The sequence below is a fragment of the Scleropages formosus genome, chromosome 11 (genome assembly GCF_900964775.1).
Source record: "Scleropages formosus chromosome 11, fSclFor1.1, whole genome shotgun sequence".
Lineage (NCBI taxonomy): Eukaryota > Metazoa > Chordata > Actinopteri > Osteoglossiformes > Osteoglossidae > Scleropages > Scleropages formosus.
Genome location: NC_041816.1, coordinates 13513922 through 13725224, shown reverse-complemented (window position 1 = coordinate 13725224; position 211303 = coordinate 13513922). Strand labels below are relative to the sequence as shown.

At 39.4% G+C, this 211303-nt stretch overlaps 1 protein-coding gene across 1 annotated transcript; it reads right to left on the bottom strand.

Annotated features, from left to right (window-relative positions):
* Positions 1-50248: 50248 nt before the first annotated feature.
* On the bottom strand, positions 50249-174704 carry ntrk3b (neurotrophic tyrosine kinase, receptor, type 3b). Its single transcript, XM_018763149.2, has 17 exons — positions 173984-174704; positions 149751-149825; positions 147880-147951; positions 124927-124995; positions 115292-115446; positions 115060-115202; positions 114803-114944; positions 112148-112453; positions 111783-111794; positions 110690-110742; positions 109387-109489; positions 73516-73704; positions 63724-63854; positions 60961-61133; positions 60002-60245; positions 55319-55477; positions 50249-52314 (listed from the first exon to the last, which is right to left on the bottom strand). The coding sequence occupies exons 1-17, from the start codon at positions 174226-174228 to the stop codon at positions 52129-52131; spliced, it is 2457 nt and encodes an 818-aa protein (XP_018618665.1). The 5' UTR covers positions 174229-174704; the 3' UTR covers positions 50249-52128.
* Positions 174705-211303: the final 36599 nt, after the last annotated feature.

Genomic DNA, 211303 nt, shown 5'->3' with positions numbered 1-211303 from the left:
TCAGCTCTTTTTAGAAAACACCACTTGGATTCACTTTCCTGCTTTAGCCGTATATATGGTGAATCGAATAATTTTAACTGTGCCTTCATACTCCATTAGTTGCATATAACTGATGATGATACATCTAGGCATGTAAATTTCAATTAACTTTTCAAAAGGAAACAGACCGGTACAAAGAAATGATGCACATTTTGCTGTAGTAATATGGTGCACTCTCAATGCCTGCCAACTGTAAAAGGAATAGGATTTAGCCTTCCAGTGACTCATTTCCAGAATCAATTTTCTTTTGTGCATTACTAAGTCACTTTTTGAACCTATTCTGAAAGCACTGTGTATGGAGAAATTTTGTGCAAACTAATGATTGGGAGGTTAGTACAGTGGTACAGCATGTAGAGCTGGCTGTAAGTTTGGACATGAGTTCAAACCCCCCATGTTCATATGGGTTTCCTGCAAGTGCCCTGATATTCTTCCCACAGTCCAAAGACAGGTTTCAGGTGAATTTGTTAATCTAAATTGCTGGTAGTGTCTGAATGTATGAGTGAATGAGTGTGTGTGAGATTGCACAGCGATGGACTTGTGTCCCGACCTGGGATGTGACCACTTCACACCTGATGCTTCTAAGAACATTGGTGGGCAGCATGATGGCACAGTGCATAGCGCTCTTGTCTCAAAGGACCTGCATGATGCTAGAGGACATGGGTTTGATTCACCACTCAGTCTGAATGGCGTTTCCTTTGGTTTCCTCCCACAGTCCCAGTGCACAGTTCTGGTGGACTGGCGACTCTATTTAAAATAAAAAAAAAAAATCCACCCATAGTGTGTGTGAGTGAATGACGGTGAGAGAGTGTTTTTCACTGACGTATGAGTGAGTGACTCATTGTAAGTAATGTATCTAGCAGTATAAGTAACTTTAGGTGAATAAGGTGTCGACTGATACTGCTGCATAGTGTTCACTGGAAGTTGCTTTGGAGAAAAGTGTCTGCTAAATGAATAAATGTAAAAAATGCTACACTGGAAAAGTGGTTATTGATGAAGTGAGTTAAATCTTATCTTATGGTCATAAATAATAATAGTCTGCCAAAGGTTTAGCAGGGAGCTCTAACAGTGCGAATCCTCTCCTTCGTATATAGAAAAACATAACATCTACCTTCTCTATCTCAGATTCTAAAAGACACGACATACAAATGCAATTGTTCAATAATCAATTTGATTCAGTTTTCAAAAAACAGTAACTTTCTATAAATAACCAAATTACATTTTATTGTCTCTGATGTTATCAGAACCAGATGCACAAGATGTGATTTTGTTACCAGTATACCGTATGTACACTTATAAATCTTTACAAAACGTTGTTCTGTAATTCATTTTTACTTCGCTCTTCATCTCTGGAACACTCACTTAGATATTCAAACTATATTATTTGGTTAGAAATTATTTCACTTCTCTTGCTGTTTCTTTACTGATGAAGTGTCAGAAAAAATAATACTGCACAGATGCACTGCTGGTCTTTAAACATACTGCTTACTGAAAAAAAAAAGACAAATCATTTCTTCCTGAAGCCCCAGACTGAATTTTAAAAGAGACATGATTCATGGATAAATATGATGCAGGCAATTAATGTTAAAAAGGTTGAATCACAATTATTAATTCAGGCATGGGGCTGTGAGTATGCGATGGCCCCCCTATGCAGGAATTTGGCAGGCCCAAAGAAGTGATCTCTGAAATGTCTTTCACGCATGGGCCATTAACGGCGTTCACACACTAGGAGTAATGTGTGGCTCCGCAGAAGAGACATTTCATGGCCGATTTAACACCCGCTTAATTACAGTGATTTTTGGCAATAGCTACATTCAACACATCAGCTGAGATTGATACGCACAGACAGAGAGAAAGCTGCCAGGGAAAGGTGTGCACTTTTTAAAACATGTCTGATCTGAGCCTTCCACAGGTAAGTGTGAACTCTCAGGGAAGCCACAAGGATCTTTACCAGGAGTAAAAATTTCTGCTGTGACAGTTGTGGGCTTTGATGCATAGCTCTTCACCTATTCCCTCAGCTCACTAAATCTGGTTAAAATTTAACCAGTAAACTGACTTTGAAATTATAGTCATATTGATTCTTGTGGAAAGTAATACTTTAAATCTGAATGCAGTGAGTGCAGGATAATTTAATCTTACATGTTATGTTAATCTACACTGTATTACTGATGAAAATCAGCAATGACTGAAAGTGAACTAAATTATTCCATCCACCTCAAGCCAAGTCATGTGGTAATAGATTTAAATTTGAATCCTATTTGAAATTCACAGCATCCACCCTTATCTATATTTAACAATTAATCTTAACAATAGCGAAGGATTCTGAAGCACAGTACAATTTATTGCAAATTGGGATATGTAAAAACGTTGATCCTGCTATTAAAAGCTACAGCTTTAAAACCTGTCTGACACATCAGGTGCATGAAAAAAGGAATGGAAGGTTACAGAATTATACATTTTGAAGATTATGTAAAATGTAAGGCCAAATGATGTCAAAGTTTAAAAAGTAAGGAATATAGTGAAAAAGATTTCTTTCACAGGGTCAACAAGCAAGGTGGGCTGTCATGTGTATCTCAACAGCTGCTTTACCAGCTGGTTCTTTGAGCTGTTCATTTTATATCAAGAACAATGGACTCTGGGTTAATTTATATTAGATGTGTATTTTTCTTCATTATACCTCTGTAACAAGTGCAAATCAGTATTTCTGCTTGTTTAGTTCTACTACAATGACAAAAGGTAACAATGTCTACAAGGACAGAGACGTTGAGTGAAATATAAAAACGTACAAACATTGAGGGTACCAGTGGTAATGTCTCCACAGTGTTACCACAAAGAGGGAAGATAAATAATAAAATAACACAAAAAATCACAAAAAAAAGGGTAATTAAACTCTGTTGATGATTTTGTAATTCCAGCTGGAATCCTGTATATTTATCTGAGCAGATGGGAAGTTTGTCTGTACCCTTTTATCACTGTCTTCTTTACACACACACATTCACATAACCACTGACTACTCATATATACTCTGAGATGTCAAGGTTACTTGATAACAAAAGTCTGTATAGGTGCTTCAAACTTTGAAATGTAAAGAATTTACATTTATGGGAAAAATGTCTATTATACGTATTTCCTGCATAAGATCTTGTAAAGTTTTTGAGCAGATGTAACTGCAAGACTTAATCCAATTAGTGTGGCATATATGTAGGCTGAGTGACAGTCCTTGGGCATAATTCAGGGGAACAAAAGAAGAGTCTGCAAGTAGTAAAAATGGCAATCTGCAGTCACCAAAACTAAAGAGCCATAGTTCAGAACCGATAGCCAGTTGCTCTATGTGACTTGTGCTACAAAATGCTTGTCTGCAAGTCTTCCTTCGCACCAATAACCATGGGATTTTCACAGAAATGTTATGATAAATTGGTTCTGAGTGCCAAGTACAACATATGTCCAAATTTGTCATTGGCCAGGGATTATGCCACAACAAATCCACCAAAAAGTTCAGTTGTGCTACTGAAGAAGATCAGCGGTTGGAGCAGATGTCCCTATAGTGAGATACTCATGCATTGCATTCAGCAATGGCAAGTAGGAGAGAGTTCAGAGTGCTGTCTTCACCATGCAGTCAAAGAGAAAGTGGAGGAACTACTGCAGAGATTAGAAGTGGAACGGAAAACAGGAGCTACATTGTCATTGTTCGCGTAAAGGCAATGATCCTCAAAGAACTGTCTACTGACAGCCCCAAAATGCCTTTAGAATGAGATCCACGCTACGAGGTCCCAAAATGATTTCAGCTACCAGAGGCCTCTTGGACACAGAGCTCAAGTGTAATGTAACAGAGCATGTCATTTGCAGCACAGAAATGTCTCGCTTCTCAAGAGGAACCTCTGAGTTGTAATACATTGGTGAAATGTAACGGTAACTGGTGTTACGCTCAAAGAAATGGACAATGCTGTTGCCAAATTCGGCTCCCCGATGGCTGTTGCGACTGTCCCTCACCTCAGTTTGACAGTGCAAAAGAAAGTCATGTCCCACTGAAATTTTAGGACCTCAAGAGGTATCCCCTTGGATCTTGACACAGGCAAAATTCTTTGCTCAAAATCAGCTGTTTGTACACCCTGGCAGCTGCAGAAGTGTCCAAGGTAGAGCCTGCAGTCAAGGTGTAGTTCAAGACAAAGTGCAGAAATTAAGCGTAGCAGCTTGTTTCAGTGTGATGTAAGAAATATCGTATGTTGATCCATATTTAATATCAAAATCCAGCAGCAGCCATTATTCTCTTTTTATTGTTTATGTGAAGTCATTAAGTGTTCTTATGGTATAATTTTTCTACCATGTTGCCTTAACTGTAGTTGTTCTGAGATTTTGTGTAAAAAATCCATTTGATTAGAGTGCACCTCTTATTGCTGTGACAGTAAAGATTTAAGTTACCAGAGAAAAGGGTTTAAAAAGTAATAAAAAAAACAATTTACATTTATTCACTTAGCAGACACTTTCTCCAAAGCGACTTCCAATGAACACTATGTAGTGTTATCAGCCCACACACCTTATGCACCAAGGTGACTTACACTCCTAGATACACTACTTACTGGGTCACTCATCCATACATCAGTGAAACACACTTTCTCTGTGTCACTCACACACTATGGGTGAACCTGAACAGCATGTCTTTGGACTGTGGGAGGAAACCAGAGCATCGGGAGGAATCCCACACAGACACAGGGAGAACATGCAAACTCCACACAGACTGAGCGAGGATCAAACCCGCATCCTCTCGCACCACCGAGGCACTTTGAGACAGCAGTGCTACTCGCTGTGCCACAATGCCACCCATAAATTGACAATAATAATAATAATAATAATAATAATAATAATAATAATAATAATAATAATAATAATAATAATAATACCACCTTATTAATTATTATTAAATTATTAATTATTGTGCTGTACAAGGTCTGGGAAGAACCTGAAAAAGAAATAAAGGGAAGAAGCAAGTGCCTGCCATTTCAGGAGTTAACTTGGGTTCCACATTGCATCGCTAGCAGTGTGATGCAACCTGTATGAGCAAGCTGGAAACGGTGCAGAAGAGTAATGCAGACAGCAGCAGAATGAATTAAAGGATGGTGCCTATAAACCTACACAGCTTATGAAGGTAATGGTAGCCATTCGGAAGTTAGGCAGTTCTACAGGTTTTTTTACCAGCTTGTATAGCGAGTAAAACATGGAATCAAGTTAGGATCTGTAAGTTCTAGAAGCCATGAACGGTTACAAAGATAACACCGTGACACGCAGCAGCAAAGAGAGAGTTCATTTATACTGATTTCTCATTCTTAGTTTATATTTTCTAGTAGTCTGACTTAAAATAATTTTTATTGCCTGGTAAGGAGAGCATCTGTTTTCACACAATTTCATCTTTGTAAATCTGACATCAGGAAAATAGATTTTTAAAAAACTTCATGGCGAAATGAATGTCTCCTCCTTCTGGCAGATTTAATGCATTTATCTTTGGTGGCAGACATCCTTGCTAGAATGTATTTTGAAAGATTTTCTATAGTGAAGCATGTTTTGAATTAATACGTGAAACAAATCTGGAAATGAACTTTGGAAATAATTTCCTAAATATACTGCAACCTTACAGGTATCCCAATTTGTCAGATCTTGCCTGGTTTGCCGTGTGTGTTTTGTGTCATAATACAAATATTGGGTACAATGCAATCAAAAGTGGATACACGGTACTATCCAAACCACCTAATAACGCGATAGTGTTTGTAATGGCTTTGATTTGCTCGCCTCAGGGGAGCCAAGAAAATCAATCTAGGGATAAATGTGGTTTTATAGAGTCCAGAAATGAAATATAATCTTTAGTCATAGCTTTAAAACGTGTGTTTTTCCCCCTAAACTAACGGAGTGAAGGAAAGGCTTAACTAAACAGTAACACAAATCTGCAGTATGGAGATATTCGGACTATCTCAAAAGATTAGAGGAAAAAAATTGTTGTAAGACATGTTTTGACCATATTTAAATAAATATTTATTTGCAAAGCATAAAGACAGAATCAGAACATATTCCAAGAAGCAGATGCAAATAAATGATTCCTCTGTGTCAAAAACTTACTCAGTCTGCAGATGAAGCAGAAGCAGGGCCTCTTGAAAGGCTGCAGTGATTTAAAGCTTGGTGTAAGGCTTAGTAGGTCAGCAGGAGGGGTTCTAATCAAGCTTGTACTTTTCTGAAAGCCAGTATGGCTTCTGCTGGATAGGGGTATTACTGATTACTCTGGAAGTTTGGCGCAGACTGGAACACTTAAGAAGCTTCGTGGAAAAAAAAGAATGCTGAGGACAGTGTGCAGCAGAACTTGAGTTGACATGATACAAATGCACGAGTTCATTTCGTCATCCCTAAAAGGGACGCCAAAGTGTCTATAGGATGTTTGAGTGACAGATTACTTGCACTGCACAAATTGGGAGCTTTGCCGGCTGCTCGGTATACATCGACTCGGCAAGATGTGCAGTGCTTTCCACAAGTTCTCTCGCTTAATTCTTTAACAGCTGCAACACTGAAAAGAAAACATAAAAAGAAAAAAAAAAAAAATCTTATTAAACACAATAAAATCTTTGACTTCGGCCTGGACAATTAACAGTGATAGATTTCGTACTCAAAAGCCCCTGGTTGACAAACATTATAAATATTAAAGGTGTTCGTTGTTGGAAGCTGACAGTTCTTACAGATGGAAAACTGTAAATAAAGAAAAAGATTAAAAGATTGCCTTTAAAATATATATCTAAAAACACATTTATTTTAAAAATATGTCCAAAAATTACATTTATTAAGTCAATCATTAAAATTTTATGTCTAAATGGAATAGTTCAGCAATGGCACTATTAACATTTTTTTTTTCCAGTATGAAGTGGATTTTTTAATGCTTTTTTCCCATTTCCAGTTCTCTCAAAATAGTACAAGAACTCGCTCAAGCAGACTGTGAAATCTTTTGTGGCAGCTATTGTGAATAATTCAAGGTCCAAGGGGTGTAATATGCAACAGTTTTACTTTCACAAATTGTTTTGGATGAATGCTGTTATCTGGCAAACCTTTGTTGATTGGTTACTAAAGTCAACCAGTTACATTCAACTGAAATAAATGGACAAGTGTGAAATGTTTTCCTTACAATATAATTACTCATATTTTCATATTCATTAAAAAATACGGAAATATCATATCATCATTTTTGGTAATTTATTGGGTTTTAGAAAATTGAAGTTCACATTTTCACATTTTGATTCTGATCTGATATTAAATACATTTACACCTAATAAAGGGTCCAGTACTGTCAAAAACTGACACTGTGACTTATGAAAATACAGTATATACCTTTTTTTTTAATGCAGTGGACTTATTGTGCAGTGCAACTGCATTTTTCCCCACAACACGGTTATTTTACTTAAATAATGGTGTTTCGGTTTGTTCAATGGCTTGTATCAGACACTTGCATCAGATTTTGGAGCAGAGATACATGTTTGACATTTCAGACCTGAAATGGTTTTTAGTCATTCGCTCATGTCAGTTTGCATATTCTCTGTTCATATCTAGTGCATTAACCTCTACACTATCTGGGAAACAATGACCAGTAGTGTATGATATGAGTGGGTGAACTTCTGTCAGATAACACAGGCAATGGAGACAGATATAATTTCAAGTCTAGTACTATGGTCACACTTCTTCCATAACAAAGCCAAGGACAGTGGCTTCTTGTGTTATGAATGTCCGGGACAGGAACCTTTGAAGATTATTTTCAGATGATTTCCACACTGGATTTTTAAAATTATGGACAGACGTTTGCATTAGTATCACGCAAATTCTTCAGGGCTCTTCTAAACCAGTCTCTTTTCTGCCGTATATTCTAAGATCTGTCTGTCAGATGGAAATGTCTTGATTCAAAACATATCATTTAATGAAGGAGCTGTGCTGTATTTTTATGAAAAAAAATGCATTTTAAAAATATTCTTTTCTTATTATTTCATTCTGTTCTGCCTTTTTCAAAAGTAATGTTAATGAATATAAGCTTTTAAAAATCAAAACAGGTAGTAGAACATTGCTGGTGCCAACCCTAAAAAGGGCCATCCAGAAAAATTGTTTAGATACTAGTTTTGTGGAGCTTCTTTTATAGTATTCAATAATCATCTTAATTACATTTAAGCCCAGGAATCTGAGCAGTCAAGTTAGTCCTTAAAAAACCTCTTAAACAGGCATCACAGCAGTTTAATGAAGGGTAATTTTACTTTATTTCAATTGTAATTAAACAGTTAATTGTGTACCAGAATTTAATACAGAATAATGGTTCTGTCACGCGGAACAGAGGACGTGGGGACGGCTGGACCCAACCGCAGGATCGTTTGTCAGGAACGGAGGGGTCAGGCGAATTCTCGTTGTTGGGGATGGGCGAAAAATCGGTCCATCAGCAGTCAGAGTGGGAGCGAGGATCCACGGACGTAATCCGGAGGTGAGGCGAATGGTCAGGAGCCGGGGAATGAAGAACTGGGACTAGGAATGAAGGAGATCGGGACATGAATGCAAAGGTGACGGTTGTCTTAGTGAGATTCTGCGAGTGCAAAGTAGCTGAGGAGAGTCAAACCACATGACAACATTAATGTGCTATGTTTCTGGCCGTAGTTGCACACTGGGTAGTGCTGCTGCCTCACAACATCTAGCTGTTCATGTGTAGGTTAGAATCCAGCTCAAGCTATGTGAAGATTATATGTTCTGCCTGTGTCTGTATGGGTTGCTTCCCACAGTCTATAGACATGCAGCTAGTCATGATAAATGCCTGTATATACATATACACTGCATATATGCATTTATATATTTATGGGGGGGTGGCACGGCAGGTTTGGCCAGAACCCGCTATGTGGCGGGTCTGGCGTTTGAGCCCTGCTTGGGGTGCCCTGCGGTGGACTGGATTCCCATCCTGGGTGTGTCCCTTACCTCTTCGGTCCTGTGTTGCCAGGTAAGGCTCCGGCCCTGCCGTGACCTTGCTTGGGACCAGCAGTTACATATACACCAGCAGTTATATAGCACAAATACACACACACACACACACACGTTCTGAAAACGCTTGTCCCATGCAGGGTTGCGGCGAGCCGGAGCCTAACCCGGCAACACAGGGCAAAAGGACAGAGGGGGAGGGGACACACCCAGGACGGGACCCCAGTCCATCACAAGGCACCCCAAGCAGGACTCGAACCCCATACCCACTGGAAAGCAGGACCCGGTCAAACCCACTGCACCCCTGTGCCCTCCCTTAGCACAAATATCTCCATATATATATGTATATAGTACATACACACACATATGTGTGTATATATATATATATATATATGTGCTTTATACACACACATACTCTTCTGTATATGTGTGTGTGTATGTGTGTAACAAAAAAGTTATTTCATTATGTCAGTCTATTTTTGTGTTAACAAAATTGCTGCATCAAGTCATGCTAAATCATGGTTTTTTCTGAACAAGTTATGCTGTCTGGCTTGAGTTGGCCCACATCCACAGAGGAGGAATAGATTTAGCATTATTTAGTGACATAGCTGAGCTGGGCCAACACCACCAGAGACCATACCCAACAACATTTTTTATGGTTTATGAGATACTGGATGATATTGATTCATAGCTTGAGAATGTCATATGTTGCACTTTCCCAAGGATTCTCATTGAGAAAATTTTTGGCATTCTATATAGTAAAAATTTTGTTTGTAATCCACAAAATTGATTTTAACCACTGCCTTTTGTCACCCTTTTAAATATTCCTTTAACAATTTTTGGTACCATTTTTATTTAAGAGACATCCAAGTACTTAGTAAAAAAGCTTTATGACACACATATAGATGAGAACACCATTAAAGAAAGCAAGGTGAATAACTGGCAAATTGACATTTCACCCTTCAATTTCAACTCTGCCTTCATGAAAAGGAAGCTAGATTACAGCCCTCAAAGGAGCAGTGACATATTGCATCTATACTGTAAGGCATTGAATTAACAAATGCATTTGTGTAATTTGTCAAAGAATTCATGCAATATCTATTCATCCATCCATCCATCCATCTTCTGTCCCGCTTGTCCTAAAGGGGTTGTGGTGGCAGCAGGGAGAGCAGAGACCACTACTCCCAGGCCTGGCTCCAGGGGTAGGTCCCAGTGACCCTATTCCGGGCAGGGTAAACATTCTCTTGTTTACTTTTTTCATGGAGGTTTTTGGATCGTGTCCATGCAATATGTTAATCTTTTAGTATTCCAGGAAGATTTTTTGGTAACCCAGGTGTTTGTAAACATTTCAAAAGCAAGATGGTGGAATGCAGATTCAAGCCAAGTATCTTGTGGTGTTATGTTCTCACTTTATATTTTATCTGTGTAAACTTTTCTGAAATGGACTGTACCATAAATCCACAAAAAATGAAAATTTTAAATCGAAAATTTCTAGAAAGGGTTGCACAGAATGTGCCGGAGCCAGCAAGAAACTGGTCGATGTGAGCAGAAAAAGAGACTTGTCTCATGTTGCTGTCTAATTACTTGACTGGGAATAGATGTGAGGGGTGAGATTTATTTTACTTTGTTGCACATTCTTGCTCATCTTTGAGCAACATACTCTTTGTACACCTGCGCTCAATACTTTGCTCACTTCCACTTCAATGCACAAAAAGATTACAATCATTAATCTGAATTGCTGTTGTTTTGAATGGGTGACTGAACAATCTTGATCTATTCTGCCAAAGCAATATTTGCATGAATACTATATTACTAGTGTTTAGTTGTTTTACACATATCCATAGCTAATCATGCATGCAGCCCTTATATATACATGGTTTTCTGCATGGAAGCACCCCTGGTGTCTTCATTCAGCATAGCACAGTGCATGACAAGATGCTAAACTCATAATGATGTGTCTCTATTCTGACATGAAAGCACAAGCCTTGGGTGCATGTGGTAAATATCCAAGGCACACTTCAAATGTCTGTCATCTGCATAACAACAGTGTTTCTCTCACAAGAGATAAAAGACAGATTTGAGGACCAACACATGAGCTACAGATAAATCCAGGCAATATGAAAGCAGCCAGTCCATGGTTCACACTCCCCTTTACACCTCATGGACCTCATGTCTGCTTATTGATGAGCAATGTGTTGGTTTAAAAAGTGGTGTTATGAACAAATACCTGACATAATATACTGCTCAGCAATTGATTCATGACACACAGCTCATCAGGTCTTTACCCATTACATACCGCTTATAAATGCAACATCTTTGTGCTGCATCTGACACAACTAGGGCTCTCAGTGTTTGAGAGTGAGAGTGAGTAGTAGAGGAGAATTCATCTTCAGAGAGCTCTGATGGGAGGCAGAAAAGTTCAGCATGGGATAATTAAAACAAAAAATATATTTTGGCTCAAAAACCTGATAATAAAATTGTTTCTATTCTTTTATTAGAGAGTATCATCAGATTTATATGAATTAGATCAGTGTACTGTCACTCCCGCCTGGACTAACTCATTCCCAAATTTTAAAATAATTGAGAATAACCCACGTCTCAGTTAATAAAATTAGATCATAAATACCATCAGTCATAACCATCTGACAAACATAAAGATCAACAGAAAACTGTAATGCTTATACATGTTAAGATCTTGTAAAAGTAAAATTTACAATGATGCACACTGTTCAATAATAATAGTAATAATAATAATAATAATAATAATAATAATAATAATAAGAAGAAGAAGAAGAAGAAGAAGAAGAAGAAGAAGAAGAATGAATGCCACACTTTTATCCTTTAGATATTTTTCCAGCGTACCATGTTTGTCATTGCTTGGCCAGAGGAGTCCAAATTACATACTGCTTCACAGGGCAGACTTAATCTGTGTTCCTTTTGCACTCATTAGCACCTCATTTCCATATGACTTTCACTGAAAAGTCACTGGAGCAAACTTCTGGGCAACAATCACTCATGCACCTATGACCCAGGTCACAGTGCATTATCATGCTGGCACTTACTCATGATTTCATTATTAATGTTTCTTGGTTTTTGTTTTTAAATAATGGGTGTATTTTTAATAAGGGATTTCAAATACAATTTTAATTTTAATTTAAAATGCTTGTTGCTTGCAAGGGAGTATATAAATAATAGATACAAAAATAAAAGGGGCACAAGAAAGAATTCAGTGGAGTCTGAATGTATTAGGATGCAAAATACAGAACACACTAGGTTTAAAGTTTGAAAGAAGGCACTTGTACAAAACTTGAATGCAGCACTAGTGGACATACTTAAATCTCTTTTAGGCACTCTGTGACATGTAGTAGTAGAATGTTACATGTACTTTAAATTTTAAAACATTCTCTTCAAGCTGTGTACATATATTCATCTGCAAATTATGTTGTTACTCTTCTGCTCTGACTGTTCTGTCTATAGCAAAATCTTTACAGGTAAAGGGCACCAGTACCTTTTCTACTGTGCTGCAGATACAAAGTCTTCTGAAATCCTGAGTAAAAAATAGAGTATGCTCAAATTACATAATGTTTTAGTAAGTGAGTGAGTTTCTTCAGTGAGTATGTTAATGCAAATTAATTAAAAGCAACTGTTTTCCTTCTCTCAAGTGGGAAAGAAGCTGATGTGGGTCAACTTTTTGACAGCTATTTCCAAGACTTAAAGTTATCGATGGAGCTTATTTACATGCAGTGATAAAAGTGTAGATAATGCTGTTTTGAGATAAAAAGTGAGACAATGGCATCAAAAAGTGTATGATCTTTAAATCCGCTCTTAATTAAGGCTTAAAGCCATGTGCTGCTTCGATTTGAAATGTGACGTTCAGAGGTGGAGCTACCCACAGGGCATGGGTTCTGCAAGTGAAGTTTTAAAAGTTTCTGCAATGTTTCCTGCATTATCTGTCCTTGGTGGTACTTCTAGGCCTACTAATAGGTACCAGTGTTTTACAACAGAGGGGGTGCGGTGGCGCAGTGGGTTGGACCACAGTCCTGCTGTCCGGTGGGTCTGGGGTTCGAGTCCCGCTTGGGGTGCCTTGCGACGGACTGGCGTCCCGTCCTGGGTGTGTTCCCTCCCCCTCTGGCCTTACGCCCCTGTGTTCCCGGGTAGGCTCCGGTTCCCCGTGACCCCGTATGGGACGAGCGGTTCTGAAAGTGTGTGTGTGTGTGTGTTTTACAACATCATGTACAAGGCTTAAGTGATACTGAGATGTTGGTAAACAAATGTTAACATTCTTTCTATGTAAGTGTTTTATTTAGGATAAAATTGAACCTGGAAATTCAGTTATGAAAGAGGTTGTTCTTCGTACCAATAAAAATGGAGCGAAAAAGGTGCCTCTCTACTCTGAATGCACAATGAACATGAGCCGTGGTGAGGAAATAAGCTCTTCGCATTTTTCAATTAGATCAATAAATCCCAGGTGAACTCCCCTAGCAAGTAAAGTACAGTAGCTAAGTCCCTCAAGGACTATTAAACCTATTTTGCTATGTTTTGGATATGATGCAAATAACAATGAATTTTCAGGCCTATACAATTCAAGCTTTTTGCAAACATTTGCCTCAAGCCCTATTACTGTCATTGGCAAAATATAGATTATTAAGAACTGTCCTATGTTGTGCACAGTAGATACTGTATATGTTGTTGTTAGGTGCTGTCGAGTCGATGACGACTCATAACAACTCTATGGATACTTGTCCTGAAAAGCAGATACTGTGTATATCTTAGTATAATAATAATTCTTGATGATCTATATTCACAAACAGTGGGGGGCGTGGTGGCGCAGTGGGTTGGACTGGGTCCTGCTCTCCGGTGGGTCTGGGGTTCAAGTCCTGCTTGGGACGTCCTGTCCTGGGTGTGTCCCCTTCCACCCTGGTTGTCGGGTTAGGCTCCAGCTCCCCGTGACCCCGTATGGGGCAAGCGGTTCACAACATCAATGACCAAGGTAAGCAGTTTTAAAATTATTCACCCTTTTACACTGCAGAAATGTTTTATGGAAAGGAATTCAGGGTACCCTTGTAATCAATGTTACTACTGCAACAATATAATTGAGACAGGGACCTTTCAGATTACAGCTCCATGGCCCATGCATGGCACTACCTGTTGACTAATTGTAATTACGTTACTGAATGGAACAAAAAGAAAAACACAAGGCACTGTCTCAGAATTTCATCTGAACAGGAATGATGCTGATCCACAAACATATACAGCTGCCATGATTCTAAAATATCATGTGGAAAATGTAGTGGTATGTTTTATGTTATCTGTGCATCGTTATCTAGAACTTTATTTCTGGAACTGCAACAATGGGTAATTTTAAGTAAGAGTAATGCATATGTCTAGGTCTAGAAGTATTGCATAGTGAAGAGCAACATGAAAACAGAATTATGTTTAATTTTAATTTACAGTTAAATTTGTTCAGTTGTTGTTTGTTGCAGTTTAGAACAGAAGCAGAGTTTCTAAAGAGAATGCCGTCCCTATACATAGTTATTTAAATTTCCACATTATTGAAATGTGTTGTTTGTTTGTTGTTGGTTTTACATGTTATCCATCTTGAAAATATGAGTACTAAAAGGTGAGCTGCAAAAAAACTTTTTTCAGTATTTTAAACAATTTGTTTAATACATTTGTTGGTTAAAGGGCAAATATGTTGTGAGTAATAATTTGAAGGGTAAAATGTAAAAAAAAAAGTAAATAAATTGGTAAATACAAATTATATTATACTAATCAATTGCACCCCTTGCTCTTTAAGTGTCAGTTTTGGCATTAGGCCTTGAAAAATCTGAACTGGTTAACTGCTAATCCTAGCACTCGATATTTATCAGTAACACCAGGAAACACATGGTTAATTCTGTGAAGCTTCAAAGAAATAACGGCTATACACGCTACAACTCTCTCTTACAGACAGTACAGAGCTCACAAGTTATGAGCTGATAAAAATGCATTAAAGCAAAGGATTCTGATTTATGGAATGAAACATTTTTTCTCTGGAGTGCAAGTACACTGAGAGAGAAATAGGAATTTGATTTTTAAAAAGTTTGGGAAGCAAGGAGAAGAAATAGCTTTGCATGTGAGTAATTGTACCAAACTGGAATAGGATTTATCCCAAAAAAGTTTGTCCTTACTCAAGTGCTTCTTTATAAATAAGCTTTATTTCTGGGTCATTTACACACAATCATTCATAAAAATGTTAGAATGGAAGAGTCTTTTCATGCTCATAATTATGTGAGAATAATATTAATTGATTCAGATCATCTCATGACCTTTGTTTTGCAAACATTTCTCCCCCTTATTCTTGATAGTTATTCATTTGTCAGTATTCATTTGCGACTTGGTTTTGCTTTGTAAGGATGCAGATGAGTGAATAAAAATGTAGTTAGAGAAAATTTTTCATTACATTTTTACATGAGACTTCTTACATTATTAAGTAGAAGCTTATTCATTTTTAATTTTTGTTCATATAGACATTTTTCATTTGCAAATAAAACATCTAACAATCTGAAATGTGTAGTTGTATAACATAAGGCTGCCTTTTTATTTTAATCTGTTATTGTCAAGAAAGAAAGTGAGAAAGAAAGAGGCACAGATATATAAATTAAATGTGATAGTATTCTAACATAGCCTTGAGCTAACATCTGACCTTTGTCAATATTGATGTTAATGAACTAACAAAACATAATAATGCAAAATAGCTAGAGCTCAGAGACTCTTATTTTTTCCTTTTGGAAATCATTCATGTGGGTGATTAATAGAACACTGAAGGACATGACATAGCATTGATCATGTAGGTAGAGGCACATACACAACCATACATACAACTGCAAAAGACTAAATAATTACAGCTGAGAGAACTAAATGCAAGTAACCCTGAAACATTCAAATATTTCACACTCCATTCATGAACGTGCTGTGCCATACATTCTACCTCACATATGTTTTGTGTGAGTCTAACATGTTTTCATTCTCTCTGTGACCGCCTTTCCATTCCATCTGGTTGCTGGTCTTATTCTTCTTCTTTTTCCTTAAACTTTTCCAAGCACTACATTCTTTTTGAGAGAATCCAATCTTTACATAGTCTGTCCAAAGTATGATAGTCTCAGTCACATCATTTGTGCTTTCAGTGAGATTTCTGGCTTGATTTTATTCAAGATCCATCTGTTTGTTTTCCTGGCTGTCCATTGTATACTTAAAAGTCTCCTCCAGCAACAGAGTTTTGAAGTATATGTTTTTAATATCTTTCTTTTTTTAATGTCCAGCTTTCACGTCTATAAAGTGTAATAAAAGTACCATTGCTTAAAGTATGTCTAGAAATCCAAGGACCTTTTCCATATTTTTCACTGCAGCTTTGCCAAGAACAACACTTCAGCATGTCGCTAGACTGCTAGTTTCCTTGCTGTTGATCATTGATACTAAGAAGAAGAAGTTATAAAATACTTCTGTACAAGTTGAAAAGGTAAGGGGAAAGAATGTAGCCTTGTTTTACTCTTTTGGTAACTGGAAATCATTCTGCTTCTCGATTTTCTGTTTCAAGTCCGAGCCCCTACCCAGCTTACAAATTCCTGAGGATGACCAGATGTCTCATTTTTAAGTACAGCCCGCATTTTAAAATGCTGAACAACATGAAACTCCTTGCTGTAGTTCAGAAAACACAGATGGAGCTTCTTGTGGTATTCTCCAGCTTTTCCAAGGATCCATTACACAACAATGTTGGCCAATGTTCATTGTCTTTTTCTGAATCTGCCTTGTACATCTGGCTGTTATTTTCATGGATGGCTGCAATCTACATCACATGACCTTCCATAGGGCTCTGAAAATGAATATCTCCACAGTACATTTTCACAGTATGTTTTAAGTAGCTAGATATTATTTATTATAAAACAAAATGCTTGTTAGCAATGTAAGCAATATCATCTGTTGTCTTACTGGAGTAACATTTACTTAAAAATTTCAAACTTCTAGTTGATTAATTATTTAGGCAGCAGAGCATCTTCCATACTGCATTTAATAAAATGTTAAAAGCATGATGAGGGAAAAAGATAAATGCCTTGCATTCTGGCAAAGGAACTTAAAAGGATGATTTGCCAGAGGTCTAAAAAGAAAAACTAAGACATTTTCAAAATAAAAAATGAAAAGAAAATAACTGCAGTCCTCTCCAAGCTGCATCCACAATGTCCATAGGTCTGTCTGATATACACTTTGAAGCAAGTATATACTAATACTCAAAGAGCCTGCTCATCAGTCAGGCAACAATAACAGGAATACATACAGCTTTTTCCAAAAGCATGAAATTACAATTTGTAACAGACACCCAGGAAACACAGGTTTTTCTCTCTTCAAAAAGCATATTCTGAGACATATTTCAGCATCAACATATTTTGTGTGTTGATGGTTTTTGTATGTAAATGTTGTGCTACCAGACATTAAAGCCATTGTTACATCATAAAAATAATTTTGAAAAAATTTCTGATATTAGGGACGCGGTGGTGCAGCGGGTTTGGCTGGGTCCTGTTCTCAGGTGGGTCTTGGGTTCAAGTCCCACTTGGGGTGCCTTGTGATGGATTGGCAACCCATCCTAGGTGTGTCCCCTCCCCTTCCAGCCTTACACCCTGTGTTGCCGGATTAGGCTCCGGTTCGCTGTGACCCTCCTTGGGACAGGTGGTTTCAGTCAGTGTGTGTGTGTGTGTGTGTGTGTGTGTGTGTGTGTGTGATTACTTGTATCATAAAATAAATTACAGTAATTAGTGATATTGACTTTTTTATGTCTTTTGATCTTTCTTTCCTACTTAAATTGTCTATATACTTACATTTGAATAAATGTTGCCAAAATTTAGTAAAAAAAATTGTAGAAATAATAATAATCTGGCTATCATTCATTAAGATTACTGTATTTTTTTGGGATGGGGTCTAAAATTTTTTGCTGTGCTTTTATTCACACAGTATTATCCACACAGTCAAACTACAGATCTATCCTTTGATTTTCTGTGAGTCTCTGAGCTGTGGTTGACATGCCATTGCAGTCATTCTCTCTTTGCAATGTACATGTCTAATAAGTGTGATAATCAAGCCACCATTATTTCCCACCATCAAATACAATGGGAATGGCCAGGCTGGGAGTGATTATTTAAATAGATGTGATCTGTTGTACTGTTCCACACTGTTACTCATTGGAAAGACAAAAGAAGACAGATTAATAGCGCATTCTTTTCAAGGGAGATACATAAACTGAGCCATGGCACACCCCCCTCGAAAATAACATGTCCATGTCCAAGTCCAAAATGCTTGTTTCCCGGGAATAGTTCCCAAATGGAAAGCAACACCATACCAATTACATTTCCCCAGTCAGAATTTGCATATTAATGTATGACCTTCTCATTCTTGCTACAGGGAGAACTTCAGGTTTTAGTCCACCTCAGGTTTGTGTGGACTTTGAAAGTTCTCCTCATATTCAAGTGGGTTTCCTACCACAATCTAAAGACCTGAATGGAAGAATGCAGTGGTAAACAAGTTCTGTACATTTCCCTTATTATTCAAACCACATCAATGTCTTGTCATTAGCCAGATTCAACTCACTGACACATACCATTACCCTGATATTGCAGTTTACTTAATTTATTTTGTGCCTTTATTTTGTGCCATATTTTTCCAATTAAAAAGAATATCCCTGCATTTTGAACTCAAGGGTTTTGTATGATTGCAGAACAAGAACTCTAAAGAAGAATAACTGCCATGATGATTCAAGCAAATCTTTTGGAAATTGAATTGTTCACATTTTTTTTAATTCCTGAAGAGCAAGTGTTTGTCTGACCTTGGAACACCTTCATGTTGCACTTGTAACTTTATGTCCCTTGCACCACTCAATGCATAAAGGTCTTGATAAATGTTTATAGCAGTTCCACAAAGAGAAAGTAGCATTTAATGAACAGGTACATTTTGCATATTGGAGAGGAAGAAAATTATATGAAAGCTGTATATTGCTAATTTGTGAATTTTTCTTTGCAAAGTGGCTGCTTTCAGTGGCTTCCAGCCTGCCGACACAACAACAGTTAAAGCATCTTACTCTAACTTATATTCATGTCACTCCTAATTCTTTTCAAAGGTGAACTGTGTCACCATTGCTGAAGAAGCAACAGAAAACATTGCTCTTTGTTCTTGACGCGAGTGCTGTAAAATTGCGTTATTCTTCACGGCTGCTACAGTTTCTACCTTTGTGAATTTCTGTCCTATATGTCACTGAAGAACAGCTGGTGCTCTAACTACCAGCGAAATGAACTGAGGGTTTTTTGGTCTTTTTCAATTTGATTTTGCATACTGTAATAAGAACTGTACTTTCATTGAAATCCAGCATATATCTACCTCCCAAGGAGAAAAAACCTTCAGGACTGATAAAAAAGTCTTGTTATATGATATATGTTTTCCATGTGAGAAAAAAGGAATACTTTCTGCTGTGCATTCAGCTATGTATCCTTTAATGGAAGAAATAATCAACAAATACAGATAGATTTTGTACACATTCCCTGGAGACAATGCAAACAGACGTTGAACCAGATGGTTTTGTACAAATATATGATGGCAGCAATATCCACAACTCATGAAAAAAATGGGTTTAACTTATAATACATTTAATTATTCCTAATGCTATTGTTACAGCCCTGTACAGATTTTCAGCGTGTTTTGTTATTCCATTCTGTGTTTGTGTATTTTTGCTTCCTGTACAGGTCCGTTGTCTTTCATTGGTTGCCATCCCTGTCCGTCATCAGTCCTGTTGTCAGTTCCTCCGCTTGACCAACCATCTTCAGATTCCGACATCTTAAAAACCCCACCATTTCTCAGGAGCTTCAGACTATTGTCTCATTGTGCTTGTTAATGCTGCTTTCTGTGTTTGTGGCATCTTTGGGTTGGCCTGTATTAACTGTGTGTTGCTGTCTTCAGGAAAAAGTGGATGGGTAAGCATGTCACATGATCTACATCCCCAACATTTAGGGTTCAGCTGCCTGTCTAGACACATTAAGGAAGAGGTGGGTGCCACCACCTGTACTTTTGGGTTTTGGTAGGTAGAGCATGTTAGTTAGGGCATCCTAGATGCTAAAGACCCTTTTGCTTCATTTTGTTTTGTAGCTAGGGTAGTTTCCCAACTTGAATTAGTTTAGTTTGGTTTTCCTAAGTTCTTTGCTTTGGCACCATCTTAGTTCCTTTTTCCCCTGATTGGTGTCTTTGTATGGGGGGCGTGGTGGCGCAGTGGGTTGGACCGGGTCCTGCTCTCCGGTGGGTCTGGGGTTCGAGTCCTGCTTGGGGTGCCTTGCGACGGACTTGCGTCCCGTCCTGGGTGTGTCCCCTCCCCCTCCGGCCTTACGCCCTGAGTTGCCGGGTAGGCTCCGGTTCCCCGTGACCCTGTATGGGACAAGCGGTTCAGAAAATGTTTGTGTGTGTGTGTGGTGTCTTTGTATTCTGTAAATATTGTAAATAGTCATCTAAATTTCTGCACCTATTTGCCTGGTAAAAAGAATTTGCACTTAAGCACTTCCTTGTTGCATGTGTGTTTTTGTTGGCCCCTTGTTACCACTTGTCACCACTCACCTGATGTTATGCCCTACTCACCCCTAGACGTGTGGGGTTGTAACACTATGAAAATGTTTTACCTACAGAAATTATCAGCTAGGTTAATTTTTATCACAGTGTCAAAGAATTGAAACAATGCTACAGTATACTAATAGAGTTACATTATATTTTTATGTGTGTATATTGATGTCTGCACTTGAACCAACAACCACCAGATTCCAAGACTACAGCGCTATCTACTGCCCTGTTTAAATGGCATTGCTTCATTCCTTGTTTTTTGTTCTCCCTGTTTATCAATGCCTGATGCAACGCTCCTAAAAAGGGTACAGAGCCAACTGTTCTGCACTGTCATGCACTCTGTACTCTGCTTGCTCACACAGCTTGCTGACTCCAGCCAAGCTCAATCATTTTAATGGACAATGCCAGGCTTGCAGGGCCCTAGAAGGTTTTAATGAGATTAATAAGTTAAGTTGTATGTCTGCAACTATGATTTACAACTGCAGAATTAGCCAGTTCTTTTTTATGACCAGTGGTCATCTATCTTCTTTTCCATTCTAACATTTCCTTTGTAATTAATTTTCAAATTTACCAGTAGGATTTCATGTCTTCTGCGTAATTATATTTTCCTATAAAGCATCAAATATTCAGCCACAACCAGTCTAATGGGGATCACCATGAGCTACACATTACAACAGAATATTATTATGATATAGAACTATGACAGGCTTAAAAAGTATTATTACTATGTTTATATTTTGCTTAATAAATTACATGCTCAACTGCTCGTGGGATCAAGGACAGCCTCTTCAAGGCAGGGAGTGTCATGTTAACACACACGCAGTCTGAAACCGCTTGTCCCGAGCGCGGTCGCGGCAAGCCGGAGCCTAACCCTACTCGAACGATGAACCTCGGTGCAGCAAATGGTAGGGAACAAACTAGGTTTGCTTGAGACTTTCATGTCTGCAGCTATGTCTCCTTCTCTTAATGTGATGCATAAATTGTTCTTTTGCTGAGATGTACATCGCTTTGGACAAAAGCGTCTGCTAAATGAATAAATGTAAATGTAACCCAGTAGTACAGGGTGCAGAGCTAAAGGGGGAGAGGACACAACCCGCGTGGGCCGCTAGTCTGCTGCAAGTCACCCCAAGCAGGACTCAAACCCCAGACCCACCATAGAGCAGGCCCCAGCCAAACTTGCTGCACCACCACGCCCCCAGTGTCATGTTATGAAACTAGTATATGAAACTACATGGAAGGAAATGCTGCTGTAAGAAAATGTCACTGCAAAGTGTTATACTCCCTTGTATAAGTACTAAATGTCTGAACTTCTTAATTTAATGGTGCTATGCTGTTTACAAGTCAAAACCCTGGTTATTTCCTACAAATGCATTGAAATAACTGCTCCCAGCTATTTACAAGACTTGATCAACTGCTACACCCCAACCAGACCACTTTGCTCGTCTGCTTCTGTCTGTTTGGTGGTCCCGCGCACAAAGGTAAAGCATGGAGGTTCTGGCTCTGTTGTGGTGGAATGACCTCCCCCTCTCACTCAGAACTGCTGAAACTCCGTCTACATTCAAGAAGGGTCTGAAAACTCATCTTTACTGGATCCACTTTGCCCAAGATCTCTCCAGCTCAGGTATGGTGTAAATGTTCATGCACTGTAACTTTATGATCATCCCTAAATAAGCCTTTACACAGCTGCTACTCCTGTATTGTGTGTAAATGTTTGCGTACCTTAAAAAAAAAAAAAAATTAGGACGGGTTTTCTGGATTCGTCTATCCTGGTTTCATGCACCTATTCGAGCGATGAACATCGGTGCAGCAAATGGAAAGAAACAAACTAGGTTTACTTAAGAATCACATGTCTGCAACTATGTCTCTTTCTCCTAATGTAATGCACAAATTTGTATTTTTGCTGAGATGTATGTCGCTTTGGAGAAACATGTCTGCTAAATGAATAAATGTAAATGTACTAGTTATTAGTTACATTTTCTGGTGTTACAGCACTGTTACCTTTCTGTTACCTATTACTGTAATTCTAATCACTCCATAGGTGAAATAAGTCTCTTTGATTACCATTTATCTAATCAGCATTTTAACCTAAGTTATATGAGAAGCACAACTTTACAGTAACCTAAAGGACCGATCCCAGTAATCCCATCTTCAGTGGGATGTGGAATGGATTTTTGGATTTATGCAATGAAGTTTCATTATCCAACATTAAGGATGATGCAAGTTTCTTTTTCTTTTTTTTTTTAATGCTGGTGAAAGAAAATCAAGTCCATACACCTCTAAGGACTTTTTTCTGTTAAGTCAGAACAGCCATTTTTCTTTACCGGATTTTTTAAAAAATAAAGTTTTGGGAGGGAAGTTGTCAGGCGGAACACAGGGAACCGAGACGGCTGAACTCAAGTGCAGCGTTGTTTGTTAGACGTTGAGGGAAGAGGCAAGGTCTCAAAACCAGGGACAGGCGAAGGGTCGGTCGATCGGCGAACAGGACAGGAACGAAAATCCATGGACGTGGTCGGAGAACGAAGCAAGGAGTCAAAAAACCGGAGATCGTGGACAGAGCAAGAGTATAGTAACATGAGGAAGGGCGGTTGTCCCAAACGAGATTCCGCAACGGTACGGGAGCTGAAGAGGGTCTTTATAGGATGAGTGATTACTCATGAGCTAATGCGGAGTCAGGTGTTGTTGCTTGTGTTGTGGGCATGGACGTGACAGAAGTGTTACACCAAACCCTGGCTATACCCGACTGTCAATCATGCACAACACACATAGTTATAAATTACTATAAATATATATTTTCTGCAAACTGCCACTTCAGGTTCCTCCTTGGCTTTCTTACTGACTAGCGGTTTGCCTACCTTCCCCTCCAACAGCGTTCTGACAGACCTAGCTCTGTTCTCATTCTGTCCTTTCTATTCTCATGCGATCTTATAGCTGCAAGCCTCTTGACCTGCTTGTCTTTTCTGTCACCTACCCTTCCGTCCTCACTGACCCCACTGCACTCTCTGACCTCTGTCCATGTTTTCCTGGTCCCACATCCAAGTTTGTTTCTTTTTCGCTCATTTGCCTGTTTCTTTTTTTTTTTTTGTACTGAAGACATATCCAGTTTGCTAGTGTGCCCTGTCTCTCATGTTCTTCAGTCGTAGGGCTTTTTTAGTAAGCCCTTGTAGGGTGGAAAGCAGGTAGGTGTCAGACTCTTGCTATTTTATTTTCTCTTGGTTCCATACAATTTTTTTTTTCTTCTTCTTCTTCTTCTTCTCCAGTGCTGTAGGGAATTGTTTTATGTTTTACTGCAGCTGCCTCCCCCCTTATTTTCACTTGACCTTTATTGTTCATGCACACACTGTGCATGCTGTCTTGTTCCATTTTCCACGTCACCTCATGGAGCTGAGGACTTTTAGTAACTGCCTCCCTGTGTATGCTATGGTTTCCATGCTTAACTCTACTGGCTTTGTACCTGTTGCCTGTGTTCTCAATTTTTTTATCCCTCAGAGGTGCTATTCCATGCATCTTTAGCATAGAGATGCTCGTTTCCCATTCTGATCCATATGTAGTACTCCCCCTTCATATTGCTTCCCGTTCCATCTCCAGTCCCTTTCTCCTGTTCTGCCTTTGAGGTTGAATCTCTAGCTGAAAAGGTCTTGCTGTCGGACTTACCCCATCTTGTTCCGGGCCCCGCCCAATGTTATTTTTCTCCTTGGGGCAGCTCTGTTCATTCATAATTGTTCATCCAATGACTAAGCTACCCCATTTGTGAGCTACCCTGCCATTCTTTTATGCTTACATCATATTAGAAATAAGTCATGGGTAAGAGCAGATACTGTTACTGTGCTTCAAAAAACTCCTTATTTACTGTGTTCCAACAGCACACACACAAGTCTTTAATATAAAACTTACTATGTATAACTACTCAAAGATATTTTGCAGTACCAAAATAATCTCCCTTCTTGTTTTTGTATCAAAAATTTGCTCTGCACTGCATCACACAACCGCTGATGCCAACATTAACTCCTGTGTTCTGCCCACTTCGATCCATCCTCCATCTATCGGGATAAAATCGTTTACTTTGAATATCAGTTTCTCCTACATGGACATTGCTATCCCAGACACCCCCTCCCTGCCTTCACCTTCCCATGCTAGCTTCCTATGCTCCCTCCTTAGATATTCCCCAGCTTTAGCAACTTCTTGAGCTGCTCTACTGTGCTACTGATCTGCAACTGTCCCTGCCTGCTGGGGCCTCATCCCACCCCAAACTGGTGCTCTCATTGTTGCCTCTCTATGGCCTCTTCCTCTACCTCCTCTCTCTGGTTCTTCCCATTTCCTACTATTAGAATTTTTTACACAGTTTAACCTATCGTTTCATGCCCCACTAGGTCCTAACATCACAATCACCACCAACTGTTCTTCAGCACCTCTAAAATGCCTCTACATGCCCTTAAGCTTTCCACGCACAAGTGTCACTTCTTCCTTTACTCCTATATAAAGCACAGAAGCAGCTTCACATTACCTGCTGTTCTTGATGCAGCCAATTCAATTAAATTTGGTTAATTATTCTAGAAACTCCTAGTTTTCCACCTACAGGGACCTAATGTTACCACCAATGTTTTGAAACATCCTGGACGGGGAGGGCTGCCATTGTAATCCCCAGAGGTTCGCTTTCACACCTTCATCTTGACCGGGAGTCTCTCCTCCACTACTATTCTGGCCTACCCTTCCAAGTACGCAATAATACACGTTCCTGTAGGTATGTTACTTAATATCTATTGTTCAGTAGTCTGCACCTACTCGAGCTCTGTTTAAATAAATATTATTGATGTAAAGTATAAAGTATACCATTTGCCTTTTAATGCATTGTCCTTCAAAACAATGTTTATACCTTAACATATGCTCAGCATCTTCCTGGTATACATTATGCTATCATATCCTCGAATACACTAATTTTAGCTGTCTGCAAAGTGTCTAATCTCTCTTCAGTAGCAACTGCTAAGAGTCTACAAAGTTTTGTGGGCTCAACAACTTTGCTTAACGGCAAGTGTGAGCCCTCCAGCAAACTCTAATCGTCAAAAGAAGCACACCAAATACACCAAGCATCCACTCAAACACACATCCATTTTAATGCTTCTAACGTCCGATTGTTATTTACATATTTGTTCATTTCTTGCCATTTTTTTGCCTCATTTGGATTACTCCAAGAACTGGGCATGCACTGGTGGATACAAGTTGTAATACTTAAGTACACATCTGACATATCAGCCATTTATTCAGATTACCCTTTAGTACAATCACTGGGATGAGTTGTAAATATGCTGTTTGTTTTGGAACCCTGCACCTCTCCAAAACCTTATATTAAATGTCCCGAGGACTAATCAAAGACTTGAAAAAGGATATTGTGCCCATTCATATTGGTGTTAGTCAATTATCTTTACAGCAGCTTGTAAAATACAGTGGCCAGTCATAAAAATGAATTATATGCAATTATCTGGAAATGTCATTTGCGCAGTGTTTTATTATGCAAGAAAAAATAACATGGAAAAAAAAACCTCAGTGATGCAGTCTGAAATGGTATTATGTGGACAAAAGAGTATTTTTACAGGCATAGAGCAAAAATCCGAGAAACAAACCTATTTCTTAATTTGAAATGAAATACTGAAATCATGATTATGTGAAAGAACATTCTAACTTTCTCCATGCAGAAGATTTAAACCAACAACCCTGTAGTATTCCAGTGATTATGGTTAGGAACCCAAATATGTTATGTGTTCTAGAGATAACGTTATTTGTTCTTCACAAATTCTTAAAGAACACCTCAGCAGCCAAAAGTAGAATTTACCTCACTATGTACTAAAAACCCATTTACATAATTCACTCAGTCACTAATTGTAACAACTAGTTAGCATATTACACCACTTACTGACCTTGTAAAACATTGAAATTAATTTTTATTTTAGTTAATTCAGTACATCAGTGAATAACAAAGCATACAAATAAACTGCAAAGGTATTTGGAATTTGGGAGGAATTTGGAATTTGTAACCATCCGCATACATTTTTAAAATATGAGTTAGAGAGCATACAATGGTATGAATGTGCTCAACATTAAAGGGTTGGGGTAAAGAAAATCACTTTTAGGTAATGAGGAAAAGATCAATGGAAGGGAATCAGAGCTGTTGTGAAGACCAGTTTCAGGTTTATGTTTGTAATGTTCATGGGAACTTAAATACAAATTTCCCCCTTTTTGCAAAAATTTATTCCCGAAAATCTCTCTATAAGGTAGAGGGATATTTATCCTATTATAAAGAATATTTTCAAAAAGTTCACTCAGAAATTATATAAAACATATCCAGTGGTTAATAACATTATTGTAAGCTTCTTTAAGCACTCCTTAATAAACAAGTTGGTTGTATTATCTAATTTCTTTCCACGTTAACTAAAAATGGACACAGGAGTGAAACGTAGTAGAGTCTGAGGACTGTTCCATGTGAGGACTTTGTTATTGATTAGCATATTAGGAAATAAGTAAGAAAGGGGACTCTACAACACTTTACATGGTAGATTATGTTTACCATCACAACCTTGCTTCTGTAACCATGCTAAATATGTTTCAATATTTCTAAATTTACACTTGATTTGTCCAATTTTTTTATTTACCTGTGCAAAGTATCTTATACAATCATGCAACAGCAGGAGTGGGATTGGAATCAGGGCCCTTCACATTACAAACAGGACAGAAACATGGTGTGATGATAGAAAGTTTGTTATGAGCAGAGGTTTTTTTTTCCAGATTTTTACCTTTACTTCAGAATTCTTAATTCTTTTTACTTCCATTGGGTACATCAGTGAACCAAGATAAACACAAACAAAGCATCCAAATCACAGAAAATGAAGACATGTAGTAACACCAAGGTGGCAACTGTTCTTCATGTATGTGTGTTCATTTGCAGGGACCCGTTAGCAGTATGAAGAGGACTGACCACTGGATAACCACGCTCAGAGTCTTTATTAAGAGGGGAATGGTACAGCTCTCTCAATCAGTGGTGCAACAGCTTGTCAATTATTTGGGGCCTAAAAATACTTACACTAGTTTTCAATGGAGTTAAAAATTCTGGGGTGGGACAGGGATGCTGAGAGTAATGGTATCACTTCATAAACTACCGGCATGGCTGAGAGTTATGTCTTTAGTTCTTCAACAACCAAAAGACCCTCCCAAAGCGAACATGATTCAGTTGAAGTGCCAGAGTGTCCGTCCATCCGTCCATCCGTCCATCACCTATCCTTGTTATACTATAATGCATACAGATTTTGTTCTGAAACATTCAAGAGATGTTTTGTTTGTTGGACTTGCTACATTAAGGATTGCTCCCAGAGTCTCAAGATTAATGTAGCTGTCATGGTTACTCTTTATTTCAAATGTTGCAGTGTGGGAAAAGAAAAAAATAAAATTTTGCTGTCTAAAGGAAACTTTTCGTATCAGCTACAAGGACAATTTGCACCACAGCAATGCTTTAAAAGTTGGCTCAGTCTGTTTCTTGTGAATGTTTTTACTACCTATTGTTCCAAAGTAAGTTTATTGCTACGATAGATCCAGCAGTGCAGTTGAACAGTGGCAACAGCCATGAAATAACAGTCAGAATAGCAGAAGTGATCTTTTTTTTATTCCCTGGTGACATCTAGGCAGAGTGGAATTTTTCCTCTGGTCACTTCCCCCCTCTAGGGTTACCAAGAGCAGGTTTGCTTTGCACTCCTGACACCAATCTAGCAACTCCACCAGGGACAGCGCATGGTGAGAATCAAACCCTGATCTCCCTCGCTCAAGGCAATGATCACGAATAGTCCAAGGCCTCTTAGCAAGGCTTCTCCGATCTCTATGGTATCTTTGAGTGACCTAATTCAAATTGATGATAAGCCTGATTCTGAGCTAACAGTGCAATTTGACCACTCAGCCCTGCAGAGGGGAGCAAGCCTTGTGTCAGCATAGTTCTTATCTCCCTTCATTTCTTTATCTGCTTCTAAGCCCAGCAGGGTGCTTTGGTGAATTACTTATAGAATGAAAAACGGAAAATGGAAGTCTAGGCCTTACTTATTTTTGTTTTGGGTTTTATTGATAAAACCATTTATTTCTTTCTCAGCCTTTTCCCCTTTTGCTGCATTCAAAATTGCAGTGTTGTATTTTACTGGTCAGCCCTGAAGTATCATGTGTTTAAGTTAATTTGCTCATTAAATGTGAATTCCTTGCAAGGGAAAAAAAAAAAAAAAACATACCTTACCCCCTCCAACTGAGTAGAATTATCTAAGCGATTTTCTCCTGAAGCATAACACTGCCTCTGACATTGATTCTAATAACTCTGACTCTCTTTCTGTGCTGTACTTTAGTTTTTCAATTTAAATATCTGTTTTTCATTTAGGATTTGGATTCCATTTGAAGCACCACTAGGATCTCATGCTTTTAACCACAAAGGAAATTAAATTTACTATCATTAAACATTCTGACAATTTTCTTGTTTAACTATTTAAAGACATGATTCTGGCTAAAGTATCCAGATAATATATTTCATTTTTAAAGCCAGCATACTCAGTGGCTGTTTATTAAAACACTTTGTCTCTGCTTTCCTTACCAGAGAGAAGGCATGTCAAACAACAACTGAAGGTCTTCAGCTGACCTGTAGGCACACCACAGCTTCCATATATATGATGTTATGTAGATTAACAGAAACCTACTCGACTTCTGTTAAAGTGCTAGATAATCAGACACTTTCTCGTCCAAACAGTAAAACTGGTAGGCATCAGGTATTAGTAAAAAAAATGGGGTTGTAACACAAGGTTTGCCAGGGTATAGAGAGATGTAACAAAGTTTTTGCAGCAAGTTATGGGTTTTGAATTGGTAAGACAATGAATAGTGTACACAAACAGGAGAGTGTGTTTAATGTCCTTGTGAAACAGCAAATAATGAAAGTACATAAAATAAAGAAAAAAGAAGAAAACCTTACAAAAGCTAAAATAATACAGTGTTCAAACACAAAGAAGCTCAACTAAGGTAACCTTTATAGACAAGTAATTTTCTAATTTTTCAGGAAGCAGATAGGGTCAAAACCCAAAATAAAGTCTTCTGCCACCATCCTAACTACGCTGCTTTTATACTATATAAAGAAAGAAAACAAACAAACAGGTGTTCAGGTATTCAAGTGACACAAACACACACACACACTGTCTACAGCCACTTGTCCCGAGTGGGGTTGCTGCAAGCTGGAGCCTAACCCGATACTGCAGGGTGCAGGGCCAGAGAGGGAGGGAATGCACCCTGGATGGGGCATCAGTCCACTGCAAGGCACCCTAAGCAGGACTCGAACCCCAGACCCACCAGAGAGCCGGACCCAGCAAAACCTGCTGCACCACCATACTCCCAGTGACACAAACAAAGAAGCAAAAATATCAAAATGACAGTAGGAAGGCAAACAGGAGGAGAAAGCCTTATCAAAATCGTACAAAACCAGTGTTGTTATTCCACAAACAAGCCCTCAAATGGCCCCCAGGAAGTTGCTTCTGAACTTGAGGGAGATCCTGCCTTTCCAGTTTAGCAAATCACATCCAGCTCAGTGCAGAAAACAAAAAGGACATCCCCCCTTGCAGATGTCACACTATTTTATTTTTCTTAGCATTTTGCCATACTTGAGTCCATTGTGCAAACAAGCATAGTTCTCACAAGTGCACATTTATAATTTCTGTGCATAACTGGAAATATCTGAGAACATTCTGTTTGATGCATTTGAATCATTCAAGTTAAGGTGAATGCTAATTATTTTACCACTGTAAATAATTTTTGAAAAACACCAAGTTTATTTTTGAGTACTTGATCTTTATCACAATTGGTATCCATAAATGAGCAAGCATATATGTGTATTCTTTACAGTCTAGTGTGAGGAAAAATTACAACGCAAATGTAAATATCTAGCTTAAGAACTGTTCCATAGTTGCATTTAGAAAAATACATTCTTCTCAACCTTAGGTGTCATTGACCTGTATTTTGAACTGTTTAGTCTCTGTCTCTCTACTTGGAGGTACTTTAATAAAGAGCTTGTACAATTTCTGCTGTGCTTCCATGCTTTTATAGTTTCAGATTCACAGGATATGTATTGGCTGGGACTGAACATTAGCCAAGTCAAAAACTGGCTTTTTGCGGTGCAATTTCTGCTAATGACTGTTAATAGGAATACTAGTGTTAAAAGTGAGAAACAGGCAACTTAAGATATTTTCTGACATATTCAATGTTTATAAGGGCAAACAAGCAAAACCAAGGGTGCCCTGTCAAGGAGCCAGAGAGTTTCACTTGCAGCCTCCTCAGTGCAGACTCTGGATAGGGATCAGGCTACAATGTGGCCCTCTATGATAAGCAAGGCAAACTCTGGCAGCTGCTCCAACATGTTTATCCATCACAGCCCATCAGCATGGGTTCCTTTGGCATTGCCTTATCCTCAAAATTAGGGCTGCAGCATATCTGGGGCAAGAAGGCAATAAGTATCAATAATCAGCCAGTCATGGGCTTTCTATAGAAAGAAAGAGGATTGGATAGTAAGATGCGATCCAATATGCAATCCTTTTTTACTACCTGCCAGCATTAAGACAGAAATGCATATGGCTCCATTGGACAAAGGAGGAAAGGTGAAGTAGTTTTGTTTCAGGCATCTTTTATGTTTGGACCGTCTGGATTCCAGTGGGAACATGATCGCCTTAATTTTGTTCTTCAGAGACAGGGGTTGGAAAACATGATGTCTAAACAGCAAACTGGATTTATAAAGGCTTAATCCCAGAACACTTGTCACATGTATCTAGTTGTGTTTCTACCTTCATCGAAAGACTTGGTGACGGGACTATAGATCAATAAAAAGTGTATGCTCAAGATTTTTAAAGCCCTATAAAGAACCAGTGTCTTTTGAGCTATAAACAAATTCTACATTAGTTTAATTAGGAAATCAATTGAATGAATCTTAGTCTTTATTGCAGCAGGATTACAATCCATCATCAACAACCGCTTGTTCTGAACGGGGTCACAGCAAATCGGAGCCTGCCCGGCAACACAGGGCGCAAAGCCGAAGTGGGATGGGAAAAACCCTGGATGGGATACCAGTCCGTTGCAAGGCACCGCAAGCCTGCCACATAACGGGCACCCGTTAAATCTGCAATGCCACCATGTCCCCGTTACAAGGTTACAATGTCCCTATTAAATATGATGGTCTCAGTTGTTGCAGAAACTCTTCAGTAGCAGCTAGTCTGGGATATTAAAATTTGTGCAATACTCCTCAGTACTACTACATGGGTCAATTGCAAACTGTAGTTATAATTATATTTTACTTCTTTTATCTGTTCTTTTATTTGTTACAACAAATGGGTGGAAATTGTGGATTGAGCTATATATGAGGTCTGCACACAGAGAAGTCTGCATGTATATCGTTTTTTGGAGTTGCATTTCGGTTCTACCTTTGACTAAGATAATCTCCATTGGTAATTGTACTGCACTAAGGTGCTTGCAATTATCTAGACAGCGGATCAATGTAGTACACACAGTCACTTGCTCAGGTGGTCAGTTGCTCGCTCACTCACTCACTCACACAGCGAAACACTAAGAGAGATTATTTTTATATTCACCAGTTCACCTGAAACAGATTGTAAGAGACGAGGCAGGAGACAAGAGGTGCAGTTGCCCGTTGATGAAGGCTTTTATTTGCTCTTAGAGCGGGGAGAAGGAAGGGGATGGAAAAGGGGGACCAGGGAACAGGTAGGATGAGGTTTCGTGCGGGTCAGGGGGGCTGGGAGAGTCGGGTCGGTCGGGACGTGGGTGTCGTCTCTGGGATCGGGTTCAAGCTCGGGTTCGTCTCTGTCTCGTTCTCCTCCTCGATCTCTGCTTCCTACTACTGTGCACCGGGAAAGAAATAGGGAGTGTATTCAGCCCCAGCTGTGGCTGCTTTGCCCCCGTCTCCGCCCCTTCCCCGGGCCGCCTCGGCGTGCTACAGAGATGTTTTGGACTCTGTTGCCAATCGCTGACAGAACATTGCTACATCCAAACTGACAGACCAGGAGCCGATGGACCACCATTACCTGCTACACTAGTAAGAGTGCTTGTAATAATACAGGTTACATCTAACACAATAATGAGTGACATCCAGAAACTTAGGAGAGAGTTTAAAGGACAGTTAAGCACAAGCTACGGTAAGTATGTTTGTGTAGATGCTGATATATAGGAAACTTTTTTCTGCTCAGGAATAACAGATAACACATAATAATATATTCTGTGTTTGTTTATTATAAATGATATGTTGCTAGTTTTTGATAAATCTTGCCAATATGCAGTCAACTTTTTCTGACTTTATATTAACTGAACACATACAATTCCATTCTTAGAACAAATGTTGAATTAAAAGGAGCCATACTATGGAAAATCTGAATCAATTTTCAATGTGAAATAAGCCTTGGTTTGACTTTTTTTCTCAATGCTGTATATCTGCCTTTTGAAAAGCATCTGTTTTACATATAAAGAACTATGACTTTGAATCTACTTTACTTTTGTATTGTGCAAGAGCTAGACAGTTTACATGGTTCTCTTGATAATTTAGCTTTTTGTTGCCTATGAAAACTTTTACAACTATTTTTCTGCTCTGCAAGTATGAATTTTCATAGAAAATCATCTGTACAGAACAATAATTAAAGTTAAAAAAAATGAATAAATCAATGGGTATTTAAAGAATGGATGTGTTTTAAAACATTTTCATAAACTCTCATGCCTCACAAATAAAATCCTTAGATCTCTTTTATTGTAAAAGTAGAATCAAGCACTTCACTGAGTTCAGAAAACTTCTGTTCTGAAACTTTTCTGTGGCACTATCAAAGGTGACATTATTGATTGCTTCCACTGTCCTCTACAACTAGACAAAAAATGGGTTTTTCAATCTTGGTCAAACCCTACCAGTACAGCATGCTGCCCTTCGGCCTACAAGATGCTCCAGCACTCCCAAGGGATACCCACATTTTTCAATAGTAGTATTCTTCATACGGGGGTGTGGTGGCACAGCAGGTTTGGCTGGCTCCTACTCTCTGGCAGGTTTTCAGGTTCAAGTCCTGCTTCGGGTGCTTTGTAGCGGATTAGCATCCCGTCCTGGGCGTGTCCCCTCCCCCCAGCCCCGCGCCCTGTGCTGTCGGGCTAGGCTCTGGTTCACCGCAACCCCGCTTGGGATAAGCAGCTTCAGACTGTGTGTGTGTGTATTCTTTATAATCCATTCTAGGATTGCCAGTGTTAAAGGCACAAATATCGTAATATTCATGCAAGGAAAAGTACTACAACACTTTGTAAGAAGTGCATACATTATCACAGTATTCAAAATAGGTAACACAAAAATAAAAAGTAGTACAAAAAACAGTACTATAACAATTTGTAGAAAGTTCACAAATTTTCAAAATTATTAACACAAAGAGTAAAGAATAAATTAAATCCCAAAAGACATTTTTATACATAGGACTATCCAGTTTCCTTAAAATAGGGGTCGCAGTGGTGCAGCAGGTTTGGCTGGATCCTGCTCTCTGGTGGGTGCCTTGTGATGGACTGGCATCCTGTCCTGAGTGTGTCCCCTCCCCCTCCAGGCTTGTGCTCTGTGTTGTCGGGTTACACTCTGATTCGCTGCGACCCGACTTGGGACAAGTGGTTTCAGACAGCGTGTGAGTTTTCTTAAAAGTTAGTGCCTAGTGCTGAAATCTCCCTTATGTGTGACCTCTTTGTTTATGTGAATGTATGTACAGATAAATCATATTTATATAAGAAATGAACACAAGACTAAAAACTACTCACATATATTAAAATTAAAGCCTTAGATTTTGCATGGTACGCATCACCAGATACCTTGGTGACATCATGGAGAATTTCAGTGAAGCCACAGTGCCATCTGGACTTGCTGTCCCCTGGGCTTTCCCATTGCCTAACTTCCTCAAAACCGCATTCTGCCTGTGTAACATGCACAGATATAGCACACTTTAAAATCAGCTCGCAATTTTCCCTTTAGGAATAACTCTGTGGTCAGTTTTACCTCCAATTTAATTCACTGTGGAAGGAAAGAGAAACATTTCATGGATGAAATATAATGTTGCATAATCTACATTTAAACCTAATACACACACACACACACACACATTTTCAGAACCGCTTGTCCCATACGGGGTCACGGGGAACCGGAGCCTACCCGGTAACACAGGGCGTAAGGCCGGAGGGGGAGGGGACACACCCAGGACGGGACGCCAGTCCGTCACAAGGCACCCCAAGCGGGACTTGAACCCCAGACCCACCGAAGAGCAGGACTGTGGTCCAACCCACTGCGCCACCACAGCACAGTATTTGGCTAGTCTAAGTAAAGCATCTACTTTTGAAACCTGATAAATTATGAAAACAAACAGAAAACATATTATAATTACTATACCTATATATATATACACACACTTTCTGAACCGCTTGTCCCATACGGGGTCGCGGGGAACCAGAGCCTACCCAGCAACACAGGGCATAAGGCCAGAGGGGGAGGGGACACACCCAGGACGGGGCACCAGTCCGTCGCAAGGCACCCCAAGCGGGACTCGAACCCCAGACCCACCAGAGAGGAGGACCTGGTCCAACCCACTGCACCACCATACCCCTTTATATATATATCTCAGCACAGTATTGTGCACTACCGCGCCCCCCCGCCCACCCCCATATCATCAAATTTAAATACAAATGATCCTATATGATGAGATGATGAGTACTAAAAAGAAATTAGGAAGAGGATGCAGGAAGCTTAAAAGAAACACTAATATCAGATATTAAGCAACTGAAACAACTGGTCTTTCCATTCTAAATAAATAAAGATGAAATGAAGGTGTTGACACACTATTAATTGCATTCAGTAGAAATGCTTAATACACTTACTCTTCGTATGAACAGCAAATATGCACACTTTCTAAGACTGAAACATTTTGATATGAGTAATCCTGGCACTCTTTCTCCCGCATAAAGTGTAGGGTCCAGTCCATATACAGTGCCTGTTGCCATTGATCATATCCTGATACAAATTTCTGCTTTTTTTTTTTTTTCTGGACCATGAAACCATGATCCCTGAAGGTCATTGTAATTTACTAGTGTTGCTTTCCTTGTTTGTCATCTGTTGTTGGTGAAACTGCTTGTCCTTTTCTGAAGGAGAAAAATCTCCCTACTATAAATTGAGAGATTTCATGAACTCTTTACTGAGATGAGGGATTGGCTAGAAATTTAATTATTAAGATAATTTGACATAATTAATGAAAGCAACATGGGAACATTAATGACGAATCTGCACAGTACCGCTGACTTCATGATTACTTGAAAAAGCCATTATAATATCAACCTAAACCAAGAAAAAAGCAGGGTTAGAATTTCTTTAATTTTTCATTTTAAATAGCTCTTTAAGACCTGTAGAAATCTGTTTGGGAAAATGTATGACAAATTTATAATAGTTTTTGGGTGTATGCCAGGTACCAAGGTTAAAATCTTTCTTCAACATCTAACTGGATCTTTCACGTAGGTGCTCTGTACAAAGTCCTTCCAAAGGGTGAGTGATCTGACAGCACTCTGCCTAATTCATTCTGAGGTACTGATTTGAAGGAATTGCTTTCATAGAGCATGCACTTTTTTTCGTGCTTTTGTTCCAAACCATCCATGCTTAGCTTATCAATAATCAAGCAAAGGAGGTTTAATATAGTACCGTGATTATGGTTATTTAAGCCAATTTAGTCAATGCATATTCCTTTGAACAAAGTACATTTGTTAAATTACACTGTCCACGTTTCCTGAATAAAACATGAACACACACAATGAGGCCTTGGAGATCAATCTGAAAAGAAAATATTCCCAGAAATACTCTGTTGACAGCTGTATGCTTCTTGAAGTTATTCTTCACATGAAATTTTTAGTTTTCAAGAAACTTGCAGTAAGCCATGACTAAATGTTTCAGCAGCTGGTTTTTATTTTTTTTGCTGGAATTCATTTCAAGTTAATGTATGAATTAGTTGTGGTCTTTTTGAAAATACGCACATTTGCAACAAGCATGAGTCATTTTTCAGCTGACTATTTAATTGACACTACACATACGATATGAGAGAGTTTATGTATTTAGTTTGTGAAAATAAAAATTAATTCATATTTATATTTCCCAAACTCTGAATTGATCTTGTACCACATCTTCCAAAGACCATTCCTTGCTTAAATTTTAATAGTAGCTTGAATTAGCTTGAAGACCGTAGATGCAACTAATTGTGGTTGTAAGAGGGTACTATACTGTCACCTACATATTGTGCACGAAAAGTATTTCAGAAGATTTGGCAGTAGGACCATGTCTTCTCTGCACATCCTTCTGTCAATGGCAATTTTTAATTCTCGGAACACAGTAATTCTTTTCAAATTAATGCTACTTTTGAACTTGAAATGTAAGCTGTATCTGGTGCATATGTTTAAAAATGAGAAGAAAAGATCTGATATTGTTGTTTTAAGGATTTTATTCTCTTCAGAAATTTTGACTGAGCATAATTTTATCCAAATTTTACTAATGTATTTAATGTGCCTGTCATAAACTGCAAAACCAAAATGTATCCAGTTGTTTCATTTACATGATGCAAGTCATCCTGCTGCCAATACCGGCATTCTCAGTCCAGGCAGTCAGCAAGGCACAGATATCTGACAGATGTGTGGACATGTGTGGACGTGTGTGGACAAGTGTGTGCTGAACAGATATACAAGGACTCTCTTCAAATCTTTTTGCCTGCAGTAGAATGGTGGATTATACCCCAGTCTTGTAGAACTCACAGCTTCCAATTTTTTCAGGAAAGGTGCAGAGATGGAAAATACTTCACTTTTTATTCCAAGGCTGGGATAGAACAGGAAGCCTGACATCAAAGTTAGCAATGAGCAGTGTGAGCCTGCACGAGGAGTCAAGAAGCAACCGTAACTATCCAAAAGAGCAGAAATCAATTGTGTTTACTTGGAACTTGTGCCATCAGGTGACAGCCTTCTTTGACTGCATGCAGCTCTTTGTGCTATTTATGAATACTATATTATACTGTATAGCATGCCTATAGGATCAGACGTATGTCATGCAGATGTTGATACTGTTAATAGATTTAAATTATGTTTACAGGCTAATTGCTTCATGTTTACTTTAAAACAGGTATCCTCAAGGAAGAAATACACACACAATGTCTAAAGTCGCTTGTCCTAAGCAGGGCTGCTGCAAGGCAGAGCCTAACCCGGCAACAGAGGGTGCAAGGGACACACTCTGGATGGGATGCCAGCCTACCACAGGCTGCCCCAAGCGGGACTTGAACCCCAGACCCACCGGAGAGGAGGACTGTGGTCCAACCCACTGCGCCACCGCACCCCCCTGAAGAAACATTATTCCTAAAAATACAATTAAAAAATGTCAATCAGTTATTTTGGCTGAGTTCCAGGAAGCCCTCTTGCTCCCTGCAGAATTCCAAAAACTAGTACCTGATCTCTCTTCCAGTCCTCAAATCAATTGTTCTGTTTAGCTTAGGAAGGGGTGGGTTGTGGGTAGTTGTCTTATCAGTTCAACCCTGCCCCATGTCAAGGGTGAACCACCCACCAGCTCAAAACAGTCAATCCAAAGTTAAAGGTTTCATGCATATTGTAAATGTATAAATAACTCATTTTGCGATATATTCTGTACACATAAGAACATAAACATCAGCATTCCAGTGCATGTATATTATGCCAAAAAACATTTCCCTACAATTTCTCACACCTGTGAGGGAAGCTATACGAAATCTAACTCAACTGGTATTACAAAATTAATTCATATTTTCTTTAAAGGTTTTTACAGATTTTTCATCATTGATTTTTTTTTTAAAGAAGTCAGTAGATGAATGGGGCTCCAAGAGGAGAAAACGTATGTAAAAATTTGTATTATAAATTAAACAGCAATGCATCCACTTTCATTATGGTATTGAGTTGGGTCTCTTTTAGCTTGCTTCACGGGTCGCATTACAAGTGTTTGATTAAAGATATCTACCACATACAGTATGCGGTTGCAAGGCAAGTGCTTGCTTAGACCCAAAATCACAGACTTATTTCCTCACAACCCATTACCTTTATTGTTGTTGGTCCTTCTGGTACGTAATACACTCTTTGCATTGTTTTCTGAGATATGTGTTGTTTTGGGGAAGCTTGTACTAAATGAATAAATGTAATGTAAATGTCTGAATTTGGGGGCATCCATTCCCTCACTACTTTCCACTTCACTTAAAAAATGTAAACATATTACATGCACATGTAAATTTTTCTTTTTACCGCTTCAGCTGTGTCTGTTTTTTGTGTGCATTACAAACGTCTGCAGTACTTCACCCCACCAAAAAAAAACAATGCCTCTTTGTGAGCTGTTAGAGAATACACAAATACAATAATCACCATCATTAATTCTAATTGGTTTTAAATAACTTTTGCAACTAATTTTATACTGAGTGTATTGTTTGTTTTTAAAATGTTTATTATTATTATTATTATTATTATTATTATTATTATACAATGAACTTCTTAACAATTAGTAAGTCACTTATCAGTGTGCAGTTATCTCCCACCTTTTCAGACAAACAACAGGTGCTAATGTGGCAACATGGAGCCCTTTATAATCTTTGTGAAATAAAGATGCCTGGACATTTACAGTACCTTTATTTCTCAGCTTTGAGGTGTTCTTTAGGGAAAATCTGGAGGATACATAACTTTAAAGGAATTAAATGTTCACAGTATTCTTGAAATCCATCCGATTTCAATAAGCATTTGTTCAGAGTAGGGTCACAGTGAACCAGAAGCTACTCCAAAAGCATCAGATGGAAAACAAAGACACCAATCCATTGCAGGGTAGCCACATGCACACACATACACACACACATACCTTTGTGTCACCCTTTGACCTGAATTGCATGCCTTTGGACTTGGGATGAAACCAGAGCACACAGAAGAAACCCACGCAGACGTGGAGAACAAAGAACGTGCAAACTCCAGGCGCTGTGAGGCAACAGCGCTACTCATTGTGCCACCGTGCCATCCTCATTCTTGAAGTGTTAAACTGAATTCAGACCAATTAATATTTTGCTTTATTGCTGAGTGCATAATCAACATCAGTGTTTCTCAGGAATTCTAAAGTCTAACAGAAAGTGGCTTTCTCACCCAGTACAGAACTGATTTGTGAACCCCTAAAATGCGTGTTCAGCTGTCCTAGCAGTTGGACCTAAAATGTCACTCATTTATTGTCATCCATGTGGTTCCTGAAAATAAATCACTGTCCTTGTCTGTGGTGTACAGAGCTCATCGGAACTGGTACACTACAGTAGGCTAGAAGGGCCAGGGTCATTTTCTCCACTGAGGTTTTACTGGAAGTTATCTCAGACCTACAGGTCCACAGAGGGTAATAGTGGATGTCTGCTGGCCCACCAGACCTGCTATTGCTGAGAAGTGATTTCTTTGGCTTTAATATATGGCCATGATGATTACTACCATTGCCTATATCATGCCCCAACCTGTTGTGCTTGTGGGCCTGGATATTATCCCTCAAGGCCATATAGCAATACACTTTTGAAGGACATGGCATCCCTCAAGAAATCTATTTTCCCCGGTCCTCCTCACTCAGCAGCCTTACAAAATCTTCCTGAAGCTTTCATGTTTGCCAAGTTACACTTAAGATAGTAAAAATATATATAAATAATTAAAGGTAAAAGTGTTTGCGATACAAAAAAGTAAACTGTAGTGCAATAATGGTTAAGAGAACACAAAACACATGTACAATAACTACTAAAGCCAGCAGAATGCCTAATTTTCAAGCCGTGTGGTTCTCTAAACTGTGTTTTTATGTTGATTTAGTAACGCAGTAATATTTTAACGTTGTTTTTTTTTTTTTTGCTGTAAAGAAAGGTAATAACCGTACAAAATAATTTTCCACACATCACTCAATAAAAGACAAGATAAATTATGTATGTAAATTTATTTATTGAATAAGTCTACATAAATCATTGTAGGATAGATACATAAGTACTTTTTTTTAGATTATGATGGATAAGTCAATGTAACGCAATTACTGTACAAAAGATGAGTAAGAAGACAGATTGTGAGTATTCATACACCTTTCTCTCCAACCTTGAAAGGGGGAAGCGGACACAGTCAGAAACACAAGGTACTTGGAAAAGTAGAACTTAGGCTTGTTGTTACTATGCTATTTAGATGTTGTTATACAGTGTATAATCTTACATATGTTAATTGGAAGTGAAAACACACAATAGCTTCACCCATCACACATAAAAATATAAATACATTTTTTAAAAAATTATTTATTTTCCTCCTGCCACTGCTTTTAAATGCCTCAAAAAAGAAAGCACAAAACATTTTTAAAATTATGTATGTATAGTAAATCTTCACATAGTTTATTACACTATTCCAACACTTTTTTAACTGAAGAAAAATATAATGTAAAAAAGATTTTGTATGATTTCTGAGTTGGCACATCAAAAATACATGAACAATGTCATTTTGGCCTCTTTTTAAGAGTGCTCCCTAGAGCAACTCGTGCACATTTATTTATTTGTTTTATTTTTGCCTAATAAAAAGCTTTTATTGTTTATATGAAATTTGCTCCAAGACTAGAATTGGGTTTTTTTTTAAATCTAGCAAATTCTTATTAAATGTATATTATTTCAAAATGAATTTCAAAAAAATAAATAAATAAAATCTAGATTTAGAAAAATGTAGAAATTTTTTTACTTTTGTTTTCCCACATTTCAGTTTTTGTCCACATGAAATATGCAACCTATTCTTTCACCCTTGGGGTTCTGAGCATCTCCCTCTCTGCAGAACTCTCTTTATTTCCTCTGTGAGCATTGCAGGTCCTATTTCCAAAAGCACTGAACTTCACACTGGGTTACCAGGTTGACATGCACTATTCAGTGGAGAATATTAACCCAAAAACCATCTCTTTCTTAGAAGATGTTGCTGGACTGGGGCTTTACGCAGCCTGTCCCAATACTACGCTTTCAGATAATTTCTTATCAGCCTCAAGGTAACAGCTGGAAATCCAGACCAAGCCATGTCACTGAGTTCTTTGGATCAGCTGCTTTCTCCAGATAAAAAGCAAGGATTGTTTTCAGTGAGGGCTTTCTTGAATGTTAAATGTAAATTTTAATGTTTAGTGTGCACTTGTTGGGGCTGTCTTTTTGCTGCTTTGCAAGTAAAATGAATACAGAATTCTTTACAGCTTTAACTTTTCTGACTTTAAACATAAAGATGGAGATGCCTGTTCTCAAATTGTATCTTCTGAAGCAGCTGATATTTTTTTTACATCAGGAAAGAGTTTGCTGTTAGAACACTTTTGAAGAATATTATGCAGATGACATCACTGTTGGAACATAAAAAGCTTTTATTCACAAGGTATCTAGCACACATGGTGTTTAGTTTCCGTTGGTAGAAAAGATCAGCATATGTATCTCATTCATCCAGCAGGATTATTTGGAGGAAGTGGGGGTTCACGTCCTCAATATACACCCTTCCACCAATGCTAAGCCTGGCTGAACTCCTTGCTCAATAATTGAACCAGTTAGACTCCACATCACAGTGCTTACAGTCCATTCTGAAACCTTAATATAGCTCATAGAGCCCAGCAACCACCTGTGCTAAAAATCTCGGATGCATGTTGTACAGTATCTACTTTACTGCATGGTGATGCATGGTAACTCAATTTTTCTGTCCAAAGCTTTCACTGCAGAACTCACCCAATACTTAGTGCAAATGGCAAGCTATCACAAAGTCCACAATTTAAATTTCCTAGTTACAATTGCTGATAGAATTGCATGAATGAAAGCTCATATGTACACTGGCTCCATGACTTGCAAACTCATCTGGGAACTTTACTACTAAGTCACAATCAATAAAAGCTTTGTAAAGCAGATGTTCCTAGAGTAGCACCTGTGCTTCTGGGATAGATGCCTAGGACAAGTAGTCATTAATAGAGCCTGAGTGAGTGAGTAATACAGATATCCCTTGATATATTTGCTGGTTAGGGCCTGCAAAGATCCCAATAAAGCAATAATAAATAAAAAATACTACGTAAGACATATTTGTGTATTTTTTCTTGTTATTTTTTTAAATAACTGAAAATAAAAATCTATCATTTCCACAGACAGATTTGATGGTTGACCGATTCATCCCATAAACATATGCAACACAAATGAGCTATAAACACTGGAAGTAAGATGAATAAAGGTTATCTTCTATTTTGTTTGAGTGCATTTTACTGCCATCTAACGGCTTGGCATGGAAATGCAGGTTGCTTTAGCTCTGCAACGGAAATTTTACAGAACAGGTAAGTAAAGAAAATGCATTTAAAAACACAAGAAACCAGTGTATATGTTATTAATAGTGACTGTTCTCAATATCAAACTTGTCCAGTATCCTCTATGTGTGAGGAGCGCAATATAAATTACAGTAATACATATTTCACTGAGACAATGCAAAGCTTAAAGAGATTTGAGCACATCAGAAATGTGTACCTCATCATTCCCTCGAAGCTCTGTTTTTAATCTAGACTCGTGCTTGTCCAGGTGCCCAGTGCCATTATCTTCTCCTGAGGATTACCACACTGCACAGCTGCTAATGAAAGAACTCTGAGCAGTTTATTTGCTGATTCTTAAAGGTAGTACAGACTGCCAAAGCAAATATGCTCACTTCCCTGCCTTGATTGTTCATTCCCTGGGGTTGCTATACAAAGATCCAACTGTTCTAAAAAGCATAAATACCAAGAGTGAAAGTAGTATTGGCATAGCTAATACAAAATTGTTGGGTATTACCTATTACAAAAGGCATTATAATATAGTCCACTGGGTAATGCTAACTGAAATTTCATAGTAAACACTGGGAATCAGAAAGGTTACGTAATTACTAAATGTGAAATCCAATTTTTATGTGTGTGTATATATATATATATATAAAATATATATAGACATTGATCACCTTCCCACACCGTCATGATAACTCAGAATCCAAGCTGGAGTGTTAACATGTATATTCTAAGCCTTGCTTTCTGAAAAGAGGGTTTCCACAATTATATTCTTTTAGTTTACTTTTTACACATTTGCATAACTTTCAAGCTAAATTTTGAAACGCATCTCACAGTGTGAAATACAAAAATTAATGTATTAATATGCAATTAAAAAAAAATCAACAAAATCAGTATGCCTTTTAGACTCAGTGCCTGTGATGCACACTGGTGTAGATATTTCTAATACAGTCTTACTAGAATGTGCCTCAATAAAGTTATAAAACATGAAAACTGTTGCCCTGGCAACTGGTTGTCAGCATTTTCTAATGTAATGCAGCAAAGCACATGGTGGTTGTGTCCCAGTGTGCGGTACTCTGTCCGCCGGCAATGCCTTCAGCCAGGCCTTGTGTGCCTTTCACACAGCTGGCTTTCGCCTTGCTAACGAGACCAACGAGGAAAACTGATCCACTCTGATGCAACTAAAGAGCACGACAGACAAGAAGAGGAGAGAAGCACCCATTCTGGGGCTTTAACACAAACAGTAGCGGAATAGCTCTACTTGTATTACATTCCCTTAAATTGTAGATTTCCATTCATTACTGAATCTAAATGCAAACTCTGCCCTTCTGTTACATGATATTTTGCATGCTTATTACATCTCACCCCTTTTCTCGTAGGTACACATCTCATATGTATTCCTCAAGACTGAATACATATATATTACAGTATCAGCCTATTTAAGTGCAGCAGTAAGATTTTTCTGTGCTGCACTTATATTTATTTGGGAAGGTTGGTCAAATGACATTGATTTCCATCACTTAAGTGAAAGACCAATGTGACATGCAAGACACAGTGGCACCGCTGCACAATTTGGCAGCCTATGATTATCTGTGATGCACAGGGGCAAGTTCAAGTGTAGCCTCTAATTAAAAACTGCCTTTCAATTTGTTTCTCAACCAAGCTTTCCTTTTCAACGAAAGGTGAGAGAGCAATCTGCCTGCGCCAGTCTCCTGTGCTGTCACACAGCTTAGTGTGTCCGTTTAAATTAAGCTCACTTTCAGAAAAAAGATTTTACAGGTAACAAAAGTTCTCCCTTGACCATTTCATCTAGTGTGTTCATTTCATACTTTGAATCTGTTTCCTCAATCAGTGCTAATTTATTAGAATGCCAGAAAAGTTCGTTAAAACTTACAGAAGTGTTTATGTTCCTTAGGTTACTATGACACTGCAGTGATCACAAGAACATAAGGTAGCTGAAAATTACAAATGTAGTACATGGTATGTGGTATAATATCTGCTGTACTGCTGCACGCAGAATACTTTCCATACATATCAACTGTCTGCAACCGGTTCAGTTATTGTACTTGTAGTAAAACTGTGAAACAAGATTTACTGACCATTGAGGTGAACTTGTGTAAGATTATAGGAGCATTTTCAGACACTGAGACCGTTGTCAAAATCACACACACAAACAGTCTGAAACTGAGGTGGCGGCAAACCAGAGCCTAACCCGGCAACACAGGGCACAAGGCTGGAGGGGGAGGGGACACACCCTGGACGGGATGCCAGTCCGTCGCAAGGCACCCCAAGCGGGACTCGAACCGCAGACCCACCGGAGAGCAGGACCCAATCAAACCCGCTCACTACCGCACCCCCACTTTCAAAATCAGTGTTTGAATAATTTAGATTGCTACATGTATACTGTATAACCAAGAAAGCACACAAAGTTGTGAATAACTAACTGGTAAGGTAAATACACACCGTCAGGCAACACCACTGCTTTGCTGTTAGAAATCAATTCCGTGATTAAAAAGACCAAAGTGAGAAACAGAGAAAGACAGTAGCCTTTAAAGAAAAAAGAAAAAACCTGCAGCAAATATATACTTCTCTGACATTCTTCCTTTTGGCTGTAACATTTGTTCCTCTCTCAGAAAAAGAAAACTAACACCACTGGCAACGAAGAGGCCTAGATCTGAGCTCCAGAAAAAGTGCGCCCCCCCCCCCCCCTCCTCCTCCTCCTCCCCGGGAAGCCACCTCTCTTCTAGGCCAGCATGGCTGGGCAAAGGTGTGGGCTGCTTTGCCATTTGTCCATGGTTTCCGTTCCAGCCCACCCACATCCCCTCCCACACAGTGCACACAAATATCCCTCAGATCTCTGGGAAACTGACAGACTAAGGAGAGGCCATGACGAAGGGGGGTTAGAGCCCTGGATTGCGGAAAGAATCCCTCTTGCATCTCAATGAGCTACTATCAGAAAACTCCCAGCACCAAGGTTAATCTAGATGTCAGCGTCTGCTGACAGCACAAGAGATTGCTCTGGGGTGACATCGCATCTGAAGTCTTAATGCTGCTGTCGATGTCATCCTGCCTGTAGGAAATGAAGTAGAATTTGTCTTTTGTTGGTGTATCTATGGCTTTACACGGCAGCACTTTTCTCATTTCCTCACTTTTCTTGTCTGTATGTCTTTTCTCATCTTCAAAAAAGAAAAAAAAAAAAAACAAAGAATGGTGTCACTCCCATCATGAGACGCTTAGTTTGCTTTAACCCCACTGATGATGCTTTAAACTATCTTCTAACACTTTTATCATTTCTGCTATTAGTCTTTGCTTTAGCACAACCCAGAAAAATGGCACGGAATTATTTGGAATATCATTACGGATGACATTATATAAGTCACTTGTTGACTATCATTTAGATTATGGTCCACACAAGCACACATGGAATCAGTTTTTTCAGATGGTCAGAGATAAGGGTGAACAGTTTTTCTTTCGTGCCTCTTCTGTATAAAAACTACACAAAGAACCCCTTTCACTGCAGTGGTCTGGTTACTCTTCTCCTATTCGTTTTTCCTGTTGCAAGGCTTAAACTGTTCATCCATCACTGTAGCTGTACTTTGTGTAGCAATACCAAAACACTTCTAGTCTGTTAGGGTGTTCATTTAACTTCATGGACATTACAGTGTTCAAATGAAGAAGTGTTCCAATTCATTACAAGACACTTCCCAAATTTGACCTTGGGTTATTAGCTGAGGCTGAGCATCACATTTCAAATGTATACAAAGGCTGGAAAATTCATTTATTGGGTAATTTTTTGCCAATTTCTGTACGGCAAACTCATTACCCTTGCTGCCACCATTCCAGCCACAATGCTATCACCTTTGCCATCACATTTGATCTCCTTACTGCACTCCACCTGAATGACAATTTACTTTTTTGTTACAATTAATCTATTTATTTTCTTGGCATATGGCCTGAGAGGGCAAGTACAGTTTGCATAAAAAAACAGTCCACTTTACTTCTTTCACCCTTGGTATTATCCTCCTTATACGGGTCGTTGAGCACTGATTAGTTCTATGGTAAATGGAGTGGAAATGTTAGATTCTGCCCCCACCCCCCCCCCAAGTTTCAAGGGTACAGTCAACCACTTTTGGAATGCTTGGGAGAGGGTTTATTATGGGTCACGTTCAAGGGGTAAGATTGCTATTATCATCACATCAACACATAAACTCACTGTTTCAACCAAGGTTTCACTCTGACAGTTTTTATATATTAACCTTAAATGGATAATTATATAAGTAGCAGTTTGGGACCAAATGAAAAACTTATAGTTCAAGGATATGCAGAACACAAGGAGCTCACACACCTGGGACTCTTGCCTACCTGTATTTGCATTTGGAAAATGAAAACTATAACAGAGACTTCTGTTACATAACATTACTGCATTTATTCCAGTAAAGCCTTTCTCTAGTATTTTTGCACAACAGGTGCTGCATGTCCCCCTTGTTCCTGTAGGAAAATGCAATGGCAAATCAAGCATTGTGCTGCCACATGCGTAGGAACTGCCAGCTCATTTGGTAAAACTGCTTGCTAGAAACTGACATATAATAAATGGTGTGTACAGAGGAAAAGCAATTACAGTCCTATAAATGACATAATACTGAAAGGGTATTCGCTTGATAGAATTCAGCTTCTGATCTTGATTTATCATTTACTGGGTCAAAATGCTGTGGTCTAGTGTAATTGTTCTTCTTCCTCGAAACAAATTCCAGTAATGAACACAGGTTATTTCCTCCAGTGTGTTGGAAGGCAAACGGTCCAAGCTGCCATCTGAATCTGTTTTAGTCCATCACACATGTTGTGTAATTGTTATATTTTATATTTAAATATATGTGCAATTCATCAAAATCATGTATTTATTTTCACTCTAATAATGCCGCAACTTTTTGACACTGAATGTTTCAGATCTTCAGCCAAAATCTAAAACTTGACAAAGAGCAGTGAGTGAAAAATTAACGCATTTTTACTCATTTCATTTATTTAGTCAACAAAGTTATCCAACACCAACTACTGGCACTACTCAAAAAAGTAATTGTCCCTGTTAACAACCAAGGGTTACGGATAATTAAAGTCAGTTGAACACAACCAAGATTCATTATTGCAACCTCTGCTAAATATTAACCTCACTTATTTTGACCCTTACCATCACAGTCAAGTTGCCAGCACAAATATCAAACAAGCACATCATGTCAATATCAAAGGAAATGTCTGAAGAGAACAGAAAATTAGATTTTTGATGTCAATCAGTCTGCAAAATGGTTTCAAAGCCATTTCCAAGGCTCTGTGATTCCATAAAACCAGAGTGGGAGCCATAATCTCCAATGGAGAACACTTGGAGCAGTAGTGAATCTTCACACGAGTGGCTGGCCTGCCAAACTTTCTCCAAGGGTGAGGTGTGAAATCATCCAGGAAGTCACAAGGGATCCTAAAAAACATACAAATAACTGGAGGCTTCTCTTGCCGCAACTAAGGCCAGTCAGAAAGACCCTGGGCAAAAATGGGTTCCGTAGAAAAGTAGTGAGGTGCAAACCATTGCTTTCATTTGCCAAGAAACACCTGGATGATCCTCAAGTCTTTTGGAAGGATGTTCTATGGACAGTTAGACAAGATCATAGCAACAGTTAAACATAGTGCGGGTAGTGTAATGATGTGAAGAAATCTTGCTGACTCAGGACCTTAATGACTTGTTATAATGGGTGGAATTGGGAATTCTGCTCTATACCGGAAAATTCATAAGATGAAGGTCCAGTCATGTGTCCATGAGCTGAAGCTGAAGTGTAGCTGGGTCATGCAGGAAAACAATGATCCGAAGTGCAAAAGGAAGTCCATACTAGACATACAAAGAAGCAAAATTAGAAAGAAATAGTTTTGGACTGTCCAAGTCAAAGTCCAGACCTAAATCCATGCTGTGGGAGGACCTGGAAAAAGTTAATCCAAGAAAATATACTTTTTTTTTTTTTTAATTAAAGCAGTTCTGCATGGAAAACTGGAATAAAATTCCTCAACAGCAATGTGTGCCAGTTGGTGTTGCATAATTTTGTTCATTAAATAAATGACATGTTAAACACACGCACGCACGCACGCACGCACGCACGCACGCACACACACACAGTGTCCTTTAATTAATATTTAACTGAAGAATTAAAATGAACTGAAAATTTTGCAGTAACAGCAAATAAGGAAAAATTGACAGCAATTTTATTTTTTTTCTTCACATCATAACTGTAATGTTAGAATCTACACAGAGTAACTGTAATTTTCTGTTCATTTAATAAGAAGCTTGAAGACCCCATCCCTCACTTTCATCCATTTTGAAACAAAGACCATTAAGGATTTATAGAATCAGTCAGTTGTAGCCCAACTAAAAATAATGCTTGGACACATCATACATTAACTTTTTTCACATGGATTACAAATTTTTTTACCTATTAAAATATTGGAGAAGCTTTCCTACATAGTTCTCCTAGATATATTCTAGATATCATATATAGGGCACCACATCCAGAATGTACCCTGCCTTATGCCCTATGCTTCTGCTATAGGTGCTGGACCACCATGATCCTACACTGGACAAGCAGTTACTGACAGTCCTATTTCTAAAATCCTATGTATTTTACAAATTTTCCATCCGTGTTTCCTAACACAAACTGCCTCCGATGTTTAGGCTGCCAGGAGTATCTGAATTTCAAGATACTTCCTTTTGTCAGAACATCCAAAAGAGGAGTGTTTCTGCTAAAACAATTTGAACTTCTTGAGCTGGCCATAGAAGACAAATTGCACCAACAAGAGCAAGTTGTTAATTAGAGAGACTAAGAAAAAAGACAAAAAATCTTTGTGGCAACTGCTATCACCAAGAAAACCACATCAACCATAAATTAAGCTTTAACAGCATCAAGTTTAGTGGTCAGCAGTAAAGGCATATTATTACCTATGAACACATCTATCTTTCCATTTTCCCTTTGGCACAGTCTACATTAAATTACAAAGTATAAAGAAATATGCAGCTGAACATAACATTCCAATAAGCTTTGCTGCAGCTTCTAGTTAAAAAATAAAGTACCTTTGAATATGTGAACAATAGAAATTGTATATATGAGTTCAGTTAAGATTTAGATGTATGGATATAGGAAAGAGTGAGAACCAAACATTTCTGTTGAAATTATAACAACATATTCATTTTGGAAAATCAACGTTAACTTATGATGCACAAGCAAAGATGGGCACATAGGCTGCTTAGGTTAGCATGTTTCTGTAGAGTCACATTTATGTCCTGAATATTTAAAATTCACACTTTTAGTGCTGCAACCTGTGTCATATGCATATGGCTTCTTTCATATGATAAATAAATTCATTTTGCACTACACTAAATTTCTGTCTTTTTAACAAAAAAGGTGGATTTTTCGTTGAACTGTTACTGAACTCAGATGAAACTTTATTTATTAAGCCAGCAAAATTAAAAACACTTTGACAAAATGCTCTAGAATACTGTAGTCTTTATAGCACAATGCTAATTAGCAACACCTCTTTACCACTGGAATGCTCCATCATCCATATAAATTGATTGATTTTTGTTTGCCAAGTCTTTGAACATAAAGCATTTGGAGAGCTGACAAGATGAAATGCTTTTACCTAATTCTGTATTACTGCACAAAGCTTATACCTCAAAGAAATGAAAAATGAAACGAACGATAGAAAATACATTTTGTGCCTATTTCACATATTGCCTTCATTTCTTACTTCCTTTAACTCTAAGTATGATACGCTGTCTTATATACCACAACATGTCATGAAATTAGTGATTTTAGGTGTTAATTTGCATAAAAAACTATTTACACTGGTGAGCTCAAATATTATTCATTTTATCTTTTTAGTCTTACTCTAAAACACAAGTCTAACATAAATGTTGTAATGTAGATAAACTCCCTCTCTGTGCAAATGAAGTAGAAATATTTGCAGATTTCTCCAGTTTGAATAATTTCCGTTGTTACTTTAAATAAAATACGTCACATTTTACTCATTTTGCTATGTTATGCACATGTAAATTATGTCTGAAAAGTGAAAAAGCGGGAAAGACAGCATGTCATTTGCTGTGGGAAGCTTATCAACAAGAGGCAGTGAGAGCGTAATGCCAGGGTCACCCAACGCATTAGACAAAACATTCAATTAGAACCTAAAAAGCTCACTATCAGACAACCATGTTCTCGGAAAGTCTCTATCTCAAGTCCTAATCAAGGTTTGGCAGCAAATCTGAAAATATCTGAGAAAATATTTGGGCATCAACACTGAAATAAATATGGCTGCATACATTCTATGACCTTGGTCAAAAGAAAAAAAAATTTAAAGAGTATTTTGAAAACATTAATAGATTGAACTCACCGTAACAGCACGCCAAGGAACAAAAGTACTCTAAGCAGGAAGAAAAATAAGTTAACATAACTTTTTGACACTTATGGAAATTTACATTATATACATAGTTATTAAATTATGTTATTTGTATTGATTGGTGGTCCTTGTTTCCTAGGGTTTCCTCATGGTTTATTTTTTTGTAATAGAAAATCCCTTTAATGCTTCCCACAGAATCTGAGACAAGATCCAACCAAGCAGGAGTGCAGTAAGGCTTTCTTCAGGAAGTCCATATCTGACTTTCTGACTTGGTGAAAAAAGTTTCCTCCAAAAACAAGTCATCCTCATGAATATACATGGCGTAAATCCCCACCTTCAAGAAAAAATATAATAAAACAATAATTTAAAAATGATTGAATTCTCGGTCAGTAGTAAATTGCGTTGGGTTCTCCATTCCCTTTTAAGGTTTTAAGAAAAAAAAAAAAAAATGCTCTTCATAGAGGGTATCTCTGTACATTTATAGCAAACAAAATGTAAAAGTGCTTTTTTTAAATCCAGTGTATCGAAAGGTGTAGCAGGCACTTAAGTCCATCCCTATCCCAAAGGTGTTTGACAGTGGAACAGTAAGGTACACGTTGTTTGGTTTGTTTGTTTGTTTGTTTTTTTGGGGTTTTTTTTCTTTTAAATTTGATTCTTTTTTCTTCCTGGGTTGTGTTTATCTGTCTAGTGGAGACAGACAAGCAGTTGGTCCCTGTCCACTGCTACCCTAGAATATCAAGGTAGACTGGAGCGGTTTTGCCCAAGGCATAGAGGATCTTCTGGATGTCCTTGATGCTGAGCCGCTGGTGTGGTTCTCTCTGCCAGCAGCCCAGCATTATGTCATATACCTCCTTGGGACAAATGCGAGGCCTTTCCAGGACTCGGCCTTGCGTGATGCATTCAATGACCTGGGGAGAGTGAGGATCAAAGGTCAGAACTCTTAGGAGAGGCATCAGGCATAATACACTGAGGACAACTGTGCACATTGCATTGCTATGCTCTGTGTGCTTGAGTAGCCAATTACTCCAGGCCTTCTGCTACTCTGATGTAGGTTCTGCTTAAAACCACAGTATTGCTATTTGTTTGTTTATAAAATATTCACTACTGCACAAAGCAAAGGAAATAAAAAATGTCACATCAAGGCTTAAAGATAGCCATGTGCTCCAAATTAGGTTTTTGCATCAGCTATCACAACTTGCCATTTATATGAAAGTTCAGTGTGCTTTGGACATCGGAGAGATCATTAGTAGAACCAATCCTCCATTTGGTTTTAGTTATACATACAGGCAAACATTAAAAGGGACTACACAAATTCAGCTGCCCAGAGGCAATTACATCTCAAAATGGTAATCAGCATTATATTAGCATCCCATTTTTCCTCCACATTGATGAGTACTGCCTACATTTATGCTGGATACATTTAATACAAAATTGAACTTAATTGGAAAAAAGGATGCAATGAAAACAAGAACAGTTTGCATAAATAAATGATAATATTTTTATTAATGTGATTATGATTGTAAACTATCTTAACAGATGACATATAGTGGACAATGTCTTTAATACGAAACAGCAAAACACACATTTGGACTCAACTCATTGTCTTTTGTTCCTTAAACAGGAAAATGAACAAAGTCCAACACTGTAGTGCTTTTGATTGTATTCTTGTTATATCCACATTTACATGACTGAGATATACACAGATTCATATTTGTGTAGTGATTAATACTCAGGGTATGTTCCTGTTGCATACAGTATGTCTGATTTGACATTGATTTATTGTTTGTTTAAATATTTTACACATTTATTTTTTTGTTTCTTTCTTTATTTATTTATTTATTTGATGATTCGGGTCTGTCAACAAAGGGCAGAGTAAGACAAACGTTGATCAAATTGTCTACTGGATAAAAAGAAAATAAATGTTGCCCGTTTTCCCAGGTTCAAGTCTGTTATGAATGTCCATGAAGTATAGTTAAATATATTTTGATTACGGGGAGCGCAGTGGCTCCGTGGGTTGGACTGGGTCCTGCTCTCCAGGGGGTCTGGGGTTCGAGTCCCCCTTGAGGTGCCTTGCGACAGACTGGCGTCCTGTCCTGGGTGTGTCCCCTCCCCCTCTAGCCTTATGCCCTGTGTTGCCAGGTTAGGCTCTGGCTCCCCGTGACCCCAAATGGGACAAGCGGTTCAGAAAATGTGTGTGTGTGTGTGTGTGTGTATTTTGATTACCTTTACAAGTATATAGCAATCTATTAGAATGATATAATCTGAATAGGTTGTTATATCTGAATATGGTTCTGCTCATGCTCAGTAAGTGTTATGAATCTTTTTAGGTCCTCATCACGAAATGTCTTAAGAGTGTGTATATAAATAATACAACCATAAAAAAGTAAATGTGAGCATCATCAAAACAGCTTCAGTTCACTACCATACTGGCTAAGTAACAGTATTAGGCTACTTCTGTAGTAATTAATTATTAACATTTATTTCAACATTTCCATTAATTGTGCAAGAATGGAAGAAAATGGATTTTGCACGTCTCTGTTTTGCTCAGCTGGTGCAGCAATTTTTGTCTCCAGGGAGGATGTCACTACATCGCTTTCTTTAGAACTCTCTATTTTACAGAAACTGAGAAAAGGTGAACTGCACAGCTACAGCAGCTCAAAAGGAGAGATGAGATTAAAATACCAGACAAAGGTAGAGCATGAGAAACTAACAAGATGTGGGCAAATGAATTTGTATTGAGTTTCTTTGGGTATTTATTTCAGACAAGTTATGTACCCCAGGATCTGAACTAGCAACGATGAAGGTAACACCATCTTTAACTTCTACCTGCTCCATAAACATTTACATTTATTTATTTAGCAGACACTTTTCTCCAAAGCGACTTCCAATGAACTCTATGTAGTGTTATGAGCCCACATGCTGTATTCACCAGGGTAACTTACACTGGTAGACACACTACTTAAATGGGTCAGTCATCCATACATCAGTGGAACACACTCTATCTGTCACTCACACACTGTGGGTGAACCCGAACAGCATGTCTTCAGACTGTGGGAGGAAACCAGAGCACCCAGAGGAAACCCACGCAGACGCAGAGAGGACATGCAAACTCCACACAGACTGAGTGGGGATCGAACCCATGTCCTCTCACACCACCTAGGTGCTGCGAGACAGCAGCGCTACTCACATGTGAAAATATACAGAAATGAGACTTTTCCGCTAGTTCTTGTTCAAAGGACTTTCTATGTTTCTGTAAAAGCTGAAGCACATCTAACAAGCAGTTTGGAAACCTTTACTTTTGAAGCACTACACACTCCGTAAAACAGCAAACTACTGTCATCACAGCCATGTCCAGCAAAATGCTAGAAAGAAGAATTCTCTTTCTTCATATGTGTGACAAGAAGCACATGCAACGTGTTCGAGAAATACTAATCTGAGCTATGTGTCAAAGAAATTCACAATTTGTCCCATAGAAATGTCGAACAAATAATCTCTGCACAAAGCAACTGACTTGTTCGATTCACGGAAAGATCTACTTTTTTGTGGGTCCATGGGAGAAGAAAGAATCTGTCAACTTGAACTCAGGGTACATGTTTCATGTCCTACAGAAAAAACTGGAGAACTGACCAGGCAGAACTGACTGATCTTTGAATGTTCTGTGTTCAACCTTTGACCCCTCATGCGAAATATCCGGATGTGACTACATCTAAAGAAACGAGCAAAATAGAAAAGCATTTCTTTTCTTGTTTTTGAAATACTGAAACATCAAGACAGACACTGTGCAATTTAGTAGAGACGGATGACAGGGCCGTACAAGTATGTGAAAACCCAAATAGCAAAAGATTCTTCTGCAAGACTTTCTAAATCAGGATTGTGCTTCAATGACATGATTACCAATCATGCCCTGCATACCTCGTTGTTAGACAGCTGAAACCATGGCTGCTTGCCATAGGTGAAGATCTCCCACAGGATGATGCCGAAGCTCCACACATCACTCTCTGTAGTGAACTTGCGGTACATGATGCTCTCAGGTGGCATCCAGCGAATGGGTAACATTGTGTGTCCCCCCACCTGTCAGGAAAACAGATCCATCAGCATGTCCCTCTCCCACTTTTTGTCATTCAACCCACCTCTTATATTTTAGTTTAATTACCTGTTAAAGAACAGTGTTTAATGGTGGACTTTTAAATTTTACAATTGGACCTGGACGTGACTACACTAACCCTGGGGGATTTTTATTTCTTTTTTGTGTATCCTACGGATGCTGTCTGCCATACAGCCAAGCTTCCACTGATATTTGAAAGAAGGAAAGATAGACGTTAACGTATTTTAACCGAAACCTTAACTTAATCTTTCAACACTTTTAAACTACACAGGAACTTAAAATGAGTCTCTTTCACAATATTGTACAGAATGATGTTAATAGATTGAACAATAAAAAGTAATCTCATTGCTTACTTTTTATTAGATATGATTTTAATAGCACTTTATTGGTCATAATCAAATTGTAACATTTTCAGACAGCCAATGCTGCTTTCAGTTCTCATTGCACAATTAAAAATCTTATTAATATAGCAGAGAGAGAAGGTCAAGGTGTGAACTGAATGTATGTGTGTAAGAAAGCACACCTGTGGAGGTTAAATCCAAGTCTGTCCCTTTTATATAATTTTATGGGGGATTCTATGACCATACAAAAATGTTCTGAGTTTGTATTTACAGTGTATAATACATTTCATTATTTGAATTTTATTAGAATACCTTCTGGCTTAAAATGTATAACTGCATTGCACAACTCTAAAAAACTTGCAAATACAAGTCCCCACATCCAAAGCAAGAAGACTTCTTTTAACTGTAATACTGCACATACAGACTTGGCATCTGTAATTTTCAGAGACAGCAGACAGACTGTAAACATTTACCGAAAGAAACAGAGTGGTTTTGTAAATAGCAGACACTCATTCATCAAACGCAAAAAGCGCAGTGCCTGCGTCATGCCCAGACAAGCACAGAGAGAGTTATCCATCAGCTGCATTTACACATATTTCAGAGGCACAGGCTTCAAACTCTTAAACAATTTTCTACTGCAAATTACACTAACAATTTCACTTTTTTAATTGCTATCTCCACTTACATGTACCACAACTTATAAGTATTTGCCCAAAAGTGTTGGTTTCAAAACTTCTTCTACGACTCCATATTTTCATCAAGTTCTACCCTTTCTTAAGAGTCATTAATAAATCCTATAACAGAAAGTGTACGTGATATTGTTTACAGGAATTTTGATCAAAAAGACCGTGTTATATGATTAATTTTAACATTTGATAATAAAACTTCTCAGATATTTAGTGTTGTGGGAAAATGCTTTACAGATTTAGTCACAGAGATACATATTTCATTATATCTGCTTTGTTGTATTCTGTGATCCTGTCTGTCTAAAATTTGAACAGGCCATTTGGTATTAATGTACAATAAATAGCCCTAAGTGTTTTAGAAGATAGTTTAAATACAACAGCATGTTATCACTGAAACCGTGTGCCTCCTACGCCATTGAGTGCAATATATTATTTATGCATGTGGCATGGAGGTCTCTGGGGAACAATAGCAGGGTTGTGGTCGCCAAGCTTCGCCTCCTGCACTCATTTTAGAGTCTTACTGTGCAGGAACAGAATTTGTCGTTCAGCTCCGGCGTTTCAAAACACTGATCTCTCCGCAGCAATCCTGCATGCCGCAGCAGCCAGTGTCTTCAGGATGAACGCAATTTCATATCTCAACAAACCATGCGCTTAGTGATGTGGGTACTAGACAAACAGCTTTTTCAGAAAATTTGAGTCTGAATTCTGAAGATTGCCAAACACAGCTTTCATCTGAGATGAGTTTTCACCTGTTGAAAAGTTAAAAAAAATGCCGCCTCTCCCACATCCCTGTAACGGAATGATATGAAGTCGAATGGGTTTTCCCTATGGAGGTAACTTTTCAGCCATCAAAGAAGCCAGTGTACTTCAGTTTGCCATACACATTGATATTAAACAGAGGATTTCAGTAAATAAATGTGACGCAATCAAGTACCCTGTAAATTTGTGGGTATACATCAAAAGCATTAACCATATATTATAAGGTGTTTCTTTTTTTTCATTTTTTGAATGTACTACTATAGGGGTTGTGGTGGCACGGCAAGTTTGGCTGCATCCTGCTCCCTGGCGGGTCTGGGGTTTGAGTCCTGCTTGGGGTGCCTTGTGACGGACCGGTGTCCCGTCCTGGGTGTGTTCCTTGAGCCCTGCGTTGCCAGGTTAGGCTCCGGCTTGCGGCGGGTCAGGCGGTTTCAGGAAGTGTGTGTGTGTAATGTACCACTGTATAGACACACAGTGTAATGCAATACTTAAAATGAAGACCTTGTAAAACTTTAAATTCAAAATTTGCATAAAACACACGAAGGTTGTGATAAGCATGTTGCAACAAAAAGGATAGGAAAATGCATATTACAAAATGTGTTATCTACACTCCTAGCTAATTTCTCAGCTTCTCATCTGTGAGCTAGCAATAGTCCCAATGAGATCACATCAAACTCTAGAGCTGAATGATCAGAGAGTCAAAAGTATGAGCCCTGATTTGCTCACAGAGAATCAGAGTCTAAGTAAACAGTATGCAATGCCATAGTAATTAAATGCAATACCTTACAGTGGTGCCATGTAAGAAATGAATTATAAAATGCCTTTAGGGGTGTTTAAATTGCTATGGATTCATGCAATAGTTCTGATGTCACTGTGATTGCAAAGTTGGTGGAAAAAAAAAAAACAAACAATAAAATACAGATAATCCCATAGCTGCTGTTTTTCAATACCAAGAATTCTGTTATTCATGTTACTGCCACATACATAGCACCTCAGTAACATACTAAGTGGGACTTTATGATGTGCATTTTTTATTGTACAAGAACAGGTGAACTGCCATCCATGAAACATCCTAGAGTCCCACATCACTACCGTCTTGTCCTTGCTGGGCCATCTCCCAGGCTTCTAAAGAGGACTGACATCAACAGCACCAGTCAGGAGCACGGGCCAATTGTTTACTTGGCACATTTTCCAGTTTCTAATCACTCAGTGCGGGGAAAACGTCCAGCAGAGTTACGACCTCCTAATCTCTCGTCTCGGTCAGTATCTGAAGCTGCGGACCTGGCAGGCGCGCTGTCCTATCCTGCCACGTGGACGCGGCCCTGGCCAGCGGGAGGGGGACCTTCATCTCAGAGTCCTTTTCATCCTCCCTTTCCTAAATCTCTTTAAACACTTTGTTGTCTCCATCTGTAACACCATCGCAGTTCTTGCTTGTCTAACAAATACAAAATTTATACTGTGACAATCCCTACAGGATGACAAGGACAATATGCTAAGGCAGCATTTAAAATAGCTAATATGACTATTAACATAACTAGTTTAGAATAAGACTAACTGTTAACAGCCCATGATCAGCATTAAAAATCCTTTAGCTGTGAACAGTATTCAATATTTTGAATGTATGTCTGCTTGTGTGGGTTTGTGTTTAGAGCACTACACATTTCTTTGCAATAAAATGATGTGCTGAAGGGAGGACTCAAAATTCTGTTGTACCATTTTAAAAAAAATTTGCCTGGAACTCCAGAACAGACTAAATGGATGTGACATTTTGTGCAAATTAAATACATTTCCTGGCTGATATTTACAGGCTATGTTTAATTTTAATGGAAGATCATTCCAATCATCTAGCTGTAATAGGTACAGCCGGTTGAAAGTTATTAGGAAGGCTTGCAGGAATCTGGAAATGTTTTCCTTTTCTTCTCCTCCTTTTAAGTGCAATAAAGAGGAATCTGTCATTGCATGCTTCCTCCAGCTAGTAACTAAAAAAAAACCCTGGCATTATGTCTCTGTAAAATGTCACACCCTGCACCCCAAGATTAAAAATATAACACAGCTCTTTTAGAGAGCACAAAGCACATTCAGCTTTAACAGTGCAAAGTGAAGGTTTTAAATGAAGAACATGCATATATACACATGAAGCGTTTTTAAGAGTCCTGCAAAACAGTCTTTTGTCCTTTTCGGGATCAGCCAGTGTATTGCAGCTTAATAATTTATATTTGAATCCTTCATAATGTTTCCAAGTGGAAAAATAAGGATTATTTTTAATACTTCTAGGTGTGTTTTAATGTAATTTCTTGAAGAATGTTCATGACTGCCTGTGGTCATATGAATATTCATGCTGTCGGTTCTGCAAAGTTTTAGCGCTATATATACATAATTATTCAATCGTAAATTTTTCACAGGACATCCTGATTTCTTTGTTTTTAAACTTGTCATAATTGTGATCAACACTTGCGTAAAAACTTGTATCTGTTCATTGTGACTGTCCACTTTAAAGAACTCTAAACCTATATTGCTATAGAAGAAGAACAGCTAAAAAGCTGCAAAAATTATTCAAAACAACAACCCAGCTAAAAGAGAAACTCTCCCCCACTTGCCAGCGGCAAAGGTGAATACTTCCTTAGGCAGCATGCTATTTTGGTACTGTTTTTTTTTTTTTTTAACCTTGATTAATGAAAGATCTTAATTAAAGGGTAATGTGTCTTACCCGGTAGTAGTCCATGCTGTAAATATCTCTGGACATGCCGAAGTCACCTATCTTGACCAGCAGGCCATTGCCCACAAGGCAGTTGCGCGTGGCCAGGTCTCGATGCACGAAGTGCTGTGAAGCCAGGTACACCATGCCGGCTGCTATCTGAGTGGCAACATGCAGCATCTGGGATAGGCTCAGCTCCCCGCTTGACTGCATCGGCTGGCCATCCACCAGGATCATGGCGTCCGGGCCGTGAGCTCTGTAGGCGAGAAGACCAGAATGCATGTGCATCATTTTCAGCCTGGGACTGGATCTGCCTCTTGACTTCTTTATTTATTTATTTTTTTTATTTTTTTATACATGACGTACTCCATTTTACACTGCTCGTATTGTTAGTTTCATCAATCTCCAAAGCTAAAGCACAGGGGACTGTCTTCTTTCAGTTATACGTGCACCCATCCAACATTCCTGAAGAGAAATAGCACAGACGATAACCAGAATCCTGTCTGCTGAGTGTTGGCAGGCCCCGTAGACTCATTACTGAGTGCAATTTTTACCCTTCAGAAAGACTCACAAAGCGGAAGCAAGAATCAGCAAAGCCATTGGAGGCTTAGAATGCCTTGTAGTCCTTGATCAGAGAATTCTGCAGTTTGGCAAACTTATTTAGGATAATTACGAAAACAATTGTTTAGCAATCTGGATATATACACTTAAGACAGTGAGAAACGTGAAATGAAGAGCCTTCTGATGGAGCACACTGCATTAGATGGAAAGGAAACACTCACATAAAACATGCCAGGCAAGATTTTCTGACACGTTCAGTGCCATATAAATATGTCATAACCATTTTTTACTATATACAAAAAGTCAAGTGCAGACAGCATTTCTCGTTTTTTTTATTGGAGTGCTGTAAAAGGAAGGAATCTGTGCTAAGGCCACTTCAGTACTTTGTTAAGACATCCTTTTTTTTTCACCTGAGGAACTTGTTAAGGTCGCCATGCTTCATGTACTCGAAGACCATGATAAGCGGGTCACCGTCCACACATACGCCGTAGAACCGGACAATGTGCTCGTGCTGCAGATTGGTCAGCAGCTCTGCCTCCCTCTGGAAGTCCTTCCTTGCAGCCAGAGTGGGATCCTTCAGGGTCTGAAAATGGAGAGGGCAGTTAACTGCCTGGCTGAATACGCACCTTGTTGTACAACTTCACAGGGGGGTACTAAACAGAAGGACAATTACACTGACAACTGAAGGGTTCTCTTCTACTTTTTGTACTTATTTAATTGATTAGAAAAAAACACATAAACAATTCATAAAAGGGAAAAAGGAAACTAAAAAGTAAAATCTAAATAAACATTCAATCTGACTTTTTTTTTAACATTATACCAGATGCTGGGATAATTGCAATGTTCAGATATCTGTCGAAAGAAGAAGAAAAAAAGACTTAAAAGGTGAAAAGCCTTTGGTTCTTGCTGTTTTATATCTTCCTTAATGTTCTGTACATATCAAGTACAGTACCTTCTCATGAGTGAAAGAAACAATAAATACTGATTTATCTGCTTATATGTAGAAACATATAAAAATCCTGCAAAAAAAAAACTATAAAATTAAAATAAAACTCGTTGGCTGAAAATTTTCTCATGTATTGATTTTTTCTTTGCTTTGTGTGTAGATAGTGGGTACTGTAGTGACTACAGTTGCTTCTGTGGAATCTAAAGAGCCAGGTTCAAATCCTCTGCTGTATTACGCTGAACATGGCACTTATCCTAGGTTCCCACTATAAAAACTACCCTACTATACAAATGGGTAAATAACTGTGACTAATAGTTTAACATTGTTAGTCAGTTTGGAGAAAAGTTTCAACTAAATGAATAAAAAAATAAAAAGGAGGTTCTAATTTCTGCATGCAAATAGCATTTAAAACCTTTAAACTGTGAGCTAGCAACCTTTCTGAATAAAACAAAGAACATCATTAATATCAGTATTGAACATCTGAATTGATCGTGTATTCAGAATATGTGCAGCCTTTCATTTCAAAGAGACATTGTCATTCATTTTAGTATTTTAAATATGCTAAGTATTTGCTGATGTTCCAAAAGTCAGCAGAAACATGAATCAATAAATGTGAAAAGCATGTAATGGTGTGCGAAATAGAAGTAAGTGCATCTGTTCAGTAGCAATTTTTTACTGAAATATATAGAAGGCAACTTTTCAGACTGTCATTTTATGCAGCGCTCAAAGTCACATCTGCAAAACCTCTTCCTTATAGAAACTTCAAATTTCCTAAACTGTTCGTACTATCAGCTTCTGTAACATCTACATCCATAACTGAAGTCTGATGTCATTCAGACAGCAACACTAAACTAGGCTGGGACTCTCAACTCTTTTTAAGGAACAATTTCATTGATCCCTTTATAATAGTTTTAGCAACACATGGCCCAATTTAATTTTAATTACAATTCCCTGGTTGATTTTATATCACAAGTTAAGGGGTATTAAGATAGATGGTGGCTCAAATGCACAGATGGCAAGACATCGATCCCTATCTGGGAGGTTTTATTACTCCCATGCTGTTAAATGCTGTGCCTCCACCTGTGCAGACTACCAAACACCCAGTGAGGCCTACGCATACCTCAGGTTGTCGAATAAGAGGAAACTGCCAATTGACGGCAGTGCAAAGGTCCAATCTATCTGTTTAGAGATCTTAATATGCAGACTGAACACAGTCTGCAGTCCGTGATTATTTTCAACAAAATACTGCTATGAAATGAAACAATTGTCATTCAGCCACAAATAAAATTTCTTGCACTTTAATATATTGTATGGGATAACAAAATTGCATTTTTGTTTTCTTTATCATCCACGTTTTCTTACAGTTCTTATTGGACCATTAATCTTGATCATTGTCCTTGGAGGGGAACATTTAGTACAACAATATAACGTGTCCTCTAGACATTAGAAATTTTGTTCTAGCTCTGAGACTCTCAAAAAAGAAGGCTCCAAACTCTGCTCGCGATATCTAGGAGGAAGGGTAAGAAATATTGTCCCTGGCTGCTACTATCAAATATTTAGTGTCATCCTCACTTACTAGCATTACCTTCCTTCATTGTACTCAATATAATAGCCTCTCCTTAAGTGTGGCCTTCTAGTGATCTTTAACTTCCGTGGACAAAAGAGAGGGTAAAGCCCTCATATTTCAATTTCTGAGTTGCAATTCGCCTTTTCAAATGAAAACCCTGAGGTGCACCCTTAGACACTTCTGTGGCAAAGAATGACAATAACATTCTTGAGTTATGAAGGTGCTTATCCAGTCCTACAGTCCAGATCATGGTTCAAATTGCTGTTCAGTTCTTCAGTTCAGTATGCCTTTTGTTTTACCATAGGTTTTGTGGCAACGGTACAAAAATGTACATTTTAAAAGTGGTAAAACTGAATGATACATTGAGTCCTTGGCAGAGTGGCGAACGTGTGGTATTTATTCACACAGCTGAAAATTTCTTCAAAGATCTGCCTGTCAGGCACAGATAGGAAACTGGTTCTTCTACAGAATCAACCTGACACAAAGCTGTGCTTTCAGTGTCATGTAATATGGTAAGGTATATTTATTGGAGTCTGAATGGTGTTCTGTGTGTGGCAAACCATTTTTCATTGACCACAGTCTAGATCAACACTGCTCAGACATTGCCCTTGACAGCTTAAAACATGTCAGTAGATGACCCAAGCAATCTGCATCGCTTACCTTGACGGCAACCAGAATCTTCTCCTTGGTGGGGCTGAGGTTGTAGCACTCTGCCAGGAATACTTTCCCAAAGGCTCCCTCCCCCAGCTCCCTCTTCAAAACGATGTCTCTGCGCTTTATGTGCTGCACGTCTGTCGGCAGGGGACAGACATACAAGTTTTAACACAATATCAGTGGATGCGTTTTCTTCCAGGATAAATTCCAGGGGGTGTGCCGGAAGGCAGTGGAACAGAACAGCTGTTTCCATTCAGTGGAGATAGGCCACTAACAAGACGTGCTCTATGGAGGATGGGCAAACAATGATGGTGAACCAGGCAGGATGCTTAACAACGTTATCCTTGCTAAAGCTTTTTGTGTCAGACTGTTATGTCTTTTCTACGAGAGAAACAGCCAGGGCTCAATTTTGATAATAATACAATATACAGTGCTGTAAAACACAAGTTGATTATCCGGCTGTCAAAAGCTGGAATTGGTGGTATTAGAGAGTAAACTTCCATTAACTTGGACCAGGGGGATTGCACAACTACAGCATATTGATAAATATCATACTCTGCCACATACCTAACATACCTTTGTGTTGATGTTGATGCTGTTGTCATTTGGGAAACCTTAATTTAATACTAGAAATAAATCCAGAGGCAGCACCTTCACTCATGCAGTTTTTATTGGAAATATTACCATAATTACTAATATTAAAATTACTACACCAGGGACTCACCTCCGTGCTATCTTTTTCAACAAACAGCAATTTTACATTTAATGATCATATCATGATCGTTACAATTTAACAATTGGGATTGTTACAATAAGAATTTCCAAACTAATTTGGATACATTACTATTAACAGTAGTTCTGTGCAAGATTAAAAATTATTTTTTTTGCCTACACTTGATTTCAGAAAAAATCCAGTAGGACACTACTGCTAAAGCAAGAAGGCAGAACGGTTATAAAAATACAGAGGTAAATACGTATAATGAAATAATTTCTTGGCTTCTTGTACAAGAGGAACAACACTTCAGGGTTTCCCTTCAGGGTCAGTGTTGGTTGATGACTTGAGGTCAGTCCTGTTCTTGGGTTTGAGTAATAGGTCTCATCCTGCAGTGTGAATGAGATTCTTTACTAGCAAAAGCCTTCGGGTGTTCTCAGATATTACTTGTGACTTCAGCAGGGAAGCACAGAGTTTTGTCAGAAAGGTCGACAAAAGGTTGCATCTTTGCAGTGTGTGCTGCTGGCAAGCAGCAGTCTGGAATGAGCCTTTCACGAAACACCAACACGTCACCAGCTAGAACCCCTCCGTCACTCAAAAACATACACAATTTGCCCGAAACATTCTTCCTTTCCATCTACCAACCTACAGCCGGCCTACAAATGAGACTAAGGCAGAAAAGATCCTCCTTTTATTCTCCTCTGAATCATCTGAGCACTTATTCACCTGGAGCCAGAGTCACCTTGTCTCCCAGATTCATCTTTATTTCATTTTCATGCAGAAGGCCATGCTGAATCCAAATAAGGACATTTTCCCACTCAGAGACAAAGATAAATAATAGATGGCACAATTTCAGGATGGAGTTCTTCAGGTACTTTGGGTGAATGAATGTTGCAGAATGTCACGACAAACAGAAGGATCCCAGAAATGGGAAAAGAATAATTTAGGATGGCAGGAAGTCAACAATAGATGAGTGCAATATATTGCCATAACCTTAGAGCTTAAAGTAGCACACGTAAAATATATTAACTCAGTCAAATTCATATTCGTCTGTAGTCTCAGACCATATATCATAACACATACGTGAAAAAACTAAACTAAAAGTGGAAGCTGGTATCTAAAATGCGATGGAATTACAAGGAACTCAAAAAAAGGTCTGGTCAGGTGAACACAAATATTGAAATGCCAGCGTATAAAAGCGTACAAAACGATGACTACACGATGTTTTCACACTTCACACTTCTCTCCCTGCAGCGTTTAATGTGTGTGTGACTTCTGCACAGAAATAGCTAAACAGCAAAAAATGTTTTTGCAAAAGACGTTTACAACACAGTACAAAAACTGGCAAAGGGATTCTGAACTGTGGATAAGTCTTAAATGTTAAGACACATACATTCTGCAAGTTTGACAGTTACAAGGTATGAATAAATGGCGTTTAAAATGCTCTTCAGTGTAAGATGCAAAAAATAAATATAAAAAACCACATCCTTGATGCTGTTCACGTGTACTAGTGAAATAGTACAGTACGTCACAACTGAGGGACAACTGTTGGTAGTTTAAATAGCTCAGATCGCAACAAAGCAGACCACGTTTTGTACTATGCTATCAATTACACCGCCACTCTCCTGCAACTTCTGTATGCTGCTATGTCACCATGAAACATCAGTGGATAGGAAAAGTGGTCTCTTTTCTTAAGGATGTTAAATTATTTGGATCTAACTGATAGGAAATTATGCGGCTGAGCTCAAGCTATGAGGATAATAGGATAGATGCATAAACAATCAGGTGTTACATTACATAAAGTCTTTGGCACGTATGTATCTTGCAGGCGGAGAAAGTCTGCAGAAATTATTTGTGACAAAAATGGCCATGACAGAATGGAAAAAAAGGTACTGTACTGTAGTTCTAAAGATCTGGTGAACCTTCAGTACAGAGCATTACTGCTGTTAAATAAGACAATCACATGTGCGTGCAGGAAATAAGCAATGAAGTTTAAAATGGTCTTTTGAGAAACATATATAAACGAAAACACCAGGTGTTCTGACTGATGCATCTCTCCTCCAGTTAGGACAGCCGAGAGCGAAAGAGGACTGGCATCGAAAGAATTAGGCTGGAAACCAGGGGAAATAAGGCAGCATTTCGACAGCAGAGCTCCAGCACTGTGTGAAAGCAGTTTTTTAAGTCTTTGGAGCTTCAAAGACACGAGCGTATGAGGAAGAGCATAAAATGTTACAACTGTTCCTTCTCTATTGAATGCACCAGGATTCGTTTTATTTTAAGGCTGTGTGGTGGCCTGGGGCCCTTTTGTGGGCACGGCCTTATAATGGCTTGTGCACATAAGCTTGAAATAGCAACGGGTCTTAAATAACCATGTGATCCTTTGAAATTTTAACATCGGTCTCAGACGTTATTGCAATTGTTATTCAACCCTGTGCATTAGCTCTGGGCATGGCAAGAGGAGGTGGTGAGCCTCCATCAGAGACCTTGTTGAGCTGCAGCCTGCAATGGGGATTGCCATTAAATGTCTCATTTATATTCCCATATTCAATTATTAGCTACTTTAGTGCCCTGTCCTGCAATATCTTGAGCCTAACAACGACTATTACACGTGCACTTTTCCAGTGTCAAGGGTATGTCTCCTTAGCTCTCACCTTCCCTCCAAAAGGGCAGCCTGTGACTCGGTACCCAACACCTGGATCCAATTCCAGAAAACGTTAGGACGAAGAAAGAATATAGAGGTGCCCAGGTGCTTTCATTTACTTTCTTTGTACAGATGCAAGCCCACTGGTGACATATGGGCTAGCTGCCCAGCACATGTACATCTGTGTTCGCAAGTGTGGAAGACTGATGTGGGCCATTAATGTCAGACAGACAGAGTACTGTCTATTCAACTCTCCTCTAGCTTAAACTAAGCATATTTCAACTTGTCGAAACGGCAACAATCTTTAATGAATAAGTAGTTTCATGGATACATTTTTCTAAACGCAGTGAATAACAGTTCATTCATACTGCTGGTTTGGTGGTTTATATAATTTTGTCACATTCAAGTTTAAATTAGAAAACCTCAGAAGAATGTGTGAAATCAGTACTTGTCACAGACCAGTTGCTTGTCAAAGAAGTCACATCTACAGCACAACTGTATTGAATCAATGACCAGGACCCTTTAAAAGATGCTATGTTTAATTTAACCTAAAGCATTAATTTCAAAACATCTTATTTAACAGTCTTATGACAAAGGTTATGTCCAAATCTTCCTAATCAAAGACGCATGGAAAGTGGGAGTTTCACAGTAGTTGTGTTGGTATTTAATCATTTGGATTACTAATGGGCTTATTAAAAAAAGCCGCCACATAAAAAAAAAAATCAAAAGTTATTATGTAATTCAGGGTGGTGGGATGTGACAAATCTTTAATTAAAAACAGCAGGCTGAGCGATAAAACAAAGATCTCACTTGAAAAGATAATGGAGTTAGTGAGATATGCATCTGTCAGTGGGCCAGGGAACAGGCCTGTGCTGTTCGCCTCCTTTATTCTACTTAAGAGGGTTACTTTCCCTCCAGTTCAGTGTTTGCTGGTAATGAGAAAGGGCTGATGACACAATGTTTTCCAATCAATCATCCTTTTGCTGTTTATGTGGCTGGTCTGTACTGCAGTATGACAGCCCTCACTTGCGGTGAGAGTGTTTTCTTTTTACATGCAAATCTACAAGCGCATTTGCCACATGTGACTTAGCAGCTGTCTGGTATTTTTAAAGCAAAATGGAGAAAATTGCATAAACAAAAGTTAGTGAAATTATACATTAGACTTCACAGCAATGCTATTTTCAACCATTTTATTCATAAAGAAAACAGGAAATTTTTATGAACAAATTCCTAAAGCGCTAAGAGAGCTAACAAAACTGTACAATTTAGTAATGATGCTTCAGCTCATTTTGGGGATGGTGGCAGAAAAAAAGTGAAATACTTCATTCATTCTTTTTTTTCCCTCAGCTAAAAGCTAACTACAAACTGTATGCGTTTTACCTATCACGTAGATCACATTTAAGTATTCACCTATAATAAAAAATTTACAGTGCTGGCAGCAGTGACAGACTGTAGTGAAATAGAGATCGAAATGAAGTCGACTGCATTACACTTGATTTGTTTAAAAAGTATACATGACATCCTCTTTGGGTAAAATAATGAAGTCAGCTAAATAGGGCTGATGTGTAACTTTTATTAAGTGTGGTACGTACTAGATGTATACTGCAGTGGGCATCCAATAGTACTGTGTTTCACATTATGAAACAATGAGGTATTCTGTGATGGTCTGGAGCCCAATGTACAACACACTTTCAGGCCACAGCCAAACCCCAGCAGAGGAGGCCTGACCTGAATAAGAAGCTTTCAAATAAATTAGTGAATAAATTATGCTTTGCAAAACATCAATAATTAACTTGTATTTTATTTTTTAAGGGGCTACAAAAAACTACAGTTGACAGTGACTGTTGTGGAGTGAGTCCACCAATAATCAAGGGAGTGATTTGAAAGATGGTTTGAGGATAAGTGCTTAGTAACAGGCTGTGTCCTCGGGCCATGCTCTTGGCAACAAACAAAAATTCAAAATGTATATATGAGCTAAAATGTTTCTGTTAATCTGTTAATAGTCACTAAACAACTGTTAAAATTTTATTTCTGCCTCCAGTCTGCTTATTGTATGTTTAAGTTTTTTTTTTTTTTGTGTGTCTGCTATTATTTGTCTTGCTTTTTGTACTTTATGACGGTTTGAATGCAGTCATACCCCTGAAATTACCTATAGCACACCCATAATACACCCCATTCCATTCGAGTTACAAGAATTCAGCTTCCCAAGGAGTTTAATTTAATTACTTCAGCTTGCAAGGGATTTCTTCACATTTACGAGGACTACATTTGGATTTTCACGCATGCCTGATAGTGCAAGACATTTGTACATTTAGCAGATATTTTTTCCCAAGTAACATAAAATGATTATTAACCAAGGTGATTTACAATACTAGATATGTTTCACTGAACTCCCTGCTATCATTCACCCACATTATAGAACAGAGCAATGCAACACAGAGATACACACATTCACGCACCAATTAGCCTGAAACATGTCATTGAACAGGGAAAGGAAACCCAGGCAAACACAGGGAGAACACACAAGCGTCACACTAATGAAACTGCGTTGAATCACACAGCAGCCGCGGGCACTGTGAGGTACCATGTTAATTTGTTCGGTCAGTCAGAATTTGTTTAAATTGTCGTTGTTGATTTCTTTTGTATTTATTGTTCTGATTTGCTGTTTTTGCATTAAGGCTTGAATTAAAACACAAACACTCAGTACTTTTTGTCTGTATGTTTCGTGATCATTTGGTAAGTGTGCGGTAAGAGTTGAATAAGCACGGGAAGACAGCCACACGGTATTATACAGAACTTAATGAAGGGAAAATGCTTTGGTATGTTGCGTTATGATAAAACAGGTTACTTATTGGAGTAATAGGGTCCCTTTCATATTTATTCACTCATTCAGCAGACGCTTTTCTCCAAAGCGACGCACATCTCAGAGAATACAATGTGTGCATTACATTAGGAGAAAGAGACATAGCTGCACACGTGTGATTCTTAAGTACAGTTAGTTTCTTTCTATCCTCCATATGAACCAATGTTCATCACATGAGTAGCTGCATAAAATTATCAGAAAATCGACGATTCCTGATCATCTTCCTAGTATTTTCTTTCTTTTTTTTGGGAGATACATATAAACAGTTTTAATTGGATTTGGTGATGTTTTATCATTAATAGGTCTCAATGTTGGGGCTCAGGAACACAATTTTTTTCCCCCCTCACAACTAATGGTAAAGGGGTGCGGTGGGGTAGTGGGTTTGGCCTGTGCCTGCTCTCTGGTGGGTCTGGGGTTTGAGTCCCGCTTGGGGTGCCCTGTGGTGGACTGGCGTCCAGTCCTGGGTGTGTCCTCTCCCCCTCCAGCCTTGTGCCCTGTGTTGCTGGGTTAGGCTCTGGTTCACCGTGAACCCTGAGTGGGATGAGTGGTTTCTGACAGTATGTGTTCTGTGAACTAATGGTAATAATATCTTTCAGTACTGGAATTTGATTTAGCTAAAATATTGCAGCAAATCAGAACATTTCTCATCAATGCATGCCACTCTGCAAATTCTGACTCAAGCATTGCATGCCACATTTTCCACTTAGAGGGCAGTTTCTTTTACTTAATGAAAACGAAGGAGGAATCCAGTAAAAGGAGGCCACGGTCTCATTTAACTTCAGCTGACCCTTCAAACTTTGCCTTTGCACGTCAGTGTCTAACTTCTACCGATTTCAACTCTAGGTGTATAAAAATGAAATATAAGTTTTGTACAAGTACCCTGTTATTTATTTATTCTTTCCTGATAAGGTATGCAGCATGCATGCATGATAGATTATAAATCAGTCGCTTAGCATTAAAAATTCAAACTATTCATAATGTATAACTGTATTCATTTATTTATATTTCCTAAATGTGATTTTCTTTCCCCTCGTTTGGGTCTCTTTTTACGCTAAAAGTGCTTTTGGTGGAAAGATCTCTGTGGTTTTAACTGGTTTAAAAGGTACAGGCGATACAGAAGAATTTGTATCCCTGATCTTAAAAATATTACAATGACGGTCACTGCTCTTTATATTGCTGGGTTTGGTTTCATTCCGTCAAGGGTAATTTTAAGACTGCTTTCCCTGAATATAACATTTAGACCATCTTAAAAGAGGACTTCCACTGCTACTTTATTATAATTTTGTACGGCTTTCATGCATGCTACCTTTCTAGTCCTGTTTCACCTAATTTTATTTATTTTAAAATGTTTCCCCCAAGAAGTAAACTGCAGCATGAAAACAGTCTCAAAACTGAAGAACCTCTTCGGAACCAAAAACAGAAGTGGGACATTTTGACAATACTACACATGTAGAGACCCTGTGTCTTCATTTATCTTTGGTAGGGATAATGCAAATGCATGGATAACTCCCTTTCCTGTGGGCTTGATGTCTTTGCTCTTTAGCCATGAACAATCAAAACCCCACTAGAGTCTGGACAGTGCAGAAGTGAATGCATATGCAGAGCAACCTGGCTGGTAGTGTTTCATGCTGTAACAATTCAGGTTTCCTTGTGTGCATATCCAGCCATACAATCTCAAATTCAAGAGACTGGCAACAGACTGACACTTCACTTTAATATATTTAAAGCAGTAACTGGAATCTTAGACCTTATTACAACTTTTGTCAAACTAGGAAGTCTGGTAGAGCGTATGATGAGGCAAACAGAACATGAGAAGTGATATGAAAATCTAAGACTTTAGCTTCATTCCAGGAAACTGAACGATATTGTCCCCAGTGAAAGACACTGGGGAAACGGAATGGATTCAGAGGACTAGGCACACCACATCTACTAAATTCTCCATGAGGTCTTGCTTTGTCCTCACTAAAACCTGATGTCTCACAGAGCAATACCAATGGGGGGGTACTATCAGGAACAAATTCTGTCACCTCCAACTCTCTTTCTGGACCACATGTTGCTCCTGCTACTGGCTGAAACATGTGCTTATCGGGTAACAAGACCAACTCTAGCAGGTGCAGTTCAGTTGTTTATACTTCATTCAGAATTGGTGATTTGTTCCGTTAACTATCACTGTGTATACTTTGTTTTTCCCAAAGCCACTAAGGCCTTTAGGCTATTGGATTGTGCTAACTGCATATGCTGCACTCACTTTGTGTCCCTTGAAACCTCCCTTACAAAAATGTGAACGTGCATGGAAAGACATCTTTGGTTTGAAAGGATGTACTGCTGGTTGTAACCTGCATACTTTCATCATTCCACCTGGGGCCTGCTCAGAGTTTTGCTCTTCACAGGAGTGTCTGAAGCCTGTGACAATCCCGTGAATGATATAGATAGCTTTGCACATTGCCTTTTTTCAGCAGAATATCACCTGGTGTAAATGCTATTGGAACTGACTGCTGGTGTGAGTTCTATGAATTCTATAATTTCCTTGGTTCAATGGTTAAGTTATAGTTGTGGATAAAGAATGAAAGTGTCAAAAAATGCATTCCAGTTCTTGATTTAACCCTATCACTGCTGTCCAATGAAAATTAGATTAATAAAAACTGCATTTGCATGCATATATTCTATACAGAAGATCATTATCAGCTGATCATAAATTTTATGATGAGATTCACATAAAATACTGTATTTGAAATTCAGTGCATGTGGATCAAAGAGTAGCCATAATCAATACAACTTTTGGATTTGAAAGCAGAAAGAACAAAAGACCTTGAAAAGTCAATGTGTGACACTTGGCATTAGTAAGTACAACTGACTGTCAAAACTTCTAAGCGGAATCACAATGCATGAAGGTTAAATAAGGTGCAATAATGACAAAAAAATCCAATATTAACAAGTGAAGAATTAAAGGCTAAGAACACTGAACATAATACCGAGAACAACAAATAGGCACTTTAATCAGAAGTATTCACACTATGAAAATAAGGTTTTGAGGCTCCAAGTATAAGACAATTCATTAAGACAAATCCTTAGCAGTAGGGAGACAGGAAATAATGAGCTAAATTTATTTAATTTTAAAAGGAAAGTTTCAGTGTCTGCAGAAATGCATGTGCCTTTTACATGGATGGGCTAAGTAAACCATCAACAGCATTTTCTGAACTATAGTTATGACAATGGTATCTATCCTTTATCAACAGCAGTTGAAAAGATTAAGTGTGACACAAGGCTGGGGGGGAAATATGCAGAACACCCCAAGCAGGCCTTGAACCCTAGGCCCACCAGATAGTGGGATGCAGCCAAACCTGTTGTGCCACCACATTCCCCTCTGCTTGATGGGAACTAAAAATCTGCAATCCAGTTAGGAGCACTTTCACGTTATCAAACTAGATTCCATTCTTACGAATGTAAAGCACATTAAACCACAGAAAACAGCGTGATTTGGATTCATAATTGGTGAAGTGAGCATGGAAAAGTCAACACTGCTGAATGTGCAGTACATTATGACACATAATAGTACAGGACTTGGGTGCTGGCAATACTCACACGTGGTGGGTTTGTTGCAGTTATGCCCATGCCGGAAGTACTGCGGATTCTCAATGACAGGAATTCGAGTCATTCCGATAACCACAGCATCCGGTGCCGCATCCAGGGAGCAGGGGCTGATGATGCCATGATTGACATGGTGAAGAGGACTTGCGGAGTCCTCCTCCCCGCTTATTACAGCTACTGGTCCTAATAGGAAACAGAGAATAAAAAAGGCTTTGACTCTTTAGGAGCAAGCCTTTAAAACAGGAATATCTAAATCAAATGCAGTGTTAAAGTTATTTTCATGGATTGAAAGTTTATGGACTGAACCATTGATATAAACATATGTTAGGTTTAATTCTACAGTGAGTATAGCAACTCTATAGTCAAGCTAAAATCCAGACAATTCAGAATTTCAGGTTTATGGATTCCTCAGAATAACCATTATTGCTGTGGGGGGAAAAAAATGTAGGAAGGTGATCGGGATTTCTCTATCCTGAGTTTTATGCACCTACTCGAGCGATGAACATCGGTGCATAAAGTGGAAAGAAACAAACTAGGTTTACTTAAGAATCACACATCTGCAGCTATGTCTCTCTTTCTCCTAATGTAATGCACAAATTGTATTTTCTCTGAGATACACGTCGCTTTGGAGAAAAGTATCTGCTAAATGAATACATGTAAATGTAAATTGAGATGAATAACAATCCTGGAAATTATCAACAATCCATCTAAGCTATGAGAAAGTAATGGCTGACTTACTGCAACATTTCTGTGCCTTGTTGACCTTTTGTAATATGAACTGCATGTATCAGGTGCATGTGCACTGAGGTTCATGGATGGCACCACACGCATTTTGAGAAAAGTCTACAATCTGTACGGTCTACAGTCTTCGGACAAATCATTCAGTCTCAGTGAATGACAGGTTTGGCAAATTTGCACCGTACACCTAATTAACCTTGCTGGAGTGGTAATCCTTGCACTTTGTTGTTTGTGAAATGCCTATATTTACGTAGACTGCCAAAGACACAAACCTGTCAACAAACACGTTTACAGTATAATATTAATAAAAAAGTATTGCTTCTTATTTCATAAGTACAGTGCAAAAGAAGACAATGAAACAGTTACACAAAAGAAAGACATTTCAAGATTAATGATAGGTGTAATATCTTTTTTGGTATTATAAGCAGCACAAGGTCACAGCAGCGTATGGATAGAGACAGTACAACGAGAAATGGCAAATATGTTCATATGCATAGTGCGAGGGTTCAGGGTCAAAGGACATCACCAGAATGATCATGCAGCACTTTCTAATAACTTCCAGAAGAGTGTCCAGACATTCCAGAATTCATTAGAATTGCCATGCAAATCAAATGTCAGTTTTTCAAGTGGGAGAAATTTAAACACTTCAGTCATCCACAGGCTTATAGAGGGAACTTCTGGTGTAGACCACAACATTACAATTCTTTGCCAAATATGGAAGAGCCAACATACCATAACATCATTAAGAAAGGATTTTGGGTTGTGATTTAACAAGACAATAGAAGGGGAGAAATCAAATTTTTTGTGAAAGGTTTCTTGTGTGTACCCCAGTCCAATGAATTTGAATCTTATCACACTCCCAGAATAAATGCATCAGAGTGCCTGGAGAGGCTTTCCAATTAAAGCATAGTTGAGACATCCCTGGGAACATCCCGTGAAGGCGGACTGATGTGAGGTAGATTCTGTGAATGCACTTGAAGTTTATAAACGCAATATCGTACAAACGTAATGAATTTTATTCTTTCAGTAGCTGGGACAGTATGTAAATAGACATGTCACTTGTGCATTTAGAAAGTAATGTTAAATAAACAAGAAGACCAAACAAATATTTCAAAACAGCTTTCGTCTTTTACTATAAGTGAGAGCAGGATGGGAAAAAAAATACTATTATTAGGAATAAATTACCACAGCACACTTCGTGATAAAGAAACCCAATAATAATATTAATTCAAATCACCCTTTTCATTTAAACTGATGCACATTGTTACATTTGTAAATGTTACTGGCAGGGGGGCTGAGTAGGGGTAGCCAGAACCACACTTGGATGTACAAATGAAGGCAATCACTGCCAAGCAAGGACAATAGAGGTTGTCTGGTTAGACAGCACTGCCGAGACTTACCGCAATACAAGCCCTGCAGGAGGTCTCACCGCTAATTGAATTTGTTTGAACAACACAGAAGGACTTCGGCAGACAGCTCACAGAATACACTGACTCCCTCCCAATGTCTTTCCCAATGTATGCACCAAATTGATTTAGGAAGCTTTGTAGATTATTTTGTTAATCTTGTGCAGTTTTTAATCAACTCGGAAGTTAATCACTTATGAAATGGGCAAATTAATAGAAAGAGTGATGCATTCATAACTTGGGCCGCATTAATTCTGTTGACAGACGTACTGTTAATTCTTGAAGCAAAAAAAGGTTTTGGAAACACCCCTGTTAAACCATTATTGTTATTATTGTTGTTGTTATTATTATTATTAGTATTATAAATAATAATTTTCAGTAACAGCTTGTACTAGTCAGGGACTCAAATGTTCAGAGCCTATTTTGGAATCAGTGGGCACAAAGCAATGGCGTTACACCCAGGGACAGGGTACCACACACACTTACTCTCCAGTTAAACATTATGGGCAATTTAAAGTCACCAATGCAACTGAACTGCATATTTTTGGAACGTGGGAGGAAACTGAAGCACCAAAAGGAAACCCACAGTCGCAGGAAGAACATGCAACCTCTACACAGACTGAGGCGGATTCAAACCTATGCCCAAAAAGCCCAGGTGCCGTGAGGCAGCAGCTTTACCCTTTTTTTTCTTCTTCTTTTAATAATAATAATAATAATAATAATAATAGTAATAATAATATATGCGTGAGTTTGAGTGACCTATCAAATTAATGTTCTGTCACAGCTCCCTCAGGACAGGGATGTCACTGTGCAGAAACCAAAAAATGAGAAATCAATGCAGTATTGATGTACCGGGCAGCAGGGAGAAATATGATGATAATAACGGCTCCCTGAGGCAGAATCTTCTAATGAGTGATGGACAGACTGAGACTGGGAATAGTAGACAGGAGGAACCATGAACCCACAAAATGAAGGTCAGAGAGAAAAGTCAAGGCAATGTCTGATGTAGGAGCGCTTTGTTCTGAGACCAACCTCTATGGTCTGCAATTCCTCATTCAACCAAAATCTTTAAATGTACTTAACAAAGTACCTACATCCTAAGAGATGTAAAATCTGATGCCTTCACTGAAGTTGTGCTAACTGCCATTTCAAATGTACAGAATGCTGTGTCTGCTATTTCAACACAGCATCCTTAATAATGCTGTGCGACGAAGCGGGATGGCTTTGACTTGTAGATTTACTTAAAAAAAAGGAGGAAAATAATAAAATAAAAAAATCTGAAGTACAGAACTCAAGATTTTTTCATAATCAGTTATTGCTTTCATGGTCAGCAAAAAACATATCCTTATTAAATCATTTCACTGCTTCTGAATTTTCACTCCTTCCTTTACCACAAGTTGGTTTACATCCAGAATTATAGGTAAACAACAAACAACATGTACTAGTGTGTAATGAAAAGCTAACAGGCAGAAGAACGTGTTATCGTACATATAACCCAAATTGTACATTCTTAGCCATTAGTTGAGGGACGGCCAGTGCTGGTCATGGAAAACCACGGACCTGTAGATTTTAGTGAGCATATCTTAATTACTTGGTTACACATATTGCACAAGAGGTCAGGAGCCTTTTAACAAACTTGAACATTTATTACTTAAATAAGGTGTTATGAGCAGCATTCGAATGTCCTGCAGCCCCTTGGGGCCTCGAATGGGCTGAACACTGCGCTGGATGGGGGAAAAACACATTGTCTTAAATTATTTAGAGAGCACATTCAATTTGTAATGGGCTCTAGGAAATCAGAAATTTCAGAGTGATGCATACATTTATGTAGAATAGAGATTACATGTTACATGCTGCATTATGTGTCACTTGAAATTGATGAAAAAAAACAACTTTGTTATATATTATGAAAGACTGGAATGAAAACCAGTGTACTCACTACCAATCACATTTCGTCAAATGCTCTAAAGCCTTATTTGATCAATTAAGAACATTGTAGTCACGTGACATCATCGGAGTTCACATTTTCACCGTGACGCTGCCACATCTGACAGAAACCTCAAAGCGTGTGTATATGAGTGCGCTACATGTCTTTTAAAAGCACCACAATAACAACATTTAACCAACAAAGTGTCACTTACAATAACATTCTCTGAACAAGTAATTACTATTAATAGCGGTCTAGAATGTACACAATTCCTACGCTTAGATGTTTCTCTTCTGAGGTTGTTGACAGCATTGATTGTCTAGATAACTTATAAAAATGTTCAGTCATAAAATAGCAACAATCTGTGCCTTCATTCCAGCAATTATGAAAAATGATTCATAAATAAAAGCTACGAGCTACAAATGTTTTATTTTGTAGCTTGTAGAAAATTGTTAAACTGATTAAAAAGACATGAAAGACTCATAATGACAAAAAAATTAAAGTAGAAAATGAAGGGAAGGGAAATGCACTCTTTTCTGTCATTTGTATAATTTTGAATTTATCTGGATCTCAGTTGCACCCGCAAAACTGTAGGTTTGAGACATTCCCAGGTATTCCGTTCAACACCTGCAATTGATTAGAACATTTGGATGCCACAGAAAACAAATAATATTATAAAATACGTGCTATACAATTTCTGACACAATAAATGGCAGTTTTCCATACTGCGGAAATGACATTAAAGCAACTGAATGTCCACTGTATTGTGGTTAATACACATTGTTACTAGCCAAACACTTGCCAGCATGAAGAACTGAGCTGGAATCAATTTCTGGATTAATGGAAATATAAATGGCATGGGCTTTTTGTAATCCATCGCTCAGAATTAATTAAAAACATATTTTACATTTATTTATCTAGCAGATGCTTTTCTCCAAAGCAACTTCTAATGAACACTATGTAGTGTTTTCAGCCCACACACCTTATTCACCAAGGTGACTTACACACTAGATACACTACTTACAATGGGTCACTCATCCATACATCAGTGGAACACACTGTCACTTACACACTATGGGTGAACCTGACCAGCATGCCTTTGGACTGTGGGAGGAAACCAGAGCACCCAGAGGAAACCCACACAGACATGGGGAGAACATGCAAACTCCACACAGACTGAGCGGGGATCAAAGCTATGTCCTCTCGCACCACCCAGGCGCTGTGAGACAGCAGCGCGACTCGCTGCGCCACCCTCACCTTCCTCTCTCTCACTGTCGTTAGGAATGTTCGAAAGGTATATACTAAAGTTTCATTGACCGGATGCCTGGTTTTATACAGTTCAAACCAAAAATTTAAAATAACACCAGTATATACAAACCCTATGAACTGATATTAGACTGCAGTTCTATTACGTACACAGTACTGCACTTCTATACCGTACTTCAGTGACTGAGACATCAGGCACTTTTACAAAAGAAAGAAAAAATTCAAGTAATTTGTTTATTGTTTTAATAATATTAGTTTTTTCTCACAGCCCTAAGGTCATTTCCACTTATTGCATATTAGGAGGCACATAATTTCAAAGTCCTTCCTTCATGTATAACGAAAGGACAAAGCCAATTTAATAAGATACAGAAGCGGCAGGCAATGAGCCAAGGTTCTCTTGGCAAGAACATGACTCTGGTGGAAATGGGAGGTGTGGCCAAAAGGTGGCAGATAAATGACGGACTGCTAGGACAGCCATCCAGGGAGCAACCCTACTGCGGTGACCCTGCCTAGTAACACAAAAAAAGCCACGCAACCAAAGTCAAGACAAATAATCACAGCAACAGACTCTGTCCTACAAGAAACATTCATAAACAAGCACACAACCAAGGCTGGAAGTTGCTCATCCTTGCGCCTCCTAACCCCTGCCCTTTACTGGGATTTGTAAAGTGCAGTCATGCCTTGATATGCAATATATAATGTACATAATATACCTTAATATGCAATTACAGCATAAACTTCAGGAAATTGACCAAATATCAGAAATCATCAAGTTGTATATTATTTCATTTTCCCAGGAGATAAAAGGAAATGAAGGGTGCAGATCTTGATGTTTTTTTAATATGTACCCCATAGTAATTAGCTTATGAAATTCTTCTTGCACGAATTGCTGTTGCATTTTCCTCAAGTCAGGCTTAAAATATTTAGGAAAAAAATATAACAAATTTCAGGGCGGTACTGTGGCACAGCTGCCTTATAGTGCCCAGGCGTTGCAAGAGAATGTGGGTTCTATTCTTGCTCTCTTCTCCCTTTGCCTGTTATCCCCTTGTCTGTGTGGGTTTCCTGCAGGCGCTCCTTTCCTCCCACAGTCCAAAAACATGCAGTTCAGGTGCATTGGTGACACTGAATTGCCTATAGTGTAAGAATGGGTGAGTGAGTGTGTGTGTGTGCATGTGTGGCTTCCCTGCGATGGGCTGGTGTCCCACCCAGGGTGTACCCCCCCTCAGCCTTGCGCCAAATCATTCCAAATCACTGAAGCCCTGCTCAGAACAAGTGGTTACTGAAATTGGATGGACTGGATATGATAAATTACATTATCTTAAATTTATTCATTTAGCAGACACTTCTTCTCCAAAGCAACTTCCCATGAACTCTATGTAGTGTTATGAGCCCACACACCTTATTCACCAAGGTGACTTACACTGCTAGATACACCGCTTACAATGGGTCACTCATCCATACATCAGTGGAACACACTCTCTCTCTCTGTCACTCACACACTATGGGGGAATCTGAACAGCATGTCTTTGGACTGTGGGAGGAAACCAGAGCACCCGGGGGAAACCTACACAGACCGAGTGAGAATCGAGCCAACGCCCACTCACACCCCCCTGGTGCTGTGAGACAGCAGCGCTACTCGCTGTGCCACCCACTGCTTGCCTTCAATTCTTCAATCCTTAATGGCAGTTCTTATAATCTCAGTGGAGAACTGAGAACAGAAGGGAAATACGATGAACTGACGTAGAAGGAAGTAAATGAAAAGCAAATAAGTAAAGTAAAAAGCATATGCACCATATTTATGTTTTGCATATTAGAAAACATTTTAAATATCTGTTGAAACAAATACCAAGTTTGCAAAATGATACTATGCAGAGGTCAGTCTGTATTGATGTGAAATATGAAATACAGTTGAGTAATGAAATATACTCCTTTCCGGAAGCAACAACCTTCAGGTTGCCAGGTCTGTGCCTTTATCCGTCATACTACCTGATTATTTCAGAGAACATTTTCAAACTTTCGCCCAACTGAATTCAGCATTTTTGCCACTACCCTCACATCTTGAACTTAAAAAAATACATGAAATAAATAAAAAGGAGCTTGTCAACCAGCCCATCTGTGCATCAACAGTGGTTTTTCTATGTTCTGCTGAGATGTCTGTGGTTAGACTGTCAAACACGTAATCCTTAATTGTGATATGTATATCAGCTAACAGTTTAAATGATCTCTAAGGCATTTTTACATATGTTTATTTTTCCCTTTTCTGAAGTGTGTATGCTGCTGAGCAATGCTCAAATTTATTTCAAAACCACTGCATATTAATACATCTCTAAATAGAGACCTGTGAATTTACAGAAAGAGATCAGAACCATTTTTCATTGTGTTTAAGTGTTAAGTGTTGAAGCTTTATTGTAATATTAGACCTGTAGTTGCAGGTATATTTTTGCAAGCGTCCATTTTACAGTTCTGTGTCCTTCATTAACAATAATGATCATATATGTTATTTCTAAAGATTCAGAGCATTGTGACTCCAGCTCCCTCATTATATGATTTCTTGTTCCCTGAAAAAAGGGATTTATCTAAAAATCCCCACTTAATTCATTTATCCAGTATGTTTTTTTTTTTTTTTTTTTTTTCTTTTTTTTAATTAAGCAATCCAGGTTAAGTACTTTGCTCAACAGGAGCACTCCTGGGACTACAGCCAACAGCCTTTTGGTCACAAGTCCAAATCCTACATTACCTCATACTGCCCTTTACAATAGCTCTGCCTTGACAGAAAGTAATTAACGACTAATCGTAATGACTTAATTATCATTATTATAAAGTCTCACAGTGACAGAACACGTACAACCAATAAAATATAGACACTGCGACAACATTTTAGTAATCATGCATATATTCAAATTTAGTACAAGAACAATGCAGCCTCTGTGTGTCCCCAGGCCAGAAGGAGGGGTTCAGCAGCAATGTTTACACCACCCAATGGCTCAACAATTCCACCAAAGTTGACCCATGGGTTGCGTACTTCTTAGGAAGACTTCAGGCTCTCTCTCTCTCTCTCACACACACATACACAATAATAATCTGTGGATTAGCAGAACACTAAAACTTTTCTTATCTAATATTTAAAATTAAGGACAGTGGCATTAAGAGCAATATGGACTGTTTTTGTAATGTATGTCCCATCGACTGGATGGTCAACCATAATGTACATTATTCTAATTACGAACACTTAGGCTTTCAAACTGAAGGGGGATGTAGGTGTTTAAACTGAACCCTGCCAGAAGAAATGCCTTTCTGCCACTGGGCTACTGTTTATGGTTCTGCTGACAGTTCTTCTGGGGTTTCTGTTCATGCCAACTAGCCCTGCTGCTCATACATCGGGCCCAATTCCCCAAAAACCATGAAAGGACACCACCCTTGACTTCTTCAGCCTTGAGGAATGGGATCATCTGATCACAACCTCAATGCCTTCCAAGAAAACCTAGTGTATTACATGGGACGAATGATGATGTGTCCTGTTGCCTCCCTGCTTTGCCTACGTCCACCTTAGAGAACAACTGTGAACACTAACCACTTTCTTTTCAGATCACTGACACTGCCTTAGGATATTTATGTCTATAGACCTTATCTTCGGAAGTTCAACACATCTATCTTCTTATTCAGTGACATTTCCATTTTCCCCAGTTATTTATTTCATTTTTTCTTTGTGTCATTCCTTTTTTATATGGCTTGGGTTATTTAATGCAATTACGTTGCAATTTCCCTTACAGTAACAAAAGATGACTCAATGGAAAAAATAGGCATAAATCTAAATTTGTGGTACACTCTTCTGAAGTGTGGGGGTGTGGTGGTGCAGCGGGTTTGGCCAGGTCCTGCTCTCTGGTGAGTCTGGGGTTCGGGTCCTGCATGGGGTGCCCTGCGATGGATGGCTTGCCGTCCACCCCCTGCTGCCGGGCTAGGCTCTGGCTTGTTGTGACCCTCCTAGGATCAAGCAGCTTCAGACAGACTCTTCCAAAGTGTTAATGTTTTTCAGTTATTAAATTAGCTAAAAAATTTAAAGCTTTTTGTCCTCTTTTCCACATGGTGCCCCAGTCAATGTCTGAATCACAGACTAATACACACACATTTTCAGAACCGCTTGTCCCATACAGGGTCACAGGGAACCGGAGCCAACCCGGCAACACAGGGCGTAAGGCTGGAGGGGACACACCCAGGACGGGACACCAGTCCACCGCAAGGTACCCCAAGCAGGACTCAAACCCCAGACCCACTGGAGAGGAGGACTGTGGTCTAACCCACTGCGCCACTGCGCCACCGCACCCTTCTCACAGACTAATACTAAACTAATATTATGAAGATGAGGTGTGGTGATGTGGTAGTGCAGTAGGTTGGACTGGGTCCTGCTCTCCAGTAGGTCTGGGGTTCAAGTCCTACTTGGGGTGCCTTGTGATGGACTGGCGTCCCGTCCTGGGTGTGTCCCCTCCAGCCTTACGCCATGTGTTGCCGGGTTAGGCTCTGTGACCCCATATGGGACAAGCGGTTCAGAAAATGTGTGTGTTATGAACATTTCCAGGTGCCATCTTTGAGGAAGGGTAAATAAAACAATCTCCCTTACATATTTTTGTGTTCTATGTGAGGAGGAGGTATTATTTTAATATTTCATAACTGTGACAGTAGTGTAGTGGTTAGAGTTAATGCCTTTGGATATAAAGGTTGCAGGTTTGATTCCCCCTTCTAGCTGTAGAACCCCTAAGCAACATTACTAAGCTGTATAAATGGGCAAATAATTATAAGTTGCTTGGGAGAAAAGTGTCAGGTAAATGTATGTGATTGTGAGCCAACAAAGTTTTCAGTGTTTCAGGACAGAACTATTAAATTGCTAAATTGCAGCTGTTCGGCACTGCAGCAAATATCTTAATGACCTCTAGAATATCATGAAATAGCCAAGTACAGTTAATGCATTTAGAATTAATTTCTGAGGATTCTGTGTGTGTGTGTGTGTGTGTGTGTGTGTGTGTGTGTGTGTGTAAATAAATAAACAATGTATTGGAGAGACATTAATCAATCAGATATAACTACTGTTATTTCTTCTCTCCCACATCTCCACACCTGTACCTTCTCTCCCCTCCCCATAACCCCAGAGATTTACTCCTCTCTACTCTCCACCAACCCTCAAATCTGCACTCTTCTCTCCCCTCCCCAACTTTCACACCTCTATCCATGTTTTCCCTCTCCCACCCCCACACCCTTTCCTAGTCCAAGGGAGCTCTTCTCCCATCCTCCAGCACACACTAGATACAGACTCAGGTCAAATGAGTACGAATTCTCAAGCTGTTTGCTTTTCACCATGTGGCGAAACAAAGGTTAGGGCAATATCTCGGAGCACTCCCTGGGAAATGGAGAACCTCAGATCACTTTTCTCCAAGTTGTACTTCTGTAAGTAAAAATATGAATTTAATTTAATAGCAGTGGAGTTTAATGTACATAAACAGAATATAAATGAGAAACTTCTCACCTTCTTCATTAAATTTTACCCTACTACAATATAGTACATAAAATGTAATAAACAACTTGCATTTTGCTGGCATTGTTCATTATACAGTGAAAACCATTTGGTACAAAATTTCTAAGGCAAAAAACTAAGTTTATTCTTCTGTTGCATAGTCTTACATGACTGGCCTAGTTAAGGAAAAAAATATGTTCTTTCCTCACCAATTAAAGCAAAACAAATTTAAACATTAATTAAAAGCTGTCATAGCATTTTGACAGATAATGCATTAGAAACAGTGAGGACCAAACAAAGCCATTACAACGGGCGCTCAACTGTCAAAAAGTTAAATATCAGTATTTAATTAATCAGATGCAGCTTCTGTTTTTCTTGTCCTTGCACCTTTTGTTTAATTTTCTCACAAAAACACGAAATCTAAGATTAAACAAGAGCAAAATCTGTGAGGAAACGGATGCAGAGAGGCAAAGAAAAGCATTCTTTCATAGTTGCATCTCTTGACATGTTGGTGGAAAGCAATTATGTGAGGTGTTTCACAAATGAACTTTCCACAATACAATGCAAGAATGGTTTAGACACCTTGGGTTAACTGCAGTGCAGGAAACAACGCTACGCTTAAACTTGCACCTTGGTAAATCAGTGCTGGACTGCCCAGGCTGCCTCATGTGAGTTGGCACAAATCAGCTATCTACCAAATGAGTGCCAAGGGGACAAGGTATCGTGACTCTTGCCCTTCCTTCACAAACACACAGCCGAGTGAGGGGGACCCAGTGGAACTGACAGAACAGCCTGGAGTCCATTCCCCTATGCGGTGGTCAAACAGTTTAACTGCAAAAATTTTTAGTGAGCAAAAAAAAAAAAGTAGAAGAAGTGCAAAACATGACATATTCTCACCCTATTCACACACAAATCTAGAGAGATCTTTGAAAATCTTTGATTAAAAAAAAAAAAACAATTGGCCATTTCCTGTCCTACAGGAATATTAAAACGTTGCCATGGTGGAGTGAATTTGGAACATCTAAGAGAACGCCGGTGGGTGATATTGACTGCACATTAGAGCATGAGATCAGCAGCGGGGGATAAGGATGAAATGAGGTGGTGCTTCCAGTTCGCCCACAGACCCAAGCAGTTCTTGGTGGCTGTGCATCCGCAGGGCACAGACAGAGAGAAGGGACAAACCAGATAATTATGCAAACCCCGCCCCCTGCCTCATCCCCATCTTCAACCCAGTGCCAAGAGCATATTGCATTCGAGAGAGGGGGGCAGATAGCCCCAACAGTTCTGCTGTTTCCAAGAGCCTGGCATGCAGCAGAGGCTTTGTATGCTGCGTTGTGGACTTTGGAGCAGGGGCTGGCAGAGCGGCAGATAACACAGCATTAGCCTGCCTGCAGCGCGCGGTCCGGCAGGGAGCGAACCTGAGGCTGCGTGGGCGGGAAGATGAGAGCGCCTACTCAGGATTGCTCTGACCTTGCAGCGCTGGAGGCCAGCATTTAAGCACCTCCAGTTCATATCCCCTGTATACTGGGATGCTTAATCAAGGCTCATAATTTGAGAGCAGAATTATTTCCATTAGGTTTTCAGCAGCATTTTCTTAGAGAGTAATCGAGTCAATAGTCATGATGTCAATGTATCAAAGACATGTCACAGCTCTTTATTAAGGCTGAAAGCTGCATGAAGATGAATGTGACTGATGATATGACATGATATCACTGCCATGGTTTCCTTTAAACCTGTGTGAATGTAGGTTTAAAAAAAATGATCAAATACAATTCATATGTAAATACAAACACAACTTAGAAGGAAAAGTACAACATTTTTGCAAACCCTCGTTGTCATTGTAGTGGAAAAATTACATTTAACAGTACATTTTCAAACGTACAAATCTGAATGAATCACATTTGCTGAAATTGGATTATTATGACACTTAACTGTTCAATAATGAGCGTTTAGACCACATTGCTCATGTGTATCAAGGTATTGCGTAAACAACTTTGTTGAAAGGTACTGAGTAAATATATAGGACTTAAAACTAGTGCTCATAGATTTGTGAGATGTGTGTTACTAGCCTCTAGATATGTTATTAGTTCTTTTTCAATAAAATTAAGAAAAAAATAGCTGCAGAACAATGTGAACACTACATTTCACATTAAAATGAGAATATCCTGGGACTGGAAATGTCAAATATTTGTAGTTAAAACTGTGATGTGATTCATATTAATAGTGTTGCTGCAACCATTTATTCATCTATTCTCTGGTGTCAAAAAAACAAAAAGAAAAATATGCAAAGGTCACAAAAATGTCCTTCATAAAATGAAAAATGCAAATTGTGTGCAAGTACAAATGGATCATGGATCATGTAATATTTGTACAGGTCAGAAACAAAGTCTATATACGTGAATAAAGACTTACGCTAGGGATGAAATCCCCTGGCTATGCAGGAGACAAAAACGGACTGGAACATAGAAATAAAACAATTGCATTTTCATTGTAAAATGATCAGTAAGCTCCGACATATTTTTCTTTTTTGCAACTCCTTTGCTATAAACCATGTAGAACCTTCAAATGTTTTTAGTGATATAATCCACCTACAAAACAGGTGGTCCACAAATGCGGATCATTTTAGCCTTGCTTTAAATTGAGATCTGATAGCAGTTACTGTCAGTGTACTGTCAGTATGTTTTGTAAAATTTTATGCAGTGTTTTTCTGCATTTGAACAATATTCAAATTGTCCTTCTGGTAGCAGTGATTTCAAGATCACCTGGAGCGACATTTAATTAAGAGTTGAAGTGGGTATTTGACAATCTTGGTATTTTCACCTCCAAACTTTCAAAGTATAGGATTGATATTGACATAAAAACATCTCCCAAAATGTATTGTTTTAAAATATAAAAAATTCAATATGTTTGTTTTCTTCAGGAGTGCCCTTGTAAAATGAATTTGATGTCAACTGAGTATCCACCAGATTGGAACTAAATTGCATTAGAGAGCAGAGCAAATGTAGGTTTTGACATCAGTCACTAGTTTGTTCTAATTTATATGAAAGTGATTTAATTTCTGGAAATGGTTAGTTCTTTTGGAACATCTTTTTCTCTTTACTTTTCCTCCATTCCTTTACTATTCTTGACAGTAACAGAAAACAAGAGTTTAAAAACAAATAAATGAGGACGGATCTTCAGATTCCATTAAAAAAACTCTCTCCCACACACACACACACACACACACACAGTCTGAAACCACTTGTCCTAAGCGGGGTCACGGCGATCCGGATCCTAACCCGGCAACATAGGGCAAGAGGCTGGAGGGGGAGGGGGTGCACCCAGGATGAGATGCCAGTCCATCGGAAGACAGCCCAAGCAGGACTCAAACCCCAGTCCCGCTAGAGAGCGGGACCTGGCCAAACCCGCTGCGCTACCGCACCCCCCATAATATTAATATGTTAAAGGCAAAATATCTTACCAATATCATACACCGTACCGTACATTCTCAAGCTTTATCATTTACCTTGCCTTCTATGTTATAGTTAACAGAAGTAGTCATCTTTGATTAAACATAATCAAATCATAATGCTCCAAACCAACTAGAACACACACACACACACACACACACACACACACACACACACACAGTCTGAAACTGCTTGCCCCAAGCAGGGTTGCGGTAAGCCGGAGCCTGACCCGGCAGCACAGGGCATAGGGGACGCACCCAGGATGGGACGCCAGTCTGTCACAAGGCACCCCAAGCGGGACTCGAACCCCAGATCCACCAGAGGGCAGGCCCCGGCCAAACCCGCTGCACCACCATGCCCGCCCCCCCCCCCCCACAACTGGAACACTGTTACAGTATTTTCTAAAGCTGCAATATTTTTAGACTGTGGTATGTCTCAAAAGCAAAGACACATTTTTAAAAAATCGCTTCTTAAACAAACATTTTCTTCACTTGCTCAAAAAAGGCACATCTTAATTTTATTAATGGTGTTTCTAAATACCATTCTTTTTCCGCCAAGAAAGTAACATCCGGAGTACATCTGTTTCTTAGTAGAAACAAACTCTTTTTTTTTCCAGGTTTCTGGTTAACAACTTCTGTCCTTTTCTTTCTTTTACATCACACTATGCAGAAAAATACCTTATGTAGCAAATCACATAACGACATATGAGAAAATAAGTAAGCCTTCAGTTAATAAGTATGCTCGGTTTTGTTTGCACGTCATGATAGAAGTTAGACCGTACTTCATAACACCGCATATAAATTGTAACACCAATCTATACAAATTTACCATATGATGTTAGACAAATATTTATTCATTTTCTCGAGACATTTGACACGGTGAATAGTTCAAATTTACAAGTAGAAGAAAATGAAAATAGAAAGAAATTTTTAACAAAAACAGCAAAAATACTGCCTTGAAACGAAAAACACAATGCATATGAATAAAGAAGGTACTCTAGTAAATGTGGAGAGGAAACCAGAAAGAGCTCAGTTAGGCTCCTGGAAATTAACCAGTTAGTGGCCATTTATCTCCATGTCTTCTCAATATGACACAACAAAAACAACCATTTTTACAGATTTTTTTTATTGTAATAATGCACTTCCGTTTTACTATATTTCAAGTTATGGGAAATTTTTCTTTTGGAACTTTGGTAACTTTTGGAAAGTTACCTAAGTTTAAACCGCACGGATTCTCCTCAGCAATGAAGAGACACCAGTGGTCGAGTCAACCTCCCTGTACCACCCCTCAACAACGATCCCATCTCATCAGAAAAGAGCAGAATCAATAGTCCATCAAAAGAGCGTTTTGCCCCCAGTTTCCTGTGGCAGCAGGTGGTGTGGCTATGGTTAATAGGCAGTTTCCCCTCTTTTGTACCATGTAAGAAAGGAGGAGATGAGGGTGAGAGAAGGGTGTCTGGGTTCAGGCTCCAATATGGAATTGATCTCCACAGGCTAAAGTAGCGCTTCCAGAGATTGAACACAGACTTTTACTGAATCTCAATGTGTGCTGTCTTGGCCCCATAGACTTTGCATGGAAAAGGCTGTACGAAAATCGTGTTCACAAAGGCTGTGAATAAGGCAGCATCGTGTTCTGTTTTAGTGGAGGTAGCTGCACATAAACTTCTTGTCTTTGTTCCGTTGTAGCAGTGGACCATTGTTGAATTCTTAAGGTATTTAAAAATCCTACCTATATATCGTGTTAAATAATATACATTATCATGCTGGGATGAGCTTGTTACATACAGCACAATATAAACTCAAATTTTACATTTTCACATTACCATGGAAGTGGAGAGACAATGAAAGACCATGTCTAAGTGATGCCAGCGAAGTGTGTCTCAAAAATTATGCTCTTTTCAGTGTCTGCCCCCGCAAGCACTCATAAAACTTCAGCGGGAACCGGGGAATATGTCACCAAAGTGGCCACTCGACAAAGTGCTCAGTCTTCAAGCATCACGCAGGGGATGGAGTGAGCATCCATATGCACACTCAGCTCTCTGCTCTCACCCTAGAAGAGCTCACAGTGGCCAGGAGCAGGTGAACTCTTCACTGTTAAAACAAGGTGGCAGTTCAGGTGCTAAAAAGTTGCTTAAAAAATGCAGTAGCAAAAATGGGGTCTCTACAGTAATTTTTAAATAAAGATTAGTTTTTTCTTTCTACACTCTTCAGACTATCAAGTTTAAAAAAAAAAAAATAAAATCTTCCCGTTCACGAGGTCCTCACTTGGATTTCTTGTGCCTCCAAACAGCAGAAAAAGGTGAGGAGTGACACATTTACATTTTTTTTTTCTTTACCAGGCTCTTTGTCCAGGGAAAACTCCTTACATTTGTTTACACAACAGGGCAACATAGCACACAAACTCATCCGCAGAAATACACACACTACAGGCAGTTTAGAGTCATAGGTTCAACCTAAAACACAATCTTCGCACTGCGGGGGAATAGCCATTACAGTATTATATTAATGAGGGGAAACTGCCTTGTTATGCTATGATTACTGTTGTTAAATACAGAAGAAACTGTGTCCGTTTTAATTTGATTTGGGAGAATTTTATCATTAATTAATGTTATTTAGGGGCTCAGAAATGCGTTCAAATTTTACTTGTTGAAACTTCAGGTAAATATATCTTACAAAGGGTTTTTTTCAGGAATGCTTTACTTTTGTAAGGTGAATTCTCATAACTTGAAGAAATAATTACCACTAGTTTCAACTACACGCACACAGACGCATTGAATGAAACTGCTTGTCCCGAGCAGGGTTGCAGTGAGCTGGAGCCTAACCTGGTGACACAGGGTGCAAGGCTGGAGGGGGATACACCCAGGATGGGATGGCAGTCCATCACAAAGCACCCCCAAGCACCCGGGACTTGAATTCCAGACCCACCAGAGAGCAGGCACAGGCCAAAGCCGCTGTGCCACCACACCCCCCTTCAGTTTCAACTACTACTATTTCATTTTAGCTATACTAGACCTCATGAGACTACATAAGACGAGAGATGATGTAATTGCCCAGGGATTTGACTACATGTACGATACCACCAAAAACACCGTGTAGAAGGCCAGAAAGTCATGAGTGCTATTCAGAACGACCAGTTCGTTCTCGGCAGAAACCCAGCTGGTTCAGAAACGAAAATGTTACACCTGATGTAAAAGTTGCCCAGTTCCCAAGCACTGTGTAAAATCTTACAGAGACCCGGATGGGAACTGTTCTACTCAGGATAAAAGTGTCACCTCTCAGTAAAACCAGAACTGGTGCTGTTTACTTCAGAACCATGAAGGCAGTTCTGCCTTCGAGATATCGCACTTCTTATGTCGTAGATGGTTACAGAAAAGGGGGGGATGGAGCTTCACTCCCTGCTGACAATGTCTCGCACCACTATAACCACTGCTGTCTCAATCCTGAGTACAGATACAAACCCTGCAGACCTGTGACATCCTCCTCATCATGCGGCCTGACTCTTTACCCTGTGACGAAGAGGGTTTTGATTGAACACGTGCTAACCCTACGTATGAGCAAAACTTGAAAAGCCTTTGGGAAACAGATAATCCCATATATTCTTCCAGCATTCTCTTTATTTGTTTCATTTTCTCTGCTTACTTATCGCTGTGTGATGTAGCGCAGCGATGCCCGGAGAAATAAATCTGCGATACGGCCACAAGGGCTGATTATTATTCTTTAGTGCACAAATCAGGAGTACTTAAAAGGTGATATTTAGCATCGAATAACAGTATGCACCAAGCAGAAACTGGTCTTATGATATCTTCTACTATTTGTGTTTATAAGCTTTTGGCACTGTTTGTTGTTTTGTTTTACAAGTGAGGAATGTATTATTCAAAACCTTGGATCAAAGAGAAACCAAATGGAAGCTTTTAAATATAAAAGTGTTTAATGCAGAAATATTCCCCACTGTTTACACTGATATCACTAGCAACTGGGAGGCAAGGACAGTAAGACTGACATAATATGTACATACATGTGTTTGATCCTGAGAGGAAGACTGGAATCACACTTCATTCAGACTTCGTTTCGTGTGATTTCCGCTTTACAGGGCAAATTATGACAATGAAAGTGATACACTCCCACATATGGAATTACCAGGATTACGAGCTATATTTGGCAGAGCTGAGTCTGTGCTAAAGGCATGAATTTGCATTTCTAAACCAGTCCAAACAACTATGCCTCCAAAAGTAAAGCACAAAGTTACAAATTACTGAGGAAAAACTTTGAAATAATATGTTGTTATTTATTTTCAGCCTTCTCATAAATTCATGTTATATAAAAAAATCACAGATGTCCAGAAAATCCATTTATAAACACTGTAAATAAATTCCTTTGTGATTTGTAAACAACTTTAAAACCTGTAAGCCATGCTAATACTCCCACTGGAAATTAAGAGCAATATCTACTTTTAATTAATATCAGCAGCAAGAACAGCCTGCTGTGCCCATCTCCCCCTCCACGATTCACATCATGGCTCAGGCCAGAAGTAACCTAGCAATGAGATTCCTCCACAGACAGGGCAAGTTTTTTTAGACACCTTTACAACTCTCAGCACATCTCCTCTGACAGCAAGGCCAGGCGGCAGACCTTTACAGCGGTGGGTGACAAATATGCAAAGCAAATGACCAGCAGAGACCTGCAGGCAGCAAACCCCCATAGCGAGCCCACAGCAGGATGGCAAGTTGCCAGAGTGGAGATGAACATGATTAAATCAATTTACTGTAGTAAAAAATACAGCCTGGTTTTGGCTTGCTTGTCACCTCTTCAAAGTGACCCAAACACCGTTTTCTACTGCACAGCATCATCAGCTGCCATGACTCTCCATAGCACTCCCTGGCAACTTGCGTTTGCTGATAAACTATGCATTGGAGGAGCTCTTTTCGGTTCACACGTCACTCTGGAATCTGGGGACATTTAAAGTAAATGAAAGTAATAAATGTAGCCCACTTACAAGCACATGTTCTCCGAAACAATACTACAGAGCTGCATGTTCTGCAAAGCATTTTTCGGTCCTACTGTGCTTTGTACAGCAGCAGCTCAGAACTGTTCTAATTTCTAATTGTCTTTCATGGACATGCCATCTCAAGAGGGCTGGAAAGCAGGCAGTAGCTAACAAGACTGTCTGAAGCCTGTAAACAAACCATGCTACAGTAGCTATTGCCAAAGCCAAAATCATGGCAACTGAAACAAGCGCATGCCTTTGTGTATATGGTCTGCGTGTATGCATCCTTTTCCCTGCAGAGATCTTGCTTTCATATTAAAATGTTTCACTGAACTCTTGTTCCATACGTAATTATTAAATCCATGGAAAATATTGTAATGACCCGCGTTACTGGGAGTTTTGTGGGAAAAACGGAATTAAGTGCTCAACCGGCGGGGGGACTTACAGGGAATTTAAGGGGGTGACTGCATTTGGCAGGGGAAAACGGAGGAAAGCCCAAGGAGCGCTAAGCAGGCTGGGAAAGCTGGCTTGAGGTGCAGGACCTTGAGGAAAAGGGGTCCTTGGACCGAGAGCATTATTTCCTTGTGTGCTGGTATTCCAATAAACGCTCAGAATGAACGCTGTCGGTGCGTCCTTCTTCGGCCCATCCAAACCCAAAGCGGGTTATACGTGCATAAGGCAAAAGAGCATATGGCCATGTCATAATACAATGCTAGCATATTAAAGCTGAGATTTTATCAGAACGGGGGACAATTTACTGCGGTGCCTGCAGATACCGCTGTGCTGTGGTGTGTGGCTCTGAGGTCACATCCGTGCATCAATGCCCACATTGCTTCTTATCTGCAGCTTCGACGTTCCACCTGTCAGCGCCTGGTGAGGGTGCGTGGGGGCAGTCAGGGGGATTTGGTGAGATGAGTGATAACAGTCCCCAGCTCTCCCAGTGGGCTTGCAAACAGACAGCATGCCCTTGTCTCCCTGTGCTCCTGTCTCCGCCATCTAGCACCATGCTCTCTCTGTGTACCTCGCCGTATACAAGCGCTGCTCGGGTACCATGCTTCTGTGACAGAGAGGGCCATCCATCCGCTGAGACCTGCTCCCTGTTTCCCCGAGTCTTCCCAGAATATGTCGGACGTTCTCTTTTCCATGCGAAAACACTCATGGCAGTTTGTTGCCTTGTCATCCACTAAAACCTGAGCCCTTCTGACAGTATCACTTTAAATTCACACGCGCTCGCTTTGCTGCTATTTGAAATGATAGCTAAAACAGAGATACACAACAGGTGCAATACTGCAACTTATTACACCTGCCTTGTGCTGTTTTTGACAGAATTATAATGAGTTCTGAGACTGAAAGAGCTTTTGGTTCAGTTTAGTTCACAGCACTGATGCACTCGGACAGCAGTGAAAATGTGGGTCAATTCACATAACAAGTATGAAATATCAATTTAAATTATTTTGACAAATTTGAAAATTACTAGAGGGGGGTGCGGTGGTGCAGTGGGTTGGACCAGATCCTGCTCTCCGGTGGGTCTGGGGTTCAAGTCCTGCTTGGGGTGCCTTGCAATAGACTGGTGTCCTGCCCTGGGTGTGTCCCCTCCCCCTCCAGCCTTGCGCCCTGTGTTGCTGGGTTAGGCTCCAGTTCCCTGCTGGGACAAGTCGCTCAGACAGTGTGTTTATGTGTGTGTGAAAAGTACTAAGATTAAAAAAGTTGGTTAATTACATAAAACTATGATTTTCCAGCTATATTATGTTCCTCATCAAATTTCCAAGCTGTATAATCTTGTACCTCTCTACAAATCTGACAGCAGCAATGGCTGCGATATTGTCTTGAATTAGACTGTGGACAACACCTCAGTGTGCAGTCCAGCATGAATAAAAAGATGAATGATCTGATTTGTGTTGGGAACTGCCCTGAATGCCCTATTTTTTCCTAGCAACAAGGGTAACATATTACTACAGTGTGGAGGAAAGACAGATTCCAATCACAGAGATAAATATGTCACGTACTATTCAGAATACAAATCTCATGTCCTTTTATCATTGAGAATCTTCCTTCAGCACAAAAAGCGGGGGGCAATGGATACCCTGGCCTTTTTCCCCTTTTGTTATGGGTGCTGGACCCCCCCATTCGCCTGAATGAATTTGCATCCATAGATAATTGGGACATTTGCTCACCGAGGTTCTTTGAGTTTGCAATGACTTGTATAATTGTTGCTAATTATGAAGCACAGCGAGTTGAAATTGGCAAGACTTGTCCCCAGTGGAGCAGAAAAATAACGTAGAAAGGGGAAGATGAGACCAAAAGAGAGGTGAGCGCGCAGGTGGGAACCAAGCACCTCTGACACGCAAAACAAGAGCATGCTTTACCGCCGCCAATGGGGAGGATCTTAATCTGTTCATGTCAGCCATCTGAAAGTGCACCAACTGAGCTAAGGTAAAAACCTCTTTAGAGGCATGCAGGTGAGAGTAATACAGGTTGAAATCAACATTTCTCATCTCAGCATGGAACAAAAAATTCCATTTCTTGGTTTCTAAGCATGAGCTTTCTGAAAAGAAAGAGTGGGTAGTGCCAAAAAAAAATGCAACTCACAACAGGATTCATGGGCTTTGACCCTCACATGGCCAGATGTGTCCTCTGCTCCCATTAAGGTGCCCGCAATGGGACCCAAATGCATCTGCAGCTGTATCAGTCACACTGCACCGAACACACCTGCTCACAGCGGCTCACAGAAGAAAACGACATTACCACCATTACCATTACTTGCTTCTGAGGCAAAGGCATTCACCTCATTGAAGGAAAAAAAAAAAAAATCTTTTCACCATATTTCATTCATATCCTTCAGGAATATTCATTATTAGTTTGTAATCTGACTTTGTCTTTTAGCTGTCTTCCCCAAACGGAAAAAATAACAATAAAGTCACATTTGACCTCTTAATGTGATTGCTAGATATGACTCAAGTCCAAGAAGGAAATGTCAAATATCCCCTTGCTGAATCTTCGTTTAAGACACGAGTGTGGGAACTCATGAGCTACTCTTTAAGTGAACTTCCACATTCTGCAGTGACAGACATTTTGCTCTAGGTCTGTGAGTTGATTTCTTTTTTCCCCTTTTTGCAGGCATTACTCATGCTAATAGCTGTACATTTATTTATAGGGTGCGATTGTATTAATGACAGATTTGTTTTGTTTGTCTGCTTCCTTTGGTGGCATCGTAGAGAGAGGCAGGCAAGAATTAAGAGTTATTCCCTCACTGACTAAGTAAACAGCTTTGAGAGCTTTGAAAATCATTTTCCTGGAATTCTTGAAGCAACAGTGTATAACCAAAGGGGGCAAAAAGAATTTATTCAGTGACGCAATGTAAACTGTCTTTGAAGTCCCTTTTGTTGCAGTTCGAGACTTTTTGGCATTTAGTTTCCTCAGTTTAAATCAAGAGAGATGCAAGCAATTCAATATCTCATATTTAATAAAAGCAGGCATTCAAGTTCTCACTGATGAGGATCAGGGTGAACAGTGGACTTTTTTCCTCTTGATATTTTACTTTTTGTGTCATTATAAATTGTCCTTCTACCATTTTTAGAGAGAAAAAGAACCTCACTCTGTCACCACATATCACAAAATTGACTTAATCTCAGCATAAAGTATCTTCATCTATCAGAGTGAAATCTAATTCAATTTAAGACTACTGCTAAATGACCTAAAATTAGCATCTTAGAAGCTTCGACTGACAAAAAGCATTGCAGTCACCTTTCAAGCAGACGCTATTAAGGTGACAACATGGAGGAAGTGGAAGAGAGGAACATTTTCTTTTCCTTCGCATAAGATGTCAGCTACATCATGTTTGTAAAGCACCCAACTGCCGAGCTCTCCACTGAAGTTAATTACTCTGGCATCCGTACCGCCGTGGTGCTCAGTAGCGTGATGCCTGGCAAACACAGAGACACACATTCAAACACATACACACACATGCACAGACTTCTGGGTAGCGCAGAACCTTGCTGGGGTCAAGGCGTTTGTCTAGCACAGTGGCGGTGGTGGTAGCAGAGCAGTGCATCATCAGAACCCCAACTGCCCCAAGTCCACCCACCCAGGGCAGGACTCACAGCTTTGCAGCAGCATCAGATCAGCTCTGGCCCAGTGCAGGACACAGACCCAAATCCACATGGCATCAGGACATGGCACGGAGTTGTAAAGGAACTGGCCTACATGCCTAGAGCTTTCGCTTCTTTTTGCCCACTAACAATGTTAAAAATACTCCACTGAAAACTGAAACACACAGTTTTACTTGTTTATCTTCTCGGTGAGTGGATCTCTAAGATTTTATCTGCTTTTCCTACTCCCCGCTGTTACCACAAATGATGCTTACTACAACTGATGTGAAAGAAAGATGCAAAACAAAGCACAGCAATCCTCCACTATCAACTTAGAGGTAGAGGACTATTTTTCTCTGTTATGATGGCATGAAACTGTAACAGTGAAATGTAGTTTTCTGTGTTACACTGCCTTGACCAACTGAACTACTCCCCTCTTACTGGACTAAACACTTTCTGGCTGGTGGGTGAGTACGTGTCCCATTGCTGATAGACATCATTTCAGAATGCAAGGAAGTGCCAGCATGTATGAGACCACATGTACAGTACAATATGCTCAGCTTGTGGCACCGTCCTGCCCTTCTACCCAGGGGACCCGGGGACATTCAGAGTTGTGGTTCGAAATGAAGAGTTCAGACTAGGGCCGCATGCTGGCTCAATGGCTTTATTCTCCTCAGCGGTTCTCCCTTGGGCAAGAAGTGAGCCAGTGAGCACACGCCTCCTTTTCTGACTTAATAAGGACAAACACACACACACACACATTTTCAGAACCGCTTGTCCCATACAGGGTCGCGGGGAACCGGAGCCAACCCGGCAACACAGGGCGTAAGGCCGGAGGGGGAGGGGATACACCCAGGACGGGACGCCAGTCCGTCGCAAGACAAACAAAATAAATTAAAAAGAAATAAGACTCTGTTGTTGAACTGATAAGATATGAAAAATGTAATAATCTGTAAACACTACTGATGTATGCCTTTGCGACGTTGGGCGAAAATGTTGATGTTTTCTGTCATACTGTAAAAAGTTTTCCTTTACTGTAAAATCAGAATGCTTTTAGGGGAAATGAAAGATAATTTCATGTAAATAAAGAGCACAGTGGACAGTGGAATTTAATCATAATTTAGCATATTCTAAAATAATTTATTTGTAATGCTACTGGGTAGCCATTAAATAGTGGTCAGATGGTTAGAGAGAGAAAGTGAGGGACAGAGAGAGATGGAGCACTGTAAAGGGACCTTGGAACATAGGAAAAGATCTTTACAGACATCCACTGCAACCATCTTGTGAGAAGAGGTCTGCTGTGCCTCTTAAGCCCCATCTAGATGAATAATTAAGGTTTTGGTTATGATTACACAACAATTACTCTTCACTTCTGAAAAATCATGGGTCCCCTATAAAAGATTGGAAGGAGTCGGATCTAATCAATACAGAGCCCCAGGGTCACACTTGTGGGCAGAGAGGACACTGGAAAATATGGGGTACAAGCTGCTAGGGCAGAACTTCCCCTCACGAGGACAAATTGCATTGAGACAGAAACACAGAAAGAATCACACTGATTTCACTTTTTGGAACAGTCAAACATTATGAAACATACACAGATTTCAATTAATTTTAAAATTGTCTCAATGAACCCCTGCTTAGCAGCCAGACCCTGAAAGAGGGGACTGAACTAAGAGATTTAACTGAGAGCTATTACTGATCTCTGCTTCTAGCAGCCCCATAATTCACAAGAACATCTTGCAATTTATATTTTTCATTAAGGGGTCTAGGTTGTTCATTAATGCCCCAGAGGGTCTAGGTTTAGCCTTCTTTGATTTCCTGCACATCCCTCTCAGTGGTATACTGTTATGTCATTCCTGAGAGTTTTGAAGTTCCAGAAGCAAAAACAAAAAAACTAAATGAAATAAACTTATATACAACTAACAATACAATCTTTCTAGCTATGAAAAGTGCATGATGGATAAAATGTGCAAACTAAATTCATATATAATTAAAAATGTTAGTATTCATTGAAAATAAAAACAGAAAAATAATATTTTAAAGGCTTACAGAAAAATAGAATTTTTATGTCATTTAGAAAGGGGAAAAGAGCTCTTTGTTTCATTAAAGGTATAGATAAAGATCAGTTTTCTATTAAAATGAAACAAACGATACTATTGGTATTATTTTCACTGAATATCATAGTGAATTAAGTGAAACAGAAGGTGCTATTCAAGGCATCTGTGCATCAAACAGCTGGAAAATGTATATTCATTAAATTCAATAGAGAAGAATCAACTTCAAAATGTAGGAGTGAAGAACATAAGAAAAAATATGTGTAAAAATGAGATGCATTCACTATATTTCGTACTCAGAAGTGCGGTAATTAGGTGGTTTGTATGGATTTTATGCTGGATCCCGACTTTTTTGTTGACACAAGTGGTGGAGGCAAAGCAGGCACCTAATGAAAGCCAAAGGCTCGCTTTACAGCGTAAACAATGTCTGAGCATCAAAGTGTGCAGGGATCAAATCCAAAAATACAAAATGCACCTACACCTTCACTCAAGAAAGGAACTGAAGCGCTCATTCTTGTAAAAAGCTTCTACAATTGCACGGATACAACAGAAGAGTAGAGCAGTAGCTAACTCTTAAGAGATCTCTCAAGTTCATATTAGGCATAAATGTTCATGCCCGTAAGGTATAAATATTCCTGATCGTGCTCGGATCAATCCTTTACATCAGCTACTCCTGCAATGTAGCATAAATGTTTATAAGTATGTCAAAAAAAAGAAGTACTAGGAAGGTGATTACAAATTTTCAATATTTGCTAAAGTTTTATGCAGCTACTCGTGTGATGATCGTCGGCGCATATGGTGAGGGAAACTAACTGTACTTAAGAGTCACATATCTGCAGCTATGTTTCTTTCTGCTCATCTAATGCACAAATTGTATTTTCTATGAGATGTACGTCGCTTTGGAGAAAAGTGTCTGCTAAATAAATAAATGTACATGTAAATGTAACTGAAATTAATCGGCACACAGCTACCATCAGTACAGGACATCTATACCACAAGCTGACTCAGGAAGGCAAAGCACATCATGGAAGACAACCGTCACTCTGCACGGGCACTTTTCCCTTTCCTGCCCTCTGAAAAGTAGTTAAATATATTCGAACCTGCACTGCTAGATTCAGGAATAGCTTTTACCCCATGGCTTTAACAATGTTCAACACACACTATGTGCAATACTAATAAGGATACTGGACTTTACACTATAACTTTTGCAACCTGACCTTGCACTGATCTCTCCAAGCTCATCACTTGCATTGTCACTTTATTCAATAGCAATTATTTTGGCTATTTATTGTCATCCTTGTGTGTGTGTGTGTATGTGTGTTTGTGTGTATACATATATATATATATATATATATAGTTTGAGGAGGGTGTGGTGGTGCAGTGGGTTTGGCCTGTATCTGCTTTCTGGTGGGTCTGGGGTTCGAGTCCTGCTTGAGGTGTCTTGTGACAGACTGGCGTCCTGTCCTGGGTGTGTCCCCTCCCCCTCCAACCTTACACTCTGTGTTTCTGGGTTAGGCTCCGGTTCACCCCGACCCCGCTTGGGATAAGCGGTTTCAGTCAATGTGTGTGTGTATTGTTTATCTATAGTCTGTGGAGAAGCAGTCAAGCAAGAATTTCATAGTACTTTGTACACGGTACTTGTACTTATGGCAATAAACTTTAAACTGAACTAAACTAATCCTTCATTTCCTTCATTTCGGAGATTCTTCACATTTCATCACACAAGATGGGACTTCACTACTAACTCCTTCACTACTACTACTGCGCCAAGGGCCTGTCTCTGCCATTCCCTTAATTTGAAGATCACCTAAAAATCACATACACACACACACACACACACACACATAAATTGTCTGAAACCGCTCATCCCAACAGCGCGCCCCCCCATACCTAAAACTCTCTTACTCATAACAGGTTTTTCATTAAAATGTTTCAGTCTTTCTCTTTCATGGATGGAGCTGGGGATCATACTATAATTGATATTTTTGCTCTGTCTTTCATTGGTAAGAGACATGAGTTAAACATGCTAGCGGTAATGGGTCTTAGAGGAAGTTATACGTACATACAAGCTGCTACAGCTAAGACACAAAGTAAATGCAGTCTGCACTCTAAATATTTTCTAAGTTGACGTAATTAGATCAAGCTAATGCAGCAGTTGTTCATTTCAAAGAAAGGCTTTGAAGCTGAAAAATATTTGGACTGCTAGCAAGAATTCTATTAAAATAATTTTCTACGAAACATGAACAAAATGTACAACAGCAGGCATATAGTTACGTAGGCATGTTGTTATTGAGAGATAAAAGACAATTTCTATCCAGTAATGTAAGCAAAATATGTTTACTGGGTATACCCTAATATTATGAAAACTTTGATAATAGCCAACACATTCTTAAGGACATACATTTATTTATTTAGTAAACCCTTTCATCCAAAGCAACTTCCAATGAACTCTACATAGCATTATCAGTCCACACACCTTATTCACCAGGGTAACATACACTGCTAGATACGTTTCTTACAATGTGTCACTCATCCATACATCAGTGGAACACACACACACACTCTCTCTCTCTGTCACTCACACACTATGGAGAACGTGAATAGCAAGTCTTTGGACTATGGGAGGAAACCCATGCAGACATAGGGTGAACATGTAAACTCCACACAGGTTGAGCAGGGATCAAACCCACATCCTCTCACACCACCTAGGCACTGTGAGACAGCAGTGCTACTTGCTGTGGCACCGTGCCACCATGCCAACCATACACATGCTAAAGGCATCCAGAAGCTGCCCTCACACAGTGTACGTCCCCTTGTGGGACTTGATCCAGCTGTGTCTCGGTAACCAGTCCTGGACCATTAGCATTAGAGCCCATGTTGTTCCAGTTTGGCATTTACCCTGTTTACTTGCTCTCTCCCCTTAGTGGAGTCCTCCTTTTCAGACATCGGTCAACAAAGACATTTTTACACTTATAAATATTAGCAATAGGAGAATGTAGACTAAAACATTCATACCCCTTCAATGACTTTATGAGGTTCTGTATTATACCTGCCAAAGTTGGTAGGTATCGCTATGACAGTTGAGGAGGCCCATACACACATTTACTTGGGAGAACTTTTACCACATTTGGACTGAGCTACCATTTTAGCCTTCCAGAGCCTTTATGTTTCTCCTTGTTTCATCATGACAGTGAAAATGTTAAGGCCTAAGACATCGTTGGGTTTTTACACAAATAAATAAGTAAAGGGCCTGACAGAGATAACTCTGACTCAACACATAGCTAAAAGAGAAAAGGGGGCCTCAATTCAGTGTCAGTTCCTTAGGTTTAAGAATCTCCTCAGATGCTGTTGTGATTACGGAACACCACCCTGCTCTGTGTGCCCCGAGTTTCTGTTCTATTTCTGGTACAGTGGCAAGCAAGAAATCTGGGGTCCGTAGGCTATCACCCATATATCTTTAATGGGGATTAATAAGTAAAGAAGCCCCGAAGTACTTTTTAATTATTATTTTTCTAATTTTACTGAGATGCAGATACATATATAAATAGAAATTCTGTATCGCTGTCTCTGCTATTCATTTGTCTGTCTCTTATTTAGTGTTAGCGTTAGTCTTCTACTGAACAACTACGTGCCTTTCAATTTAAGGAAACAACCGATTGACAAATTAGTATTACACACACTGACAGAGGCTGACTGACATGTTTATCTGATTGAGCACAAATCTAAGAAGCTGCCTTTAAAAAAAGGAGAATCAATAGCGATCGAGCAACACCACCACACACATCCTCTAATGACATCCTCTGGGAAGTTGCCTTTATTGTCCAGTGATACCAGTGTCTTAGTGCTGACTAATAAGCTCTACAAGTACTGTATGCTGGAAATGACATGTGCCACAATTTGAAGCTGCAGGATGCCAGCATTCCTAAGCAGTATTCGTGAGACTGCCCCTCTCTGTCAAGGCTAAGAACATATCACACATGAATCATATGCTTTGTTTCACCATTTGACTGTGCTCAGATGATGCAGAAAAGGTATGACATACCCTGGCAGCAGATGTTATGGGGTTGTGCATGTTGGAGCAGTGACGGGAGGGGCAAAGAGAGGTTGTGGGGCAGGTTAGAGAGCAGACAGAGGTGGAAAGGTGGAGGTTTCCTCCTTGGCAGTGAAGTCTAATAAAAAACCCTGTTAGTCATACAGGGATAACAGATATTACTCAGGGGAGTCAGCTCTTAATCCTTCCTCTTTGCTGCTTCATTTCACCGCATGCAGTGCTGCCTGCAGACATAAAAAGTCTTTCCGGCAAAATGAATGGCAACCAGTGCCTTTGTAAAGAGGCCAGCCATGCTGTATCCAATAAGGGTCGGGTTAAAATATTAGCAGGTCTATCAGAAATTACTTTGACAGGGCGTAAGCACACGGCTGACATTCGGGCTGATGGTACATTTTGAAACTATAACTGACTTAAAACATTCCAGAACTTTGGACACAGTGTATTTTGTCTTTTAAAGAAAATGCTCTAACCTATATGTATTTTAATTCCTTATCTTTCTCTTCTAATTCATGATTCTTAAGATAATTAATGCTAAATTAAATTATACCCGATTACTTAATATTTTTAAGTTAAAAGGCAAGGGATGCAAAATGTTAGGAACACAAACTTGCAAACTGAAGGCTGCTAACTCAGGCCCTCTCTCTTCAATCAAAGCACTCCAGATATATAAATGATATTAAAAAGTCTATGTGGATATAAGCAAGAAATTAATGATAATACCCAGTCTTCAAACGCCATAAGGAGTACATTATGATAAAAGATTAAGGATAAAACATTACGTTTCCTGTGATTATATATCATTGTTTTCTAAAACTTAAGACAAAAAATGTACATTGTATATGTCATAAGACAGGAAGTTGATTATTCCAGCTCATCTTGCAGGTCCAAATTGAATAATAAATTCTTATTTTTTATTTTTCTACATCTTTAAAAGCCCCATTTTTTGTTTCCCCGTACATTGTTTCGTAATTAAATCTGTTACAGTAATTACTGCAGAAATATAGGTTCTGTACAACCCTGACATTGCACAGAGTATCCAAGCCATTGCAATGACATTTATTATTAGCCTTTGGGACAACATAGATTTAAAGACTAATTATATATCATCCGTAATTATAATTTTAAACCCCATTAATTTTGTTGAATGTGAGGCTTACACTGATGAATGCAGAGTCACCTGGAATGATTCTGAGCTGTCTTTTGCAAATGTTTCTTCAAGCAAGATTTAAAAACCTAAGCATTTCTAATAACGTCTCAGTGGGAAACAAATTCTCTTTTTCTGCAAAACAAAAATACGATGCATGTGTAATGCAAAAACAATTTAATTAGAACATTCTTAAACATGAAACTTACTTTAAAATAAATAAATAAAAAAATGAAGATATTACAGTATTTTCAAAATTTTCAGAGCTCTCACTAGCAAATAAACGAATACACAGTGTACTGCTTTTTCTTAAAAAGATCTAAAACATAAATATTCTGAGTTATGTGATACTGCAAATTTGTCAGTTGTCTTTCAACTGGTGGTGAAAACTACAGCTTCTGGAGGAAACACATGCAAACACAGGGAGAATACGCAAACTCCACTCCGACTGAACAGGGACTGAACCTACGCCCAATCAAATAGCCCAGATGCTGTGAGGCACCACAGCTACCCACTGTACCACCATGGTGCCCAAGAAAAAATGAATAATTTATAATTGTTTGTAATGATTTCAGGGGAGTGCGGTGGTGCAGTGGGTTGGACCGGGTCCTGCTCTCTAGTGGATCTGGGGTTCGAATCCCGCTTGGGGTGCCTTGCGACGGACCGGCGTCCCGTCCTGGGTGTGTCCCCTCCCCCTCCAGCCTTACGCCCTGTGTTGCCGGGTTAGGCTCCAGTTCCCTGCGACCCCGTATGAGACAAGCGGTTCAGTGTGTGTAACAATGTTATCTTTTAACATCTTCATTTAGTCATTCACTCATTATACCTGCTTGTCCAGTGCAAAGCCGTAGAGGTCCACAGGGTACACCCTGGACAGAGACACTGTGATAATTTGGTTCACAGATTTCCATGACTCTATGCCATTAGAAGCAATGTCTGGCAGTATTAACAAATGTTTGTTCCGCACTCTTGTTGTAGTACCCTTGAGCAAACTGCTTACCATGAATTGCTCCAGTAAATGTTGCCCTCCTATATAAATGTATGAATCATTATAAGTAGTTTAACATTGTAAGTCACTTTAGAGAGGAGCATCAGAAAATAAGAACAGCAGTACAGGCATCCCTTGATTTCTTAAATTAATCCGTTCCTGAAAACGGTGCAGATACCGAAATTTAAGCAATTGAAAGACCTTTGCATGTCATTTCATTTGTTATTTAGCACGTTTTTCTCCAAACTGACATACACCTCAGAAAACAACACAACAGTGTATTAAAGCTGTTACCTTTGCCGTCCTGCTTTCAGACCAAGCTTGGAAAACCCGAAATATTTGTGATACTAGATGTGATATTATAATTACTTTAATGGGTGGTTGTAATTGAAGAGACCGCAAATGCGTTAGCAAGTCGGAAATATATGCAGAAGTTACATTGGGTATGGAAGAAGTGTTCATTTGCTTTGCAGAGTGACAGACATAGTACTCGGTGAACAGATTGGAAGTAAAATGATGGTATAACGGCATAAATTCTGTTGCACTAAATAATAACCCTGTTTTATGAAAAAATTATGTTGCTTTAAGCTATTGCAATAGGTGTTGGGTGTCTGGGATTCAATAATATGGCGGCAGAGTGATACACTTTAATAAGCTTTGTACAGAGCACTCCCTCTGCCCAGGTGAAGTGCTCTGCTTTTGCAAATTCAATATTCTAACAAATACGTAAATATTAACATATTTCTTCACTAAAATTATTATAATCATCAATAAACCACACACAAAATACACTAAATAAAAAAAATATATCATTAGGTAGCGGAACGTCAAACTTGTGTCGGAATAAAATGAAAATGAACCGGATGCAGTTTGACATGCTGGAAGACAGTCTCTTCTGAATTTAGCAGTCTTACCCAGAAAAGGCCATGATTTTATCAGACAGCAAAGAACATTCTGCTTTCAAACCACAACACAAGGAGAATAAAATCGTTTAACAAAGTGAAAATCCAATGTGCCTCCTGTGAGGTAATGGCTTCTTCAGACTTCCACCCAAAGTCAGTACAAAAACAACATAATTGTGCCTGTTGCATGGCTTCTGGCCTTGTGTTCCTATAACTGGGGCAAAACCTAATTCACTCCCTCAATCTCAATCCTCTGTCAGTCTTTTCAGCAGTTACTGACCTTGGTATCCTACCACATAAAGACTCTGCTAAGTGATTCCACACTAGATAATCACAAAGTTTAAGAAATCATTTTCCTTGTTGTTTTTCATAGCACTACATAGAAAAGAATAATGAAACGTAACCCTTCCAAGGTTGCACATTTGAATTGAATGAATGTAGATCATTGAAAATAATGACAATGTTCATACTACAACACCTATTATTATTTTGTTTTGAGCTGACACCTTTGTCTAGATACACTACACTAAGCTATTTGTAATTACTGACCCATTAACAAAATACAGCAACTTAAGACACAAACTTACTGTAGGAAGAATTCAGAATCACACATTTACATAAAACATGTTTTTGGACCGTTTAAGGTGACATATTTCAACACATGAAGAACATCTAAACTCCACACAGAGCAAACTGGATTCAAAATCAGGTCCAAACCCACAAAGAGAGAGGGATGGAAGGCACCAGTGCCGTTCGCTGCGTCACAATATCAATTTAAACAACAATAGTATCCACTCTAATTTCTTAACAATACATATCATTGAAAGGTTTTAAAGCACTGAAAACGGACCTGGATTTCACAACAGCATTGTTCAGTTGCTGAAACTGTCCCCATAGCTTGCAGTGAATTTTGCATTCGGTCATGTAGCAAGTGAAATGCTTCTCTCTATTTATGAAACTGAATTGGCAATTCATATGCAATTGTCATACCAGCTAGGCTTTTTATTTCATCTGGGGATGAAGTAATTTTCCTGTAATATTTAAAAAAGCAATAATTGTGTCCTGTCGAATTTAACTCTGAGAGAATGCAGCAATGTCTAAAACAAACCACAGCTGTATACACATTTGCTTGCAAAGCATGACAAAGTATAACTTTTTTGTCTCATTTGTATAACTGGGTTATCTTTATATAGTTTTAGGACTTGTGTGAAAATGTGACCACATTTAGGGTCAAACTGATGCACAAATAGAAAAAATTCGAAAGGGTTCACAAACGTTCAAGCAGCACTGTATGCTGGGTTAATTTATTTCATTTACACTCAGATTTGTAGGAACAACACCATTCATTAGACTGGACTCTAACCAGGCAAATAAAATAAACGCCAAGAATCTCAGGGATTTTGGCAAAAAAAATTATGACAGAAGGGACACTGATTAAAAAATTATTCAAGGATTTCAAAATGTTTAATGTCATAACTGATTTTTTTCTCCTGAAGTCAAACTTCATATAATCCCTTAATCATGCAGACTTTTTTACTCAATAAGAAAATGTCTCATATCTGTTAGAGATCCCTGTATGCTGCTTCTCACCGACTGTCACATGCCAATCATCGTGGTTTCCATGACAACAGCCATAGCTGATCAGGGAGTGGAGGACAGAGATGCATCTGTTGCTGTTTTCGAAGCTTCGCACATTCCCAGCCCTGCTTGGTGACACATTTCTTCGTGCAGCGGATGTGCACGGAATCCAGATTGGAAACTTAATTAAAAAGTAAATAACAGAACACCGAACCCTCTATTCCCTTTGCTCCCTCATCACCACAGCATCTCATGACATCCATGCTGAAGACCAATCCCTCCATATGACTGAATAGAAAGCAAGGGAACTGCAGAGACGCTGGTACAGCATGCACAAATAGCTGAAGAGTAACCTAGTCAACACATGACGCCGAGACTAAAACATGAAACTCTCTCCACCCACTTCCATTTTTTAATTCCACTTGTACTTATGTCAGCTTAATCTCCTTTCAATAAACTTCACAGTAGAACGGAGAGTTCCGGTCTCTCTCATAGCACAAGGGAGATTTTCTTCACAGATGGAAAGGAGAGAGGATGAGAGTGGCCCCAAGAGGACTGGTGGGGAAACAGAGCAAGTCGATGAAGCTGACAGAGACTCACTTCAAACAGCAGACAGCCGGCACCATGTGCTCTCATTTAGAAGACAACAGGCAATGCAAGCTTCCTCTGGGTGTTCAGCTGTTGTTAGCATCAGGAAGACACAGCTATTAGTATCCCACTGATGTTTAAAGTGCATCAGGTTCCACGGGATCCACCACCAAGTCTATGGACTCAGTGAAACATTAAATACAGTAAAATGTCCCGTTTAAGCATGGCTGCATCAGAACATAAAGGTACTTCCACAGGACTGGATACAGTCTATTCGTTTACATCCAAACATGGGAGGAGTAATGCACAGAAACCTGCAGAACTGCAAACATTTAGGCAAATTTAATCTAGGTATATTAAGGCAAATGTATTCTTTCCAGCCAACGTAATAAAAAGATTAGAGACACTCAAGTCAGTTAGGCTTTGTTGAAAGTCATCATCTTGTCCATTTGCTGCAATCTATAGACAAAGCCTGAAGCAAAATGCCAACAGGAGCGTTGAAGTCATGAGGTTTCAATAGAATCGATAGTGGTGATTAAAAACCAGGTAAGTACTTTGCTGAGACAGTCCTGCCAACCACTTATCTCATAGTCAAGGCCCCCAGCTGGAGCCTCCAGCTATCACAGTACTTTCAAAAATCCAAAGAAGAAAATGCACCAAAACTGAAAGCATCAGCCACTAGAGCGTACAGAGGAACAGCAGCTCTTGGGCAGAGGCCCAAAATAAAAGCTTAAGCTCCACCAAGCCATATTAATCCCTTTTTTGAATTTCACAGCATGATTGACAATGTAGCAACCCATACTCTCAGTATTCCATCTGCAATAACAAAATATGCAGTACAGTCCAAGAAAATACAATTATTATGACCACCCCTTGTATTTGCAGGAAAACTGACATGAACAAGCAGTGAAGCCATATATCCAGGGCAAACACAACTTAGTACACAAATTGTTAAATCATTGTGTGTATTAGGCTTATAATTATGTATATATTGCAATTATGAGAATGAAATTCTAAAAACACAGTAAATTATAGCAAAGCACTTGCTCATAGCGTTCATACACTGATGAGCAGGATATCTGATTAGAATACAGTGTGAGTAATTTTTTTATAGGAATATTTTTCAGAATATTAATAATTATGTTATTAGCACATGCAGCACTGTAATGGAAAACAGACTGATGAAGTAGAAATTTGACCTACCCTTCATTCCAAACTTGGAGCGCCTGCCATACTTGTTAATCAGAATAAATAGAACGACAAGGAGAACGCAGGCAAACCCAGCCAGCCCAACTGCAATGGTCACCTAAACAATGAGAGAGGAAAGTATTTTGAATGGAGTCCATCCATCCATCCATCCATCCATGCAGCATCCATACATCCATCCACCATCATTAATAACTTGTCTAGTGCAGGGCCATGGTGGTCCTGAGCCTATACTGCAAGCACAGAACAAGAGGCAGGGTATACACTGGGTTCATGTCTACAGTAATTGGGAATACACTACTCAAGGTTGTAACACCTTAAGAATTGAAAGTAAATCAAGCACAGTAAATAGTATATAACCAGTTTAACACCAATGCCAATGTGGATACAATATGCCAGATCTTTGTGGATACAAAAATCACAACTTTATAAGACTAATGACAGAAATGTTAATAAAATTTCTGAAAATCAAAACTGAAAGGTATGATACCTCAAGTTAGAGCATAAACTGTGGGAACATGTTTCATAGGAAAGTATCTCAGTAGTTCAAGTCCTAGAAATTAACTACTATTTCAGCTTCTGGCCTTACAATGGACACCCAGAAGATGAGACAAACGGGATTTTATAGTAATCTAAGCAAAGCACAGCAAGTTCAAAAGAGATGTATCAAAAATATATTCTTGGCAGTGCTTTCATGAAGCTCTGGATAAAACCTCAATATACTTTCTAAATGTTTAGAGAACCCTTTAAGTAAATCTTATAGAGCCATAATGGACAACGAAAGGCATTGTGGGTTTTGAGTTGAAAGGCAGTTCAAATCAGGCTTTCATTTTTGCAGATGATGATTGACTGTGATCCTCCAGTCTCCCAATTCTCACAAACCTGTCTCAGTTTCTGTACCCCCGCCCGCTCATAAATGTTCCATTTACCATCAGGAAAACAAAGCCCAGAAGACAATTAATTTTAGCAGGAACCTTCACATAATTAAGACTGCAGAACAATCGCAAATGTGCTTTTTCCATGTCAAAGCTTGCTGCTCCTTTAAACCCTTAAAATGAGGGCAAAATAATCTTCATCTAGTCAATTATGGCACAAAGCTGAGGAAAAATGACATTTTAAGGAGCAGTCAGACACAGTGGCCGTGGGGGAGAAGGCTGATAGGAGGTACAAGGAGAGGCTGTGAAAATGGAATAAAAATATCTCGGTGAAAAACCTTTTTTCTCCAGGAATAAGCCATTTACAAATGCACATTTCAATATGTGTAAAAGGCCATTAAGTTCCAATTAATTTGCACACTTACCCCAAATGTGTCCTCGGGCCTTGGTGTACCACTTGGTGTTGGTGCTGCGGTCTCTATAAAGAAGAAATAAGGTTACGATGTAAGAAACAGTTGAGAGAAAATATTAGAAAATTTTGGAAAAAAAAAACAGAGAAAAGAACTGCAGTTCCACATGATGCCATGTAACTGAACGGTGCTGCTGCTGAAAGCACAATAGACATGGACTGCCTCCTTCACAGGAAGCTGGAGAGGAGGGCACAGTGCTACAGTATAGGGTTGGCACTTCAGATCAGGGAGCAATTGCAGACCAATTAATAGGCCCATGGTAGATGAACTGCCATAGGCACCACTAGAGAGCGGCGCAAATGTTCTGTGTGCTGCCCACGCTCCCGTCAGCTCAATAATAATTAGAATCACTGCAACACTTCCACTGAGTGTTCAATTCCCTCCTCGAGGACCTGTTGTGACAGTTGCAGTCGTCTTTCAGTGCTAAGACTCCATGGCAAACATTCAACCTTTTTTTTTATCCCAGTCTCTTCGGGCACTGTGGCCTAGGGGGCGAGGTGGGCTCCTGGAGAAGAAATCTTGCAGCATCCTGTGCTGATTCCACAATCTTGGCTATAGGATAGCAGAGATGTATGCAGAAGTGATCTGGTGCATCCAGAGAGTCCACTCACCCTGCGTGCCCATAGCTCCAGAATGAACTTGATCATCCAACTTCATTTGAGCTCTGACAGTAACAATCTGTCACTCTCTTCTACATTCAGGGTTTATAATGCGTGAAAGACCCTAATGAAGCTCTCAAGATGTAGATCCGAAGGGGCCTATGATGAAGGTCAGACACGGTGCTGCCTCTTCATTTAACTCCAGAATTATTAAAGATTAAACTGCCTCTGTGGCAATGGCCTGTGGTGGGTGAATTATGCCAGGCAAAGAAAGTAGCCTTCAAACAGTTACATTGTTTTATTACCTTAAACACAAATATGATGTGATAGTTAGGCATTCATCAATATCTATTTTTGAAAAAACTAGACAGCAAAGCATAACTGAAATCATGTTAGTGTCTTTTGAGGTTAAGGACATTCTGAGCAGGAGGTGGAAAAGAATTACTTACCATAGTCATAATCTGCAAAAACAAGAAGAAAAAGATCAGAGTATTAGTAGAAGTCATCCCAACCCCATTAGTAGTAGAGAATTTGTAGAACTACACTTTACACAAACTTCAATCTAGAATTGTAAAGACACATATTCGTGTTATGCTCTTATTTCCATTATATCTTCCTTCATAAAATCTAAATATTCAGCAGCACCTGTGCCATGATACCATTATTTAGATGTTAATAAATCAGTAGCCCTGTACAGCTCCCATACTGGTTTTCTTGGCAATGGTCCCTGTACATGTCATGTACACACAGAACCTCCAGAGGACTCAAGTGAATTTAGACCTCATCTGAAAGTAAAGTTCATAAAGGTACCAACCGATATCCGGGAAGGGTGGAGCTTCCAGGAAGTGTCCAAACACTGTCTTGGTGGCAGTGCCAAGGAAGTTGCTGGCCTCCAGCGTATAGTTTCCATTGTTGTGGTGCGTGGGGTTCTTGAACATCAAGCAGCCCTCCAGGTAGTCCTGGTAGATCTCCATCTCAGTGCGGATGGACTCTGTGTGTGGGATCTCCCTGTCTCCGTAAAACCACCTGAGGGTGGGATGAGGGTAGCCACGTACTGTAAACTCGATGCAGGTATCATGGCGGCGTTCGGGCTCTTCCAGAGTTAGAATGACTGGAGGAACTGTAGAAAGACACAGATCAGCATCGAGTGTTCACATGTTAATTGTGGTCACACAAATTCATATCGATTCATTACTATGTTCAATAAAAAGTCATATTTCACTTAGCATGGTGCTGGCATATCGGCACTAAAGTTGTAGTTAAAGCTTTACTTTGAGCACTAGTGTAAGGCAATTTTCTATCGTCCTCCAAGAACTTATACAACGGAAATAATGTGAGATCAGATTCTTCAATGAATGCATACTTTATTTCTCACAAAACTCATTTGCGAAGTACACGACAAGGTGCGTTGTCTGCAATGTCATATGGAGGAAAGTGCTGGATCACAGCGCTTTTGTTCCAAAAACCTTTCACATCTGCTCAGCACCCATACTCATTTGCGTTCTGCAGGGTGCAGAGGAAGCCCTGGTGATAAATCTTCTCTCCCGCAGAGACAGGTTTGCACACAGCAAACTAAACAGGCGACGCGTGTTTGAAACCGGCACACGACTGCGCCTCCTCCTTTGCAGAATCACTGAGCAAAACCTGAACAGACCTAGTGTGCTCTGCAATCCTGCAGAGATAAAGAGTGGAAAGAGAGGGAGAAAGAGAGAGAAGAAGAGGGAGACACAGCGAGGGCACAGAGAGAGGACGGGGAGAAGATAGAAAGGCAATATGGAGACACAGAGAGTGAAGAGGGGAAAGAGCCTGTGTCCTGTTTTCGTTCCCTTTCTGTGTTTCACCTGGATCTGCAGTTCCTACCACACCATACTCGCTCAAGGAGTCACAACATTGTTGAGCAACACTTTTAACTATAAATGTAAACATTCTCATAATAAAAGCAGTTGAATTAGTCTGTAATTGTAATAATTTGACAGCAGCAGTGACCCTGCACTAATTTCACTGCCAATTTCTCTTTCTTCTATCTTCAGTGATGCAGTAAAATATCTTATTAGCAACATTTTCCCAGTGTCTCACTTTTGTAAAATACAGGTATTTTGTGTGCAGCAATATCAGTTATATCCTCTATATTTGCAATAGAATGATTGGTGATTTAGTATTTATAAATATCTGAGAAATCACACAGCAAAAAAGTTGTTACTAAGCACAGAGCAATCACACACGCGTTGTCTCAAGCCGCTTGCCCCAAGCAGGGTCGCAGCAAGCCGGAGCCTAACCCAGCAACAGAGGGGGTAAGGCCGGAGGGGGAGGTGACACACCCCAGATGGGACACCACTCCATCACAGAGCACCCCAAGCAGGACTTGAACCCCAGACCCACCTGAGAGCATGCGCAGGCCAAACCCACTGCACCACCACATCCCCTTATGGTGAGAAATTAATATTTTAAAAAGTAATATTAACAATAAGCAAGTGTTCCTGCATTGCACAATAATACCATGAAACTCATCTGCAGACACCTGGCTGATTTTGGCATGTTTTATTTTCTTTTTCTGTGTTGAAGTGTCGTCAGGCACACAGAACAAACAAACTCCAATAAAATAATTAAACTGGGGTCAAAGACAGGCAGTACACAAGGCTGAACCAACATATGGTCTACAGAAATCATTCAGAGCAACACAAGGTCTACAGTAAAATAAGTGCCTAACAGCATGCATGTAATCACATGCTCATTTTACTGTCAGTTAGTCTAACTAATCACTGCAGCTGTTAGTGCTCTTTTATGGCAGTTCCATAGAATCCAGGCTGCTGCTAGAATAAGTTTCAATTACAGGGAGGTTTAAAGATCTGGAGGATGTCGGGAAAAGTAAACAGGGACCTTGCAGGACCAGTGGGCTGGATAACTAGGATCTCCAAGAAGTCTTCGGCGCGCTTGGGCCACAGCCATGCATCTTGCAAAGGCAAGCGCATTACGTCAAACACAGTAAACAAATCTCATAAAGAGTTCTCTGTCACTGAGTGACACCGCCTTTTTAAGAAGGAAAAAGGCTCATCCCAGCATATATAAATTCATGATTATCAGAAAAGAAATATTGTTCTCACAGTCTACGCATTTATGTCTGAGTCCAAGTTCATGCAACATTGCAAAGGAAACTTATCTTTAACATGGAATTTTTTGGATTTTTTGGGAAAAGAAAGATGTGTTTTATGTTTTTATCAGGTTTCCAAAATACTGACTTCATTTACAATTCGTTTGTGTAATTTTTCATATTACATGCAATGTTTTCCATTACGCATATAAGCATATATGTTTTAACACTTGTTTTTGACCCACATACCATCTCACAAAGTTGTTTCACCAGTATCAAGTTTCTTCAAAGTATGTACAACTATTTTAACTATTTTATGTATTTTTTGTGTTTTGCATAGACAGCATAAATTCTGACCGAACAAAGGGAAGAAAGACCTACACTGCACGATTAGCTGGATAGAGGCGTTGGTCATCCCAACCATGTTCTCTGCTATACATGTCAGTATGAAGCCGTTGTCATCCCGACTTGTGTTGACCAGGGTCAGGTTGATGGAGTGGACGTTGGGCCAGTACACATTAGACTGTGGGGAGGAAAAGAAACACAAATAAACTAAGAATCAGGCTTGGTAAAAGAGAGCTGAAAGCATAACGGAGAGACAAATAATCGCTCTAACAACATTAGAATGTGACTCTCACTTGATGGGTGTTGATGGAGTGAAGGCTATTAACGGTCCAGTCCACCTCAGGGAGGGGCGCTCCTGAGCCATTACAGGTGACAGTGACATTGTCTCCCTCGATCACCATCAGGTTGCTGTGTGTCACACTGATTTCTGGCAAGTCTGGGTAGGGGAGGGTGAGCAGGACAACTGAGTCAAGTAGAAGGTTTGATTCTCACACAACATAGAAAGAGCAGAAGGAGCAGACCTACCGCAGTGGGATATGTTCATGCTTTTCAGGGGGATTTTCGACATGCCATTGTTGCAGAAGAGGTGCTGGGTGTGAAGGGTGGCCTCCCCTCTGTGCTGCCACAGCTGAATCCAGCGAATACCACAACCACACTCAAATACCACTCCTTCCAGCCTCCTGGGAAATGCAATTGAGAAAAATATATCATGACAAAAATAATAAGCGAATATATTATCACAAAAACAATGCAACTGTTTTGGTCTGGATAGACATAGCTGGAAGACATTCAGACAAGAATCAGGCATTAGTATTCAAAATAACCACTTGGTAGAGAAGATGGACCTTAACCACTCATTTCGCAAACAGGACTGTGCTTCCTGGAAAGCCTTTGGATTACCCTTAGCTTCTGCAGTTCCAGCACCAGCCCTCATCATTCACCTGGGACACAGCCAACTATCAGTGCCATATAATTTAATAAGAGCTTCTTAGAGATACCGAAGGAGGTAGAACTGTCTGCAAGTATCCCTTGGTTTCACTAGGGTTTATTTTATATCACACCACTCATAACATGGAGTAAATCTCTTTTGCTTGATTAATATAAACACACTGGATTTCAAGACTTGTTTGGGAAGCTTATATACAGTCACTAAGATCATGGATCCCAGCGTGAACTTTTTTGCAGAGGGAAACCTTGGTTCTCAGAGTAAAAATGATCTACAGTAGAAGTACGCCTTCAAAAGGTTCCGCTGCCAAGGAAAAAACTATTAATTTTTTATGCACACTGCAGATTTTGGGAATGTTCTCCTTGAATAAGAGATATCACAATACACGCATACATATACACACACACACTCTCTCTGAAACTGCTTGTCCCAAGTGGAGTTGCAGTGAACCAGAGGGAGGAAAGCTGGAGGGGGAGGGGACACACCCAGGAACGGGCACCCATCCATCACAAGGCACCCCAAGCAGGACTCAAACACCAGACCCACCAGAGAGCACACGCAGGTCAAACCCGCTGTACCACCACACCCTCTGTCTGAATACAATCAAATATGTAAAATATTACAGGGATTTCAGCGAGCTGAGATCTGACTGACTGAGAGGTTCTTATATGACAACATTGGTAAAGGAAACCCGTGAATTTAGTGTAGTTCTACCTTTAGCTACTTAGTTTCCAGTTCATATAAAAGTCAAAGAAGACCAAATATCAGTTTGCTACACTAAGCAATATAACGCTGTTTAAAACAAATAATGTAATGATAAATAGTTTTTTAGAAAAATAAATAAGCAAGAGGTGTGATATTCTTGCAGCCACTCCATGGCCTGGGAGCAACTTGTATGTATACATTCGCACTGTATATGTATATGTATACGTATTTTATTGATCCAGTCTATGTACTGCAGTATATTAATATACCTGCCTGAAAACATACACACACCCTCAATTCTATGCATGTTTAAGAGAATGTAAACTAACTTTCTTCTTACTGATACTGCTCAGATAGATCTACCCAACTTACAGAAGCTTCTGAATTACAGGGCATGCCACCAAAGAATCATAACAGCCATGATTTAATTTATGTTTTTTTTTTATTTTTAAACAGATTTGTGTTTTCTCCTTAACCAAATCAGCCTTACACAGCACACTTTTCCATGCACTAGTACTGCAGTAGAATAGTTACCTACTTTTCTAATAATAATATGATAAAAACTTACTAACTGCTCTGTATGAAAACTAGACCACACCAACCCTAAACCCTAGAAGGGGTTTCTGAAAATTAATAGGCGGATGAACGGAAGGACTAAATGAAACTTGTATGCTGTAGTTCCAGATAATAAAGTATTCTGTTATGAAGGTTTCTCAGTTAAGAAGTTTTTACACAGAAGAAGTCAAAAAGTCTGCAATAATCTTAACCTTGTGTATGTGCATCATATGTATAACATTTTGGTGAGAGCCACGTTATAATAACTGTGGTCCTCATTTTTTTATGCAATCTTAACCACTGTTCTAATGATCCATTACAGAGACACAGGGCACACCTGCAGATGATGGGTCGCACAACAAGATGCACTATTTTATCTCAGCCACGACCACACAGCGTAGTGCAGGGCGGCATAATCAGTGATCCAGCATGCTTATTTATTCATCCATTTGGCAAAGGAAAGATAACCTTTCTCAATTACAAGATCAGACTCAAGGTACGAACAACACAACATGCATAAATAATAGGTTGTGCCATACACTAAAAATCAACAGAGAGGAACTATTGGAAATGGCTGCTAGGGAGGAGTAAGATGAAGGGTTTTTTTTCTTTGCTGAATTACAAGTGCTTTAACAGCCCTTATCTTCAAGTTGTAAAATATGAGAAATAATTTTGTATTCTGCTCAAGGCCAGAATATCCTGGGTCATTGTTAAGTATGTGCATTTTAAGTCTTTGATGAATCCTGATCAAAGCCTCCGGAAGGGTTCAGTCCCCCATGAAAAATAAATACACACATGCATGCAGAAGCAGACAGACAGCACCTTTTCTTAATGAGTACCATCCCAAAAATGATTTTTTGCGGTTTATCATTCTGATATGAAATATCAAGGTAAGTGCTGAGAACCAAGTCTAAATAATCAAATGGTGTTTTATGAAATGGCATAAAATCTGCTTCATTTATAGACATCATCTATTGTAAATTTTAACAGAACAGAAGAGAATAGACATAAGCACAAATTATACATCACATACTCATATTTTAATTCACAGCAAAATTTTCTCATTGAGAAAATAAACTATGTACAGACCCATAATTTTCATATATGCCACAATGGTTCTGGTTCTTCAGAGTGCACAACCAAGCATTGATTATAGACTGTGAATACCTAACAACGTGTTTATGCTTTTATTATCGTAATTAAAACATCTCATTATCTCTTCCAAAAGGTCAAGGCTGTGTGCAACTGGGAGAAAAGTTTAACACATTTTTCTTTAGCATCTGCTCACTAAGCGGCAACAGTGTCAATTATACTGCCAATAAATAAATGAGCACTGGGCTTTTTTCATATAAATCTCTTGACACACAGGAGAAATGGCACCTGCTGCATTGGCTTTTTATAATGAGTTAACCTACAGGAAGTGAAAGCCCTAAACTGAACTAATGGGGTCTGTCATTAGGGATCATCATTAGCCCCCAGCCAATGTGGTGGGGAGGTTTTAATCTTTCAAGGCAAACGTGGAAATTCATCATGACGGCATTTCAGATGACATGACATAACCTGAGCTGCCCGACCAGTAATGCAGATCTTCACACTGCTGCATTAATAATTAAATCTTTAAAATGTGGTCTGGACAGGAGATATAGGTATTTGCGATAAAGAAAACGCATTTTTTTTTGTTTTGTTTGATTAATATCTGTGCTTCATGTGCATGAATGAACATTTATATGTTCAATTTGTATTAATTATTCATGTTAATATTTTGACATATAGCACTTTTTAGTCCCTTTCTGTGCTGCATCAACATTTCAAACATTGAGAGGTTTGATTGTCCTCCTTTTCAACAGGGCAGTGAATCGAGGATAAATTAATTCATCTATATACTACTTAGAAGAAATTTTCTATAAAAGAAATTTCTAAACTGTTCAGTTAATCCCGGAGATTCAAAGCGCAGAAAAAAAAATACTTTTGCATCAAATCTTAATGTAGCTTTTTTTGTTTGTTTGTTTTCATCATGTACAGTGTCCAGTTTCAGCATTTTTAATAACCTACCCATATCGTTCTCTAAGATCAGTAATTCCCATTAAAGCAAACCTGCAAGTTTTCTTAATTAATGGACAATGCCATCCCATTTGTTGACATTTACAAAAGATTGCATATAACCCTACTGAAGAAACAGAAGTGACCCTTTCGTAGTACATTCAGCTCTGTAACGGCCAGCACGTAAATCTACACAGAAATTTGTTAGTTAAACATTTAAAAAAATGCCCTTGCTTTCATTCTCTTCAAAAACTTCCGAACGGCATGGATAAAAAAATAATAAATAAAACATGGCTTACACATAAAAACCTCCAAGTACAACTAATCCATTTTCAACCGAGCTCCGGGATTAGCATAAGCATTGAAAATTGCAATTGTATGCTTTCCCCTTCTGCATGAGTTAGCATTATGCAACGGGGCCTCGGTGTTTGCCCCCAGACAATAACAGTGAGCACATGATGTGGCCGACTGTGCAGATATAATATGCAATATGGTCAATGCCACTATCTGCACTGTTATGATGCTGCTGGTGTCCACTTGAGTAAGTTCCACCAATATTTGAACTGAGCGACTAACGACTTGAGAGGCTAAGGGGGCTCATGCATAAGCAGCGACCTGAATTTATATTCCCTTTCTTCCTCAGCACGATGTGCAGAGAATACAAAAGTACACTCGTCTGGTTCAGTTGTTTGAACGTAATTGAACAACAAAGGCTATTTCAAACGTACGCTTAAGACGAAGCCAAAGGCATTAAACCCCCTGCGTTTATAACGAAAATGAGAGGCATGGAAATGACTCTGTGTCATTCTGCGGCAAACCCTATTGTCTCTTCGGTGATGTTTCAAATAATTGTTAGAGGGATTAATCTAGCTTTGCCGCATTGTCCACTCTCACATAAAAATTGGATTTTTTTACACTGTACTTGCAGTATTAGTGACTTATACTGCCTAAACAAATTTTCAGTCATGAAAGGGCCCACATGCACTCTTGCTGCATAGAAAAATGCCTCTTGGCGTCCTTCTGTGTTATATGATGAAAAAGCATGATACTAGAAATGCAGGAAATGTGATTGCAAGATGCAATTTCATTTTTTAGAGGTTTGGTTTCTCATAAATATACAGCAAATACTGAGCAAAATCTGGGACGTAATCTAATCATCAGAGAAAATAAATTTTAACAAGCAGTAACTGCTAGCAACAAGCACATAACAAGCAAGTTTCATAGCATGATTTTAAAATTTGAGTGATATTGCATCTTAAAACTATGGACCCTTGAACATATTTCAATTGCACCCTAAATGCCAATGACTGAAAATCACATTAAAAAAAAAATGTTTGTCAGCTAAATCTAAAAAATTTGCTGTAGTATAGTTTTTTTCTTCCTGATTTTGATATTGTCTTGCTATTCTTATTTTTCGATGGGAGTATCAGGTTGCCATTACCACATAATACATGTGATCAACATACTTAATCTGAACCCTGGGTAATTTCAAATTGAATACAAGAATACATACTTCAAATAGCTCAGATTTAAAATTGTAAGTCACTTTGGAGAAAATCATAAGATTTTTCTCATTTTGCAAATGGATGAGCTATGCACCATAACTTGGAGTTATAGCCTTTATTGAAATTGGTCTATGTATGCACAAATTCTTATAAAAAATGTGAAACCTGGTGATAGGTTGTGTGAGATCTGTAGAAACACTAGTCAGCTTTCTGGTCTTGGTCATGTATCAGATGGAAAGAAAGCTATGGACTGAGAAGCCTTGGGTTGTCAGACAAATTCTAAAAGCAGTTTACATTTATTCACTTAGCAGACGCTTTTCTCCAAAGCAATGTACATCTCATAGATAAAACAATGTGTGCATTACATTAGGAGAAAGAGAAATAGCTGCAGATGTGTGATTCTTAAGTACAGTTTGTTTGTTTCCACCATATGAACCAATGTTCATCACAGGAGTAGCTGCATAAAACTCAGAATATCCACGATTCCTGATCACCTTCCTACATTTTTTTTTAGAGATACACAGACATTTACGTATATTACTGGAGTAGTTGTGTAAAGGCTTATCTGGGCATGATCATAAAGTTATGGTGCATGAACATTTATAACTAACATGAACTTAAGAAATCATGGGTGAAATGAGTCTGGAAGAGATGAGTTTTAAGACCCTTTTTAAATGTGGACAAAGATTCAGCAGTTCTGAGCAAGGGGGGGGGGGGGGGGGGGGGGTCGTTCCACCACAACGGAGCCAGAACCGAGAACCTCTGGGTTTTACCTTTCGTGCGCGGCGCCACCAAGCAGGCGGACGTGGAAAAGTGTAGCAGACTGGTTGGGGTGTAGATCAAGTCTTGTAAATAGCTAGGAGCAGTTCTATTGATGCATTTGTAGGCAATAACCAGAGTCTTAAATTTGATCCGGGCAGCTATAGGAAGCCAGTGCAGAGAAATGAGTAGAGGAGATACATGCAAACGCTTCGGCAAGTCAAACACAACTCATGCAGCAGCGTTCTGTATCAGCTGTAGAGGTTTGATGGCAGTAGTGGGAAGGCCAGACAGCAGAGAGTTGCAGTAGTTTAGATGGGATGTCACCATGGCCCGGATCAGTACTTGAGCAGAGTCAATTGTGAGGTAATTTTTAGAAGGGAATTAGAAGGGCTGTTTACTTATGCACGCAATGGAAACATGCTTATGTCGTATTTTTATTCCAAGTTACAGCAAAAATTTCCACACTTAAACTGATATTTTTACATTTCTATTTCTTTGATTTACTTTCTGTAATCTTAATAAAAAGCTATTAATGCGCAAGCTAGATTAGTTGTCATCAAGTGAAATTCAACTCATGGTGACCACACACAGTTCTCATAGTAAGAATGAATTTTCTGTTTATGCCCTTGGGTTTAAGATGCAGGAAGAACACGCAAACATCGAATACCCTGAGTGAGATTTGAACTAATGTGTCAAATGGGTAGCAGGGACAGCTGGTAGTATAGTGGTTAGAGCTACTGCCTTTAGGTTGCAAGTTCAATTCCCATCTCTGACTAGACCCCTTGAGCAAGGTACTTACCCTAAGTCTCTCTCATAAATATTAAGCAGCTGTATAAATGGGTAAATAATTGTAAGTACCTGAACAATATAAGTCGCTTTGGAGAAAGCTAAATGAATGAATGTAAATTACCACTGTGTTGCACTGTTTGCCATGGCACGTATTACGTAATTGGTGAAGAAATATGCTTCTTGAAGAACAGGGCAAAATCTGTGCTTGAAGGCCAATAAAACTAGGCAAAAGTCAAGTTCAGTAATGAAGCAGCACAGGGTCTGATCTGACAACACATCAACAGTGTAGTTATTCTCAGCTTTTTAAATTCTCATTGAAATAACCCATGAAGTCTCCAACTAACAACAGGGCCACTCCAGAGCATGGGGATTCGCTGTTTTCCCCTTTTGCCTTTCTCCTTTCTCCTCAGCTCTTTCATTGGCTTCACTAGTCATTACTTAGATGATTGTGTTCAGTGTAAATCAGTCACTAAATGAAAGTACTGTAATTCTAAACCCTGCAGGAATCCAGCCCTCCAGGACCAGAATGGCCAACCCCTGCATTAATTATATCCATTCAAATTGATTTCAAGCCAAAGATAGTATATAGTACAAAACCAGAAAGGAAGCACAGCCATCAAAGGATTCTCAGTGACTTATAGTGGCTCTTTCTAATGCAGTTATGAGTGATGAATACATGCAATTTAACACTGCTATTGATAGACATTTAATTGCTTTAAATTTATGATAAAAAAGGATCTATCTCTTAAGCTTTCACTGTGTGACTAATCGCAGTAACTATACCACTTCCTACCAAAATTAAAATGTTAAAATCTGAGTTCACATGCATTACACTCCTTTTACTCTTCTGTTACACATGTAGTCAAAACTGAATTCCCTGGAGAATTGACATTTACCTGGCCTCTAAACAGACTGTAGCATCACAAGGCTGGTTAGGCAGAAATCCACTTGGCTAATAGGCTACACCTGCAGTGTAAAGCACTCGGAGTTTAATGAACCAGGGAGCTTGTACACCTTGTTCAGTTTTGGATAGAAAATAAACAAATATAAGTCAAGGCTTTGAGTTGGAAGTTTATTTATAAATCCTTTTTTTCCCTTCCCATCCCCACACATATCTAGATCTCATGAGCAATTAATTTCGGATTGCATAAAAAATAAAATACTTCAAACACTTCTCCTGCATTGCACACGTAGTATATGCCATCATATTGTTTTTTCTATTTCCCCCCTCATTGTTTATTTATTTGGTTATTTGTTTATTTTTTTATTTTTTTTGTTTGTTTGTTTGTTTGCTACTTTAGAAGTATTTTGTTCCAGATTAATACTGTTTAAAGAAAGACTTTCTAAAAGTTTATTCATCATTATTCTGGCCACCGAGATTTCCGTGATCGTAAATAAACATAAATTCATAGCATTGTATATAACTTGCAAATTTACTGAGAAGGAAACACAAATCAATATCCAATTTATTAATATTATTCAGTCCCTGGATGCAGAGAAAGAACCCTCCCATTTCCGAAACAGTCGTAAGGTGGTGATAACATTATTTTTAATCTGGTGCACAGACATGCAATCTCTTAATTTTATTTAACTCATAAAAACACCTTGGAAAGATTTTATCCAGCTTTGCCAGTATGTTCAGTGTTTACTGTTCTGTCCATTCCCGAAATGAACCCTCCTTAACCCCGCTACCTTCACCGTTCCGCCCTCCTTTCTCGACAGGCCTGTTCCACTCACGAGCTCATTTCCTCTGATTTGCCCCAGGCTGGGCTCGCACCCTGCCCTGACACCCTTGTTCTCTCTCCAGTGTCTGTGTCTCAGCTCAGTAAAGCGTCTAATCGTCGACGCCGTGCGCGGCGAAGGAGTCAATTTAAGCAGAACCGAGGCTGCCAGGATTCCTCTGTGACGGGACTTTTGATGAGGCAGGACGCTCCAGTAGCCTCCATTTTAAACAAACAATTTAGTAAATTCCTCAGCTAGCGATTGCAGCTGCTGCCTGCCACATGCCGACATAAACACATATACCTGTCATATTTTTTAAATGAATAAAAATAAATACATTTAAACAACCTTCGCCGAGCGACTAAGACGCCCCGGTGTTATTCAATGGAGACAAAACAGAATGCCTATTTAGCGCGCCCAGTTTTCAAGCGCTGAACAACGTGCTTTCGCAAAACTTCGACGCTGTTCAGTATTCAGATTCTCGGGCGAGTTACTCCTCAGGACAATCTGAGTACAGGATCTCCTTCTCCCCATCCCAGCTTATCTGGGTGGGACAATACCATAAAGAAGATGGGTCCTCTCAGGGGAGCTGTCCTGCTTCCGTAGCTTAAAATAACATTTTTGAGAGGGCTGCCTTTTAAAAATACACTTTCCAATTTTACTCTGTCTCCGGTGTGATGTCAAAGTCATATATGTACCAGTAAGCGGAATTTTACAGCCACCGCTTTCATTCATGTGATGGGAAAAATCACATTACACATAAAAAGTGGTGGTATAAATGTACAATAACGTTTACAGTGATATGTTGAATGCTGCCTTTGGCTGAGAAAACTTGAATTAACTACTTTCTCTTCATTTTCCAATCGCAAAGAGCTGATTTTTTTGCTACACTAATATTTCTAATAACAACCGATTGAACCCAACAAGGATGCTTTCTTTGGATTCGTCTGCATTTGGCTGTGCACGTACTTCGGTCCGATTTAATTTGCAGCACGTGCTCCTATGCCTTGTTTTAGTTTCTGTCTCCATTATTAGTCATGGCCTATTTAGTTTCACCGACATCAACGCTGCTCCAAATGAATTATTTTAACACTACACCGTGACACATTGTATGACGCAAGAGCACACAAACTTACAGCTCAACAAGCTGAAGATTCTGGAAAAGCTGCCATGAAAGTGTAGTCAGGGGGTTCTTGGACAAGTTTCTGAAAGAGAAAGAGAGTACAAAGTGAGTCTTTTGTTATGAGTAAAGGATATAAAATAAATGAAAATAAGAATAAAAATAAGGAAAAACCTCAGGGTTTTGAATTGTGCAGTACATATTGGAGCTCGGGGCTTTGAGTAGTGTGACTGATTAAGAACAATTTCCATGACATTAATGTCACCTGAAGTACTGAGCAACTCTGATCTCCAAAGCTTTAATATGAGAACAAGGCAAACATTCGAGCAAAATACATTATTCCTGGAAAATCGGACAGCTTAATGAAATGTAGACATAAAACACATGCTTATTTAATTCAGCTGCAATAAACATTTTGGCTACTTACAAATTCTTGTTTACTGAAGGCAATAAATTGAGAAATGTTCGTATGAAATCTGACAACATTGTCCACACAACAGGGCAGGACCATCCACAGCTGCAGCAATAATTACATCCATATTGTTAACGGATGTTAAGTCCCTGACACACAATATCTGTGCAGCCCGGCTGATTATATTTAATCACACAGGAACCTCACCACATCAAAAAGCCCATGAGGAAGCAGCTAAGGGTGAGGAGCAACCCTGGGCATCTGTTGAGAGACTGCAGCAGCACTCACTGCAGGGCTAGCCCTAAACACAGCAGGCCTTGAGAGTTTCTCTCGCTATCGATATTTTCAGAATCCTGTAAATCACTTCATGTCCTGACACTGACACCAGCCTTGTTGGATTATATCAGGACCCACTGACATTTCATCAATGTGCCTTTCATCATCGGAAACAATTTGTTCTGTGAAAATGATGCCTCCTTCACTGCGCAACACATACAGTGTGGTAAGTTCGCAGACTGTACCAGTATAAGCCGTGGGCCAAGGAGTCTATGGCCGGAGTGTATCATTGGCACTGGGCAGCGACAGAAGCCCACGGCTGCCACTTTCTCCACCGGCCCATGCATCTGCCACTGCGGACAAGCCAGTGTCACTGATTCCGCTCCCAGATAAAGGAGTCAATTACCCCTCAAGGGCTGGCAAGGCCTCCAGCCACATAATCAAATTATTAGCACACAGACCAAGTGGGGGACAGGCTTTCTTTGTATTCTCTGCAATGGCCTAGTCTCAGACCAAATGGAAATACTGCTAGCATGTCATGATCAAATACTTTGTGTGTGACATAGATATGTTTTCTTGCGGGTTTTGCAATAGAAGGGGAACATCCACACGTATTGCCTTCTGTAGGGACCTGATTAGGGAAATCCATATTCAGTAACCCTCACAGATTCACCAGGTGAATAAGCATAAAGCAGAGACGCTGTGTGCACCATTTGGCCGGTGCTGCATCTGTTCCATTCGGATCGCTTACAGGAAACGTTGCTCCCTGATCAGAGTTATTGCCATGGCAACGGAGGGCTGAGAATCCTCAAACTGTTTTCTGTGATGAAGGCGCGGCATGAAAAAACACTGCTTGGCAACACTTTGTTAGGACAGGTAACAGGATGGGCATTTTGAGATGCTGTTGCTGGATGCTTTTTCCAGTGATCCATTTTAAAAATCTTACCATCCAGATCACACAACATGAGTCAATAATGGCATTTCAAACACAGTGTTCGTGAGGACACTGTAAGCATAAGTGCTACTACCAGTCGGACTATGACAAGCAGTAGTAGTAGCAACAGCAGTAGAAATAGTAGAAGTAGTGGGGGAAGCAGCAGCATGTGTGAAAGCAAAGTACCCACAGTATAATTAAAATATTGTTTCCCTACAACAAAACTCTACCGTTATAAGTACACACACACACACACATTATCAGAACCGCTTGTCCCTTACAGGGTCACGGGGAACCGGAGCCCACCCGGCAACACAGGGCGTAAGGCCGGAGGGGGAAGGGGACACACCCAGGACGGGACGCCAGTCCGTCGCAAGGTACCCCAAGCGGGACTTGAACCCCAGACCCACTGGACAGCAGGACTGCGGTCCAACCCACTGCGCCACCGCACCCCCCCGTTATAAGTATTCAGGAAAAAAAATGACACAGGCTGTCTTTTGTACTCATGACTGATGCATTGCATTGCCAGTGTGGTATTTGCTTGCCAAGACAACCATAACAGGTACCTTTTTAAGACACATGCAGAGCTCTCAAGTGTTTGCTCAGCTAAGGAGAACTCTGTCCAAGTGCAGTTCCGTGGCCCGGAAAACAGTCTGAATCTGGACTGTGTCGATCCATAACGGCGACTGCGAGCGCCTAGCTGTGAAACAAATTTGGAACAGAATTCCACCAGGGACTGCAGGACAAAGATCAGTTGAGTTTCTTCGCCATCCATAGCTGAGCCATTCCTTTGGTCTGCCAGGGACTCATGAGTCACACTGAGTTAGAAGATCGGTGAAATCAGAGCGCAGGGCAGCGAAGGGCTGTGAATCAGAGCAGTGAATATTAGCTAGGCTACGGCTGCCCGACCCGCATGGTGTGACCTTGTGGTAGGAAGAAGAATATACACCACTGAGTTTTGCTTGAGAAAGAACTATGTAGTGAAAAAAAGCCTGAAAAAGATTTACATGACTTAGAATGACAAACGATATTAACAATCCAATACATTATGACATGTGTTATCAAATATGAGTTATATTTCTTAAAAAACGAAGGCAATTCCAGTTGAAAAAGTTTTGTGAAAACTTTATAGCGCTGTAATTCATTGTTAGAGAGTTAACGTTTGTCCTGGACGCAGCGCACTTTCAAGTAGCAGTAAATAATGAAATATGGTAAATAATGTTTTATCAAAACACAATACTCTGAGACAGACCCATAAACATAGCAAGTCCTTCCAGACTGCTAGATGGAAAGAATAAATTCTTGAAAGTACAGGCAATAAAAGGAAGAGCCAAAGTTTTGACAAAAAGTGGTGAAATGAGGAAAAGGCAGTGTTTGTATGCAGATATACGTGTAGATATGTATGGACCAGAGCAACAGTTTGTGAGCCTGCATATGGATGTGTGTGCGTGTGTGTGTGTGCACGCTACTGTTTCTGTTTAAATGTCTGCTGAATTTACATGAAGCAGCATTTTGTTCATTTATGTGACAGTTCATGGCGAAGGGAAGGAAAAAGAGCTGACCAGGAGGATAATAGAGCTTATTATCATAAACAGGAGAATTACTGAGTCCTTTTGAATGCTTCATTACCGCTCGGCCAGACATCACACTCAGAGGACAAGCGCAGTCCTTTTCACTTTAATCAATGCATTACACGAGGTTCGCCGATTCGCTGCATTGATCACGGAGAGATCAAGGACGGAGCGAGTTGCCATCATCATATGACAGGGAAAGAAGGGGCGATTAAACGGTCTGAGAGGCTGGTGCGGCGATGCCTCCCGAGGGCTCGGGGTTCCCGTTCCACATGGGCGGCTTCTCCCGGGTTTAGGGCTTTGCCAGGGACCGGGAGGAACACAGTGCTTTGGACTGCCGCTGAAGTCAGCCTTCACAAAGCTTGCAGGGAGTGTCCTTTTCAAAGGTCATCCTTTGCCACTGTGAGGAGAAATGTCAACTAAAATTGGATTCGGAGGGGGGCAATAAATAAAAAATAAATCAGCCAAAATACGTGACATGGAGCCAAAATACGTGACGCAGACAGGGAGGCAATTACAGGAAATTGAACATGATCAGTGTCGTAAACAAATCCCAGTATAAACAGGTACATGCTTTCAAAGCCGTGTAAGACCTTTTCCTGTCATTTTCTGGGCTTTTCTACATTTTCCGTTTCTTTGTTTCCGTCTTTTCAGTCTTTTCCATTAAAATAGGAAAGCCTTTTCTCTGATATGCCAGAGATATTGTTCACATATCCATTACTTATGACTGAACGCAGCTTTATCACTATCACTAAAAGTTTAAGTTATGGTTTTATGAACAGTGCACCTTTGCATTAGAAAATGGTGCATCCAAATGGCAACAAAACAGCTCCAAAACATAAGACCTTTAAAAATGTTGCAAGACAATGCTTATTTCAAAACTGATGTGCTTATTAGCATGCTTTATTGACAGTTATATGTTTCTAGGCAAACAGATTTACACATTCACACCTATGTAATATTAAAACAGACACTACTCTTCAAATCTCAGAACACCCTTCTTCAGTACACTTTATACCTGAAGACTGACCTTCCGTCTGACCTTCTGTGTGCACAGCCAAGAAATGGCCCTTAATATTATGTCTTCAGAAATTACAAATAAGCCTAAAAGATTTGAATGATTGATCTTTAGTACATTAAGAATTAATGAGATTTAAAAAACTTGTGTAATTTAAATTAAACAATTAAATTACATTCTCACAGCAATGCAATACAACAAATGAAAACAGCGGAACTTTGATTAACATATCTGTTATTACATCAGCATTATATAGTTTTAATCCACATAGATAGAGATAGTTGATGGAATTATAGGCACTGTAGCCTTATAACACAGTCATCAAATGATCGGAAAATAATTATCTCTCAACACCGCTTTTAATTAACCCCTCGTTCAACCTGCCCTCCATGATCCTGCAAATCCGAAAAGACTAGTTACAATTAATTGAAGTCTTTCCCTAATGGAGGAAACTTGTGTAGAGTGTGGAAAGTTTCTAGTAATCCAGATGAGCTGGTGAAATGCCCTAGTAGCATGTTTGCTTTGTGCTCATGAACCTCTCATGTACATTTACATTTAGCTAATGCTTTTCTCCAAAGCATCTTAAACTGTTAATTTACCTACAATTATTTACCCATTTGTACAGCCGGATAACTTTTTTACTAGAGCAATTTAGGGTAAGTACCTTGATCAAGGGTACTACAGCCAGAGGTGAGATTCAAACCTGCAACAAAGGCAGCAGAGATAACCATTACTCTACAGCTGCCCACAGGTATATGTAGCTGTTCAATATATATGTAGCTGAAGAACAAAGGTTGACGTCTTTTTAAGTAAAAGTCCTGAGTGCAACTGTTACTGCCACTGCCAGTCAGCCCTGGTCCACCATGACTGGACATGCAGGTCAGTCTCAGAGTACAGTGTCCATCAAAACCACTCTTGTATTATTTTAGGACAGCAGAGCTGACAGGAGTGTCCCCAGATGCTTTTGGGGACTTCACTGCCCAGGACGGTGACAGTCCTCCTCTCAGATCATTGTTGGCATCTCAGATTAATAGGCAGCTATCTGTGGTATTTGTAACAGTGCCTTGTCTTTGTCTCCATCACAAGCTTTCAGCAAAGGGGGTTCAGTGCTTTGAAGGTGACCGGTGTCCATTGTATCTGCTAAGGGACAGGACCCACATCCCAGGACATGTGGAAGTCTGAGGCACATGACAGGAGGAGAAAAGGTGCTCGCTTTTTCACTCCCCCCCTTTGATTATTCCGTTAGTTATGGCACTGTGGCTCGGAGGCAAAACACGGGGAGTGAGACAGAGTTGTTTGTCCAATGCAAGCTCCCACCGAGTCCACAGTTTGTGCACTAATTGTTTCACTTACCATCCCTGTGGTCCAGCTGTTGCAGCCGTACTGCACGAATGCTCATTTATTATTCTTTTCGAGAATAAAACAGAAGAAGGGGAAAACAAACAAAAAATACGTTCCATCCTTCCAGCACAATGATCGTATTAATTTTAATGTGATGCCACTGTATCTCAGTCTCATGACTGCATTAAGAGTTGCTGCTGAGCCAAGTAAAGTGCAGCTTAATGAATGTCTTTAGAACCCCGCAGGACCAGTTGCAGCAAACTTTCCAGACATTCCAGGAAATAAAGGAAAGAAGTCAAGGGAAGGACATGGGAGGACAAGAGTTTTGGAATCAGCAGGTGGAATAGGATAGATGCCCATCGTGACCGAGATCGTTCAGTACGAAGTAGAAATAAATTGGGTCACTCCAAAAAGTGAAGAAATGGGAACTAAGTGGAACACAGAAAAGCATAGAAAATTGAAAATAAGCACTTGGATCCATGCCAGCTTGACAACACGACACAACACACACACCTGTATTCACTATTACCTGCCCTGCCTTAAACCATTTCTTTCTACACTGTCTCTTTTTTTACAGAGACATATGCTTGTAAGGGCTGTACAAACAAAGCGGATTATGCATACGACGAGCACACCACCCGAGCGCAGGCTGTGCGAATAAAGGAATGCAGAGAACGCATTTGCGGCGAAGAGTGGTGCTGTAAACCACTTAAGTCTTTTTCCTCGCTTCTGGACATGAAAACGGGCCCTACTTGTTAATTAAAGGCCAGCCACGAAGACTGCTTGCTTTGTGCTTTTGAAATTTGCTCAACAAAAACAAGTGTCTTCTCTGCCATTTAACTGACCACAAAGGCAGCTCAAGAATCGCTTGTCTCCAACCTGGAAAACATCACGGCAACTGCGGTACAGCCCTGGGGGCTGATTACTTTGACATGCCACTTGTCATGATTTGTATCTCATCCACGGTGTAGACAGGAGGGCATGAATATTGCTTGGCCACGGAAGCCGACTAACCATCACATGCTGTGTGACAAACAGTGGCTCAGTCACTGACCACAGGGGGTAACCTGCAAACCACATGATTTACCTGCAAACCACATTTTTTATGCATGATCCTATATGGTAAATTATGTCACTTTTTAAACTCAGGCTTCAGCCATAGCCATGAATTGAGGAAACAAGCTAAATATGTACTTAAAGTATCAAAGTGAGAAATGCATGTTCATATTTTTGCAAGCAGTGATTAACTTTATTGATTTATTTATGAATTATGAATTTATTAATTTTAAATTTTAAGGCTATAAATGCATCTATCTTCCTTTGTATCTCAGTACAAGAACATATAACTACAAAAAACAGAAACACTGGAATATCATAATACTAATTTTTCACTGGAAGCTCTAACATATCACATCACTGACATAATTGGCACAGCTGGCCCAAATTCTTAGATGCAGAGAAGGCTTAATCCAAAACAGAAACACTGGAATAAAATAGGTTTCTGACGAGTTCTTAAATTTCTTAAAACATAGCGACAAATTGTTGATCATTTTCTTGGGTTTGTGTTTGCCAGCTTGCCAAAGGGAAAAAGAAAAAGCGCAGTTAATACCTAGGTGGAGGGATCAATCTGCTGTACACCACTCGGTAAGCTCTCTCTGTCTCACTCCAGGTGTTCCGGCCCATCTCTCTCTGCCAGTCCTCTCCAACAGCTTCACCTGTATCGTTCTCTCAGTCCCTTCGAAGCCTCTCAATATCTGACGTGCTCACCACCTCCAGCTGCGGGCTGCCTGTGACACTGACGGCCCTGGAGTGGATCGATTGTTCGCGCCACTCAGTTGTCAGGCAGCTGGCATGGAGAAGGAGGAAGAGATGCTGAAGGGACACCAACTTTCCCAACTCAGCAACTCGCCACCTTTGTGAAAGAAGCAACATCCGATTGACATAAACATGGCCTCATACCGTAGTTTAAGATGTTTCAAGCTCATTCCACCTATTGTACAGTCCTACCTCTTTTGTGTATTCTTTAGAAAGCGGGACAAAAGACATTGTGCTCATTCCATTCCTGACAGCAGTTAATGCGTGCATCAGGGTTGAAAAGAGGTATAATCTTGTTTGAACAGACCGATCTCTATAAGCAGAACAGGGCCCTGCTAACTGTCTGCGCTTAATTTCGGTGCCACACAATTGTCTGTAATTACTTAAACAAGACATATTATTTCTGCAAGAATAGCTTCAAGAGTGCTGTTTAATGTGGAATGACAGAAGATTATAACTCCATGGCCTCCCTGGTCTTCTTCATTCTGGCACCACGGAGCCATTATCTGAGCTGCAATAAACAGCTGTAAAAGAACACCTTTCAATGGAGACTGTTTCTCTTTATCGGTGAAATATATGTGATATGTCATGGAAGAATCATTTTCACACCTTACGTCAGTGAGATATCAGTGAGATTCAAAGAATGTAATTTTCTAAAGTTTCTAATACCAGGTCAAACCTTGGACATTTTCAAGTAGGATGAAGAAAAAAAAAACTGTGGACACAGTATGAACAAGCACATGAATGAACCCATAAAATATATATTTTTCAGTACCAGAGAGGTCATATGGGCATGAATCATTCACACGCCATGAGCAGATAGCACCGGTTATGATCAGCGAAGCAGTCCAGACGTGCGGCATGCCAAACAATTGATTGTTCTTCCACAACGGAAGCACCATATAGGGCCGCACAACGGTTGCGATGCAGAGCTTCGACAAATGGCGCTGGCATCCATCCAAGCCCTCCAAAGAACGAGCAGTCCCCACAGGACATAGCTCTGACAGCGGCGCGGGACACCCGCCCGCCCACCCGCTCTCCCTGCCTCTTGGAGGTCTGCTGCACAACCGCTGCCTCGGCCCGCCTCCGCAATCCCGTGCTGCAGCGTGCGGTGACCCTGCGCAGTTTTCCTCGACACGCGCACACTCGAACCTCCCCTTCTGCTTCCGGCATCCTGCTTGTGAAATAAAAGCACCTTGCAATGCAAAGACACAGTGTACAGAGGACACCTACAAAGAAAACCCCATTTCACAAACAAATTTACTATTGGGCCTAACACCAAAGAAAAAACCTAAACCTTTTTTTTTATTGGTTTTATGCACAGCACAAGGTCAAAACAGCACACAGGCAGACAGCATACCGAGACAAAGCAAGTATGTCCACATAAATAGAGCGAGGGCTCAGTGTCAACAGATGACATTTATCACAGGTATGATTATGTAGCACTTCCTGACAACTTCCAGAAGGGTGACCAGACATTCTAGAATTCCCCAGAATTACAAATCAAATGTCAGTTTTTGAAATGGGAGAAATTTATGTCATCCACATGTTAACAGACGGAACCTCAGGTGTAGACCGCACATTAAAACATATTTCTTCACCAAATATGTCAAAATAGACAATCTGCGCAACGTAACATCAACAAGAAAGGAGTTTTGCTTTACAGAATCTTTGAACTATTTATTCATCTATACGTACTGGAAATAAAATTGAAATTAATACAATTGTTCTGGAGCCTATTTAGGTCTTAGATGAACAGAGAAAAAAGTGAGATGAGAAGGTAGTACAGCAAATAAAGGTACAGGCTTATAGCTAAAAAGATTCAAGACCCAAACTGGACCCTACTGTTGTATTACCCAGCTGGGTACACAAAATTACAGCTTAAAAAACTGTGTAAGTCACTTTGGATGAATGTAATTATCTATAATTTCACATAACTTGATATCAGAGAAGAGTACTGTTGTGTCAACATTTCATGTGTTAATTAATATTCAGCATCTGACTTTTATGTGTTGCTGGGGCATTTAGCTCATTTTGATTTATTACAGACTTTCTGCAATCCATTTACAAAAAATAAACTCAGTTTTGTACAGAAGGGTGAAATGTTCAAAAAGTGACAGCGAACTTGAAACAACACAGCCGGAGCATCCTTGTGACAAATGACACGAGCATAAACTCTTTAAATTGCTGTGATTTACAAAACGCTCCCATCAGACGAGTGTAACAAGTTTCTGCAAACCTAAAACATGCAGTGCTGTGCAATTTTCAAGCAAAACCTTTCCTGATTGCCACTCATCTGCCCCACAACCCACTGGCAGTGATTTTTATGGAACAAGCCTGCACTGAGTGCAAACTGAATGAAGATGATGCAGAGAGGAGGCTAGGGTCCGCTTTAAGAAATAAATGTGACAGATCATATCAACATATCTCTCACTTTTCTTTAGAGAAACTTGGGGGGGGGGACGACATGAAAAAACCCCATTGAACAAAAATATTAAAAAACAGCTTACTACAGTGTACTTGCATTTGGCTTTGCTCAGCAGGGCTTCCTTCCTGACCTGGCTTTGCTAATATTTCCTGTATTTAAAGGGGAAAAATGCCATTTATTCTTTTATTATGCACTGCTGTGCACCACTGACAAAAACTGTTCGCTGTGTGTCATATCTCTCATCTTCTCGTCCCTGATACCGCTTAGTGCTAATCGCTTCTCCCTAAATGTTAAAAGGCACTGATCATGTCAGCAAAGCTCTCCGCGCCTGACACTGCTGCCTCACAATGGAGAAGGTAGAGGACCCTAATGAGCAAAGGGCCGCTGTCGGTCCCATACAACCCGAGTCGACTGATGGGCGCTGCCACGCTAGCGCGCCTCGCTTCACCACCTGGGCCTGCCATCTCGACTTGTTTTGACGAGGTTCCCTCAAGCAGCAGGAACAGGACAGATGGCGTGGCAAGGCATCATGGGTGACAGGAATGGGGCAAGGCTGAGCTTATTGGTGAATTCCCGGAAGTGCGAATTCGCTTTGCCCAGGCAAGGAGCATCGGGTCCAAATTGTTCATTTTTCCCGCAAAGTGGCTCACTCAAGTGTTCTACTAGTCAGAGAGCTAAGTGGGAGTGACTCAAAGCAGATAATTCGCAGCTAAGTGCATGTAGACATAGACATTTCCAGAAGTGACCTCTTTGTGAACAGAGACGTAAAAAAAATCTGTGTACTTCTGGTTTTCCATCGTATTAATTAAGCCTTTACATCTGTAAAATTATGCACTTCACAGACACCAAAAGGGGCTCGCATTCAAGAAGACATCCGGGGTTGAGGTTCTTACAATACAGATCTCAAAAAACTAGTATAATCTCTGAGTGAGTTCATTGTTTTCTCACTGAGATGAGACTCGACTAAAATGCTTTAAAACTGGAGACCTGGGGGCTAGAAGGTGGTTAAGATTAAGTAAAACTCAAGCTCAAACATCAAAGATTACACAATGCTTATCATTGTACAACGATCAGTTAACCTCCTGCCAGTAGAGAACATGACTTAATGACATTCCCGAAAAGTGTAATTTGTTTGTGTTGCCAGACAAGAGTTGTGATCAAGTTCTTAAGTAGTGTGTTCGCATGTTTTTTCCATGTTATGTGAAGAGGTAGGATTTTTAGATACGTGCAAATAAGTGCTGCCCAGTGATGTAATACCTGTGTTCTATTGCTTTGCTTGGTTTTTAAATAATCGATTGTTAGCGATTTATCAACAGTTCTGATGAGGTTTGGAACTGGAGGGTGAATTCTGTTGCTCTTACACCTATTAGTAGAAATACACAAATTGAGCTATACTTTAGTTATATTTAAATTCCTGGGTTTTGTTGAATCTTTGATGTATGAATCATAAAGACACTCTTGTCACTCCTTAGCACACATCTTTAGGCAAAGAAAAGTGCCATTTTATATATCACTATGCTTTCTATTTGAGGAATTCAGATCTAATGCTTCATTTCTCACCTTTTTCCCCTTTGAGGTTGTGTTAGATAAACTTCTTTAATGTTAAAAAAGTGGCAAATGACGGAATATTGAAAGAGGTAGAAGCAAAGAAACTGGATGAAAAAAGCGGGGCATGTGTTCTCACAGACACACGGGCTTCAGTCAAATGCAATTTCTGCTATCTCTTCTGCTAACATGTGAATAAAGAGGCAACCTCTGTCGAAAGGTTCGCTTCAGACTGAAAGAGCCTTTTGAGCGCTATATTTTATTCCGCAATTTCTTAATGAAAATGTTTCACCCAGATCATTAGCAGGACAGATTTAATCATGGCCTGAGCGGAGGAGGGGTTGGCATTAAATCCGTACATGGAAAAGTATTTAGATTATCAAAATCCCAGCACAGAGGAAGCCGGGCTCCCTCGGACCCTCGGCGCATTAGGCCCACTAATCTCCCGGGTTTCACACACATTAACAGATATTACCCTATATTTCACCGGACACTGTTATTACACTGTCATTAGAAAGTTGAAATATATACGTGAAGCCAAGTCACGATTACAACCAGCCATAATACAGTCCATTCGTGAGGCTGAGCGTCTGATGGGAGGCTGAACAAGGCCTCGGAATACGGAGCGGACAGGGCCGGAAACCCGATGCTTGTTCAGACAGCTTTGCCGGAGACGTGTCTCATTGTCATGGTAAAATGAATCTCACAAACGCATCTCCATTCCGCCAAAAAAAGGAGAACGGCAGCTAACATGACGGACCGGTGCAGAAACTGAGAAAATGGCGACATGAAAGAGAATTAAATGTTATTCAAGTACCGGGCAACCCTGAATAGATGCAACGCGCATAAAAAGCAAGCTTCAAAAACAGTGGGACACTACTCTGCGCGGTCCCTCAACCGCTAAAAAAAAAAAACAAAAGAAAGTCTCTCCCCATGTTGTGCTCCCAGCACTACCACAGATAGCAGCACAAGAGGAGGACATTGTAGCAGAGATAGGTTTTCCTCAAGTAAAAAAAAAAAAAAGAAAAAACAAACGTAAAGAGAGTGTCTGTGTCCAGAGGAGGAATAGTAAATGGCAACCTGGGAATGGAGTCTTTCTCTCTTTTTAACAGACGTGCATCTCGCTGTGCGCAGTGACTGACAGCACTGTGTGCACGATCCCCGGCGGTGTGTACACAAAGTGTCAGCTCAGGCCGGGCAGCTGTCTGTCAACACCAAAAGCCCCCCAATAGAGGAGGAACGAGAGGGAGCTGCCGAGCACGGATCCTCGGCGCTGATAAATTGCAGCCCAACCTGTCTGACCTGCAGCGGCTATGTACGCTCACAGTCCTCGAGTCTGCGGGGGAGGTGATCCTGCCTCTGACGGATGGGCCTGGGCCTTCACACCTGACACATGCTCTCCTTTGATGTTCAAATAAAAATAAAAGTGGTTGTGTGTTTGGGGGGCTGGGGGCAGGCAGACACTGACAGCAATTTCAACCAAAGAGAAACCCTCTAAACATTAAAAGAGACCCATTTCATCGTTTATATCTCGGTTCTCGTGCTTCCTGCGACCTATATGATACAGAGAATAGAGTGAGGACAGAAAACAGGGGCTGCAGCCACTCCTGGAATTTACACAACGGGTTTACTTAATGGTTGTAAGTATTTGCTTTTGGTGAGAAATTATTGATCCATACCCAGGTTAACAGCGGCCTAGTCTGCTTCATCTGAGAAGACACACTCTGCATCCTCATCCACGGGCAATACAAGGAAAACTGGGATGTCATTAGTGTATAGCTTCCTTCCTTCCTTCCTTCCTTCCTTCCTTCCTTCCTTCCTTCCTTTCTTCTTGCAGCGTGTCTCAGGCGCACACAAAATCGAATGTCAACCTCAGTTAATATTGCTAGGAAAAAGCCTTCACTTTCAGTCAGGGCAAGTAAATTCTGAAATTATATATTTGTTTTATTTTTTTATTTTCATTTGTTAACTGTACCCAAAGACAGTTTATCCACTGGTACAGCTTGACATTACACTTGATCTGATGAGGCTATGTATCCCCAAGGAGCTATAGAAGGGAACATTTCCAGACCCATGCAACCTTCACGCTAAAAGTCCATGTCCTCTCCGAACCCCCTTTTTTTTTTGGCATAAATCCAGCTATAGGTATCATTTAAAGTGCAAATAGGTGCAATTTCCCGCTCTGTAGATTACCGAGATCTTTCTTGGATCATTCACAAATCTTCTATCGCCCACCTCTGGATGTCTGATTTTCTACCTACAGTAATAACAGCTCCTTTTGGTTAAGCCTTCAGGAAGCTCATTACTACCATGACTTCGGGAGGGGAAATCTCCGTAGGACCAAAAAGAATTTACCCAGGAGAAGAGCTGGTGAGGATCTAGGAAGGAGACAGCAATCAAAAACAAAGATTTAAGCAAGGAGGAAAGAACTAGGGACATGTGAAAGAAACAATAGTGCTAGAGAGCATTGACAAGGGAGCAAAGGTCAAAACCCATTAAATAAATAAAAAATTTTATCATGAAGAGTTTTCAGACAAGAAGAGTGAAGACTTCAAAACTGAGCAATGACTTTAATTACTGCTAACCATTCTTCAGGCTTTCTGGTTCATGGCAGATCACAGAGAGGGTGCAGAAGAACCTGTTGCTCTAGATACTGTCCCTGCTGGTTGGCAGTGCTTATGACAGAACTTATCAAACAACAACACATTTCGCCACAAATATAGTAACACATAGCAGCACACCTATTGAGGACCGCCTCCCACAAACACAAAATCCAAGTGCTACTTGTATATGGTATTGAAGTCTGATAAATCATAATATGTCCAACCAGTGTTCAAGTCTAGATTAATTCGAGAAAATGCAGCCTTCTACTGATGGCCTTCAATAATGTCATATGTTGTATCTCACAGGTTTTGAAAAGAGTCAGATTTATACCACAGCTGTATTACTCACACTGACAGATTCTGTTCAGTAACTCTGATTTAGTCATTTTTTATGACTGAATTGCAGATCATCCAAGTTGTTAGTTATATTTTTTAAAAATTAATTATTTCAACAAAAGTGAGAGGGCTGTGGTGGCGCAGTGGGTTTGACCGGATCCAGTGGGTCTGGGGTTTGAGTTCTGCTTGGGGTGCCTTGTGACGGACTGGCGTCCCATCCTGGGTGTGTCCCCTCCCCTCTAGCCCTACTGCGACCCTGCTTGGAACAAGTGGTGTGTGTGTTTTTTAACAATTCAGAGAATGACTGGCAGCTAAAGACTAAAAAATCCAAACCTTGAAGCTGCGCTGAGTCACAGAATGACAGCTCTAATTGTTGGACCAATGACTGCAATTGTGATTATAATTTTAATCATTTAGGTCTCTTGTCTGCCTCTGCAAATTGCAAAAACAGTTCTTAGTTTGGGTGCTTGTAATTAAAGCAAAGGACTGCACAAATTCTTTGATTCCTCACGGCCGCATTCGGCAGTTAACGGCAGGACTAACCCAGATCACGTGCTACAGCCCGGCTCATTTGGACTGAGTGGAAACACAAACGAGCCTTTGGAGCTCCCCGATGGACCTGGCCAGAGCTATGGAGAACACAGAGCAGGGATTGAGAGGGCTGTTGGCCAGGGGCCTTTGGCCCGGCAGCTGTGATCTCTCAGTGGTTTCTGCTTCATCATTTTGCAGGTACTCCTCTCCCACCGAGCACCAGCGTGCCCACCCTCCGGGCCCACTTCTCTCTCCTCCGGAGAACTCCCTCGTCTCACAGCTGTCAAATATCCATGTGACACGCAGCTAACAAAGGAGCCAATTAGTGCCAGCTCTCATGGCAAGGACGTGTGTTTGTAGTTTTTATTTTTTTTTCTTCTGACAGCTTTTGTAGTTTTATTTATTTATTTATTTAGGACATCTTTCAACAGTGCCTTGGTGTAAGAGCACGGAGGACAAGCAACACCCTTCATTCCCTCTTACATTTCAATACAATCACATTTTATTTTAAAAATGCATGCCACACCTGCACACATTTTTGGCTTGTTGAGCTGAGGCTCGTTTTCACAGTGGTGTTCTGGCCCTCAGAAGAGGCTGTATATGAAATTGCAAGTTTCCCTTGATGGCAGGAAAATTGTTCCAGTTTAGATTTCTATGTATGTGAAAAACATATTCTGAAAGAAGGTATCTTATAAAATATTTCTTTCTGAAAATTGACTGTTGACCTAGAGGACAGGGTTCGTTAACGTTAGCAAAATGACTAAACAAAATATGTGTTTAAAATGATCAATAAATCGATAGCATTATGAATACAAGAAGCATACAAATAGAAAAATTATTCTGGAAATCAGAAAGAGTATTTCATATCATAGATAGGACACACTGTAGAAACACCCCATTTCCAGAGGATCGTATAGTGCCCAGAGCTCCTGCTGTACACAGATTTGTAGAGCATCCATGTATTATAAGTATTATTGCTTTGTCTCCCTCATCCTTGGTCTTATCGCACAGTTCTTGATAAAGCACAGTCTATGTAACACTCCCAATATTCACTATCTTTGTACTCGCCCTATACTTCTAACATCTTGTTGTGAGTCTACCTCTTGCTTTTTTTTTGTCCAGGTCCACGCTAGCACATTACATTTATCCCTCCCTCACACACGGAAACAAATTGCCAAAACTCATATCAAAATCAAAAACCCAGAGCCCGTTGAGCTACCTGTAAACTCACTTGTGGTGGCTGTGTCTACATTTGTCTCTGCTTCAGTTACTCAGACCTCTCCCGTTGCCAGCAGCTGTCATGTGTCTATTTGCATACATTTGAATTAGCGTGGGGGAGATGTGTGTACTGCGTGCCATCATTCATCACAGTTTTATTTAAACTGTCAGTTTTAATTGTTGTTATCAAGCCCAGTCACACATCGCACGTGTTTACCTAGGTCACAAACAAAGCAGATTAATGTGCTTGTGCATGGGGGCGGAGGCAGCACTCCAGGCACCAGGACTGCCGTTTTGGTCGGAATAAAATGAATATCATGAGGTGGCTTGTGGGTGGCAAACTTAATAAATAATGGAGGCAGTACTATAACAAGTTTGGGGGGACTTTAAATCATCCCACATTCTTTGGTTCCCTAGCTCTACACCCTTGCTAGTGCACAATAAGCTTCGGCGCAGTATAGAGCGCAAAATCAGAAACAACCTGCGGCGTGGGAGAACAATATGAGATAGGCAAGGACCAGATAACCTTTATTTTTTTCCCACATAGTAACGGCGGCCGCCAACGCGACGGGCTCTGCGGCACTAGCCCTGCGCCCACGCGGCCCGGCACACACGGCGCGCACGGCGCACACAGAGAGCTCATCAGCGCACTGACGTTGTTACATCATCCAGGCTCTCAGGCAGCCAAAGCAGAATGGGACTTTAGCAACAGAGGGTGTGCAAAAAAACACGTCCAGTGACACATCCCCCACCAGTGTGCACACTTCCTGTGTTCCCATCCTGCCATTTCAGATCCGTGATTCATTTCAGATCAAGCGGTGAAGGCAGCTGACACTTATAAAGGGGAACATTAAGGTCTTGCCTACTGAAACCAAGAGCACAAGCTATTAGTAGCTTGATGTCATGCCAAAATTCGTAAAATATAAAAAAATCTAATGAATATTCATTACAAATATGGGTTGTGACTGGGATAAGCGCCTTTATATGGGTATTGTTAACCTGGTGGACAGAAAACGCAAACAAGAGAGTCTAATATCTGTTCAATGTTTCTGTATCCCGCTATATGTTTATCAAAGTATCACATATGGTTCGTCCTGTGATCATGGGCATTTTTTAGAAATGTATTAATTTTATCAGGCAGACCTCAGACAGATGGATTCTCCTACTTCATCTCTGTAGTAGGAGCTTTGAGTATGAATATGAAGGTTCACATCAGTGAATCAGAATCAAAATATTACAATCAGAATGACACAATGTATAATTAAGAATAGTAGCACATCACTGCCCAGTGGATGTTTCTCTGTCAAAAATGTTACATATAAAAAATATGAAATGGTCCATTCATGGACAATGATATGTGGTAGCAGTATGCTGGGGGGCATGGTGGCGCAGTGGGTTTGACTGGGTCCTGCTCTCCTAGGTCTGGGGCTTGAGTCCCGCTTGGGGTGCCTCGTGACGGACTGGCGTCCTGTCCTGGGTGTGTCCCCTCCCTCTCCGGCCTTACGCCCTGTGTTGCCGGGTTAGGCTCCGGTTTGCCGTAACCCCGCTTGGGTCAAGCGGTTTCAGATAATGTGTATGTGAGTATGCCCCAGGCCTTTCAGTGTAATATTGTCTTGCAGGCATGGTTATAGAGTCACCGTGAATAAGGTGGTGTGCCATTATTTGACCATAAAGACTTTTACCTCAGCAAAATGGTTCAGGAGGGAATTAGCTAGGTGGTAACCGTGAGTCTGCTTTCTGTGAAGCAACAGAGCAGTACTCTGCTGTAGCTCCTTTATATGTAATATAGCATATACTGTAGTAATATACTAATGTACCATATAATTTTATGTATTCACATATCAGTAATAGACACATTCATCCCATAGCTTTTAATCCAATTTCCCTTACTCAAAAAAATGTTTTAAAAGGCCTGTGACAGTGAACTAGACTACTCATTTGGGGAAATGACAAGAACTAGAGACCTCAGCAGCAGTGACTTATACCCTCACAGACATCACTTTGATCAGGAAACACATCAGTGCAGCTGAAATGGAAATGAGGACTTTGGGTCGTTGGCTATGGGTTGAGCTTTCAGCACAGGACATCACCTTCTAATAGTCACACAAGGTCCAAACAAGAGATAGAAGCAGCATCTTCTGACACAACTCACCAAGAAAAGTACACTGGAAGTTGGCAGTTTTTTATTATTAAGTTAAGTTATATTTTTCTTTTAAATCAACCTCAAATACGGACGCTGTTGAAAAGGGCACAGTCTGACAGGACCGCAGGCGACACTTTTTCCGCCACTTTTTCTGTGTTGAGTAAGGGAAGGTTGTCATAAAGAAATTGTTGCTGGTCTCAGAAATGGCCTATGACACAACCTTCGCACTCAGCTGTGATACATTTCAGATTCACACTTATCAAGATCCAAAGTTGTACAAAAGTTCCTTCCAGTGAAACAGTAAGGGAAAACTGTTCTGAAACCATTTTCGCTTGGTCTGGCTCAGCCAGTTTTCAAATTGTTTTTATGCAGAATATGGGAAATACCATGCATTAAAAGATGGAAAGATCACATCAACATGAAAAATATATATATTTTTCTGTTTACCTATAGAAACATATGAAGCTTTAGTTTCTGCAAAAACTACGATTCTCACGTGTGTTTGATATTTTGTTCACCAAATCCATGAGAGGATTTCTTTTGAAGAGGGAGCAAACAAACAGCTCAAGGTCCGCCGACTGTCCTCCTCATAGATCGCACTTTGTGTATCAATTTGGTAAACAACTAGCAACAAGGAAAGCGATCCATTCTTTCCATTTGTTATCTGGGAACCAGCATTATGTGGGTTAAATAACATTTTGTTTCGTTATGGAAGCGATCTATCAAATTTATAACTATACACTGATTCCCATCACTAAGAGGAAATCATAGTTACAAGCAAATTCAGAAACAGTGGCCACTTGTGTCAACCTTTTTTACACAAGGAACACAATCTAAAGATGCACAGATCTGAATCATAGTGTAATTATTTCCAGTTCAAGTCTCAGGTGAGTTTTGCTATTGTACGCTAGAGAAAAATACTGAGTGGCTGCAATAAAAAAAATATCCATAAGTAAGGAGTGTAAAAGCTGTGTAAGTCACGGTTATTTAGTGAATCTAAAGTGTGAGATCTCAGCACAGGATAAATGATAACATTGCATCAGTGGCTTGACTAATGTTAGGCCACAGAACACAAACAAACCTTCCAGACATGAAAAGGACCCAACAATGGTGATATCAGCCTGACATCTTAATGCAGGAAATGACTGAACTGTTTTCGTCATTTAGAGGTAACCTCATGTAATTTAGAATCCAACAACAAAGTCTTTTAATCTATGTCTGTCAATGGCAGATATAATTCTTTTTCTTGCAAGAAAAAGAGCTATTTTATAATTCATTGTATAAGCTGGAAAACACGCTACAAGAATACTGGTGAAATAAATGACTTCTGGGAGAGCGAAATGTGCGCATGTACAGAGCTTTCCCAGATGCACAGAAAAGAGAGTCACCGATGCAAATTTACACAGCAATTTGCTTCGAAACAAAAAGGTCAGGGCTCTCTTACCACTTTGTCACCTTTCCTAAAAGGGTTCCATGGATTATTGTCACTCGTGTTATGCCAGTTTCAACAAAAATACACATACAGTAACAATAAGGTAAAGAATGAAGCGGATGAAGAGAAACAACATAAAGAATGAAAGAGATATAAATAACTTAAGAAGCTGTAACACAGCTGCTCATCTGTAGAGGACAAAAGTAATGAGAATAACAACTCGGAATCTAAGGGACGTAAGCTACAAAATACAAGTTCTGGGACGTGGATCTTGTGAAGGACGTTTTTTGGGCAATGGGAGATAGGTAGAATCATGTACTGTGTTCTCGTGTTGTCCGCACTAAAACACATATTCTCCCATTTTTACAGAGGATTTCTTTTTTAATCAGGTTTAATTTCGGTTTCACATATGAACCCTTTAATTTAGTCTAAAACATGTTCAAGTACTACTTATTTCACTAATCCAAAAGTAACCTTGGTATTGAAGGAGGAATCATGCCCACGAGTCAGTGTGATAATGACATTTTGGAGCAGAAAGATATAATGAGATTTAATGAGAAACACTTTTTTAGACCCCCCTTGAGAAATGACCTTTACAGTTCCCTTGTGACAACGGTCCCAAAGAGCTATGGGGTGTCATTCAGGCTTGACTTTTTATATGAATATCTTTGACTATCAAATTAAAACTTTTTGCCCTTTTCAGAAGTCTCACGTTAGCAAAGAGATCAGAGTATGATTCTTGCTCAGGTTGTCCTATATATGTATATCTATTATATCCAGTTATCCATTATTGTCCAATGCAAAGTCACAGAGCTTCAGAAGTTATCCGGGAAGCATGGGGGTGAGGCAGGGTACACCCTGGGTAAGATGGAAGTCCAACACAGGGCAGCTACACATGTATATTTACTCACCTGTACACGCACAACGTGAAATTTAGAGCAAATAATCAATGTGAAACACACCTTTGGAACATATGCACAATATGCAAAGTCCACACAGACTGAGCTATATTAAAACCCACTTTACAACCCACCCAAGAACATTTCACGTTATGCCTTAGCAAGCATCTAAATGTTGTTCTTTAAACTGAATTTACAAGCTATTTGCACCTTACATGAATTTCATATTTATATTTATTTATTTAGCAGGCACTTTTCTCCAAAGTGATTTCCAATGAACTCTATGTAGTGTTACCAGTCCACACACCTTATTCACCAAGGTGACTAACATTTATTCAGTTAGCTGATGCTTTTCTCCAAAGTAACTTACCAAATGTAACAATTATTTACCCATTTATACAGCCAGGTAACTTTACTGGAGCAAATTAGGGTGAGTACCTTGATCAAGGGTACTACAGTCAAAAGTGAAGATCAAACCTGCAAACTTTGGAGGCAAAGTCAACAGCTTTAACCACTACACTACCAGCTGTTCCACTGCTAGACACACTACTTATAATGGGTCACTCATCCATGCATCAGTGGAACACACTCTCTCTGTCACTCACACGCTATATTTTTTTGACTATATTTACTTTTACTTACTTACTATATTAAACCCAGAGGACTGTGTACAGAAAACAGACTAACAATGTGCTGCTTTTTGAACTGACAAATGATGCTTCAAATCAGGCATCAAAAAAATATTCCTTTATAATGTACAATGCAGAAAAACACTGTGTTGCACTCTTTCTGATGTAGATAAGCAGAAATTGTGCTAGATTGTGACTGAAGCAGAAGAGCAGAATTAAACAGGTCACATTGCACAGTGTGTTTGCATTTATACCATCAGCCAAGCTGCCTGGGGGCTCACCTCCCTTAGGGCTCACCTGCTAGCTTCCTAGAATGTCCCTTTCCTTCACTGTTTAGCCACAAACACATCACCAGTCAAGTATATCTAATGTGTCTCATGGATCTCTAAACTCTGATAGGGTGAACTATGCAAGGTTTGGTGAAATCTGCTTCACAACCACAGGACAAGGAGACACTAAAGGATCAAAAAGAAACACACTTCTGAACAGCCGCCCCCATACACACTCTATCCCTACAGTAACTTTTCTGACGCTCCTTGCTTAAAAATCCCGAAAAGTCAGGAATCCTATGGTGGAAGGAGGGATTTTTCTATGATACTGTTGCCCCTGGCATGCTCAGGGGAAATGCTGTCAGCATAGACGTATCTGGAAGCTTTGCATTATGCAATTTTGGTATGCCAGTGTAGATTTCCAGTAAATGGTGTGTTGCATTCCATTACATCCACATTATTTTGTTAAAATCTACCGCAGGTAGAGGTATAGGTCATTTTTCACAGGTATATAGTTAGATCTTCGATTACTGGCAGATTTATAATACAACACTGGCTCCTCTCTTAAAAAAAATAGAAGCCACTACATGCTGTTTTCTTCAACTGCAATGCACCATGTACTCCTGATATAGGAGTAAATCCTTTGTAATCGTCATGATTCAACACTCATCAAGACATCTGATTTAACCACAATTAGCATGACCATCTGACCTGTTTGTGACTGAAATGAAAGCACCCACTTAATTACTTGTTCCTTCAATTCATTATATATTGATGAGCTGTGTTTGTTTGCCTAGCTCTCTCTGTGGTCATATAAAGTGTTGATTCCCAGTGCTTCATAAGTCATAAATGTGATGAGAGGCAGCTCTACCTAGTCTGTAATGGGGTGCTCAGACTGCCAATAGTTTTTCTCAGGTAACAGTCAGCAATTCATTTTTCTTCTGTGTTTACTCAAGGAATATTGGGGAATAGCAGACTGTCATATTGAAAGACCAGGCTTTGTTAAGAAAATTACCCCTTCTCCTTGCCCTGTTTTTGCAGCTTTGCAGTTCTCTTTCTGCTATAAGTACATTTGCATATTCAGCACAAAGAAAACTTTCAATATGTCACTTTGCCGTTCGCATAGCAGAAAAGTAAGAATTACGTTATTACAGCAAAACAACACTTCTGTAAGTTATTTTCACCATGCATCTATATTGCTCTGCAGTGAAAGATAGAGTCAAGACTGGAAATATCAATATATTCCAAACAATAGCACCATAATACTAAAAGGCATAGCAAAAGAACGCTTTGATTTCCAGACTTCTTACCAATTTTTGGAACTACATAAACAACTGAACTGACATGTTCAGGTCAGTTAGTTAATAAGATTAAGCTTATGCTAAATAATAGGTAGAGACTTCATCTCAATAAACACATGTTATATTTCAGAGACGCAATGTTGAGTGTATTCTGTTACCAGCACGGTACACAATTCCAGTGAAGTTGACCTGGTTCCTGGTGGTGAAAGCAGATTAGTTTTTACTAATATTGCTTTAATGATATTACAACCAAGAGGCACACACTCACATGTAGCGCAGGTGGGGGTTCTGGGCAAATGCGCGCGGTTGGATCACACGGAGGTTGCAGTTCATAATAGTCCTGAAAGAGACACAAGCACACATGAAGGGGTTAAGTAGAGCGCTCCTTTCCCTTGGACAGTAACTACCTTTAAAGCAAATTAATGAAACATAATTCACTGGTTTTTGTCAATTATTACTTTAATACAATGTGCTGGCATTAGCCTTAACAAAGAAAGCTATCAATATAGTGTTTTGCTAAAAAGTTAATTTCGTAAAGACATGAATTTATTACTGCACCAGGAGCAGATATTTACTGAAAAGAAACATGAAAAATACTATAATTATTATCTGACTTGTATAATATAATATAACAGTATTTTATAATAATAAGATACAGTTTAAGACACACCCTCTTAAATGGAGAAATATAACAGGTGGAGTCGTTTACTTTTAATAGATTAACAAATTTGGACAGCCTAGATCTGCCCGTTAGATAATAAATTATCCAACTAGTAGCAATATTTGAGCATATGAAAGTACTGCAAAGTGATCTAACTTGTCATTTCCCGAGTATATCATTAGAGCGAGAATATTCCGAAAAACCAACTCCGTTCTGTCTTTATTTTCACAGACAGCTTGAAGCAATCATTTACGCTGAATACATCATTTATATTTCTTTCTTCAGAAGAGTTTTGTTCGAAAAATGTAGGTCATTGAAATTACACTCACATTTGTCATTTATAAAGAACTCCTGGGTGATGGTCATTTGTGGGGGGGGAAATTTTGCTTCTATATGAAAAATGGCACGTTGCCCAGAGAAAGAAAATTTCCACAAATGTTGGTGCAACACCAGATTCTCTCATCCTTACATTAATATTCAAATATTACTTTCAGAGGGATTTGTGTGGTTACATGCTGCTAACCTTCAGTGACCCTCATCAAAGCCACAGTATCCTGGAGTTACAGACGTTTTGAAGCGCAGGCAGAAAGGCGACTTAAAACAGGGCAGGTGATGGAGAGATGGTGATGGGAAAAATGCTAATTTTGATTGAACTTGGCCTCTCTGATGAAGGAGTTATAGCAGAATCAGGGCCACGCACATCATACCAAGTAAGGAGAAGGGCTGCTTTCGCTGAGCACAAAGTGTGGGCTTGTCGTGGGAAAGCTGGGGATGGCAAAGGCGTGGGTGGCTCCAAGGGAGAACTTATCACAGCATTTAAAGATGCTTATTTTAACAGTTTGGGGGAGGGTGGGGGTGCCATAATAACATTTCCTGGCTGCGTTTTCAGCACTATTTGATCAGGGTAAAACATGCCATGGGGAGGTGTCTGGTTGTGCCTGACTTGAGAATATTAAAAGCTTGTCTGTGAATCAGCTTGTGCATAAATGAGTATGACCATGAACTACTAAGTGGTGACTGGTTACCCTTAGAATGGGACTGTGGGATTTGATATATTATTTGATATAGTGTGTGAGTGACACAGAGAGAGTGTGTCACTCACACACTATATCAAATAATATATAATGAGTGACCCATTGTAAGTAGTGTACCTAACAGTGTAAGTCACCTTGGTGAATAAGGTGTGTGGGCTGGTAACACTACATAGAGATAATTGGAAGTCACTTTGGAGAAAAGTGTCTGCCAAATAAATAAATGTAAATGCAAATGTAATATTGAATCATAATGAGAACAACCTTTAACTGTTATGTTTCTCCCACATATTAATGTTGCGAATTAGCTCTGGCTTTTTGTACGCTTGGTAGGAAACCGGTTAGTGTGTTCTGTGAGGTGATGGAAGGTGTGTCCTGTTTCTCGCCAGTATGATTCCCACACATCTTCCCTTTAGGGGGAGTTTCATTTTGCCAGTCAACACTCACAGCCTCTGAAGTCCAGTATACAGCTCCATGTCCACATCTTTCAGGGTCTGCAGTCCTGTCCAGTTTTCTATATGTCTGAAACAGAAAAAGAAATAACATTTGGAATCCTTAGAGAAATGAGCAGACAAGGTGGGTAGATTTTTGTAGCCATCATTTTAGGGAATTGTGCACATTTAAATTTAAGATATCTGAATAACAGTTACACACACACACACACTGTCTGAAACCACTAGCCCCAAGCAGGGTCACAGCAGGCCAGAACCTGACCCAGCAACACAGGGTGCAAGGTTGGAGGGGGAGGGGACACGCCCAGGACAGGACGCCAGTCCATCACAAGGCATCCCAAGCGGGACTTGAACCCCAGACCCACTGGAGAGCAGGACCCACTCAAGCCCGCTGCACCACCGCGCCCCCCTATGGCAGTCACAAACTATAATAATTCAATATAAAACTAATTACCATCAATTTTGTAGAAACAGTTACAGAATTGTTTTGCTATGTTTGATGGACAAAGCAAGGCCTTTCTTTGAGACAAAACTGAGAAACTATGTAATTTTTCCGTACTTTTTGTTCTATTTTTAAATGTTCAACGAATCTGCTGTGAATTCTATGGAAAAGTTATGTAAAACAAAAGATAAAGTAGCATGGCTCCATTTTCGTGTTAGACCTGCACGCCCGGCTCAGGACAATCTCTGTGACAGTCTGCTCTTCATGAGCATATATCTTCTAAAGATTAAAAAAAAAAAAAAACCTGGGGAAACATTTTATCTTGAATACAAAAAGGTTTTGAACTAGCATCAGTGATTGTTTAGCTGCAAACATACCAGTTCATCTTATTCAAAACTCGCTGAAACAAGTGATTTTCCATTCTGGATTGATCCCAAAGACCTTCTTTGAAGGCACAATGTGTCAAATCAATGTCAGCAACTCCCCATGTCAAAACACGTGTACTTTATATTTGGGAAATGTCAGGGTAATTAAGGTTGAGATTGCCTATTCAAAAGTCATCCATCATCTGTCAAGTAAAACAAAAAGATCCAGGACAGATTTAAGAGGTGCTAGATTGAAAAGATTGAAAAATATGCTCATTCTGGGTTTGGCAAACAAAGAAATCAGTCCTCTGAGCTTTCCTTGGATACAGCAGAAACATTAAGTTGGTTGAATGCGGCTTTAATGCTGTATTTCCATTTTACTGAAGGCAGTGGCCCATTAAAGAATAAGGTTGTTTTTTCTCCCTCCTGACTGCTAAGGAGACTGTATTATGAATGAGGAGCAGAACAATTAACACAGAGCCATTAAAAAACTAAATACAAGGAGCATCACGGGCCGTTGATTTACAACACAACAGTGGGCCCAGAGTGTCTAGTAATCCGATGCTCACAACCATGAGCCTCGAGTGCAAATTGAGAGATTCAACTGCTATTCCTACCCAAAGGTCCAAGGCAAGAAATTACGACTGAAAGGTCTCATAAAATATATCTGGGATAATGAATACATCGAAAACTGATGATAGCAAGTCTTTGTCGTTCCACGGATAGAGTACAATGCAGCTGCATTTTACATGCCTTTAATTTACAAGGTGCCAGCTACAAAAATGCATCAGAGTACATTGCTATTGCAGAATGTATCTAGGTACAGTATAGTTATATACAGAAATTTATAGTGTATAATTACGCATAATGGTATTCTTTTCTTTTTTTTGTTTAAATTTATTAATATTTATAATATATTTCACATAAACATGTTTATCATTGTACGTACTATTATACTGTTTTATGTGTGTGAAAGTTTATGGTATCATTTCCCAGAAGATTTACATGGTGAACCAGGCTTTACGGTGTGTGTTAAACCCTGTGTAAGTTGCAACTACACTGCAGAAGAGGGAGTGGAGAAAATGTATCAGCTGATTCCATCACATTCACTATGTTTCTATGTCATTTGTGGTCTTTCCAAATACTCTGCAAAGAAATTAAATCTGCCCTGTTTGTGTGAAACCTGCTGATATGCAGTAGCTGACTTCCAGCTGGAAGTGTCTGTTGGTGAATGCAGCAGGTGAGTTCACGGGAAAACAGCTGCCGCACATCTCCATCTGCCATTTAACTCTGTCAGACTGTGAAAAGCTTTAATATTTCAAAGTACTCGCACAGATAATAGAAGTTATTCATAAAGTCAAAAGAATGTGTTCCAAATCACTCATGGTTACCTTCCTTTCCTTTAAATCAAAACCGTTTACAGACAAACAGCTGAAAAACGTGCATTTCAGCTCATAAAACTGCAACAGGCCTGCGTCCATTACCATGCTCAGATTCTGAAGGGTTGGAAATTGTCTTAAAATATCTAGGAACCAGAAACTTGTGAAATTCCTTGCTTTGAATTAGGTAACTTGATTGTGAGAAAGCGGAGATTGTATTAATAAAGTCCAAAACCAATAACCATTACTCCTCCGTCACACACACCCACATAAAAGACTTTTCAGTCTTTGGTATACTGTCTTTCAGCAGCCGACAATTAAAGTCACTTCCTAAAATTTGAGGATTAGATTACGGATCACAATGTATTTTACAACATATCGTCCCTAAACTCCATAAAAGCTCGCCTCAGCTAAGAGTTCGAAATTTCAGCTCGATACACAATTTAACATGACGTTTGAACACAGCAGAAAATGAAACTGACAAAGTGGAACAACTGAGAGTCAGAAGAAGTGTGGGACTGTACAAATCAATACCCAGAGAGATAAAAAATGAAGGCGAATAAAATTCCAATTGATTGCTAAGCTCATTTCAGACCTCATGCAGCCATTTCTCTGGAGACTAATTGACCAATGGACTAATTGACCAACTGATCAATTGACCGTCTAAATGGCCTGTAATGAGAAGCCAGGGCTCGGGAGAGACCCGAACGCAGCCGAACAGCCACGCGTCCTCCTTCTACAGTGTGCAGGCGGAAGGCTGCAAACGCAGGCCTTTTACATCTCCTCCAAACCCCGTCAACTGCAACCCTCAGCCCCTCTGTTTGTAGCAACTCAAAGATAGTGTACCAGAAACCCAGCAGGGACTGACAACTTGGAGTTTTCAGCTTTCATCATTTGCAAACTTAACAAACAGATGTTATAATTTAATTCCTGCTTTCGGCAAAATATTTTTTTTTTCTTTGGGAAATTTTGTGATTCTTAAGTGTCTTATTTGTCACTAGACAGGAACAGTTAACACACAGCATGCCTTAGAAACAAGTAGGTGGATCAAAAAGCCCATGACTGAGATGCCTTCACTGTAATCCCCCCCCCCCCAGCTACGAGCAGCAGTGGTTGGTGTGATGTTTAAATAATGTACCAGGAGGAGCAAACATGCACACTTACTGTAATTGTGAAAATACATAAAAACATACAAATAAAAGCCAAATATGTACAGGATGTGTACAAAATATTAGAAACAATGTACCAAATACTGAAAGTTATTGAACTGAATGAATTATTTCCACATGATGGCCACACATCCAATTACACATTTCGCCATTATGTTGATAGACAATGTAGCCGAAGGCATTATTTTAGTTCCTACAGAACAATTAATCTACACATATTGTTGTTATTATTCATCTACTAATGATAAGCGCTTGCTCTGTTGCAGGGTTACAGTGGTCCAGAGCCTATAAGCTTAAGACAGCAATCTATCCTTGGGTAGCCTAACATACATGCGTTCACATTTACTCACACAGTCACACAGCGTGAGAAGTTTAGAGCAACCAACCCACCTGAAACACATGTCTTTGGGCTTTGGAAGGAGCCAAGAGCACCTGGAGGAGACTCAAGTAGTTCGCATGAGGGAAATGCAAATTACACACAGACTGAACAGGGACTGAACCTTATGTCCGGTCGAAAAGTTCAGGCACTGTACGGGAGCTGTGCTGTATGCTGCGCATTTAGTACTATTGTTCATGTTTTGTGCAAATTATTATATGTTTTTGTGGCCTTTTTTATACAAGTGGATTGTATCAAGTGGGGAAAAACACCAGTTTTCATACATTTACAGAATGGTTTTAATTGAGGCTTTAATTGATGTTTTAATTGAGGGCAGGTCAGAGAAGTGCCAATTCAATTATGTGGTAATATCAGTCACCATTGTTTTTTGGTTTTAAAATTGTGCTATTAAGCATCTGTTCATACCTATGGAATATGCTGTCATATGCCTCTCAGGATCCTTGATTCTTAGGTTGCTGGCTATATTAAATCGTTTTAGTTTTTGAGACCAATGCACTGCGCTTCGGACCCTACAACTTGGACTTCTTCAGAATTTATCAGCGATCTAATGTGGCTTTAGAAACTATTAAAGAGCTGAATGTCTGATTTCTGTTACAGTATATCCAACACATATTTGTAGTTACAATTCAGTGTAATATAACTCAGCTGTGCAGATGTCTCTGGAATTTTCATTTAGTTCCTTCAAAGTTAGTTTTTTTTCAGTTAGTGATACTATTATTTCAGGCATTATCATACTTGAATCATAAAAATAGCTGATATATTTTAACAGTATGAATCTGAACAGTGTCCTTTCCTCTAATTTTGCTGGGATCATAGTAACTGATAAAGATGTGCCCAATAAATGATTTATAATTTTATGCACCGTAGCAGGAAAACTTTCAGCAATAGTGGAGAGAAGATACATCCACTATTTCCGAAATGTGTTGCAATCAAGCTCATAGCTGTGGATCTGTGCTTCGACATGTGAATTATTAAGGCTTGTTTTGGGTGCCCTATATTGACAGTCCACAAGGGCCTGTCAGCAAATGACATCAAAGTCATAGATAGCTAATCTCTCCGAGTTTTCATACTTTGTCCTCAGTGTGAGAAGAGACTGCTGTATGCAGAGCACAATGTATGTTTTGTCTACACATTTCATATAATGTCAGATTCAGGAAATTTTCAGAACATCATTTATTTTGTTTTTCTCAAACTTGTGCAACCAACAATTACTCTTCATGTTCCTGCCGCATATTGTAAATTTTTACTATGTAGATTCTCCCTAAGTTTACAGAACATTTGTCAAGTATGCATGGATGAGGACAAGGGTTCATGTTCAGTCTGACACATTCACCCAGTGTCTGATAATAACTGAACAACTCTGGCGCCAGCTGCTGTGGCCCTGCCTTTTCTGTTACCAGAAGCCGACTTGCGTTTGCCGAGGTTGATGATTGTGACAAGTGACAGGTCCATTATACAGCTCTGTGCAATGCCAGTGCTTCCGTGCAAGTGCCGACCCAACCATGAGGAAGGATCGTCTCAGCAGCAAGTTAATCCTTCCAGAGCCTAGACCTGATTCTAAAGTGCCATTGGGCATTTTAGGAAAAGGCACTGCTGCAGAACACTGAATGAGCACAGGCACCGCGGTTGGTAGGGATGGGTTTGCAGCAGTGTGTTTTCACAAAACGTACAGTGGTTCATCGGGTTTTGGCACGTACGGCTCCCTCTACAACTACTGCGATGCCAAATTAAAACTGACTTTTCCCTTTAGACTCGCAACTGGAGCTCAAGAGGTTAATGTGCACATATTCCAAATGCGTAGAACAAATTCTATGCAAAATTGGGAGTAAATGCATATGCCTGTATTTCAATTGATCAGAAGCACCAGGAAGAACTCAAATAAATATAACCATAGATTCTTGCTTTTATCTGTTTATTAGCAATGGCTATAGGTTATAACTATCATGCAAGTCCATACACTTCCACTTTCCATAACTTTGGTAAAAGCTTGCTTCATCAATGCATCAAATTTTCTACGTCTGCTAATTTGTATCGCATTACGTACTTTTTCAGCAAACTCTAATCTGGCATCTCTAGTCGTCATTTTGTTGAGAGTTATGCTGCTTAGACTGTAGTCTCTATAAGCCTGATGTCTTTGTAAGTCTTCTGCAACCAGCAGATTTTGATGCCCTCACCCTGCAGCACAAAAGGTTGTTACCAGTTTTACTGACATTTGCTTAAGGTTTTTCTACACAGCTTCAGATATTTTTCAGTCCTCGAAGGCAGATGTTTTCCCTGGCTAACCTGACCACATCAGATTTTTGCATCTATAATTACAACAGTGATAGCTCTCGGTTTCAAGATATACATATTTTCATTTTGCCATATATGACTGTTTACTATAGTTCAAACTGAAGTCTTTTCTCCTATCACCGTTCAGAATGGATTACTTTCGTTTAGAACCGACTTCTCTATTTTATACATCTAGAACCACAAAATGCAAACACCAAACAACTCTAGCAGATCCTTTTGTATTGTCACCCAAAACGTCTGTAAGAAGTAAGACTGTCAGGCGGTTTTGGCAATACTTAAAAACACTGATAATCTGCTTTATTGACAGTATAGGATTAAATTAAATCCACAATTACTACTAAAGCATTAACACCAAGTATCTTTTTTCTTACATTAGTTATATAACTTCATTTAGACCTCTTCATGTCTTCCAAAAAAAAGTCAAACAACTCAATTATGCAACCACTTTTTTACCTTAAAAACAGACTTTTTACTATAATAGAAAAATATTATTTGTGCAATTAATTTGTACACAGTTAAAGTGAAATATAGCACTTTCTAATAACTTCCAGAAGGGTGTCCAGATACTTCAGAATTCATTGCAATTATCATGCAAATCAAATATCATTAATTTTTTTTTAATAATTTAATGCTACTCAACATACATGTTGCAATACTTATATGCAGTGATGCACATGTTAATGATAGCCTGTCAGTAAGGATGTGTCTCTTCTATCCATTTACAGCTGAGCATCATGACCAATGTCCTTGTGTCACAGCAAGCATCTAAAATGAGTCCAACATGAGAACAAACGGTTTGATGATCTGACTGGTGCTTTTGTCACAAATCTCACTCCAAACAGGGAACTGCTAAAGACATCTGAGAGTCTCAGACCCCAGATATTTCAAAGAAGCCTGTCAGAACATGGGGGTATTGATTTTTCGCTGGAGTTTCAGTGGTGCAAGTGCAATATTTTTATAGGTTTTTCCTTTTTGTTGTTACTCTGCCTGATGTACTATGCTTTTGATTATATCAGACAGTCTGGGTAAAAGGTCCAAATGACACACTTTTCCACTTTCCCCTTTGATTAGATATGTATTAAAATGCCATGTCTGATCACATCAGTAAAGCAAATGTCCTTAATTATTATACAGTGGAAATATAAAACTGCATGGAACACGTCACAAGATATACTAATAGTAAATAACATGGAGATTTTTTTATCACTAAATAGAGATTCACACTGTCAATAAGACTACCCAAATAGCTGTCATGGAAACCTGACATTCTGCTGAATGCTAAAAGATCTTTCACATAGAAAAATTATAAACAATACTGGTATTTCCAGGAAACTTGCAACCCTGTTTTAAATGTTTACAATCTATCACAATTTATGTCTACAACAACATTTTGTTCTGCCTTTTTAAATGATGGAAATATCTTAGAAGAAAATAAGGAAGATTTTGTAATAGAGGTAAAACAAATTTTAAAAAAATATTAAATTATTTGGGGTACTTGCATGCAGGAATGAAAAAAAAAAACTCTACCTCTGCATCGTTTCTGGGTCCCAACATAAAAATCACGTCACTAAAATGCAAGAGTACATCTGCTTCAAAAGTGTAGATTTGATCTGAGATAGAAATGTCAACCCTATGGTCCAACAGGCCATTCTTTCATTTTTCAGAAGTAATAAATGATCATAATGAATAGCAGATAGCAGACATTAACTCCAGAAATACTTCTTAGAAAATGTATTTGTAGGTACAGGTCTTCTAATTTTTTTCATGCAAGCTGTTCTTCAGACCTTGCCCGCGCACTGGTTATTTCAATTAAATAAATGATCATATCATGCTGGAACACAGCCAGATGTACCATACAGCATGCATATTTTGACAAACACTCAAACGATCTTCAAAGACTTCCATTAGGAAGAAGCGATAAACAGTTTTGCTAGAAAACCTCAGGACTGATTCTGCATCTCTCCTAGGGCTCGGAGCTCAAAAACATTAGGTTTACAGCTATGAGAATGATTGTCAGGACTCTTACACACCATTTTTTTCATTTCCCCTTTCATCAATAATTTTGAAAAGCTCTGCTTCCTGGATTCGGTTTTAGATTCACATCAGACACACCAAGAGGGAATGCATGAATTTCTAAATGATTATGTGCAAGAGAAGTGGAAGATTAACTTTTCCTTTATTGTTGTTTGCATATAAGTAAAAAGTTGCGTATTTTCAGCAGTGGATCACTGTTTTAAAATATTAAAACACTTTAACAGCACTTGGCAAGACAGTTTGCCAAAAAGTGTACCACACACATTATAGGTGCAAAACAATTACAGCATGAACAACATAATGTTAATACTAAGTCAAAACATTTGTCATTGCAATACAATATTGTTGGAGTTGATGGTGAGCCTCTGGGATTCTGTAGGTGTAAAATGTTAGACACTATACTGTGTTCTTGCCTTTTTGCAGGAACTGGTGGGTTGGGGCCCGCTAGCTATTGATGGTGTGGGATAGACAGAAATCCTTTTGTGGATGTGAGTGGTTACCTTGGTTACCTCTCATCAGCTGAAAAAATATGCAGCTCAAATCTCACTGTTGCTTGCACCATCATCTGTGGCACTTCATGGAGGTGTAGTGTCCATAATCTTGTGGGCCTCTTCATGAATTTCATCTCACTTCGTTCTGCTCCACATGTGCTGTGGTTTCACTCAATGTCATGGCTCACGGAGTGCCAATGACCTTCTACTCAAGCATATAATTGACAACTAGAAACCTCGGTTAAAGATTCCTTGCATACTGACAATGATACAGCCCAGACTAGCAATCTTAAAAACAAAAGGATCATGGTAAAACACTGGTTTCAACTTAGGCCACAGTTGGCTACATCCCTTAATTAACGTGCACGCACATGTTCTTTGTTTTCAGCAAAAATAAAATCAAGCTCTCCTCCCTGTAGAAAAGGTTAAAATAATTGAGGACACTTGATTTCAGCTCCGTGATTCCTAAATGGTAGTTTTAGTACATGATGAACATTTAAAATTAGACTTGATGTTGACTTTTTTCAATGTCAGCAAAGTCATCAAAGGCATTTCAAGTGCTATCAAAGTGTGTAGTAAAGCCAGCTGGAATGGTATTAGTTTATCTCTTGTTTCTTCAGTCTAGGTCCATTTTACTCACTGTCAGCTCGGGACTACAAAGCATCCAAAGGCTTTTTTCTGCTGTTGCATGTGCGCTCCTCCATGTGCTGCACCAAGTCATATAGTTTCTGTTTAGTAACACTTTCTCTTTCAGAAAAATAATAATTTTATCGACACTGCATGATCACTACCAATGATGTTTATTAGACATAACCTGTTGTGATTATTGCGGTATTTTCTGTTTGCTTATCTTTTACCTTTCAGCCAGTACATGAATTTGGATTGAAACAGTGTCACCAATAACTCTTCAATACTCAGTAAATCTAATTAAGTCTGACTACTATTAACGACATTTTTGTCTACCTGTACCTTTTCATGTACCTGTAAGAAACAAGGTGAAAAATATATATATTGTAGCGACCCGCATTACGATGTTTGAGTGGGGAATGCGTTTTTTATTATTGGTTAGCATTTGGTGACGTACAGGGAGTATAAGGGGGTGATTGCGTCTGCCTGGCAGAGAAAGAGGAGAGAGCCTGGGGGCACTAAGCAGGTTGGGAAGGCTGGCTAGACTCGCAGGTCCTGGAGGAAACGGGGGCCTCGAACCGAGAGCGTTATTTCCCTGTGTGCCGGTGTTCGAATAAAACGTTCCAAATGGACGCTGCCTTTGCATCCTTCTTTGCTCCATCCAAATCCACGGCACTGCGCGCCACAATATATTGCTTTTTTGTGATAGATTTGTATTTTTTGTATTTATTTATTATTTATTCATTTATTAGACAGAGCATAGCAAAGGATTGCAGTGTCCACATGCATAGGGGTCAATGTGAAACTTTCTAATAACTTCCAGAAGGGTAGAGCTGTCATGCAAATCAAATATTTTTTTCCAGTACTGAAACTTTATATACAAGCACTTTAACAACTTTTACTATTTAAAATTTCATAGAAATTATTTTTTTTCATAATTTAATAAGAATTATATTTTTAAACAGCATTAGTAAAGCCTCTGGGAAATATTCCAACATTAAGTGCTTTTCCTTGTCATGGTTGTAGCCCATTTTGGAATCACCGGGCACTAAGCTAGGAGGTGTTCACCATGGATGAAATACAAGTCCATCACAAATAAATATTGCTATATTTTTCTGTTATTTTGTAAATATTTCCAGTTATTAACGGTTTTATCATTTAGAATATCTTGTGTTATTTGTACAACTATCCATGTGTCAGTTGCTTTAGTTCTTAAAGACTGGAGATAAGTAACGACTTTGAAACAGAAGAAGCAAAATATCGCAGGACAAATGTGGAATTGGAAAGTTTTGCGAATATTTTCATACAGGCACTCCCGCAGAAAGGTTGCTTTTAAATAAATTGCCCGAAATGATTTAAGTAAGAAGAAAACATTGCCATTAAATTTTTAAGCATTAAAAAAACTGGTGGAATTTATCCTAAGCTTTTATGAAGTTGTCACCTAAAAATTAAAACTTAATATTTAAAGATGTAACGTCTGAACATGACATGGGATGTGAATTACCGTAACATCCAGACACGGACGTAAAGTGTGTGGATTCAGATCTAGAGTTTATGTACAAGTGCACGGTGCAGACTAGACGATGAAGTGCAGAGGTGATACAACGAACAAGGAACAAAGAGATGCACAGGGTGTTCTTACAAGGGCAATAAGTGGAACAGGGATGCTAGTACGCATCAGTGTGATGTAGACAGGACTGGAACACGGGACCTGGACAGAACCACTGAGGCCTGGTGCAGACAGGTAGAGTAGTAGAATAGTGCAAATAGTAGAAATTACTCAAGCACAACACCCATACATAAATTTATCTGTATTTTCTTAAGGAAACTAATTCATGAAAAATTTAACCACACAAGTACAGGTCTGCACCTTTTTTGTTTTGAGATGTTATTCCCAAAGACAGGAGGAATTCTAACCACTCAAATGGGTAAGCACTAAAATTGAGCCACTAAACCTTTTTCAATCTTTTATAATAAGGCTTTTTCAGCCTTTTAGAACTATTACCTGTTTCTGTTTAATGCCTTACACCATTCTGTTATTTGCTTTTTCTAATTATTCTGCAATTTCAATGAAAAACTGTTATAAAATACACTAAAACAAGAGATTTAACAAAGTGACGTAAACTTGGTGTTGTATTTTCTAATCTTTTTAAACTCCGGAAGACCAGTTTCTTGTTAGCCCCACAATATTATGTATTTTAATGCCTTTCAGTAATGAACGTAAAATTTACCTATGGTGGCTTTCCATAACATAGAAAATAAAGCTGACTATGACAGCATTTCAATTTAGAAAATTTAAAAACCAAATTACACACACGGACACATTTGCTGAAGCCACTTGTCCCCAGCAGGGTTGCTGCGAACCGGAGCCTAACCTAGCAACACAGGGCGCAAGACTCAAGGAGGAGGGGATACACCCAGGGCGGGATGCCAGTCCATCACAAGGCACCCCAGGAAGGACTCGAATCCCAGACCCACCAGAGAGCAAGACCCGGCCAAACCCGCTGCACCATCGCGCCCCCCCAAAACCAAATTATCAACCTAATGTTTAACAAATAAAATTATTAAAAATAAAACTTTAAAATATTTTTAATCAAGAAAATAAGCCTTTAAGGGAAGGTAGACCCATGACATGGTAAAATGCACTTTCAATGATTCTTGTTTAATGCTTGGGTGATAAAACATGACTCCAGGCCTTCACTGGCCTACGCAGAGTCAGACGGCTGTATGCAACCTAGCAAGATGCACATAAGCACTCATACATTCAGACAACAGACACACATTCCCACACACAAATAGCACTAAAACAGGGCCTTGCCTGGTCTCCACATAATTTAACAGCAAAAAGCAAAAGCTATTGTTCACGATAATAAGCTTGTTTAATGCACATCTCTTTCATTCAACATTCAATTAACTTGAGCAATAAAAGGCCAACCATTGCCACACATGCTTCAAAGCAAATCTTTTTTTTTTTTTTTTGTTTAAACATTAGGACCATATTTACATTAATTTCCATCAAACTATATTCATATTGAAATGTCCCTTGGGTAACTGAACTAGTAATAATTCAACTGTTTCTACATATCTCAATTAAAAAGCAGAAATTAAAATGTGTTTCACATAAATTCAATATTCAAACATTATATAAAATGTATTTATTACTGTAAATGTGATTTGAATAACAGGACTGCTCTGGCTTTTACCAAGAGGCTTTTTTGTTGTTTTTTAAATTTATTTATGAACAGAAGGACTGAAGTGGGGATATTTCTCTACTCAAAGGGATTACTCCTTTCCAAAAGGTTCCCTTGGCACTTGAAAGGAGATAGCATTCCAGGGAATAATTCATAGAGATGCATTGTATTATGATGAGACAATTGAGAAAAGCACACGGACAGGTATCTGAAGCTTACGTAACCAGAAACTGTGAAGTCCTTGTCATGAACGTGGCAGCCACTGGTCAACCCCTCACGCCAGAGAAGTCCATGGGTCTGCTGTAAGACAGCCGGTCTCTTTGTTTACCCATGGTACCACTCCTTGTGCCAGCCCGCATATCCTTCTATATCTTGTCTGTGTACTAGGGACCTAGCACCTCTGCCAAAATCAACGGTCAGAGGCATCTCCGACACCATGAAAAAATGAATAATGTATGATGTATCGTCCATCCATGGAAACAGGACTGCAGCGGAAGACCAGTGTAAAGAGCCTTGCTTCCCAGACACAAAAAATTAAAAATCTGTTGATTTCTCTCATCCTGTATTAATCAAACTTTGTATATGTCGTACAACTTCTTACCCGGCACCTTTGTCCAAAACTATAATAAATAAATTATTTCCCCAGTTGTACCACTGGACATTTTGCTGGAATAATTCAGGTCAAGGAACTTGAAAGAGCAACCTTGCCTTCGAGCACCGGGTTGCCTGTGCTCATTTGTATTAATAAGTATGTATCAGGAGAGAATGTAGCAACAGCTGTATTGATGTGTTGTGCGTCAATGTGTTGTGAGTCTGCCTACATGGCTGTCTGGGGGCAAGTTTTCCATCTCAAAGCTTCGTGAGGGACTCGGGCTTTGGCTGCGCCACACTGCAGGAGAAGGGGAAGTCCAGGTCAAAAGACAGCAGCTGGTCTGCATGTTATCGCAAACAAAGACGTTATCTGAGTACAGTACAAACACCAACAAAAACTGCTGAGATTCATAAAATCTCAGAATATAGCTGTATGCTCAGTTCTAATAAAATATATTACAGTGTACAATATGTGCTGCTGAGGGATATATTTCTGAGAATGCAATAATGTGAAAAGTTCGTGGATCTAAGGGGCATTAAAGGACTTGTCCAGGAGCTACAGCATGAAGGATTTTCACACATCTCTGCCATGGTGAATGTGTGTGATGGGAAAGAGACCACAGACAGCACTAGATCCTCAGCAGGCCACATATCAGCACTTCTCCTTTGGAGCCCATTAAAAGGGTTTTTACGACAGTCGAGCTTACATTCTAACACCTAATATCCCACGTTTCTTTTCCCTTCACACATTACCCATTGCAGCCATAGATAGCCTGTGCATATATCAATGTGTGCAGAAGTAATAATGAATAGCAACACACAGGTCCGGAGGCTCGTGCCGGGCACGGCGCTGGAAAAGCACCAAGCAGATAATTCGATATGGGAAGAATCTATTGTGTGTGTCATCCATTTGATTAGCTGAACACTGCACACACAGACAGTCTTATTATACATCCAAAAACGCACACTTTTCATGTCATACACCACCTTGGAGTGGTTTGATTTCATTACCGTTGCAGTGAAAAAGGCCTCTTATTATCAGTCCATCATGCCTCTGTTATGTAAGCGCAAACTTCACTCCTCTAATTTAATGGCCTCGCACACTCTGCCCAGGAACACTCATCAAGCTAATTGAATCACAAGAAAGCTTTTTTTGATACCAATGAGGCCAGCTAGCCTGCATACCAGGCCAGCAGCAGTCGAGGTCACCCCTAAAACCATGCATGTGCTCAGTGATCGGCAGAAACCGGAAGAGATATACATAATTACAAGATAACTCGTTTCTATTCCACAGAATTAGCTACTAAACTTCGTATAATCTGAAGTATCTCACCTTCAGCAATAAAATGTATATTTAGTGTAAACATAGTTAAGTGCACAAGTCTTACATACACCCATATATTATATTAAAAAGTAAAGAAAAAAATGCAAGTACATTGCAATAGAAATGTTGCACAAACGATGATATAGGATATTGTTATAATGGAAGAGATTTGATATTTCAGATTAAATGAACAAAAACACCATTACTTAAAACAGAATAATAAAAACAAGGCAAACTTTTCTTTCAGTCTAAGAATCTCAAAAAGTAATTTTTAATCAAAATCAAATTATCTGCCTCAGAATCCTTCCCACAGGGTTACACACTTCTAATTATTTTGCAAATGGTAACAGTACAGAATACTCAGAATATCCAAGGCAATTATAAATTAATTAAAACATGATATCCAAGAGAATTTGTGACAAATGGATGTTAGTCAAACATTCTCTGTTCATTCTCTGTGGCCAGAGTCATTTAAAAGCTTAGTTACCACAAATAAGTAATTACAGATTCCATTTTTATATAATGCTTTGAACCATTGTGAGCTTTTTTTTATCTATACCTGTGTACAGCCCATCAATTGTGTACAAAAGGAAAACACATCAAGACATTTAAAACCTAAAAGTCATTGCCCCAGTATGTAGGCATACAAAAAGATGGAGCTGACGAAAGCAGCCTGGCAGTGTTAAAGGTGGGGAGTGAGCTGCAGCCAAAATGTTGGGTTGACATTGCATTACAGTGTATATAGCACTCACGGTATCAGCATTACCAAGTGGATATAAAAGCAAATAACAAAAAATAAATGTTTAGACATTTTGACATTACCATTACCAGTTTTGGTTTAACTTTAATTTTAGTATGTTACTGAAAAAAATTCTCACACTAGGAGCAGGATTTGTGAAGCTTTTACACCGTTCAAAATTTACACCTTAAACTTGTTTTTGTGTACCTGCCTAACCTTTGCGGCATTCTATCTGTAATTGCTTTTTACCTCTAAGTAGCTACATTCTACTTTAAATCTTCTGTTCCTTGATAAATCTAGCCCAGAGGCTTTTCTAGACATATGGGCAAAATGTTTGCAGTACATTGGAAAGCAAAATGAATGGGGAATGGTTTACAATAAATGTGCATATACTGTAAAATGTAAATAGCGTATATTGTAGGAAAACCAGGATTAATTCAGAAACCAAGAAATTTGAGTATATTACATTTATGAAGTACTCAAAATAATTAACATATTAGTTAAATACATTTTTCCTCTTTCCGATTCATGTCTGGAGCACCCCGTTCATGTTTATTGCAATTCTGAATAATATGAGGGGAGGATTCGAAAGGCATGGCAGGAACTTCTAAAGTGTTTACAATGTACAAAGTATGTGAATACAACTCATCTGAGGATAATAAACAGGTAATCAGAACAGCAAAATCCAGGCAGGCTTTGGGGAAATTAATGTGAAAGGTTGCAAAAAAATCTCAGATGTATCACTGAGTAATCCAGTCTCATTAAATGCAATGACGAAATTAGCATATTAATATCAACTTGAGTATATGACAGAAACAATTTGCACCTGCTTGATGCAGAAATGTTAAGGTTTAAATTCATTTTCAATTTTGTAGTGTTTACCAGCTGTTTATTTCAGAGAAATCATTAACACTTCACCATTCACTGTGTTTCTTGGAGGGGGTGGAAGGTTTGTTTAAGTAAGCAGAGTTGGATGCTCTTCGAGTCTAATTAAAAACCTTCTCACGTTTCGTAGGACAATTTCCCACCTTCTGGGTGGCCTTTCCTTTGCATAACTACATCTCAACTAAGACACAAATACCGTAGAATCCAAATGAGAATTGTTAAGGTACACAAACAGCTAAGCAGAGCAGTTCTGGTAAATTGAGAGGCAGAAATATCAGTTAAGGTCTTGAGGCAGTCATTGCTGGAACTTCAGTATTCCTGAAATGTTATTATTACGACAAAACATCTGGAGATTTGGGGTTAAAAAAAGCCTTTCTACTTTACCCCCTTTTCTTTCAATGAATCATTACAAAATCTGAGTCAATCTATCTAATGCACCAAGGCAATCTAACTAAAGCACAAAGATATGAAAGAACGTCAAACACAGTCACAGTAAGCAATGGTCTGCAGGAATCTCATATCATTTCTATAATTCATGCAAGATGAATGCAGTCAGGAGCCTATACAAAGCATTCTTTTCCATATAATGTCAAAAATTAAACATGGCATTGATACCTTGAAACTGTCGGGGGCTATGTAAAATGTATCATTTTTCTGCTTATTGATTGTCATTTTGTCCATTAGTGTCCTAAGTCAGCAATGTTACATTAGTTACTATAACAGAGCACCAGTGGTCAAATACTAGCCTTCAGGTTAATATCGCTGATGAGATGTTACTGAAGGGGCTGCACAACAGTGAAAGAAACAGAAAATCAAGAAACTAAAATACTCTGTGGGAAAACATTTACTACTTTTTCAGTTTTTTTTTTTCATGTTTTACCTTCTTTTGCTAGAACTAACTTCAAACAGGAAATGCAGAGCAGGGATTCCATTGTTTAAAAACACAGGAGCACATCCAACCATTAGCATATATAATGATGGCATCTCTAACATGCAGGACGAGAAACTTGGAATTCACTTCTCTTTGATTTCACAAAATTAATTCGCAAGACCTATGAACAGAGAAAATAGGTAGCCTGACAAGCATGTATTTATTAATTCATATCACATAATCCTGGGTTGAGCAGTTGACTCTCAACACATCTGCCTTCTTGTATGACATGCAGTCCCTGTTTTCCTGCTACAGTGTCCCTTGAATATCAATACAGATGGCAGTGCCATAACCTACAAAATCTGTCATTGTCTTTCGAGGGGTTGTGGGTAATTTTGATCATTACAGAATTGCTCATTGGCAGGAGTAAACTGGAAGCCAAATGGGGGTTCAACATGAATAGAGCGCTGAGATTAAGGCCTGATAATTTCAAATTCTGAAATATCATGAGTGCATTATGGAAATAATACTTGCAGCAAAAGAAATGCACAAAATGCATGCTTAAGTTTCATGTACACACAATGTACATAAAACATACATAAATACACAACATTTTTTCCCATTCACAAGAAAATGAAAGGCTGCTCCCATTCTGATACCTTATTCAGCCAAAGATCAGATCACTATATAGTACAAAAACCTTGGATCAGTGTCTTCACATTGGCTATTTTGAAAAAATTGTTTGAAAAATGCCAGATAAATTTTTACTTTTGTTAATCACAATAAAACAATATAAACACAATATAGACTCAGAGCTATATATTCCACATTGAACCTGGTAGTTCAACGCACTTTAATGAATACATTATAAGCAGTACAGAAGACATGACACAAACTGAATTTGTGCGCTAGGCTAATTAATTTAAATCTAAAAAGGATAAATGAAAACTAATATACGTATGTCATATAAATATTCAAATTTCCAGAAAGTTAAGTTTTTAGCAACCAAAAAGCTTTTGTTTTAAATGGAAATTAAATTCTACAGAGTCAAGTGTAGTCCAGCTGAGCTGTATATGCTTATTGTGAAGTCTCTATCTCAGTTTCCTGTAACTTGCAACGTTGTCATTGGAAACACAATGTTGTGTAACTTCTGGTGATACCCACACACACACACACACACACACTGGCTGAAACCATTTGTCCTGGACCGGGGTCACAGCAAACCAGAGCCTAACCCGGCAGCACAGGGCACAAGGCTGGAGGGGGAGGGGACACACCCAGAACAGGACCGCAGTCCATCGCAAGGCACCTCAAGCAGGACTTCCCAGACCCACCAGAGAGCAGGACCCAGCCAAACCCACTGCACCACTGAGCCTCCATTCTGGTGATACCCTTTGGAGATTATATTTTGATTTACATTTCAGAACTCAAATCTATACAGTATAATTTTTAATACATATGTGTTGTTTATAACATACAAAAGTGAATTTAAAATTATTACTCACAAGCATAACATGAAATTTGCAATCTAAAAAGACATGGTTCATAATTCTATCAAATATGAACTCATTACATTTTGATAACACAGATATTATATTGGAAGCTTTACTAAAAAAATAGATTAAAATTCAAACAGAAAGTCAAAAATGGGTTAATATCAGGTATGTCTCTCCCTTGGGTGGTCAACTTTGCCCAAAGTGGATCAAACATGGCAAAATGTGCTTCTGTACTAATCTCATATAGAATGTTCTTTTTATGAATTTTAGGCAGCCATCAGCTCCCTTATGTCCAAGAAAAGGGAGATCAAAGAAATTCCTTACATGGACTGTAGGTGTTCAATATTTCACAGCTGTATAAAATGTCATGAAAGTGTATGTCTGTAGAAAGAGCATGAAAAAGTTCAGAAGGGGACAAGCATCTTGTCATTGCCATTCCCAGCAGGTAGATCACTGTTTCATAACAACTGTTTTAAGGTCAGCACTGAGAGGAAATCAAGAAAAGAACAGTCAGAGATGGTTCAGAGGTACCCTTTCCCCCAAGGAAATCAGTGTCTCTCCCTTCTGGATACAGGAAATCTATGCACCTCAGGCACACTGAAGAACACAAGGGGATTTGTATTTGTAGGATCCTTTCCAAATGTGACACATCTCTCAAAACATGCTTCACAGAGTTTTACTAAGTTGCTCAGGATACAAAATTTGGCTTTCAGCTTAGACAATCGACACATCCAGCCAGAAGTTGGCAGCTGGATATCTATTCAAAAGACATATGCAAAAGCAGTCGGAGGCCTGACAACTTGCTATGGAAAACGTCCATCACGCCAACAGGGGGCTGAAGTGCTAACATCATTACTTTGATTTTTTTTTCAAGTTCTTTCCATTGTCTATTGATATTAGAAATCGTGCCATACAGCCTATATAGCTACCCAGTTTGAAGTAATTCAGCCATTTAATAAATTAAGCATGTGAACAATAGAACATTTACAAAACATGTTTTAATGTAAGGTCACCTTTCACTAAGATGTGGCTCTCGATTCATCCTTCAGTTCCAACACAAAGACAAAGAGGTTGCTAATGTTTATTATATTGGTAGAGGCACCGAAGCTTAAAAGCTACACAATACAACCAGAAAATCTGTGATAAATTCTTTGATCCACTCAAAATATCTTTAAATTGTTTTTCATCACAGCCTGAGACAGAAGGACACACAACAAAAATAACAAATGAATTATCAATGCAATAAAAGCACTGTTACATCTAAAACTAAAAGCTAAGAATCTCCAGTAGAAAGCTGCTGCATTTTGCACAAAAAAACAGCAGCATGTTCATTGTAAATCAATAAATAAGTAATTAATAAATTCATAAATAAACCCTGTGACATTCATGGCACGGACACCAGCTTTATCCGCAGTTGTATCGGAAATTGCGACCCATGCAGTGAGTCGATCAGACTGCCATTGATCCTCGTGCCATTATCAATTTCCTTGAAATCACCCCCACTGCACAATACACTTCCATGCTTGACACAAATGACAGCTGCTGTTGGTACCACTGAGGAGAGCACACTTACAGTGTAAATTGTTCTTTTCCTCCTCTCTCAACAATGCGCACAGCACATAACAGCTTTCATAAAAACAAATCCATAATGCTAACATGAGCAAGAATGTGTGCTATCAGTCTAGGTAGAGGTTATTAAAAAGGAGACATATTTAAAAGGTTGTTTTGAAGTACGGAGTAATACTTAATGTCCATGGGCGGGCAATGTGTGTGGCTTTGGTAAACAAAGAACTGATATTCAAGGTCAATAAGGAGAAAACTGAATGAGTTCCGACTTTTTGTGAATTAGCTGTCACAAATTAAACTTATAAAAATCACATATCAGGTGACTGTAGTATATTAGTACTGTATTATACTGTCAGTAAGAAGGCCTTCACCAATATTTATGCTGTGTAAGGTGTGAACTGATTCTACTTCAGAATCTTTTATATATAGTCTTGAAGAAAAAACATGTAATGCTTTAAATTAGCAGTACACATGGTATTTAACAAAGAATACTAACACTAAAATGCATAGTAATTAAAACTGAAAAAAATTAAGTCTATACATTAGTTTGTCAACAACATTTATCTTCAGTTTTTCATCTAATCATACCTTCCATATTCAGCTTGTACTGTTGTGATAAACTGACAACTTGATCAAGTTGTCAATTTATCACATATGTTTGAAGTCCTAGTTTTAATATGCATCCAGGTACATAGTAGATTTTTTGGCTGTCTGAAAGAAGCTTTCCAGTTATGAGGAGGTATTTAGGTTCCAATGTCAGACATATTCTCTTTACTCTGGATTTATATGGAAATTTTTGAAAGGCTACCTTGCCTGTGTTCACACAAAGTGACAATTTGGATTTTACTGAATATGTCCAAAAAAAAGCTAGTTATGATTACCATTGTTGTTCTCTTTTCAAACAACAAACTGTAATATCAATAGGGTAAATATATTTCTTCATCCTTGAATAAAAAAATGGTTTGGAAAACTTAATTCAGATAATTATGTAGGATTTTAATTCTAAAGTATTTTTCACTTTAAAATTATCTTCATCTGAAATTTATTAGTATTCATACAAATATTTGGTCAAGTTGCATGATTTTTCACTGACAGAAGCTGAACAATTACAGTTTACAAGACACACACACTTGTCATTCCATAAATTGTGACATTCCATTAGTAATGTAAAAAATTGCTCTGTTTAATGGTTCAATACAGACACTGCCTTATTAAGCACAGAAAAGGCAATTAGCTTAATGGATATCCTTGATGGAAACAGATGAGCTGTGTTCAAAGTACTCAATTAGAAAGATAACTAACATAGGGAGAAATATATAAAGGAATGGTTACCAATATCAAATATACCAATCATTTTGCCATATTGATTGTGATCAGTTTTTTTAGGAAAATGACCTTGCGGCTAAAAAGCTGGAAATCAAAAATTATATGTAAAACAATACGCAAGGTCTGTATATTACACTAAAAAAGTTTTGAAAACTTGAAGGGGAAAATTAAAAATTAGCATAGCTTACTTTGGATGTAAAAAAAATTGGATGAATGAGCTTTTTATTGTTAAATACGATGGCTTTTTGCAGCATGCCAGTTGTCATTTTAGTCTTCTAATGCACTGTTGACAAGAAGACCACTGGAAATGCAATACAGAGAAATATAAGGCAAAACTTCCCATCCACTGTTCCTGCTGCAAATGGGGTGGAAGAAAAGTCCTGGATTCAGAGTGGAGTTCTCTAGCACCCAGCTGCTGTATCACAGTCCAGCCACGGAGAGTCTTGGCTGAATGTCAAATAGCTAAACTCCACTCAAGTGAGAAGCAGTCTCCCCGAGCATCAGTCCCCGAGCCCACTGTCTCCACTAACACCCAGGCTAATCCTCTTCAGATACACTTGGTCTTTAAAAACAGGACATGCTTATTGAATCTGCCTTTAAAATAGCCCCTCTGTTTTATAAACAGATTTAAAAAATACATGTAATCCTTCCATATAACAATTTCCCATAATGTTTTCCACTATACATCAATAAGTTTTGCTTTATCACATTTGCATGACTTACAGGGTAGGACAGTCTTCCTCAGGAAGGCCACGAAAAGTGGTGAATCTGAAAATGCACCCAGGTATAAATGGGAAATAACCAATCTTAATGAGATTTCAATCTTTCTAATCTCACACCCACACACGCAACGCATGAAATTATATAGATCTGTAGAACTGTTCTTAGGCTGTAATCCGCTCTCAGAAATGAGGTGACCGGAAGCGCTCGAAACATTCTCGGCAGTTTCAAGGTCACAGTAGGTACACACACATGCATCCTTTTGCAATTCATCCGCAGACACTGTTGGAGAGAGAGGGGGAGAGAGAGAGAGAGAGAGAGAGAGAGAGAGAAAGAGAAGGAGAGAGTGGGAGAGGGAGAGAGAGAGAGAAGGAGGCGGCACCATTTAGTTCTCACACTAAACTGGTCTGTTCAAAGGGATCAGAATAGCTCTTCCTGTAAAGGGTGTTTTAAATGAGCAGCATACAGTCACGAAGAGTGACAGCAGGGCATTGCGCGCCTCTCCCGGGGGAGCTGTCCGCAGGCCGGGTGCTGATCGGCGCACAGCGGCGCCACAGCGCATCCGCACGATCGCCGCACCGCTCCGTTACACCACAGTCATTTACCATCCATCGCCACTTACAAAGGCTCAGTGATGTCCAAAATGAGAAGAACGTGTCCACGCGACTAGCTTGTTACATGGAAATCAGTGTGTTTGAGGTCCCCTTAGAGGATGGCAGAAGAGGACTGCCGCACACAGTAAATTATAACAGGGCTCACTACCTGGCTTTAAAGGAAAACAATGTGGGATCTCTGAAATGTTCATTTTCGGCGCAAAGTCCGCGCACACAATTCCGGTGGTCACGTGCACTGTACGTACATATATTATGTATATACGAATGGACATACATATATCACAGTTATAGCACGCGAGGTGTCACGACATGATGTGATGGGGCGATCTGATTTAAAATCTGCAACGAAGCTTGCTTTATACCACACATGGCTCTTGCTTGAAAAAGGGGACTTACAAGCACGACGTGAACTCGGAGCAGATTTTCATACGATGACCTTACGCACGACTCGCGTCTTGTGCAGGTTAGCGCACCACGACTCGTTGGGCCGAATCCCAACGAGTGCCACACACACACACACACACACACACACACACACACACGAAAAATAATCAAATTTGGAACAAGCCAAGGGAGATTGGACATGGATACCTCGGATTCGCGTTTAAGAGAAAGAGGAACTGAAGACACCTGTAAGACACCGAGAGGGAAACGTAATATACGTCGCCAGCGCTCATCCGCGGTCTGTTTTTCAAACCTATTAGCGCACAGCTGAACTCGTGCAGCCGGCCGCGCGCACCCAGTAAATCACAGGCCACTTTTACACGTCACGTGTGAAGATCCGACGTACCTGGAGAATTAGATGATCCAATAAAACTATGTATCATATACCCATAATTTATTTATTCATCATTATTATTTGTTTGTGCTTTTTTGGACCACTTGAACACCGGCTGGCACTCTGTAGGAACCGATACTATTTGCTCAGAGGAAATGTCTGTATTTGCGCCCCATCTAGACAAGCATGTGGGGACGAGGAAAAAAAAAACTCTTACACTCACTGTGTAAATTTCCGATATGTATCACAGCCCCCGCCTCCCCCTGAAGGACGACTCTTTTTACGCAGCACAAGGCAACTTTCACAGAGCCCAGATGGCAAGGTCTGTGACAGCATTCCTTTATAGAGGCTCTCATAGAGGAGCACAGAGCCGCCCTTTCTCAACACGCCCCTGTGAAGAGAAAGCGGTCCAGGCACCTCAAAGTGCATCCATTAGATCCACTGCAGTCACTATAAGCACTTGTATCTCCTGGTGTCCCCAGAACCGGCTTTTTACACCTGGCACAATTCTCCGAGTGCCACATATCAAAGCCCCAGAAACTGCAGCCAGGCTACAGCGAACTGGAAAGAAGCACACAGCTTACTTGATGGGGGAAATGTACATTTACAGTAAGTTTCCTTCACACAGCGAAGGACTCAATTACATAGCAAATCAATTCTGATTTCACTAGGACAGAAATAGAAACAGAAATGACCTCTGGCTTCATTCAGATCTACGTACTGTGTGTATGTATGTGTGTGTGTGTGTGTGTGTGTGTGGCGGGGGGGGGGGGGGAAGACAGATCAAATGTGTGGATAGAAATTAAGAACATGCATCGCAAGCCCTTCAGTGCGACTGAAATAAATATGGTATTTATGTGCGAGTATAACAAGGTGAGGTATTATGAAATATACACTCTGAGCACGTGACGTTCCCTCAAGTGGGACTTACATGGAGGTGATGTTCTTGAATAGGTCGGGAATACTGTTGCTGTTATTCCCATTGTTCCCAGTGTCTTGTAGGGCGAGCAAAGGAAAGAATTTCCCCTGGTCGGACTTATTGCAGTAGATCTCTGTCGGGGAACAAGTGCAGGTCGGTGGACAGTCCAGCATGGAGCTCAGATAGTCCTGGAAGATGCTCAGAAGGAACAATACCCTCCACCAGCGAATTCGGGATGGAAAAGGAGATAGATCCATGACTCCCGAGCCAGCAGAGGGTCGGCGTCCTCGTGCGGTGGCAAAATTATCGCAAAGATGTCTGTGGATGTATGTACGGGGTGTGTGTGTCTGTGTGTGTGTGTGTGTGTGTGTGTGTGTGTTCGGTGGTCAATGAGTGTAGAGGTATGTATGTTAAATTGGAGAGAACGACGCTTTCTCCCAGCGTGTCAGAGGCAGAAAAGTAAAAAAGGAAAAGGAAAAAAGAAGAAAAAGGAAATAGTCCGACAGAGCAGGAGAAGGCGGGTGAAGAAGGAGAATCCCCGGCGCGTGTCGGCGTCTAGCACGGCATGGTGCGGTTTGCGGGTTCCGCTGACGCGCAGCCCCGGGACTTTGCGGGGATGATGTGAGAAGGAGGGACGGGGGAGAGGGAGCAGCCCGTGTCCTGAGCATCAAGTCCCACCTACCGGGCAGAATGAAAACTGACACAGCAGCAGAGGGAGGGAGAGACCGGGGGAGCGGGAAGGAGGAGGAGGAGGAGGCGCGAGGAAGCGCGAGGATGCGCGTCCGCAGAGCGCGGATACACCTACACTTTGCGTTTTTAAACATGACCCGCGTGACGAGCGAGTCCCCAAAATCACGCACTTCCGTTTTTTTTTCCTTTCTCTCTCTCTTTCTCTCTTTCTCTTTCTCTCTCTCTCTCTCTCTCTCTCTCCCTCCTCGATCTGCGGGAACGCAGCCGCAAAACGGCCCCTTGATAACCGAGGATCCCGGTCTATTTGCGGAAACCGTACAGAAGTAAAATGGATTCTTCAAGTGTTGCTCCGCTCTTGTACATATTTTTATTTACACATCACATGTAAGCAGCAGGGAAAACACCAGATGCGAAGGTTCCACTATCACTATGACAATTCTGACATAATAAGTACTAGTACATGATGTACACCGGTTACAATGTGGTTAAATTCAGAGCTTATTTGTTACACTCTGTTATCTGCTGATGATGTCAGCAAGCCTTCGAATCTCTGGCTCTTAATATTAACAGGGCCAGAATAAGTACAGACGTGATCCACATTTGAAATAGAACATAACAGGACTTCAATAATCCAGATTGTGAAGAAAATTTGCAGCACTTTTCTGTTGTCCGGCTCCCCGTAGGTCTTCCCCACCACCAGCACCACTGACTTCTGTTTAACTGTTTTACATTCCTCCCGAATGTCTTAAAGAGTACTGTGGACGAGGTACAGAAGGAATCTTGGCCAGTATGAAATTTCAAAAGTTGTTGAGACTTCTTGGTTTGGCATCCGTCGGTTAACAGCAGTTGTATTTCTTCTCATATTGGGGATACTGTTCATAACCTTATACTGAACCAGTCAGCGTGTTATTGAAGACGTTGCATCATAACCTTGACCTGCTGGATGTATGTTTGCCACCTGTGTCATACAACATTCAGAAAGAGAACACATTCGACATAATTACATTGACCAGTTTGTCAGTTAAATACAAATTTATTTTAATAATGTAACTGTAAATTTGTGCCGCTCATTTATTCATAATCCATCCATCCATCTCTTTTCGTTAGCTGCTTGTCCTAATCAGGGTCATGGAGGTCCAGAACCTATCCTAGAATTGTTTCGTGCCAGGCAGAGGGGGGTATGCCCTGGACTGGACGCCTGTAGCCACAAACGCACTCGCTCACCCATTCACACACTAAGGGAGATGTAGCATTGCCAATCTATCTGAATTGTATGTATTTGGACTGTGGGAGGAAACCAGAGCACCCTAAGGAAACTCACACATACACAGGGAACGTATGCAAACTTCACAAAGAGTGAGCCAGTTTCAAATCTACAGCCAAACGGTTCAGGTGCTGTGAGGCAGCGGTGCCGTTTGCTACCCACCAGGTTGCCCCATTCAAGTATAATGCTGTTATTATTTAAAAGTAACAAGAAGAATTAATATAACAGTACAATTTATATTAATGCATTAAGTACAAATTATATATTAGATTCTGAGGAATAAAATGCTGTAATATAGACATAAATACTAAGATAGAACATTTTGACATTAGACTGAATGATTGATGACATTAATAGACCATTAAAACAAGCAGAGTTATTGCATTAAGCAAACTCTGAGTACTAGGTCTGATGAGTAAATAGTGACTTGAAGATGTCAAAGAAATATATTTCCTCAGTAGAACATGATCTGCTACACAGAATGGATGATTGCCTTGTGCCACAGCTTTGCGATTGGCTACAGGGAATTTTCCTTCTAATCTGCTGTTCAACATTTAATAAATGCCAGAAATAGAGGGAAAGTAAAGGAGGGGAAACAGACACCCTCAGATTGAGGCATGTGCACAGATAGCCAGTCTTGACCACAACGGCTGGCATTTTCCAGCTATGGGGAGGGAAGGAGAGAGAGCGAACTTCACTCTCAAGGGCTCGGAAGACAAGCCAGGCAAGAGCTAAAATAAATCAAAGAGGGAAACTGTGTCGTTGGAGATCAACAGTGTGGAGGCGATGAATGGCGAGGAAGCCTTTCTAGCAAATGCCCAGACCCTGGAGGAAACTCAGAGAAAGTCTGGATGCCAATGGAAAAGAGGAGAAATGGAATATTTGGCGTTCTGAGTGACAAGGCCGGTGATAGACTGGCCTTCACGGTTTCAAAAAGGTTCATGCTTAATTCACTAAACAAATTAGCCACTTAAATATGAGAGTCAAGGAGAGCCGGGCTTCTGAGATGACAGGAAAGACATGCAGATAATGATAAACCCTACATGGTAACAAATTCATATGTATCACTACCCTGTCAAGGTGAAAAGAAAAAAAAAAAACAGGTTACTAGCCTGTGGTAAAGAAACTGGGCAAAAAAGAATGAAAAAGAACACTTGACTATAAATCCTTTTGCTTAAGTTGCATGTGTATTGTAGCAGTAAGGTTAATAAATATATATATATATATATATATATATTATATATAAACTATGTATTTATTTAATGTATATATTCTGTTGAATACATTCTGTTAGGTTGATTTAATTAAACAAAATTTCATGAAAACCATTTAAATAGCCCCGTAATGGTGCTTAACCGAGTTAGCATCTTTTGAAATGCACTAGTCAGCTACAGACAAAAAATATATGCTCACTTCTGAGTTGTTTTTTAGCGGTTTTGCTTCATAAAATCAAATGAATACTTTCATTTGGGATCATTCGTTACCTAAGAGAGGAAACTGAAAGGAAAAAAAAGATGTGAAATATGAACTTTTAAAATTCTCAATAAATTGTCTTTCGTCAATACCAGCTGCCAAAAGCAACTTGCCATTGTACAGTGCTGGCTTTAGAAATCTTGATAATCTTGATAATAGCACAATCATTCACTTTTATTAAGCGCTTCACCCCTCAGGGGTCGCAGTTAACAGAAGCCTATCCCAGAATGCATAGCACTGGGGGAGCACTTAGGAGTGGGTGAATCTATTGCAGGGCTTTCTGATATCTATCAGTTTTTGTTATTGTAATATTATTTTTAATGAAATAATTTTGGTTCAGCTACTTTACCTTTCAATTAAAAATGACTATACATTTGTTTTCTATATCAAAAGTGTGAATGTATTTAATCGTTTTCCCATCAGTTTCAAAATTTAGTACTTCTTAGAATGAAATGGGTTCTTTCCTATAGAGTGTTGCACTAAAATAAAGACAAAACAAGGAAAAGATAACATTACTAGCAATTCCTATTACATTTATTTATTTAGCAGATACTTTTCTCCAAAGCAACTTCCACTGAACTCTGTGGTGTTACCAGCCCACACACCTTATTCACCGCAGTGACTTACACTGCTAGATACACTACTTACACTGGGTCACTCATCCATACATCAGTGGAACACACTCTCTCTCTCTGTCACTCACACACTACGGGTGAACCTGAACAGCATGTCTTTGGACTGTGGGAGGAAACCCATGCAGACATGGGGAGAACATCCAAATTCTACATAAAGTGAGCAGGGCTCAAACTCACATCCTCTCATCCCCCTGCGCTTGAAGACAGCAGCGCTACTTGCTGGGCCACCGTGCCTTTGGTATTGCTATTTTTGTTTTTATTTTTATAACTATGTTGTTTTTGTTCTTCTTCCTCATCATCTTAATGATGTTGAATTTCTTCATTTCATCATTTTCTACATACATTTATTTTTTCATAGATTTTTAAGGTTTTGTTATTAAATTCTGATACGCAATTATGATGTCGCAGACAACATGATTTGAATAGGGAAGCAAACTTTCTACAGTGCCACAAAGTACTTTATACATATCCTTTTCATTAGTTTCAAGTTTAATCTGTACTTATGTTCTTGGCGACAAATGGTCAAGGACCAGTGGGCATGAAATAATGAAACAGCCTCCTGACTCGGCTAGTCGGCACAGGTGCCTGCTGCAACCCCTGTCTGTCTCAGCGCTGACCTGCACTGTCCCTGCTCCTTGTGATGAGATGTTAAGAGATTGCCTTTTAAGTGCACGTGGCTGATGGCCTGTCTGACAGTGTGGGGACCCAGCACCATCTGTCAGCTGTGTCCTCCAGGCACTCTTGGTTCACACCAGTATTAACAAAAGACATTTAATTCTTCACAGTTTAACTGGATTTCTAAAGTAAATTGTGAGAAGTCACACACAAAGTTGTCGCCACTAAGACTCAGCTGGGATTAAAAAAGACTTAAGAAATGTTGCGATGACATGACTACGTTCCATGTGTAAAGCTGAGCCCCTTTTGTGTTGGTTCCTTTCTGCATGCGTTCCATGGTAATAATAGGCAGTGTTTTAAGGAATATCCTCTGTTATGAAAAATCCTTCATCCTGCCAGTACAAAGGTGTTCACAAAATGATTAGTTAAGCATATTTTGCTTTCTGCTGGTTACATTTCTGACAAGTAATACATTAGACAACTCACATAATGAACTGCATTGTATCTTTTTAGATTACCATGAACCTTTAACTTGAAGTGTAATGTTAATAAATGTTCACATTCCTCATCTTGATTGGTTGTATGCAGAGGTGCTGATGAGCTTTTCTTTTTACCCAGATATGAAAGTAAAGCGGAGGGTTTTTTCACAAGTACGTATTTGAGTCTTCGTGAAGGAGGTTGGCTCCTCTGCGTAATCTTCTCCGCTTTGGTATTACTACGTAGATTATTACGTACAGAATCCTTTTTTAGAGTTGTATTTGGCATTCACTATAGCATCCTTCCTCTGAAAACATGAAAACTGGGACATTGCATTATTGATGACATGTTTGGGAAAAGAGCTATTCTCAAAAAATCCACATATCTGAACTTTTTTGAAAGAAATCAAAATTGTCACTGCAGATGAGTCTGACTTTTAAAAGTCGTGAATAATGAATGAAATTTTCCGGTATGCGGGGTGTGACGAGTCATATTGTAAACATTCATGAGTTTCTAGGTTTGTACTCTGTGGTGTTGATGGAAGAGGCCACGTCGTTATTAAAAGCGAACAATCATTATCAATCGGCTGTTCAAGAAAGAAATTGTCAAATGGGGAGACCTAAGCATTTTGTTATAATGGACACAAGCCTAAAAATGTCTAAACTCTGTGCTTTTAATGTCAGCCTAACCTCACATTGCGGTATGGTGACATAATATGCTGGTGCCTAACAGCTCCTTGACTGTGGATTTGGACATGGGGGCAATTTAGTTCTTGTGCAGTTTGTGTGTGCTTCCCATATTAATGTGTATTTCCTCTAGGTGCTCCAGTTTCCTCCCACAGCCCAAAAATGTGATTCCAGTGAATTGGCAACTCAAAATTCCCCTTGGTTTCGGCATGTGTGAATGAACGAATGTGTGTGATTGACCTGCAATGGACTGCTGCTCTGTCTATGGTGTACCTCTACTTCCAGGTGTCATGCCCATCACCACACCCTAAGCACCTGATCCTAATCGACATGACCAGGTATAAGAGGAGCCAGTCCACCACCTTCCCATTTCAGAATCTCTACTGAGACAACTGTCCCCTCTGCGCTTTCATATCCTTCTTTGCTGTTCCTGTTTCATGCCTGTCCTCTCATCGCCCCCTTGCGCTGCTACTCAACTCCCTGAATCTAATGACTTGCTCCGTCGCTTGACCATAACTTTTGATCCTCGCTACCACCCTGTTCACCAATTGACCGACCATTCGCCTGTCCCCAACCACGAGTTCCTACCTGAATCCTTTGTATCGAATAAACAATCCTGCACTTGGGTCCAGCATCCTCTGTGCCCTCTGTTCTTCTTGACACCACAATAGGCTCCAGATTATCACCAACCTGCACTGGAAAAGTGGTATCGATAACTGGCGGATGAATGGATTAACCTCAGTATTCTGTTCTTCACCCTTTTAAAAACATCCCATTCTGTGAGAACAAGTAGATGTTGTTTTCGTGGATTTTAAATATTAGTTAGGTTCACAACAATGTACTAGCACTAAATTGTTGAAAATTAGATTTTTTTTTTTTTTGTTCTGCAAAACAAAAAGTTTGTTCTGATTTATTTCATGGTGATATCTTAATAAGTCATTTGTCTGAGTACTTTGTCTCAGCAGTACTGAGGTTGAAGCAGTGGTCAGATGAACATGTGATCCCTGAACCACGTTAAACCAAAGAGTAGACTTGACTGAAAAATTAATAGGCATAATGCAGAGATGCAGAGAACAGGTTTCTACTGCTTAGGGTAAGTCTCAAAAATAATAAACAAAATGTAATTGTATGCTCCACGTGTATTCCCTGGGTTAAAAGCAGTGAATGAAGAAATATATTTTTGAGGTCTTCAAGGAAAAAGGTGGCACTCTCACCTTTCTTCTTTCTGATAAATTGTTGCACTGTCATATATTTCTTTAAACTTTTGCAGTTAAAGTTTAGCCTTGTGATTATATAGGTATTCTGTAAATTAATATTCAAATGTAAAATGCGCAGCGAATTTCCACTCTAGACTGTACTTAGTAAACAACACAAGGGCATTTTTTATAAATTTCATCTGCTAGAAACTTGTAGTTTCTATATGGTAACATTTTAGCAACACATGCAGTCTTTGTATTTGGTTATTCACCTTTTCCATTTATGTCCAACATGCCAGACTTTCCAAAGAAGCTATAATTGCATTTTCTTTCAAAAAAAAAAAAGCTGTAAACTAGACCAGTTTGTTACAGTAAGAAAACATGTGCCCAAGACTCACCTGTCTTCAAATTTCCAGCAGGGGTAGGTAAACGAGTCAGAACATTTTAGCAGAAACTATTTGTATAAGGTCAAGTTGACCCGTTTCAGACTAGTGCAGGAGTTCTTGGATGGAGCACTTCTTGTATCACAAGTGAAAGAACAGAGGTGGAGGCAAACATCAAATAAGTCAGCAGCATGGTGGCACAGGGCGTAGCACTGCTGTCTCACAGCACCTGAGTGGTGTGAGAGGACAGGGGTCCAATCTCTGCTCAGTCTGTGTGGAGTTTGCATATCCTGTCTGTGTGGGTTTCCTCCCAGAGTCCAAAGACATGGTGTTCAGGTTCACCCATAGTGTGTGAGTGACAGAGAGAGAGAGTGTGTTCCACTGATGTATGGATGAGTGACCCACTGTAAGTAGTGTATCTAGCAGTGTAAGTCACCTTGGTGAATAAGGTGTGTGGGCTCATAACACTACATAGAGTTCATTGGAAGTTGCTTTGGACAAAAGTGTCTGCTTGATGTGAGTCTTCTGCATCTAAGGACTGGTAAGGTAAGAAAAAACAGTGTATATCTACTTATCCCATTCCTCCTGTGAAGGATTAGTAGAGATCAGGATGATTGTAATTAACATGAATGATCATTTTGGGCACACCTCTGAAAGTTATGGTGATATCTGCAGGAATATTAAGAAAAATCCCACACAAGCTGAGCATGTCTCACTACACCGTAGAATTATATACAGTAGATATTTTCTACATTTCTCATCATAAAAACAATAGGGCATGTGACAAAAATTGGATGTTAGTCCACTGCAGGTCAATCTCACACACTTAGCCACTCACACCAGCATCCATCCATTGTCAACAACCACTTGTCTCAAGCGGAATTGGGGCAAGCTGGAGCCCCACAGGGCACAAGTGACACACCCAGGAAGGGACATCAGTCTGTCGCAAGGTACTCAAAGCAGGGCTTGAACCCCAGACCCACCACACAGCAGGCACCAGCTGAACCTGCCATGCTGCCATGCCACCACACCCCCGATTCACACCAAGTTGCTACAGTCATTTAGAGTCATCAGTTCATTATGAACAAGTCATTGGACTGTGGGAAGAAACCAGAGCACGTGGAGGAAAAACAGAAAAACACAGGGAAGCACATGTAATCTCCTCACAGACTGAATTGGATGCAAACTCACAACACAGGGACTGTAATGCACCAATTCTACCCATTGCACTATTGTTCTGCTTATGTGTAAATGTGTATATAATGCTGTTGCTTTTCCGTGCTGCATATGTACCAAAGGGAAAAATAAAGTTCTCTTACTGTATTCTGTCTGAGACATTCATGTTTGCTTATTCACCTTTTTCCATTTTTTGTACTTCAGCTGCTTCCTTTACCTTCATTACTGCTTAAGTAAGGTGCAGCTGATAGATTCAACTGTGAAATAATGATGGGTTTCAGAAACCAAAAAGCAGGCATCTGTAGTGGCAATGCAGGCACTCATCAAAACTTAAAAGAAAGCAGTTTTCATCTGAAGGCTTTATTTTTTTTTTAAATTGTCACAGTTATTAATGTTAGAAGGATATAAACACTAGCTTAACTGCCCATCTTCGCTTATAATTTCAAATATCCTTGTACCTGAACATCAGTCAGCCTGAAAACAATGGTCTTTTCTGGGACATGAAATTATGGTTATATCTAACCTTAATTGCTTCCTGGTACTGAGTCTTTAGGAAACTGTCAGAAGATGTTCTTTTTTCCCCACTGCTCATTTAAAGTCTATCAGGCAGGCTATCAGCAATTTTTAGATATCATTTCTCCCTGTTTACAACCTTTAATGAAATGTTTACATGAATTTAAAATAGACAAAGTAAATGAACTCCTTTACCTTTAACAATCTGGACAGTTGTGGTGTATGCGGGTTTTACAAGTGTATTGGATTTTTCCAAAGCAGTTTCTGTCATACTTTTCAGCCATCCATCAGCGAAAAGATTAATAAAAACAACTATTAGGACATTTATGAGGCGGTTATAATATCATACATTCCCAGTGATTTCCAATGATATACCACTTATCACTATTAATTAAGCACAAACATGCAAAAGTAGCATAAACAGAAGGCTCTTCATAAAAGTGAAATAGGCAAATGAAATAATTAAAAAGAAAATTAAATAAATGAACAGATTAATTGAGGTTAATTTAAAATGTGGTTTTCATAAACATGGCCTTGATTAATTTTTAATCTGAGTTCTAGTTCGTCTGCCTGTGTTTGTTTTCTGCCTTACCTAAGTGTCAGGTGAACTCTACATTTCTGAGCTTGATAGTTGACCATTAATGGGGCTAATGTACTCTCTACAGGAACATCATGGAGATTTTCATTGTAATGCAACTTTAAATCCATGTAGATCCAATGCTTTAGAACAAAATGTACAAAGCACACAAGACAGTTTGTGAAGACATGAATTACAAAGAATTAGTTTGTCAAAAAAACCCAAACTATCAGTTGAGTTACCCTCCCACTTCATCAGCCTTAAGAGCCAGCCCTATTCTTAGTGTACTGCACTGCTACTTGTAGAGCCCCATAAATAGACCAGGCTTCTCACACTGACTCATAAATTCTACCTTCCCCCAAAACGCAGGGGCTTGATCTGGGCTGCTGTGTTGCCATGGTGACACTACAATCAAGTAACAACACTGAAATCTGCTCAGAAGGTATCCATGGGAGAGAGAAGAAAATTTGCGGATCAAAAAAGATTTATTTGCAATTACCGAATCAGATATTTCCATAACTTGCCCTTAATGCTACTTTACATCAGAGTATTAGGAGAAAGTACTGTGTCATCACTTCAGTCATTTCAATAATAACTTTTATAAAGTCATGGCTAAACATTGCACAATGTACACCATGCAAGTGTAAAGAAATAATTTATTTGTAAATTGTGTTATATAATGCAGCTGGAAATAAATGAGATGTACATCACCTTGGAGAAAAGTTTCTGCAAATTGAAAAAAATAGAAATATAAATGTAAAATCAAAATAATTCACCCTTTTCCAGAATGTGACATGCAACACGCACGGCATGTTTCAGATGGTCCACTGTACCCAGAGGTTTTAATAAAAGCAATTCAGTGGTTACACTAGATTGTTTAACCTTTGAAATAACAGCTCAGCTGAGATAAAGAATCATTGCAGCTCACAAATCCACATGAATGTTTATGTTAAGAATAACAACATACACCAGTTTACGTGTTCTCTAGTAAAGACGCCATTTCTGACGTTTCATTGACAGTGTTGCTAGAGTTACGTTGTAAGCATGTTAATGTATTTGACTGATCAGTCAACACTTGAAAGAAGGAAATGATCATTTGATTCTACCACCTATGTCATACAGGAATACAAAGAAATTCACACTTCTCTGTTTATAAATTCTCCAGTAAGTAAATTGATTACAGACACCTCCATATGTCGAATTGTTTTTGGTAAGCTGTGTTCCAAGGCTGAACATGTAATATGACACAATGCATTAAATAATAATGTCAGTCTTATATATAAAGCAGACAATTACTCGCATGTAAGCACTCTGCTGCTTATTTGATGGAAAAAAGTTTTTGCAGAAATTATCTGCACATTCAGAATGGCATAGAGAAGAGTGTTTTTCACAATGTCACTCAACCTCATTGCCAACGTTGTGCTGTCTGTCGTGGGGGTATCAGACATGGCAGTTCCACCTATGAAGCGGCACTGTCACAACTAGGGGGCATAGGAGGGGTAGCCCTCAATCACTACCACAATGAATCCTTGTCTATAGGAGAGATCACCTGATACAAAGAAATATATCAGATCAGAGACACACAGAAGGTAAAAACACATCCAAAAAAGAAAGAGAAAAAAAAAGAGGGGAAAAAAAAAACAGATTTATCTGGGAAACTATTGAGGTCACAGCGCCAGAGGACTTCATTATCCTGGGTTCCTCTTAACTGTTTTCAAGGATTTGTAGTACCCAGAATGAATATAAATTAGACTCATTGGATTAGCAGAGAATTCAGTGAGGATGGGAAACATGCTTAAGACATTATACTATCGTGCAAAGTGCTGCAGCATCATATGTGGCATAGTTTGTGAACTAAACCTAGTGTGAAAAACTTACACATCCAATATTACAAACCCAGGTGCAAATTTAGTTTAAACAAAACCTTTCTGTAAATAAAATCAAACCAGTATACATATTTTAAAATGTAAGAGGATATGAGTCAAGAATAAACAACACATTGAAGCCAAATCAGGCAACATCATGTGGGAAATCAAAATGTGATTAAACATCTTTATGCATTTTTTTTTTTAAAAATAAGAAGCACCTCGACTCCATCTCTTGTCACACATCTAGAAAGACATTTCAATGAATGTGTCACATGTATTTTAAAGCACCGTCAGCCTGTGCGTATGTGTGTGCGAGCGAGAGAGAGCGACTGTGTGTTTGTGTCAATGGGCTTTTGAATCTACTTTAGTGGAAGTGAGGAAGAAGGCTACGTGCTTGCAGCCTACGCACAATGTGATCATGGCACAACACAAGGCAGAGGCAGTGTGGGAAGTGAACGTGACAGACACAAACGCAGAAGCCGCAAATCCAAAAAAACCAAGGCTTCTTTCTCTCAGCAGTGCAGCCAAGCTTGGGCTGTACCTGGGGTCTGACCATTATCCCTCTCTCCAAGAACACTACGGCACATCAACCTGTCAATAAGTTTCTCAGCTTCCCCACAGAAAGCAATTTGACGACAGTTTCTTACAGCTTCATTTTCACCAGTTTAACCACCCTAGGGTCCATATCCCAAACTTAATGCAGCATTACATTGATTTTAAGTTTATCGATTTTCTATCGAGCAACAATCAGCATGATGCTGCAATGCTTTTCCAGAATGAACTAACTATTGAGCGGCCAAAAGAGGTCTCATATCATCATTTGACCATGGCAAGGAGGGCTGTAGTCATTGAATTCTTTTTCCTTTTTGCTGAGAGAAAGCCAACCCTTAATGAAATCCTGGGAAAAATTCTGGCCACAGTTATCCTGACATGAAAATGCACTTGTTGGTTAAAGTATTTCAGTATAGTTTCCAAACAGAGCATCAGCTGAATTAATGAGACAAGGCTTTGAAAGAAAGGCTTTGAGGACAAAAACAATTCCCTCCAAAACAACATTCCTCATTTGCGGATAGAGATCAAAGGTGAGAGTGACTTTATATCACAATGTCATTTTAAAACTAGAAGTCACTGAATAAATTAAGGATTCCTAAGGTGTGCAATGCATGTTTTTAGAGCCACAAGACAAGGCTTAATCAAGGCTTTTCCCTCATCCTACATGTTTAATATTCCTCTCCTTGGGAGGTTGAACTCAATCAACCACAAAGGAAGGCTTGTATGCACAGAAGCTTTTTTGGATTTTATTTGGAATAAATGCTTTTCTTCAATTTTCTAAAGGCCTCAATAGTCTTTCACAAAGTTTGCTAAACTCCATGGCCTTTTGTTGCTTACAAAGGCAAACGCAAGTTGTACTGCTGCCCGGTAAAATCAGAATTGCTAGCAATGCATTGCGTGGTGTAGAAGCTATTATGATGTGATATTGAGAATAAGCCTTCCATTTTAGCTCCAAAGTAAGTTTTACAAATTTGGTTAATAGTGAGACTTACTTAATTCTGCTCACTAGCTGAGTGCCATGCTATTGGAGAACATCACCAGAAGTGCAACGTACTTCATTTGGCAACTTTGTCTTGTACCACCCCACCATCATCCCACCGTGGATTTGCAGGGAGAAGCCATGTCCTTGGAAGTAACGAGACAATACATCAAGGTCTTTCTCCTGTCATCATTGATTTCCACTGCATTAATCAGAACTTGATTAGGAGCTGATAAGGGGAGAAGTTTAATTTATTAGCCAACTCAATTGAATATATGCATGTGCTGTCGTTTAATTGTATATTTTAAGATGATAAAAAGCCCAAGGATGTTTCAGTTGATGAACAAATGCATCGATCTGTTCCCATCCTTTCTGTTTTCTGTTTCCAGGTTGGCCAACTAAGGCTCTTCAAGGTATTCCTCTATAGGGAAATAATGCCAATTATATATCATCATCTGTCCATAAAGGCTAATTAATCTAAACTGGTACAACAGAGTAGATATCCTAAGTCTGAAGGCTCAGGTTTAATATGCCTCAATTACATTGTGTAAACATATGCAAATTTTTTAACTTTAACGTAGATCCTATACATACATTACTCACATCACCAGTGCAGGAGGTAGCATAGTAGTTATAGCCACTGCACTCAAAAGGCCTATAGTCAAAAGCTTCCCACTGCAGAAGCCCTGAACAAGGTAGCACCATCCAAGTGTTGCAGTAAAAATTGCTTGCCAGTATATGGGTGAAATAATTGTAAGTAGATTACTATTCACACCTAAGTCACTTTGGAGAAAAGTGTCAGATAAATGGCTAAATAATAATAAATCAGAAATACTGATGTAAAGCATGGAATGCAGAAACCATGGTGTACAACATATGATTCATGGACAAGCTTAGGTCAGTCTCCAATAAAGTTTCCAATAGTAATCCAGAATTTGATTTAGGAAATCACATAGTATAGGACCTGATTACACCAAAGACCTGACTTCGCTGGATCTCACCAGTGTAGCACTGATGCCTTTTGGCAGATACGGCAGACCTCTGCCCCAAAGGCCCCCAAGAGCTTCACTTATCATACACACATGGGCAATTTGTCTTTGTTTGCTCAATTTGAGAAGCCATGGCCTGCTGCCTGAACCCTCTCATCCTCTTTAGAAATAAGCCCAAGGATTTGCTGCAGTTGCCTTCAATGTGATCAATACATTCATTTAGCATAATGCCTTGCTTCACTAATTTAAGAATTTCTGCCAAGCTATATCCAGCTTTTTTAGGACGGGGAGCAAAAAAGTGATATAACAGAATCTGAGGGTGAGAGAAAAAGTCATCCAGTCACAAATTGAAACTGTAACAGATTGAGTTTCACTATAATGGGCATTTAATTGAACTCAGTGGTTTGCTTGAATGGCTCTTGTTCAGAAGTTTAAAAGGGGTGTTTAAATTGTGCTTTGGCTTCTGCGCTTGCTCTTGTTCAGTTTCCTCTTAGCTGAACGTACACCACAGCAAGAAGTCCATTAATTCCATTGATGCGACCACCGAAGAAACACAACTCCAACGTATAAGGAAAAATTGGAGCTGTCTACAGCAATCAATGGAGTCGGGGTTGAGGCCTTGTGTTCCTCTGACAGCCCAGTAGACAACGAAGAGGCACGCGGGGTCACTACCTGTGCTCTCATCACAGATATGGGAGCACTTAAAAGACCTTTTGGAAATAAAGAAGTCAGACATAATTTGTTCTTTTCCCTTACAGAGGAATCACAAAGAGTAGAACATCCCCCCTGAGACAGCCACATAGAGTTTGATTCTGTTCAGTCTTTTTACAGCCCATTTTTGGTTTTTTATATTTCAGACAGAGACGTGGAGGGTGACACTGGACAGCTGAGGCAATGGGGTTTTTCCAGATGTTTAGAGGAATTGGGCTGAAGGGCTCAGAATAAGGTTGGTTAGCTTTTATTTTCAAAGCGATGGCTAAGCAGAGAGATACCACTCTCCATTTAGGCTTCATGGTGATAAGAGTGATCGTTACGAAGGAGACATGGTGGAGCGGTAAGAACATTTCTTTTGCTGAGTGCACTTAAACATACTGAAACACTGTTGACAGGATTTGAAAACACTCATGAGATTTTTTGTGCAAGTTGCAAGAACATAAAGCCAGGGATACCGTTGTTTGATTACATTTTTAAAAGAGAATCAGGAGCATATGAATGAATTTGCTGTATATTTTACTATGAACAGATATTTGAGTCTCTCCATTGACTTTTTTTAATCACTAAAAGTTAAAATACCATCTACTGAAGCATGCAGATGAGATTCCATTAAGTCTGAGCTAGAAAACAAGACCAGATAACATTTCAGTTACATGAACTATTCACATAAAAAAGAGAAATGTCCAGGTTTTTTAGCTCAGCCACAGCCAGACAGGGCCACTAGAGAAAATTAAGAACTTGCACCTTGATTATACATGACTACTCAAGTGGTTACTCAATAAGACAGTTATCTACCCAAGACCAGTATATTCTTACCTTATTTAAAGGTTTTCATTCAGGCAATTAATAATGTTTCCATAAAAGAACAATGCAAAATACTGGGTTCAGAAATTCTGAGAAATTAGTTTATGGATAGAATAGAGAATTTAATGGCCCTGTCCTTGAAATCTGAAGAAACTGACAAAAGGTGAAAAAATTAGTGGATGTTTTTGTCGTTTCATGACATGAGCTTCATTTTTGCACTCCTGCAAGTATGTCAATGCTTTTAGGTAGACAGTCAGACTGATAATTTGGTAATCGCTAATCTGGCAACACCAGCTAGCAGCTCTTTAGAGCTTCTAGCTGTTGCCACATCTCAAGTGTGCCCACTTGTTTCCAGCACTCTGTGCATTGTGTTCAGACAGAAGTACCCTTGCCACACCAGAGCGGAGAACCAGGAAGCGGAATGGAGTATGACTAGGATCCATCTTCCAGGCCCACTGGTACGGCCCCCACCCCAGCGACCAGCCGCCCACCCAACAACTACCCCCCCCCCACCAGTGTACAGAACAAACAGTCTGAGAACAAATATTTCCGTGTTGCAGTGACAAACATTTCAGACGGAGGCGCCTGGAGTGCACTCCTTCCGGCCGTGGGTTTCGCCAGCACTGCAGAGGGGGGAGCATTGCTCACGATACGAAAGCCGACATTCAGAGGGCTGCGTCTCTCCAGCACTCCAGCTCCATCTTCAAATCTCCGTGACAACACTGCGCCTTCACGACACCCACAGCCTGAGATTTTACAGTCTTTTACAGGGTGTTGTGGAGCAAGGACGACGGCCACTCTTCCTGCTTCCATACTGCAAAGCTCATGATAGACTCTTAATCATTTTACAAAAAAGATGGAAGCAGAGAAAATGCTCTGAAATACCCTGATGATGTTTGCAGAAGTACAACACAAGAGTAGAGCAATTTATATACATCAATTTAAAATAAATATCCTTGTAGTATAACATGGAAATATCATATTTATATTCAAGTACATGGCCAGACATAGCAGGTACAGGCTAAACATAAACATGAATGTATTTCAATGGCTCCTTTGCACACGCCCCCATCACCCAACCTAACCTTCTCCGTAACGAGTAAAGAGTAAATAATAAACTACAGCATAATTCTAATTAATATATAGTGAATGCCCACAAACAAATGACAAGGACCTGTTCAGAAACAGAAACCTGAGTGCATTAACAGGTCATTGAAGGGGTTGTATTTCGAGGGGCTTTTCTGATGCAGCCTATGTTTAATCACAGTAATTAAAGGCTGATGGATATGACATGGATGGATGTGTAGAACACCAAAAACATATAATAACTTACATTATTATAGCACAATCTCCAAAGAGTACAACACCAACCAGGGTTCTTGGCACCTTAAATTTGTTTTCTAGGTTGACACTGAAAGAGTGAATAATTCAATAAACTCACTGACTAACTAGGACAGAACAAAAGTTTAGTCAGTCACCTTTTTCATTTCAGCTCAAAAACAAGAACTGTATTTTATTTATTTTTTCTTTTCTCAATGTATTACTGTCATTGGCATCACAGTTAACTCAAGAAAACATAAAATTACAATATTACCAGAACACCTTCAGACCATACTACTAGTAGCTGTTTACAGAATTGATAGGGATTAATTTTTTCGAGATAAGTAGTGCAGGATTTATCATAGGATCATTATACCAAAACTCCTGTGAAGATATTTTAGCTGACAGAAAGCTTTTTTCTTTAACTTTAATATAATCACATCTAGATGCTTTTTTCCATGTTTCTTTTTCCATTGATAAACATCGATTTATTTAATTGTGTAAATATTCCAAACAAATGATTTGCATAGCAGAAAAAAATATGACATCAAACATGTATGACATCTAAAAATAATACTTCAGATATTTTGTTTAAAGGTCTTGTTAATTTTACGTTTGATTATTTCATTTGAAAAAGAAGAAAATCTTTTCCACAGATATGGACATCCCCCCTTCAAACCCCAGTAATGATCAGTCAGTTGTCTGCGTGTGTTCTTAAGTACTGAGACAATTTGATTATAGTCAAGACAAGAAGATTATATGAATAATCATCTTTTAGCTACTGTGAGATTTATCATTATTGGATTTGGCGCCTGTTTTTTAATGATGGGTTTTCTTAAACCAGGACTGGGGCAAGGCCTTGGAGTTGGTTAATTGCTTTTTATCGTACGTTACAGCTTTCTTCCCTGCCAGCTCAGCCGTGTGCTGGCTCAAATAAGCTCTTTTGCAGAGTTGGGTCACTCAAGCTGAACCATCCACAAGTCTAATTAGCCCATCTTGACAAAGTGGGAACTGCTTGGGAACTGCACTTTGGATTCTGAGAAGGTTGATTATTCTGAGCTTTAATATTCTGAAACCATTGTTCTATTACCGTTTCCACATACACATATACTGACGTATTGTCCAGCTTTGGTTCTTACATAAACTTTATAGAGACTTGAGATAATATAATAAAGTAGTATGTTTAGCAAAAAATCCATTTTCATGCTGTCAAAAAATACGTGCTGAAATAGTTAAGTGATCAAGTTTGAATAAATAACTAAGCAGGCTGAATAATGGAAAATTTCATGATGCCAGAGACTAAAAAAACTGAAGTTCTCTGCAAAACATTTGAATATGCCGTTCGGTCTTCTCTAATGTTACTGGAATTATGTATTACATTACTGTATACTTACATAATTATGAAAATAAGTTGCAATATTATGACTCTAAATAATCATGATGTTTATGTAATAAAACAGAGCACACCAGGGCCTTCATCATTGCATTAATACTTTTTTTCAATGCTAGCCATATACACAATGTATTCTTAACTTTTTGTCCTTTTGTATAATTACAATTAGTGTCACATGGTACATGTTGAACTGAAAACAAAGGATAAGGTTGTAGAAAGTATCATCCACCATGAGGCTGACTGATACCAGAGGGCAGACATATTCTTATTTGAGTGAACAAAGTCCATTGAGTTTCTCAATTGCCTCACTCGACATCTTACTTCCAAGACTTCAGAGCTCACAAAGCTCACAGCTGATCTGCAGTCTCAACTGTAGGGATCTACCTACACTTGGGAAAATGGCTGACCCATACAGGTATCCCTATCCAGACCTATCTAATAAATTCTTTCAACTCATCAACTTTGATGGCTTCGCATCAATGTAAATAAAGTTACAAGTTGCAAAGACTACCTATTCTGTCTACTTATTCTAAAACCTTGCACTTCATTTAGGGGCATAGGGCAGGAACTACTCAATGACTTTCATCTGTTTTAAATTGTTGAGCTGGAATAAATACTCCCCTCAGTACATTTCCATTTATTCAATTACCTTCTGTTTTTCTCTTAAGCAACTTACAATGTCTTACCCATTCATACAGCTGTGAATTTTTTCCTGGAACAATTCAGGCTTAGTTCCCTACTCCAGGGTATTACTTTAGGAGGGTAGATTTGAAGCTCTGTCCTTTGACTGCAAGGTGATAGCTATAATCACTATGTTACCCCAAAGGGAGAGGTGCAATACTTAAAGCCAAACTTACAAACACTTTTTTTTTTTACTTCTTATGAGCTTCTGCAATACTTCTGTAAGCCTGGGAAAGTCCTAAAATACCTCCAGTGATCTTTGGAATAATGTTTTGCAGGCCAGGTAGTCTGGATCCTCAATAGCACCCACAATAAAATGTCTGCTATACTGCAAACTCAGTACAAACCCCAATAATGTCCTGAAGATGCATAATAAATAACAGAGGAATGCAAGAGTAAAATAATGGCACGTAGCAAAGAGGGCTGACTTCTGTTGCACTTTGTTGGGCACCGTGCTTGATAACAGCACAGTAGCAGCAGTGAGGAAAAAGTAAAATGTAGTCCCGGACATTTAGTTGCAGAAGAGAAAGACTATATTCAGGTCGTCAGCTATTGATGTCACCGTTACCTCAATGACAGCTGTCAAAATTCAGAGGCCTATCCTGGCTCTTTTCTCACATGCAAAATGTCATACACTATGTGTTATGTGATTGGTTGGATTAAGCCACTTGTTAGTTTGTTTAAACCTTCCTGACACAGGTCAGAGGTTCTGCTCTTGGTTTTCTAGGTTTGGCCGTCAGCGGATAACAGGTCCAGGTACTCTGCAGCAGAGAAGCTCCAGAACATACTGTGAGTTTGTCAGACAAAAAGCAGATTACACAGTATGTATTTCCTTATGTTTATATAAATATTTTTCAATCCCAAAAACTTCATGCTTCTGTATTGCACAGACTTTATTGTGCCAGCTGCCTGGCTTCACCGTATATTGTACAATCACATTTTGGCATGCACGTGTACATCTCCTGGTTTAGACACTACTTCAAGAGGTCTCTCCTGCTGAGACTGATTCTTTCCACCAGTTATTCTCAAGGGATGTATCTTTTCTTTCTAGAAAGTTTTTTTTTCCCCCACCACTGCATTCGGCCTTCTCTCTTTTGCTGTGAGACACTATTCACTATTCAAAGCAACCCAAAATAGTGTAAAATTCAGCAGAATCCAAACCTGAAACTCTACCTGACACTTTTACCTTGTTTTCCCACCATAAACCTCACAAAGATATTTCCCTACACTAACTGTGGAGGTTAACTACAGGTCCTCTATTTTGCTTCTTTCTCCCAGCCACACGGACATGCTGAATTGAGATACAACTCCTTGTTCTCTATGAATGCAGGAGAGATGTGTGTTGAGGGGAGCAGTCTGGCTCGCATTGTATCACAAGATGGAAACAGCAGGAAGAAGATGTACCTCTTGGTCACAGATGACCTGGGTAATAATGAACGTGCCATTGTAGCTACATATAGAGAGCAACCTTTTAAAAATGGATCATCATACAAGTTTTTTTTCAGATTAAGTGATTAATGTACATTTACCTTCCGTTACATTTACATTTCCTTTACATTTACGTTACCTTTACCGATTGCTGATTTTGTTGGATATACCTGTACATAATCATTGTGGAACCTAGTGACCAACAATTTCAACCCATCCTCCAGCTGGAACTACTTTCCTACTTGGCACACCGGATTTTGCTGTATTAAAATATTTCTTGGTGTCTAGGCCTTGGATTGGATGAGTATGCCATGCTTCTTGATCTTTTCCCATGTGTGGAGAGATGTGAGACAAATTTATGTATTGTGAAGAATGTTAAATTAAATGGCACATCAAAGAACAAAAGTAACAAATTGAAAAATAAAAAATAATGTTATTACTTATCTCTCTACTGGTAATTGGAAATCCCAGCTGAATTCTGTCTGCAAAACTGAACCGAGAAAGTAAAATTTGCATGGGGAGTCCTCGAATGAACAGTTTATAAACGGCAGACTGCAAGAGGTTGCATAACCCGGATGAGTCAGAAATTGAAAGATGATGATTCATTTGTATCTAGATGATTCCACCCTCAGGTTGGATCTGCAGCTGCCTTCGACATTTCTGTCGTACACACAGCAGGTGAACGCAAAGTGGGCGAGATGTTTTCGCTTATTTACACTCTAGTTAAAGCCAAGGACAGTACAGGATTCTTCTGTGCTATTTTGAGACCAAACAAAAATATTTTTTTCCATCAGGTATTTCAAGAGCTTGTCCTTTTTCAGATAAAGATACATAACAAAGAAGAAATGTTGTTCTGTCTAAACCGTAAGTGCTAATTCAGATTTTTTTTTTACTTCAAAGTTATAAAAATGGGGTGACTGGTAATTTTTATGAAAACATGATGAGCTCTTAATGGACATCATAACATAATGTCCTTATTTCTGGCCTATTCATCAGTGTCCAGAAATCATTTAGAGGTATTATAATGATTTTTTTAATGAAGTACATGTTACTGGCCATTAGTCCACAAAACTACTAAAGGGATCAAGACTTTAATTCTATATGAATGTGTCTTTGAAAGTAAATTGCTGCTTTTTTTGTTACACATAAATACATAGGGTATCATTAGGAAGCATCAATACACAGTTTTTGATGTGCTGAACTGCCTAACAAAAATTTTTGCAACAATAATTACTTTACATTTACATTTATTCATTAGCAGACGTTTTTCTCTAAAGCAGCGTATATCTCAGTGAACAATACAAAAAGTACATTACATCCTTAAAATAGAAACTGTACTCCAAACTAGTGAGGTATGGATAATGATCTTTGTTGTTTCATGGAGTTTAAATTTTGGATAATATGGACAAATCCTACAAAAGATCAATTGAAAGAGTTCATTCTCAGTATTATGCAAGGAATTATGCTCTTAAATAAACTTCAAAAATGGTCAAATTATATCCATTAAAACTGCTCATAAAAAAACTGTTTATAAGAGTAAAGGCAGTAACCCACAAATGCTCCTCCATGTAATTTATGAAAATCAGATTTCTGGGCATGCAAATTCAGGAATAAGATCTTTAGAAAATGGCATTTAGATGGTTAATTATTTCCCAGCATCATGCTAGTTTTCATCATGGAGTGACAGATGATTCCAAAGGGAAAGCATATGCATGTTATTAAAATGGAGTGGCATGTTGTCAGCAAGAGAAAGCATTTATACCACAGGAGGCTGAGGAGCATCACATCACGATCCCTGTCCAGTGACAAAAGTGAGAAACTGTCACCTGTCCATCAAAGTTCTCTTTTCACGTGGGACCTGCACACTGGGAAAAAGAAGGTCTTTAACAGGCACTGAATAATGCATTGATGAACATTTAATTATTCCCTGCTTTCAAAAACCTAAGGTCTATTTATCTCTGCTGATTAAACCCAATGGTTTCTCTCCTTTTGTGCTTCCAATTCTCAAGTGACTTCTCCTTTATCACCTGCCAGCAAAGACCTCTGTTAATTTCAAAAAATCTTCCTGCTCCTTGCAGCTTGTCAACTAAAAGTGAATGTTATGCAGACACAAAGTGACCCAAACACAACAGATGATCCAAAAGTTTCTGTGTAAACCATCAGAAGCCGCACTGTTTCAAATAAATAACATCGCCCCGTCATATACGCCAATGGGACCGGCCAAGATTCTGATGACTTGAGGCAAAAAAAACCCCAAAATAACTGTCATGTGTTGTTTTGAAACAATCATGTGAAAGGTATGGGTGGGACAGTGTGTACCGCTGCTGATTCATAGCACCTGGGCTGTTTAGATATACAGTAGGTTGGAATCCACTTCGGCCCATCTGGAATTCGCATGTTCTACCAATGTCTGAGCAGGGTTCCTCTGGGTACTCAGAGTTTTTCTCACAGTCAAAAGACGTGTATGTAGTCTTTGTAGCTACTAATACCAGAGTATATTCATCATACCTATTTGTTTTTTAATGATAAATCTTTCAAGGAAAGGATCAGTCATACAGGTCACACACACACACACATTTTCAGAACCGCTTGTCCCATACGGGGTCACGGGGAACCGGAGCCTACCCGGTAACACAGGGCGTAAGGCCGGAGGGGGAAGGGGACACACCCAGGACGGGACGCCAGTCCGTCGCAAGGCACCCCAAGCGGGACTTGAACCCCAGACCCACCGGAGAGCAGGACTGCGGTTCAACCCACTGCGCCACCGCACCCCCTCATACAGGTCATTTCCCATTAATTTAAATAGGGAAAACTGTAACTGGTTCTGGAACACAAAAAGTCACAAGTTGTCCAATGGTGTATTAACATCATTTAAAAATCAACTATGATAACATTGCTATGGTTGTTTGTGTTAGTTGTTGAATAATTATAGGTCTATATAATAAATTCAGTTTGCCTCCTACACTGCTACTCACCTCTTACAAACCTCCTTAGCTGTGGAAAGCATTCAAATTTATTTATTTAGGAGACATTTTTCTCCAAAGTCATTTGCAGAGCATATAGGAGGTGAATAAAAATAAGATTACAAACACAAAAACAGGGACATCAGCCTTACTCCACCTATTGCATCAAAGAGCAGTCATCCTGCATAATGGCATAGCTGAAGAAGGCTCACATACAAATGTGGCTATTCCTACCCACTTCCTGACAAAATTAGCATCCAGACAAAGTCAGAGATAAATTAATCTGTAGCGACAAGTACCATCTGTAGGATATCATAAGAATATACATCAAGTGCTCACATGGATGTTCACAGTCAAGTACACAGTTGTGCTAGGCAGGTTGAAGGAACAGCTTGTAGTGGACAAGTGAGTAAAATACTAGCTGAAGTTGTGAGTTTCGAGTCTTTTTTAATGATTATCATAGACATCGCTACATTTCTCAGAAATCTGACCAAACAGCCTATACTACAAATCTACTTAGTATGAATTTGCTGGAGGTCTTATGTCTGTTCCTTTTCATTTGCAAATCATTATATAGGTCACAAGGCCTGCCACTAAAAAAGCTATAATAATAATAATAATAATAATAATAATAATAATTATAATAAAAATACTTGTGACAGCACCCAGGGCTATTTTTCAGGTACACTTTGAAGTATTTTCTACCAAGGTCTTCTAAATAAGCATGTGGTTGGATTTCAAATGCATTAGTAAGAGATCATAACAATCAGTTTTTGGGGATTTAATGTAAGTCAAATGCTTCCGTAAGAAAAAGTAACTTGCAAGCCTAAAAATTCTGGGTTAAAAATAACACATACTAAATCAGTACAGCTTGGAGCACGTTATGTTACAACTAAACTCAGTAATTTGGGTTATAGAAATTATCCTTTGTGTTCTTAACGATAAAAGTACTGCAGTGATTTTTTTATTACCCAGCTGTAAATGGTTCTGTAAAAATAGCATAGTGAGATCACCTAGCACAAAATAGTAAAAACACTCTGACAATGTGCTGAAACCAAGCAAGCCTGCCTGAAACAGCCCAACAAGTGTTCAGACCAATATTGAGCCAGCACCGGGGTTATTTTAATACAACATTTTTGTGTGTGACTAAACCACAATACAGAGATCTTTTAAAAGTTTTCCTAAACAGTGATCAATTTGAATCACATCATTCCATTTAAAATGAGATACAAAGAATACCAAGAATGACCATGTAATTCTAGCCTTTTAAAGACAAATAAATGTTAAAGATGAGTGGAATTTAAAATATAGGCTGTGTAAAAGTGGACACACAGCAGTACCTTTCAGAACTAAAATAGCTGATGGCGCAAGGGGATGTTGTTTGTTCCTTATATTCTGTGTGGGCCTCTGCCACTCTCGTTCCATTGACGCTTTTGGACCCGCACAGCTGAGCGTAGGCAGCTGAGTGGAATCATTCCACTTCTACATAATTCAAGGCCGCTCTTGAAAGCTGCCTGTTACAAGGCCGCTGCTGCTATTTTGGACTATTGTCAGCCAGCTTCTGTACCTTTGTGATTCTGATTGAGATGTGTTTAATAATGATTGTTTTCATTTTTAAAAATAATTCTTCGTGGAATAAAATGTCACGTTTCGAAAAATGTAGTTATTTTCGTTCTATAAAAGTTTTTTTTGATTTTTCTATTAGAAATATATGGTGTACATTTTGTGAGTCAAATAGAACTCTTCTACGGAGTGTTACGTCTCCTGACAAGGTCTGCAGTCCATCGAATGGAAAGAGGCATATGGCTTGCAGCATGCAAGTGTGTGCCTGTATTCACTCTTCTTCAGCTGGATACGGCGCTCTGAGGCAAACATATAAGAACTGAGAAACTGGGAGAGAAACTCTCCCACATCTGGGGGAAAATCTATGTCCACCATTCAGTGATCATTGTAGTTTACATATTATACATATGAAACGTACTGTCTTTAAAATAATAGCCGCAATTCTTGCAATACATTGTTAGACAATTCTATGGGTGTTGTATTTTATCTTTCAAGTACATGGAAAGTAATATTTTACACATCACACACACTTGCTGAAGACGCTTGTCTCAAGCAGGGTCACAGCAAGCCGGAGCCTAACCCGGCAACACAGGGCGTAGGGCTGGAGGGGGCACACCCAGGACGGGACGCCAGTCCATCACAAGGCATCCCAAGCAGGACTAGAACCCCAGACCCACCAGAGAGCAGGACCCGGCCAAACCCGCCCCGCCACCACAACCCCGTCAGTAATGTTTTAATGAAACTTTATTTGAAACAGCTGTTTAGTGGATTTTTTTTTTCTTCCACATATGGAATGCTTATTGGAGGCAATATCAGGCACATATTTTGGGATTAGTGTGTAGTTATGCGGATTTTCTTACCTCTCTTTCATGATTCCCTTTAACTCAGATTGCTTTTAAGTGTGAGCATTGAGAATAGTGAGCCTTGGACTTAGGGTTAAAGGGCACGGATAATACGTTTCGGAGATCTACGGATGCTAAAGGTCATGGTTCATTTAAAACTAGCTCTTCATCTTAGCTAGATGAGCTTCATGGAGGGCATGGTGTATGGACGTCCATTCAGGGTCAATGAGCATTGCCCATTTGTCTCACTTTTGCATCAGCACTTCCATCAATCAGTTATATGAAACTACCTCAGACATGCAGCCCCTTGGGGTTTCAACATCAGATGGAGCTTGTCATGGGTGATGCCAAGCAAATATAGTAGTTTTTATGAAGTTTGACAGAAGGGGACACGAAAGGGTAGGGGCAGCTTCACATAGCCTTTTTCCATTTACATGCTGCTCTCACTGAATAATTCTAAAATAGCACATGACTGACAACAAAAACTTGGTTAGCTATTAAAGGCAATACTACCAGCAAATGTATGCATATATATACAAAACTTTATTGACAGTGCATGCCTTCATGAGTTCATTTTGAATGCTGACATTTGTTGTTCCGTACACCTAATTAGTGAGGTTGCTAAAAATACTAAAATGACACGTCTCTGAAATGTGTTACCAGCATTCTGCACTTTTTGTGCTACAACTGAAAAAAAAAATGTTAGAAACACATACCACATATCAGTATACTCTTAGTAGCTTCAAAAGATTTCTTTTTTAATTTTTTGCTTCTGCTGGCTCTATAACATTCAATGAACACTATCTATTTTTTTTTTCCTTTTTTCTGGTCTTGTCCTCCTTTTGAAATGCACAGGCCAGCTTTTGGCTCAATGCAATGTATGGTCAGTGGAAAGGTAGCAATGGAAAGACTAAGGATGTAGATGCAAATTTTTTTTCAATGGGTGGCGGCAACTCTTTTTCCCACGCCCTCTCCATACATTACTCTGTGCATATTAGGTAATCATAATAAGTAGGAAAAACAAAAAAAAAATTTATTGGTGTAATAAAAATGAACTTTAAATACTGTACCCTATATGATAAATTATTTTATTAAGGCATTAAGGGGATTTTTGGGAAGGAAATTCAGCACCATGGAGAGTGTCTAGAATCATCCTTTCCTTCAAATCGAGACAAGTTCAACAGCTGTTCAGCTGAACGGCACTCTCAGATCATCCAGGACCTCCAGATGTGGAAATGGAGAAGGGAAGCCTCTACACTGACAGTCAATTCTCAGTCAGCAGCTGCTGATAGTAAATGGTACCTACCAGTAGGTCTGCATGGGACCCAGTGTGATGAAAAAGTTAGAACCACATAAAATCATTCATGGGAAATTATATATATGTAGCAAAAAATAAACTGAACTGTAAATAACTGTCTCTTGATTTCCCAATTGGTAGATTTTTATTAATAAGACATCCCTAAGTGGTACCACTTAGTCACAAGCAACTGAATTTTGCAAGTTATGCAGAAACATTCCTACACTTGTGGGATTAATTACTTGGTTAACAGCTTTGCTAGTTTATTTATAGATTTAGTTATTTGTTTGTTTGTTTTCTTATTCATTTATTTTATTTGCTTCACAAAAGAACAGAACTAGTTCATAACAACATAGACAGAGTCATTATACCAAGAAAATAGAACTAAATTGTATACTGTACAGAATACTATTAAAAGACAAAGGGCTACAATATTTAGCAGGGATGGTCATACATCTCTGTCTGAGAAGTCATTCAGATTATCCAGGTTGAGTCTTATTTCTTCCACTAAAAGAAAGTCAGACATTTCAGTAAACCACAAATTTATACAAGGAATTTCTGGTATAGGGGGTGCAGTGACACAGCGGGCTTGACCGGGTCCTGCTCTCCAGTGGGTCTAGGGTTTGAGTCCTGCTTGGGGTTCCTTGTGACAGACTGGTGTCCCATCCTGGGTGTGTCCCCTCCCCCTCAAGCCCTGCTCCCTGTGTTGCTGGGTTAGGCTCTGGTTCCCTGCAACCCTGCTTGGGACAAGCGGTTTCAGACTGTGTGTGTGTGTGTGTGTGTAAAACTTCTGGTGTCAGTTGAATAGGAGGGAATGAAACTGGTTAGTGAAGACCTTTTTGAAATTACGAATGAACACCACTGCAGTAATCTTGGACACTATAACATTCCCAGAATAAATGTATCAAAGTTCCGGGAGCGACTTCATGTTGAAAACAAAGCTGAGAATTCTGCACTACCAGTGTCAGTGATTGTATTTTTCAATTTTTTGTTCTAGCCATCTTATATTGCTTTGCTTTCTTTAAATGATAAATAATTTTTTAATACATCCATTTAAAACATTGAAGTGTTAATTACACCAAAAATGTTTACGTTCATGTCATGTGCCATTTCTTGTACTTTTTACAATTAGTTTTAATTTTACCCAAAATTCTAATCAGTGCTGTGTATCAGCTTTAACAACGATAAGTTTTTAACAGAGTCAAAGTGTTACTATTACACAGAAACATATCTGTGGGGAGACGTATTGACCAAAATGTCTAAGAAATAATAATGTGAAGGAACTTTGTGTGGAGCCTATAATGCAGTCTTGCAAACCCAGGATGCTCAAAATTTCAGCCCATTACATTTCTGTGCTTGCAGTGTTGCTGTTGATAATGAAATGTGTGGTAATGTTTTTTCTCAAGCATTCCTCAACTATTCCTTGAACTTCTCTTGGATGTAATCCATCACATTGTTGGACTGATGCCATCACTTCCTTAATTTAAAGAACCCTGTCTTCACCCCTCGCAATTTCTACTTGTCCAGTCTTCAGTGTCCTCACCCAACCCAACTGTACCTTTTCTCTGTCTCTGCGGTGTATTATCATCTCTAGTTTAAAAGTGATGCAATGAGTTGCCAGCACACAACATAGCTGTGCCAGTAGTTATTATATTTGGGCCACATCACAAATAAATACATGAAACAAAACAACCAACTAGAACTAATAAATATTTTACTGAAAAAACATTAAAGTCGCATTTTCCATTGTTTCTCATTTACCTAATATTTTGTGTCTTAATTCAACCTACCATTAAATTGTGCACATCCTCAAGTAAAACCTGGATCTTTACTATCCTTCTACAGCTTTACTTTACTATCCTTCCATCTCCTCTAACTCTTTGTGACTTCAGCCTACTGATGTTTGTTCTGTCAGTGATACAAAGTGGGGGTGCGATGGGGGTTGGACTGGGTCCTGCTCGCCAGTGGGTCTGGGATTTGAGTCCTGCTTGGGCTGTCTTCCGATGGACTGGCATCTCATCCTGGGTGTGTCCCCTCCCCTTCTAGCCTTATGCCCTGTGTTGGCGGGGTAGGCTCCGGTTCCCTGCGACCCTGTATGGCACAAGTGGTTTCAGACAGTGTGTGTGTGTGCGTTACAAAGGGAGAACATTGAAGATGCACAGTTTCCCACTTCTGCTTTTGCATAGTCTGTAATGTAGTGGTGGGACAGGGGACAAATTTTTTCAGTTCTAGTCTTTTTTTTCCACACAGGTCAGACATGAACCTGCCTGGCTGTCAAACTCTAGTGCCCATCCTAGACTTTCCATTTAGCTGCAAGAACTCCATTGTTTCTCCTTTTTTGCTTTTCGTGGTTAACAAGAGGCGCAGGCAGCCATTGACCTTTCTGCTGTTTCTTAGCCTCCCCTCCTGGGTCCAGCCGCATGGCCTCACAGTAGGAGCATGACACGAGAAATAAAATGTCACAAAGGTAAAAACAAACACTTGGTCTATGGAAGGAGAAAGTATGAGCCAGTCAGAGTGCAGATGATCAAGAAAAACAGAAGAATGTTCACTTGTTGCACAGTCTTGCACAGGTGACACCGAGGACTGTCACAACTGTGACAAAAAAGGGTAAGTTAAAAATACACATCGAAGTGAGAAAAAGCGCTGACTCAGCAGCTGTGGTATGGAAGTCCTTTCCCTGCTGTTTAAAATGGGAACAATTTACAGGGTTTTCCAGAACAATTTCCATTGACACCTCAAATAATTTCACTTTTAAAGCACTACGTTATCTATTTACATGTATCTGTTTTTATTACATTTATTCATTTAGTAGATGCTTTTCTCCAAAGCAACTTCCAATGAGCTCTATGTAGTATCAGCCCACACACCTTATTCACCAAGGTGACAGAATGTAATGTAATGTATTACAAACTAAATTTCTGCAGCAGCCCATAATCTTGGCAATATGCTCCATTTCATATGAATGCAGCCAGTGAAGAAAATTCTTAGTGGCCATTCTGAGATTTTTTTTTTTCTATTAAATAAAAAAGTTCCCACAATGTATAAGAGATGTATGTGTATGTTATATGAAAAGCATCGACACAAAACCCAGAACACAGTACCAGTATTTTAGTAACTCTTTTATGGGATGGGGTGTGGTCAGAGGCAAATCAGCTGAGCTCATATGAAGTATTTACTGCTAAGCGACACAGCGAATCAGCGGCACAGGGTAGCAAGGAAGATGCTCGGCTTTTAGAATCGCTTACCTGGCAAAAAAAAAATCTACGAGTGTCACCAAGTACCACCCCCCAGATTCATCACCTGGACCGGTAAGGTATTAAAAAGCCCTATCCCTCAGAATCCAGAGAACAGTTATATTTTTGAATGCAGGACTGCACTTGTATTTTTATTTTTCAAATCCCTGTAGCATATCCACCTTTCAGCTGTTGATTTTAATTTGAGTTTCCAAAACCAGGATGATGTGGGTGTGACAGATTCCCAGTCCAATCCTCCATTTTAAAAAGTGTGCTTGATGGAGCTGAACCTTCATGAATGTTATTACTGTGGAAGCCTTCCTTGCCAGCATTCAGAGGATATAACTTCTCTGGAGTGGAAAGCTTCCCAGGTAAGTATATGATCTGATATATTGCTTTTTCACAGCTTTGTGTGCTCTGCATCCAATCAAAGAAATTGCAATTATAGTATTATATTATCTTTCATTGTTGTTGCATATTTTTCTAAAAATCAGAAATAATTTTTTATCATTAATTGAATCTTTTATAAAATGATATGTAAGAATAACAGGTGAAGGTGAAGTTTTTACCAACTCCTGATAAATACAAAACATTTGTAGTTTGCGAATGACTTTTCAGTGAACTGTACCAGCTTAAGAAACAAGGAAAGTTATTTCTGTGTGTAATTTCTCTTTGTTTATCATTTTATCACTTTTTATATAGTTTTGGACATCACTAGTGATTACTGAGATTACCTAAAAGGGACATGTCTAGCATTCTATTTGAAAGGTGTTATTATCATTACTTATCATTTCTTAGTCAATCCTTTATGCAAAGAAATGTACAATTCTCCTGATTTACACAGCTGGGTATTTTACTGGAGCAATTCATGTTTGTTATTTTGTCCAAGGCTACCACAGCAGTGCCTCTAGTGCAGCCGTTTTCGGTAATGACCCTGGCAGACCACTCTGTTCACTGGGTTTTTGTTCCAGCTGAGCTGTTAAGTACTTTTGATTGAGGTGTTCATTGAATAAATCAAATGATTCAAAACACTTTAACTAAGCACATTAGTTAAGTTTTCAGCAGTATGAAACAGAATTGTTTCTGAGGAGCCGTGACAGTGAAGATTTAATAAAACATAAATAGAAAACTTTTTAATGACTTCCAAATAGTCCATTAATTTGTTGCTAATTTAAATTACATAAATAAACTGAAAAAGACTCATGAATGAGGGATATGTACATTCATTGCAATCACCAGTTTACGTTTACATTTTGTTAGCCATGTTTATAATCATTCAAGGATAATCAATTACCATGCTAACACATACCAAAACCAGCTTTCAAAGCCATTCTGAAAACCTGACTTTTGACTGAAAACCACCTGTTTTCAGGTTACAATCTGACCAAGGTGATCTTTAACCAGTTTGAAAGCTGACACAGAATTTCTAATGTTGAATTTCAAGCATTGCATACAGACATAAGTCAAGCCAAACTAATTTACTGCAGCCGCGGAAAAACTCTTCAGCGACAGGCCAGTACACTGTGAAATACCACGCCAAAAACATTTGTCTTTCGCAAAATCACAAAGCATTTCTCCCTCCAGTGCTGTTGTACCATGTGCATGTGCAGCAGGTTCTTTCCAGCAGCCCACAAAGAGTCTGCTCTACATGGGACTGGCCAAGCAGAGTAATCTGCCTGGGGTTAAACAGACACCAGCAGGTTGGTGGCCTCGCTACCTCCCAGTGCCGTGTTTGCCAGATAGTGACAGGTGCCAGCCAGCGCAGGAGTGGCACGTCTGCAGCACTTCTCCACATGCTTGGACTCAAGTACAGTGTGCTCAAGCGCTCTCGTTGAGCTCAGAGGAACCCAATGTTCCCTTTATCCCTTGCACTTTTTCACACCACAGACATTAACTTCAGCGAAGGACTCGGATTACAGTTCACAAAGCCTTCTCTTTCACCGCACCATTCCTCCTAAATGCAAATATCGCCACACACAACGAATATTCTTTTTCATTCTTTTTAAAGATGAATAAAAAACATAAAGTACCACTATGCGTTTCTTTTTATTGGCAAACATTGTTGGATGCTCACAAACCTGGGATTTATCACACCGGAGGTCCTGTTCTCCATCTACAGTATAATGCCGGAGTTCACCCCTACAGTGTTGTCACAGAGCCAGACCAACAAAGAAGGAAAAGTAACTCTTCATGGCTAATTTAATGTGCAGTGCTGCAGGAGCTTTGAAACGCAATCAGCCGAGGCCAAACAGTGACCCTCGGTATCGCAACCTGTGTGAAAATAGTGATATACATACAGCACACTATATTATATAAGACACAGCTGAAGGAGAAAAATGTTGGATGTTAAAAGTAATGGGATCAGAAAAAAAGGGAGGGTAGAGATGAATTGTGGACAAAATGTAAAGATAAAAATATCGTCACAGGATGTTCCGGACGGAAGGCTCTCTTCAGCTGTGTTGGCCAAGTGCTATCAGAGTGCTGTGAAACAAACAGTGCTTTGTCAACACAGCTGAGCCAGGCCTTTTATCAGAAACTTCCCATGCTGATATTTTTATCATTCTCTGTACAATATGTTTCTACTGTCTTACAGAGAGCGCGATGGACAGGTTCAGCAGGTTCTTCCGCTCGACCATTAGACTATACGCTAAATGTTAAATTATACACTTCGACAAACTCTCGCAATGGTAAGCAGTGATTTGCATTAAAACAGCAGCCCAAGCACTCCCACTTTTCTTCACCCTGCATATGAGTGAATGATGGCTCTGTCTTTATGTAGACCTGCTCAGCAACCTTTAGTCTTAATAGCTACAGACACAGGGCCCGTCTCAAGAACCACGAAGGATTTTATTCCACAGATGGGGGCTCTGTTATTTCAAGGTCAAGGAGGAAAGAAACACACTGAAGGGAGCTATCTAAACAGGGTACAAAGTGCAGCATATCACGACGGGGGCTGGACCGATGCAGCGGTGGAAATTACACAGCAAGACACAACTAGCTGCTATAAATACAAGCCTTCCATTGGCTCAGCAGGCCGTCTACAGGTCGGCATCGTTTCCATAGCACTAAATGCAATTTGTCGAATGCACAAGGCCATTAAAACCCGGTTTTTCTGCATTGATACTGAAGGGTTACCTGCTGTTCCCAGCCAACAGGTTACCGAAATTGATGGGGAAGTTTTTCTCTCCGCCAAAGGCCGCTCTAGAAGGTCTTGACCAAGCAGCCCTTCCAAAGCCATAGCATTATTCCGAGTCAAATGCCTCATCACTGGCAGTAAATTCGTATGTAAACCATCATTCCACTTCATGAGCTGCTTATTTTGTCTCCTTCAGCAAGTCTTATTAACTTCTCTCTGAGGATTTGTTGCAAACACATTAGTCCATCCTTTCTAAATGAATGATCAGTCACTTCCTCAGTTGCCTTTTTTCTATAGCTTTACAAAATGCTCCAGGCATCGCTGATTTCAGCCTCAATTTAGAAAACAATGGGCTATCTGTACTTTGTATCGACAAATAAAGCTGGGCTTCATAATCACTAAATAACTACATTTTCAAAGCAGTGTATTAATCCATCCAGTATCATGCAGCTACAAAAAAAGAATTGTGCACTTACAGGCATTTCATGCAATCAATTTAAGAAAATTACAAAGGATGAGTATTGGGAAAGTTGTGCTTAATTGCTGATCATATTTTTCACACTTTAGCATTTCTAAACAGAATATCTTTTACAATCTGATGAAAACAATTTTGCCTCAGTAAAATAGAGTACCAACAGCTTGCTTCCAACTGCAATAATTAAATGGCAAGTTCCAAACAACAATTAACCAGCTATAATAGAAAATTGCTGGTGACTTTTTTGCTACGTTAATCACATTCAACTTGAAAATCTGCTCTAAATGCAATATAGTCTTGTTAATTTCTTTGTATTCCTATCCCCTTCTTTACAAACAAGTGCAGTTAAATTTTTTAAGAAAAAAAATTTAGCTCAGGATGATTCTGAAAATGTTGCAGAATCTTATGTAAACTCAAACACCTGCACAATTATGACAACACCATGAATATTTCTGCTTGACAATGCTTTTTTTAATTTTTTAAACTACATAATATTTAGCTTTCAGCAGTGGCATTTAGTGTTATCATGGATAGGAGATGTTTCTTGTAATTATGCCTTTTGCATCCGCTTCAAGTTCCTGCTTTCTGCTCTGCCAGCTGAAACATCCACTGTCGCACAGCCAAAGGTTCATAACACTGGACCATTCTACCAAAGTTTCATAAGAACGAGAGATATACATTACAGGAGTGATTAGGTCCCAAAAAATCTTGCGAGATCACTGACCACTGAAACCTCATGTACCCAGCAAGAATTTTTACAGTAATTAAGGTAATTCTGCTCCACAATTACAATCAAAATAGTATATGGTTTTTTTTCCAGTGATTTCACTCTGTTTTGTTTTCTAATTTCCAGTTTTGCTGGTGGCTATTCATTTAAGGAGTTATAATCACCCCTTGCCTTTTTACAGAGTGAGCTGGCTGTAATTGAGGTCAAATGTTAGGTTGCTTAGAAACAAAAGAATCATGTTGGGTCTTGCAGGACCTAGTTCAATCACTGTTCAATGCAACAATAAACCTAAGACAATATGAACATACTTAAAATTCAGCTTTAATTGTTGCAGATACATAAGGATTTGTAACATTTAATAGTAGTTTTCTACATCAGTAAGCTATGTTTTGTCTCTTTATATTTATATCAAGATTTTTCAGTTACTTCTCACAATGCTGTGTAATCATTACATGTAATTTTATCATTTTCATAGCTGGTTAAGTAAAATTTGTTTGTTTGTTCAGAAAGAAAGAAAGAAGGAAATGCCCTGCGATGTATTGCTTTAAATTTTAATGTTATTTATTACAGGGGGAGGTGAAGTGCAATGGCACAGCGGGCTTGTCTGGGTCCTGCTCTGTGGTGGGTCTGGGGTTCGAGTCCTGCTTGGGGTGCCTTGCGGCGGACTCGCATCCCTCCCCCTCCAGCCCTGTGCTGCCGAGTTAGGCTCCGGCTCACCACAACCCCACTTGGGGCAAGCAGTTGTAGACATTGTGTGTGTGCTATTTATGAGAGAATATAAACTTATCATTTTTTTCTGCACACAAACACACTATCAGATTATAATGCATGGTTTCTGCTGCAGCACACACTTAGCCGCCTGCTCCTGCTTACCTTCAGAGCCTGTGTTTATTCATGGGACGGCAGGTTTGCTGCAGTGTCACCACTAATGCAAAGGTGAACTTTCAGTATGTCAAGGAAATGCAGAGGCCAGCAGTGCAGTCCTCAAAAGACAACTTTTTTTTCATTTTCGAAAGTCAACAAATGAAAAGCACAGACTCAGAACACTGAAAACAATTAAGAAACGCCATTTAGTTTAAATGAACCTGAAGTATAGATCATTTTAAATTAGTCATTACCATTTTTGCACAAAAAGCACATTACAGGCTAATTTATTTTCACACAACAGCAGTTTTCAAACCAAAAAAATCTATAAGACATACAGGTACACGGCGCATTTATGTATGAAAGGGGAATAAAAGTGCTGAATTAATTTTATACTGCACTTTTTCCAGTTGAAATAAAGACCGTGTGAAACTTTTGAAAAGTGTGCTGCCTAACCGCTTCTTGCTTTTATGTCTTGATTTCTTCACGGAAGTGTCAACCTTCCCTAGTGACCTGCTCTGGAACCCTGCACAGCCAGGATGTGTAAACACTCACTCTGCCACCCTCTCACTAACAGGCACCCCGGCCTCACACTATGTGCTGGAGATACATGGTGGGTCAGTCTGAACAAACACACCAAGTCCGGAGCTCAGAGCTTCCCAGTGTACCGTGCACAACAGACGGAGAGGACAGAAAGATAAATATTTTACTCGCCGATTTGTGAGGAGGGGTGAGAAGATGTGCTTTTAACGGGTTTAATAATGCAGGCCCCGAGGCCTATCCATCAGTCCCTGGCTGCTACACCATGGTTCCCTCTGCATGGCCCTGCTGTGGAGCACAGGCAGCCATCGCTGTGCTCACTTGCATGAGCTATGCACTCCTAGCTGTGCTTCCGAATGCTGTTCAGCAACCTCCTGTGCCTAAAAAGCTCACTTGTATGACTCCTATGGCATTGATGCATTTCACAGTCACCACTGCCCTACTCTGAGTTGGAAAGCTTCTCATGGATCAGCAGCCGCAGAGCTTTTCTTGCTATGTCTTTGCTAAACTCACATTTTATGACTCATAATTCAATGTGCTCTTCAGCCACGTTAATATCGCGCAGATTTGCACGTATTAGATGTTTCTAATGCCCCCTGGACTCGCAGTCAATTGCACATACGTAACTCATGGCATGAGTGTTACAATTTGTACCATTTTCAGCCATGTTTTTCATAAAGATTTCAATAAGATTGTCATTTTATGTTTCTCTAATTACTGTTATTATGTCGTAATTGTTTATGTAAATTATATATCTGTCACAAACTACATCAAAAAAATGCTGTCAATTCCCCAGTGGCTGAGTGATGGGAATAATTATACAGTTCGGAAATACTGGACTTGTGCATTTACTTTTTTGTTGCATTATTTCATTTTCACTGCATAAATTGTTTAAAGTACATTTTCCTCATAAAAAATGTTAAAGCTATACTAATAAATGATTACAGGGATTAACTTCATAGCGATAACATTATTAAATTCTAGAAAAGACCAAAAATCCCACAGTGGCCAGGATGTCAGATGAAACTGAGATACAAGGAAGTGCAGATAAGAAATGATCCCTTAGATGATAATTATGACTGCTGGGAAGACAATTATCATTTGCAAAAAGTCGAAGGAACGAAGACGACAACATCCAGCCACCTCCTGCTCCTTCCCTCCTCCTGCTGAGAAGTGCATGGACACGTCAGACATCCATCAGGAAGGTTAGGGGGGCGAGAGAACTCATGCTGTGCTACTGTCATGGCAGCTCAGGATGAAATTGTGAAACCTGGAG

What these genes read in the sequence shown, in the direction of transcription:
- ntrk3b (XM_018763149.2), bottom strand. Translation starts at nt 174,228, where the DNA reads ATGGATCTATCTCCTTTTCCATCCCGAATTCGCTGGTGGAGGGTATTG. An exon ending in TATACTGGACTTCAGAGGCT is followed by an intron (nt 147,952 to 149,750) that starts GTGAGTGTTGAC and finishes TGTCTCTTTCAG; the next exon opens with GACTATTATGAACTGCAACC. An exon ending in GGCCCGAGGACACATTTGGG is followed by an intron (nt 109,490 to 110,689) that starts GTAAGTGTGCAA and finishes CTCATTGTTTAG; the next exon opens with GTGACCATTGCAGTTGGGCT.